The 261699-nt window shown below is 37.2% G+C and overlaps 2 long non-coding RNA genes across 4 annotated transcripts; one reads left to right on the top strand and one right to left on the bottom strand.

Annotated features, from left to right (window-relative positions):
• Positions 1-76250: 76250 nt before the first annotated feature.
• LOC112132764 (uncharacterized) lies at positions 76251-237843 on the bottom strand. 2 transcript variants are annotated; one of them, XR_008523982.2, is made up of 5 exons: positions 237708-237841; positions 190041-190210; positions 124412-124466; positions 77577-77820; positions 76251-76663 (listed from the first exon to the last, which is right to left on the bottom strand). It is a non-coding gene; the product is annotated as an uncharacterized LOC112132764 (long non-coding RNA). The 2 variants fall into 2 exon arrangements; XR_008523983.2 differs by having other exon boundaries at positions 76260-76663; positions 77593-77820; positions 237708-237843.
• A 72-nt stretch (positions 237844-237915) lies between these two features.
• LOC129058690 (uncharacterized) lies at positions 237916-260584 on the top strand. 2 transcript variants are annotated; one of them, XR_008523981.2, is made up of 3 exons: positions 237916-238187; positions 239848-239904; positions 260238-260584. It is a non-coding gene; the product is annotated as an uncharacterized LOC129058690 (long non-coding RNA). The 2 variants fall into 2 exon arrangements; XR_008523980.2 differs by having other exon boundaries at positions 259715-260584.
• Positions 260585-261699: the final 1115 nt, after the last annotated feature.

The following is a 261699-nucleotide window of genomic DNA, read 5'->3' as shown; positions in this document are numbered from 1 at the left end:
CAACCTCTCAGCATGTTATTCTTGTTCCCGGTCTCCCAAAGGGCAGGTATGAGGATCTATTCCTAAAGTCAGTAATCTATGACTTAGTAGGCCAAAGTAATTTTAAGTGGCAAGTAAAGTATTTGTGGTCACCCTCTACCCTTATTGTTATTGTTCAAAAGAGTAATCAACTGATTAACAACTCCTACTTGGAGACTCTGGGTTTAGTTGCCTGCCCAACAAAATCTACTCAGCAACCCTTGTACCAAATTCTCATATTGTTTAATTTTTTTTATTTTATTTGTGTGTTTATTATGTTATGAGTAATGATAATTTCTGTTACACATATGTGTGTGTATATCTTTTCTGATTGATTAGACTATATAAAATTCAAATGGCAATTTAAGAATTATATAGTTCTTATACTATTAATCTATTTTTAATTTTCTTGAATCAACCCTACTTTCATCATGATTTAGATGTGTTTTCTTTTTTTCATTTAATATACTTTTGAAATAAACTTTCTAGTAAATTATCACAGATGGTGGCGTCATCATTCGTAAGTGAAATAGGCTGATAGTTTCTATTTTCTATGGGAAACATACAATATAGTGGTTAATAGCTTGTCTCCTCGATGCAAGTTACCTAGGTTCCATCTCTGTCCCACCATTTGCTAATTGTGGAATCCTGGAGAAGTTATTTAACTTCCCTAAGTTTTCTCATCTATAAGATGAGAGAAATGCTCAGTCTCGTAAGTATTTTGTGGAATAAATAGATTGAAATTTCTAGAACACTTACAATGTTCTTGGTATACAGAAAGCTCTTTATAAATATCAGCTTTTTTGATATCATTCTGGGCAGGTTTTGATATCAATATGCTAACCTTATAATGTGCACTTAAAAGTGATCCTTCCTTTTTTTTTTTGAGACAGAATTTTGCTCTGTAGTCCAAGCTGGAGTGCAGTGGTGTGATCTCGGCTCACTGACTGCAACCTCTGCCCACCGGGTTCAAGCGATTCTCCAGCCTCAGCCTCTTGAATAGCTGGGATTACAGGCATACACCAGCATGCCTGAGTAATTTTTTGTATTTTTAGTAAAGACAGGGTTCTGCCATATTGGCCAGGCTGGTCTCAAACTCCTGACCTCTCTCACCTTGGCCTCCCACAGTGCTGGGATTACAGGCGTGAGCCACCACACCTGACCAATCCTTCTTTTTCCATAATCTGGAAATAGTTAAGAGGAAGAAGAATTTTTTATTCCTTGAGAATTTAAAATAACTCAGTTATGAAATCATTTGGAACCTGTGCCTTGTGTGAGAGAATACTTTGACAAGTTCACAGATTCTTCTTCTTCATGAAGCAGTTTTGGAAATGGGTGTTTTACTAGGAAATTACATTTACTATTGGCAAAATATTGGGATTTTTCAAATATGTCAATGTGGAGCTTTAGTTTTCAATCCTTTCCTGGTGAGGCTTAAAATCTATTTCTTTGTTCATTTGAGAGTCAGTTTATGGTTTTCTCAACTTATTTACTTGTTTATTATACATTCAATTCCAATGTTACCTTTTTAATATTTTTTCCTTAGGCTTTTCTTTTTCTAAATTATTAAGTTAAATGCTTATTTGTTCTTTGGCACAATGCTAACAAATTGCTTTAAAAAGTATAAGGGAATGGTAAAGAGACATTTTCTGTTTTTCTCTTTTTCCTAACATTAACGTGCTATGTTTATATTTTATTTGTTAAGATTACATTCTCATTCATCCATTAATTTATTCAATTACAAATATTTATTTAGAACTGGACTTTGTCCAGAGTCTTAGTGGTAGAGGTAGGGCAGTGAAGAGTAAATAAGACACTGTCATTGCCTTCAAGGAGAAAATACGCAGTGCTTAATTGTCTTTTGAGGAGAGGGAGATGTTCATCCTACTTCTGGACCTGAACTGATCCAATTCTACTATATAATACCTTGGGTCAAATATTGTGTGAGTCTTCATTAAAATTTTTGACTTGCTATATGAATTTATTATTTTTATCATTATTTACAGGGGTTATATACAAGGTTTTTTTTTGTTTTGTTTTTGTATAGACTCTCTACTGGTGTACCTTAGAATACATAATAGCTCTTAGAGAAACTAGTCCTGTGCTTTCTGGGGAAAGATAGTGGAAAAAAGTTGTATCACAGACCTTTCTCTTCCAAAATAAATAAATAATAAGTTTAAAACAACAACTATAAGATGTACAAGAGAATAATTTAGTATGGCAGCAAGAATCAAATATATAGATACATAAGCAAGACAGGGAAAGAGAGGCAAAATATGACAGGCATAGTGAAGATTTCCTCCTCCACGCATCCTGTAAGCAGTATGGGGAGAGGAGATGAATTAGACCCTAAAAAATGTCACTGATCTCCATTCCCTTTACTTCTCTCTTCCCCGCCTTCTCAAAGTCACCACAATTTGAAAAAAAAAAAAAAATGAATACCAGAAGTGTCTGGTCAGTTTGGGGAAAACACACCAAACACTTTGAGAGTATAAAATGTAACTCACTCCCTACCAATGCACCAGAGGCTGGCAAGTCTACCAAGGCTCACTACAGCGGGGCAAGCTGAGTAACGAAGTCTGAAAAATTATGACAATCATCTAACTCAACTGATCTTGAAAACTGTTTAGAGATTTAGTATAAAGGATGTTAGAAGAGGAAATAAAACAATATTATCTGAGGAAAGAGGCATTTGGAGTGCTGCAGGTGGAATTCAATTTCCCTTTCTATGAACCAACAATTTGTAGTTAAAAACAGAGAAGAAAAACTGGGTGGGATGGGGTTGATAGTGGCAGTTGGTGAGTGATGGTAAGTGAATTGATGAGCTACATCCTAAGAGTAGTTAAAGTAAAAACAAACAAACAAACAGTGGCCTAACCTGAAGGAGTAAATTAAAGGCACTGAACTTAAAATAATACAAAAACCCTATAATTCAGCCCTATAATGTTGAGTCATAGCCTACAATTAGAAAAATGAATAAGTCATAAGTATACATCTCAATTAATATTCACAAAGTTTAAACACCCGCATAACTAGCAATCACATCAGGAAACAGAACACGGCTAGTGCCTCAGGGACCTCTTTGGGTTTCTTTCTAGTCATTATCCATCTGTCCCAAGAATAACTATTATCCTAACTTTTAATTTCATAGATTAGTTCTGCCTGTTTTTGAAATTTATGTAAATGGCGGAATTATATAACAGGTTTTTTTTTTTTTTTTTTTTTTTTTTGAGATGGAGTCTTTCTCTGTCGCCCAGGCTGGAGTGCAATGACATGATCTTGACTCACTGCAATCTCCACCCTCCTTGTTCAAGCCATTCTCCTGCCTCAGCCTCCTGAGTAGCCAAGATTATAGGTGCACGCCACTATGTCTGGCTAATTTTTGTATTTTTGCAGAGATGGGGTTTCACCATGTTGACCAGGCTGCTCTTGAACTCCTGACCTCAAGTAATCCGTCTGCCTTGGCCTCCCAAAGTGCTGGGATTAGAGGTGTGAGCCACCATGCCCGGCCAATACAATAGATTTTTTAAATCTCTTTTTTGCTCAATATTATGTTTGTGAGATTTAGCATATTATTGTGTGTAGTTTTAGCTTGTCCACCATTACTACTGTATGGATTCCACTGTGTGAGCATATAATGGTTTTTTTTTTTTCCATTTTACTGTTGAGTTCTTTGATCAGCTTTCAGTTTGGAAACACTATGAACATATTTTACATGTCTTTTTGTGAACACAAAAATACCCCTCCGTTGAGTACTCATCTAGAAATTTAATTGCTGGTTCATAGAGCAAACACACGATATATTACCATACATATAGATAGATGCTCCAAACACTTTTTCAAGGTGGTTAGCTAATTTATGCCAGCAATCAGTGACATTTAGGATTGTTCTAGATCCTTAGAAACTCAGTGTTTTTTAGTCATATGTTAATCGGCCATTTGGATATGCTCTTGTGAGGTACTCACTGAAGTCTTTAGCTTTTTGTTTTGTTTTGTTTTGTTTGTTTGTTTTTGTTTTTGAGACAGAGTTTCACTCTTGTTGCCCAGGCTAGAGTGCAATGGTGTGATCTTGGCTCACTGCAACCTCCGCCTCCTGGGTTTAAGCAATTGTCCACCCTCAGCCTTCTGAGTAGCTAGGACTACAGGAGTGAGCCACTATGTCCAGCTAATTTTTGTATTTTTTGTAGAGACAGGATTTTGCCATGTTGGCCAGGCTGGTCTCGAACTCCTGACCTTGGTGATTTGCCGGCGTTGGCCTCCCAAAGTGCTGGGATTGCAGGCATGAGCCACCACACCCAGTCTAGCCATTTTTCTTATACAGTGAGTTTTTAACAAAATTATATGGGAGAGTGCACAGGCAAGGTAATCTATCTGTGATTGTCCATAGCCTGACTTCACTCTTACTCTCCATGCTACATCAGAAATATAAAAATACTCATATTGAAGCTGTGAAGAATAAAAAATTCCTCTCAGTAACATGAAAGGAAGAATGTTCCAAAATTATCTAGGAGCAAACAGAAGGTCTTAATAGAACAAATGAAGAATAATTAAGGGAAAAAGGAATGGCATAAAGCCTACATAAAAAGCACTAAAATAAAAATGATTAAAGAAGGAAACATAGTCCTAAAAAATCCAATAGTTGAAATCCATCATATAAGAAAATAATATGAAAGAAATAAAAGTAAATTCTACACTGTACTAGTGTACTAGGACTGCTGAAACAAATTACCACAAACTAGGTAATACAGCAACATAAATTTATTCTCTCACAGTTCTGGAGAACAGATTCTGGTGATTGCTGGCAATTCTTAGCAATCCTCTCCATCTGTGGACCACTGGGACAGGCATAGGATAAACATTTTCATTTCCATAGGGAGAAATTGGAAGTTATAAAAGGGTTACTGGTTTGAAGCAAGTGCAAAAATTGGCAGGACAAACTGCATTCGGCTGAAGGTCTGAAAATAATCCTCTGAGGCTTGATCCTCTGTTTTCTGGGCCCATGGTAGTCACCCTGCTGTCTCTGGCCTTTATATTTGTGTCTGTGGTTCTGCCCTCAGAATAATTCTTCCTTTCTCTTAAAGATGAGCAAATATTTGTGACCGAATAGCTCTATCAGCCCATTTCTTGCTAGAATCCCAGAAATCTGGTAGCCTTCCTTCATTTTGTCTTATCTCTGCCCCTTTCAGTCCAGGCTGGTAGTGTGATACGGTTTGGCTGTGCCCTCACCCAAAGCTCATCTTGAATTGTAATTCCCATAATCCCCACATGTCATGGGAGGGACTCTACGGGAGGTAATTAAATAACTAGGGCAGTTATCTTCATGCTGTTCTCCTCATAGTGAATAAGTACTCAAGAGATCTGATGGTTTTATAAAGGGCTTCTCCTTCACTCTGTACTCACTTATCTTGCCTGCCACCATGGAAGACATGCCTGTTTCATCTTCTGCCATGATTGTAAGTTTTCTGAGGCCTCTCTAGACATGCAGAACTGTGTCAATTAAACCTCTTTTCTTTATAAATTACCCAGTCTTGAGTATGTCTTTAAAGCAGCATGAAAACAGACTAAAACAGTAAATTGGTACCACAGAGAATGGGTGCTGCTGTGAAGATACCCAAAAATGCAGAAGTGATTTTGAAACTGGGTAACAGGCAGAGACTGGAACTGCTTGGTGGGCTCAGAAGGAGACAGGAATATGTGGGAAAGTTTGGAACTTCCCAGTGACTTGTTGAATGGCTTTGACCAAAACGCTGATAGTAATATCAACAGCAAAATCTAGGCTGAGGTGGTCTCAGATGGCAATGAGGAACTTGTTGAGAACTGGAGTAAAGGTCACTCTTGCTATGCAAAGAGACTAGTGGCATTTGCTTCTGCCCTACAGATCTGTGGAACTTTGAACTTGAGAGAGATGATTTAGAGTATCTGGCAGAAGAAATTTCTAAGCAACAAAGTGTTCAACAGAAGGCAGAGCATAAAAGTTTGGAAAATTTGCAGCCTGATGATACAATAGAAAAGGAAAACCCATTTCCTGGGTGAGAAATTTAAGCCTGCTGCAGTAATTTGCATAAGTAATGAGGAACTGAATGTTAATCACCAAGACAATGGGGAAAATGTCTCCACGGCATGTCAAAGGCCTTCATGACAGCCCCTTCTATCACAGGCCCAGAGGCCTAGTAGGAAAAAATGGTTTTGTGGGCTGGACCCAGGGCCCCCCTGCCCTGTGCAGCCTCAATACATGGTGCCCCACATCCCAGCTACTTCAGCTCCAGCTGTGGCTAAAGGGGCCAAGATACAGCTCAGGTCATTGCTTCAGAGGGTGTAAGCCCCAAGCCTTGGCAGCTTCCACCTGGTGTTTGTCCTGCAGGTGCACAGAAGACAAGGATTGAGCTTTGAGAACTTCTGCCTAGATTTCAGAGGATGGACAGAAATGCCAGGATATCCAGGCAGAGGTGTGCACATGGAGAACCTGTTCTAGGGCCATGCAGAAGGGAAATGTGGGGTTGGAGCTCCCACAGAAAGTCCCCACAGAGACACTGCTCAGTAGAGCTGTGACAAGAGGGCCACAGTCTTCCAGATCCCAGAATGGGAGATCCACTGACAGCTTACACTCTGCACCTGGAAAAGCCACAGGCACTCAATGCCAGCTTGTGAAAACAGCCAGGATGGGGGACTGTACCCTGGAAAGCCACAGGTGAAGCTGCCCAAGGCTGTGGAAGCCCACCTCTTACATCAGCGTGACCTGGATATGAGATGTGGAGTCAAAGGAGATTATTTTGGAACATTAAGGTTCAATAATGGCCCTACTGGATTTCAGATTTGTATGGGGCCTATAACCCCTTTGTTTTGGCCAATTTATCTTATTTGGAACAGGTGTATTTATCCAATGCCTGAACCATCATTGTATCTAGGAAGTAACTAATTTGCTCTTAATTTTACAGGCTCATAGGTGGAAGGGACTTGCCTTGTCTCAGATAAAACTTCGGACTTGGACTTTTGAGTTAATGCTGGAATGAGTTAAGACTTTGGGGGGCTGTTGGGAAGGCATGATTGTGTTTTGAAATGTGAGGACATGAGATTTGGTCAGAGACAGAATGATATGGTTAGGCTTTGTATCCCCACCCAAATCTCATCTTGAATTGTAGTTCCCATAATACCCATGTGTCATGGAAGGGACCCTATGGGAGGTAATTAAATCATGGGGGCAGTTACCCTCATGCTGTTCCCATGATAGTGAGTTAGTTCTAATGAGATCTGATGGTTTTATAAGGAGCGTCCTCTTTGCTTGGCACTCACTTCTCTCACCTGCCTCTCACCTGTAAGATGTGCCTGTTTTACTATGATTGTAAGCTTCTTGAGGCCTCCCTTGCCATGCAGAATTGTGAGTCAATTAAACCTCTTTTCTTTATAAATTACCCAGTTTCAGGTACGTCTTTACAGCAGTGTAAAAATAAACAATTACATAGTGTTTCTGCTAGTGTAGCATTCTGAAAAGCCTTGTTGGTTTCCCATGGACTTCACAGCAGTCCATGCTATTGGACAAGAGTCCTCTACAGATATTTTCTTGAATAATCTCATCTAAATTTTTGGCTTCTGCTGAGAAGGTTGATCTGATTATTGAGTTACACATGTAATCTTTTCAGCAAAATATTGTTCAGAATGTTTGTTCTTACTTCTAGAGCATACTATCTGATAGGCTGAGAATTTTCTAAATCATCAGACTCTGGTTTCTTTTGTTTAGCAGTTTCTTCCTCAATTTATGTCTTTTCTGCCACATTTTTCTACAAGCAGCAAGGAGAAATAAGGCTGAACCTCCCACACTTTGCTTAGAAATATCCTCAGCTCAAACATCCAGGTTAATAACTTATGTGTTTTGCTTTCTGCCCAACTGTAGAACACAATTCACTCAAGATTTCTGTCACCTCATAGGAACCGGGAAAAATTTCATGATGAAGACCCCAAAAGCAGTTGCAACACAAGCAAATGTTGACAAATGGGTTTGAATTAAACTAAAGAGCTTCTGCACAGTAAAATAAACTATTAACAGAGTAAACAGACAACTAGAGAATAGGATAAAATATTTATAAACTATGCATCTGACAAAGTTCTAACATCCAGAGTCTATAAGGAACTTAAACAAATTTACAAGCAAAAACCAAACAACCCCATTAAAAAGTGGGCAAAGACATCAACAAACATTCTTTCAAAAGAAAACATACATGCAGCTAAGAAGTATATGAAAAAATGCCCAAGATCACTAATCATTAGAGAAATGTAAATCAAAACCATGATGACATACCGTCTCACATGAGTCAGAATGGTTATTATTAAAAAGTCAAAAAATAACATACTGGCAAGGTTGCAGAGAAAAGGGAACACTTACACACTGCTGGTGGGAGTGTTAATTAATTCAGTCATCATGGAAAGCAATGTGGCAATTCCTTAAAGAACTAAACAGAATTACCATTCAATCCAGCAATCCCATTATTGGGTATATACCCAAAGGAATATAGATTATTCTATCATAAAGACACATGCATGCATATGTTCATCACAACACTATTTATAATAGCAAAGACACAGAATCAACCTAAATGCTTATTAATGGTAGACTCGATAAAGAAAATGTGGTACATATACAACATGGAATACTATGCAGCCGTAAAAAAGAATGAAATCGTGTCCTTAGCAGCAACATGAATAGAGCTAGAGGCCATTATGCTAAGCAAACTAATGCAGGAACAGAAAATCAAATACAACATGTTCTCACTTATAACTGGGAGCTAAAGAACCAGAACACAGAACACATGGACACAAAGAGGAGAATGCTAAATACCGGGGTCTGTCTGAAAGTGGAGGGTCGGAGAACAACATCAGAAAAAATACCTATTGGGTACTGTGCTTAGTACCTGGGTGATGAAATAATCTGTACACCAAACCCTTGTTACATGAGTTTATGTATATAACAAACTTGCAAGTGTACCCCTGAACCTTAAACAAAAGTTAAAAGAAAATAACAAAATAAGGTGGAAACAATTTTTGTCACCTTATGATGAGAATTTCCTTCTTCCATTTTTTGATGACATACCTTTCATTTCCTTCTGAGGTCACACCAGAAACATCCTTTTACTTATATTTCTACCAACATTCTGTTCTCTCTCTCTCTCTCTAGATATATATATATATATGTATGCATATAGGTAGATAGATAGATAGATATACTAAGATGATAGACGATCTCTCTACCATGCTCCTTAATTCTATCTGAGTCCTCAGCAGAATTGCCTTTAACAATCATATTTCCACCAAGCATCTCTTCAAGGCAATCTAAACTTTTTTTCTATAAAGTGACTCAAAAATTCTTTCAGCCTCTACTCATTTCCCAATTCCAAAGCCACTTCCTCTGTTCTGTACCTCTCTCCTAGCCTCTGGTGGTTTCTGGCAATCCTTGGCATTCCTTGGCTCATGGATGTATCACTCTAGTCTGTACATTGATCTTTACATGGGTATTTGTTTTAATATATACAAATAAATGTATAATAAATATACAATGTAAAGAACAAAGATCTTTACATTGATCTTTGTTCTCTGGGTATTTCTGTTTGACCTTTTCTGTTTCTTATAAGGGTACTCTCTTGGGACGTGGGGTCCATCCTAATCTGGCATAATCTTATCTCAATTATTAGCTTAAATACATCTGTAAAGACTATTTCTAAATAAGATCATATTCTGAGTTTCCAGACATAAATTTTGGGGTAACACTATTTAATCCACTATACATACATGAGAGATCTGACCACAGAAGAATTAAGAAGAACATACATTCAGTAAAATTGAAATAAAAAATAAAATAATGAAGCAATAGAAAGAAATAAAATGGGAGATTTCAGGGCTAAGGCACCAAACTGGGGGTGCTTAACACAGACCTAATGAATAAGTTAAACATGTTAAAAACAGAGTTTTTGAAATGGAGAAAAGGTTTGAGATAATAACAGTGATTTGATATGAAAGAGACAGACAGAGATTAAAACAATTAGAGGGAATGTAAAAGATATGGAGAGCAAACAATAATTCTATATGAAGATCTTTGGTATGCATGAATAAGATAAACCAAGCACTAGAATAGAGAAAAATATTCAAAGACAAAATAGAGTATTTTTACATGAAAAGGAAGAACTGAAACCACAGATTAAGAGGCCTACCATGTACTAAGAAAAACTGATGGAGAATGTTCACCATTAAGAATATTCTATTCTAAACTTCAAGGACAAAGAATTTTATGAGGATCCAGGTGTAAAAAAACGGCATGCAGGTAGTTTCAGACTCCCTCTAATTTTACAGTGACACAATGTCTCTAGAGCTCTGATGAAATGAATTAATAAAAAAAGTATTCAAGATTTGCTGTCATTTAACTACAAAAGGTATCATTAAACAAATGCCAAAATCTCAGAAAATAATCCCACTACAACCCATTTCTCCCAATACTAAACTCTGAACAACAAACAAAAATTCTGAATTACACTGAAAAGAAACAAAAGAAGACAGATTGTAGAAGAGAGAAAAAACTGAATGACATGTTCCATATTGAGTGAGTTTCTCATTTATTTGTTAATTGATTTTTCCTTTGTGACACTGCTCTAAGAGCAGGCCCCATAGAAACCAGGAAAAGGGGACTTCACAAGCTGAAGTGAGTTAGGGGGAAATTCTTAGGAACGAGAAAATTAGAGAAGTTTTCTAATTCTGTTTGTGATCCTACCCAGGATCTGCCTAACTCCTGATCTATGCACGTACAAGTCAGACCAAACTAGCACATAACAGAGGTTTCAAAATGGGACTGAGCTTTGATCTCCATGCACAAATCTCTTGCTATAACTCAGGAATAATGCCCCCTGGAATAAAGCCTTCTCAGGAAATAACTAAACAATGGATAAAATAACTGAAATGAAAACTAGACTACTCAAAACACCTTCATACTAATCCATGAACCATAAAAACATGAGCAACACCTACAACAGATTAACAAAGGCTCCGAACATGGAACTGAAATTCGAATTACCACCCACAGAAGTGAGACAGATCATACTGCCTGAATCGGACTGGCTTCTACAGATGCTTACAACAGAAACCATAGTCTACCCAACCCATCTTTTACAATGTTAAGGATACAATAAAAACAAATTATCCTACATACAGAGAACCAAGAACATGTGTCTAATCGTCAGGAGAAAAGACAATGAACTCTTATCATCCTTGAGTTCCTCCTAGATATTGGAACTATCAGGCACTTTAATGCAGCTAATATAACTAAGGCAACATGTTGTAGAGAGAACACTCCTGAAAAAAATGAAATGAGAGAAAGTCTCATGAGACATGTAGAGACTTGTCTTTTTAAAAAGAACCAAATAGAAATTTTAGAGGCGATAGGTACTATTATGCATTGCTTAACAACAGGGATATGTTCTGGGAAATGTGTTGTTAGGTGATTTTTGTTGTTGTGTGAACACCATAGAGTGTACTTACACAAACCTAGACGGTATAGCTTACTACACACCTAGGCCATATAGGATAGCCTGTTGCTCCTAGGTTACCACCTGCACAGCATGTTACTCTATTAAATACTATAGACAGTGGTAAAATACTCCATTACATACTATAGACAGTGGTAAAACAATGGCAAGTGTATATTTACCTACACATATATAACCATAGGAAAGGTCTAGTGAAAATATGGTATAAAGGATAATAAATGGAATACCCGTATTAGGATACATACCTTGAATGGAACTTGCAGAACTGAAAATTTCTCTAGGTGGATCAGTGAGTGAGTGGTGAGTGAATGTGAAGGCCTAGGACATTATTGTACATTACTGTAGACTTTATAATCACTGTACACACTAAAGTTATATAAACAAGTTTCTTTCTTCAGTAATAAACCTTAGCTTACTGTAACTTTTCTACTTTATAAACTTTTAAATTAAAACTATTTGACTCTTTTGTAATAACATTTAGCTTAAAACACAAAACATTGTACAATTGTACAAAAATTATTTTTCTTTAGAACCTTATCCTCTAAACTTTTTTCTATTTTTACAACTGTTTACTTATTTTTACTTTTTAAACTTTTTTGTTAAAAATTAACACACAAACACACATATTAACCCTAGGCCTACACAGGGTCAGGATAATCAAAATGTCACTAGGCAGTAGAAACTTTTTCTTTTTCTTTTTTTGAGACAAAGTCTCGCTCTTGTCACCCAGGCTGGAGGGCATTGGCGTGATCTCGGCTCACTGAAACCTCCGCCTCCTGGGTTCAAGCGATTCTCCTGCCTCAGCCTGCCAAGTAACTGGGATTACAGGTGCCCACCACCACGCCCAGCTAATTTTTTTGTATTTTTAGTAGAGATGGGGTTTTACCATGTTGGCCAAGCTGGTCTTGAACTCCTGACCTCAGGCAATCTACCCACCTTGGCCTCCCAAAGTGCTGGGATTACAGGCATGAGCCATCACTCCCAGCCAGCAATGGGAACTTTTATCTCCATTATCATCTTATGGGCCACCCTCATATATGCAATCTGTTGATGATTGAAATGTCATTATGTGGCACAAGACTGTATAATATATTCAAATTTTAAAAGTCTTACTGGATAGTTAGGTTCACAAGCTGCAAGGAGATGACAGAGGAACCAGTCAGTAAACTTTAAGATAAGTTGAAAGAAATTATCTAACCTGAAGAATAAAGAGAAAACAAGTTGGAAAAAACTCTCAGCTCTCAGGGACACATAGGACAATATTAAAAAGTCTAACATACATGGATAGGAGTCTTAGAGAGTTGGTGCAAGAGATAGAGGCACAAAAGCTAGTTGAAGAAAATTGGGCTAAAATTCCCCAAATTTAGTGAAAGACGTACATTTATAGACTGTAGAAGCTCAGCAAACTCCAAACAGGATGAACTCAAAGAATATCACAGAGAATAAGGAAAATCAGAAAATACTTTTGACTGAATTATAATGAACAGATAAATCTAATACTATCCTTAGAGGGAAACTCATACTTTTAATGTTCATATTAGAAAAGAAGAAATATTTCAAGTCAATGCCTAATATCCTACCTTAAGAAGCTAGAAAAAGAGCAAACTATACACAGTTAGTTGAAGAAAATATTAAAGATAAGAACAGAAATCAACAAAATAGAAAACGGACTAGAGAAAATTAACAAAACCAAAGACTGATTCATTGAAAAGACCAACAGAATTGACACTCTCAGGTAGTGATCAAGAAGATAAGGAGATAAACCATCAAGATCAAGAATAAAAAAGAGATAATCACCACAGAGCCTACTGATACCAGCCTGGGCGACAGAGTAAGACTCCGTCTCAAAACCAAAAAAAAAAAAAAAAAGACAATTAATTTTGAAAGATCCAAACCACAACTACCTAGACATTTATACTTTCACTTAAAAGTATTTTTATAGGCCAGGCGTGGTGGTTCACACCTGTAATCCCAGAACTTTGGGAGGCCGAGGTGGGCGGATCACGAGGTCAGGAGGTGGAGACCATCCTGGCCAACATGGTGAAACCCTGTCTCTACTAAAATACAAAAATTAGCCAGGTGTGGTGGCAGGTGCCTGTAGTCCCAGCTACTCAGGAGGCTGAGGCAGGGGAAATCGTCTGAACCCAGGAGACAGAGATTGCAGTGAGCCAAGACTGTGCCATTGCACACCAGCCTGGCGACAGAGCAAGACTCCGTCTAAAAAAAAAAAAAAAAAAAAAAAAAAAAGTCTTTTTATAAAGAAGAAATCAAACCAAATTTGCAGAAAACATAGAAGTACTACTTTCTGAAAAATCAGTTTAAAGGGTTTCATGGACAATAATAATTCATGGATAATTCCAACCCAATTTAAAATATCTCAGTGAACAGAGAAAGAAGAAAAGCTTTCAACTACATACTTGAGCAGAAAAAGATACTAAAATTTGATTTCCCACCAAAAAAAAAAATTGCAGACCAAGCTCACTTACACTATTAATACGCATGTATTTACAACATTTGTAAATAGCATTAACTGGATCAATTAAGAAATTCTACTTCTTGGTCAAGTGCAGTTCATCCTAAGAATGCAACTATATTTACATGCTAGCAAATTAACTAATATAATTTTTCATAATATTGGACTAACAGGGGGAAAATATACCAACCCAATAGATGTTGAAGATATTTGACAAAAATCCAGCATAATGAAACTGCTTAATGGAGAAATACTATAAACATTCCAATTAAGAAGATACTCAGGAGGCTGAGGTAGGAGAATCGCTTGAACCCAGGAGGTTCAGTGAGCTGAGATTGTGCCATTGCACTCCAGCCTGGGCGATAACAGCGAGACTCTGTCTCAAAATAAATAAATAAAAATTAAAAGAAACAATAATAATATATAATATTTCTCAATAGTAAAGAAGCTGCTCTAGCAGTAAACAATAAATGTTAGAAAAACGAAAGCCGAGTGTGGTTGCTCACACCTGTAATCTCTCAGTACTCTGGGAGGCCGAGGCAGGTGGATCTTCTGAGATCAGGAGTTCAAGACCAGCCTGGCCAATATGTTGAAACCCCATCTCTACTAATAATACAAAAATTAGCCAGATGTCCTGGCGTGCACCTGTAATCTCAGCTACTCCAGAGGCAGAGGCAGGAGAATTGCTTGAACCCGGGAGACAGAGGTTGCAGTGAGCTGAAATTGCACCACTGCACTCTAGCCCGAGTGACAGAGCAAGACCCTGTCTCAAAAAAAAAAAAAAAAAAAAAAAGAAAAAGAAAAAACAAAAAGGAAGAAAATATTCAAAGTATAATAGTTATAAAAGAGAAATACTTAATGAGAAATGTATAAAATTTATAAAACTGTTATGACTACATTTTTAACTTCATTGAGATTGATAAAATGTAAGCTGGCTTATGAATAGGTAAAGTCAACATTGCAAAGCTAGCAATTAATGCTAAATTAATTAAAGTTCATCAGTCTTATTAAAATAACAAAAGCTTTCGGGGACGAATTAGACAAAATACTAACAGAGTAAATTTGTAAAAGTAAACATGTAAGTATAGCAAGGACAATTTTGAAACAGAAAAGTAACAGCAGAAGACTTGTCTATCAGATAATAGAATGTCTAATCAAGTAAAAATACCTAAAAGAATTTGGTACTATAAAATAATTATATATAGGAAACATAACAAAAGGTCCAGTAATAGATACAACTATTCATGGGAAATTAATATATTATGAAGGTGGCAAATCAGTGAAGAAAAATAGGTTCATAAGGCTGGACGCAGTGGCTCACACCTGTAATCCCAGAACTTTGTGAGGCTGAGGCTGGCGGATCACCTGAGGTCGGGAGTTCGAGACCAGCCTGACCAACATGGAGAAACCCCCTCTCTACTAAAAATACATAATTAGTCGGGTGTGGTGGCACATGCCTGTAATCCCAGCTACTTGGGAAGACTGAGGTAGGAGAATCGCTTGAACCTGGGAGGTGGAGGTTGCAGTGAGCCGAGATCGCACCATTGCATTCCAGCCTGGGCAACAAGAGAGAAACTCCGTCTCAAAAAAAAAAAAAGAAAAATAGGTTCATAAGTAATACTGCAAAAATTTGCTACAAGTTTGGAAAACCAAAGTTGATTTCTATCTAATACTAATATTAAAATAATATCTGGCTATATCAAAACTTTTAAAATAGCATTATAAAATTACTGTAAGAAAAGTTGGATAAACTTATACATAAATTTTGTTATAGGGAGGACCTTCTAAGCAGGGCACAAAACACCAAAGCCATAAAGAAAAAGGTATAAAAAGACTCTAAGCATAATTTTGTAAAAAACAAAAAATTAAAAAAAAATGTATCTTGGAAAAGTGTTCATAACCTACAAATGGTGATTTTCTATACTTACAAATGTGATATATATATATATATATATATAAAATCTACCATTGGTAATTTTTCTAAATTTACATGGGGTTTACTTGAATGGCCTCTTAAGATAAAATGTAGCAGAAAATAGGCAAAGATGATAAACACTTGACAGAAAAAGAAATGTAAATGGTCAAAAACAGGAAAAGATACTTTCATTCATAATTAAATAAAGTCAATGAAAGCAAAGTGATGTTTTTCACTTTTCAGATTAACACAATTCAAAACGTTTGTTAACATCCAATGGTGGGGAGGGCATGAAGAAATAGATACATTCATACACTACTGGTAGGAAAACAAAATACACAACCTCCTTGAAAGGTAACTTAGCAAGTTATTCAAATTGAAAAGTGTAAAGATTCAAACAGTCTTTGGCATATAGTGCAATTTGTGTAAAATGTTATGCACATATGTATAAAAATGTGTGTACATGCGTGTGCCTATCTTTCTTCTTCTCCCTGATGGATCTATAAGAAACTCTTCTCAATTGCTTACCTTTCAGGAGAAAGACCGGACATGACATAGGAAAAGACATTTTCTTTTCATTATACTTTTCTGTCTTACTGGTTTTTTTAAATTGTGGGTCCATATCACTTAAAATAAAAAAGTAATTAGCTAGACACACAGAAACAGTTGACCCAGCTGATGGAAGAAATTCCATTATAAAAATTGTCAGGAACCAGTTTGCATCAATTGTTCAGAATCTACACAATGTGAAAATTTGAAAGAGGCACTGGGAAAAGCTCTGAGTTCCTGAGTGTTTGCGAACATTATCTCAGTGAAAATGGAAGAAAACATGGTCATTAAGAGAGCAATCTCCATTTGGCTAATTTCTGTAAAACCCTAAATTGAAATATTCTTTTGTTAAAATAATCTTTAAAGGCTAAATAGAGTTTTTATAAAATAACAAAGTCCAATCTCAAGAAAGTTTCTTTCTGATTCAATAAAAGCTTAGAAATATTTAGAGTTTTCTTACCAGATTTGAGATATCACCGTGCTACCGACAATCTCCTTTTCTGTCTCTAAATGACCATACCTTTCAGTAACTTAGGTTCATATACAGATCTTGGGTCTTTGATATTTAAGGTATGGTACATAAGAATTTAAAGTTTTCATCTTTTGCCTTTCTCTCCACTCTAGCTCTTTATCTTCTATTAAAATTGAACTCCTTCATTGTTTTCGTTAATTTCTCTAAGCCACTTCATTGTGCACTTCTATTTAAATAGAGACCCTGGAGTTTTATGACAATTTCCAAAAGGGATTTGGGTAAGATGCTATGCTCTAAATACCCTGCAAGAAAATATGAACCAACATCTTCAAGATTAAAGTGGCAACTGCCTGTCTTGATTGCTCTTTCTTATTAGCTTTATTAATCTTATGGAAAAATCTTTTTCTTTAAAAATTTATTTTAATAGATTTTTTAAAGATATAAACAAGCTTTGTATTATAATAAATGCCACATAGCTTTCTTTTCTTTGTTAATTTTATTTTATTATGGTAATAACACCTAACATGAAATCCACCCTTTTAATAAATTTTTAAGTGAACCATACATTATCGTTGACTACAGGTGCAATGTTGTAAAATTCTAGCACATCTGAATATTTAAGCATTTAAACAAGACTGATATTAAATAGACGACTTTAGTTGCTGTGTAGATGGATTGGGGGAAGGGGCAATAATGAAAGCAGGTCTACAGGGGAGTGACATGGTGACATGGACCAGACTGATGATTATAGAGACAAAGAGAAGGAAGGGGTTCAGTAGGGATATGAGGGATCAAATCAACAGCACTTACTGATGAACTAGATGTGGAGGGTGAGGGAGAAGAATCAAGGATGGTTCCTAGAATTTTGTGTTGAGAAAGATGTTCTCTGTTGTGTGGGAGAGTCCTGAGGAAAATGTACATATAGAGAGACTCTATATAACAACCAGTATATCCATGTTCTTTCTTCATAATAGAAATTTATGTCTCAGTGACAGATTTTCTCTAATGGTTTGAGCCACAAATTAAAAACAAACTAGCATCAGTCTTGCCTTGACTTTTTTCTCAAATATAAATTTTGAGTAATAGTTTCTTAAAATTTCTGAATCATGACATTATAAGGTTATATGGGAGAATCAAGATAATACAATATAAGACTTTAGTAGTTTTCCAAATGCATTTCATTTCAAATATAGGCCAGTCTTTTTTTGATATTATTTTGAACTTATGGAAAATTTTTGAAAATAGTATAAATAAATCCTGGATACTTTCAACCCATATTTTCCCAAATACTAACATTTATTACATCTATTGTGTCCTTTTTCACTCTCTCTCTTTCTCAGTCTTTTTCTATCTCCCTTTCCATATATTATATGCATACACATAAATGCATAATATGTAAATATATATACATAAATACATGTTTGTGTATTGTATATATATGTGCGTGTATTTAAGTATGTATATATATGTAAACATATATTTAATCCTAGCTTCTAAAATTCCAAATATAGACATCATAGGCCAGTGTCTGTTCAGGCATCAGTTCTCACCTGCGGTGATATTGTTTCAAGGAATGTTTGAAAATGTCTGGGCACATGTTCGGTTGTGACAACTTGAGAGGGTTTACACTGGTGTGTAGTAGGTAGCGGCCAGAGATGATGCTAACCATCTGACCTACAATGCACAGACAACCTTCACAACAGAGAATTATCTGACCATAAAATGTTAAGAGTGTTAAAGGTGAGAAATCTTACATTAAGCCAATCAACCTCTCCTTCCACAACCCCGTATACAGACTGATTAGTATGTATAAGAATTTATCCAGCTGGCCTTGGAAAAAACCCACTTTGTTTGTTCATCTCCTTTGTTTTTAGTATGATTTGTCTTGCTTTGTTTCTCTCAGTATAGCAGGGTTTAAAGTATCCAATGCCATAAGGGACATATTCCCCTGACCTGTTTTTTACATGAGCATTTTGTTAAAAAAATTTTATCTTTATTTCAAAATTATATTGATCAGTTTGATTTAGTCATTTCAAAATGTGTGCATACATCAAAACATCATGTTGTATACCATAAATATATATAATTTTCATTTGTTAATTATATCTTAATAAAACTGGGAAGGAAAAAATATACATATATTTCATTTTATACTTACTTTTTTTTCTAGATCATTTAAGAGTAAGCTGCACACATGATTATCCCTTTTTCCTCTAAATGCCTCATTGTTTGTTTTCTAAAATCCAGGAGTTCTTTTACATGATTGCAGTGAAATTAACAAAATCAGAAAATTATCTTTGATACACTACTATGATTAATTGGCAAATTTTATGGCGATTCCTTTGGTCAGTTTTTAAAATTCAAAGATATGTCTTATTATTCTTTTCCAACTATGTTATTAGAAAAAAAAAAGTGGCTATTTAGAAAATGAAAGGTACTTATTCAGTATCAGCTGACTGAATCTCAGTTTAAATTTGCGATTTTTACCCCAAACAGGTCTCTAGTGCTACTACTGCGCAATTCTACAATATACCCCTGACCTATTTAATTTCCAGTCTCCTAATTCATACCTTTTCCAGTTTAGTTAAGCCTCCACAACTTTCTTGCTTCTCTTCCCTCTCAACTGATGAGCTAACTTCTTATTTTCCCAAGAAAATAGAAGCCACTAGAGGAGGACTTTCACACCTTCCCACCACATCGTCTGTCAAACCACCTTGCTCCTATATCCTCTGCCTTATTCCACCATTACGAATGGGCTATTTTTCCTCCTCTTGCACTTGACTCTGCCTCTTGGCACTGGGTCTGGCCCCCTTCCTCATTTATCTCTGCATGAATTTGGGTCCTGCCCAAATTGGGGTGTTTTGTGCGGTTAAAATAAGAAGATCACAGTATGGTTTTATGAATCACATGGTTTGTTGCCATACAATGAGGTTCTTTTTTATTCCTCCACACAATGCTCAAATAGAGGAGAATAATGAGAATGAATATCACAGGGAATACACTCAATAAATGAGGTACCTGTATTTTACTTGATAATGCCCCAAAGCACAAGAGTAGTGATTGTAGGCAACCCAGATATTCAAAAGAGAGGCCGTAAAGTGCTACCTTTAAGTGAAAAGGGGAAAGTTGTCAACTTAATAAGGAAAGAAAAAAAAATGTATGCTGAAGTTGCTAAGATCTATGGTAAGCATGAGTCTTCTATACACGAAATGGTAAAGAAGAAAAATGAAGTTTGTGCATAGTGTACACAGGGTCCAATACTATCTGCAGTTTTAGGTGTCCACTGGGGGTCTTGGAGCATATTCCTCAAGGATAAATGGAGACTACTGTACATTAACCACATCGTGAGTGAGTTCTAATTTCATTTAGAGTCCAATTATTAAAGTCTAGTTGCTTAATAAGGATAGAAGCAAGCCTCTGTAGATCGAAAATCTAATCACAGTTTGAGGTGTACCTTTCTATGAAAGGTTCTTGGAAGAGACAGTTTGACAAACACAGTGTGGATCCGCAATGACCTGCATGGTCCTAGACACTAGTGAGCAGAGCCAGGGTTGATGGGCAAGGCTTCAGAGAGTAGCTTAAAGCTGGCAGAGAGTAGTCCTGCCACAGCTTGGGTTCTTGGTCTTCAGAGAGGCAGCTGACAGAGTGTAGTCCTGCCACAGCCTAAGCTCTCAATATGTTTGTTCAAAACCTTGGGATTATAAGCATTTTGGAGTCTAGTACTTGAGGCCAATAACTCACTTATGTAGATCTGATATGGGTGATGTAACATTCTTGTGGGAAGGGGAATTACACTCCATGTTCTTATCACTGAAAAACATATGGCACTATGTAGCAAACTATGTGTTTGGAAACACTTCAAAGTGTGTGGTTTTCTGTCTCCAACGTTTACATCATCAATATTTTCTCTTTCATTAGACTATCTGTTTCATTACACATACCTGACTTCATCTCTCCCCTCCCTACCCACAGCTCTCACCCATTCCCCAACACACACACAGCTAAAGAGTGGTGTATACTCATTGTCTCCATTTCCTCTCTTTTTATTCACTCTTGAATTCACTCTAATTGGGCTAATTCTTCTCCCACAATTCTACCAAAACTGGTCCTATCAAGAACATCAATGACCTCTGTTGCCAAATCCAATGTTTTCCCAGTGCTCACATAACTTGACCTTCTAGCAGCATTTGGCATAGTTAATTATGTCCTTTCTCTTGAAACACTTTCTTCACTGATTTCTAGGACAATTCCTTCTCACGGTTGTCTTCCTTCACTCATTGCTTCTTTACAGCCTCCTTCCTTAGTTCTTCCTCATCTTTCTGAGCCCTAAACAATTGAGTTCCCCTGGGCTCAGTCTACTGACCTCTTCCTACCCCCAGTCTGTGTGATTTCGCTCAGTTTGAATATCATCTGTACAATGATGTCTCCAGCAGGAGAGGAGAAGTTAGAGGCACAAGCTCTGGAGCTAGACTGCCTGGCTTTGAATCTTGCCCCCACCATTTTGTGGCTCTTCCAACAGGGGCAAATTACTTAATTTCTTTGTACTTCAATTTCCTCCTCTAAAGTGAGGATAATTAAAATTGCTAGTATCTACCTAGCAATTTTGTGAGAATTTTTATTTATCAGATTTAACCTAAAAAACATAAACCACTTCCAGTATTTACAACAAAGAGAACTTAATGCATTTAAAAAGTAAAAGAGCTGAGAAGGCAATCAATGGATGGTAAGGAAACCCAGGTATTACTAAAGACAGTAAGTCATTGCCACTTACTAGAGGGTCAAAGCAAGTCTTGCTATAAAGCTATAGTCTTCAGGATAGTGCAGTACTGCACGACAAACACACATATAGATGACTTCAGCAGAATAGAGTCCAGTAATACACCTTGACATCTATGGTCAATGGACTTTTTAAAAAGGTGCCAAGGCAATTCAATGGGGAAAGTAAATTATTTTCAAAAAATTGTGCTGGAGAAGATACTCATTTGGAAAAAAATAAGCTTCACACCATATACAAAAACTAACTTGAAATGAATCGTAGAGCTAAACTTAAAACTAAAACTCTAAAACTTCTAGAATTAGGCATAGGAGAAAGGTTTTACAACCTTAGGGTAGGTAAAAAATTTTTTGAAAATTAAATACACAAACTATAGAAGAAATTTTATTAATTAAACTTTAACAAAATTGAAAGTTCTACTATTCAAAAGAAAAGACAAGCCACAGACTAGGAGAAAATATTTGTTATGTATGTATTTGACAAGAGAGTAATATCAGGATATAGAAAGAACTCTTACAACTCAATAATAAAAAAACAAATAATAAAAGAAATGAACTACTGATATGCATAACATATATAAAATCTTGAAAATATTACTCTGAGTGAAAGAAGTCAACCCAAAGAATTACATACTGTATGATCATATGTATATGAAATGCTAGAAGAGACCAATTTAAGGTATAGGGACAAAAATCAGATCAGTTGTTGCCTGGAGCCTGTGATGGCTGGGTAATTTACTGGGATAGGACTCAAGACAAATGTTGGGGTTAATTAAAAAAACTCTATATCTTGATTGCAGTGATGGTTACATAAAAGCATAAAACTGTCAAAACTTCTCAAACTGAACATTTTAAATTGGTGTATTTTATTGTTTGTGAATTATATCTAACGAAGCTGATTTAAAATATTAAAAAGAATCTAACAGATTCAAAGATTAAGTAGTGATTTCACTGAAAATGCTGCTCTCACAATTCTGCTTATCTCAACATATGACATATCTATTTTGCTAGTTGCACAGGCCATAAATATTGGAGTCTTCCTGGAATCTTCTCTTTCTCTCACATCTCACCTCCAATGCATTAGTAAATACCATCTGCTTTACCTTCAAAATATATTCTGAATATGATCCCTTCTCATCACCTCTACCACAACTATACTGGTTCAAGGTACCATCATTTTTGCCTGGATTATTGCAGCAGCCTCCTGAGTGGTGTATTTTCTTTTATTTTTGACCCTTTCTCTTTTATGCCACAGTTTTTCTCAACAGCAGCCAAGTCATCCATGTCATTGCTCTGCTCAGAACTCTCCACTGGCAACTTTCTGTTTCAAAATAAGAGACACCTCTCTTACAATGGACAATGAAGCTAGGCCCCTCATCATCTGCTCCCCAGTGCAGCCTCTCCCCTCCACTTCTCTCACCTTATCTCCTCCACTTTCCCTAATGTTCTCTATAGGCCAGCTACACTGAACTTAAACATGTCAAGGTTACTCCCAAATCACTCCTTCCTGAACTGGGTACCTGCCCACCATATATCTACACAGCCCTTCCACTAACTTCTTTCAGGTTCTCTTCAAATGCCACCTTCTTAAAGAAGCCTTCCCTGACCACTTCATATGAAATCACTCCCTCCATAATCTCTGTTCACTTTCATTGCTTTAAAAAAAAAATCCCAGCCATTATAACTCCCAGAATATCTTAACTTGTTCAATTGCCTTCTTGATTTTTCATCACATGGATGAAATAGGGTGGGAAATTTGTTTCCTATCATAACTCTATCACCTTGGAATGATGCACTCAATACATATTTATTATTTTATTATTTATATATAATATATAATTTACATTTTATATTTAATATGCTTTATAGGTAAGTACATTAAATATGAAATATATTTATACTATAGACATTACAGTATTATTAATATTAAATAATTACTAAATAAATATGTACTTAAGGAATATATGAATGGCTTTACTCTAGAAGCATTACATGGAAAACACACACACACATATTTTACCTTTTCTCCCTTTTTGGTATGAAAGTTTTATTTTTTCTCCATCATAATTTCTAAAACAAACATTCCATACCCATTATTTCTTTGAATGTCTTTATCAGATTTAGCAACTGCATAGTATGAGTTCTGGTACATTCCCTTCCTGAGTCGATGGTAAACATAAATAATCCATCATGGCTTTCTCACTGAACCAATGTACTTTGCCATTCTGCTCAACACAGAACTCCAGGCACCACCACTAATTGACTGAATTTGTCAGGAAATATGAAACTTGTTTGTTATCCTGGATGTAAATTCAAACTTTCTTTGATTATTTTTTTAGGCTTGATTTCCAAACTGACTAACAGACATGGACCCATGGGGTAAAATAAAGTTAAAGTTCTTCAAGCTTCTTCCAGTTTTGTTAGGAAGGGGCAGAAGAGGCAGTGAGTGTATCAAGTAATGACTGCTACATATTTTATTAAGACCCTAGGGGGTTTATTTCAAAATGAAACACCCAGTTCTGTTTCATTTGTGCTTTATAAAAATCTCAATTGCGTCATATTCTCTCTTAACCTTCTGAAATCTAATCAATCGCAGATCTCGAAGCCATGTTCAAAAAACCATGTAAATTGTTTTCTTCCTTGTTAATAAGGCTCTGTGCCTCTTCTAAAGTGAGACAGACTGCACAAGGCCAGGAAAACATCACTTCCAACCTCTTGCTCCTAAAATCAAGTTGATAATTATGGTCTGTATTTCTAATGAGGTTTTTGAGGAGTTGAGGAGGAAGTCATGCTTCTTAGAAAGGACTTTGGAGGTAGTCTTTTTCCCTGTGTACATTTTAAAAATCTGTGGCCTAATTTCTTAAGGCAATTGACCTAGTGTGCTGCATATATTAATTGAGATAATACTCTAATTTTGAATCTATTGGTACTTAGGTTTAAGGAATGTCTCCCAGTGTAGGTGTAATTGAATTCTATATTGCCTCAAGTTTATTCTGGTCCAAGGGAAGAAAGTTATATGGGATTTTTATCAACATTTTAATCAGGCTTTTGGTGGCTACTGACCCCTGATGGACTAAATTTTTTTTTTAAATAAAACAAAGGTATATCTGTTCATTGTATTCACGACAAACTGCCTGCTCTTTTGACATGCCCTCAATTGCTTGGTGGATGCATTTTCTTATTTGTTTAATCTGCTAGTTCAGCCTTGAAGAACTGATAGACTGTTTTAATATCAAATAGAAAGCAATGTTTACAACAAATGTTGCCTTTTAACATTGAAGCCTCTCTTATTTTATCTTTAAACTGTAAAAAAATTCAAGTAGTTGATATTCTCATCTAACAGTGAGTTTTAATTTTATTAGTATTTATAAATAGGCATTTTCATTTGATCTATTAAAATTCCATTATAATGAAGCTTGTTACATAGTTTCTACCACAGTTTTGAATGAATAGAAAACAGTTTTTGAAACATATAACTTGCAAATAAAGAAAAGCTTAATATAATAGATTTAAACTTGAAGGTGGGCAATATTGTCTATTCTAACATCAGCAATATATTAAGGGATTTCACTGTATTTGCTTCTTATCGTGTTCACAGTAGTTTATTATGAAATAAAATAAAATTTCAGGACACCCTAAATTTATGGTGCCAAAGAGGAAGTTAAGCCCTGGAGCCTGAGTCACATAGCATGTTTGCAATTCTGCTTCTTAGATTATAGCTTAACTCTCTTCTTTAATGTTCTTGTTCTGTAAATGACTAAAAGAGACAGAAACCAGATCTCCCCTCTTCCGAGCACAGGTCTTTTTTATAGATTAACTTTCTCCTTTATTGCCCTGTACCTAACTCAGACCAGATGCCACACAAGATTCCATGACAGTTACATCTTTAGTATGGAATGTTAAATATGCCTTTCCCAAAAGAAAAAGACCACCTCAGCTAATTAGATCATTGTAACTATGCATTAAGCCTTACATAGAAAAGAGGTTGAAATTCTGTTAAACTTCTCTAGCTTTGTCTATATAAGTGATTCCGAACTTCTGTGCTTCAAAACATTGACTTCCATTTTTCTTATCTCTTTTTCCTGTATAGTCTATCCTCAAACTTTGTGTTTGAATAAACTCTCTTTAAACTAGATTCTGACCCTTTTGATTATTTTAGGTTGACATTTTGGTGACCCAGGGGACCAGAAGCAAGCCTCCTGTGATCCCCGTCATTTTGCCCACAATTAGAGACTTGGTCCCAGCATGAAAGGTTTTTGTCCATCTGACCTTGCCAGAGCCAGTGGGCACCTGTTGAGGCTCCTTTCAGATTTCAGATCTCCCTGATTTTGATTTGAGATTCAGACTGTATTCAAGCAACCTAATTCACAATCAATGGAGTTGGAATTGAAGCTCTGCTTTTAAGATAGGAATTTCATTGGTTATTTTGTAGAGATTTTGCTGACTGCAGATTTGGGATTTTCACTTTTTACTGAGGTTTTGAATGTCTTTCTTGTTAGAGTTTGCAACATTTTCTGTTGTATGAAATTTGGTCAAGGAGAAACAACTTCTTTTTAAAAATAAAAAGTGAAATAATTGTGGCTTAAGGGAAAATTTGTAATCTTTAAAACTGTCAGATTCTGAAGCTTGATTCAATTGACAAATCTAATCTTTCTCCTTAAATGACCAAAATTTCCCCTACAAGATCTTTTTGGTCATTCAAAAGGAAAATCTAAACTATGGACTATCGTACTTCTAAAGGAGAGATCTATCTTTAAAAACTACAGTGAGATTTATGTATAATATTTATGGTGTTACCTCACATCAATATCTAGAAAAATGGTTTTACTTAAGCTGTGAAGACCCCAAACTAAAATAGTGAAAATGGGGTACCTTGGAAATACCTACATTAGTTTATCTGCATGTTTAATTAAAAACAAAAGCTGGTGGCTGGGTGTGATGGCTCACGCCTGTTATCCCAGCACTTTGGGAGGCCAAAGCGGACAGATATCTGAGGTCAGGAGTTCGAGACCAGCCTGCCCAACATGGCAAAACCCCATCTCTACTAAAAATACAAAAAAGTAGCTGGGTGTGGTGGTGGGCACCTGTAATCCCAGCTACTTGGGAGACTGAGGCAGGAGAATCACTTGAACCCGGGAGGCAGAGGTTGCAGTGAGCTGAGATCTTGCCACTGCACTCCAGCCTGGGCGACAAGAGTGAAACTCCGTCCCAAAAACAAAACAAAACAAACAAAAAACAAAAGCTGGCTATAAAATAAAAACAAAACAACCTAGAGAGCTATTTTTCAATGGTACTTAGAAGCTTCTAAAAGACATGCTGATAAAGTCATTTCTTTACAAGAGATTGCCTAAAACTATTTCTAAATTTAAAAAGACATTCAAAGTTTTCTCCCTTTTATTTCCAACTACTCCTTCTTCTTCCTCTATGATCTGAACTTACCTCTTTCTGCTTGTTCCCTCAACTCCCACACATCTCTTGGGCAAATTTTTGGAATTCCATATTGCACACTTTTCTTTCTCTCAAAAGGGGAAAATGTATTTAAATTTGGACCAGAGGGAACAGAGTTGCTACAGAATGAAAATGAAACTACTGAAATTATAAAATACAGATCCAACAATTTTTTTTCTAAACTGGAATTAATAAATGACACTTATGATTTATTGACCCAATATCAGATGATACCCTTTAAATGCCCTGCTCTTAAAGATGTAAAGCTTAACGTGTCTGTAAAATGTTAACATTCGAGGGATTAGCTAAGCAACATTGCAGCTGAAACAAGTTAAAATCCTTTAAATCTCAAAGCTCCCTCTTTGGATCCCATGTAGGACTTAAAGAAAATCATTCTAAACTGCAGTCTATGGCTAAGATTGTGTGCTGCTATGACTGTGACCCAGGATCAATACCCTGTCAGGGAACCAGTCTCATTTGTTTTAAATTATTCGTGTGACCCTTGATCTTTTGGAGTACCCATTTATTATTGATTTTTTTTCTCTTCCATGGACAGATTTTCATATCCAGTCTCTCCATCTGTGGGGCATACAAGGCTTTTGGACCTTCATGCATAGGCACTTAGCTGACGAGCTGAGATGGTAGAAAATATAGCCAGACAGAAATGTGACGTGTACTCCATTTGCAGCTAGCAAAACTTTTCTTTCTTTGAGCTGTCTTTGGGGTGATTCTGTATCTTGTGAGGATTGCTTGGCACCTCTTTGGAGATGCCTAGCTTATTATCAGTTAAGTCATAAACTTTGTTAAGATGTATTGGTTTGTGAAAAAATACTCTTGGTTTAAACTAGACAAAAAGCTGGATAAAGTGTTTATAAAAGATAGGACTTCAGGCAAAGTATTCTTGTTTCTTTTCAGAGCTATCTATACTGAGTACAGATATAGAAAATGCTTTCTTTGCCCTATCGATTAAAGGGCTACACCCTGAAGTCAATAATCTAACAACAACAACAACAAAAAAACAAAACAAGCAAAGTTGAAAAGACCACCTAAGTGTAGATTGGTCTCCAAAATATGACTTTCTGGTATTTAGCTGGCTATTTTGAAATTCTATATAAAAGAAAAAATTACACTTATAAAGAAAATCTCCATTTGTAAGGGCATCTCCCTCCTGTACCTACACCACTAGAAACTTTAAGCCAATGAGGAAGACATTGACTTAAAGTTTATATAATTTACCTTTCTTAAGACACTTTTCTCAACAATTTTGTCTTGATTGAATCTTTACCTATTCCCTTTTTTGTCTGAACAAATAATGGCATTTAGATTTAATTTCTGTGCCTTTGGGATGAAAATGTTCACCTAAAAATCATGTCTTTGGACATGCAAATTCAGGATTGCCTAACTAACAATTGCTTAGGCCTCGATAGTCTAAAGGGAGAGAAAAACTATTTAAAAATTGGTAAATGAAGAACATTCTAAAGCCATAAGATCTACTTCTGTCTGTGTGCCTATATGTCTATATATTTATATGTGTCATGAGTATGTGATATTTCACTATCAAAATATGGGAAAGAACTTTAATTAACTGGCTTAAAGGAAAATTAAGTACTTAAGTATTTTATCAGAAAAATAGAAACTAACTCAAATGCCTTTTAGTTCACATGATTTTAGTAATCTTTGGCAAGTAGAACTAGTTTTAAAATTGTTGCCAAAATAACATGTAAATGTCTTCAGAATTGTTAGTATTAAATATAATTCATACATTTTGCAAGGGTCTACTAGTCAGACAGGGTTACACTGTTTCTAATTGATATTTTAAGGTCATAAAACTGTTCCTTTTGTTATATTTTTGATACTTGCTTGACTTGGCTGTGAGCTAAATTAATTATATGTGTAATTAAATACTAGATATTGGAAAAACAGTCTTGTATGCAAATACAAAAAAGATGTATTTTTAGAAAAAACAAAAACATAAAAATGTGGTTTTTTAGTAAAAAATTAATTTGTCTAGTTTAAGAAGTTATTTAAATTAAAGGACTATGATATAAATAAAACTAAAAGGACCTAAAATGTTGGAGAAAGGAATAAATAGAAAAAAAATTTTTAAGAAGTTATAAAAGGTTTATGAAACTCTTATATGGTCAAAGTTGGTTGAGATTGGATGGATTTGTTTTTAAGGTTTTATTAAAATTGGCTTTAGTATTGATAATACACTAATACAAAAGTAAAATTTGGTTTCCTCCTTTGAACAAGATTTTTGTGCAGTATTAACAAAAAATAGTAAGAAAAATTGTGCTTACCTTTTGCATGAACTGCAAAAATTTGGACAGAGGAAGAGACAGATTCTGTTGGTCTCATGTTGTGTTTATTAGGACTTTGTTTAATAATTTTGATCTCCTTTCTATAAAAGATTAAAAGTTTTTGCTTTTTGTGAAAACTTTACATGATCACTTTGGCTAAATGATTGACTTATTTTACCATAACCTGTGATCCTGTTTTGATATGAAGTGTTTTAAACCTTTGATATTTGCCGTACTTCCCCAAATCAAATTTCAAACACTAAAATTAAGTCTTTGTAACCCAAACTAACTTGTAAGTAACAAAAAGAAACCCCCAGAAGTCCAAGAGAGGCAAATTTAGACTTGAATGAATTCTCTTTAAAAATAAATGCTGACCCTTTTGATTACTTTAGGTTGACATTTCAATTGACAATAAAGATGTAATGCTATCAAAAATCATTTTACTTTAGCCTGACGTTTGATCCTAACTTTTGAGATAGTCAGAATTCATTTAGAATAATTACACCTTTCATTTCCAAGATACAAGACTTGGAAAAGTCTGCTATCTTGCTCTGATGATCTGTTCCTCCATCTGTAAAGTGTGGATAGCCTTCTGAAGATATAATCAGACATAAATGTAGAAACATGGAAAGCAGGTAGTACAGCATCTGCTACACCAGGTGATCCCCTTGCTAATAATGAGCAGCCACATTGCCTCCTGCCTTTTCCTCACTCCTGTCCTTAGGCTTTACCCTAACTGTCCTCTCTATCCCCAGATTATTACATGGCTGGCTCCTTTCAACATTCAGCTCTCACTTCATTGGCAAGGTAACCACCCAATCTCATGTATTCCCCATTCCTAATTAGGTTGTGCGACATTAATCCATTTTATGGTTCTCTTAGTCCTTATCACTAAACACAATTACCTTGTTTGTCTGTTTACTTGTTTCTTTTCTGTCCTATCTTTATAGAAGAGAAGGTCCTGGAGAGTAGAAATGTTGTCTGTTTCACTAAATCTCCAGAGCCTAGAAAGGTGCATGATAATAGGCATCAAATGAATGAATAAATGATGGTCCTCACCCCTTTCCTTTCATTGAGTCCATTCCCATTTTAAAAAGAAGGCAGAATTATCTCTTTAGGGTTACATTTACCCATGCATGAATAGATGCTTAGAAATTAGTAAACAGATAATACAAGGCAAAAAGGTACATCTTTATTCGATTGTGCTGATGAAAAGTAAAAATATTAATATATTTGAGGTAAAAGATTTATTTCATTTATTCAGTCAACAAACTTTTTGAGTATCTATTATGCGCTTAGGATTGGGCTAGCTGCAAAGGTTAAAATGCATAAAACTATAAATCATATAGTTTAAAAAGCACCTAATCTAATTGTCAGAGTAAACCATTTGTGTGTTTAATCTGTTGCCTTTTAGCCAGCTATACCTTTAATGCTATTAAAATGCTAAAATGCTATCTAAGCCTACTGTTAAGGGATTCTATAGAAGAAATCCTAACACAAAAAAATTTAACAACAGTAATATTTGAGCTGGGCCTTTAAGATTGAATAGAGGTTTTCAGATCAGGGAAAGGAGAAAGAGCACTCAGATAAAGCAAGTAGCATGAGCAAAGGCCCAGAAGGGCCCTGGCACTCTGTATGTGCTGAGGGCAGGGAAGGTGGTTGGGAGAAATCCGCTAACAGTCTTTAAGGCTGAACGAGTACAGCAGGGAGTGAGCAGGACTAGAAAGATATATTGGAACCATGAAGAACTCTAAAAACCTTGCCCAGAGCTTTAGACTTTACAGGAAATAGGAGTGTAAGATCAGATCCGCATTTTAGAAAGCTCCTCCTTATGGTTGTGCAGATGAGGGAAGTGTTACATAGAAGAGAAAAGAGAGACAAGAAGCATTGAGAGATTAGAGCAGGAATCCAGGCAATATATCAAGAAGCCCTGACTCAGGGCAGTTCCTAAATGAGTCCAAGGAAGAGATGGATTTGAGAAAAATTTAGCAGGGTAGTACTGCCAAACCAAAAATGATTTTGGAAATGTCTAAGTATATTGACAAATATTAGAAATGCAAAGAGAAGATTGAGACTTCAGTTTCTGGGATGTTGAAAATGAGGTGCTTGCAAAATACCCAGGCTAATAGATCTATTGGGTAGCTTAATATTTGAAACAATGCTTCTTAAAATTATTATTACTGTCTGAGTAGATGGATAGAATAAAGTAGCAAATCTATTGTAAACTCTTGTTTTGTTTAAAGACATAAAGGAAAAAGAGGTTAGGAAACATCATCAACCTACTTCTGGACATTTGTGTTTCTACAGCTTTATTTACCAAGAATCACATTCAGATACCAGGATAGATGGATGAGGATATTACTTAAGAGGCTTCTTTTTCTTTCTTTCTTTCTTTTCTGGGGGAGGTAGGGGGAATGGGACAGAGTCTCACTGTCGCCCAGGCTGGAGTCCAGTGACACGATCTCGGCTCAGTACAACCTCCGCCTCCCGGGTTCAAGTGATTCTTATGCCTCAGGCTCCCAAGTAGCTGGGATGAAAGGCATGCACCACCACACCCAGCTAATTTTTGCAATTTTAGTAGAGACGGGATTTCACCATGTTGCCTAAGCTGGTCTTGAATTCCTGACCTTAGGTGATCCACCCGCTTCGGCCTCCCAAAGTGCTGGGATTACAGGTGTGAGTCACTGCGCTCGGCCGAGGCTTATTTTTCTTACAGGGAAGTAGTGGTCTAACTCTGTCTTTGACCTTGAGGGACTAGTGATAATAACAATAAAAAAGCCAATCAGTGGTAGAAGTGGGATTTAAACCCTAGCACCTTGGCTCCAGAGTTCTTTTTTTTAACCCATTTGAGTTTTCTGACTGACAAGTTGTGAGGGCCTCAATGAACAGATAAATGGACACTGAGCTGGGAGTGTTCCTTAAAACAACTCCACCCGCGCCCCCCACCCCAACAAACAAACAAACCTTAAGCATTCAATCCTGTTTGCTTCAGTTTCCCAAGGGAAATGCATGGAGCATGCCTATAGCAGAACAGATCAATGTAACTGCTGTTAAAATGTCCATGGCTACACTGGCAAAAGAGGGGCAGAATCTGTACTTTCTTTCCGTGTTTGGCTTTTTTTTAGGATTATTAATATTTCTGTGGTTTGCTAAAACCCGATACCTGATATCTTTTAGTCTGCAAAAATCTGATACCAGGCAGATAACTTGAGGTCAGGAGTTCAAGACCAGCCTGGCCAACATGGTGAAACCCCATCTCTACTAAAAATACAAAAATTAGCTGGGTGTGGTGGCGGGCACCTGTAATCCCAGCTACTTGCGAGGCTGAGTGAGGCAGGAGAGAATTGTTTGAATCCAAGAGGCAGAGGTTGCAGTGAGCGGAGATCGTGCCGTTGCACTCCAGCCTGGGCGGGCGACAGAGTAAAACTCTGTCTCAAAAAAAAAAAAAAAAAAAAAGAAAGAAAAAAAAATCTGATACCACTTGGTATCTACTTTGTCTCTACTTTTTTTTTTTGAGACAAGGTCTCGCTCTGACACCAATTTTAGAAGAATAAAACACAAACCCATCAGAGTTTATCTCTGATCGCTGGCACAGTTGGCTGAGTAGATGCTTTATGTGTCCTCTCCATTGGCAGGCATATAGTGGCAAAGGCTGGGCTGCACCCTGGGTGGTGTTTTTCCTCTCAGAGCCAGAGTAAGAGGTTTGAGTGTTGCAGATACTCTGCTCCACTTTTCAGGAAGATGCATCCCTCATTATCTGCCCCTGGGGCCCTACCTAACAAGCCTGATCTTTCCGCGAGACAGACTTCACATATTTGGAGACAGCTATTAAGTTCAGTGGGTCTATTTTCTCCAAGTTGAAAAATCACACTTTTTCAGCTATTTTTCATGTGGCATGGTTTTGAGCTGTTTGCTTCCAAACACCTATGCTTCCAAAGATATCACCGCAATTCCCCTCTACTTCCTGCAGCAGTAATTCTACCATAGGCAGGACCATTTTTATTTTTCATTGTAGACATTTTCTGCATTCATATATAATTTTATGTGCATATAAGTGTGCACCTTTATAGGAAATGTATCTCTATGACAGATGTCCCTTTTTCTACGTTATGCTCTTATTTCTAAAATTGTTCACCAAAAATGACCAAATCAGGGCGAAATCAGTGCAAAAAGTATCAATAAAATAGACATATGTTGATAATATCAGTTATAATATAGCAGAAAAATTGGAATGATATCAATATATAAAGTTAAGGTTGAATGGCATTACTCCCCTACTTCATTTACAACTTTATTGTCCTCTCTTCAGACTGCCAGCTCTATTTATTATTCTTGTGAAAACAACATAAATCAATACATACACCAAATTAAGCATCAAGTTGGGGCATGGGAGTGGATTAAGAGCTGCATAAAGTGAAATGCTAACAGCATAAGTTATATCAATATAGATAAGATTCTCAGGCTTCAACTAAAGTTAAGCAGTTAGTAATAAATTTAAAAAATGAAACTGAACAACTTACAGCCAAGAGCGTGTGTAGTGTAAACTCCCCCACATTCATATGCTGTACACTCTTGGGCCAGCTTTCAGAGGAGCAAGTCACAAATCCATCACAGTGTATCCCCAGCCATAGTAGGCACCAATTCCTGGTGAAAAAGGAATCCCAGTTTTCAATCTCCAGTGATAACCATCAACAACCATTCGTCATACTCAGTGGGAATGTGGAAAAAACGACACTCACTGGGTGTTTTTTTTCTGCTCTCACCACAACAACTGACACATACTTCTTCTTTTTTTTTTTTTGGAGATGGAATTTCGCTCTTGTTGCCCAGGGCAATGGTACCATCTCGGCTCATTGCAAACCTCCACCTCCTGGGTTCTAGCGATTCTCCTGCCTCAGCCTCCCGAGTAGCTGGGATTACAGGGGCCCGCCACTATGCCCAGCTAATTTTTGTATTTTGAGTAGAGACAGGGTTTCACCATGTTACCCAGGCTGGTCTTGAACTCCTGACCCCAAGTGATCTGCCCACCTCGGCCTCCCAAAGTGTTGGGATTACAGGCGTGAGCCACTGCACCTGGCCTTGACACAGACTTCTATGACCAAATGTATGTGGGTTTTTCCCCACACATGAAGCAGAGGACACCAGCTGGGTTTCCTCTAATTCAATTCTGACACTATCTACCTGGAGATAGCCTTGGATCCCTAGGTTGAGGACTCAGTCCCCAAGACTTCCCCCACCCAGTTCAGACACCAGTCACAAGTCCAATCTCCAGAATTTCTGACCAATCAGCTTCCACTGGGGTTCCTACAGCCGTCTCTTGGGGTTCAATTAGTTTGCTAGAGTGGCTCACAGAACTCAGGGAAACTTATATTTACCAGTTTATTACAAAGATATTTTAAAGGATACAAATAAATACCCAGATGAAGAGATGCAAGGGTGAGGTCTGGAAGAATCCTGGACACAGAGGCTTTTGTCCTTGTGGAGTTGGGATGCACCACCCTCCCGGCACATGGATAAATTCTTTTTTGGTTTCTTGTAAACCTCCACGTGTTCAGCTATCCAGAAGCCCCTAAACCCTGTCTTCTTGGACCTTTTATGAAGACTTCATTGGATAAGCATGATTGACAATCATGTAGAAATGTGACTAGACAAAAAGGTATAATTTAGTACAAACAGGCCGAGTGGGAAAACCCAGCAAGGCCTGTCTGTTCAGATTCTTCTTGGCCTGTCTGTGGAGCAATCCTTCTTCCAGGGTATGGGGCAGAAGGTTCTCTGGAATAAGGGTCTTATGACCCAAAATCAGATTATAGTCCTGCCTCAGGCACATAAAAGGAGGGCAGGGGAGGGTCAGAGAGAGAGAGAACCTGTCTTCTGAGGCCTATTTCTGAGGCCTAAGGCACCTCAACATTATAACAAGGGCTATGGGACTTATGAGACAGGAACTGTGGATGAAAGCATGTATAATAGCACTCAGTAAGGAGGCCACACCACTGTCCCCAACACTAAAAACTACAAGGCTTTTGTATTCCCATCACATTCCACATATTTTCAACTCTTGTTTTCTGAGTTATTTCCAAGAATGCCTTTGTGTTCTTGTCTCGGTGTCCTCTGAAGTTGTAAACTCACTGCACAGCACACTCACTTCCACAAATAAAAGTTTGAATGGTCTTTGGAAGAGAGCTTTTCTTTGTTGCTACTTCCAGCCCTGGCTCATCAGCCAGACCACCTCAACTCCAAGTTCAGTTACACATTTCCCTAAAGAACATGTTCTTTTTCTTTGCCTTAGCTCTGCTCTCTTTCCCAAGCTTCTTTAGAACCTCAAGCCTAGATGCTGAGAGAAGGCAGAAAATAGTCCACTTTCTGTGATCCTGACCTTTTCTATCAGCAGTCTTCAGCAAATCTCTCTCAAGAATTTCCCGGTATAACATACTTTATGGTAGTAGTTTCACTCTTTTATGTTTATTTTTAATCTAAGGCATTTTTTAAAAGAATAAAATCTTATCCAGAAACTAAAAATATTGAAGATGTAAAACTAAGGGGCAGATATGGATTTAGGGGCTGAAGTCTGTATTTGACTCCTTCCCTGATCTGTAAGGCTCCATGGAAAAGACTCTGTGCTTTGGCCTGAGTGTTTCTGTCCCTCAAATATTCATATGTTGAAATTCTAACTCCCAAGATGTTCATATTAGGAGGTGGGACCTTTAGTACGTAATTAGGTCATGAGGGTGGAGCCCTGATTGTTGAGATTAGTGCCTGCTATGGTCTCAATATTTGTGCCCCCCACCCCAACCTCCAAGTTTATATGTTGAAATGCCAGCCCTCAAGATGATGGTATTGGGAGGTGGCGCTTTGGGGATGATATTGAGAAGTGGGGTCTTTGTGAGACTTAACCCTCATAATTGGGATTAGTACCCTTATAAAAGAGAAACCAGAGAGCTGCCTCGCTCTTTTCACCATGTGAAGACACAGTGAGGAGTCATCATTTACGAACCAGAAAATGAGCCTTCATGAGACATCAAATCTGCCATAGCCTTGATCTTTAACTTCCCAGCCTCCAGAAGTGTGCGATGAAAATTTCTGTAGTTTATACGCTACCCAGTTTCAGGCATTTTGTGATAGGAACCCAAAGGGACTAAGGCAGTGCCCTTATAAGAAGAGAGATGTGAGAGTGAGAGCCGTCAGGCCTCTGAGCCCAAGCTAAGCCATCATATTCCCTGTGACCTGCACATATACATCCAGATGGCCTGAAGCAACTGGAGATCCACAAAAGAAGTGAAAATAGCCTTAACTGATGACATTCCACCATTGTGATTTGTTCCTGCCCCACCCTAACTGATATGATATATTCTCTCCCACCCTTAAGAAGGTACTTTGTAATATTCTCCCTGCCCTTGAGAATGTACTTTGTATGCCTATCCCAAACCTGTAAGAACTGATGATCATCCCACCACCCTTTGCTGACTCCTTTTTCGGACTCAGCCCACCTGCACCCAGGTGAAATAAACAGCCTTGTTGCTCACACAAAGCCTGTTGGTGGTCTCTTCACATGGATGCACGTGACAAGAGCGTGCTTCCTCTCCTTCTACTCTCTACCATGTGAGTGTAGAATGAGAAGATGGCAGTCACTGGATCCATAAGCACTTTGATCTTGGACTTCTCAGGCTCCAGAACTGTGGTAAATAAATTTTAATTGTTTAAGCCACACAGCCTATGATACTCAGCCAGTTACAGTAGCCTGAACTGGCTGAGACACCTCGAAAAACACTATTTGAAGTGGGGTGTCTTAGCATGCACCCTGGTTTTTTTTTTTTTTTTTTTTTTTTGAGACAGAGTCTTGCTCTGTCGTATAGGCTGGAGTGCAGTGGCACGATCTCAGCTCACTGCAACCTCTGCCTCTGAGGTTCAAGTGATTCTCCTGCCTCAGCCTCCCCAGTAGCTGGGATTACAGGCATGTGCCACCATGCCTGGCTAATTTTTGTTTTTAGTGGAGATGAGGTTTCACCATGTTGGCCAAGCTAGTTTCAAACTCCTGACCTCAGGTGATCTGCCCGTCTCAGCCTCCCAAAGTACTGGGATTACAGGCATGAGCCCACTCCCAGCCACACCTTGTTAAGCTAATTTAAAGTCTCCTTTTCTCCCTCCCTCCTTCTCTATCTCTTCTTCTTCCCTCTCTCCTTTTCCTTCTCTTTCTCTCTCACTCTTTCTTTTTCCATATAGCTCCAGTTTTATTTTAAAGCCCGAATACTTTCTCTCCAGGTTATTCTGAAAACATTTTTTCTTATTTTTCTCTTCTTCATTAACTTTTCCTTTGGCACTCTATAAAAGCCGAGATCTTACTGAGTTCAGAAGATTTTTCTGTATACTTTTTTTTTTTTTTAAGACAGAGTTTCACTCTGTCACCCGGGCTGGAGTGCAGTGGTGTGATCTTGGCTTACCACAATGTCTTCCTCCTGGGTTCAAGCGATTCTTCTTGCCTCAGCCTCCTGAGTAGCTGGGATTACAGGTGTGCACCACCGTGCCCGCCTAATTTTTGTATTTTTAGTAGAGACGGGGTTTCACCATGTTGGGCAGGCTGGTCTCAAACTCCTGACCTCATGATCTGCCTGCCTCGGCCTTCAAAATGCTGGGATTACAGGCATGAGCCACCACTCCCGGCGTGCCTGTATTACTTTCAACAAGTATTTACTGAGTACTTATGTTCCAGGCACTGGAAAAACAACCAAATGAACAAAAATTCCTGCCCCCATGGAATTCTCATTCAAGTGGAGCAAAACAGACAGTAAACAAAATAAATAAATAATGAAGTAGAAAGTCATAAGTATTACAGGGCAAAGTAAACTAGGAAGGTGAATAGAAAGCATGTGAGTGGGTGGTTTCAGCTATGAATTGTGTACCTTGAAGAAGGTGAACAATGGGTAATATCTTGAGGATGAGCAGCTCAGGGACAAAGGCCCCTGGGTGACTATGCCTCTGGCATTTAGCATGTTGGAGGAACAGCAAAAGGCAGAGTGGATGAAGGGGTGTAAATAAAGCTGAGAGTAGGAAATGAGTTTGAAGAGACACAGAGAGGCCAATCTTGCAGGGCCTTGTAAACTGTTACAAGGACCTTGGCATTTGCTCTGAGAGAGAATGGGAGTCATTGGAGAGTTATGCTAACTACAAGCTCTGGTTTATACTCTTCAAGGATTACTTGGCTGCAGGGTGTGAAGAGACTGAAGCAGGGCAAAGGTGAAAGCAGGGAAACCTTTTAAGAGGCCATTACTTTAGGAAGTCCTTAACTCATAAACTTACCTCAGCCAATACATTGTTGATCTCTTACTGTTTCCAGGCATTGGGTTAGGCATTAGGGAGAGGATGGTCAAAAGACTCGGTAATTTTTTTTATTTGTTTCTGTCCACACCAAGACTTTTTTTGTTTTTTGGGTTTTTTTGTTTGTTTTTTTTGTTTTTTTTTTGCTAGTTTACCAGACTATATAAAAATGTTTGGCTTACAGTTGACATTCCTGTTATTCTACTTCCAGGGAATGGACATTTAACATTTTCTATTCTTATTTTAATTAAGACATCTTTGAATACATTCAATTGCTCTGAAAAAATCTGCCCATATCTCTTAGGCAACGCAATTTTCTTAAATTTTACCATGGTGTCTTATTGAGATTGCACAAGGTTATCTGCTCTAACAGTTTAGATAATATCATCCCAGAAAAAAGACATCCAGTTGCCATACACATGGTTGCAAGGTGGTGATTCATTGATTAGCAAAACATATCAAGTTCCTGCTTGACACCCAAGGAAGGAGGTTTGACTTAGAGAAAACACTGCAAAACAGGAAGTCATCAGACTTAGGTTTGCATCCTCCTCAATTACTCAACTATTCATCGTGATTTTGAATTTACCACATGTAATCCTTACCTTCTTTGAGCCTTAGCCTCATCCTCTGTCAAATGTACATGGTAAGAGTTCTTGAGCCTCCTCTCTCGGGAAGCTGAGGACAGGAAGTGAGCTGAAGCAGTTTGGGTCTCAGTGCAAGACTGCTGTGATTCTTTGCCAAATACCGCCAACCTCTGAGTGCAATTTTTCTTGGAATCTCCCAACTTCTTGAGCATTGTGTGTTGAGGTATAGGATTTCTTAAATGTCTTTTTACATGTCGGACTCCAGAATCTCTCCCCAGTTTGATTCTGACATCAGTAAGAGTACTGACTCTGGTTTTCACTCCTGTCTAGTGATGACGTTGAGTGGCTCTCTGCAGGGGTAGACCAGGCTATTCTAGCCAAGCTCCCCAAATCGCTGAAAGGCCAGGAAAACCCTGGAGGGAGACATTAACACTGTTAACAATTCCTGTGGAGATCCTAAAAACTGCCTTCACAATTCTCTTGTATGCCCATAATTTTCCCTGATGGGAACATGGTTTGTATGTGCAGAGGACAAGGCCACATCAAGATAGTAAGGTTTTTTTGTTAATGTCATTTTGTTTTGTTTTGTTTTGTTTTTGACAGAATCTTGCTCTGTCACCCAGGCTGGAGTGCAATGGTGCGATCTTGGCTCACTGCAACCTCCACCTCCCAGGTTCAAGTGATTCTCCTGCCTCAGCCTCCGGAGTAGCTGGGACTACAGGCACTCGCTACCACACCTGGCTAATTTTTGTATTTTTAGTAGAGAAAGGGTTTCACCATGTTGGCCAGGCTGGCCTCGAACTCATGATTTCAGGTGAGCCACCCACCTTGGCCTTCCAAAGTGTTGGGATTACAGGCATGAGCTACCGCACTCAGCCAATAGTGAGGTCTTTAACTGTGCATCCACCAACAAGAGGAACATGTACCAGTGAGCATTATCCTCCCCATTTGTTGCTGCAAAATTTTTGAGAATTGTTACTTTGTGCTATGCAGTGAATAGTAGTTTGATTCCTAGATACCGATCTCTATTTTTCCTGGCCTTTAGTCTCCTATAAGTCAAAAGAATCAAATTAATTAATCTAACAAGTGTTTATTAGGCACCCATTGGGAGCATATGATTATGTCATACTAGAGGTGATACCAGGAATTCTGGGATGCTGGTTTGTAAGTGACTAGCTATTAATAAATTTGTTTTTCAGGTATCATAAGGAAGGAAGAATAAATTATGAAAATATTGTAGTATGAAAAAAATGAACATATCTACTAGGAGGATTCATGAAGACCTATAAGCATTGATTCATGTAATTAAAATTATGGTGACTATTTAAAGTCTGTTTAGAAGAAGTGTATGTTGATTATTATATTGAAAGTATAAAATATTTTAAAATGATGCTAAAATGTTATTTGATAAAGTCTATATTAATATAAAGAAGACTTAGAATATATATGCTATGAGCCTGGTGCAGTGGCTCATACCTATAATCCCAGCACTTTGGGAGACTGAGGCAGGAGGATATCTTGAGCCCAAGAGTTCGAGATCAGCCTGGTCAACATAACAAGACTCCATCTTTACAAAAATGCAATTTTTAAATAAATAAAATTTTAAAAATAAATAAGATAAAAAGTAATAATTTTTTTAAAAAGATTACATATGTTATGGACTGATTCTGTCTCCCCAAAACTCATGTGTTGAAGACCTAACCCCCAGTAACTCAGAATGTGACTGTATTTGAAGACAGGGACTTTGAAGAGGTAAAAAGAGGTAATAAGGTTGGTCCCTAATCCAATATGACTGGTGTCCTTATAAGAAGAGAAAATTTGGACACACAGAAAAATATGAAGGGTGAGGGTGCCCTGAGGGATGGCCATATGAAGAGCAGCAAGAGAGGGGCCATCCACAAGTCAAGGAGAGAGGTGTCAGGGGAAACCAGCCCTGCTGGCACCTTGATCTTGGACTTCAGAACTGTGAGAAAATACATTTCAATTGTTAGAGCCACTCAGTCTGCAGTATTTTGTTATAGCAGTCCTAGCAAACTAATACAATATAGCAAGAAAAAGCAATGACTTGGATGACAAAAAATTAAGGCATTGAGGGTAGCAAATGGAATGTGATTAAAGGAAAAAAAAAACCAATATATATATATGCTTATTCTGCTCACTAACAAGTATACACATCTTGAAACCCAGTACCCAAGAATATATCAATATGTAAAGAAAGAATGTAATTAAAACGTTTTGATTGTTGAATTTAGAAAGTAGCTACATGGAACAATAAAGGTCATTAAGTATAAACCAATTTCACAAAGGAGACTCAGAGAAGTTAAGCTATTTAAGCAGTGTCACTCAGCAAGCAAAGGGGAGGACTTGGGCCAGAACCCCTCATCTTCTGACTTTAGGTTCAGGGCTGCTTCACTGAACAGCTTTTCTGCTGGTCTAAACTGTGCTACAGGTTTGCTCCAATTAGCATGATGGCACACTTTCATTTACTGGGGAGTTGTATTTAGCTTATGCCCATCATTTGGAATCATTTTCACTGAAACAACAACAAAAGAAGCAATGAACCCTATCATAGCAGTTTTACTCTGTGTGGGTGGCTTTCTGAAGGGCTTTGTCTATTCGCACTGTAAGGAAATCAAACACATAAGTCAGATGATAGGAATAATTTTCACCTACAGGAATTTGCTTAACTATTCATATTAAAGGACTTCTTAAAGTGCAGAAACAAACACAGCTACACCCACTTTACTTACACCTTCAGCCTGCCTTACAAAGTGGATGAGGGTGAACCTTTGTTTGAAACAATTACTTAAATATGTGTGTGTGAGGGAGGAGGATTTGCAAATCAAATCACATAGTTCAGCTAAATATAGCCTTTGTCAGGAGAAATAACTTGTAAGCAAATAAAAACTAACAATTGGAATCCAGCGTAGACCACAATATGGAAATAATGTCTACTTCTCAGAGAATTTCAGATTATAACCATTGTACATCAATCCAGACAGACCCAGTGATGTATAACCCTTGAAAGAAATCACCACTATAGAGAACAAAAGGAAGTACTGTTCTACTTCGTAATGTGGTTTTGAAAAATGAAAAAAACAATGTAAACTTATTGAGCCTCAAGGACTTTGGGGTACAACCTAGAAACAAGAGAGTTTACTGTTTTGTGAAGGACCAAACCATACTTACTGAATCCAATATGACAGATAAAAAGTAGCTGACATTGTCTTTCTGGTCAAGGGTAATATTGCTTATACAACTGCCTGTGTGGATGAATGTATATAAAGTATCCAGTGTGAACCCCAAATATCTGAGACAGGTCTCAGTCAATTTAGGATGTTTATTTTGCCAAAAAGTGAAGGACATATGCCTGTGACACAGCCTCAGGAGGTCCTGACGACATGTGCTCAAGGTGGTTGGGGCACAGCTTGGTTTTATACATTTTAGGAAGACATGAAACACCAATCAATATATGCAAGGTGTATGTTGGCTCCATCTGGAAAGGCAGGAAACTTGAAGTCAGTCAGGCGTTTCTAGGTCATAGGTAAGTAAGAGACAAACAGTTGCATTCTTCTGAGTTTCTTTTTTTTTTCTTTTAAGAATTATTGTTATTTTTATTTCAATAGTTTTGGGGGTGCAGGTGGCTTTTGATTCCATGGATAAGTTCTCTAATGCTGGTTTCTGAGATTTTGGCTGACCCATCACCCGAGCAGTGTGCCGTGTACCCATCTTTTGAGTTTCTAATTAGTCTTTCCAAAGGAGACAACACATATGCATTTATTTCAGTGAACAGGGGGATGACTTTGAGTCTTGTCTGTCCTTTGTCCAGAAGGAAATTTCTTGTGAGAGAGGTATGTAGCTTTTTTTATCTTAGTAGCTATCTATTTTAGGAATGGATAACCTAGGAGGCAGGTTTGCTCTATGCAGTTCCCAGCTTGACTTTTCTCTTTGGCTAAGTGATTTGAGTGTCCCAGAATTTATTTTCCTTTCACTCCAATATGCATCCCATTTCACTTTATACCTTTTGTACTTACCAATGTTTCTAGGTAGGGGCAAACCCCCATTTTGTAAATCATGTTACTCTTGGCAATCATGTTTTTTTTCTTCAGATCCCAGTATCTTGCCTAAAGTTAACTCTATCTTTCAGTATTTTGAATTTAGTTCAAATAAAAAATTTTCTCAGCCGGGCGCAATGGCTCACGCCTGTAATCCTAGCACTTTGGGAGGCTGAGGCAGGTGGATCACCTGAGGTGAAGAGTTCGTGACCAGCCTGGCCAACATGGTGAAACCCCGTCTCTACTAAAAATACAAAAATTAGCCGGGCATGGTGGCACATGCCTGTAATCCTAGCTACTTGGGAGGCTGAGGCAAGAGCGAAACTGTCTCAAAAAAAAAAAAAATTCTCAATTTTGTGTACACATCTCTATCACTTATACCTGCATGCATTAGTACTGCTTGGTATTTTGCTATCTTTCTATGTGGATATTTGTATTTAATTTGCTCCTTATAAGTCATTTTGGATTTTTCATTGATATCAAACATTAAATATTGGCAGGGAAACACATAATACTATGATAAATTAATATTTTCATGAAACTCTGATAATCAATATTTTCCTGTTTGAAAATAAATGTTTTCAGTTTGGGCAGAAGAAAGTATCATAGGTCACCTGCTATGCTGGCTACACTGGCTGGGTTAGTTCATATATAATTGTGTATATTCTCATTAAATTACATTAACTGTGTGGCCAATAATTACTGCAGACCAACAAATGCAATATGAACTCTGAAATTCAAACATGTACTGGGTGCTTTCTAACTAAGTATAGTATTCTAAAGTTTTGTATTACTCTTTCAGAAAATATTTATTGAGCTCTCCCAATCAGGTCATGATGAGAAGTTCTGGGTACTCAACAGTGAATAAATCATCTTTCTTTCATAGGTTTATATTTTAATGTAGTACTAAGCAAACAAATAAGAAAATCAAAGTAAATAAAACAATAGCAAGTTTTAATAAGCTCTGTGACCTGAAGCTCACAGGGTTTGGATTTCATGCTCCATGGAAGACTTTTACACTGAAGAGTAACAAGATACAATTTAGATCTTAAGAAAGCCTCTTACTTGCTCTCCACTGTGGTATGAATGGTTTGGAGGCAAAAGAGTGGAGGCAGGCTATAGTCAGGGAGTTGTTCAGCAATTGGGCACACAGCAAAGGTAACCTGAACTCAGCTGGCACAGAAGAGATGGAAAGAAGTGTGCAGATTATCTGGAATACAGAATCATCACAGCTTGATGATTGAATATTGTGGCTAGGGGATAAGAGACAGGAAGATATCAGAATGACTCCTAGCGGTCTGGCTTGAGTGTCCACATGGGTGGTTGAGTCATTTATTGAGGCAAGAGAGATTAAGGGACATGTTTTGATTGCAGTGGACATGCTAGGATTGAGATTGCTGTGATATGCCATGTCCAACAGGAAGTTGAGTATGTCAAAATGAAATTCCCGGGAAATGTCATGGTAAGAGTAGAATTCATCAACATATTCCTGGGAACTGATGAACTCACCATGGAAAAAGGATAGAGAGACAGAGAAGCCAAAGGGTAAGGTGAAAACTAGCTTGGAAGTCTGTGGTTTCAAGGAGGAGGGGGTGGGTGGCATCCAGTGCTGCTGAGAGATGAGTAGGATGAAGGCAAAGAGGGATCGTTGAACCTGAGAAGCATTCGAAAGTGGAGCCCAGCTGCCTGGGTTTGAATCCTAGCTTTCAAGCTTAGGAACAAAACAAATAGGCCTCCATGTGTCTCTGATTCTCCATTTAAAACATGAATGCCGGGCACGGTGGCTCATGCCTGTTATCCCAACAATTTGGGAGGCCAATGCAGGTGGATCACCTGAGGTCAGGAGTTCAAGAGCAGCCTGACCAATATGATGAAACCTCGTATCTACTAAAAATACAAAAATTAGCTAGGCGTGGTGGCATGTGCCTGTAATCCCAGCCCCTTGGGAGGCTGAAACAGGAGAATTGCTTGAACCCGGGAGGTGGAGGTTGCAGTGAGCCGAGATCGCGTCATTGCACTCCAGCCTAGGCAAAAAGAGCGAAACTCCATCTCAAAAAAAAACAAAAAACAAAAAAAACAAAGAAACAAAAAAAACACCCCATGAATAACAGTATTCCTTACCTCAATAGGTGTTTTGCAAGGATTGAATAACTTTATACACCTAAAAGCCTTGGAAGTATGCCTGACACATTTCATTCAACAAATATTCACTGAGCAGCCACTATGTGGCAGACGCACTGCTAGGTACTGGCATATCATCATGAACAAAAATCTCTGTCCACATCAGGAGAGGGAACTGGACAATAAGCAGCAAGAAGGGATAAGCATTGTGGAGAAAAATAAATACAGAAAGAGGAAGAGGAGAGCACAGGTGGGTGAATCATTTTAAACAGTGTTGGGGTGGCACGGAGTGAAACCTGCAGATATCTGGAGTGAAGAGCAGCCCCACTGCGGGAAGAGGCAGGAGACTCTTTGGGAGGAAGGGTCTAACTCCCTTTCTCTCAACCTCGGTGACCTGCTTGGCCAACAGTGTGTGATATGGTGACATTCTTAGACTTGGGATGCTAGCTCAGCAAAAGCCTGGCAGCTTCTATTCAGGCAACTTGGAAGTCAACTGCCATGTAAGAAGCCTAGCTATCCTGAGACCGCCAGGGCTACGAGGAAGCCCAAGCTAGCTATGTGGAGAAGGCACCTGGGGACACTGGAGGGGAGATTGTTATAGAAGGAGATGGCCAGGGGGAGGGAGAGAGATGCCCACCAACCCCTAACTGTCCCTGCCATCCTAGCCCAGGCACCAAAAGTGTGAGTAAAGAAGCCTTCATGTGACTCCAGCCACAGTCATGATTTGCGTACAACTTTACAAAGTATGGTGAACAAGGACTGCCTAGTTGAGCCCATTAGCCCCAGAACTGCAAAAGAAAGTAATAAATTGTTGTTTTAAAAAGCAATTAAAAAACAAAATTAAAAAACTCCACAAAGGACAGGGAAGCCTTTGTGCTACAGTGGCCTAGGTCAGGAGGTGAGGAAATGTAAACCAAAAGGAAGTGTAAACCAAAAATAAAATTCTATGGCCCCCAACCATCTGAATGAACACCTCCTCTCAGTGAGGGCCTGAAAAATTGGTTCAGGCCAAGACAGGAAGGGAGGGTCAGACATGCCTCATTTTACCCTACTCCCTTTTGTAATTCATCAAAGATCAGCATTTAACATCAACACAGACCTTAAGTCTGATAAGAAACGTTTACAAGGGCTGGGCATGGTGGCTCATGCCTGTAATCCCATCACTTTGGGAGGTTGAGGCGAGCAGATCACGAGGTCAGGTGTTTGAGACCAGCTTGGCCAACATGGTGAAACCCTGTCTTTACTAAAAATACAAAAATTAGCCAGGCACGTGCCTGTAGTCCCAGCTACTCTAGAGGCTGACCCAGGAGGCGGAGGTTGCAGTAAGCCAAGATCACACCACTGACTCCAGCCTGGGCAACACAGCAAGATTCTGTCTCAAAAAAGAAAAAAAAAAACCAAAAAAAAAAAAAATTTACAATCTATTCTCTGAAGCCTGATACCTGGACACTTCATCTGCATGATAAAATTTTGGTCACTACAACCCCTTATTATAACCCAGATGTTCCTTTTTATTAACTCTTTCAACTAATTGCTAATCAGAACTTTTTAAAATTTACCTAAAACCTGGGGAGCCCCTCCTGCCCCTTCGATTTGTCCTACCTTTCCAGACTAAACCAATGTTATATCTTACATGTATTTGATTGATGTCTCGTGTCTCCCTAAATGTATAAAACTAGGCTGCACCCCAACCACTTTGGGCACATGTTCTCAGGATCTCCTGAGGTCTGTCACCGGCCATTGGTCACTCATATTTGGCTCAGAATAAATCTCTTCAAATATTTTACACAGTTTGACTCTTTTCATCAACAGAAGTCATATATGGCCATTATTTGTTTTGGCAAAAAGGAGACCTATACTAATTGGGCAGGTTCAGTAGGGTAGTGAGTGTGTAAGCAGATGGAAGGAGGCAGGAAAGAGAAGAAAATTTAGTTATAAAGGAGAGCAGCAAAATTTGATGAGGTTTATCATCCTGTTATTACCTTCTAATTTCTCATCAGCAGCTGAGAGGAGAGGAGCCCAGGAATGGAGAGGATTTGAAGACCAAGATCAGAGATAAGGGAGGGTTTTTGGGGGCAAGATTGTTTGTTTTTTAGCAAAGAGTCACTAGGACAAGTTCTTATACTAACGAAATAAGCTGGTAGAAAGGGAAAAGCTTGTGAGGACAGAGATAGGGCAGATAATGAAGGAACAGCATTCCTGTGAAGGAGAGAGGGAATGGAATCCAGGCACACCAGGAGGAGTTGGCCTTTCACAAGGTCAGAAGGAAGAAGGAGAGGCTGGGAGTCCCTGCATGGAGTCTGAAGGTCCGGTGGGGAAATTTACCAGGAGGAGGGAATTCTGTGAGTGATGTATGAGGTACGCTCAGCAGCTGACAGTGAAGGAAGGATGAGGAAGGTTTAAAAAGAGAAAGTCTGAAAGGCTTTTCTTGGGAGTTTGGGAGACAACATTCTACAGAAACCTGGAAGAAATTTTAGGGTCTTATTGATTACCCATTTGAGGTTTCAGATAATAAGATTAAAATGAAATAAGTCAATATAGCTTACTCGATTTCCTTTGATCACTCCCCTCCTCCACTAAGCCAGTTTCCACCCACAGTTATTCATGCATAACTATGATAAAAATCATAGAGGGGAAGAATTTAACCTATGGAGACAATAAAGCAAAACAAAACACAAAATTAAAAAAAAAGTAAGACCTCTTAAATTGTTGATTTTGTTTTCATAGAACACACTACGTATATAATTTATCCACACCCTTCATGAACATTAATTATAAGGAACTTTAGTATTTAATCAGTATCAGACTTTGTTTGGATAACTTGAGGAATGTTACCATATGCCTTGTAAAGACGGTGACATTTAAAAAAAAAAACACAATCAAAACTACAATATAGCTGTTGTTTCTTGACATTCTAGCAATGAGAACTCTTTTTTTTTTTTCTTTTGAGAAGGAGTTGTGCTCTTGTTGCCCAGGCTGGAGTGCAATGGCGTGATCTCGGCTCACTGTAACCTCTGCCTCCTGGGTTAAAGCGATTCTCCTGCCTCAGCCTAGTAGCTGGATTACAGGCGCCTGCCACCACACCTGACTAATTTCTTTTGTATTTTTAGTAGAGATGGGGTTTCACCATGTTGGCCAGGCTGGTCTAGAACTCCTGACCTCAGATGGTCCGCCCACCTCAGCCTCCCAAAGTGCTGGGATTACAGGCAGGAGCCACCGTGCCTGGCCCTAAGAACTCTTGATAAACCGATATGTGTGCCTCCCAATAGCACAATAATAATGGAGACATTCAATACCAACTGTGGAGCTTTGAGAGCTTTTGCAGGGCTGTTAGAATCAGAGAAAGTTTAAGGTACTCCAAGGTGGTTTTGTCCTCATTTTGTCATATTTACATATAGAAAATGCTTATAAATTTTTAGATTAATCAGCACATCCAGTTTCCACACAATTCCATATAACAAAGAGTTTACAGCATTTTACTGACATTTTCAAAGAAGATACAGAACAATCACATTGGGATGGGAGGGGGTCAGAAATTGGTGAGACTGTTTTTCCTGGCTGAAAAGAGAAAGGACCTCAAACTCACAAATTAGCAACAATTATGCTTTTGTGCTATGTCACTAGATTCCGTTAGATGTATATCTTTGTTACTTTCTCACAGACTAATTCCTCACTGCTAGCAAATTTTTAGACATGTAACCCAGAGTTCTAAAGGAAGGCATTTTTTTTTCATTGCTATTCTTAAACACCGCCGCCCCTTCTTTTATAACAAAAACTGAAGTAAATATAGTATGGGTTCTGGAGATTCACTTTCTAAGGCTGGCTATCCTTGATAGCATTGGATGAACAGGGTAGGTATTGGAGTTAGGTGGAACCAGGGACAACAGAACTGGCACCAGAAGTAAGGCTGAGGTGAAGCCCAGCATTCTAAGGATGTAGGTAGCTTATCTGTGATTGAAGCCAGACACTGCTGTGGGATTCTGATATGGTTAGGCTTTGCGTCCCCTCAAAATCTCATCTTGAATTATAATCCCCGTAATCTCCATGTGTCAAGGGAGGGACCTGGTGGAGGTAATTGAATCATGGGGGCAGTTTCCCCCATGCTGTTCTCGTGATAGTGAGTGAGTTCCCATGAGATCTGATGGTTTTATAAGAGGCTCTTTCTCCTTTGCAAGGCACTTCTCCTTCCTGCCACCCTGTGAAGAAGGTGACTTGCTTCCCCTTCGCCTTCTGCCATGATTATAAGTTTCTCCAGCCATGCTGAACTGTAAGTCAGCTAAATCTCTTTCCTTTATAAATTACCCAGTCTTTCACAGTTCTTTATACAGTATGAAAATGGACCAATATAGGTTTCCACCAGGAGCTTGGAGTCTAGTGGATACTTAGGTCTTTTGCTCATATAGTAATTCCCCCATATCCAGAAGGGATTCTAAGAACCCCAGTGGGTGCCTGAAATCTCAGATGGTACCAAACCCAGTTGCTGTAAATCAGAACACATTTCTGTTAATGTCATCCAACGACAAATGTAATGACTTTTCCATCTTAACCAAGCACTTACGATGCACTGTGGCTATAACTTTTGCAGTTTGAAGTACAACAGCATAAATTTATTTTTTGTTCTTCACAGTTTAATGGATAGAAGATTTGTTCTTACCATAAATCTTAGCAATCTGAGAACATGATATATATATATATATATATTTATTAATCAATACTTACAGGAAACGCTTTTTAGCTCCTCTTAAATTTGAATTGCTAGCATCACTGCTCTTGTCGTTTGGGGCCGTTAGCATGTAAAATAAGGATTACTGGAACACAAGCACTGGGATACCATGACAGATGATCTGATAAGAGATCCTGTTACTAAGTAACTAGGGGGCCAGTCAAGTGTAACTGTGAATATGCTGGACAAAAGAATAATTCACAAGAAGGACTGGCAAGAAAAGTGGGGCAGTAGCTCTTCTCACTGTGGGTGAGAGTGGAAGCTGAAACCAGAACTCCAGATTAGAAAAATTACAGCGTAGGAACCACAGCAGAAGACAAGTCTATGACTGGTCAAGATATGTAGTGAGGAAGATTGGAACTGAGGGATCACACTGACCTTCCTGACTAGCTCTGCTAGTTCCAGGTCCTTGTCTGACTGGCATTGAAGGAAACATGAGGAGCAAAGAACAAGCCCAGAAAATTTCTAGATGATTATATTTCTCCTATACCAAATCACAAAGATTGTCAGAGTGAATGCAAAGCAATCCCCTAAGTTCTTAATCAATGTATTTATGGATATGGTTGCCTTTTGTAGCAAGATACTAATAAATACATTAAGAACCTATTATAGTCTAGCAGCCAGGCACTGTGGCTCATGCCTGTAATCCCAGCACTTTGAAAGGCTGAGGTGGGTGGATCACTTGAGGTCAGGAGTTTGAAATCAGCCTGGCCAACAAGGTGAAAACCCATCTCTACTAAAAATACAAAAATTAGCTGAGTGTGATGGGGTGTGCCTGTAGTCCCAGCTGCTCGGGAGGCTGAGGCAAGAGAGTCACTTGAACCCCGAGGTTACAGTGAGCTGAGACTGCACCACTGCACTCCAGCCTGGGTGACAGAGCAAGAATTCCTCTCGAAAAAAAAAGAAGAGAACCTATTATAGTCTAGAAACTTTAAGTAGCATGATTTCTTTAAATCCTAGGTAAAATAATCTCTCGGTATTCATGGGGGATTTGTTCCAGGACCTCTGTTGGATATCAAAATCTGCAGATGCTCAAGTCTCTTATACAAAATGACACAATATTTGCATATAACCTACACATATTCTCTCGTACTGTAAATCATCTCTAGATTACTTATAATACCTAATACAATGCCTATACATCACTTCATTCCCATGGATTCATTGTAGTACTTGGTATGAGGTAAACTCAAGTTTTGCTTTCTGGAACTTTGTGGAATTCTTTTTTCCCAAATATTGTCAATCTGTGGTTGGTTGAATCCACAGATGGCAAACCCACAAATATGGAGGACAAACTGTATGTTACTTTCATTTTATAGAATAAAACTGAGGTTCATAGAGGTGAAAAGAATGCCCAAGGTGATAAGGTAAATTGTGAAGCCAGGATTCAGAGCCATGGCAAAAGGCAGTGATTTTTGCACCATGTTATGTAGACACTTTTATTTGGTAGCTTTTGCTGATCTATTTTTTTCCCATCCACTTAGCGTGCCTATTAATGTAGCTTATTTAATTTGTAAGAATTACTTTTAAGTTGTTTTGATATTCTTTGGACTGCAATGAGAGCTAGGACATCCTTGAGACAGAATATCCTCTTGTGCTTTTAGCCTCATGGAAACCAGTACCCAAAGCATGTGGCTGAGACCCTGGGGTTGACTCCACACTGCACTTCAGAGTGGTTGACAAATTGCTCATAGCTGTCTGGGGTTAAAGAACTCATCTCTGAGAACACATGCTTTTTCATTCTCTTTTTAAAAAGACAAGTGTGCCTTCTTTTATTCTGCACTTCTAATGATTGCTTCACTTTGAAATGGTCCCTGCACTTGTTATTTTGTCTCGCTAGTATCTTCACTCTTGCACTCCTCTCAGACTTAACTTCCATTTTTAACCATGACAGAATAGCTTCTTATTCCATCTAAGCCTTTTCAGATGACACAGGAAGAGATATCATTATATCTCTGTTGAAGAGAGATATACACTACCACTTAGAAATACTTCTTGATTATTGCATTTAATTGGAGTGGGTGGCCTATTAATACTGATGGAGGAAGAAAATGAATCCTGCATTTAATATGAAAATGTATTATGAAGTGCTTAATGCAGATTACTTATCTAATTATTGAGGTTAACTGATGTCAGTGGTTTTCAGACTGTTGACAGCAGAAATTAAAAAGAAAGCTACCACGTATATGGAAATATATTTAGTAAATAAAGGGAGTTTTGTAGGTCACTCTCTGTGTTAGTCAATTTTCATACTGTTATAAAGAACTGCCTGAGACTGGGTAATTTATTAAAAAAAAGTGGTTTAATTGACTCATAGTTCAGCATGACTGAGGAGGCATCAGGAAACTTACTATCATGGCAGAAGGCAAAGTGGAAGCAAGGTACCTTCTTCACAAGGCAGCAGGAAGGAGAAATGTCTAGTGAAGGAGAAACAGCTCCTTATAAAACCATCAGATCTTGTGAGAACTCACTCACTATCACCAGAACAACATAGGGAAAACTGTCCCCACGATTCAATTACCTCCACCTGGTCTCTCCATTGACATGTGGGGATTATGGGGATTACAATTAAAGATGAGAATTGGTTGGAAATATAAAGCCTAACCATATCATTCTGCCCTGACCGATCCAAAATCTCCTGTCCCTTTCACATTTCAAAACTAATCATGCCTTCCCAACAGTCTTCCAAAGTCTTACCCATTCCAGCATTAACTCAAAAGTCCAAGTCCAAAGTCTCATCTGAGACAAGGCAAGTCCCTTCCACCTATGAGCTGGTAAAATCAAAAGCAAGTTAGTTACTTCCTAGATACACTGGGGGCACAGCCATTGGATAAATACACTCATTTAAATGGGATAAATTGGCCAAAACAAAGGGGCTACAGGCCCCATTCAAGTCTGAAATCCAGTGGGGCAGTCAAATCTTAAAGCTCCAAAATAGTCTTCTTTGACTCCATGTCTCACATCCTGGTCACACTGATGTGAGAGATGGGCTCCCACGACCTTGGGCAGCTCCATCCCTGTGGCTTTTCAGGGTACAAGCCCCAGCCCCAGCTGTTTTCATGGCTGGTGTTGAGTATCTGTGGCTTTTCCAGGCACACAGTGCAAGCTGTCAGTGGATCTACCATTCTGGGGTCTGGAGGATGGTGGCCCTCTTCTCACCACTGCACTAAGCAGTGCCCCAGTGGGGACTCTGACCCCACATTTCCCTTCCACAATGCTCTAGCAGAGGTCCTCCATGAGGGCTTCACCCCTGTATCACACCTCTACCTGGAAATCCAGGCATTTCCATACATCCTCTGAAATCTAGGCAGAGGTTCCCAAAACTCAATTTTTGACTTCTGTGCACCCACAGGCCCAATATCATTTGTAAGCTGCCAAGGCTTGGGGCTTGCACCCTCTGAAGCAATGGCCTGAGCTGTATGTTGGCCCCTTTTAGCTACAGCTTGGACATAGGGAACCAAGTCTCAAGACTGCACAAAGCAGCAAGTCCCTGGGCCTGGCCCATGAAATCATTTTTTACTCCTGAGCCTCCTGGCCTGTGACGAGAGGGGCTACAGTGAAGATCTGTCCTGGAAACATTTTCCCCATTGTATTGGCGATTAACATTTGGCTCCTTGTTACTCATGCAAATTTCTGCAGTGGCTTGGATTTCTCCTTAAATTTTTTTTTTCTATAGTATCATCACACTGCAAATTTCCCAACCTTTTATGCTCTGCTTCCCTTTGCCGAGACTGGCTTGGGTGGGGAGACCCTAACCGAGCAGCACTAGAGGAATTAAAGACACACACACAGAAATATAGAGGTATGAAGTGGGAAATCAGGGGTTTCACAGCCTTCAGAGCTGAGAGCTCCGAACAGAGATTTACCCACATATTTATTAATGACAAACCAGTCATTAACATTGTTTCTATAGATATTAAATTAACTAAAAGTATCCCTTATGGGAAAAGAAGGAATGGGCCAAATTAAAGGAATAAGTTGGGCTAGTTAACTGTAGCAGGAGCATGTCCTTAAGGCACAGATCGCTCATGCTATTGTTTGTGGCTTAAGAATGCCTTTAAGCGGTTTTCTGCCCTGGGTGGGCCAGGTGTTCCTTGCCCTCATTCCAGTAAACCCAAAACCTTCCAGCGTGGGTGTTAGGGCCATTATGAACATGTTACAGTGCTGCAGATATTTTGTTTATGGCCAGTTTTGGGGCCAGTTTATGGCCAGATTTTGGGGGGCCTGCTTTCAACACCCTTTTAAACATAAGTTCCAATTCCAAACCATCTCTTTCTGAATGCATAAAACTGGACACTTTTAAGAGCACCCAAGTCAGCTGGGCACAGTGGCTCATACCTATAATCCCAGCATTTTGGGAGGCTGAGGTGGGTGGATTAGTTGAGGCCAGGAGTTCAAGACCAACCTGGCCAATGTGATGAAACCTTGTCTCTACTAAAAATACAAAAATTAGCTGGGTGTGGTGGCAGGTGCCTGTAATCCTAGCTACTCAGGAGGCTGAGGCAAGAGAATTGCTTGAACCTGGGAGACAGAAGTTGCAGTGAGCCGAGATGGCACCACTGCACTTCAGCATGGGCAACAGAGCAAAACTCCAAAAAAAAAAAAAAAAAAAAAAAAAAGAGGACCCAAGTCACCTCTTGAACACTTTGCTGCTTAGAAATTTCTTCTGCCAGGTACCTTAAATCATCTCTCTCAAATTTAAAGTTCCACAGATCTATAGGGCAGGGGCAAAATGCTGCCAGTCTTTTTGCTATAGCATAGCAAGAGTCACTTTTGCTCCACTTCCCAACAAGTTCCTCATCTCCATCTGAGACCACTTCAGCCTGGACTTCATTGTCCATATTACTATCAGCATTTTGGTCAAAGCCCTTCTACAAGTCTCTAGGAAGTTCCAAACTTTCCCACATGTTCCTGTCTTCCTCTGAGCCCTCCAGACTGTTCCAACCTCTGCCTGTTACTCAGTTCCAAAGTTGCATCCACATTTTCAAGTATCTTTAAAGCTATGCTCCACTTTCTTGGTACCAATTTACTGTATTATTTTGTTTTCATACTGCTATAAAGAACTGCCTGAGACTAGGTAATTTATAAAGGAAAGAGGTTTAAAATATTGACTCACAGTTCAGCATGGCTGGTGAAGCCTCAGGAAACTTACAATCATGGTGGAAGATGGAGGTGAAGCAAGGCACCTTCTTCACAAGGCAACAGGAAGGCGAAGTGCCAAGTGAAGGATGAAGAGCCCCTTTTAAAACCATCAGATCTCATGAGAACTCATTCACTATCATGAGAATAGCATGGGCAAAACTTCCTCCATGATTCAATTAACTCTATCTGGTCTCTTCCTTGACACATATAAATTATGGGGATTACAATTTAAGATTAGATTTGGGTCTGGACACATATCCTAACCATATCACTATCTCTAATGAACAAATATATGAGATTCTAATTTTTTCTTCACCCAGGTGCTTACAGCAACCTTGAAATGCCATTCATGTGGATATCAATTTACTAAATTTAGCAATTTACTAAAAGCTTATTAAATAAAAATTTATTATTTTAACATTATTTCTTTAATTTCTCAAAAATTCGATGCTATAGGAACCCAAATTTCATTTTCCTTAGAGACAGTTATTATAAAATATCTAGTTTCTAATTCATGCATGCTATATAAAGGCCACTGAGTCAGAATTTATAATTTTGCTGGCCTGCAACTGGGTGCTCTTTAAGGAAGTAATTGTTAAGAAACCACGTGACAATAATTGGACTATTTTATGTCATACTGTGAATTTCCAAAATATTCAACAATTTGTTTAAATAGGTGCTAAAATAATATATTGTTTGAACTGCACCCGGTATTCCCATTCTACTCCTGTGAAGAAGTTTTTAAGAAGCCAAGGATTTCTATATAAACATAGTTTTAAACATTTTAGCAGGTTACAATAATTGTAATCATGCTGTGATAATATAGTATAATTATAGGCAAAATAATCTGCATCTGAGAAGAGGTCAAAGTAGCACTGTACAATGTAAATATAGTGTTAGCTACTTTTGAGATTCAAAATATTTTAGTAGCCACATTAAAAAAGAGAAAGAAACATAAAGTTAACTTAAATAACATTTTCTCTAACCCAATATATAAATAATATTGTCATTTCAACACGCAATCAATATTAAAAATTATTAAGAATTTATTTTTTGAACTAAATCTTTGAAAATTTTTATGTATTTTATACTTATGGTACTTCTTGAATTGGGCTGGCCATACTTCAAGGACTAAATAGCTACAAGCGGCTACTGTTTTGATCAGCCTAAGGTTATGCTAATAGTGAGGAAATCTGTTAAAAGGAAGTGAGAACAGTTACACAGAGGTTGCCGTATATTAAGCAATATTCTCAGTATATTCAGCTGTGTTTTCTTTTCTCTCTTTTAACAGCACGTCAAGGAAGAATTTATTCAAGACCATTGCCATAGGTGTAGGGACCACTGCAATGAGGGCTTGCAGTTGGGGAGAGCAATTAGGCTCAACTCTGAATAGAGCAGGAACAAGTAGGAATTCATGGGCAAGGAACTGTGTGGGGGTCCATGGATAGAAAATTACTAAGAGGAAACATCAGAAGGTGGATTCTGGCTAAACTTGCCTAACAGTGCTCTTGTGTAAGACAAGCCGGGGTGATCAGACGTCACCTGGGAGATGGTGGAGGATGATGAACCTGATCAGATATGGAGGTTGAGGGTTCTTGCTAAACAGACTCAGCAGGGTTTTTTGCTAAAACTGGATTTTACAATGAAGTGCATTGAAGGATCACAGAAGATTAAGAAGCTGGACTAAAGTTTTGCCAAGTAAAAAATCTTTCCCTCTTGTAAAATGTGTACTGCTGGGACCATGCTGGACCTCAGCATCTTCCTACACCCTTGGCTTCCAGGAGAGTGTTGTGTCCAGTGACTCCTGGGCATTTTCTTGATTGATACTTTCTAAAAGACAAAAACCCTGCACCTTACCTAGGATCAATTCATTGTCAGACTTTTAAGCCTAAATTTTGTGACAATACTTCAGTGACAATCTCAGGTATTAAAAAAATAAGATTCATTCATTCACCAATTCTAAAGACACACATAAAACATTCTTTTGAAAAATGTGAGATCATGAAAAGGAAATGGAACCATAAAATTATTTAAGCATCCCCAAACCCCTACATAATCTGTCCAAAACCAAAACCAGGGAAATCTTCTCAATATAAACTTTGGATCCTGCTAAATCACTAACTCCGCTCTCGTGGTTTATGCTTGTTTCTCCTGCGTCCTCTTTTCCTCCCCTCTCCCCGCCCTACAGCAGTTGCTGCTTCCCTGTCTTGGTTTACTGTCCTCAAGTCAGACCTGTACCTACGGTCCCAAGCACTTCCAAACTTTCTCCTCAAATCCAGAAGATCCACTGAGGAACCTAGCTCCTATTTTTGAGAGCTAACCCCTGCTCTGAAAGAGGAAACTCATATTTCTTTGGGACCAGTGCTAAAATGACAAACTAACATGTAAGAGTCCAGTATAGAATACACAGTTTTCACCCAAAGAAAGAATAATTGCTTCTTTTTTCTTTTTGAGACAGGGTCTTGCTCTGTCACCCAGGCTGGAGTGCAGTGGCACAATCATGGCTCACGGCAGCCTTGACCTCCTAGGCTCAAGCAATCCTCCCTCCTCAAGCAAGCAATCCTCCCACCTCAGCCTCCTCCTGGGTAGCTGGGACTACAGATGTGCACCACCATACCTGGCTGATTTAAAAAATTATTTTTGTGAGTTGGGGTCTCATTAGGTTGCTCAGGCTGGTCTCGAACTCCTGGGTTCAAGTGATCCTAATTGCTTCTTTTAATTGCTTCATTTTATATTCACAGTTATCCTCTATTCAGGTGGTGTTTTCCTACTCTAAAAGGAGAAATCAGGCAGATAGCAGTTCTGTTTTATTCTATTCCGTAAATATTTCCTGAACAACTGCTAAATTAGAGACAAACTTTTGGGGCTATGAGGATTATATTAGGGCTCCACAGAGAAACAGGACCAATAGGACATGAATATATATAGAGAAAAAAATTTATTATGAGACCAGCTCACGGGATATGAAAGCTAAGTCCCACGATTTGTCATCTGCAAATTGAAGAACAGGAAATACTTCTGATCCAAGCTCAAAGGCCTGAGAACCAGGGGAGCCATAAGTCTAAGTCCTAGTCAGAGTCGGAAGGCCTGAGAACCAGGAGCACTAACGTTCAAGGGAATGAGAAGGTGAATGTCCCAGCTTCCAAAGAGAGAGAAAATTCACTCTTCCTTTTTTTTTTTTTTTTTTTGAGACAGAGTCTCACTCTGTCGCCCAGGCTGGAGTGCAGTGGCGCGATCTCGGCTCACTGCAAGCTCTGCCTCATGAGTTCATGCTGTTCTCCTGCCTCAGCCTCCCTAGTAGCTGGGACCACAGGCACCTGCCACCATGCCCGGCTAATTTTTTGTATTTTTTTTAAGTAGAGACAGGGTTTCACCATGTTAGCCAGGATGGTCTCGATCTCCTGACCTCGTGATCTGCCCACCGTGGCCTTCCAAAGTGTTGGGATTACAGGCGTGAGCCAACGCGCCTGGCCGTCCTTTTGTTTTATTTGGGCCCTCAAGAGATGCCCACCCACATTGGTGAGGGTGAATTTTCTTACTTAAACTACTTATTCAAATTTTAATTTCTTTCTTTCTTTTCTTTTCTTTTCTTTTTTTTTTTGAGAAGGAGTCTTCCTCTATCGCCCAGGTTGGGGTGCAGTGGCGCAATCTCGGCTCACTGCAACCTCTGCCTCCTGGGTTCAAGCAATTCTCCTGCCTCAGCCTCCTGAGTAGCTGGGACTACAGGGACATGCCACCACACCTGGCTAATATTTGTATTTTTAGTAGAGACGGGGTTTCACCATGTTGGCTAGGATGGTCTCGATCTCTTGACCTCGTGATCTGCCCGTCTCAGCCTCCCAAACTGCTGGGATTACAAGCATGAGCCACAGCGCCCCGCCTCCAATGCTGATTTCTACCAGAAATACCCTCACATACACACCCGGAAATAATGTTTTACCGGCTATCTGCTTAGCCCATCCCTTAGTCCAGTCAAGTTGACACATTAAATCAACCATCACGAAGACTAAAAAAAAAAAAAAACAACAACAGTTTCTGCCCTCAAGGAATCTGCTATCCAGTGGTACATAGAATTACTATATATATTTACCATGCAATGGATATGTGTCAGGCATAGTGCTGGGCAATTTAAATTTAATTCTTCCCTCATTGTGAAAAAGACTATTTAGAATTTTTACATGCAAAACTTCTGTGTAATGTAGAGCCAAAAATAAAATATTTTTGAGCCATATGTTTGCTCATATATATGGCAGGAGTGATGATGAATTTAAATATACTTCACAAATATCTAAAAGGTAGATCAGAATATTATTACATCCAACTTTTCAAGTATCCTTAAATGTTTTATAATTTATTTATACGTTCATTTATGTATTTATTAGGAAATTCTCATCAAATTGCAGTAGTGTAGCATATGGTAGGCACTGACTCAAATTGCATCGAATCAGTGAAATATTGCTTTCTGGAAACACTGTTAATTACCATGAGGAACAAAATAACTGGATACAGATTTCATTTTCAAGACATTTGCATATTTAGAAAAAAATGAAACATGTAAACAACTAAATATTGCAAAGTAAGAGACCACAGGTGTTATGAAACAGGAAGGTGCTATAAGAGTTCATTAGAGGATGCAATGGACCGAATGTTTGTGTCCCCTCAAAAGTCATATGTTGACTAATCCCAAGGTTATGATGTTTGGAGACGGGGCTTTTAGGAGGTAATTAAGCCATGAAAGTGGAGCCCATAGAGGCAATACTAAGAAGAGGCCAGAGAGCTAGCTAGCTCCCTGTGTTTGCCATGTAAGTATCCATGGAGAAGTTGGCAGTCTGCAAGCCAGAACTCATCATCCTGATCTTGGACTTCCAACCCCTAGAACCATGAGAAATAAATGTTTATTGTTTAAGTCACACACACACTCCATGGTATATTTGTTAGAGCAGCCCAAACTGACTAAGACAGAGGGAAAGAAAGCAGTTGAGAAATCAGTGTTACGCTTTAGTTTCCAAAAATATCCTGACCTTTTGTTTAAAAAGGTGCAAAAAATAAATTTATTATTTGAACCACTTCAGACATCTACCATCGCTTTCTTCCCCTGAATGAGCCTTGTCCTCCTATGCACCTTTTCCCAAAAAGATGCCGGCATATAGGGGGAGAAAGGGCTTATATGGTCTCTTGGTAATGGGAAAAAGCAAGCTGTTACGAACTGAACTGTTTTGCCCTCAAATTCATATGTTGAAGCCCTAACTCTCAATGTGACTGTATTTGGGAGATGGGGCCTTTACAGAGGTAATTAAGGTTAAATGAGGTGGTAAGGGTGGTAGTTTAATCTGATAGGACTAATGTCCTCATAAGAAGTAAAAGAGAAGTCCTGGCATGGTGGCTCACGCCTGTAATCTCAGCACTTTGGGAGGCCGAGGTGGGTGGATCACCTGAGGTCAGGAGTTTGAGACCGGCCTGGCCAACATGGCAAAACTCTGTTTCTACTAAAAATACAAAAATTAGCCAGGCATGGTGGTGTGTGCCTGTAATCCCAGCTACTAGGGAGGCTGAGGCAGAAGAATCACTTGAACCCGGGAGGCAGAGGTTGCAGTGAGTCAAGAAGATGACATCGCGCTCCAGCCTGGGCAACATAGTGAGATTCCTTCTCAAAAAAAAAAAAAAAAAAAGAGAAGTGAAAGAGACACCAGAGATCTCTCTCACCACACACTCACAAAGAACAAGGAAAAACACAGTTAGAAGGCAGCTGTTTATAAACCAAGAAGAGAGTGCTCATCAGGAACCAACACTGATAGTACTTTAATCTTGGACTTCTAGCCTCCACAACTATGAGAAAATAACTTTCTGTGATATAATCTGCTCAGTCTTTGGTATTTTGTTATGGCAGCTCTAGCAGACTAACATAAGGGCCCAGACTGGTAATAACTGTATTGGTTTATTTTTCTGGAGTGATGGTAAGGTATGGTGGGTAGGTTGGGCAGCAATCTTTGACTCCTAGAAACATTGATGGGTAGAATCTAACAGTTATTATATTTAGACTTCTTTTCTCTATAGATTTTCCTTCAATAACAACAAGTGTTGCATTTTCAAAACTACTATCCCAAGAAAGAGAGGAAGAAAAGGAAAGCACAAGCTAGTAAAAGAAAGAGGAGAAGAGAAAGGGGAAGCTGGTAAAAGCTTTATTCTTGATGTATAATGACTTAGACAAAAGATGTATAGCAACACAGATATATATCTAGTATATATAGTAGACATGCTAAATATTTGTTAATGAATGAAACCTAGAGTCTTGGAACATACCGAGACAATTCAAACTATCCTTCAAGCAAAGCATTTATAAATACTAAATCTCTTTAGTAGTGACATGTATTGAGTGTTTACTATATGCCGGAACTTCGGTCAAATATTTTACATGTTTCTGTTTGTTAAATTTTTATAAGAAGCTCATAAGTGAGTTATAATTAGCATTCCATTTGCAGATGAGGCTTAGAGATGTGTAGACATTCATCCAATGTCACAGTACTCAGTGATAGAGCTAGGACTTACATCTACAGCTGTCTGACTTGAAGTCTGAGGTCTGAGCCACTGCAATATTTATTTTTCAGGAAACATGCCGAAATGAGGAATATACTGGTGATCTAATCCTTCTTCTTCAAACAAGGTGGCAACATTTGGCATATTACCCATTAATTCTCCATTCCATGACTTAAGCTGAGTACTTTTGATATATTTGGTTAATTATGATATTTATATGGTTTGGCTGTGTCCCCCCCAAAATCTCATCTTGAATTGTAGTTCCCATAATCACCACATGTCATGGGAGGGACCTGGTTGGAGGTAACTGAATCATGGGGCAGTTACATCCATGCTGTTCTTTTGATAGTGAGTGAGTGCTCATGAGATCTGATGGTTTTATAAGAAGATTTCCCCTGACTTCTCTCTCTACTTCTCTTTGCTGCTGCCATATGAAGAAAGACGTGTTTGCCTCCCCTCTGCCATGATTGTAAGTTTCCTGAGGCCTCCCCAGCTGTGCAGAACTGTGAGTCAGGTAAATCTCTTTCCTTTATAAATTACCCAGTCTTGGGTATGTCTTTATTAGCAGTGTGTGAATGGACTAATACAGTAAATTGGTACCACAGAGAGTGGGGAGCTGCTGTAAAAATACCCAAAAATGTGGAAGTGACTTTGGAATGGGGTAACAGGAAGAGGCTGGAATGATTTGGAGGGCTTAGAAGAAGACAGGAAAATGTGGGAAAGTTTGGAACTTCCTAGAGACTTGTTGAATGGTTTTGACCAAAATGCTGACAATGATATGGACAATGAAGTCCAGGCTGAGGTGGTCTCAGATGTGGATGAGAAACTTTTTGGGAACTGGAGCAAAGGTGGCTCTTATTATGCTTTAGCGAACAGGTGGGTAGCATTTTGCCCCTGCCCTAGAGATCTGCGGAACTTTGAACTTGAGAGGGATGATTTAGGGTATCTGGCAGAAGAAATTTCTAAGTGGCAAAGCATTCAAGAGGAAGCAGAACTTAAAAGTTTTGAAAATTTGCAGCCCAACGACAATGCAACAGAAAAGAACAACCCATTCTCTGGAGAGAAATTCAAGCCTGCTATAGAAATTTGCATAAGTAACAAGGAGCCAAATGTTAATCACCAAGACAATGGGGAAGATGTCTCCAGGTCATGTCAGAGACTTTCATGGCAGCCCCTCCCATCAAAGACCCAGAGGTCTAGGAGAAAAAATGGTTTCATGGGCCAGGCCCAGGGCCCCAACCGCTGCGGTGTGCAGCCTAGGGACCAATACAGATATTTAGTGGTCAATGTTTCTTTTCTCTTTTCAGAAGTACATTCTAAAAGAATTATAATTAAAAATTAATTATATGAAAAACATTTCATAAGTGTTGGAGCTACAAAGCAAAATAAATAAATAAATAAACCTGACAATAAGAAATCCCATAGGGTCTTTTTCAGGCTTAACTGTTTTATCAGAGGACATGTGGAAAAATATTTTAAAATTCCAATGCTGAGTGTAATAACTTACCCATTTATCAATAGAGATTTATGTTTAAATTAGGTTTTCTTCAGAAATCATAATCGGGAAGACAGTGTTTCTGAATTTTCATTTTAAAAAATTGTCTTTAGGTTGGTCTTAAATTTTTCATTGGATCCTTTTACATTTGTTTTATTTTCCTTCAAAACGATATAAAGTTACTAAGTTTACATGTGTCTTTATCTGAGTTTCATTTGAGGATTTATCTCAATAGCTCTGCCAAGATTTATTTTTCACATCCTGATAGTATTATCAAACAAGAGGGAGCATGGCCTGTCTACTGATTATCCAGAAAGAAAATATCCAGGTTGGTTTCATTTCATAGAAAATATGTTGTTAAAAAGAATGTGGAAACTGATAATTAAAAGATTGAGTGGAATGCTATACATTCTTTACACTTTAAAAAGCTGCTTATGGAATTGGAGAAACTCCTCCCCACAAACACACTATATTAATAAAGTTTATATCCCCCAAGCCTCATAGCTGCATTTATGTATTTTCTCAGACCTAATCATAAACAATATCAAGGAAGAGTAAATTGATAAAGGAAAGAATTATGCTCAAGTCAACATAAACTGCCACTTCAGGCTTGTAAATAAATATGGAAGCAGTAAATATGAACAAACAAACAAACAAACAAAAACAAGCACTTTGGCCAGTTAAATGGAGATAAGCTATAATATTTTTCTTCTTTTTTGTTTTTATAAATACAATTATGTTTATTTAAAGGCCTTTTAATTCCTTTAACCCTGTAAAAGGCATTGTATTTTTTTAATTAACAAATAATAATTATATATATTTATGGAGTACATAGCAATATTTTGATACATGCAATGTATAGTGATCAGATCAAGGTAATTAGCATATCCATCATCTCAAATATTTATTTTTTCTTTTTGTCGGGAACAATGAATATCCTCCTTCTAGCTATTTGAAACTATATAATATGTTGTTGTTAACTATAGTCACCCTACAGTGCTATAGAACACTAGAACACATTCCTCCTACCTATCCTTTAACAGCTCTTTTCTATTCCTTCCTTCCTCTACTTGTCCCCACCTCTGATGTCCTCTGTTCTACTTTTTTTACTTCTATGAAATCAACTTTTCAGCTTCTACATATGAGTTGAGAACATGTGATATCTCACTGTCTTTTCCTGGCTTATTTCAATTAACATAATGTCTTCCAATCCATTCATACTTCTGCAAATGACAAGATTTCATTATTTTTTATGGAGGAATACTATTCCATTGTTCACATATCACATATTATTTATTTATTTATCTGTTGTTGGACACCTAGGTGGATTTCACATCTTGGCTATTGTGAATAGTGCTGCAATAAACATGGGGGTGCAGATGTCACCGATATTTTTCCTTTGGATAAATGTATATTTTTTTCCTTTGGATAAATGCCTAGCAGTGGAATTGCCAGATGATATGGTAGTTCTGTTGGTAGTTTCTTGAAGAACTTCCATACTGTTCTCATAGTGGTTGTACTAGCTTACATTCCTACCAGCAGCGTATAAGAGTTTCCTTTCCCTTGTATTCTCATCAGCACTTTTTTTTTGTCTTTTTGATAGTAGCCATACCAACTGGAATGAGATTCTACTGCATTATAGTTTTGATTTGCATTTCCTTGATGATTTGTGATGTTAAGTATTTTTCATATATTTTTGGGCCATTTGTTTGTCTTCTTTTGAGAAATGTCTATTCAGATCATTGCCCATTTGTTAACCGGATTTTTTTTTCCTGGTGAGATGTGTTCCTTGAATATTCTGAATAACAATCCCCTGTCAGATGAGTAGTTTCCAAACATTTGTCTCATTCTGTAGGTTGTCTTTTCACTCTTTTGATGGCTTCCTTTCTGTGCAGAAGGTTTTCAGTTTAATATAATCTCATTTGTTTATTTTTGCTTTTGTTGCTTTTGAAGTCTTTTTCATAAAATCTTTTCCATGACCAATGTTCTGAAGCATTTCTCCTATGTATTCTTCCAGTAGTTTTATCATTTTGGGTCTCACATTTAAGTTTTTGATCCAATTTGAGTTGATTTTTGTATAGGGTAAAATATGAAGGTCTAGTTTCATTCTTTTGTATATAGATATCCAGTTTTCCTAGCATCATATATTTGCAGATTGTCCTTTCCTGAGTGAGGGCTCTTAGTACCTTTTTCAAAGATCAGTTGGCTGTAAGTACTGGTTAAATATCTGGGTTTTCTACTCTGTTCTTTTGGTCTATGTATCTGTTTTTATGTCAGTAGAATGCTTGTTTGGTTGATATAGCTTTGTAATACATTTTGAGGTCTGGGAGGATGATAACTTCAGCTTTGCTATCTTTCCTCAGGGTTGCTTTGGCTCTTTGGGGTCTTTTGTGCTTCCATACACATTTTAAGATTTTTTTTTCTATTCTGTGAAGAATGTCATTGGTATTTTCATAGAGATTTCACTGAATCTATAGATTTCTTTCAGTAGTATTTCATTTTAACAATATTGATTCTTCTGATCCATAAACATGGGATGTCTTTTCATTTGCTTGTATCCTCTTTAATTTCTTTTATTATTATTATTTTTTTGTTTTTCTTGCAGAGATCTTTCACCTCCTTGGTAAAATTTATTCCTAGGTATTTTATTTTTTAAATTGTAGTTATTATAAATGGAATTGCATTCTTTTTTTTTTTGAGACAGAGTTTAGCACTTTTTGCCCAGGCTGGAGTGCAATGGCATGATCTTGGCTCACAGCAACCTCTGCCTCCTGGGTTCAAGCAATTCCTCCACCTCAACCTCCCGACTAGCTGGGATTACAGGCACCGCCATCATGCCCTGCTAATTTTTTTTTGTATTTTTGTAGAGACAGGGTTTCACCATGTTGGCCAGGCTGGTCTTGAACTCCTGACTTCAGGTGATCCACCCGTCTCGGCCTCCCAAAGTGCGGAATTGCATTCTTGATTACTTTTTCAGCTATTTTGTTGTTCATGTATAGAAATATTACTGATTTTTGTTTTGTTTTATTTTGTCTTTTGAGATGGAGTCTCACTCTGTTGCCCAGGCTGGAGTGTAGTGGCACAATCTCAGTTCACTGCAACCTCGGTGCACCCCCACCCCCCACCCAGGTTCAAGCAATTCTCCTGCCTCAGCCTCCTGAGTAGCTGGGACTACAGGCGCCTGCCACCACACCCGGCTAATTTTTGTATTTTTAGTAGAGATGGGGTTTTATCATGTTGGCCAGGCTGGTCTCGAACTCCTGACCTCAAGTGATCCTCCCAACTCAGTCTCTCAAAGTGCTGGGATTACAGGCATGAGTCACCATGCCTGGCCCACTACTGATTTTTATATATTAATTTTGTATTTTGCAACTGATAAATTCATTTATCAGTTCTAATAATTTTACGGTAGAGTCGTTAGGATTTTCTATACCTAAGATCATGTCATCTGCGAACAGTGACAATTTGACTTCCTCCTTTCCGATTTGGATGCCCTTTATTTCTTCTGCCTAATTGCTCTGGCTAGGACTTCCAGTACTATGTTGAATAAGAGTGGTGAGAATAGGAATCCTTGTCTTCTTCCAGTTCTTAGAGGAAAAGCTTTCAACTTTTCTCTGTTCAGTAAGATGTTAGCTGTGGATTTGTCATATATGACTTTTATCATGTGGAGCTGCTTCCTTCTCTACCTAATTTATTAGAGTTTTTATTACAAAGTGTTGTTGAATGTTATTAAAGGCTTTTTCCTGCATCTATTAAGATGATTTTATAGTGTTTGTCCTTTATTCTATTGGTGTGATATTTGATGTGTATTAATTTGCGTATGTTGAACCAGGCTTGCCTTCCTGGATAAATCCCACTTGATCACAGTATATTACCATCTTGATGTGTTGTTGAATTCAGTTTGCCAGAATTTTGTTGACGGTTTTGATTTTTATGTTCATTAGGGATATTGGCCTGTAGTTTTCTTTTTTGTTGTTGTTGTGTCCTAGTCTTGTTTTGGTATCAGGGTTAGGGTGGGCTTATGGAATGGGTTAGGAAGAATTCCCTCTGCTTCAATTTTTTTCAATAGTTTGAGAATAGTTGGTATTAATTCTTCTTTAAAGGTTTGATAGAATTCAGCAGTGAAACCATCCGTTCTTGGATTTTTCTTTGGGAGACTATCTGTTGTGTTGTCTCCTTTTTCATTTCTGATTTTATCTATTTGGGTCATCTCTATTTACTTCTTAGTCTAATTGTTTGTCAATTTTGTTTACCTTTGCAAAAAACAAAATTTTTATTTTATTGATCTTTTGTATTTTTTGTCTCAATTTTATTTATTTTTGCTGTTTCATTTATTTTTTCTTATTTCTTTCCTTCTGCTAACTTTGAGTTTGGCTTGTTCTTACTTTTCTAGTTCCTTAAAGTGCATCATTAGGTTGTTTGGACTCTTCCCAGTTTTTTGATGTAGACATTTTATTCTAAAATTTTTCTCTTACTACTCCTTTTGGTGCATCCCGTAGGTTTTGGTATGCTGTGTTTCCATTTATATTTGTGTTAAGAAATTTGAAAATTTCATTCTTAATTTTTTCTTTTCTTTCTTTTTTTTTTTTTTTTTTGAGACAGAGTCTCGCACTTTCACCCAGGCTGGAGTGCAGTGGCCTGATCTTGGCTCACTGCAAGCTCCGCCTCCCGGGTTCATGCCGTTCTCCTGCCTCAGCCTCCTGAGTAGCTGGGACTATAGGCGCCTACCACCATGTCCGGCTAATTTTTTGTATTTTTAGTAGAGACGGGGTTTCACTGTGTTAACCAGGATGGTCTCGATCTCCTGACCTCGTGATCCGCCCACCTCGGCCTCCCAAAGTGCTATGATTACAGGCGTGAGCCACCGTGCCTGGCCTTAATTTTTCCTTTACCTATTACTTTTTCAAGATAATGCCTTTTAATTTCCATGTGTTTGTATAGTTTTGAGTGTTTATCTTGTTATTAATGTCTAGTTTCATTCTATTGCGGTAAGATAAGATACTTACTATGACTTTAAATATTTTTAACTTTTTGAGGCTCATTTTGTGCTCTAACATATAGTCAATCCTAGAGAACGTTTCACGTGCCAAGTAGAATGTGTATTCTATAGCCATAGGTGAAATATTCTGTAGATGTCTTTTAGGTCTATGGTGCAGTTTAAATTTGATGTTGTTTGTTGATTTTCTCTCTGGATGCTTTGCCTACTGCTGAGAGTGAGGTGTTGAAGTCTCCAGCTATTGTTGTACTGGCATCTGTCTCTATCTTTAGATCTAATAATATTTGCTTTATATATCTTTTTTTTGAGATGAAGTCTTGCTCTGTGGCCCAGGCTGGAGTGCAGTGGCACGATCCCAGCTTACTGCAACCTCTGCCTCCCAGGTTCGAGTGATTCTTTTGTCTAAGCCTCTGAGTAGCTGGGATCACAGGAGCATGCCACCATGCCTGGCTAACTTTTTTTGTATTTTTAGTAGAGACGGGGTTTCACTATGTTGGTGAGGGTGGTCTCAAACTCCTGATCTCAGGTCATCAAACACCCGCCTCAGCTTCCCAAAGTGCTGGGATTACCAGTGTGAACCACCACTGTGCCTGGCCAGCTTTATATGTCTTGATACTCTGGTACTGGGTGCATATATTTTTATAATTGTTACATTTTCTTGCTGAATTGATTCCTTTATTATAATATGTCTTTCTTTGTCTCTTTTTACAGCTTTTAAATTGAAATCTCTTTCGTCTGATACAAGTAAATCTACTTCCATTTACATGAAATATCTTTTTTCATCCCTTCATTTTCAGTCTCCGTGTGTCTATCCAAGTGAAATGAGTTTTTCTGTAGGCAGCATATAGTTGAGTTTTGTTTTTGTATACATTCAGCCAGTCTGTATCTTTCATATGGGGAATTTTATTCTTTTACATTCAAGGTTTTTTCTGTTAGGTGAGGACTTACTCCTATTATTATATTGATTGTCTTGGGTTGTTTTGTGTATTCTTTGTCTCTTACATTCTCTCATTGTTTACATTTGCAGTGCGGTAGTTTTCTGTAGTAAAAAGGTTTGACTGCTTTCTCTTTCTCCTTTTGGTATCAGCTCTACCTGTGAGTTTTCTAGTTTCACTTGTTTTCTTGATAGTGGTTATTGTTTTTTCACTTCAAGATGTAAGGCTCCCTTGAGCTTTTCTTGTAATTCCAGTCAAGTGGTAATGAATTCTGTTATTTTTTGCTTATATGTGAAAAATTTTATTTTGTCCTTCATTTCCAGAGGAGAGTGTTGCTGGCTATAATAATCTTGATTGGTAGTTTTTTCTCTCAATACTTTGAATATACAATCCAATTTTCCCCAAGCCTGTAAGGTTTCTGCTGAGAAATCTGCTGTTAGTATAATGGGGATTTCCATATGTTTAACTTCACGCTCTTATGCTCCTTTTAAAATACTATTTTTTTTTTATTTTGACAATTTGAGTATATTATGTCTTGAAGAGGATTTGCTTCAGTTGAATCTATTTGGAATCCTTTGAGCTTCCTTAACCCGATTATTCATCTCCCTCCCAAGATTTGAGGTTTTCTGTGATTATTTTATTAAATATGCTTTCTTTGCCCTTTCCTGTCTGTTCTTCTGAATTGCCTATAATATAAATATTTGTTTGCTTAACGGTGTCTCATAAATCCTGTAAACAGACCTTTATTCTTTTTAGTCTTTAATCTTTTTTTTGGTTTGGCTGTGATATGTCAAAAAACCTGCCTTCAAGTTCAGAAATTCAGGCCTAGGATGTGGGTGCAAGGCTGCTTGACTAACCTGGGGGCAGCCCCGTGGGCTGCTCCTCGGGCCTGGGACACAGGACCAAAGCTTCTTAGCTATCCTAGGGGTTTGTCTGCATGGAGTGGCCCACAGGGATGTTTCTGAGGCTCAGGGTGCAGGCACACAGCTTCTTGGCTGTTCTGGGAATGTGTCTCTTAGGGATCTCCCAAGGTGTTTTTATCGGGCCCAGGATGAGGGCACATAGTTCCTTGGCCAGCACAGAGGCATGCCTCCTTGGAACAGCATGTGGAGTTGTTGCTTAGTTCTGGGAATTGGGTGTGTAGTTGTTTGGCCAGCCTGGGGGAATTTCTGCCAGGGGCATCCCACAGAGCTATTTCTCAGACTTTGATTATGAATGCAGGTCCATTGAGCAGGTGAGGGTCTTGTCTGCAGGAGGAGGGGCACCTCAGGGCTATTTCTCAGGCCTTGGGTGCAGGTGCCTAGTTGCTACACCATCTCAGGAATGCTGGGAGGGTTGGAGGCTTGGAGGTTTGAGGGCCCCTCTCATATGAAGATGGAGTGCAATGGTTTGGCAGGCTTAAGGGTGGGTTCACCTGGGGCAGGACTATTATTAAACTGTTCCTCTGTCTGGAAGTGAGGGCAGCAGAAGTTGGTTTCCCTGATGTGTAGGACCAGAGTCACAGCTGATCTTGTGCCCAGTCTCTGTGCTGCTGGGGTTGTGGCATACAGCCCCTGGCATGGACTTGGTATAATGAAGATGGAGCCCCAGTGCTGGAGAGGTGCAGCAGCTACTGTTCCCCAGAGAAGGGCACACACCAGAGGTGGCTCTGGTTTCAAGATGGCACCATGCTGCACAGCTTGGCTCACTGCAGGTAGATGGAGGGTGGAGAGTGCCCACCTTGTGCTCCTAATTTGGGGCAATGCAGCTGTGTGAATTCTTGGCAGCTCTACAATTCATAAGACTTTGAAATTCTCCTGTTGTAAGTACTGTAGGTGTTTGTGGGGACAATGGGAGCTGGTGAGGATCTTCTCCTTACCTTTTCCCTGAAATGGGAAGTCCCTCCTAACTTTAGGCAGATCCCAACCCGGGTGGAAGAAACAGGGCTACAGAGGCCCAGTGCCTCCATGTTATCCTCCTGGCCTTTCAATCACAAGTGTGTCTCCACTCCCCTGCTGCGCTCTAGCACTTGCTCTTTGACACTCCAGTCAAATATTAGCTGTTGATTCATTGCCTTGGTCTGGACACTGGCATGATCTAGCATGTTACAGAGTCTTTGTTCTTGAGAGTTCCAGATTCCAGTGTCCTAGTTACCTAGTTTCTTATTGGGAGGGTGAGTGCGCAGTGTCTCAGCCATCTTGCTGACGTCACTCTACAATTTTTTTAAAAAAAATATATATTTTCATTATACTTTAAGTCATAGGGTACATGTGCACAATGTGCAGGTTTGTTACATATGTATACATGTGCCATGTTGGTGTGCTGCACCCATTAACTCGTCATTTACATAGGTATATCTCCTAATGCTATCCCTCCCCCCACCGCCCACCCCACAACAGGCCCCCGTGTGTGATGTTCCCCTTCCTATGTCCATGGGTTCCCATTGTTCAATTCCCACCTATGAGTGAGAACATGCAGTGTTTGTTTTTTTGTCCTTGTGATAGTTTGCTGAGAATGATGGTTTCCAGCTTCATCCATGTCCCTAAAAAGGACATGAACTCATCCTTTTTTATGGCTGCATAGTATTCCATGGTGTATATGTGCCACCTTTTCTTAATCCAGTCTATCATTGTTGGACATTTGGGTTGGGTCCAAGTCTTTGCTATTGTGAATAGTGCCACAATAAACATACATGTGCATGTGTCTTTATAGCAGCATGATTTATAATCCTTTGGGTATATACCCAGTAATTGGATGGTTGGGTCAAATGGTACTTCTAGTTCTAGATTCTTGAGGAATCGCCACACTGTCTTCCACAATGGTTGAACTAGTTTACAGTCCCACCAACAGTGTGAAAGTGTTCCTATTTCTCCACATCCTCTCCAGCATCTGTTGTTTCCTGACTTTGTAATGTTCACCATTCTAACTGGTGTGAGATGGTATCTCATTGTGGTTTTGATTTGCATTTCTCTGATGGCCAACAATGATGAACATTTTTTCATGTGTCTGTTGGCTGCATAAATGTCTTCTTTTGAGAAGTGTCTGTTCATATCCTTCGCCCACTTGTTGATGGGGTTGTTTTTTTCTTGTAAATTTGTTTGAGTTCTTTGTAGATTCTGGATATTAGCCCTTTGTCAGATGAGTAGATTGCAAAAATTTTCTCCCATTCTGTAGGTTGCCTGTTCAATCTGATGGTAGTTTCTTTTGCTGTGCAGAAGCTCTTTAGTTTAATTAGATCCCATTTGTCAATTTTGGCTTTTGTTGCCATTGCTTTTGGTGTTTTAGACATGAAGTCCTTGCCCATGCCTGTGTCCTGAATGGTATTGCCTAGATTTTCTTCTAGGGTTTTTATGGTTTTAGGTCTAACATTTAAGTCTTTAATCCATCTCGAATTAATTTCTGTATAAGGTGTAAGGAAGGGATCCAGTTTCAGCTTTCTACATATGGCTAGCCAGTTTTCCCAGCACCATTTATTAAATAGGGAATCCTTTCCCCATTGCTTGTTTTTCTCCAGTTTGTCAAAGATCAGATAGTTGGAGATGTGTGGTATTATTTCTGAGGGCTCTGTTCTGTTAGATTGGTCTGTATCTCTGTTTTGGTACCAGTACCATGCTGTTTTGGTTACTGTAGCCTTGTAGTATAGTTTGAAGTCAGGTAGCATGATACCTCCAGCTTTGCTCTTTTGGAATAGGATTGACTTGGCAATGTGGGCTCTTTTTTGGTTCCATATAAACTTTAGTTTTTCCCAATTCTGTGAAGAAAGTCATTGGTAGCTTGATGGGGATGGCATTGAATCTATAAATTACCTTGGGCAGTATGGCCATTTTCACAATATTGATTCTTCCTATCCATGAGCATGGAATGTTCTTCCATTTGTTTGTATCCTCTTATTTCATTGAGCAGTGGTTTGTAGTTCTCCTTGAAGAGGTCCTTCACATCCCTTGTAAGTTGGATTCCTAGGTATTTTATTCTCTTTGAAGCAATTGTGAATGGGAGTTCACTCATGATTTGGTGCTCTGTTTGTCTGTTATTGGTGTATAAGAATGCTTGTGATTTTTGTACATTGATTTTGTATCCTGAGACTTTGCTGAAGTTGCTTATCAGCTTAAGGAGATTTTGGGCTGAGAGGATGGGGTTTTCTAGATATACAATCATGTCATCTGCAAACAGGGACAATTTGACTTCCTCTTTTCGTAATTGAATACCCTTTATTTCCTTCTCCTGCCTGATTGCCCTGGCCAGAACTTCCAACACTATGTTGAATAGGAGTGGTGAGAGAGGGCATCCCTGTCTTGTGCCAGTTTTCAAAGGGAATGCTTCCAGTTTTTGCCCATTCAGTATGATATTGGCTGTGGGTTTGTCATAAATAGCTGTTACTATTTTGAGATATGTCCCATCAATACCAAATTTATTGAGAGTTTTTAGTATGAAGGGCTGTTGAATTTTGTCGAAATCCTTTTCTGCATCTATTGAGATAATCATGTGGTTTTTGTCTTTGGTTCTGTTTATATGCTGGATTATGTTTATTGATTTGCATATGTTGAACCAGCCTTGCATCCCAGGGATGAAGTCCACTTAATCATGGTGGATAAGCTTTTTGCTGTGCTGCTGGATTCGGTTTGCCAGTATTTTATTGAGGATTTTTGCATTGATGTTCATCAGGGATATTGGCCTAAAATTCTCTTTTTTTGTTGTGTCTCCACCAGGCTTTGGTATCAGGACGATGCTGGCCTCATAAAATGAGTTAGGGAGGATCCCCTATTTTTCTATGGATTGGAATAGTTTCAGAAGGAATGGTACCAGCTCCTCCTTGTATCTCTGGTAGAATTCGGCTGTGAATCCATCTGGTCCTGGACTTTTTTTGGTTGGTAAGCTATTAATTATTGCCTCAATTTCAGAGCCTGTTATAGGTCTATTCAGAGATTCAACTTCTTCCTGGTTTAGTCTTGGGAGGGTGTGTGTGTTGAGGAATTTATCCATTTCTTCTAGATTTTCAGGTTTATTTGTGTGAGGCGTTTATAGTATTCTCTGATGGTAGTTTGTATTTCTGTGGGATCGGTGGTGATATCCCCTTTATCATTTTTTATTGTGTCTATTTGAGTCTTCTCTTTTTCTTCTTTGTTATTCTTGCTAGTGGTGTATCAATTTTGTTGATCTTTTCAAAAAACCAGCTCCTGGATTCATTGATTTTTTGAAGGGGTTTTTGTGTCTGTATTTCCTTCAGTTCTGCTCTGATCTTAGTTATTTCTTGCCTTCTGCTAGCTTTTGAATGTGTTTGCTCTTGCTTCTCTAGTTCTCTTAATTGTGATGTTAGGGTGTTAATTTTAGATATTTCCTGCTTTCTCTTGTGAGCATTTAGTGCTATAAATTCCCCTCTATACACTGCTTTAAATGTGTCCCAGAGATTCTGGTATGTTGTGTCTTTGTTCTCATTGGTTTCAAAGAACATCTTTATTTCTGCCTTCATTTCATTTTGTACCCAGTAGTCATTCAGGAGCGGGTTACAATTTTTTTTCTTGATCAGCATTTCTTAAAAGGTGTTCCATGAAACAGGGCAAACATTTATCTCCTGAAAAGAGCTTTTCAGGCTCTCATAAGTTAGGAAAATACAGCTTGTCATCCCTCTCTTGGAGGTTCGCAGTCAAAGCTTCTAAGATGGTCCGCAGTAAGGAAATCCTCTTAACATCATTTAACCTGAGTTTTTAAATATTCTTGGGGCACAGAACTTTTTTGAAATTCTACTATTAATACCCTTTGGATCATGTCTAAAGAAATACTATTTCAACCTTATCTTTCAACTCTATTTTAGAAGTATTAGGTCATAATACTAAGTTAGTTTAACAAAATATTTCCTTTTCATGCAAGGGGCTTTTGGTCAAAACATAACCTATTGGAAAGTAGTTATTAGAATTTAATTTTCTGAAGAAATATTTTGCTCAATTCTGAAATTATTAAATCAGAGAAAGAATGTTTCCATACAAACAGTCTTTTTTTTTTTTTTTAATACATGGATAGGGAAATAAAGCTGGGGAACTAGCCAGAAGCCAGATCACTCAGAGCCTTTTAAGTAATATGACCATTCTTCCTGAGCTGGATTACACCATTATTCCTGTATAATTATTAACAATGTTCTCCTTCACTCTAAAAAATGTCCTAGTGTAGATAATAAATTCTATGGTCCACCTACTTATATGCCACTAAAAAATTTGGTGAGTTCATCATATGCACAGGATTTTGATACTCTCTCCCTATGGGGTGCAGTGAGGCTAGAGTAAGAGTTAGCCTAAAATGCTGGGACCTATAAAGAAAACTTTGAGAATTACTGATAATGTTGTTAAGTTAATTCCATTGTCAAGCAATAAATAGTCAAATGATAATTAAGAGAATCGTGCAGAAGTTTAGGTAAATTAAGATGTTTCTAGTTAAAGAGCTAACAAAATGGGTTTGGGGGTAGTGGGAAGGATTCAAAGCTAAGCCTGTATGTTTTTTCAGTATACTTTGAAATGTGTCCATCTAAATACAATATATCTCTTGCATTTGAATTTATGAACTTGTATTAAAAAGTAAATGACTTAATCTTTTTTTAACTCCAGAGAATTAACATTTATTCAGGTGGGCTGGAGACTGGCATGATCCATCATGTTACACAGCCTTTGTTCTTGAGAGTTCTGGATTCCAATGTCCTAGTTACCTAGGAGTTACAAGGTGGTTAATAAGATGATTTCTTTGCCAAAAGTGATAATTACCATGCAATTAGATTCTGTGAGCCTTTTAGGGGATCATTCCATTCCTAGTCAACCTCTTTGTTTTCCTGAAAAATCAAACTCTTCTCTGAGAGATCTCAGTCTTGCCTTTTGATTTTATTAAAAGTACACCAAAGAAAAAATAAACATTAGAGAGACTCTCACACGTTGATTATGGTGCTTTATTTTAATCATGCTTAAAGACAGCTATTAAATGTGTAGGACTATAGCAGTTTTCCAAAACTAAATTCCTCTGAGCATGCTGTCCTTCCTTTTTGGTCCATGTTGTGGCCCCATCAGGAGGCTTATTTGGTGTCAGAAAGTTATGGATGTTGAAGATCATGACTTTAGTTCCTCAAATAAATACCGATGACCCTGGAAATAAAACAGATCTTCCAAAAGTCTCCCCAGTAATTTTGGTGCAAAGGTCAATCTCCTGGGAAATTTAAGCTGGTGGCTCAGCTGGTTGTCTGGATGAGTGGTTTTATGGGTCAGATTATTAGTGTTAGCCACAGGTCATCCTCAAAGTCATAAAGACTATGTAGATGGACCAAAATGACAGCTCTTATAAAATGGCCTGTTGATAAAACCAGAGGGAGAAAAACATTTCATTTCCTTTTTTTTGACAGCATGACTATTTACAAGATTGTTTCCCTACACCAGAACTTTGATTTCAATGAATAACGAATTCAGACAATAGTAAACAAACAAAAACAAACAACAACATCACAAAATCTTAAAGAAGTTACTGTTAAGTCCTTCTCCCTCATCAGATGACATCAAGATGGGCACTGATTCTTATCAACTATACTGTTAAAATGCATCTTGACTCTTTCGCTAGAATCCCTACTGCCATGACTACAGTTCATACCCCATCTTTTCTTGTCTAGACTTAGAATAGCTTTCAGCTTTGTCACTGGACTTCACATCTCCCTTTTCCAGTATATCCACTAGCATTTCACAGGAAATATTCTTTGGAAACAAATTTGATCATGCCATTCCCTGTTTAAGCATTTCACAATATGACCAGTACATATTTAAAGCAATCTACCACATATTCATTTTACGTATCACCAAACCAGAAAAAAAGTGCTACCAACTAAGCTATAAAATAATTCTTATCATTTAGACTTTTTCATTTTATAGCTGTAGTCTCTTTTAGACTTACTTTGTCAGATTTTTATTATGTATCATTCCTGTGCATGCATAAGATGGAAAATATAAGTTGCAAGTGTAGACAATGACAATTATGTCACAACTCCTACTGTAGAACTATCCATTGAAAGATGCATTGTAATGGCAGAATTGTAAAAAAGTGAAAAATGTACATCTTAGAATACATAAAATACAGTAAAAGTTTTACATGTTTCTATCCATCCCCCACAAATTTGACTGAGGGAGGATAAGGTCTGAATTCCTCAACATGACATTCAAGGATTTTCATAATGTGGCCCATAACTATATTTTTAACCTAATGTCCTTTCACTTACCCGTGTGTCAACACACCTGCACTTTCATGTTCATGTGCTTCTTTGCCCGTTTCCTTCTCTCCCTGGAGTCCCAGGTATAATGCTTCCTTCTTTGTTTTCTCCATTATCCTCCCCACCCTGACGATATTAGTTTCTCCCTGTAGTTCTTTATAGTATTGTCTTCATTCTGATCGCGTATGGTTTCAAGTCAATGCTCTGTGTTTAGTTGAATACATATGTTAATGGCTGTGTCTTTTCATGGTACCTGGAACAAAAGAGATGCTTCATAAAAACATTTCAAGAGAATTAAACTAAAATAAAATTGTAACAGACCCATTTAAAAAGTAAAATAGTCAAAAAAAATCCCAAAAAACATTCTGCTATCGTCATCATAATCCAAATAAGACTATTATCTGTTATTTAAAGTGATTAAAAACTTGATTAAAAACATAGCCTTGGCTGGGCGCGGTGGCTTACGCCTGTAATCCCAGCACTTTGGGAGGCCGAAGTAGGTGGATCACAAGGTCAGGAGATCGAGATCATTCTGGCTAACAAGGTGAAACCCGTCTCTACTAAAAATACAAAACTAAGCTGTGTGTGTAGGTGCATGCCTGTAATCCCAGCTACTCAGGAGGCTGAGTCAGGAGAATCGGTTGAACCTGGGAAGCTGAGGTTGCAGTGAGCTGAGATTGCACCATTGAACTCCAGCCTGGCGACAGATCTAGACTCCTTCTCAAACAAACAAAGAAACAAACAAAACATAGCCTTTACAGGTGATGATGTTGGTATTTAATATTTTCTCTTTTTCCTCTCGAGAAAACTCACTGGGAGACTGGAGTGATGCTCAAATTTCTAGAGGGGTGACAGTAGTAAGTTCTTGATCTGCCTCCAAGGCTATGGGATTTGTTGGGTGCAAATGTATTAGATTAAATGAGAAACTGGGCTTTCCATGTGGTTAAAGCCCACACAAGGGGACAAATACCCCTCCATTCCTTATTTCTCCAAGATTTATTTGCTCTAGAATATTTGGTAGCTGTCATATAGCTTGCTATTAAATGGAAAGGCTCAATCCTTTTTTTGCTTATTTAATTCTACATTTGATTGTAATCCCAGCTGCTCAGGAAGCTGAGGCAGGAGAATTGTCTGAACCTAGTAGGCGGAGGCTGTGGTGAGCCGAGGTTGCACCATTGCCCTTCAGCCTGGGCAACAAGAGCAACACTTCATCTAAAAAAAAATAAATAATTAATAATAAAAAAATGTTCTTTAATTAACAGAAACCATTTCTACAATAATTCACTTCCCCTCTCTCTTCGTGCATAAAGAGGATCTTTGTAATCTATGTGATGTTGGCCCTGTTACCATGTGATGTATGCTCTCTGTTCATGGTGGATCTGGGCAAATTCTGCTTTTGTTTTAACCCTTGAAATAACATTTTGTTCCCTTTGATATTTAGAAAAACATAAACTGATATCACATAACTGATGTTAGATACAAATAACATTGAACTAAAGTGACCATTTAGACTGTATGAAGCATTTTTTGAGAAAATATGATTTTTTTTTTTTTTTTTTGCAGTTGCAAGATTTAATAGAGTGAAAACAGAGCTCCCATACAAAGGCAGCGGACCCAAAGGGGTTTGCCGTTGCTGGCTCAAATGCCTGGGTTTATATCCTGATCATTGTCCCTCCCGCTGTGCTCTCAGGCGACAGATGATTGGCTATTTCTTTACCTCCTGTTTTTGTCTAATTAGCATTTTAGTGAGCTCTCTGATTGGTTCGGGTGTGAGCTAAGTTTCAAGCCCCGTGTTTAAAGGTGGACGCGGTCACCTTCCCAGCTGGGCTTAGGGATTTTTAGTCGGCCTAGGAAATCCAACTAGTCTTGTCTCTCAGTCCCTGCTCTCAACAGGAAAAACCCAAGTGCAGTTGGGGAGGTTGGCTGACTACGGCTCTAACTGCTTCCTGCTGAATTGGGGCATAGTAGGGGCTGTGCAGTTGAGATTTCCTCAGGAGGGGTGCTTTCGATGTCATTAACATCGGAGCACAAGCTAGCAGGCTGGTCGAGGGGTCCACGGTAGATCTTAGTCATGGACTACATCTGGGGCTCCATTTGAAGAACCATTTGTAGTTTTACAGCTTTGATTCTGGAAGAGACAAACTTAACAAGGAGGTTGAAGATACAGGGATTGAAATGTATGGCCTGCAGTGCAGGGCATTATTTCTTTGGCACACTTCACAGGCCCTGACTATCTGCTTGATAGTTGTGAAAAGGACTGGTCTTGTAAATAATGATTTGGCCCTCCGATGGGTACTATCAATGCCTAAGTGAAAGGCTTGGTGAAAGGTTTTAAGTAATTTCCATTGGTTAGCTGCAGGCAAAAGTATTTTCCCTTTTTCGGTGGCTAGCCATCCTGAGTGGAGGAAACTATGTCCTCATGGGGTTCCCTATTCTATTTTTCCTGCTGGGTACTGGGGCTTGGTTTCTCAGAGGGGATTACCCCATACTAGGGGTGCTTCTATAAGCATTTCTAATGGAGGGTCCTGCCTTGTGCTCTTTTTACTTCAATATCCGCTTGGCGGTTCCCTTCTATTTCCCTTTCCTTTCCTTTCTGATGACCCCAGCAGTGTAAGACTGCCACCTCTTTAGGTTTCTGTACAGCCAATAATAATCTCCTAATGGCTTCTTGATACTTGATAGGTGTTCCCTTGGAAATTAGGAATTTCCTTTCTCTCCATATGGCTGAGTGGGTGTGGAGGACTAGGTAAGCATGCTTAGAGTCTGTATATATATTTACTGTTAGAGAAAATATGCTTTTTAATGAAGCGAGTTAAAATATACATGTTATGAATTCAACCACATGTCTTTTTGATTTACACAGAATAATTTGAGGTGTTTCCTGGGAATTTGTACTCATTTATTCATTATTTATAGTGCCAGTTATTGTCTTTTCCAGATACAATTTCTTTCCCAGAGGCACTAGAAACACGTTTTGAATAAATCTTGGCAGAAACAAAGTCAGAAACATTTGAACTTTGTTCAGCCAAAATATAGCTGTATGCTTCATTTGGAAACCAGTGCATAAGAGCAGCTTCATTTTTCTGATATTAATCCTGTGGTTTTACAGCAGTGATTCTTTTTTTTTTTTTTTTTTTTGAGACAGAGTCTCACTGTGTCACCCAGGCTGGAGTGCAATGGTGCAATCTCGGCTTACTGTAACCTCCGCCTCGTGGGTTCAAGTGATTCTCCTGCCTCAGCCTCCTGAGTAGCTGTGATTATAGGTGCCCACCACCATGCCCAACTAATTTTTTGTATTTTTAGTAGAGACAGGGTTTCACTGTGTTGGCCAGGCTGGTCTCGAGCTCCTGACCTCATGATCTGCCCATCTTGGCCTCCCAAAGTGCTGGGATTACAGGTGTGAGCCAGCGCGCCCAGCCTGATTCTTTTTTTTTTTTTTGAGATGGAGTCTTGCTCTGTCATCAGGCTGGAGTGCAGTGGCGCAATCTTGGCTCACTGCAACCTCCCCCTCCCGGGTTCAAGCAATTCTCCTGCCTCAGTCTCCCTAGTAGCTGGAATTATAGGCGTGTACCACCACACCCAGCTAATTTTTGTATTTTTAGTAGAGACAGGGTTTCATCATGTTGGCCAGGCCGGTCTTGAACTCCTGACCTCAGATGATCTACCTACCTCGGCCTCCTGAAGTTCTGGGATTATGGGCTTGAGCCGCTGCACCCAGCAGCAATTCTTTAAAACAATGCATACACTTAAATTTGAAGCTTAGCTGGCAGATTTTTGGATGTGGTCAAGAAGATATAGGAACAATTTAATGAAGTTTTGTAGGCCAGTTACTCTTTCATGTTCACAAAACAGTCAAGTGCCACTAATGGCATTTTGACAAACAGTGAACCACATATACAACTATGGTCCCATAAGATTATGGTATTTTTACTGTACCTTTCATATGTGTAGATACAATTAGATACACAAATAGTTATCAAATAGTTATCATTGTGTTACAATTGCCTGGAGTATTCAGTACAGTAACATGCTGTATAGGTTTATAGCTAAGGGGCAATATAGCCATATAGCCATATAGTCTAGGTGTGTCATAGGCTATACCATCTAGGTTTGTGTAAGTATACTCTATGATGTTTGTACATCAACAAAATCACCTAATAATACATTTCTCAGAATGTATCCTTGTTCTTAAGTGATTCATGACTTAAGCTATTCTTGACTCATCCTACTCTTAAGCCTTTTAACTGAAATACATTTATATTTACTTATTCAAAGTAGAAAGATCTAAGAATTGAATGTTCATTATATAATTATTTCAGAGATTTTTTTCAAAATAACATTTGAAAATACTATGTATTGAGTCAAAATCTTGTTAAGATAAAAAATAAATGCTGGGTCATCGACTGTAATTATCTCAAGGGTAATTAGTGACATAGCTGAATTTAGAACTTAAATGTGGGAAACTACAGCTCATTTATCCCTGTGCGGTATGATGCTAAAATCAGAAAACCCCTGGAAAGTTACTATCCCCACTCAATTGTCTATATGATGTTGGCCCTGCTAAAAGATGATGGAGTGTTCTCTGTGCATGGTGGTTCTGGGCCAATCTGATTAGACACAAGTAACAGCCATCACTCAGTTCTGTTTCAGGAAAAGACCAAGATTGCTTCTTTAAGAAAATATCGTCCTTCAACAATTGTTTAAATAAAGAGATTACTTTTCAAGTACACTTCTGATTTACTTTTCATTCAGGTAATCTTAGATATATTTCCAGTTGCTGTGGCATATTAGATAGTTGCTTCTTTCCTAGCTCCATAAATAATTGTTGAATGTGTTGCATGGATGCGTTTTATTTTTCTCTGTAGCCTCCCAAATACCTTACTTGGGCCTTTGCATGCGATAGTGGATGGTCGAATTAAGTTGGCATGGGATGCATTCTTTCTCTCTCTTTTCTTCTTTTCCATTTTCCTTTCTTGTTCGTCTCCTTGTCTTTTTATATCTCATTTTTCACCTCCTCATTCCTTATTGGAAATAATAAATCATTTTCCCAAAGGTATTTTTCCAGTTACCCTAAAATTTATTTTCTGTAATTTTCCCAGCAGTTTGACAGGTTCAGTACATGTCATGTTGAGCAATTTTTAAGAAAATGTCAGTTATCCCTTATAAAGCTCAGCCTTTTAGAGTTAAGATTTTGATCCAGGAAATGTATTAATATTATTGATAGAAACCAGTTTTCATGGCCAATTTTAGCTCATTTGGCTATTCATGCCATCAGATAAGTAAATATTTCTACTGACCAGCCCAGTCACATCTGCTCTCCCTCTGTGCATCCAGAGGTCCAGCAAGGAGAATGTAGAAAACGATTTTTTTCTTAGCTTGCAGAGAGATTGGAGTAGGCATTATCCCACATCACATAGCACTGACTAGTGACAACTTGAACTGCTGGATACATTCTACTTCCATTCCTAGATAGGTTTAATGACAGATGACTTATGGAAATCTCACAAAAGGAAAACGGGTTTGTATGTGTATAGACTTGTTGTCAAAATATAAAAGGATTCCATAAATTGTTATGGATTGAGTGACTTGAACAAGGATTTGAAAGGCATGTTCACCAGATAGTTTAGAAGAAATGTAAACGTTTTTGAAATTCACTGTCAATACTGACTGATTTATTGTTTGCAGAGCTTTTTTTTTTTTTTTTTTTTTTTGTCAACTAAGGCCTCAAAGACTCTTCAAACAATAATGTTTTATGTGTTCATGGTGCTTTATAGTTTATACATCACATCCCCACTTTCTTGTTTAATTATCATGAAAACCATATAAATAGAGGTGCCATTCTTACATAAATAACATACAGATATGAGATTGATGTGTTTTACTAAAAATTCCCTGGGAATTTTGACTTTGGTATTATAGGACCTTAAGAATTTTGGAGTCGGCTGGGCGTGGTGGCTCACAACTGTAACCTCAGCACTTTGGGAGGCTGAGGCAGGCAGATCACTTCAGGTCAGGAGTTCGAGATCAGCCTGGCCAACATGGTAAACCCCGTCTCTACTAAAAATACAAAAATTAGCCAGATGTGGTAGCGGGCACTTATAATCCCAGCTACTTGGGTGGCTGAGGCAGGAGAATCACTTGAATCCACGGGACAGAGGTTGCAGTGAGCCGAGATTGCACCACTGTACTCCAGCCTGGGAGATAACAGCAAGCCTGTCTCCAAAAAATAAAAATAAAAATAAAAATTTGGAGTCACTGTGAGATATACACACATAATATACCTACTTTATATATATATGTGCATATATATATGTTTGTGTGTGTGTATATATATATATTCTCACACATTTATCATCAAATAGGCATATTTGAGATTTGTTCTCCCAGCCAGGTAAGGTAATATAGTGGGAAAAGCATGGATTTGGAGTTTTAAATCCTGATTCTATCAGCAGTATTGTCTTGCATTAGTTACTAATCTCCCTGCATCTCATTTTCTCATCTAATAATAATAACAATTATTCTACTCTTAAGGTTACATTATGTAATGTAGATAATGTGCCTGAGATGGAATAACCATCAGAAGAGTCCATTTCCTACCCGGATTATTTTGTACAAATGCATCTAGATGATCTTTCTCAATCTCTTCATTAATGAATGGCACCTTTTGAGAGACAACCAGTTAATGTTGCTCTCTGTGGCCTTTGGGAAAGAGAAAAGTAACTGGTTTATGCCAAAATTAAACCTGGAACTCTAACCTAACGAGCAAACAGCAAAGAAGGCAGATCAATTGCAGACGTGATTCATCATTTAGACCCTGGAGGTGTGCCTTCGGACTCAACTATCTCCCTCATATCTCTGAGACACCAGCGTGAGCTTGGACCCCTCTAGATCTATTCCTATTCCAGCATAATTGTGTCTCAATTCACTCAGTGCAAAGGCGAGAAACTTAAGCTGTTAAACAATTTGAACAACTATGGAATACACTAGATTCTATCTTGAGTTTTGTCTTGCTGATTAAAAACTCATACTGAAAGAGAAGTTTGATTGTAGAAAGAACTGACATGAATTCTTTGGAAGAAAGTTTAATAGAAAAAGTTCTCTCTCTAATTTATTGATGGCCGTGAGGAATTGTGGGTGAGATTTTAGCCATCAGTGGACATGTAACAGGTATTACTGAGTGATGAGATCGTGAGTGATTTTTTAAAATCTTTACTTCTTTGTGCTTCTCCGTATTTCTTTCAATAAAAAACATGATGAGGGGGTACAGTCAATCAATGAATCAATCAGTACATATGAGAAAGAAAGACTATTTTGTAATTACTTTTGGGATAGAATAAAACACCTTCCCTGAATTCTTAGGAATTGCATTTAATGGAGAGCATTTTTGTCCTATCTATGTTCTGAGCCTTTTTGCTCAGAAGTTAGATTTTCTTTTCCTGAAGCAGCTCTTTCTGCCCATCCATGGATCTCATCAGCACAATCTGCAGGGTTTGTATGCAGCTGGCTTTCCCTGTTTTTACTTTTGAATGGGTGGCTTATTTCTTTCCAGCATTTTTTTTTTCTGATTGACCCAAAATGGGTGCAGATGTGGTAAGCACATGCTGAAAGTTGTTGAATATTATTTTCACCCTTATGAAAGGCCTGACATAAGCAGTTTCAGATTGTGTGAATTCTTAATTCTGCAGTGGGCTTCCAACAGTGGTTCTGTTGCCAGTGATAACAAAAACCTGGGAGAGACCTTGAGAGGTAAACCACAGACTTAGTTCCCAAGAATTGAAGACCTCATATGTTCCTTGGTATGTGATCTTGTGAAATGCAGAGGTATAAAACGAAGTTTTGACTTTCAAAATTGGTCCTAGGGACTAAATTATGATGTACGGTATTTTCCCTATATGTTTTAGTGCATGCTTGTAGAAATTGGCTTCTGTTATTTTCTTATTTACAACAAAGATCATCTTTTGTGCCATTTCTGAATTTTGAATTTTCTTTTGGTTCTTTTTAATACCTTTTTGTTAGTGGCATGTTGTATTGAAGAGCCACTAAACTGGGAATAAAAAAAATCTGCATGTTTCTCTCTTGTTTTGTGAAACAAGTATATATTATAAATATATAATTGCTGAAAAATAAGGATAATATTATATTCTACCTAACTTTTGTATACAATAGCTACTCACATTGCTCAAAAGTTGTTTTTCAATACTTATGGAAAACATTTAATTAAACAGAGTTAGCTTGACTGTATGTATTTTTTAGTTTGGGCTCTAAAACTGTTCATTCCAGAGGTTCTAGGAAGATGAATTGTTTTTTTAACTGGGGAAATTAATGACTTACTTCTTGATAGAGGATCATCAAGGAATGGATTACATTTGTATATTTCCTTTTATTTCTGGTAAATAAAAAATTATAGGAGGTCATTGTTTTGAGCTACACTCCTACACTAGACCCCAATGGATCAGACTAAAAATCAAAATGGAGTCGCTCATGCTGTGGTTCCACATTACCAAACCAAAACTGAGTAGTTATCTAACCTTTGGAGAAGCCCAAAAGGAGAGATAACAGCTTAATTTCCCAAACAGACAGGTTTCAATCTACAGGATAATGAAGTTCCCTCTGCCTTTAATCTTTAAAGGGAAGATAACCTGAAGTAACCTGATGTTAAGCAACCAGTTATTTCTCTATTGTTTCCCTGTTCCTGCCTTACAAGAGAAATAGCTTTGAAATGACCACATTTTGTTCTACATTTCTGCTTTCTTCAGTTCTTCTCTGTCTATAAAACCAAACTCTTGGCTCAGCTTATTGGAATACTTATTCTATTTTATGGAATGAAGTGTTGCCCAATTCTAAAATTGCAATAAAGCCAATTGAGATCTTTAAGATAAATTTGTTGTAGCTTTGTCTTTTGGCAGATCTAAGCATACAAGGGCTAGATTAATGCACTCATTCATTTCCTTATTTAACAAAAATGTATTGAGTGCTTTCCACATACTAGGTACTTTGCCAGGGCCCAGGGGATACAGAGGTCAATTACAAAAACAGTCCCTGTCATATTGTCTGCAGACTAGTGTAGAGATGGACAAGTTAGCTGTTGCAGTAAGAGTGCATTAGCGGAACACCTGAACCTAGATTTGGGGGTCAGGAAAGGAATTCTGAGAGGAAAGGAGAACTGAGAAATAAATAGAAATTATTCAAGCCTGTGTGTGTTGAGAAAGAGAAAGTGGCAGTGTGTGCATGTGTTTGTATGTTAAGGAAGAGAAAGAGACAGGCACAGGGAGAGAGAGAACATGAGTACACACTAATAGCTTAAGTCTACATTTGGATTGTATTAAAATAACACCAAAAGCTGATGGAAACTCATGCCGCGATCATCATTAGGCTCTTACAAGCTTGCTGGCCAGTTTCAAAGTTTGTTTCTTGGAACACATAAAGATAATTTAATAAATTTTCCGTTCGGGGTAGGAGAAAGTTAATAGAATACTTAAAGGGCCTAATTTACCTCCCCGGATTAGATTAATCAGACTTAAAATAGGGCATCTAAGATGCAGATGCCATGTTTAAAAGTATACTCCGTGCAATTCCAGAAGAACAAAATTTTCCAGAAAGCATTAGTGTTTGGTCAATGTACTAAGACTAATTTCTCAAGAACCTCACACCTAGGTTTCAGGTAGAAGGAAAAGGAAAAAGTCATGATGATTCTGTTTTTCCTTCTCAGGCACATTTTTCAGTGCATTAGACTGTTTGGTTTGGATGGTGCAAGGATCAAATCTATGTTGTAAGAGGAAAGCCAGATGATCTTTCAAAATGCATCTAAAATTTCTTCAGCCAACTCAAAATGAATGAGTCATGTTGACGTTATACTAGGGAGCCATGTCTTAAGCTAAATTCCTAATCCTTACATGATACTGTTTTTAATCCTTTGGCCTATTTCCTGAATTATTCAGTTGGACTCTTGTGCAGTGTCATTTCTTACACATCTCAGAGCCCAAGTGGACTTCTTGATGGAGTTGGCTTTACATGCCATGATGCCTCCTTAGCATTTTGTAGAAAGAAATAAGATCCAATCCAGTTTCAAAACACCCTGGTTTGGGAGGATTCTGAAGTTCCCTAAGACCTTTAAAATGCTTTAATTTCAATTCAAGGATGGCAGCATGAATTAATTATTCAAAAGACAAAGGATGCCTCTAAGTGATCCTTCAAACTTGGGGTTTATTAATTCATTCAAGAGATATTTACTGAATACTTATTATGCACCAAGCACTCTTCTATGTATTGCAGTGTGGCTGAAATCCTAGACATACCCAGTGCTGAGTCAGAATTTCAATATCATAAGACACACTCCACTGATCAATATATATTAATAAAAAATAAATAAAAATAAAAAATTCCATCAATTGAGTGTTTCAAATGTTTGGGACAATCAAAATCTTGGCTTTGCCACTCAGTAGCTATGTGACCTTCAACTTCTTTTCTCTGAGCTGCCATTTTCACATTTCTTAATTGTGTCCAACAACTACTTTCATGAGAGGAATGGAAGAGATTGGCTGTAACAAGTCAAATGCAAGGGGAGCTGCTTTGAGATCCCTCAACTTGCACTGTTCACCTGTCAGGTTTTATCTTTCAGGGGTCAGCCAAGCCAGTGGGAAGCCTACGACATTCCCCTGGGTCACTTAGTGAACTCCTATTCTTTCATCAGGCCACACTTGAACATGACTTCCTCCAGAAGCCTTCCCAGACATCTTTGGTGAGTATATGTGCCTTATACACATTTCTAGGGTATCCTGTCTATCTGTATCATAGCATTTGTCACAATTTAATGTGATGGATGTCTGTTCTGTCTTCTATCTTTCTACGAGAGTCTATGCTTCAAAAGGGCAGAGAATGAATGTGTTCTGCTATGTATTTTAGTTCCAGTATTTAGAAGGGTCTATTTGTTATTGTTGAATAAATTAATGAATGCATATCTGTATCCCACAAGCTAAATAGAAATTTATGAATAAGATAAAGGTGCATATTGGTCTATATTGTTTGCCTTGCACTTGTATATATGTAATTTCAGTTAAGCCTCAAAACCACTCTAAGTGGTGGAAGGACAGACATTTTGATGCTTGTGTGCTGATGAAAATGAGGTTCAGAGGGTAAAAGGATTTTTCTGTGTTTGCAGAGTTAGAAAGTCAGAAGAGTAGAATTGGAACCCAGCTCAGTCTGATGCCACATCCTTTGTTGTTTCCATTAAATCAGAGAATTTCTTAGTGCTGAGAAACTATTGTGGAACTTACAACAAAGGCAACTGGGAAAGGAGTCGCCTGGAATTTGATCTCTGTAGATGCCTTTTTCATTTAGTTTATTTTTCATTTTTATCTGTTGCTTTGCTCTTATCAAATACAGATAAATAGCAGCTGCTACTGGTGCTGTTGATTGCGATTTCTGTTTGAAAATGAAATCTTGAGCATCTGTTCTCTCCTTTTATATTTTACTGTGAGAGAAAATCTATTTTTTTCAAAAGGTAATTCATACACATGGTAAAAATTTAAGCAATATAAAAACCTATTTTTAAAAAACATATACTCTGAGTATTTCTGTGTACTTTGCTTTCATCACTAATACATCTTTAAGATTATTCCGTATTGGTACATAAAATACATATTTCATTATTTTAATGATTACATATTACTTAATTCGATTTGTAATACATAAATGGCAGTTTAAAAAAATATAAAAAGTAATCTAACAGAAGTTGCAATGTTTTATCAAGTGAGCACTACACTGTTATTTTAATACTTGCCAGTTAAATCAAGCAATGTGACTGCTAAAAGTAGAATTCCCATAGAGTAGGAAAGCACAATTTATTTTTATAATAAAAGCAATAAATGTACTTAAAAATTTCAATCCTTTATTGTGAATCACTTGTGGCCAAGTATCACTTAGAATAAGAGTTCTAGAACTAAAAGTGTCTTTAGAGGCCTAGTACAGTTGTTATAAGGAACACCGTATGTGTGTGTGTGTTTGTGTGTTTGTGTGTGTGTAAGACTATTTAGAAAAGTAAGCTTATATAAAGGTACAATAATGTCTTGTTTATTGAGTATCTACTTTGAGTCTGGCATATTAACATTTTATATCATTATCTTATTGCTTACAATCTTAGGGATAGGTACTATTATCATTTTTATTTTACAGGTAGGAAACAGAAATGCAAACTCTTTCTGATTCCAAATCCTATGTTTATAACCACAGCACATCATTTGGTCTATTAGATGTAAAATAACTAAATTCCAGAAATAGTCTCAGAGCCCACCTACTTAGCCTCAATCTTCAATCTTGGAGGTTCCTGAAGGGGCTCCTCCAACCTTTAAGGTTTTTCACAACATGTTTTTACAATTGTTGCAGAGCCCATGCCAGGGTTAATAATCAGCCACTACTTACTGAAAACTGTACCAGTTTTGAAAATATTAAAGTACTTCTGAACCATTTAGTAAATAACCCTCTATGACCCAGCTACTCTCTAAGACTGACTGGTTGTTGTGGATTGAATGGTATCCCCAAATTTTATATGTTAAAATTCCATTCCCCAGGACTTCAGAATGTGAACATATTTGGAGACAGGTCTTAAAGAAGTTAAAATGAGGCCGTTAGGGACGTATCCTAATCCAACATGACTGATATCCTTATAAGAAGAGGAAGAGACACCAGGGATGTGTACCAACAGAGGAAGGGTCGTAAGAGGACACAGTCAGAAGGCAGCTGTCTGAAAGCTGAGGAGGGAGTTCTGAGGGGAGATCAAACCTGTGGACACCTTGGTCTTGGACTTCTAACCTCCAGAACTGTGAGAAAACAAATTTCTGTTGTTTAAGCCACCCAGTCTGCAGTATTTTATTATGGCATCCCTAGGAGACTGATACACTTGTTTCTCTCATAATCTGGAAACTAAAGAGCTGGTTCCTGGCACACGCCAGAGGCCTCCCCAAGGGAACTTGCTCTGGTTGGTTACTCCTTGTGACTGTGGACATTTTGCTGTTTTCAGCAATCTATGCTGTAATGAATGTTCTTGTACATATGTCTATATATTCATCTGGGGATATATTTTAATATACATTTCTAGAAATAACATTGCTAGGTGGGTTGACTTAGAAAATAACTTCATGTATTTTAACATTCTTCGTAAAATACCTTTAAAAATTCATCTGGGCAAAACTACATTTGTGAAAGACACTTGAGTATTTGTTGTGCTCATTTTGGTTTCTTCTTGATGCTAATAGCTACCTTGCCTTTGAAGGGAGAAAAAGTTTCAAAGTAGAAAATATTTCAAATGCGTTAAGTAGAGGTTTGAAACATCCCATAACCCACTAAATGAAGCCCAAAGTCACAAAGGGCAGAAAGGTCTAGGCAGCTCTGATAATGACTTTAAGTGGGAGTAAGGCTGCAGAGCACCATTGCTGAGAATAAAGGCTTAACATAATGCCTTTCTCCTGGGCATCCTTTGCCCACAAAACTTATCCATAGTGACAGTTTACATTATGTTCATTCCTTCAGGAATAATTACTGTGCCTCCATGTGGAAGTTTTCTCATTCGAAAGAAGCAGGATCATCCATCGCATTAATGTGATACGGTTTTGCCAGATGCCAGATGAATTAGCAAATGGTATTCAACATACACGTTCATCAATTCTGACTAGTGCTTAAATAAAATCATAAGGATATATCTTTGGAAAATACTGGTGGGCATTGTCACAATATTTTAAAAAATTGTCCAGATAGGTATATTGTTCTCTTAGTCACTTAAAACATTTAGAATTAAATTAACTTTTGTCAAAAGATGGCTCTTCTTTAATATAAATTGAAAAAGGCCAGAGGCAGAAATTCTCCAAATTGAGGATATATCAGAATCACTGAGGGTATGTTAAAACACAGATTACTGAAGCCAGGTGCTGTGGCTCACGCCTGGAATCCCAGCACTTTGGGAGGCCCAAGTGGAACACCTGAGGTCAGGAGTTCGAGACCAGCATGACCAACATGGCGAAACCCCATCTCTACTAAAAATACAAAAATTAGCCATGCGCGGTGGTGGGCGCCTGTAGTCCCAGCTACTCGGGAGGCAGAGGCAGGAGAATCACTTGAACCCAGTGGGCGGAGGTTGCAGTGAGCTGAGATTGCGCCACTGCATTCCAGCCAGGACGACAGAGACAGACTCTATCTACAAAAAAAAAAAACAAAAAAAAAAACCCCAAAATCAAAACAAACAAAAAAGCCAAAAAACCAAACACAGATTACTGGTCCTTACTCCAAAATTTTAGACTGAGTAGGTCTGGAATGGGCACATGGTTCTGATTTTTAATAAGGTTTCAGTTGATGCCAATTGATGCTTCTAGTCTGGAAAGCACACTTTGAGGATTGCTGGTCTTGGAAAGTCTTTTACAAGATTTAAGTCATGTACCAATCACTTAGATATCTTTTGAAAATACAGATTCAGATCCAGTAGGTCCTGGGTGGTGCTCAAGATTCTGCTTTTTTTTTTTTTGAGACAGAGTCTTGCTCTGTTGCCCAGGCTGGAGTACAGTGGCATGATCATGGCTCACTGTTACCTTGAACTCCTGGGCTCAAGGGAAGATTCTGCATTTTGACAATCTCCTGAGAGATGCTGCTGGTCCATGGGCCGCACTTTGAGTATCAATGTGCTTCAATGTATAGTATATTTTAGTTGGTTGACAATTTAGGGGTTGTCTGATTAAAAGATAAAGGTAATTTTTAAAATACGTATGACTTTCCCCACTTTCTTGCAGTTTCTCTATTGAGTGTTGAATGTCTTGAAACTGATTGCCAGGCCTTTTAATGTAACTTGGCTCATGGTCCTCTCACCCAGAAAATATGACCAATTTGACCCATACTTTCCACCTCCCAATTTTGCTGAGGCCGAGTTTGATATGTTTTCAATTATATGCTCAGAAATAGAAACTGGAAACAACACATCTTTGCTCATTGAGACCATGTATACGCAGAGTAGATAAGTAATTTACCTAGGACACAAAACCCAGGGCAGGTATTCTACTTGCTCTCTTGTTGCTTAGGAGAGGCAACATGGTGGGAGTGGATTCTAAAGACTGTGTAAGGGAAGAAAGGAGATAACCTTGATGATCTGGTGATGATAACAGTTTTCTAGAAATAGGGTGTGGCCTAGGTAGAGGTTTAGAGTCCGGAGTGGGGGCAATTACCCATACACAGTAGCTAACTTCTCTAGCACAGACTTTTGAGGTAAGAAAGTAGAAGTCTTTTCCCGTTTCATGAGGCCAAGTGTCATAGGAGGACTTCAGACTTCTGTCATCAGTTTCCAGCATCCATTCCTCTGTCCTATCACTTCACCTACCAGTGTATATCAGTTCAAACTGGGGTCATTAGGCTCCAAAGAATTGAATCACAGAACCACAGAATCTCAGAGTTGAGAAGAACCTTCTGGCTTTTTCTCCTCTGAAACTGTGATTCAGCCCTAATGAAACTCCAAGTAGATACATTCATAATCCATCTCTAAGATAATATCTCCTAGATATCAGAACAAATTCAAAATGTGAGGATCCTTTGAGGAGTATTAAGACACCTCAAAACTGAACTAAAATTTGGAATCAATAAAATCAAATACTGTTGGAAGGGATGAGAAGTTTTGTGGGACACTTCAGCCAACTATGGTAGAGTATGCAAACTAATTTGTTCTCCTATGAATATTGCAAATGTTAGCCCCAGATTTTCTAAGCTGGCATTAGATTCAGACATTCTATGTATTGTACACAGATCTGCTTAGATTGCATGTCACAATATTTGGTTTGGTAAATATAATCAACATAACTAAAGAGTTTTTCCCAAGGGCAGCAACCCTTTGTCCCTAGAGAGTTTCAGTCCTCTGGTGATATGACAGGGCTGTGATAGATTGTCTATCCAGCTCTCCTGGCTTTGGCCTCTGCGCTAAACTGCCCACTCTCTTTGAGGACCTCAAGTTTTAGCATTGAACACTTGGCAACCTTTCTGAGCCTCACAGCATATAAAAGTCACAATTTTTGTGGCCTTGGAAAGAAGGCTGGCCTGTAGTGTTGCAAAGAATTAAATACATTTTGTTTTAAAAAGATATAATTTTATTACTTTTAAACACCATGGATAAATCACTTCACCTCTTTCAATTTGAAACAGACAATGAAAGTTTAAGAGACTCAGATCCACTCCCTAAATCTGAGTCCCTGCAGCTGTCCTGCCTTTGTTGCCCTTTCTAAAACTGTCTAACCAAATCTAGGCAGATAATCTCTTTAAGCTCAACATTTTCCTGGGTGTATAATAAAAATATTATTATTATTTATTCTGTGATTAATAGATCATTTATTTAGCGACCATTTATTGAACCCTACTAGATTTCCCTTTACCCAAAATGTTAGACACAAAGAAAATGAATGAGGCATGGCCCCTGCCCTGCAGAAATTCACTGTCTAGTAGGGGAGATAAGCATTCATTTTTCATTCATTCATTCCAAGAATGTACATTGAATTTCTATCATGCCCCCGCCACTGTTGTAAGCACTAAAGAGCTTACGTTTTAGTGGTGGTAGCAGGGACAGGGGAGAGGGAGAAGATAGATAATAATCAAGTAAACAAGCAAATGACATAGTATCAGCAAAAATACTAAGAAATCAGGGTAAAGGAACAGGGCATTCAGAGGAGGGATTTCTTATTGGGTGACAACACCAATGAGACTTGAATGATAAGAAGGATCAGGTCATGTGATGATCTGGAAGAAGAGCATTCCAGGTGGTAAAAAGGTCTGGAGTCCAAAAGAAATACCCTGTATTCCAGGGAGAGAAAGAAGATGGAGGGTGAAGGAGTAATGACACATAATGACAATGAGAATAGATAAATGATAAGAGAAAAGAAAGTCTAAACTGCTTTGGAAATCTGGGCATGTGTAACTGTCTGGAAAGGGTAGAGGGATGTGGGGCCATGTCTTGGGGTGAGGTGGTTTTGCAAAGAGTCCTTGAGAGTAGGCACCAGCAATCTTTTATCTAGGATGCTTCTAAGATTCTTGCCTAAGGAGGCGGAGGAAATGAATAAAAAGGGAACCAGGCTTGGGGAGTGGGATGGAGAGGGGAATGCTGTCTAACAGCTCTTTCTAATTTTATGCATTCTCATAGATGAAAATATCTAAAAGGAATTTACATGCCTAGAAAAACAACTTTGTAAAAATTGTACACGATTAGATACACTTTGGCTCAGTTTTATTTTGAGTGATCATAAATTCCAACTTAGTAAAAAGTCTGCATTAATGAGATTTTTATGTAGTCATGCCGTTTTGTCTAATAAATTGAGAATCTATGCCAAAAAGCTTTTTCCTTATCAAGCGCTATTGATTTACATATCAATTTTTAAAGAATATTTATGTGTGTGCACTGTGTATTTTTTCATTTTAACAGAGATGTAAGGGTATAAGGCATAATTCTCTTATTATAGTAGTAATAAGGGAATAATAGTAATAGTACTCAGTCATCTTGACTGGTCCTTTCTGATGAGGACTGGGAAGACTCTGAAAATGTTATCTACTTTGTGGCTGGAAAAAAATTAATAATATTAACATTTAAAAATAAAAAGAAATTTAAAACACTATGGGCTTAAAAACCATAAGTTCTGGAACTCTGCGTGTGTGTGTGTGTGTGTGAGAGAGAGAGAGCACAAGGGAGAGAGAGAGATGGAAACTGAGACAGAAATACAGAGAGATTGTGGTTTTTGAAGAGAGCAAATGATCCAGGTGTGCTGTGGGTTGCCCCATGGATCTTATTGTTCCTTTTTTTAGACCCCTCAGCATACCTTGGGCTTTATGAGTGAAAAACAAAATGCAGTGGAACTCATTTGGTGTCACCTGAAATCATGTGATATAGTCAAACTTCCCTTTCATATTCTGAGAAAAACATGATTTGAGGTTTTAAAATCTTTCTGCCATCTGTCCCCTCACCTTTATAAGTGGAACCAAGGACAAGGCTAGTGTTGTTTGCTGCTAGCTCTGACAAGTGAGGGCATTATAAAATAGATTTTATAATTACTTAAAAAAATGCAAAATTCCATACTTTTCTTTGCATCCCTAGGCAGTCCCCTCCCAAAACTTTATTTTTAACTAAGATGATTTCAAAGCTTGGTATTTTCAAGAATTGTAGTAGTGTTTGTGTTCTTTAAAAAATAAATTGCATTTCTACGCATCAGCAAACGTTATAAAAGTATGTAATATTTTCTCTCATGTTTTATCTTTTAATAGAAAGATTAGAATAATAGTACTTCAAATTGAACTTGGATAGCATTTTTAACCAATTTTTTAGAAACCATGTTTTTGTTCTATCTTTTTTGTACACATTTGAATTACTCTTACAATTTCAAATTCACTATATTTCCCAGAGGTTTACCTCACAGAGAATGGAGCATTTTGCAGTTAAACTTGCCTAGTGGCTGAAATCGTTCAAAGCAATTTGTCCAAGATTGCACCTGAATTAGTGGTGAATGGATTGTATATTGCATTACTTTTTAAAATTCAGGACACAATGCAAGCTTTTCAGTTATTCAGGACCAGCATTAAGGTATAAGCAGAGTAAATGATGTGACATATGATTTGAGGAGAAATGCTGAGAGACACCCTTTTCCATTTACTTTCCTTTTCTTCCTCCTCAGGGCCTAAACTTTCTCTCTTAGAAAGGCTTTGTGTCTAGAAGTACGAGGGCAGAATGCAAATACCTGTTTAAGGGGTTAAATGCAAAGCAATGATTAAACTGTACTCTTCTGGGTAAATGTATTTATCAAATTACCTAGCAAGAACTTGGGGATGGGGGAAAAATATTACCAAGTATTTACGAGATAGTGGAGAAGGAAAAAGCCCTAATTTTCTTGCTCCAATTTTCTTACCCATAATGTGTATGAGGAGTTGGAGAGCTTTAAAGGAACACAAGGATTATTTAAGTGCCTGGCAAGCTTAGTTGGTAAAGCATGAGACTCCTTTTATTTATTTATTTGTTCATTTATTTATGTATTTATTAAGACAGGGTCTTGCTCTGTCACCCAGGCTGGAGTGCACTGGCATGATCACTGCAGCCTCAACATCCTTGGTTCAAGCTATCCTCCCGCTTCCTCAGTAGCTGAGACCAGAGGCATGAGCCACCATACCCAGCTAATTTCTATTTTATTTTATTTTTAGTAGAGATAAGGTCTCACTATATTGCCCAGGCTGGTCTCCAACTCCTGAGCTCAAGTGATCCTCCCTCCTCAGCCTCCCAAAGTGCTGAGATTACAAGTATGAGCCACCATGCTCAGCCTCTTATTTTTACTTATGCAACTGTAGAGAGATGAAGCCTCCTTGTCTGTCCATTGGATTCAATTCTTCTGGATACTTTTCTGCACCTCTCCATATTTGTTCCATTTCTTAGAATGCCCTTTCTGACCCAGCCCCCAGCTTCCTAATGAACTTCTTTCTATCTTCGAATATCAGCTCAAATGCTGCTTGTTTCTTGAAATCTTCTCTGACTGATTCATTTCCTCCCTTCTGGAAGGAGTGTTTGCATATCTCCTTCCAGAGCATCATATGTGTCTCTGTTGTGGTTAGCTTTTCTTACAATGATTTGTTTGTGTCTCTTCCTTGCCATATTCTGAGCTAGCATTGGATCCCTTATTACTTTCTGAAGGACCTGGCAAAGTTATTCAATAAATGCAGAATAAATGCATTGCAGTTATTGCTCTTGTGTGTTTCCCAAATTGCTTATCTTCTGTATATGAAGTTAAACATTGCTAGATCATCTTCCATTTAAATACTTGTATTTTTTTGTTTATTTTTTAGTTATGCTTTTTTTACTACTAGTTTGTCACATTCTTTATAAAATAAAAATTATATGTGTAGAGTATGATATTATATTCATCACTGTCCTCCAATCCTCCAATCCACGCTACCCCCTTCCTTATCTTTCCCAGAACAGGTAACTGATGGCTGTCCCTTGCTTGACAGAGAAAGAAACAGCTATCCACTTGAAAACCCACAACTCCTAACCTTTTTCACTGACCAGGTTCTACTTCTCTCTACCTTACAAGAGATTCTTTCTTCAACATGTCATTCATCTCATTTATTCTGTATATATTGGGCTATTACTGTGCTGAGTTTCTCCCCCTTTCTGTATCTTCAACCACTCCAGTGAATTCTTCCCCTCAGCAGGTAGAGACATCTCAAATTTCTTTAAATAAAAAAAACTATCTCTTAACCCACACATGTTCCAATATCTCTGTTCTTCCTCCTTCTCTATGCAATAAAATAATAGTTATCCACAATCTTATTCTCACTTTCTGTTGACTCCTGAAACTAATGTATCACCCATGATCATTGCTAAGGCCAATATTCATTTCAGTCTTTAATCTTACTTTTACTCTCAGCTGCATTCAACTATTTTGGGCATGGTCTTATTTTTGGAACTTTCTTCCTCCTGGATGTTTTATACATCCATGTCCCTTCGTGATTTTCTACTTACAAATTGCCAGCCAATCTTTTGAGTCAACTCTATGAGTTCCTCTTTTCCTACTTGCTGCTTAAGTGTTAATATTTTCCAAGGTTCTGTTATTGGCTTTCTTCTCTTCTCACTCTGTATACCCTCCACAGGTAGTTTTCTTCATACACGCATCAACTATCAACTATGCTGAAGTTGGTGCCGAAGTTGGCATGCCCAAATGTCTGCATCCAGTCCAAATAAAACTCTGAATTCCCAAGTCCCCAACATGTGACTTGGGAGTCATTCTTGACCTTTTCCCTTTTTTCATCTCTCATATCTAATGTTTCACAGCTGATGAGGAGATGGAAGCTGAAGCCAAATAGTTTCCTTCTCCCCACATTTTCTTCCCAAAGGAAAGTTGAAGAGCATTCCCTTGTGCACTCCCTTGTAGGAGAAATATTGCCAAAAGTTGCTTAGGTTCAGGAGCATATATTTAGCATTGGCCTTGTGAGGCCAGTGTACAGTGGTAAAGTCTTTCGAGGATGCATTCTTCCCTCGGGACTGTAGGCCCCCTGGGAGATCCTCCATATATCATTCATTTGTCTCATCTTCTCTCCTCTCCTTTACACTCTCATGCCTTTCCTCTTTCTTCTCTTTCCTTCTTTTCCTCCCTTCTCCCATCCCATCCCATAGGTGTGAACTTTCTGCATTTTGAAGAAAGATTTATATTTTTGGGTGGACTAGACAGATCTTTCATTCTGCTTTTCTTATCGATTTTTAAGATTGAATTTGCCTAGCAGAAGAAACTTCTTTTGAAAACAGGTAATTCATAAGACCTTTTGATATGGTTTGGCACTGTGCCCCAGCCAAATCTCATGTCGAATTGTAATTCCTAATGTTGGGGGAGGGACCTGGTGGGAAGTGATTGGATCATGGGGGCAGATTTCCTCCCTACTGTTCTTCTAGTGAATGAGTTTTCACAAGATCTGGTTGTTTAAAAGTATGTAGCACTTCCCCCTTCACTCTCTCTCTCCTGCTCTGGCCATAGTAAGACACGCTTGCTTCCCTTTCACCTTCTGCCATGATTGTAAGTTTCCTGAGACCTCCAAGCCATGCTTCCTGTGCAGCCTGCAGAACTGTGAGTCAATTAAACCTCTTTTCTTCATAAATTACCCAGTCTCAAGTAGTTCTTTATAGCAGCGTGAGAGCAGATGAATACTGAAAACTGGTACCAGAGAAGTGAGGCATTGCTATAAAGATACCTGAAAATGTGGAAGCAACTTTGGAACTGGGTAATGGGCAGAGGTTGAAACAGTTTGGAAGGCTCAGAAGAAGATAAGAAGATGAGGGGAAGTTTGAAAAATTTGCAGCCCGACCATTTGGTAGGAAAGAAAACCCATTTTCTGGGGGTGGATTCGAGTAAAGAAGAACAGAATGTTAATAGCCAAAAAAATGGGGAAAATGCCTCAAGACATTTCAGAGACCTTCATGGCAGCCTCTGCCATTACAGCCCTGGAGGCCTAGGAGGCAAAAAAAAAAAAAAAAAAAAATGGTTTTATGGGCCAGGCTCTGGGTCTCGCTGCTCTGGGCAGGCTCTGGACATGGCACCCTGCATTGTGGCTGCTTCAGCTCCAGCCGTAGCTAAAAGGGGCCAAGGTACAGCTTGGACTGTTGCTTCAGAGGGTGCAAACCCCAAGCCTTGGCAGCTTCTATGTGGTGTTGGGCCTGTGGCTGTGCAGAAGACAAAAATTGAGCTTTGGGAGCCTCTGCCTAGATTTCAGAAGATGTATGAAAATGCCTGGATGACCAGGCAGAAATCTGCTGCAGGGGTGGATCCCTCATGGAGAACCTCTCCTAGGGCAGTGTGGAGGGGAAATGTGGGATTGGAGCCCCCACACAGAGTCCCCACTGATGCACTGCCTAGTGGAGCTTTGAGAAAGCTGCCATCCTCTTGACCCCAGGATAGTAGATCCACTGACAGCTTGTGCTGTGCACCTGGAAAAACTGCAGGCACTCAATGCCAGCCTGTGAAAGCAGCCATGAAGGCTATACCCTGCAGAGTCAATGGGGCAGAGTTGCACAAGGCCTTGGGAGCCCACCCTTTGCATCACTGTGGTCTGGATGTGAGACAATGAGTCAAAGGAGATAATTTTGGAGCTTTAAGATTTGATGACTGTCCTGCTGGGTTTCAGACTTGCATAGGACCTATAGCATCTTTATTTTGGCCAATTTCTCCCTTTTGGAATGGGGGCATTTACCCTATGCATGTATGCACATTGTATCTCAGAAGTAACTAATTTCTTTTTGATTTTACAGTCTCATAGGCAGAAGGGACTTGCCTTGTCTCAGATGAGACTTTGGACTTGGACTTTTGAGTTAATGCTGGAATGAGATATGACTTTGGGGGACTGTTGAGAAAGCATGATTGTGTTTTGAAATGTGAAAAGGACATGAGATTTGGGAGGGGTCAGGAGCAGAATGATATGGTTTGACTCTATGTCCCCACCCAAATCTCATGTAGTTGAATTGTAATCCCCAGTGTTGGGGAAAGGACCTGGTGGGAAGTGATTGTCTCATGGGGGCGAACTTCCCCCTTGCTGTTCTTGTGATAATAAGTTCTCATGAGATCTGGTTGTTTAAAAGTGTGTAGTACTTCCCCCTTCACTCTCTCTCTCTCCTGCTCCCGTCATGTAAGACATGCTTGCTTCCCCTTCACCTTCCACCATAATCGTAAGTTTCCTGAGGCCTCCGTACCCATGCCTCCTGTACAGGCTGTGGAACTTTGAGTCAATTAAACTTCTTTTCTTCATAAATTACCCTGTCTCAGGTAGCTCTTTATAGCAGTGTGGGAATGGACTAATACACATATCTATTGGTTTTTGAGTCAAATTCTTCAGATAGAAATAAAATGGGTCAATTTTACTTCGCTTTTTTTTTCTGTGTCTATATTTTTTTCTGGGAACCATGTGGAGAGATAAGTGGCAAAAACAGGATTCAATTAATCATGGATCTCTGGTCAGTATAATTTTAATTTCACTATCTTTCTCCTTTTACCAGCAGCCACCAACTATTTTTGATTCTATATTCTAGCTATTTCAAAATTCTCTCTTTGGTAGATTATAAAAATGATCACTTTTTTTGATAGCCATTTCATCAAGAGATACAGTCTATTTCTCCATTCTTTAATTCTGGGCTGGCCTGGTGACATGCTTTGGCTCATAGAATGAGACTGATACACACAACACTGTGCATTCTGAGGCTGGATCTCAAGAGGCCTTGCATATTTCTTCTTGACCTCTTGTAGCCTTCACTGTATGAAAAATGTCTGATCATTCTTCCAGAGGATGAGAAACCACAGGGATCAAAAAGGAGCTGTTCCAGCTGAGCCCTTTAGCTTAGCCAGCTCCCACCTGACCAGCTATTAATAGTCGACCAGAGATGTATGAATCAGCAAGTTGAGATCAGGTGAGCCTGGCCCAGATCAGCAGAATTCCGATGAAGCCCAAACCATACTGATGGCCTGCAGAGTCTTAAGCTAAATCAGGGTTTCTCAATGTTGGTAATATTGACATTTTGGCCTGAATAATTCTTGGGGAGGAGAGGTACTTTCCTGTGCACCATAAAATGTTTAGCAGCATCCCTGGCTTCTAATAACTAGATGACCACAGCATCCTCACCCCCACTGTGACAACCAAAAACATCTTTAGACATTGCCAAATGTCCCACCCACTCCCCCACTTCACTGGTTGAGGACCAATCAGCTAAATAAGTGGTAGTTGCTTTAAATCTGTAAGTTTTGGGGTTTTTTTTGTATACAAAATGCTAATTAATACCGATCCCTTTTTTCTAGCTCTACTGACATTTTCTTACATTAGGTTCCTACAACTTTGCTTTGGCTAAATTTTTGCCAGCTGCCTAACTAGTCTTTCTATTAATACTTGGGTTTACTCCTATAACCCACTTCACACATTTCCATTAGTGGTTAAGCAAATAAACACACAAACACAAATCATATCACTGCAGTAGCACCTCATAACCTGCTTGGCAGAATTCCAAACTCCTGACATAAAAGGTCCTTTATCATTTAGCTTCCACTACAAACCATATGAGGAAGTTTGTATATGCCCCTAAAAAGAATGTTGTTGAATTTTAAAGTTCTTAGGAGAAGATTCTAGTATAGTAGATATTTCCTATTTTATTGAGTATTCATTACGCTGTTTTCCCTTGATCTGGGAAAAAATCCCATATCCTTTTTGGGAAATTATCTCTTCACTGTGTGCAAGATTAAGAAGCTGTCAATCAAAGTATCTTGACTTTTTCTAACCAAGGGGATGGAAACACAACTTTAAGTAGGTTAAACAGCATCTGCTCTAGGATGCAGACTCTTGAGGAGAATGATGCAAAATCCTAAACAATGATAGGTGTGTCCTTATCCTATGGTAGCCAATTCACTTCTGTATAATGGTCTAGTTTCTGATTCCCCAGTTTGTGTTATTTTTTTTTTAAGCCCATTGTAGGCTTTTTCACCTGTACTGGCTGTGATCCTCTCAATATATCCCCTTTTTGGTAATATTATTCAGAGTTTTTTCTGCAATCTTAATTGATCATTCTCACAATAGAAAACAACAAAAACCTAAGTAAAGCAAGAATAAATAACAATGACCAATGTGTCTTTTATGACCTTAGATAAAGTGTGCATTAGTTTTCAAACTAAAATTAGTAGTTATCTTTTAAAAGTATAGTTTAACCATGAATTTATCATAAAATGTTATGGCGAGCTAACTGAATCATTTTTTAGCCCAAAGGAAAGTTGGATGGCGATGAAACCAATAACTTGGTAGTAGAGACATCAATGGGTCTATAAGTCCGTGACTACGTATGCCAAATTTTTGGTATGTATTGCATTCCTTATTATTTAAGTCAATATATATCAACTAAATCTGATTGTTTGAGGTTTTGTGTGCAATATTTTCTCTTAAACATTTTTTAATATTGACAATAATATCATTTTCTTAAAATAACATTAAATTAATTTTAATATATTTCATAATATATACCTTTGACTAAATCAGTGTGGATTTCTCCCATTCCAGCCCTAATTAATGAAATTCTATTATATCTTTGCTATATCTATCTGTAGAAGAAGGAAAAATAATTTTCTCTTAACCCTTAGTCCAGCCTCCTTCATTTCTAGCTAGCTATCTAGCTATCAATCAATCATATATCGAGGAAGCAATTTCCTAGATGCTCCAAGTATTTATAAACATTATCTTGCATGCCAGAAGTGGGGGAATCAGGTAGCTTAGAGTTTATTTATGCTCTATGCCACTTCTGTTTTATATGCATACTTACAAGCAGAAGACATGTTATAAATGTTCTTCTTCTGACTCTGAGACTCCATTATACTTGCTTAGGTTCTTGAGAAACAGGAGGATGCCCTCTTGAGGTAGTTATTAGCGCTGTACTCTTAAATGTTTCCCCTGTCTCCTGTTCTAGGCACATGGTATCATACTTTTCATCCTCATTGTGTCTGAGTGAGGCCCTATGATTTGTTCTGAATAATAAGTTATGAGCAAAAGTAGCACATGATATTTCCAGGGCAATCATTTAATAGCCAAGGTGAGAACCTTCAGAATTCTCTTTTCTCCAATTTTTAATGTTTGAGATGGTGAGTGTTCCCTGAATGAATATTATGAGCAGAGTAGGTGAATGTATAGATTGAACAAGAAACAAGATTTGATTATTTTAAGTCAATAAGATTTTGTCACTACAGCATAATGTGGCTTTTCTTGCCTGATAATATCTTTATTTCTGCAAAGTAATTCTTCAGAAATCTGCCTTTTCTCCTAATGGTAAATTTGTCTGGACAAGTAAGAAGATCATTTGAAGCCCCCACTGATTCTTTAGCCAGTAGTCTAGAGGCTCAATCTTGGTCTTCTTTGGTATATTTGAAAGCACACCTAACCTGCCTGCCTACCTTTCTATCCACTTCCACAGGTTTATAAAGTCTCCTGAAATCTTGAAAATGTCTTAGACAAATGCCCATCATCTAAAACTCTATACCTAAAAAAGTACAATGGAGAAATTCTGCCCCCACCATTAACTTTTTTTTTTTTTTTTTTTGGTTTTCAAAATCCTTTCCTTTTGCCTAACAAAAGTTTCTCAAATTCCAGCCTATTTTACCTCTTCTTGAAACAGGAGGGGAGAGAATAGTATTTATCTCCTTTTTTGACCCCCAATTTAATAAACACCCTTTCTTCCTCCTTCAGTCTTTTTATTTCTGTTAGCTCTCTCTCAGTGTGAATTTGATCGTGATGCCTGACATGTCCTTTCACCTAGAGAAGGTGAAAGTAAAATGGCGATAGGGATTGGGGTAATAACAGGTGCTTTTTCTAACATTTTCTACTGAGGGCACAAACCATGCCCTGATTTTTGAAAAATGCTATTAGAATTGGTATTCACATGAACTCAGTTCTAATGTCATTTGTGACAGTTGGAGTGTGATAATCTGTAGGTTTTGTGATTCCAGGGAGGTTATATGCCAGCATGCTGACAGAAAGGCTAAAGAAAGCCTCTTTTTCTACTCTTTCCATTTAGCTTGAGCTAAGTGACCCAACAGAGACCTATGAAAGCAGAGAGCAGAAGAGAAACAGGGTAGGGCTATGGGTCACAGGTAGTGAATAGAGAAGGAGTAACATCAGTACAAAGTCTGTAGCTTAATAGTTTTCACTAACCACAGTGGCAGCTCTGAGATGAGTTTATTTTGAAAATTCAAGGTTGAAGCCTTTTTAATTATGAGAAAGAGGAAATTTCTTCATATTCGTTCCTTTACGGTTTGAGTTTAGTTTTGTTTCAAAAGTCCCCTTTTATGAAGCACAAGGCTTCTTTTTTTTTTTTTTAAATTCTGGGAAAGGTGGGTGTATAAATAAAATGAAATAGTTCCTATATCTCTTATTGACAGGTTAAATGGCTGGAAATGCTCAACTGAAAAACATTCTGGGGCTCTATTTTGGCTCAGTGGTGACAGAATAGCCATGATGGCCTAGGGCTTAGGAGCTTTAAATTTGTCATCCTTGTTCTAGGAAGTATGTGAGTAATAATCTCTCATATTCTTATACTTTAAGGAAGAAAAGGGAATATATTATTTTTTCTCAAAATATAATATTTTTTGCTTTAAAGTCTTCAGAGAAAGAGCTCTCTGGACATTGGACATTCTCATTTGTTACAAGTTTTTAAAATTTTGTTTTAAACAGCATGGTACTGGTACCAAAACAGAGATATAGATCAATGGAACAGAACAGAGCCGTCAGAAATAACGCCACATATCTACAAGTATCTGATCTTTGACAAACCTGACAAAAACAAGAAATGGGGAAAGGATTCCCTATTTAATAAATGGTGCTGGGAAAACTGGCTAGCCATATGTAGAAAGCTGAAACTGGATCCCTTCCTTACACCTTATACAAAAATCAATTCAAGATGGATTAAAGACTTAAATGTTAGACATAAAACCATAAAAACCCTAGAAGAAAACCTAGGCATTACCATTCAGGACATAGGCATGGGCAAGGACTTCATGTCTAAAACACCAAAAGCAATGGCAACAAAAGCCAAAATTGACAAATGGGATCTAATTCAACTGAAGAGCTTCTGCACAGCAAAAGAAACTACCATCAGAGTGAACAGGCAACCTACAAAATGGGAGAAAATTTTCGCAAGCTACTCATCTGACAAAGGGCTAATATCCAGAATCTACAATGAACTCCAACAAATTTACAAGAAAAAAACAAACAACCCCATCAAAAAGTGGGCGAAGGACATGAACAGACACTTCTCAAAAGAAGACATTTATGCAGCCAAAAAACACATGAAAAAATGCTCACCATCACTGGCCATCAGAGAAATGCAAATCAAAACCACAATGAGATACCATCTCACACCAGTTAGAATGGCAATCATTAAAAAGTCAGGAAACAACAGGTGCTGGAGAGGATGTGGAGAAATAGGAACACTTTTACACTGTTGGTGGGACTGTAAACTAGTTCAACCCTTGTGGAAGTCAGTGTGGCGATTCCTCAGGGATCTAGAACTAGAAATTCCATTCGACCCAGCCATCCCATTACTGGGTATATACCCAAAGGACTATAAATCATGCTGCTATAAAGACACATGCACACGTATGTTTATTGCGGCATTATTCACAATAGCAAAGACTTGGAACCAACCCAAATGTCCAACAATGATAGACTGGATTAAGAAAATGTGGCACATATACACCATGGAATACTATGCAGCCATAAAAAATGATGAGTTCACGTCCTTTGTAGGGACATGGATGAAATTGGAAATCATCATTCTCAGTAAACTATCGCAAGAACAAAAAACCAAACACCGCATATTCTCACTCATAGGTGGGAATTGAACAATGAGAACACATGGACACAGGAAGGGGAACATCACACTTCGGGGACTGTTGTGGGGTGGGGGGAGGGGGGAGCAATAGCATTGGGAGATATACCTAATGCTAGATGATGAGTTGGTGGGTGCAGCGCACCAGCATGGCACATGTATACATATGTAACTTACCTGCATATTGCGCACATGTACCATAAAACTTAAGTATAATAATAATAATAATAATAATAATAAAAGAAAAAAAAATTTTGTTTTAAATTGACAAATTACAACTGTACCTATTCATGGGGTACATAGTAATATTTCAATTAACTTCATTTAACATAATGTCCTCCCACTTTATCCATGTTGTAAAGAGTAACAGAATTTCATTAATTTCTATGTCTGAATAGTATTCCATTGTATATACATACCATATTTTCTTTATCCATTCGTCTGTTACTGGACACCTATGTTGATTTCTGATCTCGGCTATTATGAATAGTGCCGCCATAACATGGGAGTTTAGATGTCTCTCTGGTATAATTATTTTTTTCTCAGAGAGATATATTTAATAGGGACTTATAAATATAAATCATATTTTTGGCAGTTGCAAGATGAGCTGGTGGATCCCCAACCATTATGTTATAATCATTTCCTTTCCTTTGGATAAATGCCCAGCCCTGGGATTGCTGGATCATATGGTAGTTCTATTTGTCATTTTTGAGGAACTTTCATCCTGCTTGTCACAGTGGTTGTACTAGCTTATATTCCCACAAACAGCGTTTAAGAGTTCCCTATTCGCTGCATCCTCACCAGCATTTTTTAATTTTTTTGTTGTTTTGATAATAGCCATTCTAACTGGGGTGAAATAATACCTCATTGAGGTTTTGATTTGCATTTCCCTGATGACTGGTGATGTTAAGCATTTTAAAATATATTTGTTGACCATTTGTTTGTTTTATTTTGAGAAATATCTATTCAGATCACTTGCCCATTTAAAAATCATATTGTTTGCTTTTCTTGGTGTTGCAATGTTGGAGCTCGTTGTATATTCTGGATATGAATCCTTTGTCAGATGAGTAGTTTGCAAATATTTTCTCCCATTCTGTAGATTGCCTTTTTACTTTGTTGATTGTTTCTTTTGCTGTGCAGAAGCTTTTTAGTTTGACATAATTCCATTTGTTTAATTTTGTTTTTGTTGCCTATACTTTTGAGGACTTCTTCCCAAAATATTTTCCAGACTGATGTTCTGAATCATTTCTAATGTGTTTTCTTCTAGTAGTTTTATTGTTTCAGGTCTTACATTTAGATCTTTGGGCCATTTGAGTTGTTTTTTTATAGGATGAGAGTTGTGGTTCTAGTTTTTCTGCGTATAAATATCCATTTCTCACCACCATTTATTGAAGAGACTGACCATTCCCCAATAGGTGTTTTTGGGACCTTTATCAAATATCAATTGATTGTAGATATATGGATTAATTTCTGGGTTCTCTATTTTGTTCCATTGGTCTATGTGCTGGTTTTTATGCCAGTACCATGCTGTTTTGGTTACTATAGCTTTGTAGTATATTTCAGAAATGATAGTGTGATATCTCCAACTTTGTTCTCTTTGGTCAGGATTGCTTTGGCTCTTTGAGATCTTTTGTGGTTCTATACAAATTTTAGAATTTTTTCTATTCCTGTGAAGAATGTCATTGACATTTTGATAGAGATTACATTAAATCTTTAGATTGCTTTGGGTAGTATTGTCATTTCAACAATATTGAGTCCTCTGATCCATGAGCATGGGATGTCTTTCCATTTGTTTGTATCCTCTTTAATTTCTTTCATCAGTGTCTTGTAGTTATCCTTGTATATGTACTTCATCTCATTTGTTAAATATATTCCTAGTTATTTTATTTTTCTGTAGGTATTGCAAATGGGATTGCCTTCTTGATCTCTTTTTCAGCTAGTTCATTGTTTGTGTACAAAAATGCTACTGATTTTTGTATATTAATTTTATACCTTGCAACTTTATTTAATGTGCTTATCGGTTCTAAGTTGCTGGGTCTTTTTTTTGTAGAGTCTTTAGGGATTTCTTTTCTTTTTTTTTGCTTCACTTTATTTTATTTATTTTTATTATACTTTAAGTTCTAGGGTACATGTGCACAACGTGCAGGCTCGTTACATAGGTATACATGTGCCAGGCTGGCCTGCTGCACCCATCAACCCATCATTTACATTAGGTATTTCTGCCAATGCTGTCCCTCCCCGCTATCCCCCACCCCACAAAAGGCCCCAGTGTGTGATGTTCCCCACCCTGTGTCCAAGTGTTCTCATTGTTCAATTCCCACCTATGAGTGAGAATATGCAGTCTTTGGTTTTCTGTCCTTGTGATAGTTTGCTCAGAATGATGGTTTCCAGCTTCATCCATGTCCCTGCAAAGGACATGAACTCATCCTTTTTTATGGCTGCATAATATTCCATGGTGTATATGTGCCACATTTTCTTAAACCAGTCTATCATTGATGGACATTTGGGTTGGTTCCAAATCTTTGCTATTGTGAAAAGTGTCACAATAAACATATGTGTGCATGTGTCTTTACAGTAGCAGGAACTATAATCGTTTGGGTATATACCCAGTAATGGGATCACTGGGTCAAATGGTATTTCTAGCTCTAGAACCTTGAGGAATCGCCACACTGTCTCCCACAATGGTTGAACTAGTTTACACGCCCACCAACAGTGTAAAAGCGTTCCTATTTCTCCACATCCTCTCTAGCATCTGTTGTTTCCTGATTTTTTAATGATCACCATTCTAACTGGTGTGAGATGGTATCTCATTGTGGTTTTGATTTGCATTTCTCTGATGGCCAGTGATGGTGAGCATTTTTTCATGTGTTTTTTGGCTGCATAAATGTCTTCTTTTGAGAAGTGTCTGTTCATATCCTTCACCCACTTTTTGATGGGGTTTTTGTTTTTTTCTTGTAAATTTGTTTTTAAGTTCTTTGTAGATTCTGGATATTAGCCCTTTGTCAGATGGGTAGATTGCAAAAATTTTCTGCCATTCTGTAGGTTGGCTGTTCACTGTGATGGTAGTTTCTTTTGCTGTGCAGAAGCTCTTGAGTTTAATTAGATCCCATTTGTCTATTTTGGCTTTTGTTGCCATTGCTTTTGGTGTTTTAGTCATGAAGTCCTTGTTCGTACCTATGTCCTGAATGGTATTGCCTAGGTTTTCTTCTAGGGTTTTTGTGGTTTTATGTCTAACATTTAAGTCTTTAATCCATCTCGAATTAATTTTTGTATAAGGTGTAAGGAAGGGATCCAGTTTCAGCTTTCTACATATGGCTAGCCAGTTTTCCCAGCACCATTGATTAAATAGGGAATCCTTTCCCCATTTCTTGTTTTTGTCAGGTTTGTCAAAGATCAGATAGTTGTAGATGTGTGTTATTATTTCTGAGGCCTCTGTTCTGTTCCATTGATCTATATATGTTTTGGTACCAGTACCATGCTGTTTTGGTTACTGTAGCCTTGTAGTATAGTTTGAAGTCAGGTAGCATGATGCCTCCAGCTTTGTTCTTTTTGCTTAGGATTGACTTGGCAATGTGGGCTCTTTTTGGTTCCATATGAACTTTAAAGTAATTTTTTCCAAGTCTGTGAAGAAAGTCATTTGTAGCTTGATGGGGATGTCATTGAATCTATAAATTACCTTGAGCAGTATGGCCATTTTCACGATATTGATTCTTCCCATCCATGAGCACGGAATGTTCTTTCATTTGTTTGTGTCTTCTTTTATTTCATTGAGCAGTGGTTTGTAGTTCTCCTTGAAGAGTTCCTTCACACCCCTTGTAAGTTGGATTCCTAGGTATTTTATTCTCTTTGGAGCAATCGTGAATGGGAGTTTACTCATGATTTGGTTCTCTGTTGGTTATTGGTGTAGAGAAATGCTTGTGATTTTTGCACATTGATTTTCTATCCTGAGACTTTGCTGAAGTTGCTTATCAGCTTAAGGAGAGGGTTTTGGGCTGAGATGATGGGATTTTCTAAATATACAATCATGTCATCTGCAGACAGAGACAATTTGACTTCCTCTTTTTCTAAATGAATACCTTTTATTTATTTCTCTTGACTGATTGCCCTGGCCAGAACTTCCAACACTATGTTGAATAGGAGTGGTGAGAGAGGGCATCCCTGTCTTGTGCCAGTTTTCAAAGGGAATGCTTCCAGTTTTTGCCCATTCAGTATGATATTGGCTGTGATTTGTCATAAATAGCTCTTATTGTTTTGCAATACGTTCCATCAATACCTAGTTTATTGAGAGTTTTTATTATGAAGGGCTGTTGAATTTTGTTGAAGGCCTTTTTTGCATCTATTGAGATAATCATGTGGTTCTTGTTGATGGTTCTGTTTATGTGATGGATTACATTTATTGATTTGCATATGTTGAAGCAGCCTTCCATCCCAGGGATGAAGCCAACTTGATCATGGTGGCTAAACTTTTTGATGTGCTGCTGGATTCGGTTTGCCAGTATTTTATTGAGGATTTTCACATCGATGTTCATCAGGGATTTTGGTCTAAAATTCTCTTTTTTGTGTGTGTGTCATTACCAGGCTTTGGTATCAGGATGATGCTGGCCTCATAAAATGAGTTAGGGAGGATTTCCTCTTTTTCTATTGATTGGAATAGTTTCAGAAGGAATCGTACCAGCTCCTCTTTGTACCTCTGGTAGAATTCAGCTGTGAATCCAGCTGGTCCTTGACTTTTCTTGGTTGGGAGGCTATTAATTATTGCCTCAATTTCAGAGCCTGTTATTGGTCTATTCAGAGATTCAATTTCTTCCTGGTTTAGTCTTGGGAGGGTGTATGTCTCCAGGAATTTACCCATTTCTTCTAGATTTCCTAGTTTATTTGTGTAGAGGTATTTATAATATTCTCTGATGGTAGTTTGTATTTCTGTGGGATCAGTGGTGATATCCCCTTTATCATTTTTTTATTGCGTCTATTTGATTCTTCTCTCTTTTCTTCTTTATTAGTCTTGCTAGTCATCTATCAATTTTGATTTTCAAAAAACCAGCTCCTGGATTCATTGATTTTTTTGAAGGGGTTTTTGTGTCTCTATCTCCTTCAGTTCTGCTCTGATCTTAGTTATTTCTTGCCTTCTGCTAGCTTTTGAATGTGTTTGCTCTTGCTTCTCTAGTTCTTTTAATTGTGATGTTAGGGTGTCAATTTTAGATCTTTCCTGCTTTCTCTTGTGGGCACTTAGTGCTATAAATTTCCCTCTACACACTGGTTTCAATGTGTCCTAGAGATTCTGGTATGTTGTGTCTTTGTTCTCATTGGTTTCAAAGAACATTTTTATTTCTGCCTTCATTTCGTTATGTACCCAATAGTCATTCAGGAGCAGGTTGTTCAGTTTCCATGTATTTGTGGGGTTTTGAGTGAGTTTCTTAATCCTGAGTTCTAATTTGATTGCACTGTGGTCTGAGAGACAGTTTGTTGTGATTTCTGTTCTTTCACATTTGCTGTGTAGTGCTTTACTTCCAACTATGTGGTCAATTTTGGAATAAGTGTGATGTGGTGCTGAGAAGAATGTTATGTTCTGTTTATTTGGGGTGGAGAGTTCTGTAAATATCTATTAGGTCCACTTGGTGCAGAGCTGAGTTCAATTCCTGGATATCCTTTTTAACCTTCTGTCTTGTTGATCCGTCTACTGTTGACAATGGGGTGTTAAAGTCTTCCAATATTATTGTGTGGGAGTCTAAGTCTCTTTGTAGGTCTCTAAGGACTTGCTTTATGAATCTGGGTGCTCCTGTATTGGGTGTATATATAGTTAGGATAGTTAGCTCTTTTGTTGGGTTGATCCCGTTACCATTATGTAATGGCCTTCTTTGTCTCTTTTGTTGGTTTAAAGTCTATTTTGTCAGAGACTAGGGTTGCAACTCCTGCTTTTTTTTTGCTTTCCATTTGCTTGGTAGATCTTCCTCCATCTCTTTATTTTGAGCCTATGTGTGTCTCTGCATGTGAGATGGGTTTCCTGAATACAGCACACTGATGGGTTTTGACTCTTTATCCAATTTGCCAGTCTATATCTTTTAATTGGGGCATTTAGCCCATTTACATTTAAGGTTAATATTGTTATGTATGAATTTGATCCTGTCATTATGACATTAGCTGGTTATATTGCCTGTTAGTTGATGTGGTCTCTTCCTAGCATCAAAGATGTTTACGATTTGGCATGTTTTTGCAGTGGCTGGTACCGGTTGTTTCTTTCCATGTTTAGTGCTTCCTTCAGGAGCTCTTGTAAGCCAGGCCTGGTGGTGACAAAAATCTCTCAGCATTTGCTTGTCTGTAAAGGATTTTATTTCTCCTTCACTTATGAAGCTTAGTTTGGCTGAATATGAAATTCCGGGTTGAGAATTCTTTTCTTTAAGAATGCTGAACACTGGCCTGCAGTCTCTTCTAGCTTGTAGAGTTTCTGCCAAGAAATCCACTATTAGTATGATGGGCTTCCCTTTGTCGGTAACCCGACCTTTCTCTCTGGCTGCCCTTAAAATTTTTTCCTTCATTTCAACCTTGGTCCATCTGAAAATTATGTGTCTTGGGGTTGCTCTTCTCAAGGAGTATCTTTGTGGTGTTCTCTGTATTTTCTGAATTTGAATGTTGGCCTGCGTTGTTAGGTTGGGGAAGTTCTCCTGGATAATATTCTGAAGAGTGTTTTCCTACTTGATTCCATTCTCCCCGTCACTTTCAGGTACACAAATCAAATGTAGATTTGGTGTTTTCACATAGTCCCATATTTCTTGGAGGCTTTATTCATTACTTTTTGCTCTCCACTTCTCTTCTCACTTTATTTCATTAATTTGATCTTCAGTCATTGATACCCTTTCTTCCCCTTGATCGAATCAGCTATTGAAGCTTGTGCATATGTCACATAGTTCTTGTGCCATGGTTTTCAGCTCCATCAGGTCATTTAAGGTCATCTCTACACTGTTTATTTTAGTTAGCCATTGGTCTAATCTTTTTTCAAGGTTTTTAGCTTCCTTTTGATGGGTTCGAACATCCTCCTTTAGCTTGGAGAAGTTTGTTATTACCCACCTTCTGAAGCCTACTTCTGTCAGCTCATCGAAGTCATTCTCCGTCCAGCTTTGTTCAATTGCTGGCAAGGAGCTGCGATCCTTTAGATGAGAAGAGGTGCTCTGGCTTTTAGAATTTTCAGCTCTGGTTTCTCCTCATCTTTGTGGTTTGATCTGCCTTTGCTCTTTGATGTTGGTGGCCTACAGATGGGGTTTTGGTGTAGATGTCCTTTTTGTTGATGCTGATGCTATTCCTTTCTGTTTGCTAGTTTTCCTTCTGACAGTCACATCCCTCAGCTGCAGGTCTGTTGGAGTTTGCTAGAGGTCCACTCCAGTCCCTGTTTGCCTGGGTATCACGAGCAGAGGCTGCAGAACAGCAAATATTGTAGAACAGCAAATATTGCTGCCTGATCCTTCCTCTGGAAGTTTCGTCGCAGAGGGGCACCTGCCTGTATGAGGTGTCAGTCGGCCCCTACTGGGGGGTGTCTCCCAGTTAGGCTACATGGCGGTCAGGGACCCACTTGAGGAGGCAGCCTGTCCATTCTCAGAGCTCAAACACTGTGCTGGGAGAACCATTGCTCTCTTCAGAGCTGTCAGACAGGGATGTTTAAGTCTGCAGAAATTTCTGCTGCCTTTTATTCAGCTATGCCCTGCTCCCAGAGGTGGAAGCTACAGAGGCAATAGGTGTTGCTGAGCTGTGGTGGGCTCCACCCAGTTTGAGCTTCCCCTGCTAGCCGCTTTGTTTACCTACTCAAGCTTCATCAATGGCAGATGCCCCTCCCCCAGCCAGGCGGCTGCCTCACAGTTTGATCTCAGACTGCTGCACTAGCAGTGAGCAAGGATCCATGGGTATGGGACCTTCCAAGCCAGGTGTGGGATACAATCCCCTGGTGTGCCATTTGCTAAGACCATTGGAAAAGCACAGTATTTGGGCAGGAGTACCCCGATTTTCCAGGTACAGTCTGTCATGGCTTCCCTTGGCTAGGAAAGGGAAATCCCCCCACCCCTTGTGCTTCCAGGGTGAGGCAATGTCCTGCCCTGTTTCAGCTCACCCTATATGGGCTGCATCCACTGTCCAACCCGTCCTAATGAGATGAACCAGGTACTTCAGTTGGAAATGCAGAAATCACCCATCTTCTGCATCAATCACACTGGGAGCTGCAGACTGGGGCTGTTCCTATTCGGCCTTGGAACAGACTCCCCGTCTTTAGGTTTTTCTATATATAAGATCATGTCACCTGTAAACAGGGACAATTTGACTTCCTCCTTTACAATTTTGATGCCCTTTTTTTCTTTCTGTTGCTAATTGTGCTGGCTAGGGTTTCCAGTGCTATGTTGTGTTCTATCAGTTTTTATAGGAAAAGATTTAGCTTTTCTCTATTCAGTAAGATGTTAGCTGTGGATTTTCCATATATGGCCTTTAGTATGTTGAGCTGCTTTCCTTCTTGTGGGAAAGAGAGTTTCTGGTTGGTCTCCTCTGTGTGAGACACCCATGGAAAGGCATGGGTGGACTCTGAGGAGAAGTCTCCTTATTGCCTTCATGTCTTTATGCCCCAAGAGCATAACCACTCAGCGGCATTCCATAGGTTGCTCAGGGAGATAACGCTTCCTTGAAGCAGTAGAGTATAATCAAACATCTTGGCTTCTCCTGAAACCTGCTCCCATCCGTTTCAGTCCAGATAAGTTAAAGATCTTAAGTAGTTTATACACACACCTTTGCTCAAGGAAATTCACAGAAACCACCACTGCTATACATTTTATCAAATAATGCTATACATTTTATCAAATAACTCACGAGTTCTCCTTCACTGATTAATCCTTTTCATCATCCCTTCCTCCCCCTCCCATCTGCCCTAAGAACAAAGAGTTTGTAAACCAATTAAACCAATAAATTGGGCAGAGCCTGAGAGCTCTGGGCTGTGAGCAAACCTCCAATGCTCTGGTCCCCTGGACCCACCTTTTAAACGCTTATTCTGTCTCTTTCTAACTCCTTTGTCTCCACTGGACTCTGAGTACCCACTGGGTGGTGTGGGACTGGTTTCGCCAACACTTCTCTACCTAATTTAGTAGTTTTTATTATGAAGGCATGTTGAATGTTATCAAAAGCTTTTTCTGCATCTATTAAGATGATCATATGGCTTTTGTTCTTCATTCCATTAATGTGATGTATGATGTGTATGGATTTGCATATGTTGACTCATGCTTGCTTTCCTGGGATAAATCCCACTTGATCATGGTGTATGATTAATTTGATATGTTGTTGTATTTAGTTTGCTAAGATTTTGTTGAGAATTTTTATTTCTATGTTCATCAGACATTGGCCTGTAGTTTTCTTTTTATGCTGGATCCTAGTCTTCTTTTGCTAACAGGGTTATGCTGGCCTCATAGAATGAGTTAGGAAAAATTCCCTCTGTTTTAAAATAGTTTGAGAAGAATTAGTGTTAATTCTTTAAATGTTTAGTAGAATCCAATGGTAAAACCATTCAGTCCTGGACTTTTTTTTTGTTGGAAGACTTTTTATTACTGATTTAATCTCATTAATTGTTATTAATATTATATATTTACGTGTTCTATTTGTCTTGTTTCAATTTTGGTAGGTTGTATATGTCCATTAAGTTATCCATTTTCTCTTGATTTTTAAATTTACTGGTATATAGTAATCTCTAATGATCCTTCCTATTTCTATGTTATCTATTGAGATATGTCATTTTTTGTTTCTGATTTTTATTTATTTGAACCTTTTCTCTTTTTTTCTTAGTCTAGTTAATGGTTTGTCAATTTTGTTTATATTTTCAAAAACTACCTTTTTGTTTCATGAATCTTTTGTATTTTTTTACTCTCAGTTTTATTTATGTATGCTCTGATTTATATTATTTTTTTCCTTCTATTAATTCTGGGGTTCATTTGTTCTTGCTTTTCTAGTTCTTCAAGACGCATTGTTATATTGTTTATTTAAAATCTTTCTAGTTTTTTGATGTAGGCATATATTGCTATAAACTTACCTCTTAATACTGCTTTTGCTCCATAAGTTTTGGTATGTTATGCTTAAATTTCCATTGGTTTCAAAGAAGTTTTAAATGTTAGTCTTAATTTCTTTCTTTACCTATTGGTCATTAGGAGCATGCTATTTAATTTCTATGTATTGGTATAATTTTGAATGTTACTCTTGTTATTGGTGTCTAGTTTTATTCCATTGTGATCAGATAAGATACTTGGTATGGTCACAATTTTTAAAAATTTTGGAGACTTGTTTTGTGTTCTAATATATGATCAGTCCTGGAGAAATTATGCTTAATTAACATACGGTCACCCAAGCAGCTGTTGAGTGAAATGTTCTGTAAATGTCTGTTAGGTCTATTTGCTCTATAATGCAGATTAAATTTAATGTTTCCTTGTTGATTTTCTGTCTAGATGATTTGTCTAGTGCTGACAGTGAGGTTTTTAAATCCCCAGACATCATTGTTTTGGGGTTTATCTCTCTCTTTAGATTTAATAATATTTGTTTTATATACCTGAATGCTGTAGTATTGGGTGAATATATTTTTACAATTGTTATATTTTTTCACTGAATTAATTCCTTTATTATTATATAATGTCCTTCTTTGTCTCTTCTTATAGCTTTTAAAATGAAATTTCTTTGTCTGATACAAGTATAGCTTTTCCTGCTCATTTTTGATGTTTGTCAGCATGGAGTATCTTTTTCTATCTCTTCACTTTCATCCTATTTGTGTCTTTAATAACAAGATGAGCTTCTTGTAGGCAGTATGGAGATAGGTCTTGTTTTTGTAACTATTCAGTCAGTCTATGTTGTTTAAATGAGGAATTTAATCCATTTGTATTCAAGATTATTTTTGATAGGTGAGGTCTTATTCCTATCATGTTTATTGTTTGTTTCAGGGTTATTTTGTATATTCTTTGCTCCTTACATCCTTTCTTCTTCTTATTATTTTTTTAGATTTGGGTGGTTTTCTGTAGTGATAAAGTTTGATTTCTTTATCTTTCTCCTTTGTGTATCAGCTGTACCAGTGAGTATTACAGTTTTGCATGTTTTCATAATAGAGGTTATCATCTTTTTATTTCCAAACATAAGACTCCCTTGTAATGCTGGTGTAGTGGTGATAAGTTTTCTTAGTTTTTGCTTGTCTATGAAAGATTTGATTTATCCTTCATTTCTGGGGGATACTTTGGCTGGGTATATTATTATTGGCTGGCAGGTTTTCTTTTCTTTCAGCATCTTGACTATATCATTTTATTGTCTCCTGGCCTATAAGCTGTCTGCTGAGAAATACACTTATTTTACTTTTTTTTTGAGATGGAGTCTGGCTCTGTCACCCAGGCTGGAGTGCAGTGGCATGATCTTGGCTCATTGCAACCTCTGCCTCCTGGGTTCAAGCAATTCTCCTGCCTCAGCCTCCCAAGTAGGTGGGATTACAAGCATCTGCCACCATACCTGGCTAACTTTTGTGTTTTTAGTAGAGGTGGGGTTTCACCATGTTGACCAGGCTGGTCTCGAACTCCTGACCTCGTGATCCACCCGCCTTGGCTTCCTGAAGTGCTGGGATTACAGGCATGAGCCACTGCACCCGGCAATACATTGTTATTCTAATGAGGATTCTCTTATACGTGACTTTACACTTTTCTCTTGCTGCTTTTAAAATTCTTTCTATGTTCTTGACTTTTGACAATTCAACTGTGATGTCCCTTGAAGAGGACCTGTTTAGGCTGAATCTATTTGGGGTTCTTTGAGCTTCCTGAACCTGGATGTCCTTCTCTCTCCATAGACTTGAGACATTTTTTGCTATTATTTCATTAAATATATTTTTCTTACCTTTCCTTGTCTCTTCTCCTTTCTATAATGCTCATAATATAAATATTTGCTTAATTGTGTCTTGTAAATCCAGCATGCTTTCTTTATTCTGTATTCTTTTTTCTTTTTTTTTGTCTGCCTGTATTATTTCAAAATATTTATCTTCTAGTTCATAAATTCTTTCTTCTGGTTGGTCTAGTGTGTTGTTAAAGTTCTCAATTGTATTTTTTGTTTCACTCATTAAATTCTTCAGTTCTAGGATTTCTGTTTTTTTTTTATGATATGATATCTATTTATCACATCTATCTGTTTGTTGAATTTCTCATTCAAATGATGAATTGTTTCCTAATTTTATTGAATTGTCTATCTGCATTTACTTGTATCTCACTGAGTTTCTTTAAGATTATTATTTTGAATTATTACTCTAGCACTTCCTATATTTCCTTTTGATTGGGGTATATTACTGCAGAATTATTTTCCTTTGGAAGTGAGATGTTTCCTTGCTTTTTAATGGTTGATGTGTCCTTACATTGATTTCTATGCATCTGGTAGAAAATTCACCTCTTCCAAATTTATGGAGTAGGCTTCCTAAGGGAAGACTTATTCAAATGAATAGGTCTTGGTGGTATCAGTGTGTTGTGTGTTTTGATCTTTGTTCTAGTATAGTCTCTGTGTAGTTTCTTCAGTTGTAATCCATGCCAGTGGCATTTGCGAGTTTCTTAGCGCCTTAGGCTGAGAATGTTTGTGGCTTGGTGGTGTGCTTTGCCACGGGTGGGCCCACTGGGCTGTTTCTTATGTTGAGGGTATCTGTATGCACAAAATGGGTTGGCCAATGTGAGGTTTGGCTCTCCAGGGTTGGGGGTCACAGGGCTGTTACTCTGGCCACAAACTAAGGCACACAGTTGCTTGGCTAGCCTGGTGTTTGGCCTCTCAGGAGCAGCTTGTGGGGTGGTTTCTCAGGCCTGGAGGGTATGTACACTACTGCTCCACTACCTGGAAATGTGTTTTCCAGGGTTGACCCATAGGGCTGTTTCTCAGGCCTGGGACATGGGCTAAAGGCTGCTTGGCTGGACTGGGCGGGTGTGCTAGCCAGTGATAGTCCATGGGGTTATTTCTTAGGCCTGGTATGTGGGTGCAGGGCTGGCTGTGTGCGTGCCTGCTGCAGCTGATCCACGACACTATTTCTCAAGCTTTAAAGCTGCATGGCTGCTCAACTGGGGGATTTCTGTGGGGGGCGGTCCATGGTGCTGTTGCATAGGCCTGGGATGCAGACACAGGGATGTTTGGTTGGCCCCGGGCATGCTTACCAGCAGCAGCCCACAGGGCTCTTTCTCAGGGGCACATAGCTGCTTGACCAGCCTGGGGCCATGTCTTCTCTGGATGGACCATGGGCTATTTCTCAGGTTTGAGATGAAGGGGTAAGGCTGCTTGGCTGGCTCAGGGGTGCACTCAACAGGGGTGATCCATGGAATTGTTTCTCAGGTCTCTTGGCTGCTTGGCTGATCTGGGAGCGTGCCTACCAATGATGGCCTACAAGACTATTTCTCAGGCCCTTATTAGGGTTACAGGGCCACTGGGCAGGCCAAGGACACGTCTGGGGGTATCAGAGATGCTAGGGGGCTCTTTCTCAGGTTCTGAGCAAAGGTATGTAGCTACTCTGCTGGCCCAGGGGCATATTAGCTGCTTGAAGACTCAGGGGCCTCTCTGACTTCGGGGGAAGGCATGCAGTGGTTTGGCACGCTTTAGGATAAGTTTGTCCTAGGCAGGACTGCTAGACTGTTCCTTTGACTGGAAGTCAGGCAGGCAGGGGTTGGTTATCCTGCTGTGCTGGACCAGAGTCACAGCCAATCCTAGGCCCAGGCTTCACACAGGTAGGATTGTGGCATTCTGTCACATTTGTGGGCTTGGTTTAATGAAGATGGAGCCCCAATGCAGGAGAGCAGTAGCTACTGTGCCCCAGAAGAGGGCACACACTGGTATTAAGATGGCACTATGCTGCAGCAGGTTGGCTCACCATGGCTGGGTAAGAGGAGTACACACCTTGTGCTTCTAATCTGGGCAATACAACTGTGTGAATTCCCAGTATATTTCAAAACTGGGCTCGGGGCTTGTGAGAACTTAAGATTTTCCTGTTGTAAGGATTGTAGGTGTTTACAGTGGCAATGGGGGCTGGTGGGGATCTTCTGAATACCTTCTCCCTGAAACAGGACGTCCCTCCTGACTCTAGGCAAATCTGATCTGGGTGAGAGAGATGGGGTTGCAGAGGCTAGGTGCCTCCACACTGCCCTCCTGGGCTTCCAATCACCACAAATGTGTCTCTACTCTCCTACTGCATTCTGATTATCTCCTTTCAACACTCCAGTCAAATCAGCTATGGATTCTTTGCTTTGGTTCATTCTTGTAGGGAAGATGAATGCCAAGTGTCTGTAGCTAGCCATCTTGCTGATGTCACTCCCCCAATTTCTATCACAGGTTTTTTTTTTTTGGCCAGAACTTCTGAAAGCTATGCTGTAAGGCAACATTGTGGGGTGGATTGTTTTTTAAGCTTTTTCAGGTGAGCTTTTGTTTGTTTTTACTAAATATCACACAAATGTCTAGTAAAAAAAAAGTTTCAGTTATAACTATTATATTTAAAGAGGGAGCAGTGATCTAAGACCAAATCCCTTGGCCTTCTTCTCTCTTACCCTTTGGCACATTTGAGAATACATAGGCCTTTACCAAATGCAACTGAAAGCTCCAAAATTGACACTTGCCAGAGAAACCTGGAATTGAATCTTGCTTTCATGGCTTTCTAGCTAAGTAACATTGGATAAGTTGTTACCCCATCTAAGATCTGTTTTCTTTATCTGTTAAATAGTGGTACCAGTGCTTAGCTTGCAAAGTTATTGTGACATTAAATTGAGATAGCAGAGGATACTAGATTCTCAACAAAGATTATTTCTATTTCTCTCCCTGCTTGAAGCTACATACGACATAATAAACCAAATTTTTTATAACCCTGGTTTAAAGTAATTCGTTGCCATCATCCTCCACGTATTTGTAGAACGTGCAAAGTTTTCTTCAGTTTTTCTTTGTTACCCAAATTAACCCTGATGTATTTTTTTCTCTTCTCTTACACACTCATCTGGTGAAACAATAGATAATATTTCTCCTTTCTCCTTTATTTATGTTTGTTGAATTTTCATTAATGATAATATCTTACTTTTATAAACAAAAATAATTAATTTAAATAATACCACAGTTTTAAAGCTATACTGTTAGATATTATTTAGCTTGTTTACTAATTTAATAAATGGTGTTTAATACATCTTTAACAATTGCCTAATGTGTATTTTGATAATTTTCTTCTTTTTCTTAGTCAATTTGCATTGCAATAAAGGAACACCTGAGGCTGGGTAATTCATAAATAGGTTATGTGGCTCAAGGTTCTCTAGGATGTACAAGAAGCATGGTACCACCATCTGCTTCTGGTGAGGGCTTCAGGCTGCTTCCACTTAAGGCAAAAGGTAAAGAGGAGCAAGCATTGCATGTCTTACCATGCAATAGAAGCAAGAGAGAGAGGGGAGGAGGTATCAGGCTCTTTTTAACAATCAGTTCTCATAGGAATTCACAGAGCGAGAACTCGCTCATTACTATGAGGATGGCACCAAGACATGCATGAAGGATCCGCCCTCATGACCCAAACACCTTCCATCAGGTCCCACCTCCAACATTGGGGATCAAATTTCAACATGAGATTTTTGAGGGGACAAACATTCAAACCACATCATTCTTCATATATGATTTTCTTAGAAAGTTTTTATACATACATTATTTCCATAAGTTTCCAAAGTTACACATTGTTATGTCATGTATACATATGTTTTTGATGTAAAAAAAGGATCAGTAAAAATAGAAAATTAAGCTTAAATTACTTTTCTCTATGCAAAACCAGCCTTATGCATAATAGGTTGCTATTTGCAAAGGCTGTTACTTTGTTTTCTTCTCTATACCTTTGACTAAAATGTTGTAAGATGCTTTTTCTTCTTTCATCTTTCCTCCTTTTATCTTGGCCTATTCTTGGAACTTTTGTCATAGTCCTTGACTATTGCAGGTTATTTAATATTGAACTTAATTGTATCTTTGCAGTATTTGTTTGACTCCATATTTATACTCTGCTTTTCTGTAGACTCACCTCCCTAATGTTACTGCTTAAGTGCTAAATTTGGAAAATGGATTTAATAAAGGAAGTGAACAGTTCCTCGACTGGCCTTAAAAGAAATCAGACCTATTTATTAATAGACTTACCATAGAGTGATTTTCATGGGACTAACTCTTGAAAATTTCATTTTTTAAAAAACAGAAACAAACTGAAATAATTCAATGTAAAGAAATTTAAAGTTACTTATATTTCTTCATTAATAGATTATTTAAATCTGAATTCATTGTTTACAAAAGCACAATCTTTGATGCTCTTCTTTTGTTACTAAGCGGGGGCACATATATAAGGAAGACCTGGAGTGACTTTGTTGACCATGGTGATTACAATGTAAAAAAAAAAAAATGCCTCTTATTTGTAATGCGTAAGCAGGAGGAATTTAACAGAAAGTCCACCTTCTAAGATGACCAAGGAAAATAGGATGAGAAGGAAAAGGGAAAACTTAGCTTAGAATAAAATTATGTGACTGGAAAGATCTAAAACGAGTAATATTAGCAACCAAAATCAAGTTTACATTCCCAACCTATTAGCTAAATCTAGAAAAGAACTTGACATTCTAATACAAGTAGCTGCTTGAAGAGTTTAGACAACTTTCTTTGCATAGATATTTAGATAAAAGCAAATTAATGCATATGTTTTACAGATAATTATTTTATCTGTGACATAGAATTTAATGGAAGAAAAGTATTCTCTAGAAAAATAGACTCAAGGGAAAACAGCTGGAATTCTTATAGCTTATAAATGAAGTGCCTGAAGGTAGCCTTAATATAGTTTGCTAAATGCTTCCAAAGAGTTGCCAACAGGTCTCCACATCTTTGAATTAAAACATACCAGGTTTCTTAAGGAAACTCAAAGTAGATCTAAGCTGGCACAGCATTTCCCGGCCCTGTGATCCAATGAATTAAACCTCAGTCATCACTTCCTAAACAAAGCAGAGCGGAGTTTCTTATGTAGGCAAAATTTCCTTACCTCCATTTCAACCGCTGCTTTTGAAAGGCCTTGTGATGAGGCCCAAGGGAGTTTTGATCTGAGAATCACAGGAAATGTTTCTTCCACTTTCCAATAAAATTCCAAGTTTTTGTAACATGACCATTCAGTCTTTCTATAATTACTTTGCTTTGATAACTTACGTTGTATAATGAGGTAAATAATTCACAGTATAGAATGAAAAAGATTGTGTGTGTGTGTGTGTGTGTGCGTGTAAAACTATTTGCAGGGAACCGATACTAGTAATCATAATCCTTTTTCAATCCCTCAGAAATATAGTAGAGATAAGTCACTTAGATGTGCATTTTGATGCTGCTTAATTAAGGAGCATGTTATTTACAAAATTATCCTGAAAGAAGAAAAGTATTACGGTTGACTCCTTCCACCTGGCTAAAACACAGATTGTTATTTTACTGTCAGATTAGAAACATGTGAGAAAGTCTCTTTCTGTAATTTTAAAGTGTACTGTGTTATTGTTATTCACAGACAAAATTTTCTTTGTTTTTCCATCAATGTACACTAATATTTAGTATTTAAACACATAATATTTAAATATTTGAAAAAAACTCTGGGAATCAGGAGACCAATCTGCCAAAAAAAAAAAAATCCCCTTTCAACTTATGGCTTTTACTAGTACCTTAGTATTAGAAATTTCAACCTCTTTATGAGTTTTTAACTGTCTATATATGAGATAATTTATTGAATGAGTTGTAGGGTTTCTTTAGATGAGAAAAAATTGCCAATTTTAAGTAAGAAACTATAGAATGTCATAAATGCTAGAAGGAAAAGAGTCTTGTATAAATTTTTGACCCCACATCCCTGTAAGTACTATTTTGAGCATGTACAATTATATACACTTGACTTATTTATGTACTACATTATAAAATACACACTTAAAATAACATAAGAGTATAAAAATGAAACAGCATTTTCTCATACCTGAAGGAGTATACAGTCATTCCTTGGTGTTTGTGAGAGACTGGTTCTGGAACCCCTGCAGATACCGAAATCCATGAATGCTCAAGTCCCTTATTTAAAATGGCATAGTATTTTCAAATAACCCAGGCACATCCTGTACACTTTAGATCATCTCTAGATTACTTAAAATAACTAATACAATGTAAATGCTATATAAATAGTTTTAATGTTGTATTTTAAAATTTATATTACTTTTTATTTTTTTTTTCCAAATATTTTTTATCTGAGGTTGGTTGAATTCATGCATAAGAAACCCATGTATACAGAGGGCCAACTATATACTATCACTACATATTTGAATATGAAGAAAAAATTCATGTAGCTATTTCTTTCACTCTATTTTTTTCAAGGCTCCAGAGAACCTCTTTAAGCCAGGGGCAAATGCAGCACAGTTTTTGTGGCCTCTTTACCAGAGGACACATGACAGGGGAGAGAGAGGTACTTCCGCATCCCACAGGGTGGCCCTCAACACTCAGTGTGCATCAGAATCACCTGTATGTTTTAAAAAATACTGATGCCCAGGCTCTAACCTCAGGATTTGGTTTCCAAAAGTATGGCAAGAGCAGGGTCTAGGCATTTATATTTTTAAAAATCCTCCCAGGAGAAGTTAGTGTACAGCAGGTGTTGAGAATCACTGCTCTAGACACTTGTTGGAGGGCCAAAGAAAATTTCCAGCAGAATGTGGCTATGGTGTTCAGCCATAATGCCTGGTGGGGCAATGCAGTAGCTGCGAGGACACACTGGAAGTAGTGATCTGTCCAGATGGAGATGACTGCATTGCCCCAGGAAGGTGGTCAATGGAATCAGAAGAAGCAACTGCCATGCCCTACAAGATAGTGGTGCTCAGCAGAAGATGTGTCACTAAGATTGAAGGCTGGACTGCTTTAAGAGCTCTGGCAAGTCATCAGGAGAATGTTGCAGGGGCTGAGATCTTGACAGAGCAGGTGGGAACAAAGACTATCTACTGCAACTTAAATTAATGTCATTCCAATGTCATTAAGGCTTCCACAGTTTGAAGATGCTTAGGGAAACTCAGGTTACAGCATTCGTATTATAACAATAACCACCTTTTACAGAGAGAGCATCACAATTTACAAAGATCTTTTGTATATATTATGTTACTTGATCCACCCTTTATCCCTGGGAGGAAGTAGGATAAACGCTATTAGTTCCATTTTATGAAGGAAAATAATAAAGTTCAGAAATGTTAAGTATTTGCCTGAGGTCATACAATACCAAAGGGCAGAATCAGAATGCCAACCTAGATCTCTCAGCTCTTAACCTTTCTCTTTCTCACCAAATCTTGAGCTGGTAGGGTGTTTGGTGATGCATAGAAGAGGATGTCTATGAATTTATGTGGTTATTGGCTTGTTTAGAAATGGGGTAAATCTCTCTCAGGCATGCTTTTAGAATGGTGCAAAAGTAATTGATTATTCAACAACTAAGAGGTTAATACCTGACACAGCAAAGACATTCCTGGCCCTGGTTCAGTGCTGAGGACCAGACTAAGTGCCTGGGCTATAAAATATGTGGTTGTTAAATGACAGAAAGATTACCTTTCCCCATGGCCATTCATTTTCAAATTCAGGTGTTTTGGAAATTAATTGTATTGATAATAATGGGCCATAGAGAATGGATAAGCAAAACATTGATCTATCCATTCAAAGATTCATTTCATCTGTGATCAAGCTATTTGGATTCTGCCTCCTTAATATCTCTCCTTTGTGTCTCCTCCTGCTCCCAATCACTGCTGCCTTTATTTAGATTTTCACCATCTTTTTCATAGCCTCTTGTTATATGGTCGCTGATTCTTATCTAACCCCTTCCAGTTTGTTCTCACACTGCTCCCAGACTTTTAGCTCTAAATTTCAAATCTGATGTCCTTACCCTTTTAGATTTTACCCTTTCAGAATTTTTCAAAGGTTGCCTTTTATTGGTAAGGTTTTATTTAAACACCTGCGCTGGAACACAAGATCATCTCTACTTTGGTTTATGCTTTTCTCTTCAGCTTCATATCTAACTGAACCCAGTTCTTACTGTATCTTACATTCATGTCACAATGAAATATCCAGAGTTCTCCAAATGAACCATATAACTGTGCCATGACTCTTCTTTGTAGACTCACACCACCTTTACTTCCTGATGAATAAGAGTACATTCTCCAGACTTAATTCAAGCCCCACCTTCTCCATTGATTAACATCCTGATTTCCCATGGCCTCACCCAGTTGGCAATGACTCCTTCCTTTATGAACTCATCATACTCCATGAATACTTCCATCACAGCACCTATAAAGCTTCATTCCACTTACTTGTTTATGTAGCCTTCTCTTCCATTTAAACTGTTTATACTCTTTGGGGGTATGAATCATGTCTTAGTCTTATCACCAGCACCCAAAATACTGTATGACGTATGAGGTATTTAATAGTGCTTATCAAATAAATGCCTTAATTCATTAACTCCCATATATGAATTAGGGGCTCTTCCTCAGATATAACCTAGAGCTTCTGAATTTTAAAAAAATTAGGTAAAAGGTCTGACAAAGATTTTTTTAGTTTCTCTTTCAAACCTGGGAAATAATAGATAATGATATATCTATGAATGTCAGTTGGCAGACATTGCTAAGTGTTTTTCAAAGCAGTGGGAGTCCCGAACCCAGACATATATGCCAACCACAAAACTATAAATAAGTATCTGTGTACTGCAATTAATAGCTTATTTGGAGCTGGATAATTTCTGCAAGCATGGAGTATTTTAAATCAGGAATGAACTAGCACTGAGCGAGTTTTGGCAAGTTTCTCTTACACACGGGGAGAGATTTTAAATATCACTTAGGTGCTTAAACAGTTAGAAACACATTAATTTCAGCCATTATTTTTGGTCACAAGCTAGTGTCATAACCAGCCTAATCCTTTTTCTTTCTTTCTTTTTCTTAAAATAATCTGATCTATAAGAACAATTGGCAGATGTTATTTGAAAATGGGCTCCACACACCAAAACTCTGGAAGTTCCTCTACACAGGTAGAGGAAAAAAAGAAAAAAAAAATTTCCTACTTCTTAAATCAGATAGAAAATTCCCATTCTGGGATTAAGAAGAAAAAAGCAAACCTCAATTTATAAGTGCTTTGCCAAATATATAAATTACAAGCTTTTATGGTTTATTTTTGAATACTGTTAATTGCTAAGATGTAAACTCAACATTTCAAAAGTCTCTACATTATTTATCCAGTCTTATAACCTTGAAAGAAACAAACTGTCCTAAAGCATGAACTATTTTTAAGTGAGCTAATATCTGTGGAATCCTTTCCCTAATGGATTTCAGGGTTAAGGGCGTGTCTGATCCACTGTGCAAGAAAGCAAGATGTGCTCATTTCCTTCCACTGTATGCATGAAAATGATGACGACTTATCCTCAAAGTGAAAACTAGGAAATATATGTCAAGTGATGTATAAGACTATGTAAAATATAAATGTATGCAAGAAATGTGTACATCTAAACACTCCAAATGTTTGACTGTATAATATGACTTTTAATGTCAGAATGAGAAGGAAGCATTGAACAAGAATAAAGAAAAATCCTATATTTACTTTTTAAATTAAAAAGCATAACCACATCTTCTATAAGTTCTAACAAAATCCTACACATAATTTCGAGAAACACAGTACCGTATCTCTTATAAGAGATATCTCATATAAGAGATATCTCATATAAGAGATACGGTACTGTGTTACTTGGATGAACTTAGCAGTTGGTGGGGATAAAGAAGGATGAGACTAGAGAACCAAATTTTTATTATTTGTCATCAGACAAATGGGCAGATGCTAGGAGTAAGCAGAGGAGTAAGTAAATTCAGAGGGAATTTTTTTTTTGAAGAAACTGGGGCAAGGTGAGGGTGGCTTTAGTTTATGAGATTACTCATGCTCGCTATTATGACTGTGCTTCCTGTACTAATTTCCGTATCTGTTCAAGCTGAATCCACATGCCTGTTGACTGGTACTTTGCTTGGTTTCAGGGACCTCTCTCAAATGTAGCCTAGAGCTTCTGAATAAAAAAAATCAAGTTAAGATATTTGATGAAAGTTTTTTTCTACTTGTTTGCCTTGATTTATATAGTGCATCTTACAAAGCCATTGAAATTAAATCACATATCCATAATCTGTTAAGAAAAGGTAAGTAGAAGAAATAAGGTTATATGCAATTGGGACTATTTTGAAAATTCCAGGATGTATGCTGGCATATATTTCTCAATTGTTTTCTCAACCTTTTGAAAATTATTGTCCAGGCTGTAGATCATGTTGTCAGTGGCTTCTCCCCATCTAATAAAATATGAAGACCCTCTCTACCTTTTGGAGGAAAATGCTGGTATCTTGGAGTTTGATACTACCATGTAGAAACCAATATACTAACTTGTAAGAGATAAAAATTTATTTACTCCACCTATTGTTGAAATTTTATCATAAAAACTGATATTCTTTGGGAAAATGATTATAAAAGCCACAAATTATAACATCTATTCAGTTGTAATTTAAAAATACCTGAATTTTCAGCCATTTGCAGTGGCTCATGCCTGTAACCCCCAGCACTTTGGGAGGCCAAGGCAGGCAGACCACATGAGGTCAAGAGTTCAAGACCAGCCTGTCCAAAATGGTGAACCCCACCTCCTACCCCATCTCTACTAAAAATACAAAATTAGCCAGGTGGGGTGGTGTGTGCCTGTAATTTCAGCTACTTGGGAGGCTGAGGCACAAGAATTGCTTGAAACCAGGAGACAGAGGTTGCAATGAGCTGAGTTCGTGCCACTGCACATCAGCTTGGGTGACACAGCGAGACTCTGTCTCAAACAAACAAACAACAACAACAACAATTTTCAAGGAAAGAATAAGTTTTCTACTATCAATTCCATTAACTCTGACTACACAACTCAGATTGTGTTTTTGAGGTAGCACAGTAAGCTGGGCATTAGTCCTGCATGCTCCTAGGTAAACTCTTTGAGCTTTAATTTTCTCATTTGTGCAATAGGAATCATTCTACACACCCAGGTTCTCTCAGGGCATTTGAGGGGAAACCCCTGGAGCAATGGACAAAAAAACCCCTTTGACACCTGTAGATATTGGTGTTCCAATCTGGAACCTGCCCAAGGTATGCTTATGCCCCAGCACCTAATCATAAAATGGTGTCTTTGCCCTCTTGCCTCCTGGCTCACAGCTTCTTACACACTTGAGTTAGAAGCAGTTTTTGTCTTCCTCCTTTCATGAGAGCAGGAGCCTCATTCCAGTCTCCAGCTTTGAGAAATGAGTATTTCTGTTGCCTTTTGCATGGAGCATTCTCTGGTCTTTAACTGACAAGGGCTAAGCTCCTGACTGCTATTGTCTACCTTGAGTTTTGCCCCTGCTTTTGCTTGGCATTTCTGTCCAAGAAAAATGCTGATCTTGTTTTTGAGATGGGCTATGTCTTTTTGGTCTCTCTGTTATCAACCTATATATGTGTTTAGAGTGGAGAGTATGCATCAAAGAAACATACTCGATGTTCAAGAAATCTTTAAAGAAATGCTATCTTCTCAGCTCTGGGGCAATATTGTGTTGAGTCAACTTATCCAGACAACTTGGCTGGAAGGCTTTATTGGTGCAAGTATTTCATAAACTGCAAAGTTCTATACAAACATAAAACATTATGTTGATGTGTATAAGAAAGAAAACCTAAGGTTTATCTTTTTCTGAACTTCACCAGCCATTCCTGAGAATATCTGATATTCAGTGTTATCACTTCAATAGCAGCACAGATCAGTGACAGAGTGTGGCCCACAAACTGCTGATCCATGGATTGTTACTGATCTGGGGCAAGATAAGTTCAGAAAGTGAGAGTGAGCACCTAGAAAATTTTAGAGCAATTTGACAAAGTAATTTTACATTCGTTATATCTAATAATTTGAAGAATTAGCTTATTATATTTTTATATCTTTTAAATTTCATTTTTCTTGTACTTTACAAAATACCTGTGACGAATTGAAAATTGAAACTAGGTCCTTTACCACAGATAGGCTTATACTGTTACTTATGCTTATTATATTTCACCAAATATGATTTCATCAATTTAACATGTGCTATAATCTTTGTATACTAATACAAAAGAAGAAAACAATGCTACCAATTAAGCCATCCACAAGGCCTATATATCACTTAGTTTTTAAAATCTTATATTTACTGAAAGAGCTCTTTTAGTAAAGTAAACACAATTTTGGACTTAACATAACTTTAAAGAATTTCATATCAGTCTTATGTGGGTATAAAAGGAAAACGTTAATGCAATAAATTAATGAAGAAGACATTTCCTAAACTTCTTTACAATCTGAGTCCAATGCTTCTGACTCACTTTTCAGCTTAGAGTTGTTAGTGTCTGTGTTTTCTACACAATATTGCCCCAGAGCTGAGAAGATGGCATTTCTTTAAAGATTTCTTGAACGTTAGTTGCAGATTTTTCTCCCCAAATTACTGGCCTTACTAAAAAGTGTCTAGGGGCAGTTACGTGTATTTTAGGAGCAAACTATATCGTAACTTTTCATGCCTGTAAGTACTGTCCTTTCTTAGGTTCCACAGAGCACTTGATAGTTGCTTTGCAAGAAAAAATGAAATCGTGATTATCTTTTCAAAAACAAGTATCTGCTTCTTCAGTATCAAATGCATACTCAATGTTCTGTTTCCACGCTTTATTGCAAATACAATAACTTTTTTGTGTTAATGCTCAGTTATATTGTAATCTTTTAAAATATATTTTAAAAGACAATCAAACCCAACACATATATTATTAACAAGGCATTTAATTCCATAGAAGTGATGAGAATATGAAAACTGTGACTGAGCTTGAGAATGCTTAGGCAAGGTCTGGCTGACTGTAATTGCAATCACAGATTATAAACTGTATCCTAATAACATGAGCTGTCTTTACAATCTTTTATTTTATTTTTTCAGGGATGGGGTCTCGCTTTGTTGTCCAGGTTGGGATGCAGTGGCTATTCAGAGGTACAATAATCACAGCACACTGCAGCCTCAAACTCCTGGTCTCAAGTGAGCCTCCCAAATAGCTGGGACTATAGGCAATTGCCACCACACCCAACCTTGAATTAATGACTTTTAAGAGTGAGCTATCATTTTGCCTATAACTTAAAGATACCTAGGTTCATGATTAATATTTACTCCCAGGAGAATCACTAAACTTAATGCTTCTAAATTTAAATCCATTGAACATAAAGGAATTATCTAACTGTATGAAGATTGCAACATTCCATTGACTAAATCAACTAGCCTGCTGGAGAGCTTAGTACATAGCTAAGTGGTTTAATTTACTGAACTACTTACTCCAAAGACAGAGTGTATCTAGCACATGTGTAACAAACACCACTTATAATGTGTAAGGCATTATCCACAGCAACCTTTTAAATTAGGATACTAATAATTCTCCCATTTGTAAGACCAGGCAACAAGGGCAAAGAGAGGTTAATAAGTTGTGGAGCCAGGACTCAAAACCACATGTCTATCCCAAGGGTCGAAAGACTGAGCTTTTAACATATGTTATTTGGTTTTTCAATAAGTGAAATTATTTTGGCTACACTTTGAGTTTTCAGAAGATCTCATAGTTAACTTAAGAAATTATTTTCTAAAACTTTCCAGATCATGAAAGCATATAATGAGAGAAAAAACAACAACTCTGAATTTAGGCAAACAAACCAACTACACTGGTCAAGGCTGGGAGCATGAGTGGAACCAGCTGAAGAAAATGTGGTCCAATCAGAGCCTTTACCAAGTCTTGGTAATAAATGCCCTTGGCAAACAAAGACAATCAGAACAAAGACTACTTTCCACTACCAGTGAAAGGAAAAAATGTTGGCAAAGATTATGGAAATGTGGTGACTTGTAATTATTCAGCTGAGGGGGAATATAAACTGGGACTTACATAGACTTCGGATGTCAAACAAAACTATTTTAATGAAATTCTAGGAGACCAAATGTAAATTAAAATTATGGTCCAGGCTACAGCGTTTCTCCACTATTGAATATACAAAGGTGAAACTGAATCACCAAGGAGGACAAAGCAAGTAACGATATCAGCTATTTCTCACAATGAAATCCTAATAAAAATGCAACTGAGTTTGCTAAACTTCAATTGTCTGAGGTAGATGCATTTCCTCTTGTTATTTAAACAGCAGATTCTTGCTTACCTAAAATACAGAGCCCCAAAAATGTCCATTTGCCCAATAAAATCTTTATTTAGGAAATACAACACATGAAATACTTAAACAATAGGGTATTGTATATGTTATAAAAGGATGCATTTATATTTCATAGACAATTTAGTTTCCCATGAGTTAAATGAATTTCCAGATCATTGTGTGATTAAGCTCTTCGTTCTAAGGAAGTTTAAAGTAAAGCTTAGGTAATGGCCAAGTTAAGATGAATAAAATAATTGAATAGAAAAACACTATTTGAAATTATAATACAATCAATACCAAATATTTGATTTTATTAAATTATATAGACTAAGACAAACCTTATTCACTTTCAGCAGTAGTGCTTTCTAAAAATCCTGGCATCTTTTAGAAGGAAAACACTGGAAGATACTAAAGGACAATCCGTTGTGGCTAGAAGACAATATTACATCTTTTATTTGCATTTAAAAATATTTATACTGTTATTTCCATATATTCATTATGTATCACGTTTCATGTTAAACAAATAAGATGTTTTACTTTATTACATTTTGAAACATGGATTGGCCTAGGAGCCCTTATTTGGTCAATATGTGAGGATGTGGAGGCCATCCTATCAGAAGGATGAGCTCTAACCTATGATGGGTAATTTTACACGTAAACTTGGTTGAGCCAAGGCACCAGGCAATCCATCAAACATTATTCTGGATGTTTCCACGAAGGTGTTTTTTTGGATGAGATTAACACTTAAATTGGTGGATTTTGATTAAAGCAGATTACATACCATAGTGTGGATAGGCCTCATCCAACCAGTCAAAGGCCTTAATAGAACAGAGACTGACCTTTCTCAGAGGAAGAATGAATTCTGCCAGCACATTGCCTTCAGATTCACGCTGCAGCTCTCCCCTGGATCTTCAGCCTGACAGAACCTCCACCTTGCAGATTTTGAATTTACCAAGCCCCACAATTGTGTGAGCCAATTCTTTAAAATACCTCTCTCTCTCTTTCTATATATATATATATAGATTCATATATATATACATGATATATATGATATATGAATCATATATATGATATATGAATAATATATATATGATTATATATACATACTATATATCTATATATATGCAAAGAGAGAGAGAGAGATAGCCTATTGTTTCTATTTCTCTGAAGAACTCTGACTAATACACCCCCATGAAGGAATGAGAGTGGAGCCATCACTTATTTGCTGTCCCTTAGAAATCTGGGATGTATTGCCATTTATGTGTGCTTAGGTATATAGACTTAGAGAAAATATTAATCAGTTTTTAACTACATTCATCCTCACAAAACAGACAAGTGGTCTAAAGATTCATATAAAAACTCAAGTTGAGATTATGTTAAAATTCAGCACAAATAAGCCTCAAGAGACTTCATAACTACATTCCAATAAAAAAAATTATTGAATTACATATGAGAAATCTGTTACGAAATCTGTTATAAAACTGTAACTATCTGAAAATCCATTTGAAAAATAGATTTATATTATTAATGAACCATGCCTCAGGTATATATTGTGCTAGGAAATAATAATTCAAGTTTTTAAAACCTGACATTTGTGTAATTTATAAATAAATAGCAGGGGATATGTACAAAATATGTTTTAATAAAATGGGTGATCATTCAAAAATATTTACACACTAATTTTAGATGAATGTCAAGCAGAATAAACATTTAAAAAAGCTGACTGATAAAATTAAATGCCTTCAAATCAATCTTTGCTGTCAGAAGTCAGAAAAATTGATACTATTAGAGGGAGCAGGTAGTGACAAGAAGGCTTCATAAAGGGGCTTCTGGTTTTGCCGATGTTTTGTTACTTGAGTTTGGTTTGGTTATACGGATGTGTTTAGTGCATTAAAGTTCATTGAGCTGTGCTCTATAAATAGGCTCTTTTCTCTATGTTTATTAAGCTTCACTAAAAAGTTTAACAGAAAATGGCTTTAAAACTAGAAAATGTATCCCTCTACAAATTCTGAATGCATAAATGCAGTTATTTTGTATATATACCAATTGTGATTATAAAGGGAGACCATAAGGTGCAGGCACTTTCTGACCATCAAAGAAACAGGCTAAGATTTTAGATGGTTTGGAAATTTCACATATATGTTCATGAGCGGTATTAGCTTGCAGTTTTCTTGTAGTGTCTTTGTCAGATTTGGGTATTAGTGTAGTGCTGGCACCATACAATGTGCTGGGAAGTATTCTTTGCTTTTCATTTTTTTCAGAGACTTTGTTTAGGATTGGTGATATTTCTTTCTTAAATATTTGGTAAGATTCCCTAAAGAAGTTATTTGGGCCTGAATTTTTGTAGGAAGATTTTAAACTATAAACTCAATGTTTTAATAAATGGTAGGCTATTCCCACTATTCATAAGTGAGGGTTGGTGGACATTTGATGATTTTTACCCCCCCAGTCTAAGTTAAGTTCATTGGCATTAAATTTTTTATAGACAACTTTTGCTTAATTGAAGTTTAATTTACTTTTTTTTTAGTTTTTAAACGTAGAGGCTAAGATTATTAATTTGAGGCCTTCTTTTTCTTTTCTAATATAGCCATTGCTACTATAATTTCCTCTCACATACTGCTTTAACTGCATTCCACATTTTCATTCACTTCAAAATATTTTCTGATTTATAAAAGAATCTTTCTTTGATACACGGGTTATTTAGAAGTGTTATTTAATTTCCAAATATTTGGGATTTGTCAGGTATCTCTTATTGATTTTAGTTTAATTCTACTACGTCTATACAACATATTTTGTATACCATAAAACCTTTTAAATTTTGTAAGACTTGTTTTATCACCATGAATATGGTCTATCTTGGTAAATCCTTACTGTGCACTTGAAAAACAATGCGTATTTTGTTGTTTCTGGGTGGATCATTCTAATAGTTTTCTAGTTGGTCAAGTTGGGTTGGTAGTATTATTCAAGGTTTAATATACTTACTGATTTTCTGTCTATTTCTTCTATCAACTGTTGAGAGGTATGTTGAAATTTCCAGCTATAACTGAGAATTTGTCTATTTTTCTTTGCAGATTTATCAATTTTTCCTTCATGTAATTTGAAACTCTGTTATTAGGTGTAAAAACATTTAGAATTGTATGTCCATTTGATGAACAGAACCTTTTATCATTATAAAATGGCCCTTTTTATCCCTGGTAATATTCTTTGCTCTAAAATCTGTATTATCTAATATTAATATGAGTGATTAATGGTAGCATGATATATCTTTTTCCATCCTTTAACATGTAGCCTATTTGTGTGTTTTTTTTTAATTTAAGGTGGGTTTCTTCTTGGTAGCATTTGTTTGTTTGTTTGTTTTCAGTACAGCTTCTGCCTTTTAATTGGAGTGCTTAGATAATTAATAATTAATGAAATTACTGATATAGGTGCATGTGAGTCTATCATATTCTTGTTTTCAATTTCTCCATATGCTCTTAGTTCCCCTTTATGGTATTTTCTGGCTTCTTTTGGATTTTTTAAAAAATTATTTCATCTTATTTACTTTTTTGGTTTATTAACTATAACTCTGTTGTATTTATGTGTTATGTGTATGTGTTATGTATACTTTGAAGCATAAATTTTTAACTTATCACAGCTTTTCTTATACATATACCACAGCATATACATAATAAGAATCTCATGTCAGTATACTTTCATGTCTCCCCTCCTGGCCTTTGTAATATTATTATCATATATTTTACTTTTACATATATTATAGATCCTAAGATCCTATGATACACTGTTTTTTTTTTCTTTTAACAGTTTTTAAAAGACATTTTAAAAAACAAGAAATTTGATATAGTTTGGGTCTATATCCCTGACCAAATCACATGTCAGTTTGTAATCCCCAGTGTTGGATGTTGGGCCTGGTGGGAGGTGCTTGAATCATGAAAGCAGATTTCCCCCTCAGTGCTGCTCTTGTGATAATGAGTGAGTGTTAGCTAGATTTGATGGTTTAAAAGTGTGTGGCACCTCCCTCCTTGCTCTCTTCCTTTGGCTCTGGCCATGTGAAGACATGCCTGCTTCCCCTTCGCTTTCTACCATGATTGTAAGCTTCCTGAGGCCTCCTTAGCCATGCTTCTTGTACAGCCCGCAGAACTGTGAGCCAATTAAATCTCTTTTCATTATAAATTACCCAGTCTCAGGTATTTCTTTATAGCAGTGGTGAGAATGAACTAATACAGAAAGTTGGTACCAAGAGGTGGGGCATTGCTATAAAGACACCTGAAAATGTGGAAGCAGCTTTGGAACTGGGTAATGGGCAGAGGTTAGAACAGTTTGGAGGGCTCAGAAGAAGACAGGTAGATGAGGGAATGTTTGGAACTTCCTAAGACTTGAATGGTTGTGACCAAAATGCTGATAGTGATAGGGACAGTAAAGTCCAGGCTGAGGAGGTCTCAGATGGAAATGAGGAATTGGAGTAAAGGTCACTTTAATAGGTAAAGGTGGCTTATTGTGATATGGAGTAATGGTCACTCTTGCTACACTTTATCCCTGTTCTAGGGATCTAAGAAACTTTAAACTTGAGAGAGATTATTTACGGTACCTGGCAGAATAAATTTCTAAGAAGGAAAACATTCAAGATGTAGCCTGGCTACTTCTAAAAGTTTGTGCACATATGCATAAGCAAAGAAATTATCTGAAACTGAAACTTATATTTGAAAAGGATAAAAATTTGGAAAATTTGCAGCCTAGCCATGTGATAGAAAAGAAAATCTCATTTTCTAGGGAAGGAATTCAAGCCAGATGCATAAATTTGCATAACTAAAAGGAAGGCAAGTACTAATAGCCAAGACAATGGGAAAAAGACCCTGAAGGCATTTCAGAGACCTTCATGGGAGCCCCTCTCATCACAGGCCCAGGAGGGCAAAATAGTTTCGTGGGCCAGGCCCAGGGCCCTACTGCTCTGCACAACCTTGAGATGCCGCTCCCTGAATCCTTGGGGGCTCCAACCATGGATCAAAGGGGCCCAGGTACTTGGGCTACTCACTGCTTCAGAGGGTGCAAGCCATAAGTCTTGGTAGCTTCCAGATGGTGCTGGACCTGCAGGTGTGCAGAGTGCAAGAGTTGAGGCTTGGTAGCCTCTGTCTAGATTTCAGAAGATGTATGAAAAAGCCTGAATGTCCAGGCAGAAGTCTGCTATGGAGGCACAGCCCTCATGAAGAACCTCTACTAGGGCAGTGCAGAGGGGAAATATGGGGTTGGAGCCCCCACACAGAGTCCCCACTGGGCACTGCCTAGTAGAACTGTGAGAAGAGGACCACCTTTTTCAGACCCCAGAATGCTAGATCCACCTGCAGCCTGCACTGAGTGCCTGGAAAAACCCCAGGCAAAATGCCAGCCCTTGAGAGTAGACATGAGGGCTCAGCCCTGCAGACCCAATGGTGCAGAGCTGCTCAAGGCCTTGGGAGTCCACCCCTTGAATCAGCATGCCCTGAATCTGGGACATGGAGTCAAAGGAGATTATTTTGGAGCATTAAGATTTAATGACTTTCCTGCTGGGTTTTGGAATTGCACAGGGCCTGTTGCTCCTTTCTTTTGGCTTATTTATCCATTTTGGAAAATGAGTATTTACCCAGTGCCTATACCCCCTTTGTATCTTGAAAGCAACTAACTTGTTTCTGATTTTACAGGCTCATAGGTGGGAGGTACTAGCCTTATCTCAGATGAGACTTGACTTTCGACTTTTGAGTTAATACTGGAATGAGTTAAGACTTTGGAAGACTGTTGGGAAAGCATGATTGTGTTTCAAAATGTGCGGACATGAGATTTGGGAGGGGTTGGGCAGAATAATATGGTTTGGATCTGTGTCCTCCCAAAATTTCATGTCAAATTGTAATCTCTGTTATTGGAGGTGGAGCCTGGTAGGAGGTGACTGGATCAAGTGAGGCAGATTTCCCCATAGGTGTTGCTCTCATGATAGTGAGTGAATACCCATGAGATCTGGTTGTTTAAAAGTGTGTGGCACCTCCCCCCTTGCTCTCTTCCTCCTGCTCTGGAGATGTGAAGGCATGCTTGCTTCCCCTTCACTTTCCACCATGATTGGAAGTTTCCTGAGGCCTCCCCAGTCATGCTTCCTATAGGAAGCCTGCAGAACCATGAGCTGATTAAATCTCTTTTCTTTATAAATTACCCAGTCTCAGATATTTCTTTATAGCAGTGCGAGAACAGACTAATACAAAAGTTTTTCTAATTACTTATATAATTACCATTTCTAGTGCTTTTTATTCCTTTATATAGATGCACATTTTCATCTGGTATCATTTTTTTCTGCTGATAAACTTCCTTAAAATTTTTTTGTAATAAGCAGTCTGCTAGTGATGAATTCAGATTTTGTATGTCTGAATAAGTCTTTATTTTACATTTGTTTTAACAAATATTTTTCCTTTGTAAAAAATTCTAATAGACAAGTTTTTAAAAATGTCAACATCAGCTCTATAGTTGATAGCATCTCCTTAATTCTTACCACACTAAATCTAATCTCTGATTTGTAGAGTTTGAGGCTCATCTTATCATTTTAATTGATTGTCTTACTATTCTAAAATTAATTTTCAAATGCAGGCATACTGGTCTCCTTCCTCGTCCTATTTATTTTTCTGCCTTCTGTTTAATGTTACCTTCTTTTCAGACTGACTTATTTTACTTAGCAATATGTGTTTAAATTTCCTCCATGCCTTTTCATGGCTTGATAGTTTCTTTTTAACACCAAATAATATTCTGTTGTCTGGAAGTACTGCAGTTTATTAATCCATTCATCTCCTGAGGGACATCTTTGTTGCTTCCAAGTATTGATAATTGTAAATAAAGTTGCTATAAATATCTGTGTGTGTGTTTTTGTTTGGATATGTTTTCAACTCATTTGGATAAATACCAAGTGAGCAATTGCTGAAAAATATGGTATGAATATGTTTAGTTTTGTAAGAAACTGCTAAACTGTCTTCCAAGTAACTGTACCATTTTGCATTCCTACCAACAATGAATAAAAGTTTCTGTTGCTCCACATCCTCATCAGTGTTTCTTGTTGTCAGTATTTTGGATTATGGCCATTCTAATATGCAAGTAATGGTATCTCATTGTTTTAATTTGCTTTTCTCTGATGACATGATGCAGAAAATCTTTTAATATGCTTATTTGTCATTGGTATAATCTTGTTGATATGTCTGTTTAAGTCTTTAACCCATTTTTAAATCAGGTTGTGTGTTTTCTTATTGTTGAGTTTTAAGAGTTCTTTGTATATTTTGCATAACAGTTCTTATTCAGATGTGTGTTTTGCAAATATTTTCTCCCAATCTGTGGTTTGTCTTTCCATCCTCTTTATATTGTCTTTCACAGAGCAGAAATTTTTAATTTTAATGAAGTTCAGCTTATCAATTCTTTCTTTCATGGATAGTGTTTCTTGTGTTATATTTAAAAAGTCATTGTTACACCCAAGGTCATCTAGATTTTCTCCTATGTTATCTTCCAGAAGTTTTTTATATATATATAAAATATATATATATATATATTTACATTTGGGTCTAGGATTCATTTTGATTTAATTTTTGTGAAGGATGTATGTTGGTATCTAGATTTATCTTTTTCCATGTGGATGTTTAGTTCTTCTAGTACCATTTGTTGAAAAGACAATCTTTGCTCCATTGTATTTTCTTTGCTTTTTTGTCAAAGATCAGTTGGGTATATTTATGTGGGTCTATTTTTGGGACTTCCATTCTGTTCCATTGATCTGCCTATTCCTTTCACCAATACCACACTGTCTTGATTGCTGTAGCTTTATAGTAAGTCTTGAGATCAGGTAGTGTTTGTCCTCCAACTTTGTTCTTCTTCTTTAATATTATGTGGTATTCTGGGTTTGCTTCTTCATATACACTGTAGGATCAATTTGTCAATATCCACAAAGTAACTTGGTTGGATAGTGATGGGAATTGCATTAAATTTATAGATCAAGTTGGAAGAATTGACATCTTGATAATACTGAAATTTTTATCTATGTTCTTTGCCATTTAAATCTTCTTTGATTTGATACGTTTCATCAGAGTTTTGTAGGTTCTCTCATATAGATCTTGTACAATTGTGCTAGTTTTATACTGAAGTATTTAATTTTGGAGGTGCTAATGTAAATAATTTGGTTTTAATTTGAAATTTGACTTGTTTAATGTTATGCAGGAAAGTATCTGACTTTTGCATATAAACTCTGTTTCCTGCAACCTTTCTACAATTGCTTATTAGATTCAGGAGGCTTTTTTTGGGGGGGCGGTGGGACAATTTTTTTGGATTCTCTATGTAGACAACCAAGTCATTTGTAAACAAAGATAGTTTTATTGCTTCTTTCTCAATCTCTATGCTTTTTATTTCCTTTTTGGTTTGTTATATTGCAGTAGCTAGTACTTTCAAGTAGGATGTTGAAAAGCAGTAGTGAGAGGCAACAGTCTTACCTTGTTCTCGATCTTAGTGATAAGGTTTCAAGTTTCTCACCATTAAATATATTATCTGTAGGTTTCTGTGGATGTTCTTTATTGAGGACATTCTTTTCTATTATTAGTTTTTACCATGAATGGGTGAGAGTTTTTATCAAGAATGGGTGTTGGATTTTGTCAAATACTTTTTCTTCATCTACTGATATAATCATGTAATTTTTAGACTGTTGATTATAATAATTAATTTTTAAAAGTTGAATCAGCCCTGCATACTTGGGATAAAGCCCACTTGGTCATGGCATATATGGTTATGCATCACTTAATGATGGGAACATGTTCTAAGACACGCATCATTAGGAGATTTCATCATTTTACAAACATCATAGAGTGTACTTACATAAACTTAGATGGTACAGCTTACTACACCTAGGCTATATAATATAGACTATTGTTCCTAGGCTACAAACTCATACAACATGTTACTTTCCTGGATACTGTAGGAAATTACAATGCAATAAGTATCTCTGTATCTAAACATAGAAAAGTGCAGTAAAGATGTGGCATTATAATATTATATCATCCATCATTGATTAAAATGTCATTATATGGTGCACAACAATAATTGTTTCTATACATTGTTGGATTCAATTTGCTAATATTTTATTCAGAATTTTTATTTCCACATTCATAAAATATATTGGTATGTAGTTTTCTCTTCCTGCAATATCTTTGTTTACTTTTGGTATTAGGTAAGGCTGGCCTCATAAAATGAGTTAGGAAGTAGTCCCACTGCTTCTATACTCTGAAAGAGATTGTAGAGAATAGTACAATTTCTTCTGAAGTGTTTGGTAGAATTCTTCAGTAAACCTCTTTGAGCATTCTGTTTTCTGTTTTGGAAGGTTATTAATTATTGGTTTAATGTCTAGAATAGATATAGAACTATTCAGATTGTCTATTTCTCCTTTTATGAGTCTTTGGTCATTCTTTTAAGGCTTTTGTCTACTTCATCTAGTTTATCAAATTTGCGGGTGTAGAATTAGTCATAATATTGTTTATTATCATTTTAATGTGCATAGGATTTTAAAGTTTATAGTATTTCCCCTCTTTCATTTCTGACATTAGCATCTTGTGTCTTTTCTTTCTTTCTTTGTAAGCCTGGAAAAAAGATTATAAGTTTTACTAATGTTTTCAAAGTAACAACTTTTGATTTTGTTGATTTTTCTCTATTGATTTCCTGTTTTCAGTTTCATTGAGTTCTGCTCTAATTTTTATTGTTAATTTTCTTTGGCTAACTTTGGCTCTAATTTGTTATTTTATTTCTAGTTACCTAAGGTGGAAGCTTGGATTATTTATTTATTTAATATTTTTAAATTTCCTAATTTTTAAATAATTTTTTAAACTTTTAAGTTCTGGGGTACATATGCAGGTTTGTTATATAGGTAAATTTATGTCATGGGAGATTATTAGACCGATTATTTCACCACCTAGGTATAAAGGGATGAAAAAAATCTACTAGGAAAATGGAAAACAGTAAAAAGCAGGGGTTGCAATCCTAATTGCAGAGAAAACAGACTTTAAACCAAAAAGGACCAAAAAACGGCAAAGAAGGGCATTACATAATGGTAAAGGGTTCAATTCAACAAGAAGACCCAACTATTCTAAATATATATGCACCCAACACAAGAGCACCCTGATTTGTAAACCAAGCTCTTAGAGACCTTCAAAGAAGTTTAGACTCCCACACAATAATAGTGGGAGACTTCAACACCCCACTGACATGATTAGACAGATCATCAAGACAGAAAATCAACAAAGATTTCCACAACCTGAAATCAGCACTGGATCAAATGAATCTGATAGATATCTACAGAACTCTATCCCAAAACAACAGAATACACATGCTTCTCACCACCACATGGCACGTACTCTAAAACTGACCACACAATTGGACATGAAACAATCTTTGGCAAGTGCAAAATAACTGAGATCGTAACGACCACTCTCTTAAACCACAACACAATAAAATTAGAAATCAAGATTAAGAAAATTGCTCCAAACCATACAATTACTTGTCATACAATGTGTGATAATCACATCATGGTAAATTAGGTATCTACTACATCAAGCATTTATCCTTTCTTTGTGTTACAAACAATCCAATTATACTCATTTGTTATTTCAAAATATATAATAAATTATTGTTGACTGTAGTCACCCTGTTGTGCTATCAAATACTAGATCTTATTCATTCCATCTAACCACATTTTCGTTCCCATTAACCATCTTCACTCTCCACCCCACCCCGACTCCACTACCCTTCCCAGTCTCTGGTAACCATCATAAAACTCTCTAGCTGCATGAGTTCAATTGTTTTAATTTTTCTAGCTCCCACAAATAAGTGAGAAGTAACATTTGTCACTTGTTATTTCCAAATATTGGCTATTGTGAGTAGTTTGATAATGAACATGGAAGTGCAGATATCTCTTCTATATATTGATTTCCTTTCTTTTGGGTATATACCTAGCAGTGGGATTGATGGATCATATGGTAGTTCTATTTTTAAGTTTTTGGAGGAACCTCCACACTGTACTCCATAGTGGGTGTACTAATTTACATTTGTCCCAACAGTGTTTGGGAGTTCCCTTTTCTCCACATTCTCACCAAAATTTGTTATTGCCTGTCTTTAGGATAAAATCCACTTAAGCTGGAGTAAGATAATATGTCATTGTACTTCTGATTGCATTTCTCTGATGATCAATGATGTTGAGCATCTTTTCATATATCTGTTTGCCATTTGTATGTCTTCTTTTGAGAAATGTCTGTTCAGATCTTTTGTGCATTTTTTAATAGAATTATTAATTTTTTTCTTATTGAATTGTTTGAACTTCTTATATATTCTGGTTATTAATCCCTTGTCAGATGTATAGTTTGCAAATATTTTCTCTCATTCTGTGAGTTGTTTCTTCACTTTGTTGATTGTTTTATTTGCTGTGCAGAAGCTTTTTAACTTGATGTGATCATACTTGTCCATTTTTGCTTTGGTTGCTTGTGCTTGTGGGGTACTAATATTCAGAAAAACTTTGCCTAGACCAATGTCCTGGAGAGTTTCCCCAATGTTTTTTTGTAGCATTTTTATGATTTCATGTCTTATATTTAAGTCTTTAATGCATTTTGTTTTGATTTTTGTTCATGGTGGGAAATAGGGGTCTAGTTTCATTCTTCTGCATGTGTACCAGTTTTCCTAGCACCATTTATTGAAGAGACTGTGTTTTCCCCAATGTATATTATTGACACTTGTTGAAATGAATTTACTGCAGATGTATGGATTTATTTCTGTGTTCTCTATTCTGTTCCTTTGGTCTATGTGTCTGTTTTTATGCCAGTACCATGCTGTTCTAGTTACTATATCTCTGTAGCATAGTTTAAAGTCAGGTAATGTCACTCCTGTTGGTTTGTTATTTTTGCTCAGGATGCCCTTGTCTATTCTGGGTCTTTTGTGGTTCCATATAAATTTTAAGATTTTTCTTTCCTGTGAAGAATGCAATTGGCATTTTGATAGAGAATGCATTGAATCTGTAGATTGCTTTAGATAGTATGAACATTTAGCAATATTGATTCTTCCAATGCATGAACATAAAGTATCTTTACATTTTTTTGTGTCCTGTTCAATTTCTTGCTTCAATGTTTTATAGTTTCAATTTTAGAGCTCTTTCAATTCTTTGGTGAAATTAATTCCTAGGTATTTAATTTTATCTGTAGCTATTGTACACGGAATTACTTTTTAATTTCTTTTTCAGATTGTTTCCTGTTGGCATACAGAAATGCTACTGATTTTTGTGTTTCCACACTTTACTGATTTTTTAAAAAATCAGTTTTAATAGCTTTTGGTGGAGTCTAGAATTTTCCAGATATAAGATTATATCATCTGGAAACTGACTTTTTCTATTCCGATTTGGTTGCCCTATATTTTGCTCTTTTGTCTGATTGCTCTGTCTAGGACTGCCAGTACTATCTAAAATAACAATGGTGAAAGTTAGCATCCTTGTCTTGTTTCAGATCTTAGAGAAAAGACTTTCAATTTTTCCTCATTCAGTATGATTCTAGCTGTGGGTGTGTTATATGTAGCTTTTACTGTGTTGAGGTATGTTCCTTCTATTTTTTTTTTGATGTTTAAGCATTTATTAATTCTGATTTTGCATTTTTTTATTTTGATATATTTTTCCTCTTTTCTTTCTTTCCTTTTTTTAATTATTATTATACTTTAAGTTTTAAGGTATGTTCCTTCTATACTCAACTTTTTGAGGGTTTTCATCATGGAGTGACGTTAAATTTTATCAAATGTTTTTTCAGCATCAATTGAAATGATCATATTGGTTTTGTCCTTTATTCTGTTCACATAATGTATCACATTGATTGATTTGCATATTTTGAATCACCCTTGCATTTCTGAAATAAATCCCACTTGATCAGGATGAATGACCTTTTTAATGTGTTGTTAAATTCACTTTTTTAGTATTTTGTTGGGGATTTTTGCATCAGTGTTCATTAGAGATATTAGCGTGTAGTTTTCTTTTTTTGATGTACCTTTGTCTGTTTTTTTTTATGTGGGTATTACTGGCCTTGTAGAATGAGTTTGGAAGTATTCCTCTTCCTCTACTTTTCAGAATAGTTTGAGTAGGATTGGTATTGGTTTTTCTTTAAGTGTTTGGCAAAATTCAGCAGTGAAGCCATGAAGTCCTGGGTTTTCTTTGCTGAGACACTTTTTATTATGGCTTCAATCTCATTACTTGTTATTGGTCTGTTAAGGTTTTGGATTTCTTCATGGTTCAATCTTGATAGGTTGTAGGTGTCTAGGAATTTATCAATTTCTCTTAAGTTTTCCAATTTATTGGGTATGTAGTTGCTCATAGTAGCCTCTAACGATCCTTGGAATTTCTGTGGTTTCAGTTGTGATGTCTCTTTTTCTATCTCTAATTTTATGTATTTGGGTCTTCTCTTTTTTTTTAATTATTCTGGCTAAATATTGTCAATTTTATCTTTTCAAATAATCAACTTTTTATTTCATTGATCCTTTGTACTTTTTTATTTTAATTTCATTTATTTCTGCTCTGATCTTTATTATTTCTTTGCTTCTACTAATTTGGGGTTTGGTTTGCTCTTTTTTACTTCTGTAAGATCCATCTTTAGATTGTTTATTTAAAATTTTTCTACTTTTTTGACATAGCCACTTTTGTTATAAACTTTCCTCTTAGTCCTGCTTTTGCTGTATTCCCTGGGTGTTATTATGTTGTGTTTCTATTTCTGTTTCAAGAAGTTTTTAAACTTTCATCTTAATTTCTTTATTTAACCACTCATCATTAAAGATCATATTCTTTAATTTGCATGTGTTCATATAGTTTCCAAAGTTCCCCTTTCTGTTGATTTCCAGTTTTATTCCATTGTGTTCAGAGAAGATATTTGATACGATTTCAATTTTTTTGAATATTTCAAGACATGTTTTGTGACCTAACATATGGCCTATCTTTCAGAATGATCTATGTACTGAGGAGAAGAATGTTTATTCTCCACCACTGAATGAAATATTCTCTTAATATATATTTAGGTCCATTTGGTCTAGAATGCAGATTAAGTTCAATGTTGCCTTGTTGATTTTCTGTCTTGATGATTTGTTAAATGCTGTAAGTGGTGTGTTGGAGCTCCTAGCTATTATTTTACTGGGGCCCATCTCTCTGTTTAGTTCAAATAATATTTGCTTTATATATCTGGATGCTGCAGTGTGGGGTGTATATGTATTTACGAGTGTTGTATCCTCTTACTAAATTGACTCCACTATCATTATATAATGTCCTCTTTCATCTCTTTTTAGATTATTGATTTTTAGATGTTTCTTCTTTTCTATTATATGCATTCAGTGCTGTAAATTTCCCTGCAAGCACAGCTTTCACTCTATCCCACAAATTTTGGTAAACTGTATTATCATTTTAATTTAGTTCAAAATATTTTTTCACTTCTCTTTAGATCACTTCTTTGATTGCTGTTTTATTTGGAAGGTTTTTAAAATCTGTATGTATTTTGGTAAATACATGGGATTCTGCATGTATTTCCCAGCTATCTTTCTGTTATTGTTTTCTACTTTAATTCCATTGTGGTCCCAGGACAGACGACAATTTACAGTTGTATTGTTTAAAATTTCTTAAGGTGCTTTCAATGACCCAGACAGTGGTGTATCTTACCGAATATTCCATGTGAACTTTAGGAAAATACATAATCTGCTATTGTTGGATGAAGTTATCTACAGATGTTGATTGATTGATCATGCTGTTGAGGTCAAATAGGTCCTTCCTTACTGATTTTCTACCTACTAGTTCTGTTAATTAAATTAATAATGTTATTAAATTAAATTAAATTAATATTATTAAATTAAATTAATAACATTATTAAATTAAATTAAATTAATAAAGAATGTTATTGTCTCCAAGTATAATAACACATTTGTTTATTTCTTCTTTCAGTTCTATCAGTTTTGCTTCACATAGTTTGACACTCTTTAGTTAGATGTATATACCTTAAGGATTGTTATACCTCCTAGAAGCATTGACCCTTTTATCATTATATAATGCTCATTTTGTCCCTTATAACTTTGCTTGAAGTCTGTGCTGTCTAAAATTAATAAAATATATTAATATAGCTTGATAAAACATAATAGCTATGTTTTCTGTTGATTAGTAGTAGCATGGTATGTTTTTCACCTTCCATTTACTTTTAATTTATACATGTTTTAATGCTTAAAGTTGTAGACAACGCACAGTTGGATCGTGTTGTTCGATTCACTCTGACGATCGTTGTCTTTTTTTTTTTTTTGGAGATGGAGTCTCACTCTGTTGCTCAGGCTGGAGTACAGTGGCGCGATCTTGGCTCACTGCAATGTCCGTCTCCCGGGCTCAAGCAATTCCCCTGCCTCAGCTTCCAGAGTAGCTGGGATTGCAGGAGCATGCTATCATGCCCAGCTAATTTTTGTATTTTAGTAGAGACGAGGTTTCACCATGTTGTCCAGGCTGGTCTTGAATTCCTGACCTCAGGTAATCTACCCTTCTTGGCCTCCCAAAGTGTTGGGATTACAGGCGTAAGCCACTGCACCTGGCCAATCATTGTCTTTTAATTGGTGTATTTAGACCACTGAAATTTAAAGTGATCATTGATATAGTTGGATTTATATTTATCCTATTTGTTAGTGTTTTGTATTTGTTGCTGCCATTGTTCTATCTTCCTATATTTGTCTACTGTACTTTTTTTTTTTTTTTGGCCTCTTGTGCTTTTAATTGAGCATTTTGAATGATTCTACTTTTTATGTTTTCTTAGTTATCAAGTATAGGTCTTTTAAAAATTTTATTTCTTTAGTGCTTGTTTTAGAGTTTGTAATATACATTTACAACCAATCTAAGTCCACTTTCAAATGGCACAATGCCATTTAAGGAGTAGTGTGAGTACTGTATAAAAACAAAATAGTCATAATTCTTTCCTCCTGTCTTATGTGTCATTGCTGTCATTTGTTTCACTTATTCATAAGCTTACGCATATTAACATGTATAGGCTTATGTATACATATTCACCTAAGTATGCATAATTAAATACTTTGCTGCCATTATTATTTTGAACAAACTCTTATCTATTAAATCAATTAAGAGTAAGAAAAATAGAAGTTTTTGTTTTACCTTTAGTTATTCATTCTCTGACATTCTTCCTTTATGTAGTTTCTGAAACTATTTTATTTTCCTTCTTTCTGATACATTTCTTTTTTTATTAATTGCAAGGCAGTTCTGCCAACCAATTCTCTCAATTTTTGTTTAACTGAGAAAGCCTTTATTTCTCCTTCCTTTCAAGGGTAATTTCACAGGGCATGAAATTCTAGGTTTGTATTTTTTTTCTCTCAACACTTTAAATACTGTTCTATCTAAAATATCTAAAATATTGTTTGAATATTTTATTTTATTTTATTTTATTATTTTTTTTGAGACGGAGTCTCGCTGTCACCCAGGCTGGAGTGCAGTGGCGCAATCTCGGCTCACTGCAGACTCGGCCCCCCGGGTTCACGCCATTCTCCTGCCTCAGCCTCCCGAGTAGCTGGGACTACAGGCGCCCGCCACCTCGCCTGGCTAATTTTTTGTATTTTTAGTAGAGACGGGGTTTCACCGTGTTAGCCACGATGGTCTCAATCTATTGACTTCGTGATCCGCCCGACCTCAGCCTCCCAAAGTGCTGGGATTACAGGCGTGAGCCACCGCACCCGGCCTTGAATATTTTATTCTACTCTCTGCTTGCTTGCATGGTTCTTGGGGAGAAGTTTCATCTAATTCTTTGCTCCTCTATGGGTAAAGTGTTTATTTTCCCTCTACCTTCTTTCTCTATCTTTAATTTTCTGAAGTTTGAATATGATAGAACTAGGGTTTTTTTGGGGGGTGGATAATGTGTCTTTCTTGGTGTTCTATAAGCTTCCTATGTCTGTAATTTGGTGTCTGACATTAATTTGAAATGCACAATCATTATTGTTTTAAATATTTATCCTGCTCCTTTGTTTCTTCTTCTCTAATATTCCAGTTATTCATATTTGTACCTCTTGCACTTGTCCCACAGTGCTGAAATATTCTTTTCTAGTTTTTTATTTGTCAGTCTTTTTCTTCTCTGTTTTCAGTTTGTCGAAATTTCTATTGCTTCTGTTTTGTCTCTCTTAGAATTTCTATCTCTCTGCTTACATTTTTTATCCTTTCTTGCATGTTATCTACTTACTTTATTAAAGCCCTTACTATTTGGATCATAGATTTTTTTAAAATCTCGAATTTAGAAGTCTAGCATTACTGTTATATTTGACTCTGGTTCTGATGCTTATTTGATTGCTTCACACTGTGATTTTTGCCTTTTAGTATGCCTTGTAAATTTTTGTTGAGAGGTAGACATAATATATTGAGTAAAATAAACTGCATTAAATAGGCCTTTAGTATCATGGTGTAAGGTGTGGGGGCAGAAAAGGCCTTCAAGAGTCTCATCAGCAAATCTCCATCTTTTAGTGAGGCTGTGCCACTGGTGAGCTTCAGAAGTGCTTCTCAGGTTTCCTCCCACATTAATATTAAACAGGAGATTTAGAGGGAGTTGGAGCTGGGTATTTCCTTTTCCCACATGGAAGGCTAGAACCACCTCGAGTTAAGTATTCCCTTCCTTTGGGCTTGTTAGGCTCTGATTACATCCTAGTAGGTTAGGCTCTGAGAAAAACAGAATGCTTTGGGGTATTTCAAAGTGGTTACTTTTTATCTCCACCTGCTGGAAGCAGGAAGGGTTTTTTCTCCAATATTCATGGTGCTGACCTGGTAGAGCTCCTGGAGGTGAAACGCCCAGAAGTATGAGGGGTTCCCTACAACTAGGTATCCTTGGAGTTTTTAGCTTTCAGCCTTGTGCACACTGATTCTTCAGTAATTTGTTAGTTATGTTTCTTACCTCATTGCTGGTTTCTGAAGAGACTTTTGCTTCAGTTAGCTGTTATTTTCTGAATCTACCTATATCTTCAATTTGGGAGGAGTGGCTTGCCTTGTGATCTTGCTTCTCTGACAGATCTGAGAAGAGTTGTTCATTTTTCAGTTTGTTTAGCTCTTTGCTTGCTTTTTTTAAGACACAGTGGTGACTTCTAAGTTCCTTATATGCTGCACCAGAAACCAGAAGTCTCTCCTATTTTTATTTCACTTTAATAAGAGGTAGAGTAACTCAAGTTTCTATGTTATCATATTTAAGGGAAACACATTCTGTCTGCTTTTCTGCTTATTGGCCAGATGCTTTTATTTACTTATTCATGCATGAAATATTGGTTGAGCACCTACTGTGCATGTCAAGCATTTTTCTAGGAGCTTTGGATTCATGATGTCAAAGCAACTCCCTTTTACATTGATTATAAGAGGGTTAATCTCCAACGTAGGAAATAGCTTATTCATGTTTTGATTTTTAAAAATATATGATTTCTACATTCAGATTAAGCCAATGCCTAGTGAAATACCTTTTTTTTAATACTTTAAATTCTGGTGTACATGTGCAGAAAGTGCAGGTTTGTTACATAGGTATACACATGCCATAGTGGTTTGCTGCACCCATCAACCCATCATCTACATTAGGTATTTCTCCTAATACTATCCCTCCCTTAGCCCCCCACCCCCCAACAGGCCCTGGTGTGTGATGTTCCCCTCCCTGTGTCCATGTGTTCTCATTGTTCAACTCCCACTTATGAGTGAGAACATGTGGTGTTTGGTTTTCTGTTCCTGTGTTAGTTTGCTGAGAATGATGGTTTCCAGCTTCATGTCCCTGCAAGGACATGAACTCCTCATTTTTTATGGCTGCATAGAATTCCACAGTGTATATGTGCCGCATTTTCTTTATCCAGTCTATCATTGATGGGCATTTGGGTTGTTTCCAAATCTTCGCTATTGTGGATAGTGCCACAATAAACATACGTGTGTATGTGACTTTATAGAAGAATGATTTACAATCCTTTGGGTATATACCCAGTAATGGGATTGCTGGGTCAAATGGTATTTCTGGTTGTAGATCCTTGAGGAATCACCACATTGTCTTCCACAATGGTTGAACTATTAAAGACTTAAACGTAAGACCTAAGAACATAAAAACCTTAGAAGAAAACCTAGGCAATACCATTCAGGACATAGGCATGAGCAAAGACTTCATGACTAAAACACCAAAAGCGATGGCAACAAAAGCCAAAATTGACAAATGGGATCTAATTAAATAATAGAACTTCTGCCCTGCAAAAGAAGTGAACTTGCAACTTACAGAATGGGAGAAAATTTTTACAATCTATCCATCTGACAAAGGGCTAATATCCAGAATCTACAAAATACTTAAACAAATTTACAAGAAAAAAAAAAACAACCCCATCAAAAAGTGGGCAAAGGATATGAGCAGACATTTCTCAAAAGAAGATAAGCGCATAAATGCAGTCAACATTTGAAAAAAAGCTCATCACCACTGGTCACTAGAAAAATGCAAATCAAAACCACAATGAGATACCATCTTATGCCAGTTAGAATGGTGATCATTAAAAAGTCAGAAAACAACAGATGTTGGAGAGGATGTGAAGAAATAGGAATACTTTTACACTGTTGGTGGAAATACCTCATTCTATATGAATAAAAGAAAGTTATGACAGCTTTGCAGTTGAAACTGACAGCAGTGATTTTAACAGTCTTAGTGATACAGTGAGTAAACATAAGAATCATTATATTGGTATAATGTCTAACTAATACAATAAAGCTTATTATTAAAATGCATTTTATCTGCTACAAAATTATACCTTTGCTAGAACAGACATATCTTTGCAATGATTGGCTGATGCTGAATCTATGTGCTGTAGACCCAAGTCAAATTGGTTAGCATCTTCGGTAATTATTTTTCCATGCAGCATAATGACCCTGACCTCCAAGGCCTTCATCAGAAAGCTAAAGCCAGTTTTATTCCCCCCACTGATATTATTCCTCTAAGAATTACATTTTAATATCTTGCTTGGGTATTTTTTTCTGGCTCTGTTTAAGTGTTTACTTTTTAATAATAAGTTTTAAATGCATTTTGAATTTAATTGCTATTTTTGTTTTGATAGTACATCATGAGTGCTTGCTGTCTTGTGGTTTTCCTCATCCCACTACTGTTTATTGATTTTATCTATTCTCATTGATATGTCTAGTCAATCAATGTTGATTCAATAAATGACTTGTTTTAGTTATACTTGGAGATATTAGACTGGAATATTGTGCTCTTAAACATGTAGAAACACCATCAGGGGCATTAAGAGATAGTGTAATGTAATGCTTATATGCAGAGCTCCGGAACCAGACTCTCAAGGTTTGAATCATTTCTTTGCGACTTTAAGTTGATGTGTGTGTTTGGCTTTTTGCATATAAAAATGAGATTTGTATTACAATCCAGCTCATGAACTTCTTGGAAGAATTAAATATGTTAAAATATGTGAGGTGCTGAGAACAGTGGCTAACCCATAGTAAATGCTATGTAAATGATTATTATATAATTTCAAATTTAATTTTGTTTTCCTTAATGTACTTTTTCTTTCCCTATAATTTGACTTGTATCTTGCATAGTCATTCTCTGTTCCAAGACATTTAGTTAAAAGATTATAGTTTTGTTAGGAAAGAGTGGTTTCTGTAGAAGTACTAGAATACATCTTAGAATCTTTCAATGCCAGGAGTTGCTAGAGAGACTCTTTAAATATCACAGAACTTATTTTATCTTACAAGTTCAGAAAAAATTCAAGTTATGGAAATCTGACTCCCATACAAAAAATTTGTGTTTTCTGCCAAAGTATTCCTTGTGAGTGACTGTTATGTGATTCTACCTTCTCTCATGTCTGAATAAGATCAACACTTAGTTCATGGCCTAACATCCAATAAATTCTGTTGATAGACTGACTGTAATTTTCTCCAACACTGTGTACTCCAGTAATTTCTACAGGGTCATCCTGTTAGGATCTCTGTGAGACTCTTCAATATCTTTGTCACACCAGTGAATGTCCTTAAATACATTTGTGCCACGAAAAACATTTTCTGTGCATTCTCTGACAGAATATTTGCAAGAATAGGCTTTGAACAGAGGATAAAATCTAAGGGAAAGAGTTTTCAGAACAAAAATGCATTCTTAAGGAATTTCTGGGGAGAGTTCAATTCCATTACTTAACTATGTTTTTTGAAGGGCATACCAATGCCAAGATATGAAATAACCAGGAAGAATATTACTGAGGTGATGACAAGCTTTTCCAGTAATAGCCAAAAGTGATACAACTTTCTTCCAAACCAAACTTTGCAATATTTTTACAGGAAGGCTTGGTAACATTGCAATACCTAGTAGAAAATGAGAAGGTAGGAAGCCATCCTCCCTAGTGACTGATTACACTCCAGACACTGTGGAAGACTGAGAGCTATCTAGATAGGCAGTTTAAGGTGAGATGTCTCAGATGTGCAAGGAATGTTGAGGTGTCTGATAAAGAAAACACATTAAGACAGTGATATATAATTAGTGCTTTGAAAATTAATGTTCTCCTTATATTCATTTACTTAGAAATAAGCAGCATTCAAAATGATAACAGAACAAAAACATTAAATCAAAACAATAATCTAGGATTAGAGTCACAATGTAATAAGACATTGTCAAGATGAAGAAAAGTGCAGTTAATTTTACAATAAAATTAAAAATTAACACAAGATTGTGCATTAGAGCTATTATCAATGACATTTATATTTTTCTATTTATTATAAAATTGAGCTACTTGATGTTAATTTCCACTTCCAAAGTGCACTTGAAGGAACCATATCTAACTCAGCTTTGAACATTTAAAGTACTTGAACATTAAAAAAATTAATAAATGACAGCTAAACATTTTCAAAAGGCTTTGTGTCCACATTATTTCAGGGAAAAAATACAGGCTTTACTATGAACAGGCAGAAAATATTAAGTTTGTTCAAATTAGTTGAAATGGAATGTGAAAAATGAATTTCTTTATCACTGTAATGACTGGCTTCTGCTGTTGCCAAAAAGATGTAAAATTGGTCACACCTCACAGTGTGATTGTCCCTGCTGGGTGTGGCTGAAGCAGTGGAATTCTTGGTCCCACATTCACTGAGCAGGGTGCTTCTCCTGATACAGGTGTCTCTCAGAGGTTGGGACAGTGACAGGAGACTCTCCTGGGAGGCACAGAGGAAAAACCTGGATTCCTCCGTCAGCCACCCAGCTCTACCTAGCTATCAGTCTACAGGACCCATGAAGCAACATCATGCCCAGAAAGGCAAAAAAAGAGATGGAATGCTGAACTTTGTGGCTTTTTAATTTTGTGAACCATATTTGGTTTCATATAACTCTGATTCTTTTGAATTTGTGTCATCATCTTAACATAGTGAACACAGCACACACACACACACACACACACACACACACACACACACACACACACACCCCATTTGGTTATCTTAATCTCTATTCTATTAAAGTATTGATTATATCATTACAGTATTATTAGTTTATTTAAATATTTAGTTTAATCATTCAAAACCTATTTTGTTTTTCCTACTAATTTATACAATTGCTTTTATTGATTTTTGCCTTTTTATGCAGTCTAATTCTCTTTTATAAATTTGGTTTTGCTTCATCCTGTCTATTCTTATTCTGGTTTCTTATTTGCATTCTTATGTGTTTGTATCTTTTCTCAGCTTATTTCATTTTTAAAATTACAAGTGAATGTATTGTATCTCCCTCCCATTAAAAATATTTTTATTACTCTCCTAGCTTTTTAAATCACAGGCAGAAATCATGGTCTATGCTATAAAGTGGGTGCTATAAAGTTAATTTGTGCCCCAGGAAGGAGACTAATGATTTTTGTCTATGTCTTTCTGGCCTTTTAAACATGACCAACCTCCTACCCAGTTTAAATTGGCAAAATGTTTTATAAGTCAATTAAATAATAAAACTGTAAGCCTCACTTATAAAAGTATTCAACTCAGTCTTAGGATTCAAATGATCACACATATGTAAATTTAGGCCTTGCTTTTTGTATTACTGGTAGTGAAATTTTCTTATACATTCTAATCAGTGGCTTTGTGTATTTTTATTGCCTTGTACCTAAGGCTTGTTTGAACATGTTTTATATACTTGAATTTTACTTTCACTTACTTATTTTAGATTGGAAGGAGTAATGCACAGGATCAAGAGGAAAAATGGAGAAAATATTCTCTCCAGTCTTTAATAAACAAACAAAGAAGAAAAAGAAAATTCACTACCAAATCATACATTTTCTTCCAACCGTAAAATGAAATAACAGTTTCTTCTAATTCAGTTGTCTTTGTCTTTTCATAATCAAGTCTTCAACTTCCATACACAACATAGGAGAACAAGTTTGTTCGTGAGGCCACAGGGGAACTTGATGTTAACAGAAAAAAGATGTGAACAAAGCCCAAGGCAAATGTACAAAATAAAGGTGGAAACTACCTACTAAGAACTAGAACATGGTTGGGATTCAATGAGAATGAACACAAAATTCACCCATTCATATATAATGATTTTTGCAGATGTTAGTTAATGATTTTCACTTCTGCAGTTTTTGCAAGTCCTGGAATTCATCAGATCTGGAAGGAAACATTTCAAGTTCCCAGAGAATTTCTGGCCTACCCATATTCAGGAAGTTATGTGGGTCTCATGAGGAATCCTGTTCTTGTAACAGTTATGGTCCACTTTGTAAACTCGGAAGAGATGAACTAGGGTCAGCAGCAACTACTATTTATTTGTTGCCCAGTAAGTGCCAGACACAGTGTTAAGCACTTTACACATATCGTGTTATCAATGTCTTCTGACAAGCCTATTAAGTAGATATTATTATCTCTATTTTATAATGAGAACCCTACAGCTCAATTAACTTAACTCAAGGTCACACAGCCAGTAAGTGGCAGAGCTGGGACTGGAATCCAGGTCTTAAAGACTATATTCTTAACCATCAATTAATACTGCCTCCCAACTTCCTGAATATTTATTTAAACTCCGTGAAGAGCAGGCATTTAAAATTGTATTGCTAAATATTTTCAAGTTAACCTTGAATTGCTTGGGAGATGAGCAGATATGATATAGTTTGGCTGTGTCCCTACTCAAATCTCATCTTGAATTGCACTCCCATAATTCCCACGCGTTGTGGGAAGGATCTGGTGGGAGATAATTGAATCATGGGGGCAGTTTCCCCCATACTGTTCTCGTGGTAGTGAATAAGTCTCATGAGATCTGATGGTTTTATGAGGGGTTTCCCCTTTTGCTTGGCTCTCATTCTCTCTTGCCTGCTGCCACGTAAGATGGCCTTCTGTCATGATTGTGAGGCTTCTGCAGCCACGTGGAACCTCTTTTTCTTTATAAATTACCCAGTCTTGGATATGTCTTTATGAGCAGTGTGAAAATGGATTAATACAAGATACATTTGGAAAAAATTCTTCAACATCCTTATTGTCATTTTTAGTCTCATTTAAAATTCAGTGATAAACGGTACCATTTTAAGATCTACGGGCAGGGACAGCATAGAAGCCATAGCTACTAACTGCAAAGGATATAAAATACCAAGTTATACAGCCAAAAATTTCAATCTGTAAGAGTTACACACAGTGTAATACATCATATTAAAATTGTACAAATCACAAGAGGTTAAATATACACAAGCATAACTTTTCTTTAGGGTTCAGGGCTTGCCCTAACTTAAGCATTTTTAGGGTTCTGTCTCTCTTTCTTTGACCTTTCCCCTTACCTTCTTTTGTCATTCTCTTTCCTTCTACTTTAATGAAAATTGCTCAAGAAAGAATTCTTAAACAAAAATTTTAAATATTAGTATATTTTTATTTAAAATATCTAAATCCATAGAGTGAAAACATTTTCTGTGTAAAAATCTTAGATTCAAGGGCAGGGTAGAAGATTCTTCTGTTAGCCTCCAGTTTTCAGATAACAAATTCTAGCCACTTCTTTTTTTATATGTCTAAAATAAGAAAACATCTCTTTTATTTAGGATCTTACTTCTTCTAATCTGTGTGTTATTTCCACTTTCACTAACTCCTCCTGCAGGTGAAATATCCTTCTACAAACCCATTCCTTTGCTCTCATACTGTTAATGTCTACATGGAATGGTTTTCACTTGTCCTCTATTGGAGAGTTGACCTGCAGCCCCTTTGGCAAGCAGCACAGTTCTTTTATTTTTTTTAATATACTTTAAGTTCTGGGGTACATGTGCAGAAAGTGCAGGTTTGTTACATAGGTATACACGTGCCATGGTGGCTTGCTGCACCCATCAACCCATCACCTACATTAGGTATTTCTCCTAATGCTATCCATCCCCTAGGCCCCCACTCACTGATAGGCCCTGATGTTGATGTTCCCCTCCCTATGTCCATATGTTCTCATTGTTCAACTCCCACTTATGAGTGAGAACACGCAGTGTTTGGTTTTCTGTTCCTGTGATAGTTTGCTAAGAATGATGTTTCCCAGCTTCATCCATGTCCCTGCAAAGGACAGGAACTCATCCATTTTTATGGCTGAATAGTATTCCATGGTGTATATGTGCCACATTTTCTTTATCCAGTCTATCATTGATGGGCATTTGGGTTGGTTCCAAGTCTTTGCTATTGTGAATAGTGCTGCAATAAACATACATGTGCATGTGTCTTTATAGCAGCATGATTTATAATCCTTTGGGTATATACCCAGTAATGGGATTGCTGGGTCAAATGGTATTTCTAGTTTTAGATCCTTGAGGAATCGCCACACTGTCTTCCACAATGGTTGAACTAATTTACACTCCCACCAACAGTGTAAAAGCATCCCTATTTCTCCACATCCTCTCCAGCATCTGTTGTTTCCTTACTTTATAATGATCGCCATTTTAACTGGCATGAGATAGTATCTCATTGTGGTTTTAATTTGCATTTCTCTAATGACCAGTGATGATGAGCATTTTTCATATGTCTGTTGGCTGCATAAATGTCTTCTGTTCATATCCTTTGCCCACTTTTTGATGGTGTTGTTTTTTCTTGTACATTTGTTTAAACTCTTTGTAGATTCTGGATATTAGCCCTTTGTCAGATGGATAGATTGCAAAAATGTTCTCCCATTCTGTAGGTTGTCTGTTCACTCTGATGATAGTTTCTTTTGCTGTGCAGAAGCTCTTTAGTTTAATTAGATCCCATTTGTCTATTTTGGCCTTTGTTGCCATTTCTTTTGGTGTTTTAGACATGAAGTCTTTGCCCATGCCCACGTCATGAATAGTATTGCCCAGGTTTTCTTCTAGGATTTTTATGGTCATAGGTCCTATGTTTAAGTCTTTGATCCATCTTGAGTTGATTTTTGTAAGGTGTAAAGAAGGGGTCCAGTTTCAGTTTTCTGCATATGGCTATCCAGTTTTCCCAACACCATTTATTAAATAGGGAACCTTTTCCCCATTGCTTGTTTTTGTCAGGTTTGTCAAAGATCAGATGGTTGTAGATATGTGGTGTTATTTCTGAGGCCTCTTGTTCTGTTCCATTGGTCTACATATCTGTTTTGGTACCAGTACCATGCTGTTTTGGTTACTGTAGCCTTGTAGAATAGTTTGAAATCAGGCAGCGTTATGCCTCCAGCTTTGTTCTTTTTACCCAGGATTGTCTTGGCTATGTGGGCTCTTTTTTGGTTCTATATGAAATTTAAAGTAGTTTTTTTCCAATTCTGTGAAGAGTAGCTTGATGAGGATAGTATTGAATCTATAAATTATTTTGGGCAGTATGGCCATTTTCATGATATTCATTCTTATCGATGAGCACGGAATATTTTTGCATTTGTTTGTGTCCTCTTTTATTTCCTTGAGCAGTGGTTTGTAGTTTGGCTTGAAGAGGTCCTTCACATCCCTTGTAAGTTGGATTCCTAGGTATTTTATTCTCTTTGTAGCAATTATGAATGGGAGTTCACTCATGATTTGGCTCTCTGTGTGTCTGCTATTAGTGTATAGGAATGCTTGTGATTTTTGCACATTGATTTTGTATCCTGAGACTTTGCTGAAGATGCTTATCAGCTTAAGGAGATTTTGGCTGAGACAATGGGGTTTTCTAAATATACAATCATGTCATCTGCAAACAGAGACGATTTGACTTCCTCTCTTCCTATTTGAATACGCTTTATTTATTTCTCTTGCCTGATTGTTCTGGCCAGAACTTCCAATACTATATTGAATAGCAGCGGTAAGAGAGGGCATCCTTGTCTTGTGCCAGTTTTCAAAGGGAATGCTTCCAGGTTTTGACCATTCAGTATGATATTGGCTGTGGGTTTGTCATAAATAGAGATATGTTCCATAGATACCTAGTTTATTGTGAGTTTTTAGCATGAAGGGGTGTTGAATTTTGTTGAAGGCCTTTTCTGCATCTATTGAGAGAATCATGTGGTTTTTGTGCATTATTTCCACTTTCACTCACTCCTGCAGGTGAAATATCCTTCTACAAACCCATTCCTTTGCTCTTGTACTGTTAATGTCTACATGGAATGGGTTTCACTTGTCCTGTATTGGAGAGTGGACCTTGGAGGCCCTTTGGCAAGCAGCACAGTTATTTTTATTTATTTATTTATTTTTTTTGAGACAAAGTCTGACTCTGGTGCCCAGGCTGGAGTGCAGCGGCGTGATCTCAGCTCACTGCAACCTCTGCCTCCCAGGTTCAAGTGATTCTTCTGCCTCAGCCTACTGAGTAGCTGGGATTACAGGTGTGTGCCACCATGCTCACCTAATTTTTTTATTTTTGGTAGAGACAGGGTTTCACCATGTTGGCCAGGCTGGTCTCAAAGTCCTGACTTCAGGTGATCCACCTGCCTTGGCCGCCCAAAGTGCTGGGATTACAGGCGTGAGACACTGCACTCAAGCCTAGCACAGTACATTTTTTTCAGCAATCATTTATTGAAGCATTTCTATGTGTCAGACAGTGTGTTTGGTGTTGGGGGTATAATAACTAAAAAGACATGGCCTTTGTCATAGGAGCACTCACAGGTCAGTGGATGAACTTTTCCTGCTTGACTAACTCTTGTTATTTTCTGGTTCCCACACTCCCTCCAAACTAAACCTTTCTTTTTTTTGCCACTTATATTTAGTTAAGCTCAGAGACATTAGCTGAGAGCAATTTCTGAGTACTTTGGAGTTTCCTCTATTATATCCCTCGGAAAAGAGGTGATATGGTTTGACCCTCTGTACCCACCCAAATCTCAGGTTGAGTTTCCAGTGTTGGGTGAGGAACCTGGTGGGAGGTGATTGCATCATGGGGGTGGAGTTCCCCCTTGTTCTCGTGATAGTGAATGAGTTATCACGAGATATGATTGTTTAAAAGTATGTGGCACTTCCTCCTTCTTCTCTCTGTCTTCTGCTCCACCATGGTAACACACGCTTGCTTCCCCTTCGCCTTCTGCCATGATTGTAAGTTTCCTGAGGTCATGCTTCCTGTACAGCCTGCAGAACTGTGAGTCAATTAAAACTCTTCTCTTCATAAATTACCAAGTGTCAGATATTTTTTTATAGCAGTGTGAGAATGGAGTAATAAATGAGACTTCCCTTGAAATTTTCTTCTCATAAACATCAGCTTGTTTTAGCAACATTTTAACCCAGCTTCTCTGGCCAGTGTACTCTTGTAATTGCTTTAATTTTACTCTACTGGCTTCCAAGTGAGACTATTCTTTTTAATGAAAGGAAGCATATAATAAATAATAAGTTGACATTTTATAGGGGGAAGGTTTGGTAATTTTCTGCCTTAAGAGCTGAAGAATTGCTGTCTTATTAGAGGGCAGGTGGTAGTTAAGAATAAAGGGCCTGGAATCAGGTTGCATGGGTTCAAATCGTAACTGTGACTATCCCTAGCTGTGACCTTGGGCCAGTTATTTCAACTCTCTGGGCTTTGCTGTTCTCTTCTGCTACATTGGGTTAATAATAGGGCCTTCATGTCAGGGCTGTTGGGAGGAATAAGTAGGATTTAGAAGAGCCACATAAAATGCTCAATAATATTATCTATTATTAAAAGCAAGTCCTATTCTTTGATGACCTCAATAAGGATTGATTTGAAATTAGCCTAGGATGTAAAATTTGCTATGTTCCTATGTATTAAGATCACCAAAACATTATTACACAAAGCATAACTTCTAATGACTTCATCTAGTATTTCAATTTAGGAAATATATTGTAAGAAAGTAATTCAAGATGAAGACATACTTGAATTAGTACAGAAATATTAATCACATTAATTATTCAAAAGAGCAAAAAGCCACTTCTGGATGTAACTTTCATTCAGAGAGTAATATACTTACAAATATTACATAAAATTTATATATTATATAAAATTAGAGAATTTCCACAAATGTATTTGTAATGTCCATTATTTTATTAATAATATACAATAATTTATAACTTATTTAATAAACATTCATTAAAACTATATTTATAAAAATTCTCTAATGGATGGAAAAGACTTATGACAAAACAGGTTAAAAAAGATAATAAAATGTGTATATCGTACATGCTAAACTCTGAAAAATAACACACACAGAAGAAGAGAAATGCAGCAAATTTTTCTGAGCAGTTAACTCTTTCTTGATGGTAAGACTATAGGTAGTCTATTTATCTGCACTGAAACAAATTTATTAATTTATAATATGAATGAAAAATATTTTTAAATGTTAACATGAATAACCCCAAGTTTTATAAAATGGCATTTAAATATTGAAACCCAGTGGGAATTTTAATTATGTTAACTCGGTAAGGGATTCCTAAAATATTTGAAGGCAGGAGCTGCCTGTTTTTAATAATCTTCTTCACTTAATAAAATGGTTTGTACTCTGTGAATATCTGTTTTGTGATTGTTGACATATCTAGAGATTGGTTGGCTAAATCTTCAGACATCTGAATTTTAGTAATATCAAGCAGAGCAAATGGAAAAATTAAGAGTTCTTAATTATACATCTGAATCTTTTTTCTGGTTCTTTATTTTTATTTTTTATAAATGAAGCTATTGGGTCTGATAAAAATTAGTGCACTATATATTGTGTATTTTTACAAAGCTAGTAGCAGACGTAATAGGAACAAGAGAGAAACCTTGAAGTACTGAGGGAGACAAATGTGAGGATGAAGCCATCAGAGGCGATAGTAAAAGGTCTGAAACTGGTAATTGGTAGCATCCAGGACATTTGGGGGCTATGCAATTTCCAAGACCACTGAAAATTCCCTTGGAGAGTGAAAGATACTAGATTTCTGCTATTGGACCTAGAAAGGGGAGGTAAAGGTTAGTTGGCCTGCATCTACTATAGCATCTCAAGAATAGATTCATCAGATTTGTCGTCACTGCCTGAGAAGATCCAAGATGACACCTTAAGGTTCTGCAACAGGCAAAATAAGTGGAGTCAGAAGATAGTTAGGAAGCTGCAAAACCACTGCTGGCTTTAACTTCCTCAGGATCCCAGAGCCCTTGTCCTGTTGCTCCCCTTCCTTCCAGGAATGGATACTGTCATGTTCAAAGGGCAGAACTGGGACCACCCTGGTTCTGATTTATGTCCACAGCACTGCCTCTATGTTCTCCCATACACTGTTCTCTTTTCTTGTGCTTGGGCTTCAAGCTCTCATCTAGAAGGTATGAGAGCAAACAAAGAATGGTAGAAGAAAACTTCAATTTTGGCAGGAAAAGGCACAACAAAGAGATTCTCAACAAAGATAGCAGAGACTCTCTAGATAAACCTGAAGATTTTAATGTGGATTGAATTATTTCCCCTATTTGTAAAGACATCCTTGCTTCTAAAGTGATTTCTTTTGCTGCTTTCAGTTTATCACCATTATTATCAGTATCATTGTATAGTGGCTTACAGTGGACAAAATACTTTCATATATATTATTTTATGTATGTAAAGTTATTACTAGCTTTTTACAGATGAAGAAATCCAAACTTAGAAATGACACGATTTTCTCATGTAAAAAAGTCAAATTCATATGCTTTGACTCTTGTTCATCTGTTTGGTCCTAGAACTGACATACACTATCATGTCAATTGTCCCAAATGACAAAATCCTGAGACTTAAACTGTATTCCCATTAAGGCACGTCCCAAATTATCTAAATCTTCCTTTGGATACTTTGTCAGTCTAATACTCAAGGCTTATAAAACTCAGACAAGTCTAAGAAGAATACAAATAATTCTACTTTTTTTTTTTTTTTTTTGCTTGTGTTAAGAATACTATTTTAATTTATTTGCACTATCCCAAAGTGGCAGGCTTCGCAATATTCTGCTCTGAAGTCTTTCTTGATATATTGTCCATAAATATACACTTCCCCAAAATGCTTCTACTTTGGTAGCAAAAGAGAAGAAAAGTGGTATTTTAGGCCCAGAAACAAAGACTATGAAGGTTATGGGCAAAAAATATATATATTGTGCACAGTTCTCCAAATCTTAACATAGGTCCAATAAACATTTCCAGTTCCCAGACTGCCTTTTGGCTCTCATCAAAGAACTCCAAGCCTGTTTTTAACTCAAAAAGACCTCCTATACCCTGATAATACCCTTGGTATCAGATTTTAAAAACATATTGCTGTCAAGTGTCAACATTTTGTGGAGAGGGGTCAAATTAGCATTTCCTCCTGAGAATTTGCGCCAGCTTTTTCTGTTACTGACTCTGGCACTCAAAGAAAGCAGGGATGTTTGTTATTCCTTACATCTAGTTGAGAAAGAACTCAGCTCTGTTGCTTTCAGGGGATGGTAATATTACTTGATGGCAAAAGTGAAAAAGATATGAAAACTCCCATCTTTGGCAGGATTTAATTTTTTTCTCCATCTATGTTGTCTCATTCAGCATAATAAAACAAATCTTAGAAGGTTATTGTCTTGTTAGGGCTGCTAGAACAAAATATCTTAGACGAGGTAATTTATGAGTAGCACAAATTTATTGCTCACAGTTCTTACGGCTGGAAGGTCCAAGATCAAGCCACCTCCAGATTCAGTGTCTGGTGAGGCTTGCTCTCTACTTTAAAGATGTTGCCTTGTTGCCATGTTTGCCATGTCCTCATGTGGCCGGAGAGGCAAACAAGTTCCCTCAGGCCTCTTTTTCACAAAGGAACTAATCCCATTCATTAGGATTGAGCTCTCATAACCTAATCAACCCCACAAAGCCACATCTCTTAATTCTACCGCATTGGGGATTAGGCTCCAATGTATGAATTTTGGGGAGACACAAACATTCTGAACATAGCAGTTATAACAAAATTTAGTAAAACTGTATCAATTTTAGATTTACTGAAACATTTTTATAGGATTTTGTGTTTTTGATTCAAACATTTATTGAGTACCTACTCTCTATAAGGCACTGTGGGAGGTTAAAAATATCACTTTTTCAACCACACTCCTCTGGTAAACTTTCTCTACACCTACCCCAAGACGATGTAAGATCATAATCTATATGCTTCAATGGTAGCCAACATTTACCTTGATCATAACAGTCATTCTGAGAGGTGACAGCATGCTGGCAGCGCTCGCAGCCCTCCCTCGCTCTCGGCGCCTCCTCGGCCTAGGCGCCCCCTCCGGCCGCGCCTGAGGAGCCCTTGAGCGGCCGCTGCACTGTGGGAGCCCCTTTGCTCCCTCAGCTTGAGAGGAGGTGTGGAGGGAGAGGCGTGGGCGGGAACCGGGGTTGCGCGCCGCGCTTGTGGGCCAGCGAGAGTTCCGGGTGGGCGTGGGTTTGGCGGGCCCTGCACTCCGTGCAGCCGGCTGGCGCCGCCGGCCTCTGGCAGTGAGGGACTTAGTAACTGGGCCAGCAGCTGTGGAGGGCACACCGGGTCCCACAGCAGTGCCGGCCCGCCGCCAGTGCTGCACTCAAATTCTCGCCGGGCCTCAGCTGCCTCCCTGTGAGGCAGGGCTTGGGCCTGAGACGCCTCCATTCCCCGCAGGCCCGCCATGGGCTCCTGCACAGCCGGAGCCTCCCAAGGAGCTCCGCCCCCTGTTCCGCAGCGCCGTGTCCCATCAACCACCCAAGGGCTGAGGAGTGCAGGCGCACGGCAGGACTGGTGGGCAGGACTGGCGGGCAGCTCCGCCTGCGGCCCTGGTGCAGGATCCACTAGGTGAAGCCAGCTGGGCTCCTGAGTCTAGTGGGGACTTGGAGAATCTTTATGTCTCTCAAAGGGATTGTGAATACACCAATCAGCACTCTGTGTCTAGCTCAGAGTTTGTAAATGCACCAATTAGCACTCTGTGTCTAGCTGATCTAGTGGGGACTTGGGGAACCTTTATGTGTAGCTAAGGGATTGTGAATACACCAATCAGTACTCTGTATCTAGCTCAAGGTTTGTAAATGCACCAATCAGCACTTTGTATCTAGCTCAAGGTTTGTGGATGCACCAATCGGCAATCAGTAGCTAGCTAATCTAGTGGGGACTTGGAGAACTTTTGTGTCTAGCTCAGGGATTGTAAATGCACCAGTCAGCAGCCTGTCAAAACGGACCAATCAACTCTCTGTAAAATGGACCAATCAGCAGGATGTGGGTGGGGCCAGATAAGGGAATAAAAGCAGGCTGCTGAGCCAGTAGTGGCAACCCACTTGGGTCCACTTCCACAGTGTGAGAGCTATGTTCTTTTTGCTCTTTGCAATAAATTTTGCTGCTGCTCAGTCCTTGAGTCCACATTGCCTTTATGAGCTGTAACACTCACTGCGAAGGTTTGTATTTTTTTCTGCTGAGGCCAGCGAGACCATGAACCCACCGGGAGGAACAAACAATTCCAGATGTGCTGCCTTAAGAGTTGTAACACTCACTGCGAAGGTCTGCAGCTTCACGCCTGAAGCCAGCGAGACCACGAACCCACCAGAAGGAAGAAACTCTGAACACATCAGAAGGAACAAACTCTGGACATGCTGCCTTTAAGAACTGTAACACTCACTGCGAGGGTCTGTGGCTTCATTCTTGAAGCTAGTGAGACCAAGAAACCACCAATTCCGAACACAATTCAAGAAGTGTTTACTGAAGGCCGTCTAAGTGTCAGACAGTGTGCTAAGATCTTGAGAGCCAACATCTTCCCTACTATAGCTGTGAGCGACCTGAAGACTGAGATTTAAATGAAAAATATTAATACATTAATTGAAATGGTACTGGCTAACTTTCTCGAACAAAAGGGGAAAGTGTAGACGCAGGGAGAGATAGGCACTAGGAGTTCATGTGGCAGGATATGGTGGCCAGTTTCCTTTTTCTTTTTCTTGAGACGGAGTCTTGCAAGCCTTGTCATCCAGGCTGGAGTGCAGTTGCACCATCTTGGCTCACTGCAATCTCCACCTCACGGGTTCAAGCGATTCTCTTGTCTCAGTCTACAGAGCAGCTGGGATTATAGGTGTGCACCACTACGCCTGGCTAATTTTTGTAGTTTCAGTGGAGTTGGGGTTTTGCCATTTTGGCCAGGCTGGTCTCAAAGTTCTGACCTCAGGTGATCCACCCACCTTGGCCTCCCAAAGTGCTGGGGTTACAGTCATGAGCCGCCACGCCTGACCTCAGTTTCTTCCATTTTAAAATTAAACACCTGTCGGGGTTTTAGGTCTTTGCATCTTGACTCAAGATTCCAAGTCCTTCAAGGGAGAATACAATTAGCCTAACTGGAGTCATAGGCCCACCACTTGAATAGCGGCACCTGGACTAATAATCCCGGGAAGCCAGCAAACATAGCAGTGGAGTGAAAATTCGCTCAACGGATTGAGAAAGTGTTTCCAAATCAAAGAGGAATAGATACAGTCAGCTAAAACACAACAAATATACATTGCAGATGGCAACACTACACAAAAACCTTTTATGTCTAAGTTCTGGAATTTAATATGGAAATCTTTACGTTTTCTCCTGCTTCCTGATTACTCTCATTTACCTCTGGCCTTCATTCAGAAGGAATGAGGAGATAAATGCCCACAAATGATTGCTGATATGTCCTACCAAACAAGGTAGATAGACTAGCAATCGGTAAGTCACAGAATTCGAAAACAAGTATTAACACTTTTTGTTCCGTAGTTATCTAAAGGCTATTTGCTTTTTATCTGGGCTGTATTTTGTATTTTTTCCAAGTATAAACTTATTTATTTGTCCTCATAATTCAGAGAAGTGAATTCCCTCACCTTAGAGTCCTCATTTCTGTAGGTACTATGAAAGCCACGTTACTTAACATTTTTGTCTCAATTTTTCCACCTACAAAACAGGAGCTAGATACAATCTTGTTCATGCTGCCATATTTAATGCTTGTCTAAATATTTATGATATTCAGACATAGTCATCTTTGTTTTTCCTTCAGAAACTTCAGCTTTCAGTGAGGTTGGCCCAGGTAAAAAGATGAAGACAGGTCAAGTCTGATTCTGGGGCTTTCTGTTCACTGCTGTGCTTGGTTTTTCACTTGTTTCTTCATGCCGTTTTTTCACATTTCCATTTTCTCTCAGTGAGATAATTAGTGTAAAAAGTGAACTAAATGGTGTTTGGGGATGGTAAGTCTTGAGGATATAGACATTGTATCCTGAGTCTCACAGTTCTACACAAATTGCTCAAATCTCACTGTAAACGTCATCAGGTTTTCCAGAGCCCAGGATGGCTGGCTGGCTTCCAGCTATGAGAAATGACTTCCTGAACATGGGCTGGTGAATCTGATGCTTTCAAGATTTGTGTAGCCTGTGTCTTCTCAGCTCTGAGGATTCAGTCATTAAGTTCTCAGCAGGAAGGGGAATTCTAGGGCTGTTTACATCACGTGGTGCAAACCACATTTGATTATGTGACACATCAGGAATTCATTTAAATCCATAGACAAATCAAGATTCCTCACCGAATTACACTCATTTTTTATGACTCATGGGAACGTTTTTCTTGTAAATTCAAATACGAGTGATTTTTGAAAATTCCTAAATGGATCTCCTAATTTGTTCCTAAATTGTTCCTAGATATTTTGTAACTCCTTGTCTTTCTCTTTTGAGAAAAAATGAAAAACCCTTGCTCCTTTATCCTTAGAATACCCTTCACGTCCTGTTTCTCACTTTCTCTTTTATTGCTTAAGCAACTGATTAGGTTTCTTTACCTAATATCAGGAGCTTCATATCTAGAAAAAAATATTTTTTCCAAGTGAGCTCTGGAAATTTTTGGAAAAGAAATAGAATTTCTTTAGATTGACATTTTATAATATTTATGATAGCTCACAACATATTATGAATGTGATGGAATCTCTAACTTTACTTAGCCTCATAGAAATTTTTAAAAAAATACTTGTTTAAATGCCCTGGCACCAACATGTGTATTAAATTGCCTTTGAAAATAACGTAAAGTTCTACACATTTAGGAAGATCAAAACAAAGCAACCTTCATAATGATACATAGTGCTGAGCTAGGCTTAGGGTAATATTAATAGTTACTGAGAACCTACTATTTTTGTTTACTTATTTTTTTAGAGTATTTTCAGGTTCATAGCAAAATTAAGGGGAAGAACATAGATTTCCCATACTCCATGCCCCTACACATGCATAGCTTTCCTTATTATCAACATTCTTTACCAGAGTGGTACATTTGTTGCAATTGATGAACCTAAGTTGACACATCATAATCACCCAAAGTCTGTAGTGTACATTACAGTTTGTTCTTGGTGTTGTACATTCTATGGATTTAGACAAATGTAAATATGAAGATACATATGCATAATTACAGCACCATATGGAGTATTTTCACTGCCCTTAAAATCATCTGTGCTCCATGTATTCATTTCTTCCTTCCTGCAATCCCTGGCAACCAGTGATCTTTTAGTCTACATAGTTTTGCCTTTCCAGAAGATCGTGTTGGAATCATACAGCATATAGATTTTTCGGATTGGTATCTTTCACTTAATAATATACACTTAATATAAGATATATATAATATACATTTCTCCATATTTTTGTAGCTCATTTCTTTTTAGCACTGAATAATATTCTAATGTCTGAGTGTACCACAGTTTATTAATTTATTCATCCACTGAGGATATCTTGATTGTTTCCAAGTTTTGGCAACTATGAATAAAGCTGTTATAAATATTCATGTAGATTTTTGTGTGTATGTGTGTGTGGACATAACTTTCCAACTCCTTCGCATAAATGCCAAGAAATGCATTTGCTAAGAGTATATTCAGTTTTGTAGAAACTGCCAAACTCTCTTCAACAGTAGCTGTACCAGTTTGCATCCCCACCAGCAATGAATGAAAGTTCCTGTTGCTTGGCATCCTGGACAACATTTTGAGTTACTGGTGTTCCAGACATTGGACAGTCTAATATGTGTGTAATGCCATCTCATTATTGTTTAATTTGCATTTCTCTGATGACATATGAAGCAAAGCATCTTTTCACATGCTTATTTGCATTTGCCTTCATGTTTTTTCTTGGTGAGGTATCTGAGTCTTTGGCCCAGTTTTAAAGATTGTGTGTTTTCTTATTCTTGAGTTTCAAGAGTTTTCATATATTTTAGATAACAGCCCTTTATCATATGTGTCTTTCACAAATATTTTCTCCCAGTCTGTGTCTTCTCTTCCCATTCTCTTGAAATTGTCTTTCACAGAGGAGTTTTTAATTTTAATCAAGTCCAGCTTATCAATTATTTCTATCATGGATGGTGCTTTTGATGTTTTATCTAAAAAGTCACTGTTACGCCCAGGGTCATCTAGGTTCTCTCTTATGTTATCTTCTAGGAGTTTTCTAGTTTTGTGGTTAACATTTAGGTATATGATACATATTGAGTTGATTTTTCTGAAGGGTGTAAGATTTCTGTTTAGATTCACTTTTTTTTTTTTTTTTTGCAGCTAGATGTGCAGTTATTCCAGCATCATTTGTTGAAGAGTATCTTTTATCTATTACATTGCTCTTTTGACAAAGATCAGTTCACTGTATTTATGTGGGTCTGTTTCTGGGATCTCTATTCTGTTCTATTGATCTATTTGTATATTCTTTCACCAATATCACACTGTGTTGATTACTGTAGCTTTGTAGCAAGTTTTAAAGTCATGTGGTGTCAGTCTCTAACTTTGTTCTTTTTCTTCAATGTCATCTTGACTATTCTAGATTTTTTTCCTGCCCCCATAAACTTTAGAATCAATTTGTCAATATCCACAAAGTAACTTGGATTTTCATTGTAATTATTTTAAATCTATAGACCAAGTTGGGAAGAACTGACATCTTGATAATGTTGATACTTTCTATCCATGAATATGGAATATCTCTCCATTTATTTAATTCTTCTTTGATAGCTTTCATTAGAATTTTGTGGGTTCCCTCATGCAAATCTTGTACACATATTGTAAGATTTATACTTAAGTACTTTCTGGGGTGTGCTAATGTAAATGTTATTGTGTTTTTAATTTCAAATTCCCCTTGTTCATTGCTGGTATATGGAAAATCTATTGACTTATTCATTTATTTATTCATTTTTTTTTGAGACAGGGTCTTGCTCTATGGTCCAGGCTGGAGTGCAGTGGTGTGGTGCAATCTCAGCCCACTGCAACCTCTGCATCTTGGGCTCAGGTGATCCTCCCATCTCAGCCTCTCGAGTAGCTGGAACTACAAGCATGCACCACCACGCCTGGCAATTTTTTCTATTTTTTTAGTAAAGACAGGTTTTCTCCATGTTGACTAGACTGGTCTCGAACTCCTGGGCTCAAGCAATCTGTTCAGCTTGGACTCCCAAAATGCTGGGATTACAGGCGTGAGCCACTGTACCTGGCCGCTATTGACTTTTTTATATTAACTTTGTATCCTGGAGCCTTGCTAAAATTGCTTAGTAGTTCCAGGAGTATTTTTTGTTTGTTTGTTTTAAATCAATTCTTTGAGAGAATCATATCACCTTTACATAAAGAGTTACATTTCTTCCTTCTTAACCTGTATAGATATTATTTCCTTTCCTTTTTCTGCCTTGTTGTATTAGCTAAACTTCCAGTACAATGTTGATAAAATGTGATGAGAAGAGACATCCTTGCCTTGTTCTTGAAATTTTTGGGAAAGCTTTATGTTTCTCACCATTAAGTATAATGCTAACTGTAGGTTAGCTGTAGGGTTTTTGTATATATTGTCTCTCAGGTTGATGAAGTTCACCTCCATTTCTAGTTTAGTAAGCTTTTTTATTATGAATGAATGTTAGAATTTGTCAAATGTGTTTTTTGCATCTATTGATATGATCATGTGGTTTTTATTTATTAGCTTGTTGATGTGATGGAATACAAAAATTGATTTTCAAATGTTGAACCAAACTTGTATACCAAGGATAAATACCACTTGGTCATGGTTTATGATTTTATATACATTGTTTGATATGATTTACTGAGGATTTTTATAGCTATTTTCATAAAATGTATTGATCTGTCGTTTTTATTTCTTCTAATGCCTTTGTCCAGTTTGGGTATTAGAGTAATATTGGCCTCATAAAATGAGTTAGGAAATATTTCCTCTGCTTCTCTACTCTGAAAGAAATTGTAGAGAATTGCTAACATTTCTTTCTAAATATTTTGGAGAATTCATCAGTAAACTTATTTGGTCTTGGTGCTTTCTGTTTTGGAAGTTTATTATCAATTCCATTTCCTTAATATGGGGCTATTCAAATTGTCTTATTTCTTTTTCTGTGAGATTTGGCAAATTGTGTTCTTCAAGAAATTGCTCCATTTTATCTAGGTTATCACATTTGTGTGTGGTGGTGGTGTTTGCAGTATTTCTTTATTATCCTTTTAATGTTTATAGGCTCTGTAATGATGTCATGTCTTTCTTTTCTGATATTAGTAGTTTCTGTTCTCTTTTTTCCTAGTTTACCTGGCTAAAGGCTAATTAATTTTATTGAACTTTTTAAAGAACCAGCTTTTGATTTTATTGATTTTCTCTATTGATGTCTTATTTTCAATTTTATTAACTTGGTTTTTGCTCTAATACTTATTTTTTTCCTACTGATTAGTTTGGATTTAATTTGCTCTTCTTTTTCTAGTTTTCTAGTTTTCTGAGATAGGAACTTAGAATATTGATTTTAGATTTTTTTTTACTAATATGTGCATTTTAATACTATAAATTTTCCTCTAAGCACTGCTTTTGCTGTATTTCACAAATTTTATATTTTAAATTTTCTCTTGAGATTTCTTCTTTGACCCCCATGTTATTTAAAATCATGTTGCTGACCAGCCTGGGCAAAACAGCAAGACCCTGTCTCTACAAAAGTTATAAAAAAAATTAGTGCAGCATGGTGGTGTGTGCTTGTAGTCCTAGCTACTCAGGAGGCTGAAGCAGGAGGATTGCTTGAGCCCAGGAGTTTGAGGATGCAGTGATCTATGATCATGCCACTGAACTTCAGTCTGGGTGACAGAATGAGACCCTGTATTTTTCTTAAAAAAAAGCATGTGGCTTAATCTGTGTGCATTTTGGGATTTGGTATTTTCCAATTATCTTTTTGTTATTGATTTCTAGTTTAATTTCATATGGTCTGAAAGCAGACACTGCCTAATTTATATTCTTTTGAATTTGTTAAGATGTGACATATGGTCCTGAATAAGGTCTATATCCATGAATGTTTCATATGAGTTTGAGAATAATTTGTAATTAGCTGTTGCTGGATAAAATAATCTATAGATGCCAGTTATATACAGTTGATTGATGGTGTTTAGTTCAACTAGGTCCTTACTAATATTATGCCTGCTGGATGTGTCCATTTCTGAAAAAGAGATGTTGAAGTCTCCAGCTATAATGATGAATTCATTTATTTCTGCCTTTGCAGTGCTATCAGTGTCTGCCCCAGCTGTTTTGACACTGTTGTTAGGTGAGTATACATGAAGAATTGTTATATATTATTAGAATTGACCCCCTTATCATTATGTAATGCTCTTCTGTATCCCTGATAACGTTCCTTGCTTTGAAGTCATCTTTGTCTGAAATTAATATAGTGATTCCATTTTCTTCTGATTAGTGTTAACATGCCATATTTTTCTCTATTCATTTAATTCTAAACTATATGTACCTTTATATTTAAAAGGGGATTCTTCCAGACAATATATAGTTTGGCATTTTTTTTAATCTACTCAGACAATATCTGTCTTATAGATGGTGCATTTAAACTTTTGATGTTAAAAATGATTACTGATGGTTGGATTAACATCTACCGTATTTGTACTGATTTCTCTTCAAGGCTTTCTTTTCTTTTCTTTCTTTCTTTTTTTAGAATTATACTTTAAGTGGTGGGGTACATGTGCAGAACATGCAGGTTTGTTACATAGGTATTCATGTGCCACGTTGGTTTGCTACACCCATCAACTCGTCATTTACATTAAGTATTTCTCCTAATGCTATCCCTCTCCCAGCCCCCCACTCCCTGACAGGCCCCAGTGTGTAATTTTCCCCTTCCTGTGTCCATTTGTTCTCATTGTTCAACTCCCACTTATAAGTGAGAACATGCAGTGTTTGGTTTTCTGTTCTTGTGTTACTTTGCTGAGAATGATGGTTTCCAGTTTCATCCATGTCCCTGCAAGGGACATGAACCCCTTCTTTTTTATGGCTGCATAGTATTACATGGTGTATATGTGCCACATTTTCCTTATCCAGTCTATCATCGATGGGCATTTGAGTTGGTTCCAAAACTTTGCTATTGTGAACAGTGCTGCAATAAACATATGTGTGCATGTGTCTTTATAGTAGAATGATTTATAATCCTTTGGGTGTATACCCAGTAATAGGATTGCTGGGCCAAATGGTATTTCTAGTTCTAGATCCTTGAGGAATCGCCACACTGTCTTCCACAGTGGTTGAACTAATTTACACTCCCAACAGTGTAAAAGTGTTCCTATTTCTCCACATCCTTTCCAACATCTGTTGTTTCCTGACTTTTTAATGATTGCTATTCTAACTGGTGTGAGATGGTATATCTCATTGTGGTTTTGATTTGCATTTCTCTAATGACCAGTGATGATGAGCATTTTTTCATAAGTTTGTTGGCTGCATAAATATCTTCTTTTGAGAAGTGTCTGTTCATATCCTTTGCCCATTTTTTGATGGGGTTGTTTGTTTTTTCTTGTAAATTTGTTTAAGTTCTTTGCAGATTCTGAATATTAGTCCTTTGTCAGATGGATAGATTGCAAAAATTTTCTCCCATTCTGTAGGTTGCCTGTTCATGCTGATGGTAGTTTCTTTTGCTTTGCAGAAGCTCTTTAATTTAATTAGATCCCATTTGTCTATTTTGGCTTTTGTTGCCATTGCTTTTGGGGTTTTAGTCATGAAGTCTTTGCCCATGCCTATGTCCTGAATGCTATTACCTACGTTTTCTTCTTGGGGTTTTTATGGTTTTAGGTCTTACATTTAAGTCTTTCATCCATCTTGAGTTAATTTTTGTGTAAGGTGTAAGGAAGGGATCCAGTTTCAGCTTTCTGCATATGGCTAGCCAGTTTTCCCAGCACCATTGATTAAATAGGGAATCCTTTCTCCATTTCTTGTTTTTGTCAGGTTTGTCAAAGATCAGATGGTTGTAGATGTGTGGTATTTCTGAGGCCTCTGTTGTGTTCCATTGGTCTATATATCTGTTTTGGTACCAGTACCATGCTGTTTTGGTTACTGTAGCCTTGTAGTATAGTTTGAAGTCAGGTAGTGTGATGCCTCCAGCTTTGTTCTTCTTGCCCAGGATTGTCTTGGCAATGTGGCTCTTTTTTGGTTCTATATGAAGTTTAAAGTAATTTTTCCCAATTCTGTGAAGAAAGTCAGTGGTAGCTTGATGGGGATAACATTGAATCTGTAAATTACTTTGGGCACTATGGCCATTTTCATGATATTGATTCTTCCTATCCATGAGCATGATAGGATGCTTGTGCCCTCTTTTATTTCCTTGAGTAGTGGTTTGTAATTCTCCATGAAGAGGTCCTTCACATCCCTTGTAAGTTGGATTCCTAGGTATTTTATTCTCTTTGAAGCAATTGTGAATGGGAGTTCACTCGTGATTTGGCTCTCTGTTTTGTCTGTTATTGGTGTACAGGAATGCTTGTGATTTTTGCACATTGATTTTGTATCCTGAGACTTTGCTGAAATTGCTTATCAGCTTAAGGAGATTTGGTGCTGAGATGATGGGGTTCTCTAAATATACAATCATGTCATCTGCAAACAGACAATTTGACTTCCTCTTTTCCTGATTGAATACCTTTATTTATTTCTCTTGCCTGATTGCCCTGGCCAGAACATCCAATACTATGTCGAATAGGTGTGGTGAGAGAGGGCATGCTTGTCTTGTGCCAGTTTTCAAAGGGAATGCTTCCAGTTTTTGCCTATTCGGTATGATATTGGCTGTGTGTTTGTCCTAAATAGCTCTTATTATTTTGAAATATGTTCCATCAATACCTAGTTTATTGAGAGTTTTTAGCATGAAGGGCTGTTGCTATACCTGAAAATGATGGGGAGAATGGAACCAAGCCAGAGGCCTTTTCTGCATCTATTGAGATAATCATGTGTTTTTTGTCGTTGGTTCTGTTTACGTGATGGATTATGTTTATTGATTTGTGTATGTTGAACCAGTCTTGAATCCCACGGATGAAGCCGACTTGATCGTGGTGGATAAGCTTTTTATGTGCTGCTGGATTGGGTTTGCCAGTATTTTATTGAGAATTTTCACAGAAATGTTCATCAGGGATGTTGGCCTAAAATTTTTTTTTTTGTTATGTCTTTGCCAGGTTTTGGTATCAGGATAATGCTGACCTTATAAAACGAGTTAGGGAGGAGTCCTTCTTCTTCTATTATTTGGAATAGTTTCAGAATGAATGGTACCAGCTTCTCTTTGTACCTCTGGTAGAATTCGACTATGAATCTATCTGGTCCTGGACTTTTTTTGTTGGTATGCTATTAATTACTGCCTCAATTTCAGAACCTGTTATTGTTCTATTCAGAGATTCAACTTCTTCCTGGTTTAGTCTTTGGAGAGTGTACTTGTCCATGAATTTATCCATTTCTTCTAGATTTTCTAGTTTATTTGCATACAGGTGTTTATAGTATTCTCTGATGGTAGTTTGTATTTCTGTGGGATTGGCGGTGATATCCCCTTTATCATTTTTTATTGCGTCTATTTGATTCTTCTCTCTTTTCTTCTTTATTAATCTACCTATTTTGTTGATCTTTTCAAAAAATCAGCTCCTGGATTTATTGATTTTTTTTGAAGTTTTTTTATGCCTGTATCTCCTTCATTTTTGCTCTGATCTTAGTTATTTCTTGTCGTCTTATTCTGCTAGCTTTTGAATTTGTTTGCTCTTGCTTCTCTAGTTCTTTTAACTGTGATGTTAGGTGTCAATTTTAGATCTTTCCTGCTTTCTCTTGTGGGCATTTAGTGCTATAAAATTCCCTCTACACACTACTTTAAATGTGTCCCAGAGATTCTGGTACGTTTTGTCTTTGTTCTCATTGGCTTCAAAGAACATCTTTATTTCTGTCTTCATTTCATTATTTACCCAGTAGTCATTCAGGAGCAGGTTGTTCAGTTTCCTTGTAGTTGTGTGGTTTTTAGTGTTTCTTAATCCTGAGTTCTAATTTGATTGCACTGTGGTCTGAGAGACAGTTTATTGTGATTTCTGTTCTTTTACATTTGCTGAGGAGTGTTTTACTCCAATTATGTGGTCAATTTTAGAATAAGTATGATGTGATGCTGAGAAGAATGTATATTCTGTTGATCTGGGGTGGAGAGTTCTGTAGATGTCTATTAGGTCCACTTGGTCCAGAGCTGAATTCAAGTCCTGGATATCCTTGGTAATTTTCTGTCTTATTGATCTGTAGGGTGTTAGGGTGTTAAAGTCTCCCACTATTATCATGTGGGAGTCTAAATCTCTTTGTAGGTCTCTAAAAACTTGCTTCATGAATCTGGGTGCTCCTGTATTGGGTGCATATATATTTAGGATAGTTAGCTCTTCTTGTTGCATTGATCCCTTTACCATTATGTAATGTCCTTCTTTGTCTCTTTTGACCCTTGTTGGTTTACAGTCTGTTTCATCAGAGACTAGGATTGCAACTCCTGCTTTTTTTGCTTTCCATTTGCTTGGTAATCTTCGTCCATCCCTTTATTTTGAGCCTATGTGTGTCTTTGCATGTGAGATGGGTCCCCTGAATACAGCACATTGATGGATCTTGACTCTTTATCCTGTTTGCCAGTCTGTGTCTTTTAATTGTGGCATTTAGCCCAGTTACATTTAAAGTTAATATTGTTATGTGTTATTTTGATCCTGTCATTATAATGGTAGCTGGTTATTTTGCTCATTAGTTGATGCAGTTTCTTCATAGTGTTGATGGTCTTTACAATTTGACATGTTTTTGCAGTGGCTGGTACTGGTTGTTCCTTTCCATGTTTAGTGCTTCCTTCAAGAGCTCTTATAAGGCAGGCCTGGTGGTGAAAAAATCTCTCAGCATTTGCTTGTCTGTAAAGGATTTTATTTCTCCTTCTCTTATGAAGCTTAGTCTGGCTGGATGTGAAATTCTGGGTTGAAAATTCTTTTCTTTAAGAATGCTGAATATTGGCCCCCACTCTCTTCTGGCTTGTAGAGTTTCTGCCAAGAAATCCGCTGTTAGTGTGATGGGCTTCCCTTTGTGGGTAACCCAACCTTTCTCTCTGGCTGCCCTTAACATTTTTTCCGTTATTTCAACCTTGGTAAGTCTAATGATTATGTGTCTTGGGCTTGCTCTTTTCGAGGAATATCTTTGTGCTGTTCTTTGTATTTCCTGAATGTAAATGTAGGACTGCCTTGCTAGGTTGGGGAGGTTCTCCTGGATAATATCCTGAAGAGTGTTTTCTGGCTTGGTTCCATTCTCCCTGTCACTTTCAGGTATACCAATCAAACATAAATTTGGTCATTTCACATAGTCCCATATTTCTTGGAGGCTTTGTTCATTTCTTTTTACTCTTTTTCTCTGATCTTGTCTCCTTGCTTAATTTCATTAAGTTGAGCTTCAATCACTGATATCCTTTCTTCTGCTTGAACGATTTGGCTATTGAAAATTGTGTATGGTTCACGAAGTTCTCATGCTGTGTTTTTCAGCTCCATCAGGTCATTTATGTTCTTCTCTACACTGGTTATTCTAGTTAGCATTTCGTCTAACCTTTTTTTAAGGTTCTTAGCTTCCTTGCATTGGTTTAGAACATGCTCCTTTAGCTTGGGGGAGTTTGTTATTACCTACCTCTGACCTACTTCTGTCAATTCATCAAACTCCTTCTCCATCCAGTTTTGTTCCCTTGCTGGTGAGGAGTTGTGAGCCTTTGGAGGAGAACAAGTGTTCTAGTTTTTGGAATTTTCAGCCATTCTGCTCTGGTTTCTCCCCATCTTTGTGGTTTTATCTACCTTTGGTTTTTGACGTTAGTGACCTACTGATGGGGTTTTGATGTGGATGTCCTTTTTGTTGATGTTGATGCTATTCCTTTCTGTTTGTTAGTTTTCCTTCTAACAGTCAGGACCCTCAGCTGCAGGTCTGTTGGAGTTTGCTGGAGGTCCACTCCGAACTCTGTTTTTGTGGGTATCACCAGCAGAGGCTGCAGAACAGCAACTATTGCTGCCTGATCCTTCCTCTGGAAGCTTCGTCCCAGAGGGGCACCCACCAGATGCCAGCCAGAGCTCTCCTGTACGAGTTGTCTGTCAGATCCCTACTGGGAGATATCTCCCAGTCAGGCTACCTGGGGGTCAGGGACCCACTTGAGGAGGCAGTCTGTCTGTTCAGAGCTTGAATGCTATGCTGGAGAACCACTGCTCTCTTCAGAGCTATCAGTCAGGGACATTTAAGTCTGCTGAAGCTGTGCCCACAGCTGCCCCTTACTCCAGGTGCTCTGTCCCAGGGAGATGGGGTTTTTATCTGTAAGTGCCTGACTGGGGCTGCTGACTTTTGTTCAGAGATGCCCTGCCTACAGAGGTGGAATCTAGGGAGGCAGTCAGCCTTGCTTAGCTGTAGTGGGCTCTGCCCACTTCGAACTTCCCAGCAGCTTTGATTATACTGCGAGCATAAAACTGCCTACTCAAGCCTCAGTAATGGTGGACGCCCCTGCTCCACCAAGCTCGAGCGTCCCAGGTCTATCTCAGACTGCTGCGTTAGCAGCAAGGATTTCAAGCCAATGGATCTTACTTTGCAGGGCTCTGTGGGCAAGGGACCTGCCAAGCCAGGCACTGGAGGGAATCTCCTGGTCTGCCAGTTGTGAAGACTGTGGGAAAAGTGCAGTATCTGGGCAGGAGTATACTGTTCCTCCTGGTACAGCCTCTCATGGCTTCCCTTGGCTAGGAAAGGGAAATCCCCCGACCCCTTGCATTTCCTGGAGCTGTTCCTATTAGGCCATCTTCCTGGGCCCTCCCCAAGATCTTCTTTTCTTTCTTTTCTTCTTCAGATGTCTCACTCTGTCACCAAGTGTGAAGTGCAGTAGTATGATCACAGCTCACTGTGGCCTCAAACTCTTAGGCTCAAGAGATCCTCCTGCCTCAGCCTCCTGAGTAGCTAGGACTACGGGCATGTACCACCATGTTGAGCTAATTAAAAAAAATTTTTTTTGTAGAGATGGTGTCTCACTGTATTGCCCAGGCTGGTCTCAAACTCCTGGCCTCAAGCAATCCTCCTGCCTTGGCCTCCCGAAATACTGGTATTACAAGCATGCCTGGCCTCTCTGTTCTTTATTTCTATTTTTGTCTCCCATTGCTTCTGCTTTTTGTGGTTTTAATTGATTATTTTACAGATCCATTTTCCTTCCCTTCTTAGCTTATTTATTTTTCTTTTTGATTTTTAAAAAAGGTTTTCCTAGTGTTTGCAATAAACATTTACACCTAATCCAAATCCACTTTTAAATTATACAATAGCATTTCAGAGATAGTGTGGATAACTTAAAAAATAATTTGAATTTCTTCAGCACATTCTTTGTATCACTGCTGTCATTCATTTCACTCATATATAATCATACATAAGCATATATAATCAAAAAAATTGTTACTATTGTTATTTTGAAAAAATTATTGTCTATTAGATCAATCAACAATCAGAAAAGTTTTTTTCTTACTTTCACTTATCTTCTCTTTGTTGGTCTTATTTTCTTCACGTAGATGTGAGTTTCTGACCTAGGTCACTTTCCTTCTTTCTGATGATCTTCTTTTAACATTTCTTGCAAGGCAGGCCTACTGGCAACAAATTTTCTCAATTTTTAATTGTCTAAGAAAATCTTTATTTCTTCCTCACTTTTGAAGAATAATTTCACAGGGTACAAGGTTCTAGATTAGTGTTTTTTTCTCTCAATACTGTATAGATTTGATTCTGCTTTATTCTTGCTTGCATAGTTTCTGAGAAGTCAAATATAATTTGCTCTTCTAAGCAGCAGTCCCCAACCTTTTTGACATCAGGAACCAGTTTGATGGAAGACAATTTTTCCACAGATGGGGTCAGGGGGTGGGATTGGTTTTGGGTTGAAACTCTTCCACCTCAGATCATCAGGCGTTAATTGGATTCTCATAAGGAGTGTACAACCTAGATCCCTTGCATGTGCAGTTTACGATAGCGTTCACGCTCCTGTGAGAATCTAATGCTGCAGCTGATCTGACAGGAGGCGGAGCTCAGGTGGTAATGCTCCATTGCTGCCGCTCACCTGCTGCTGCGCAGCCCATTTCCTAATAGGCCACAGATCAGTACAGGTCTCTGGCCCAGGGCTGAGGACCCCTGCTTTATAGGTAAGATTCCCTGACCCCTCCCCACTGCTCCTTCTCTTGCCCCTGGCTTCTTTCAGAAGTTTTTATCTTCCATTTTCTATAATTTGAATGTAGTAGGTCTAGCTGTTGCTTTTTGGGCATTTATCCTGTTTAATGTTCTCTGAGCTTCCTACTTTTATAACTTGGTGTCTGACATTCATCTTTGGAAATTTTTAGACATTATTGTTTCAAATATTTGTTCTGTTTCTTCTTCTCCTGGTATTCCTCAGTATCAATACATTACATGTTTTGTAGTTGTCCCACAGAGCTTGGATATTCTGTTCTATTTTTTTCTTTTTTCACTTTGCTTTTCAATTTTGAAAGTTTCTATGGTCATATCCTCAGGCTAAGAGAGTCTTTCCTCAGCTTTGTCCAGTTTACTGATGAACCCATTAAAGGCATACTTTATTTCTGTGGATGCATTTTTGATATCTAGTATTTCTGATTGATTCAGTCCTAGAATTTCCATCTCTCTGCTTATATAATCTACCCCTTTTTCCATGCTCTCTAATTTTTCCATTAAAGCCATTGTCATATTAATTATAGTTTAAAAAATTCTTGGCTTAATTCCAACATTCCCGCCATATATGGTTGTTCAGATGCTTATTCAGCCTCTTCAAGCTGTTTTTCTGCCTTACAGTATAACTTGTAATTTTTTGTTTAGAGGAAGACATGATTTGCTGGGTAAAAAATAATTCAGTAAGTAGGCCTTAGTCATGTGGTGATAAGGTGTGAGGGGAGAAGGAGTGTTCTGTAGTCCTATGATTAAGTTTCAAGTCTTTTAGTGAGGCTGTGACTCTGGGCTGTTACTTCACAGTGGCTTCCAGTCCCCTCACTTAAGTGGAACAGTATGGTTAGAGGAGGCTGGAGCTGGGTATTTTCCTTTCCCCAACATGGAAAGCTAGAGGATGCAGAGTTGGATATTTCCCTTCTCCTATGTGAAAGGCCAGAGCTGAGTGGATTTGGATATTTCCCGTCTCCAGGTTAGTTAGGCTCTGATAATGCCCCAGAAGGTTAGACTTTTGTTAATTAGTTTCTCCTGAGGCTCTCGTTAAGAACAAAATGCTCTGATATATTTCAAAATAGTTCCTTTTCCCATCCCCCTGACAGAAGTGTAAGGAGATTTTTTCCTCCGGCATTTACTGTGGTAACTTGCTTGATCTCCTGAACATAAATCTCACAGTATTGTGGGAACCTCCCTATGATTGGGTTCTCCTGGAGTTTTTCTCTCTCAGAAGTGTCCACAATGAGCCTCCATCAATTTGTCCACTGCGGTTTGTGTTTTCCTCCCCTGACACTGCTTCCTGACGTCTCAGCTTGCACATCTGCTCTGGCACGCCCTGTATCCACCTGTCTCTCCACTTTTGAGGGCAGTGACTTGCCTCATGTCCTCCTCTTTCTTTGAGACTCAAGAAGAGTTATTGCTTTTTCAGTTTGTTCAGTTTTTTTTTTACTTGTTGTTAGGACACAGCCATTGTTTCCAAGGTCTTTACATGCAGAACAGGAAACCAGAAGTCACAGATGCTCTTTTTTTATATGGAAAAATATATTTTGTATGGAAATAATTTCAAACTTTAAAAAATAAAAATAGTAAAAGGAAAACTAATGTATCTTTTTACCTAATTCCTCTGTTGTTACCATTTTACTCTGTTTGCTTTTTTATTTTCATTTGCTCTCTCATTGTGTAACTACTCTTTTGCCAGGTTTTTAAAAATCTTCTCCCTATTTCTAATCTTCAGAACAACTTTATTTAAAATTCATCTGTATTTTAGATATAAAGCTTTATGAGATGAAGTGGCTATCTATTATTTTTTGCTTCTTATTCTCCTTGTGTTTTCTAATTTTCCTCTGGAGAACCCTTACTCTCCACTCATGTGGTTCAGATGGATGGATCCTCTCCAGGTTGTAGGGGTGGGTTTGTGACCCATGCTTAGCAAATGAAGGCAAAGCATCTTCTTTGTTATAGCAATTAGTTCAGAGATGGGCATATGACTCAATTCAGATGAATTATAACCAATCAACATTAGCCCCAGAGTATTTTTCTAAAACATTTAGGAATGTAGTTCTCTTTCCCTTGGAGTTGTTAAACTGTAGAATACAAGTTTGGAGCTGTTAGAGGCCTTTTTTTGCTAACACAAAGAGACTTATAGTGAGACTGAGAATAAAGCTAACACAGAGAAAGAAAGAAAGTTCTGAAAGAAAGAGTCATAGATGCCTGGAATCATTATTTGCAAGGTAATAACACAGTCATGTTAGACTTAGATTTCCCTTTTTGCCCAATATTTACCCTTGCAACATAGAATAAACTCCTGTTCTATTCTACTCTATCCTTCTCTATTCTATTCTAACTTCCTCTGCTCAGTTATTTCCATTCCATTGTACTCCACTTAAAAAGAAATAGTGGTTGATTTGTGATTCTGTTACTTGCCACTGAAAACATTCTGACTAATTGAGACACTACACTCTTTTCTAAGATTCCAAGGCTGTTAAGTGTCAGGAGCTGGAATTTAAACTAAGTTCTGTCTTAGGCCAAACTCTTCCCTCTTGCAAATAGTAGGCTTCTCAATTGTACTAAGTGCTGGCAAATAAAGAGAAGGAGAGAATTGCACACATGCAACTTCTTAAAGAAGAATGTTTCAGGCTGGGTGTGGTGGCTCAAGTCTGTAATCCCAGCACTTTGGGAGGCCGAGGCAGGTGGATCATGAGGTCAGGAGATCGAGACCATCCTTGCCAATATGGTGAAACTTTGTCTCTACTAAAAATACAAAAATTAGCCGGGCGTGGTGATTACACATGCCTGTAATCCCAGCTACTCAGGAGGCTAAGACAGGAGAATCACTTGAACCAGGGAGTTGGAGGTTGCAGTGAGCTGAGATTGCGCCACAGCACTCCAGCCTGGTGACAGAGTGAGACTCTGTCTCAAAAAAAAAAAAAAAGAAGAAGAAGAAAAATGTTTCAGTAAACAAACTGTTTTTTAACATGTCTGTATTCCATGTTCTCATAGAACATCATATGCTCTACTGTGGCAAACAAAGAAAGACATAGAAATCAAAATAACTCACTGTGTAATGCTTATGAATTAATAGAAAATAAAAGTTATTTTTTTAAAAGACAGGGAAAAAGACACATTGAGAGTTTGATCATTTTAAACTACATAAATGGACAAACATTTCTGTCTGAAAGAAAGAGTAAAGGGCCACATCATACCCTCAAACCATTACCCTCTTCTGATGTTTCCAGTACTCTCCACAAAGTCACTGGCTTCAGATCCTTTAGGTACATAACACGAGTCATTTTCAGTTCTCTCTTGCCCCCACCAAAGGTCCCAAGACAAGCCCTGGTGATTCTAATTATAAAATATTATTTTATCTTTTATACTTCCACAGGCCTGGGCTTATTTTTTGTATTAAGCTGGGACTGTTGCAACAATATATTATAATAACAAAATATTATAATATTTGCCATGCTTCTGTTTTCAGGCAGAAGGACTTTGTCACCCAAGCATTTACTAAACTAGCATTTTTCAAGTGATGGGCCTTAGTAGGTCACAGCCACTATTTCTTTTTAAGTGGAGTACAATGGAATGGAAATAACTAAATAGAGCAAGATAGAATAGAATAGAGAAGGACAGAGTAGAATAGAACAGGAGTGTATTCTATGTTGCAAGGGTAAATATTGCAGCACAACATTTTTATATACCTAAAAATATGGGTATTGATATGGATATAGGTATTGATATAGGTCTAGGTATACAATGTGAATGTGTTTGTGTGCATGCTTATGTATACTGGGTTGCCATATGTAAAATATATTTCATATGTGAGTTTTCAACAAAAATGTTCAAAATCCAGTGAACTAGACAGAGCAGTAACTAGCAATCAATCAAAGAAAACATATTAGCAGAATCTAGTTTATGCAAACATTGCTATAGGATTCATCATTACAACGCAAGAGTGACTTTGCAGTATCTTTGCTGTGAAAATTACAGTGAATACAATCCTCCCTAAGTTCTGAACTCTTTCCAGTGTGCTTCAAAGTTGGCCACAAAAATGATGCTTACTGTGGAATAACCCTTATCTGTCACTGTTCTCTCAGCATTGCTTCTCTCCTCTCATCTCTGCCAAGTCACAGCATTACCTCCATTCAGAATCTTGTTCAAAACCTACTTCTTCCACAGAACTATGAGAAACTTTGTCCTAAAAGAAACAGGTTAGACTGGGTGCGGTGGCTCATGCCCATAATCCCAGCACTTTGGGAGGCCAAAGTGGGCGGATCACCTGAAGTCACTTTTTTATATACCTAAAGACAGGCCTGGCCAACATGATGAAACTTCATCTCTACTAAAAATATAAAAATTAGCTGGGTGTAGTGGCGGGCACCTGTAATCCCAGCTACTCAGGAAGCTGAGGGAGGAGAATTGCTTGAACCCTGAGGTAGAGGTTGCAGTGAGCCGAGATTGGGCCACTGCACTCCAGCCGAGGCGACAGAGCAAGATTCCATCACACACACACACACACACAAAGTTAGTTTATACCTTACTTGATTAAAATCTTTTTAACTTATTACTAGTTTTGTAGAAAGTTTGAAAAGTACAGAGGAAAAAATGAAATACGGTATAAAGAAGGAAAGGAAAAAAAAAGCAATCCATGCCAATCCTATTAACATTTTAGGTAGGTAGAAATTGCCTCCAAAGGCCAAAGGAAAAAAAAATTTTTTTTTTTTGAGATGGAGTCTCGCTCTGTTGACCAGGCTGGAGTGCAGTGGGGAAATCTTGGCTCACTGCAACCTCCCCCTCCAGGCTCAAGTGATTCTCTTGCCTCAGCCTCCTGAGTAGCTGGGATTAGGGGTGCCCACAACCACGCCTGGCTATTTTTTTTTTTGGTATTTTTAATAGAGATGGGGTTTCACCATGTTGGCCAGGCTGATCTCAAACTGCTGACCTCAACTGATCTGCCCGCCTTGGCCTCCCAAAGTGCTGGGATTACAGATGTGAGCCACCGCACCTAGCCAGAAAAATTTTTATTTGAGATGTTGAAGAGGAATCATAATAATCCCCCCAAATCTATTCCATTTAAGGTTTAAATTAAATATAATCAATGTGAGCACAAAACTTCGATAATTAAAAAATTAACTATCACTCCTGAGTTATACGAAGAACGAGGATTTAACCAAAAGATTACTTGTGATTAAAAGATATTTATGAGAGTTGAGGTAATTTACTAGTTTCATTAGTAAGCTGTACCGGTTTCTCTTTGATTCAAAAAGTGTTTTCAGAGTGTCACAATAATGTTTTGGGTTGATGAAAATATGATATACACATATCATATGTGAAAATATGAAACCTGATGAGGAATGACTGGAAAATGTGTGAAAAGAAAACACGTGAGAAGTGTTAGACTAAGTCCTTGAGAGAAAAACAGGAATGGATCTGTAATCCTAGTTCAAGTTTCCATGATCTTTTTCCTTGCATCTCCGCCAACCATCTTTCTAAATAAATTAATAATAAAGCTTGCAGGAATAACAAATGTTTTGCTGAAATGCTGATATATTTTTATTTCTCTATTTGAACATCATGAAAGTATATTTGAGTTTATGAATATTAACTTTCATGGCCTCAATCACGACCTCATCTTTGCGTCTTGTCCCCACATTTCTGGGCCAGACTTGGAGCTTCCATTAATGTCAAACAGAGCTTTGCCCTAAGGCAGGGAACTGAAAGGTTGTAGTAACAAAATGAGGATTTGTCCTACTGGGAATAAGTAAAAGAAAAGGAAGTTCACTTTTGTCAAAGAAAGCAAAAAAACCTATAGAAGTTGGAATAAAAAATAAAACTTTTTCAGATATCTTTGTTGTTTGAGATATAAACCAAGGCTATGTTGAAGTTAGCAATTTAACTTTATTTATTTGCCTTTCAGAAACAGTGTCATCTGTAAGCAGTAGCATCCTGTGGTCTCTGCAGTCTTTTCTGAAATGTCTTTTCTTATCATGGGTCATGAAAACTTGCGATAGGAATTTAACAAAACACTTACTGTTTAAGAAATTAAGATTCTATCTTGGGCTTTCCTAAAGGGAAAAAGAGGAAAAAAAGTTTCTGTGTACTTTAGCAATACGACCCATGGAGAACTGGAAAACGACTAAAGAAATGAAAATAATTTTCTCTTCTAAGAAAGTTCTGTAAAAGATAGGGCAGAGCCAGCTTTTCATTGAATATCTGTCAAAACTAATGAAAGCCTGTAGTAAAGGCAAAAAGAATCAACCATCTTAGCTGGCCATCAAGGTAAACATCTTATACTTAGGTGCTCACCTTATTTTCTATGAGCTTTGCATGAGATAAACTGCATTTCATCTTAGACAAGGCAAAAGCCCTTGAAGTCCCTGTCCAGCCAGACTCTTTCCAGGGAAAACACAGAAGCCATAATCTGTTGAACCCTTACAATTAAGTTGAACCATTTGAAATTGCTGGTAAGAAGTACTAGGCACATTAGATAAGTTACTGCTGTAATCCCTACAATTCGGCTTTGAGATAGGCACTACCATTCACATAAAGCTGATGAGAAAGCAGGCCAGGGAGGTAATGTTATTTGCCTAGGATAGGGTCACTTGGCTTGTCAGTGTTGGAGTTGGGTTCAAACAAGATCTGACTCTAAAGCTAGTGAAGAGTTAGTTTATCAGGAAACAAAAAGTTAAAAAGACATTCCTGAAATGTTTTCTTTTTTTTTTGGATGGCCAAAATTAAAAGTGTTTCACTACGAGTTAAGGTAAAGAGGGGTTCTACTCTCCTTGGAAAGAGAAAGGGGAAAAAATGGGGGAAAGCTATTAATAAATGTAAAGGATTAAAATAAAAATTCATTACTGCAATGAAGGACAGAGTTAACTGTGTACAATCCATATGCCTGGGACAAAATAAAGCAGTAATTTGCCTCTTGAAAAATAATAGCAAGATGTGCTATATAAATGCAATGGTACTTGGCATACAAAAGGAAATTTAGAAACTCGAGAATACAAGCTGTTGTATTAGAACCCTTTAATAGTGTCTAACAAATCAGACCTAAATTATAATTCTAAGATTTTTTTTTAAATCAGCCATAGCACATAAATACGTGATATGAGCTTTCTGAGTTCACTTACCCAAGTGCAGATGTACCCAGGTCATTCTTTTTGCAACCCCAAATGTTTGCTCTGCCCTCTAAAGGGCTTAGAGGAATTCATTCAGCCCGTTGGTTTATTATGGATAGCTCCTTCACTCTGAGATTTAGATCAAATATGCTGAAAAAAGGTGGTTTTCTGTCTTTGAGTGAGACTAGTACGTAGATATAATAAACACTGAACTTTTTTAAAAGAAGGAAACATTCACTGAAAGGCAAACTTTCACTATATCTCTGCATAATTGATCCAGGCCACTTAGTTGAGTGAAATGTGTTCAGTTAGTCACTTAAGATGTGACACGTACCACTTGGAACAATCTAGAAGTGAGGTTAACAAGAGACTCTGATTCACTCAGTGAACTCTGAAGGTAGAATGAAAAACATTTATTAAAAAATCTATTACTTTTGTCATTTTTAATGACTCAATTAAAAACATTATTTCCTTTAAATCTGCAGTAGGGATCCAATATGCTCAACTAGGCTTTAAACAAAATAATGGTTATAAAAGTCTTTCTGAAAATATGAAATAGTTAAAGCATCACTAACAGCAACCTCTCAAAATAAGATTAAACAATTCAAAATGCCACCAATAAATAATTGTAAAGAAAATACAGTTAACTCTTAAGTATTTAGTACGTTGTAGGTTTTTAAAAAACTTTTTGCATTATCACTGTTCATCTCTCTCTCTTTTTTTTTTTTTTTTGCTCCTGTCACTCAGGCTGGAGTGCAGTGGCATGATCTCGGCTCACTGCGACCTCCGCCTCCTGGGTTCAAGCAATTCTCCTGCTTCAGCCTCCCAAGTAGCTGGGATTACAAGCGCCCACCACCACGCCTGGCTAATTTTTGTATTTTTAGTAGAGATCGAAGTTTCACCATGTTGGCCAGGCTGGTCTTGAACTCCTGACCTCAGGTGATTCACCCACCTCGGCCTCCCAAAGTGCTGGGATTACAGGCGTGACAGTGTTCATCTTTTAAGCTTCTTTTCCATTCATTGTCTGACTTTTTAATGACTTGACTGTGCCTCAAGAACCAGTCTTGGTTCAATGAACAGGCTGGATGAGAAAGAAGTTTTGAAACTTATCTAAGTCAACGTTAGATAAGTTATATTCTTATCTAAGTCAATGTTAGATAAATTATAATAATGAACAAGGCTGAGCTGGGATTAGCATCACTACCTCAGAGAAAAATTTAAGAAGGCACCAAAAAACTCAGAAATGAAAATAGTATTTTAATACAATATTTAAAAAAATCAAAATTAATGCAAAAATTCATGATTAAAAACACAAAAATGTAAATAAAGACATCTTGTTGTTTGTTTGCCTGACAGTGCTGGGTTATTATGCAACAGGAACAGTTGTTTCCAATCAGCTCACAATTCTCAGCCAGTGCAACCCTCTTGGCTTCTGCCAGGAGGATCTATGAAGGCTGACAATGGTGTGTAAACTGTTTTAATTGTAGAACTTTTGTTAACTTTCCCACTTGGTTCAAAATATAGGAGGATATTTTGTTAGGTGTATGTAAATTCACACTTTTAATATTTTTCTTTTTACCTCAGGCTCCAACATGGTTTCATTTAACACTGATAATGGAGTTCGATAAGTGAGTCCCAGGCAGCTGGAAATTCAGAATTCATCAGCATTTGCTTTTTGGTTTCAAGATGGTTGTGGTTCATGTTCTGGGAATTTCCTTCATACAAAGCTAGAAGTTACTTCATGGATACCTAAAGAAATTAAAACATATTCTAGTTTTTCTGTCAATATTTTGCAAGGCCAAGATCAATCTGAGTACTGTGCTAAGCAAAAAGATGTATGTCTAATTCCTAGTGTAATGCCTGACATGGATTAATTTCCCGATACATGTTTGTTCTTTGAGCTCTGAAATTCCCACAGGTGGGATAAAAAGTGGTTTTAGTTGTAAAGTAGAAAATAATAGTAATGATAAATAATAATTCAAATTCATTAAGAATATTTTTGTCCTTTATTACACTGACTTCAAAAAAATTATCAATATTATTTCTAGTCTTCTATATTTATTTTCAAGGCTATGAAGATCTTGCTTCCCGCTCTCAGAACACAAAATCGAGACTATATATCCCAGCTTCTCTCCCCCTTTTTTTAGACAAAAAAGACGTGGCATCTAAGTTTCTTTGAGATTCTTCCTTATCTTGATGTGTGAAACTCCTTGAGGTCAGGTTCAGTGTTTCGAACAGCATAACTTTTTAGTAAATGCATATTGAATTAAATGCTATGAACCTAAATTGTGGCAATAGCCTGACTACAGTTTTTGTTTTATTTTCATCCAGGTTTCAAGGAATGGTGGCTTTCATGTGCTTGGCTAATTCCAGCCTGAAGTAGCACAATGCTTCATGTGCAGATGATCAAAAGTACCTGGATAAAGCCAAACCCAGGAAACTCAACTTGTACCATGCTGTATGGGATGCTAGGGAGAAGTTCAAAAGATTTCTAGGCAAAATAACCTTGTTGTCTCCCTAAATATGTTCAAAGTAGCCTGAATCCCTCTCCTACACCTTGTGAAAATCTTTTTTCTGCAATTCAATATCAAAATTAGAGAAAAATAGACAGTAATATATTACAGAAAAAACAGAAATGGAAGATAGCAGCAAGTTGTATTGCAGTTTCTATGAGTGGAAGATTAGAGAGGAATGTTCCATTCAGGTGGCTTGAAGATCCTCCTACAAATGAATTCTGAGTTTTTGGTATTTCTTTTTCTTCAGTTTGTTAAATGTGCCCATAATGTTAAACAAAAAAGACCCAATAAAACAAAAATGGCAGAAATTTTCTATCTTGTATCAGGCTGGTAGAACACAGATTTGGGATGAAATATTTCTGCTATCATTTGAGATGCCATATAAGCAACAATCTCAAGCATGTATTGCCTTAGAAACAAGTCAGGAAATAACACCTAGATCAGGTAGGGTAGGATGTTTTCATATAGAGCATCCACTTTTTGGTTTTAAGGGGCACAGAAAGGTGACTAAAAGAATTGGTTGAGAATACACACGTAATTATTTTTACACAAACCCCAAAGTGTGCAGCAAGCCTCTGGAGAAGCAAAAGTCCAATGTATTTTGTTGCCTAAAGCTTAGTGGGATATTAATGTGCATGGTAAATATTCAGTACTTTTGAAGTTAGATTTTGATATTGGTTATGCTTATATGCAAATCTCTTAAAAACCATGTTATGTGGTTTTGAACTTTTTGCTCAGTAGGGAAATGTATATGTATTTTTTCAGATCAAAATAAATTACATTTTTCCTTTTCATTATATGGTTATTAATTACCCCACACATAAAATGCATTCATTCATATATGAGGTATAATATAAATAATAAATTCCTTACTGTTGTTTCTTAAGGTATTCGAAGCCTGCGATAAAGCACTGTTCTATTTGCTCACTAAAAATTAAATAACTACAAACCTTATAAAACAGTGTTATATGGGAGAAAAATTTGGCCTTGTATTATTGCTTGTGGAGAGGTAATCTTGAAGTATATAGCTAAGAATATAGCTAGCTTAGTGTGTCTTAAAACATAAAGTTATTAGAGGAAATATTTCTGACGTGTTGACCTGGATTTTGAAAGTCATGGAGCGTTGTTTAAAAATGATATGTAGTGGCGTAGTTGGTATTACTGCTGCTCTAAAGGGGAAAAGAATTTTAGTAGCACTTTTTTGCTTGAAATACATTGAAATGGAAGGAGAGTCTGTGAGAGTGACTATAATAGCTAAGAATCACTTGCATTTTCTCTCAGCCTAGTTGTCTGGTACAATAATAGGTGTAGAGCATTTGAAAATAAAACCTTCCATAACTTCTAGATCCTTTTGGTTTATCCACAATAGAGATGTCTGCACTGTTAATCCAGTGGAAGAGATATGATAGAGCTTTCTCAGGCAAGTGTGTCACTTCATGAGAAAAGAGAAATCCCAGGCTTTCCCATGTCATTAAAAGAGTCTCTGTGAAACTACTGACATTTAGCTTGGTATTCAGCTGGAGGTTGAGAAGTTGTCAATTCCCCAGATCAGTTTGAGTCATGTTAAAAATACTTTGGTATGTGTGGTTGGTTAACTGCAGGTGTTTGGCTATGAAAGTTGAGGAAGCACAAACATGCAGTTAGAACATTGTGGTTCACAATGATTTGAATGGGAGCTAAGAGAAAACATTGTTTATGACCAATTAATTTATTTCCTTTTTGGAAGTGTCTCTGTGATGCCAAACATCTGAGTGAAAAATAAAAAGCATTAGAAAATCCTTTGCAAAATTTTTTTTCTCTTCATCCATCCAATCATTCATTTATTCAACATTTCCTGGTTGTTTATAATACATATGGCCTTATCACCAAGGAACTTAGAGTTTAAAAGGGGAGAAAGTTATGCACATATACTATAATTGTTATGGAAGTTGTAAAGATATTAGAGAGTGCCACAAAAGAGATGTAAACAAACTCTTATGCCTAAGCAGATTACTTAAACATAGCTGGGAGATTCAGGAATGCCTTCTGGACAAAATGACATTCAGTTGAGCTTTAAAGTGAACATTTTCATTCTAGCTGGAGTTTAGGTCATATAACAGAGACGCTTCGGTTGTAAAAATGCAGAAAACACAAGTAAGACTTAAATGAGGACATTGGAGAGAAGGGAAGGCACAATCCATTAGAACATGATGATTCCCATTCAAATCATATAATTGGAATATGGTAGGAACATTTTTGGTTAGACTGGAAAGGGAAAAAGAGTGGGGCACTTGCCCCAGAATGTAAGAAGGGATTGCCTCATAAAATTGGTATCCATTAAACAATAGTCTGAGATGTAAAGTTGTAAAGGTAGCTGGAGCTGTAAATGTTAAATCAAGGATTAACAGTAGGCCAAAGAAAAATACATAGGAAATTTTGCACTGGTGAAGGCAAGGGATGATAATGAAGGTTTGGATTAATATAATGAGAATGAAGTTAGGAAAGGATATATAATCTAGATCTGCCAATTGTAGAATCAGTGTCAGTTGGCATTCAATTTGAATGTGAGTACTGTTGATTTTCATAGTGCCATAAACCAAATTTTTATGTCATGTGAAAGCATGTGTTCAAAGGACGAGAATATATTCAATTTGATGCACATTGAGCTTGAAGTGTAGGTAGACTATCAAAGTGGAAAGGTGGAGCAGAGTTTTCATTAGTGCTGGGCTCATATCAGGATGGAATCATAGGTCTAGGAGTTCTACAGCAGTAATAACAGAAACCTAGTGATTGTTAAGAGAGTGTATGTTGAGAGAAAGGAGGAAAAAAGAGAAGATGGTCAAAATGTTTAATGATTTAAGTACTAGGACATTTGAAAAGATATGGATGTCTTATACACCTAAACTACCTAAAAAGTGACTTGAATTTTCACTTTTCATCTACATGGTTTAGTAACATGGGGGCATTTACATTTACTTTTTTGGTGATTTTAAATTCAGTATTATATGTGGAAAAGTATGGGTGATTTCTAACATATAAGCTTGATGCCACGGCCTATATACAATTATCATATCCCCTTAATTGGAAAAGTTTGAACAATCAAAAGGCATTTTTCTAAATGGCCTCCTCAACTGTTTTCTGTGTTTTGGTCACATCCAAACATATTTTGATATTTTGTATGTTGGTCTTCAGGCTTACTCATTAAACCTCTACCTGACTTCTTTATTGGAGACTTTTGCAAGCTGCTCTGAAAATGCCTTTTTGGTGAGCATTAATTAATATTGATTGTAGTTTTTGTATCATTTGGATTTATTAGTACTTGGGATAAAGGATATTTTCAAACCCAAAGTCAGAAGGGTATTTGGATGCATGCAAATTTTTACATAAGCTAATACTTTCCCTTGTTGTGCTTTGGTGTCATTCATAAAATTGTAGTAAATACTCTTATTATGTAATGTAATCTCATTCAGGACTATTTATATACTTGTGTGTGGGTGCAAACACAAAGCAGGGTAACACACATATAGTAGGCATTTAACAAATGCTAGTTCAAGTTAAATCTAAAGTGGGTTAAAAAGGAGGCTGGCATTGGTACCTTAGAAATGTCAGTCTTGTCTAGCTCTGTAATGGAGTAATGGACTGATGGAATCATTATAACTCCCATGGTTAGAAAATAGTATTTTTGTAATGACAGATTCTTTATCTGTAGAAATATGCCTATATGGGTTACAATGCAATCCCTATCAATAGACCAATGACATTCTTCTCAGAAGTAGAAAAAAAAAAGAAATAGAAACAGAAATAGAAAAAAACAATCCTGATATTTATATGGAACCACAAAAGATCCAGAATAGCCAAAGCTATCCTAAGTAAAAGGAACAAAACTAGAGGAATCACATTATCTGACTTCAACTTGTAATGCAGGGCTATAGTAAACAAAACAGTGTGGTACTGGCATAAAAACAGACACATAGACAAATGAAACAGAACAGAGAACTTAGGAACAAATCCACACATCTACAGTGAACTCATTTTCAACAAAGGTGCCAAGAACATACACTGGGGAAAAGACAGTCTCTTCATTAGATGGAGCTGGGAAACTGGGTATCCATATGCAGAAGAATGAAACTAGACACCTATATCTCGCCATACAAAAAACTTAAATCAAAACATATTAAAAATTTAAATCTAAGGTGTCAAACTATGAAAATACTACAAGAAAACATTGGAGAAAATCTCTAGGACATCGATCTGGGCAAAAATTTCTTGAGAAAGACCCCACAAGCACAGGCAATGAAAGCAAAAATAGTCAAATGGGATCATATCAAGTTAAAAAGCTTCCACACAGCAAAAGAAACAATAAAGTGAAGAGACAATGCAAAGAATGGGAGAAAGTATTTGCAAACTATCCATCTGACAAGGAATTAATAACCAGAATATATAAGGAGCTCAAATAACTTTATAGGAAAAAAAATCTGATAATTTGATGAAAAAATGAACAAAAGAGTTGAATAGACATTTCTTTTTCTTCTTCTTCTTCTTTTTTTCTTTTCTTTTTTCTTTTTTTTTTGAGACAAAGTCTCACTCTGTTGCCCAGGCTGGGGTGCGGTGTCATGATCTCAGCTCACTGCAACCTCTGCCTCCTGGCTTCAAGTGATTCTCCTGCTGAGCTCAGCCTTCTGAGTAGCTGGGATTACAGGCACCTGCCACCACATTTGGCTAATTTTTGTATTTTTGGTAGAGACAGGGTTTCACCATGTTGGCGAGGCTGGTCTCGAACTCCTGACCTCAAGTGATCCACCTGCCTTGGCCTCGCAAAGTGCTGGGATTACAGGTGTGAGCCACCTTGCCTGGCTGAATAGACATTTTCTTAAAAGAAGACATACAAATGGCAAACAGGCCTATCAACATCATTGATCATCAGAGAAATGCAAATCAAAACTACAATAAGATATCATCTTACTCAATTAAAATGGCTTATTTCCAAAAGACAGACAATAACAAATGCCGGTGAGGATGTGGAAAAAAGGGAAACCTTGAACACTGTCAGTAGGAATGTAAATTTGTACTATCACTATGATGAAGAGTTTGGAGTTTCCTCAAGAAATTAAAATAGAGCTACTGTATGATCCAGCAATCCCACTGCTGAGTATATACCCAAAAGGAAGGAAATCAGTTTGTCAAAGACATATCTGCACTTCTATGTTGGTTGTAGCACTGTGTACAATATCTAAGATTTGGAAGCAACCTAAGTGTCCATCAGCAGATGAATGGATAAAGAAAATGTGGTACATATATACACAATGGAGTACTATTCAGTCATTAAAAAAAAAGAATGAAATCCAGTCATTTGCAACAACACGGATAGAAGTGGAGATCGTTAAGTGAAATAAGCCAGGCACAGAAAGGCAACTTTGCATGTTCTCACTTATTTGTGGGATGTAAAAATCAAAACAATTGAACTTATGGTCATAGAGAGTAGAAGGATGGTTACCAGAGGCGGGGGCTTGGGATAGGGAGTGGGAATGATTACTGGGTATAAAAAAAAGAATGTATAAAATCTACTATTTGATAGCTCAACAGGGTGAATAATAACTAAATTGTATATTTAAAGCAATACTGTAATGGATTGCTTGTAACTCAAAGTATAAATGCTTGAGTGGATGGATACCCCACTCTCCATGACATGCTTATTTCACACTGCATCCTTTTATCAAAACATCTTATTTTAATCTTATAACTCCAATCTCTCTGCCACTATCTTTACATCCTCTTTTTCTGTGTCTGTCTATCTGAACAATAATTTTAAGGGGAGCTGCTTACATGCTCTCAAGGAATGAATGAACCTATTATGTGAATAAACTCTGTTACCTTTCTCTGTAGGTAAATCCTGGAGACAAATCATAATCCACCCTCAAAAGGAATCACTTTTGGCTAAATGTCTTAATTTTGTTTGTCATGAAGCATTCCATCCTATTCTTAAAAATTCAAAGTAACTAACTCAATGTTTAGTAAATGTTTCTCCTCTAATTAAAAACAAAGGAGCTGAAAGAATGCTTATTTTAAGGGAAATTTAATTATGTGTTTTTGGATTACTTAATTCTTTATTCACACACATGTTGTTTTGTGAAAACTCAAAGGAACTCGTTAAGCCTTTTGTCCTAAGAACAGGAAGTTCTATGTTGACAAGTAAGAGTGCCAAGGGTTTCAGATTTTACTTAAAATTAAATTACAACTCATATTTGAGGAAACTTGGCAAAAACCTGGCAATATGTCATCATTAGAAAACAAAAGCATTTTACAAACTGTGGATTTCTCGGTACCTAACGAAATAATACAAAGACAATAGAGTAAACGCAGATGAAGACTGGGCTTCTTCATGACTGACTGCTGAGCCATCATGGATCTCTGAAAAAAACCTGGCAAATTGGGAAAAATTATTTTCTAGATACAACATTTCACCACACTTATATAAACATAATAGCTTACATTTTTTAAGTGTTTTCAGAGTGCCAGTTTCTTTGACAGGGGTTTCATGAACTTAATGTAACTTAATCCTCTTAACATCAGTAGGAGGAAGATATCATTGTATATTCATTTCATTGATGAGAAAGCTGAGCAAGAGAGATGTTAGATCTCTCAGTTTATGCAGCTGATAAGAGGTGGGTTTGGAATTCGAACCTGAGGATCTCACATCAGAGCCAGGCTCTCCTTCAGTTATTATGATGAATTCTCACTAAAATACAAACGTATGTTTTCTAAGGAGAATGTATGAATTGTAATGACCAGTTTAACTTCTCTCTGGTGAAAATTCTTTTTGATATCCCTCCAATTCAGTGTGGAATATTTAGTAGGCACAGCAAATTCTAAACTTTAAAAAAAATCTAATTTATTGTCTTTATACCTGTGATTCTTGGTCTTTTCTGGGTCCCAGGCTGCTTTGGCAATTAAACAAAAAAGTTAAACATATTTTTCCATTTAAAAGAACATATACTTCTGAGGGCTCTGTTCAGTTCCATTGGTCTATATCTCTGTTTTGGTACCAGCACCATGCTGTTTTGGTTACTGTAGTCTTGTAGAATAGTTTGAAGTCAGGTAGCGTGATGCCTCCAGCTTTGTTCTTTTGGCTTACGATTGACTTGGCCATGTGGGCTCTTTTTTGGTTCCATATGAACTTTTAATTAGTTTTTTCCAATTTTGTGAAGAAAGTCATTGGTAGCTTGATGGGAATGGCATTGGATCTGTAAATTACCTTGGGCAGTGTGGCCATTTTCACGATATTGATTCTCCCTGTCCATGAGCGTGGAATGTTCTTCCATTTGTTTGTGTCCTCTTTTATTTCACTGAGCAGTGGTTTGTAGTTCTCCTTGAAGAGGTCCTTCACATCCCTTGTAAGTTGAATTCCTAGGTATTTTATTCTCTTTGAAGCAATTGTGAATGGGAGTTCACTCATGATTTGGCTCTCTGTTTGTCTGTTATTGGTGTATAAGAATGCTTGTGATTTTTGCGCATTAATTTTGTATCCTGAGACTTTGCTGAAGTTGCTTATCAGCTTAAGGAGATTTTGGGCTGAGACAATGGGGTTTTCTAGATATGCAGTCATGTCATCTGCAAACAGGGACAATTTGACTTCCTCTTTTCCTAATTGAATACCCTTTATTTCTTTCTCCTGCCTGATTGCGCTGGCCAGAACTTCCAACACTATGTTGAATAGGAGTGGTGAGAGAGGGCATCCCTGTCTTATGCCAGTTTTCAAAGGGAATGCTTCCAGTTTTTGCCCATTCAGTATGATATTGGCTGTGGGTTTGTCATAAATAGCTCTTATTATTTTGAGATTCGTCCCATCAATATGTAAATTATTGAGAGTTTTTAGCATGAAGAGCTGTTGAATTTTGTTGAAGGCCTTTTCTGCATCTATTGAGATAATCATGTGGTTTTTGTCTTTGGTTCTGTTTATATGCTGGATTACATTTATTGATTTTCGTATGTTGAACCAGCCTTGCATCCAAGGGATGAAGCCCACTTGCTCATGGTGGATAAGCTTTTTGATGTGCTGCTGGATTCAGTTTGCCAGTATTTTACTGAGGATTTTTGCATCGAAGTTCATCAGGGATATTGGTCTAAAATTCTCTTTTTTGGTTGTGTCTCTGCCCGGCTTTGGTATCAGGATGATGCTGGCCTCATAAAATGAGTTAGGGAGGAGTCCCTCTTTTCTATTGATTGGAATAGTTTCAGAAGGAATGGCACCAGCTCCTCCTTGTACCTCTGGTAGAATTCGGCTGTGAATCCATCTGGTCCTGGACTTTTTTTGGTTGGTAAGCTAATAATTACTGCCTCAATTTCAGAGCCTGTTATTGGTCTATTCAGAGATTCAACTTCTTCCTGGTTTAGTCTTGGGAGGGTGTATGTGTCCAGGAATTTATCTATTTCTTCTAGATTTTCTAGTTTATTTGTGTAGAGGTGTTTATAGTGTTCTCTGATGGTAGTTTGTATTTCTGTGGGATCGGTGGTGATATCCCCTTTATCATTTTTTATTGCGTCTATTTGTTTCCTCTCTCTTTTCTTCTTTATTAGTCTTGCTAGTGGTCTATCAATTTTGTTGATCTTTTCAAAAAACCAGCTCCTGGATTCATTGATTTTTTGAAGGGTTTTTTGTGTCTCTATTTCTTTCAGTCCTGCTCTGATCTTAGTTATTTCTTGCCTTCTGCTAGCTTTTGAATGTGTTTGCTCTTGCTTCTCTAGTTCTTTTAATTGTGATGTTAGGGTGTCAATTTTAGATCTTTCCTGCTTTCTCTTGTGGGCATTTAGTGCTATAAATTTCCCTCTACACACTGCTTTAAATGTGTCCCAGAGATTCTGGTATGTTGTGTCTTTGTTCTTATTGGTTTCAAAGAACATCTTTATTTCTGCCTTCATTTTGTTACGTACCCAGTAGTCATTCAGGAGCAGGCTGTTCAGTTTCCGTGTAGTTGAGTGATTTTGAGTGAGTTTCTTAATCCTGAGTTCTAGTTTGATTGCACTGTGGTCTGAGAGAGAGTTTGTTATAACTTCTGTTCTTTTATATTTGCTGAGGAGTGCTTTATTTCCAACTATGTGGTCAATTTTGGAATAAGTGTGATGTGGTGCTGAGAAGAATGTGTATTTGTTGATTTGGGGTGAAGAGTTCTGTAGATGTCTATTAGGTCCGCTTGGTGCAGAGCTGAGTTCAATTCCTGGATATCCTTGTTAAATTTCTGTCTCATTGATCTGTCTAATACCACACATCTACAACCATCTGATCTTTCACAAACCTGACAAAAACAAGAAATGGGGAAAGGATTCCCTATTCAGTAAATGGTGCTGGGAAAACTGGCTAGCCATACACATAAAGCTGAAATTGGATTCCTTCCTTACACCTTATACAAAAATTAATTCAAGATGAATTAAAGACTTAAATGTTAGACCTAAAACCATAAAAACCCTAGAAGAAAACCTAGGCAACACCCATCAGGACATAGGCATGGGCAAGGACTTCATGTCTAACACACCAAAAGCAATGGCAACAAAAGCTAAAATTGTCAAATGGGATCTAATTAAACTAAAGAGCTTCTGCACAGCAAAAGAAACTACCATCAGCATGAACAGGCAACATACAGAATGGGAGAAAATTTTTGCAATCTACTCATCTGACAGAGGGCTAATATCCAGGATCTACAAAGAACTCAAACAAATTTACAAGAAAAAAACAACCCCATCAAAAAGTGGGTGAAGGCTACGAACAGATACTTTTCAAAAGAAGACATTTATGCAGCCAACAGACACATGAAAAAATTCTCATCATCACTGGCCATCAGAGAAATGTAAATCAAAACCACAATGAGATATCATCTCACACCAGTTAGAATGGCGATCATTAAAAAGTCAGGAAACAACAGGTCCTGGAGAGGATGTGGAGAAATAGGAACACTTTTACACTGTTGGTGGGACTGTCAACTAGTTCAACCATTGTGGAAGACAGTGTGGTGATTCCTCAAGGATCTAGAACTAGAAATACCATTGGACCCAGCCATTCCATTACTGGATATATACTGAAAGGATTATAAATCATGCTGCTATAAATACACATGCACATGTATGTTTATTGCACTATTCAAAATAGCAAAGACTTGGAACCAACCCAAATGTCCATCAATGATAGACTGGATTAAGAAAATGTGGCACATATACACCATGGAATACTATGCAGCCATAAAAAATGATGAGTTCATGTCCTTTGCAGGGACATGGATGAAGCTGGAAACTATCATTCTCAGCAAACTATTGCAAGGACAAAAAACCAAACACCGCATGTTCTCACTCATATGTGGGAATGGAACAATGAGAACACTTGGACACAGGAAGGGGAACATCACACACTGGGGCCTGTTGTGGGGTGGGGGGAGGGGGGAGGGATAGCATTAGGAGATATACCTAATGTAAATGATGAGTTAATGGGTGCGGCACACCAACATGGCACATGTATACATATGTAACAAACATGCATGTTGTGCACATGTACTCTAGAACTTAAAGTATAATAATAATAAAAAAGCACATATACATAAACCATTATTTAGAATTTCAGGAGATTTGTAGATTCCAAGTAACTTAGAAGGTTAAATCCTTCCCCTCACCATCCTCTCCCTCTATAGCACCACCTTTCTAGAAAATTAACATTTTTGTTAGTTACCAGACTAAAGAATTCCCCATTACTCTGTCACATAGTTAACTTATTTATTAGATGTTTTACTTATTCGATAAGTAGGACTATAGTGCATAGTTTCTCTTGCTTTTTTCCAGATGAAATGAGCTGGTGTTCATGGTAGAGTGGAGATGTTTGAATTGAACTGGATGATCTCATATATCACCTGAAAAGTTGACCTAAATTTGAGTGATATCTTAGAAATATTACTATATAAATATCTGCTTCCCAGTAACTATGAGTCCTTAAACTTCAAATGGAATTAAATACATGACTTGAGGAAGTTTAAATTTACCTTATGTGAGTCACTCTTTGCTTAGTCTAGTCCTGTCCCTCTAAGACATTGGTAATTTTCCTTCCTCCTCAAATGGGGTTTAGCTCTCAAAGGTTATACCACTTGGAGCAGGATTATTAAGCCTGACTTCTATACAGAGATAATCATTACCTTTCTAAATGTCTACCATTGTGGTGGCCCTAGGCTCCTTTACGATATCTCAGAAATCTAGGCTTGTTCCTAATCTTCCTTACTATATACTATCAGAGTTACCTGAACCAATGACTAGAGTGCTAATTCCTTTGTTCCATGTCCTCTATTCTTGGTCCCTCATGTTTTGATGACCTCTAACTGTTGATGCATGCTCCCTGTGACTTGGTAATTGTGAGTAGCCAGGTCTTCCCCATAAGAGTTTAGGAAGGGGGGGGGTCTTCCATGTCTCTTTCAGTCTTCTATGTCTCTCTATGCCTCAGTTTCTCCATCCACAAAATCAGGATAATAATAATTACCCCACGGGATTATAAATGGGGATTAAATGAGCTAATACATGTGAACAACCTACAACAGTATCTGGAACTATGTAAATATTGGTGTTGATTATTACAAATGGATTGGTAGTATTTTAACTGCCCTGGCTTGAGCTCAGGCCTTCCACGAATGTTTATGGCCAGTTGTCAGCCACAGTTAATAGTAGCCTACAGTTTATAATAGGCACTTAGAGAGTTAAAATTCAAGTATATTTATTTAATAATTTTTCTGATATCTACTATATGCCAGAATATGTTATTTGCTAACAACTCCCCATAACCTAACACAGTCAGAATAGTTTCATTCAACAAATAACTTAAAGTGTCACAAAGGTAAACCCCAGGGTTTTGTGTAAAGCATACCTAGAAATCTGTCTTGATTGGTGGAGTGAATGGCATTTCCTTGTGTACCATGGCTGAAGCATGGGCCCCCTTGCCAACTGAGCTCTTTTAACTGAAAACATTTACTCTTTGTTCTCTTCTCTGCTAGAGGACAGTACTTCTCTGCACTGTTAAATAAACATAAACAACCACATTGCCCCACTTCTTTGGATTGGTTTAGCCATTTCTCAGGTATGTTATGGTTATGCTAGGCTTTTCTTCCTCTCTTTAGGATGACAACCCCTATTGCTTATAAGTTGATTCAGCCTAATGTATTTATTATTTACATTATGCCAGGTATGGTTGAAAAATGAGTATGATGCTGTTCTTGTCCTTGAGGAGCTTATAGTTCCATGGAGGAGACAGACCCCAGAGTAGGGAAACATAATATGTTGCAACCTAATATATTGTGGCGAGCTTGAGCTCACAGGATGTGATGGCACCCGTCCACATCACAACTCTCCCTCAGGTCCCCATTTCTCACTACAGCATGCATCAACCATCATGTGAAAACCTGGTGTTCCTGACTCACAGTCTGTAGAAGTTATACACTCCAGTTTTTTCCAGTACTGATAATGGATTGTACTAAATCATTTATTTACTCTTTCTGGGCCAGTTTATTTTGGCATAAGACATGTATTTACTGATGGAGAAAACACATGGAGTGTGTGAATGAGTGTAGTGAAACATTTTTCCTCTGGGAAAAGAAGCAAGCGAGACCTCATTTAAGTTTTACTAGCTAGATAGTTACCTTGATGTTTTTAAATGAGTCAAAAGTAGTATATTCTACATGATTCCTTGCGTGTTTAAATACATGTGTATATATACATCTTGTGAAAAATGGGAAGGATATGGTAACATCCAGCATATTACTCATTTGAACTCTTTTCCATGTGTATTACCACTTTTATATGTTTGGACAAGGCACTACTACCTTCAATAATCCTTAGTGCTTGCCTATAAAGTAATTGCTTATCCCATGCATTTTTGTCAATGGGATGTAGGTTTGGTCAATATATACATGTATATATTGTATATATACGTATATACAATATATACATGTATATATTGCATATATACATGTATTGTATATATATATGTATATATTGCATATATACATGTATTGTATATATACATGTATATATTGCATATATACATGTATTGTATATATACATGTATATATTGCATATATACATGTATATATACATGTCTCAAAAATATATATATAAAAGTATATACGTATATACAATATATACATATATATATATATATATATATATATATATATATAGTTTTGCTTTTGTTGCCCAGGCTGGAGTGCAATGACACAGTTTTGGCTCACTGCAACCTCCGCTTCTCAGGTACAAGTGATTGTCCTGTCTCAGCCTCCCAAATAGCTGGGATCACAGTCATGCGCCACCATGCCTGGCTAATTTTTTTGTATTTAGTAGAGATGGGGTTTCACCATGTTAGTCAGGCTGGTCACAAACTCCTGACCTCAGGTGATCCACCTGCCTTGGCCTTCCAAAGTGCTGGGATTACAGGCTTGCACCACTGCGCCCAGCCAGGTTCAGTCAATATTTAATGTAGTATAGTAATGGCTTTCAATTTATTGATTGTGAATTGTACCTGCAATTTTTGTTATTTCCACAAGGAGAGTAGGGGTATCTAAATATGACTCCGTGGCACCACTGACTAGATATGCTCACATTTGGATAATATTATAGTAACAATAGTCCATGATGCAATTTCTTATACAATACTTTAGCCAAAATATAACTCTATTGGTTTTCCACCAATTTCTCTGACTGCTGCTTCTTGCATCATTTTGTTGTCTCCAATTCCTGTTCTGGTGCCTCCAATGTCTCAGTGTTCCCAAGGATTCTATCCTTGGTCTTCTATTTATCTTTTTCCTACACATACTTACTTGATAATTTCATTCACTGTCATGATTTTTAACTAGGACCCATAAGTCATTGAATAATTATTTGTATCTCCAGTCTGGATCTTTTTGGCTTCCTAAAAAATTACCAGAGTTTCTCACTGGTGCTGCAAGCCCTGTCTGTCGTAATAGAAACCTATCACTTGCTCCTCCTCCTCAGGTCCTACATGATGCAACATTCACCCCTCTAGAAAGAAACCAGTCATCCTTAATGCTCTCTCTCCTTTACCATCCCCATGGAGTCCAATCATCCAAGCCCTCAGAGAAGTCCTTCTGTTATCTGTACTACCCTGACACTGCCTTTATCAAAGCCTTTAGAATTTCTCACCTGCAAAATTGAGAATAGCACCTCTCAAGTGTTCTTACCTTTAATCACATTCTTCTACAATCCACCATCCACAATGTTACCAGTGCCATCTCTCAAAAACACACATCTTTCACTGTGAAGCACCCCCACTGCCTACAGGATAAAGTTCCAACTCTTCAACAGGACCTACAAAGTCTTCTGCAATCTGGCCCAGCAAGCATCCTCATCTCCTGGCTCAGGTCTTCTCACAATGCTTCCAACAGGTCCTTCACCCAGATCCCTCTCCTGTGCCCTGTTGGTCCCTGCCCTTTCACCCCTTCGCATGTGTTAATGCTGTTTATTCTGTGAGGAATGTCCTTCCTCATCCCCCTTCTCTTCCTAGAAAACTTCTTGTTTTTCAGGACTCACATCAGATCTCCTTTGAACCGAGATGCCAACCTTCTCCAACTTTCCCACACAGTGTGGCTGCTCGCTTCACTGGGCTTCCAATGCACTTTCTCCTTCCCTTGGCTATGTGAAACTCCCATCATTCAGTGCTGTAACAATTTATTTCTGTGTTTTAATGCACAAAACTTTGAGTTCCTTTTGAATCGAAAACTTCAAGTCATCGAACATGCTCCTATGACCCAAAACAGTGCCTGCCATGTACAACTGTGAACCAACTGAATAAACTTTATAGCATTTTTTTAATATCAAGAAAAATACTATGTGGATCTTTTCGCACACCCATACTCAACTGTGTCAATCATTGATTAATCAATCTTTGGACTTCCTTATTCTCCTTTAATACTGATCTTTATCCTTCTTTCTTGTATTTGATTTTAGTATGGCAAAGCGCTGGAAATTGATGTGTTTATAGTTTTCTGGTGGTTTGGTGTCTTGATATTTTAAGCACTTACACATTTACTAGTGTATCTTTTTCTTTTTCTTTTCTTTTTTTTTTTTTTTGAGACAAAGTCTCACTCTGTCACCCAGGCTGGAGTGCAATGGTGTAATCTCAGCTCATTGCAACCTCTTCCTCCCGGGTTCAAGTGATTCTCGTGCCTCAGTCTCCCAAGTAGCTGGGATTACAGGTGCCCACCACCACACCTGGATAATTTTTGTATTTTAGTAGAGACAGGGTTTCACCATGTTGACCAGGCTGGTCTCAAACTCCTGACCTCAGGTGATACACCTGCTTGGCCTCCCTAAGTGCTGAGCCATTGTGCCTGGCCTTCTTTTTCTTTTTGATTTTTGTTGTTGTTGTTGTTTTGTTTTGAGACGGAGTTTTGCTCTTGTTGCCCAGGCTAGAGTACAATGGTGCAATCTCAGCTCATTGCAACCTCTGCCTTCCGGGTTGAAGCAATTCTCCTGCCTCAGCCTCCCAAGTAACTTGGACTACAGGTGTGTGCCATCATACCCAGCTAATTTTTGTATTTTTAGTAGAGAGGAGGTTTCACCATGTTGGCCAGGATGGTCTTGAACTACTGACCTCAGGTGATCTGCCTGCCTCAGCCTCCCAAAGTGCTGGGATTACAGGCATGAGCCACTATGCCCAGCTAGCGTATCTTTTTCTAAATCAGGACCATCAGTGAGTATTAAGTGTCTTTTCAGTGCTCCCAACTTTGATGTGCTCTAGCTATTCGATCCTTGTCCAGGCCATTTTAAAGGCAGAAGTTACTCTTCCTGTTAATCTAAGAAACAACTCTGAATCACATTCACCTGTCTTAGGGTTTCCACACATTCATTTTTCTGGGGCTCAAAATTCATAACTAAAGATCAGGACATAATTTTTATCAAATCTTTCTAAATTGTTATGATCTTTTTCCAGCCACAGCAAGATTTTCCTTGCAATTTTTGTTTATCCCTCCACCAACTCCTCCCTCACGATAGAAGCTTCATTTACATTGAAGGGGCTTCATGTGTTCAGTTCCATTATTATTTTTAAAGCCAGACCTTGTCAGCTACCTGCTTTCTGTTCACAAAGCATTGCCATTTTCTTCTGAACTTAACATGAGGGGAAAATACTCTTCTAAATGAAATCATAACGCAACTTTATGTTTTACATATTCTGGAAAATAATATAATCCCAAAAGATAGTTCCCTTTGTGATAAATCAAACTCTAATTCATACATTTAAACAATTATTCCTTCCTGCTGTGAACATGGTATTCTGAAGTGTTTGTATACACTAATTATTGGCAGAGACAGAACTAGAAAAAATTATGGCAAAAATTTCTTTTAATAATTTCTATGTCCATGTCTTTTTCCTCTTCCCAATCCTATTTCCTTATTATTTACTGCTAATGGATGAACATGCATATGGTAAATGCATAAATGTGCCTATGCTAGATCATCTTTTTACCTGGAAGGTAAAAGCTGTGAAATATAAGCACACTTTCAGGTTAACAATAAGCTAATGGTCATTGAACACTTGCCATGTACCAGACCCTCTAACAAGGCATCTCACATGAATTATGTCATTTTCAGCAGAACTTATAATCAAAATGGAAACACTAAATGAAATACTTAAAGTAGAAGCACAACACTTATAAAACATAGAAACTCCTTGAATAATTTATCTTTACATAAGCACAACCATCAATCTGCATTTAATCCTTCATTATCACAAACAAATCTCTCCTCTCTTGCTTTCATTTTATTCAAAGCACATTAAGGAAATATTCAGTATTTCTTGGATATCAGTCCATATCAGTCATTCTTAGCCTATCAGGGTGCCACATACACTCAGGGGAATTGTCAGTAGATATGGGAAAATATACTTGGAGAAACAAGGTCTCAATTATTCATCCTACTTGACTATTTTAACCTTCTAAAACAGGCAGTATTCAATCAGTACTTTGCTATTTGTGGTTGGTTCATTATTGTTAATTTTTCAGTAGTTAACTCTAGCAGCATAGAAACCAAGAGATGGAAAAGGTCTTCTCTGAAAGAACTTGAGAACTTGAAGTGGGCTTACGTTTCTGAAGCAAAAGGGATCTTACAGAGGTGGAAGTGATACCCAGATAGATTCAATATCCTGCAGAAAGTCACATAACTAGTGAACAAGTGAGACTAGACCTGTCTGACTTCTGTGCAACTCTGTCTTAACCCCAGATAATACCTTTCCTCAAATGTCTCCCTTTTACTTCAATTTCCTTGTGCCATTGATTTTATTTTTCTTGGTAAGAACATATGTTTTAATTATTTTTTCCCTCCACTTAAAATTTTTCTTGCTGGTTTTCCTGTACCCTCTTGCTTTTTGCCTTCTTTTCTTGGTTTACCAAAAGGTTTTATTTGTCCTGCAGAATTTCTCGACTTTCTTTATTTGGGTTTTTTTTTTTAAATTACCCCTAACTGTTTCTGTTTTTCACTCAGAGAGTCTGAAAGGGATTTAGAAATTTTAAGATGTTCAGTGTCGATTTTCCAAATCAAATCAGCTAAAATAACAACAACCAGAAGCCAGCAATGAACATCGTGGGTTTGAATTTCCTATTTCTTTTAATGGTACAGCTGCTGCAGCCGAATCCCGTAGGTTGAAACTGGATGGTTTTCATTTTGGAAGATAGTAATAAATCTAATAGCAGAATATTATTTCAATAGAAATTTTTTTTAAGAATGCATTTACATAAAAGAGAATGCATTTACATAAAAGCGAAAATAAATGTTATTAATTATTAATTGCTTTTAACTAATAATTTAGTAGCTAATTAACATACAGTCTTATATTTATTCTCTGGCTAGTCTATGTGGGGTCTGTTTTTTTCAGCTAGAGTATAATGGGGCACTACTACACCTTGTTTATATGTTGACTTTAAGTTTTAAATGTACTGACATTGTATGCATTTTGGATAAAAATAACATGTATCTATTAAAATAAATTTCATAGCCTATTTTGTCTGAATCACTTGTCAGCATCAAGTTCAAATAAGAGGGCACAGACTGACCCATATACCCCATTCGCTGTAGAAGTATAAGGTGTTTCTACACACAAGAGCTGAGAAATTGTAAGATTCCCTTTATCTTTTTCTTATCGCCTCATGGCGATCTCCTTTGACTTAAACCTGTGACTGCAACACAGAAAGGCAGAGACAGGAGAAGGATAAAGAAGGACTTAGGAGAGGCCTTTGTTGAGCACAGGAACCTTCGTGTCTTAGTAGCCACCACTATCACTATTAACATGCAATGGTTTGTTCAAACTGCCTTAGAAACAGAAAAAAAAAATACTAAAAATTCAGGGACATTCAAAAGCATTTTAGCTCTGTATGCATGTGCATTTTGGTCATTTTGTTTGGCACAAAGAGGATTCAGGAATCAAGAAAACTTCACTTATTCTATCCAAATTTGCCATTGTGTAACAAAATGTCGTTTCTGATCATTGTCTAGTTAAACATGTGCACAGAGCACATACTTGTTTTCTGGGTTCATATGAACAACACTTCCCCAAATTTCTGGAATTATGACCAGAACACAACCATGATTAATTAGCTCTGGCCCACAGCAGGCTCAGCGCTGGAAATAATACAGGTAGTATGTTTAGCGAAAATGAGGAAGTGGCTCTAAAAACAAGTCATGTATTCACCTCTTCATTGTAGTCTTTTCAACAGTATTTTTTATAGGGATCTTATTTGGTTTCCTATCCACCTGCCTTTAATAATGCCTTCTCACCTGTTAATTATACACTCAATCGATACTACAGCTGAGTCAAATAATGAGTATTGAAGCAACTAAAGGACCTAGCTGGGAAAATAGAATTTAAAAAGATGAACTAAATAGAAAACAATACATTGCAATTCAAGGAAATTTTCTCCACTATTCCAGCTCACATTGGTTTCACCCTTCTTTGTTCTCCGTGACACTTTAATCTGCCCTGCCTGTTTTAGTCCTCATTGTCTGCTCTATTATATTTGAGCCATTTCAAAATAGAACAGTACATAACTAAGGTAATGATCATGGCTATGCTCTGTTAATGTATTTAAATTTATTTTATATGTTACTGCTGGTTCTCAATTTACGGCATAATTACTTAAAAATTTCTTTCTCTTGTCTAGCACTGTGCTGGACAAGAGGAAGTTCTATGTGTTGACTCACTTAATAATCATTAATTATAATTTTTGAACATGTAATTAATTGGAGAGCATACTCTATTCAAGGCTAATGTTTATCAAAGATGACTCTGTTAAAGCCAGATATAGCTTCTGAGGGAAGGATCAAATTTGAAATGTGAGTTTAGTTTCCCTTAAGTTCACATTTCTTTTCTCCCTTGAGTAAATTAGTTAAATTTTCTCATGTAAGAATGATTATTTCTATATTGCTACATAGATTCCATAGATAATGAAAGATTTTAATACAAATAAAACAATTAAAAAAATTGAATCTAATGACTATCAATAATCCCTGAATAGTAATCTCCTTGAAGATAGAGACACTCATTATCTTTGAATTGCTCTCAACATCTGGCATAACTATGTTATAGGGGCTTAATTAAGGTATATTAAATAAAAGGATAAAGGTCTGATAGATGAAGAGCATATATGTGACTAGGAGACCTTGGCTGTAACTATTGCTATCAATGGAGAATTAACAGCATGAAAAGGATCTAGTCATCAAGAGAGAAATAGCCTGGCAATGCCTTTTAATTGAGAGACTCCTGTGCTAATCACTAACACAAATTTGTCTATAATAAAAGAACATTTCCTGTGAAAATGATTTGTTAACATTCATTCCATGATGAAGGTTTTACATTGCACAATACTTGAGGTTTGTTCTGATACGGATAACTAGTTGGAATTGTCACCTTATAGATATGTTATCTTAATGATGGAAGTATGCCTAAATGAACTAGGAAGGATAAAGCACATACAAAGTGAAAAATGAAGAAACATTAGTGATAGCAGGAAAGACCTATAACTCAAAGAATCTCTTGATATTAACGTCAATTAAAAATACATCAAATGAAACACTATTGTGCCGCACTTCATCAGTTTCCTTTCTGTCTCCTCTGCTGAATCCTGCTTCTCTTCCCTTTCTGTAACTGTCTCCCAAGTTACTCATTCTTTACTGTTTGTTCTTTTTATTCCATTTCTCATAGAAGCCAGTTACAGAATTTGAGTGCAAATTCTGCACTCAATGCAGGAAATTTCTATTTTAACTTCCTATTTTCATCTGAAACTCAAGAACAGAAAATCTGAACCTTATTCACCTTAACTCTTGTACCTGCATCCTTACTTTCCTCTTTATTTAGTTACCTAGTTGGGTATGTGGTCCCATTCTTTGCTATAGCCAAATAATTTATTCTTTCAAACACGTATGGAAAATTTCCAGACATTGTCATGTTTACAAGAGTTTCCCTCCTGAAAGCAGTAAACTTAACCAAAATAACTAAATAATAGAGTGACAAAAACTGTCTATGCTGAACTTTAGAAAGGTCTTAATCTCATACTACAAATCCAATAATTATCATCAAGACACAGGTTCAGTTGAATTTATATAGGACACCAGTTTCTCAACACAGCAGAAGTATCTCAACTAAGTGAAAGAAATAAAGACATTGCAGAAAAAAAAAATAAATATGAAGGTCCCTAAGAACATCCACCGGGTAGTGAGACATGGGCATTACTCATGAGTCTAGCGTAAGGCAATTTCCCAACTGCCGCTCAGCCAGACTAGAAGAGACATCTCTAAGCTAAGCAGCTTCTTACTTCGGAGGGGTACGATCTGGAATCAGGGCTAATGTGAAATAAGCTTTGGACCAGAGGTGACCACACACTTAAGGACCTAAAAACAAAAGTACAGTATGTAAGTCTGGTTGACTTTTTCATCCAAGGGCTAACACACTGAAGCAGAAGAACAAACCCATTTCCAGCAACACCATATGTGCTGTTACGCTGCCAACTGGGCCCTCATCCAGGTTTGCTGTCTGTAGAGGCAGAACTTCCAACAGATTTTGGGAGAAACAGCAGGAGAAATCTTTTCAATCACATTGCCAGTGTCTACCTTCCTTTCTTTGGTACTCAGGAAAATGAATGATAACATATGCCAAAAATAGGCAAATCACCTTGTTTTTGAAGAGAAAGTTCTGAGTAGAATCAAAGATGTCGTCCATATTAACTTAGGGAAAATAGTAAAACATGTAGATTTGTCTTAGGCCAAAGGAAAAGAAGTTGCATGAGGGCAACTACGATACTAGTTTTGTTCTTTATTGTAAGTCTAATGCCTCCGGCAGTGCCTGGCATAGAAAGAGCTCGGTAAATATCTGACAAACTAGTTACTGTTGGGGAGGGTAAGGACATATATAGACTTACTTAAGTCAGAGTGACTTGATTAAGAGGCCCAGATCTGTAACTTTTTAGCTCTGTGTTCTTGTATATGTTTTATAATACTTTGTATTTTTTATGTAAAATTAAGATAATAGTAACATCTACCTCTTTATGGAGATTAAAAAATATATATTAAGGTGTTCGATGTGTGACTCTGCAGTTTGTTTTCCATTTGGCCCCCAGCTTGCTTCTTCAGTAACACTATCTCCTTCTCTTACCTCTTCCTGCCTATGGAGTGGTAAAAGCACCCCATTGTTGCTGACCTCCGGGTCCCTCAGCATCCTCTATTGGTTCCCTTAATCCTGACCACAACTCTGTAAGTTCTTACCTTAATGTTTTTTGAAACTTCTTAGTTGTATTTTGTTTTATGTTTGGATCTTGAGTGATACAGGGCCTATAAAGGAGTAATAATCAAAAAGGACTCATTTTTGGTGGTGTTGGTAGGTGTAGTTGCATTAGCAGGAGTCATAGGAGCAGTGGCAAGAGTAGTAGTATCAAGAAGAGTGACAACTGCTTTTACTGATGTTATGAGCAGAAACACCCAAAATATGAAAGAAAAACTGCTACAGCAAAAGAATGCCTAAAATGAATACAGCATTCCAAAAGATGAGTCAACTTTACTGCATTATCAAGAAAACTAAAGAAAAGAAATTCCTGAATACGAAAAATTAAAATTTTTGGATACAAAATGGTTAGTTGATGAATTAACTAAAAATGGTAGTGCCAAGGAAAAGAATGATGGAAAAATTAATATTACTACAAAATATAAGAATGTTTAAAACCAGAACACATACTGACAATTTTAAAAATGAAATTAGTAATATACTTGAGAACTTAACTTTTAAAATACCAAGGACGTTTTAAAAATAAGAATTGTAAAATAGACATAAGAATTCAACATATGGATAACTGATGATCTGAAAAACAAACCAGAAAAACCTATTTAATGAAATGTTAGAATGAAAATACTTCAATTAATTAAAATTGCCCTATAATTTAGAAGTCTCACTGCTCATGATTGGGAGGGGAGAGAGATTACACAGGTGAATTTCTGATATCCAATGGTTTAAAAAAATCATACATTACCCAGTAGAAGAAGCAGACCCCTATAAAGGTAAGCAAATGAGTTTATATCAGATTTCTTTTCAGCAATTTTAGGTAAGACAAAGCACAGAACAATATTAACAAGCATTGAATATAAAATTATGTCCAAGTAATTAAATATTAAATCAATTTTTTTTGCATGTAAAAATTTAGAAAATGAACTCCAATACAGGATTTTAAAAGTTCATATGTGTCTTGTAAAAAAAATTATTTGAAGATGTACTCCAGACAGAAAAATATGCACCAAAATAAGGAATTCATAAATAGGCAAGCTAAGGAACTAAACACATAACTACTGGCGAGTTTAATGTGCCCACGGGAAATTTTGAGTGGAGGGTAAGAGGTGATAATGTCACTTTAATTTCTTTATATTTCATGGTAAGGAACAATAAATATATATATCTTTAATCTCAAGTTCACAGAGAGATATATTGAAATTTGTATAGGTAACCACCAATGGAAAATGTTACAGAGTTTGTAACTTGTGATTACTTAGGCGAGTGTGTGGGGATGTGGGCTAGCGGTTGAGGGTGTCAATGATGCAGACACAGGGTAGAGAAAAACAAATAAAACATAGTTTATATAGAAAACTATCAGAAACAAACTAAATGCAAAATAAGGAGGATGTCAAATGAACTATGCCTCTTTGATAAGAAATGAAAATGAAATTGTCATCTTTAAAAAAATTATCCTTGGGCCAGTCGTGGTGGCTCACGCCTGTAATCCCAGCACTTTGGGAGTCCAAGGCAGGTGGATCACGAGGTCAGGAGTGCAAGACCAGCCTGGCCAAGATGGTGAAACCCTGTCTCTACTAAAAATACAAAAAAATTATGCAGGCATGGTGGCGGGTGCCTATAATCCCAGCTACTCGGGAGGCTGAGACAGAGAATTGCTTGAACCCATGAGGTGGAGGTTGCAGTGAGCCTAGATGGTGCCACTGCATTCCAGTCTGGGCAACAGAGCAAGACTCCATCACAAAATAAATAAATAAATTAATTAATTAATTAAAATAAATAAATAATCATTCTTATTCAAAAAATGAAACTTGATGATACGCATTTTAAAAAGGAGATACCAAAACTGAGTATTTCAGGAATAAAATCAAAGAATGCTCCAAACAAAATCAAATGGAAAACTAGTAAGAATCATGCTGTATTCAACAATTTGAATATGATATGCTTTGATGTAGTGTTCATGTTTCTCCAGGTTGGTGTTCATCAAACTTCCTGAATCTTGGGTTTGTAGTTTTCATAAAATTTGAAATTTTCTGGTCATTAGTTCATTAAATATTTCATTCTGTCCTTTTCTTTTCCAGGACCGAAAATACACATAGATTAGGCTGTATGATATTGACCCATAGTTCACTGGCATGCTCATTTTTGTTCAGTCTTTTTTCTATCCTTCATTCTAGTAGTTTTTATGTCTTCAAGTTTTCTAGTCTTCTGCAGTGTACTATTTATTTTAGTATTTTATTTTTCATCTTTAGAGTTTCTATTTGGGTCTTTTTATTTCTTTCATTTCTCCGTCATGTTCATGCTTTTCTTTACCTTCTTGACTATATCTTTACAATACCTCTTTTAATATTTTTGCTTAATTTTATTATCTGTGTAATTTTGGGGTCTGTTTCTACTGAGTTTTTTCCTTCTGGCTATGGGCATATTTTCTGCCCTCTTCGCATGCCTGGTAAGTTTTGACTGGATGCTGCATATTGCTCCCTTTCCGTCTGTTGTGCTGAATCTCATTTTTTGTGTTTATGGTTGTTGTTTCTTTTTAATAACACTTGGTGTTGGATTTTTTTCATTCCTTTAAATATTTCTGGTCCTTGTTTTAGAATCAGTAAGTTACATGAAAACAATCTGATCCTTTCAAGTCTTGCCTTTAAGATTTGTTAAAGCAGGTCCTGGTGAACCTCTAGTCTGAGGCTACTATTGAGGTAATGATTTTTTTGAGGACTCTTGATTGATGCCCCATTTACTGGAAAAACTTTACACTCTAGCTATTGGGAGCACAAACTATGCTTGGCCCTGTGTGAGCTCTGGGGATTATTCTGTTTATTCCTTTCCAGGAGTATTTTTCCCTAGCCTGTGGCTTTTTCTTCTACACAGGTGCTGCAGATTAACACTGAGCCAAACACTTGAGAGGACCCTTGAGCAGATATCAGGACTCTCTCTGCACAGCTCTCTCCTCACTGCCTGTTTGCCTTAGAAATTCTATCCATCTTTACTTTCTTGACAATCAAACTCTATTTCTTCAACTCCGCAAAACTTCCAAGATCTACTGGCGTTTCCCTTCCTTCTAATACTACTTAGAAACTTGCTCGATGCTGCGGTTGTCAAAGATATAAACTCACATGTTTTCCTTCTTTCAGGAATCACTGTCTTAAGTTGTCTGTGATTCAATGTTTGAAAACCATTGTTTTATACATTTTGTCTGGTCTTCTAGTTGTTTAATGTAGGAGATAAATCTCCATCTATGTTATTCTATCATGTACAAAAGCAGAAGTTCTCATGTTAATATAAGACAAACTTGTATTTAAGGCAAAAAGCATTAAATTGGAGAGAAAAAGTTACTTTTTATCATTAAAATTTATAACGAAATATAATTGTCCCTTTTTTGCACATTAATGCTTTCATTTATTACACAAATATTGAGTGTCTACCACGTGTCAGGCACTTTTCTGTTACTGGAAAATTTGAAAAGTGAGTCAGTATTTCTGCTGTCAAAAAGCTTCTAGTGGAGATGCAGAAAGACACATAAAATTAACAATTATGAATGCTGTAGGAAGATGTAAAGTAGGGTGATATAATACAAGCATCTATCAGACAAGGGATTTCTGGGATGCATTATTAACCATGCACAAAACAGGAAGAAAATGGGACTATCTAGTAGAGATGCTCTAATATGTGAATGAGCTTGTCCTGTCTGAGGAAGAAAGAGATGGCGAGTGTAGTTAAGTGTGTTGGGAAAAGGGGAAATGGTCACTGTAGCCAAAGAGAAATGCATAAGCCACATTCACATACTTTGTAGGCAGAGTTAAAGTGTGGACTTACCCTAATTGAGATTGGGATGGAAATCTGTTGGGAGGTTTTAAGAAAGAGAGGAGGAGAGTTTAATGAACTTACTTATTTTCTACAAATCATTCTGACTTTTATGTGAGAAGCAGGAGTCGAGTTAGGAAGATCACTTGAGAGCTGATATCAGTAAACCAGGCAAGAAGAGATAGCTGGCTTAGATTAGGATGGTGTAAGGAGAAAGTGTGGGAAGTAGATAGATTTGGAATTTGTGTGGAGATACAGTTATCAAGACTTACTGTTGGATTGTATGGGGAAACTTTTGATTTTTGGTTTGAGGAACTGGGTTCACGGTCTTAACATTCACTGAAAGGAAAAGAGTATAGAAGTAGAATAGAAAGAAATGAGAGAAAAGTCTGTTTGGGGGATATCAAATAAAGAATAACACTAAATACAATGAAAAATACAGACACAGCAAACAAAGAACTTTAAAACATTTATCTCCATTTTTTTATTGACCAAGAAAAAAATAAGTGAAAATATAAAGAAGACCAAATTCTAACTAATATAACTTACTTTACTCTAATATTTACTTAAGTCTATACTACTTCAAAAGAGAATAAACCTTTTTCCCAAAGGCTTATGACACATTCATATAAGTTAACTATGTATCAGACCTGAAAGGAAATATCAACAAATTTGAAGGTACAAAAATAGTAAAATTAGATTTTTAAAAATCATAGCATAATAAAACTAAAAATAAATTAGAAAATTAAAATAAAATTAAAATTGACATCAAGTACTTGCAAGTTTTAAAAATATTTTCTAAGTAAACATTCGGTCAAAAATGATCTCATTATTGTAATACAAAAAGAAATAGAAAAATTTATTAAAAATCATCATCCACCTATAGTGAATCCATAGCTGTACTCAGAAATACCCATAGCTTTGAACATTTTTATTACAAAATAAGAAGAAAAGTATATCAAGTACTTGACTGAAAAAATAGAAAATGATCAACAAAATAAATACTAGAAAAACACCATAAGGAAAAACCCATGCCAAAAAAAAATGAAAGCTAAAAAAGAACAAAATGGCCGGGCACGGTGGCTCATGCCTGTAATCTCAGCACTTTGAGAAGCTGAGGCAGGTGGATCACTTGAGGTCAGGAGTTTGAGACCAGCCTGGCCAACATGGTGAAACCCATCTGTACTAACATACAAAAATTAGCTGGGCGAGGTGGTGCACACCTGTAATCCCAGCTCCTCAGGAGGCTGAGGCAGTAGACTTACTTGAACTCAGGAGGCAGAGGTTTCAGTGAGCCAAGATTGCACCACTGCACTCCAGCCTGGGAGACAGAGCAAGAAACCATCAAAAACAAAAAAAAAAACAAAAAAAAAGAGCAAAATGAGAAATCTAAGAGTAGTTTATTGGAAATGCCAACACATACACAAAACATGAGCTGAAACAAAAATAACAAAGTTATACCATATTAGAAAAGACATAAAAGAGATGAAAATATGCATCACACACATTATTCTAGGAAAACATAAATTACAAAACTTGAGTGAAGAATAAAAAGGAAAATTATAAAATAATAATCCTCTAACTTCCATGCTCTAATTTGTTTTACAGCTCCAAGCCACAATAACCTCTAAGTGATTTTAACTATTCAAGACCATAAAGGGAGCAATCTTCATAATGTTTTGAATGAAGTCAGCCAAACCCTAAAAACAATATTTTACAGTGAGAACTAAAAGGGGCAAAATTTCAGTCCAGTCCTGCTTGTGTATGTTGATGCAAGTACCTAACTAAAATATTAGCAATTAGAATTCAAGAATACATGAAAAATCTTACAAATCCATAATCAACAAAAACTCATTCCAAGAATGCTAGTTTATGTATTATTAGGCAATCTGTCACTACAAATGACTATTATTACAATGAGTGAAGGCAATATGATTGCTAAGGTCTGAATGTGGTGTCCCCTTAGAATTCATATGTTGGCACCTAATATCCAGTACGACAGAATTAAAAGGTGCAGCCTTTTAATCACTTTTAAAAGAAGTGGTTAAGTTGTAAACCAAAAATAAAATACTAAGCCCCCAACCAACTGAATGGACTCCCTCTTGGCCAATGGGAACCCAAAGAAACCTGAAAAACTGAATTCCTGGCCATGATGGTGGAAAGGAAAGTCAGACACGCCTTGTTATATCCTCTCCTTTTTGGAGTTTAGCATTAAGGTTAAAATGGAGAGCATAATAAAACGAAAAAAACAGCCTCTTTGTGGCAATAAGACAGCAAATTATAAACAAGACCTAAGACCATGCAAGTCCAGGGTTGAAGTCACACCCTACAAACCATAAAACCGTAAGTGTTTTTTTTTTGTTTGTTTTAAATAACCTGGTATAATGTAGTTTACTTTCCAACCTGACTCTGTTATCACGTCACATGACAGACAGCAGACTCTGAAGGAAATAAAAATATTTTACCCCAAAATATATTTCTTTGATATATTTTTAAATGACCCTACAAAGCCGTCTTGTGGGGGTAATTTGCATCTATAGAGAATCTCTATTAATATAGCCAGGCCTTCCCTTTCCAGGACTTTTGGAGATCTAGAAGAGACTAACTGAAAGTCTGACACCTTTAAAAGTCTGAATGGAGATATTTTCCACTTATTTTCTCTGAAGGCTCTTACCTATGAGCCTTCATCTACATAGCAAGGGCCTTGGCCCCCTAAAATCCTCTTGTCTTAACTCAAGCATTCCTTTCTACTGACTTCAGGTCTTTAGACAATGGCTGCTCTCAAACAACTATCAACAAAAGAATCCCTAAAATCCACCTATGACTTGTAAGCCCCCACTTTGATATGTCTTGCCTTTTCAGCCTGAACCCATGTATACCTTCCATGCATTAATTTATGTTTTGACTGTAAGGGAGGAGACCACCCCTTATATTGTCTTATGCCCAATTTCTGCCTCCAAAGAAAGAAGAAGTAAAAACTAAAAGGCAGAAATGAAATCCACAGGCAGACAGCCTGGCGCCGTGTCCTGGGCCTGGTTAAAGATCGGCCCCTGACCTAACCAGTTATGTTATCTATAGATTCCAGACATTGTATGGAAAAGCACTGTGAAAATCCTTGTCCTGTTCTGTTCTGTTCTGATTACCGGTACACGCACCCCCCAGTTACGTAACCCCTGCTTGCTCAATCAACCACGACCCTCTCAAGTGGATCCCCTTAGAGTTGTAAGCCCTTAAAAGGGACAGGAATTGCTAATTCGGGGAGCTCAGTTTTTGGAGACGTGAGTTCTGCCGAAGCTCCTGGCCAAATATAGCCCTTCCTTCTTCAACTTGGTGTCTGAGGGGTTTTGTCTGAGGCTTGTCCTGCTACAACTGTAACTCCTGTCTCCCCAAAATGTGTAAAATCAAACTAACCTAACCACCTTGGGACCACTTACTCAAGGCTTCTTAGATTTGTGTTTTGTCTGGGCTATGGTCACTAATACTGGTTCAGAATAAACCTCTTTAAAATATTTTATAGAGTTTTGTTTTTTTGTTAACAAAGCAATGAGGGCTCCACTTTCATGAAGGAATTAGTGCCATTATAAAAGAGTTTAAAGGGCACATCCTGGCTCTCTTTCCTGCCATGTGAAGTAGAGAGAAAGCCCTTACCAGCCACTGAATTGGCTCTTGCATCGATCTTGAACTCCCCAGCCTCCAGAACTGTGAGAAATAAATTTTCATTATTTGTAAATTACCCAGTCAAAGGTATTTTGTTATAGCAGCAGTAACAAACTAAGACAAAAATCATCCCCATATATTTCCCAAGAAGTATTTGGTAATACTCAATTTAAAACACTCTGATTAAAAATGACAATGTTAAAAAAAGTTTTATTAGAATAAAACTACATGGATTATATGGACTGGTGCCCGACACACACGTGTTGTATGTATTCTATACATAAAACTAACAGTTTGTGTTGCGATTAACTGTGTATCTAAGAAGGCTAATTCTAGGAAAGGTGGTCAAATAAACTTAAGAAATTATCCACTTAAAATGATGTTCTAAAAACTGATAAAATATAAAAAAACACAATAAAAGCACTGAGACACTGTATAAAAGAAACTTGTTTAGTTTAATTTAATGTAAAAACTTAAAAATCTGGAATCGTTTTTCTTAGCACGTCTATTGTATACTGTGAAAGACTTTTCTGTCATTATTAGTATTAAAATTCTGTACCAGAAAAGTTCCATTAAGGTTAAGAGCATCATTGCCATGCTAGCCATGAAAATTGGATTAGAAAATGAAATAAATATCTCACTATTAAACAAAAGAAGTGAAGTTATCATTTTTCTAGATAAAATGTTAAATATGCTTTCTTGAAAAATAACAGAATGAATATACACAAATATAGCTTTTTAAATAAAAGACAATTAGGGATATAATAAAAGTATATAAGCTACAATATTAAAAATATTAAATCATCTAGATAATTGTAAACTTAGAAATACATAGAACTACTTTGAGGAAGACTCTAAAACTACTCTCAAAAAGAAAACAAGAAGACAGTACTTAGTCTTAAAGTCAAACACTAAATATTCTAAAGGTGTCAATTCTCCCTAAAATAATTATAAACATATAAATTTCAATCAAAGCACCAATAGGATTTTTTTCTTAATTTGATAAAAATGATTCTACATTTCCATTGAAGAATATCCAAAGAATTCTCATGAGAAAAAGTAAAGAGATATATGCTTTTATATAGTAAAATGTATTATAAAAGAATAGTTATAAAAATAACTGAATGGTTCAGGAAGAGACTAATATTAATGGAAAGGATGATTATTCCAGGGAAACCATGGACTAAACCCATATGTATTAGAATATAGTCTAATGAATGTGATATCTAAAATTGAGTGCCTGGATGAGGGAGTGGAGATTCATTAGCAAAAAAAAAAAATGATAAAAAAGGTGATATAATAACTGGATAGCTATTGGGAATAATAAAAATATCCAAAACAAATTCTGAGTGGATCAAATATTTAAATGTAGGAAATCCAATTCTAAAATTATTAAAATAAGCATAAGGCAAAATTTGTATAATATATTGTTTGGGAAGTTCTTTCTAAGCTTCTAATTATGTTGCAAAAAGGAAGAGAAGAGAGAAAGTGAGAGAGAGGGAAAGGAAAGAATGGAGAACTTTGCCTGCCAAAATACAATAAATGAGTTTGAAGATAACCTCAGGAACTAGGAAAAGTATTTGCAATTTATATGACAGATAGAGAGTTAATTCTCCAATTTTGATAAATAGATTAAAAATAAAATTCAAATAATACACACCTGGATAGGAAAAAGGGCAAAGGAGTTGAAAGGTATATATATCACAAAGGAAAAGTGTAAATGATCAATAAACATGTGAAAGGATATTCTACTTTGTAGTAATCAAATAAATGAAAATAGCAATGAGTGTCTTAAGTATGAAATACATGACAAAACTCAGTATTTGTAGGGTTTTGGAAACTTAGATCTAGACCCACTTAGTTGAGATAGACATTTGACCAGTTTTTCTTACAGCCTTTAAAACATGTATCAAACACATCCTTTTTAAGTCTAACAACCCAACCACTATGGATAAAACCAAGAAAACAATCTCGTAAGTATATCAACACTCATATATAAGGAGGGTGCATGGTTTTTTTGGTGGATTCTGTCAGTTTTGACATCAGCATTCTGATGTCTCCAATCAAAGAATTTAAAAGATTTTCTTTTTTCCTCATGTTCTGAAACATTTTAGTGAAAAAGTAGAAAAAACTAAAATAACCTATCATTAAAATTGATGGTGTAACTATTGGCATTGTTGAGTGAAAAATAGCAGGGAAAGAAAGAGTATGGACAGTGCATTTACATAAAACTGCATATTCTTTTCTATGTGTGAGTGTATATTCACAGAAAGATATACTAGAGGTCGAGAAGCATAACCATTTAATAGTTTTTAGTTTTTTACCCTGAGCTGTCAATATGGAGTAATTTTTATTTCTTCCTAGCATTGTTTTCTTTTGCTTTTCTTAAAAAATGACCATGTCCTACTTTTATGATTAGTAATTAATAGTGAAGTACTTAAACTTTGGGAAAGAAGTGATATGTCTACGTAGCTTCATTTTTAAGTGGAACAGAAAATTACGATAAAAAAGGCCTTTGTATTTATAAATTTAGAGGCCACTAGTGACTTCTAAAATAGTTTCAGAAGAATGATGAGAAATGAAACCACATTTTAAGATTTTAAGGAAACAATTGCCGGAGAGGAGGTAGAAGAGAGAAATTTGTCAGACAATTTTTATTTTTCTTCTATTAACTCCTTTGCATTGCTTTGATGTTCTCATTTCTTTTTTGTATTTCAAAATTAATGTCCTCTTTTTCCTTACCTGTGAGATGGCCTCTTGTGTAAAATGTCCAGCTTCCTATGTCCTTATTTATATCTCACTAGATGATCTATGCCACGTCCTCATCAAAAGGAAGGCAAGCATAAGAAATGTTTATTAGGTAGTTAAAAAATGCACAAACAAGGTCTTGCATAGAAATATCATGCATTGGAGTAGGAAACATGCTCACTTAAGTGCTACTTTGCTGTTCCTTCTCAAAATGGAGCCCTGGTTCTTTAATACTGCATGCCATCCTTTTTCGTTGTTTTTGTCAAATTCCCTCAGCCCTTCACTGATTTCTCTATGAGCTGCAGTACTTCATCCATCTTTTACACTTAGCCCAGCTGTTTTCATTCTTTCTTTTTATCACTGTCTCTTCTTTTGTGCATCTATAGTAATGTAATAAAACTGAAGGCCTTGAGTTGTTCTTCTGAGTACAAAGGTTATGAGGTAGAATAGAGTAAATTATTCGAATATAGAGTAAACACAGCACATCAAAAGAAAAACAACAAAAGATGAACTGAAGAAACAAGACCACACAGAATCAAGACACCATCTGATTAAAAAATGATATTCACTGTGACCATAGCCAAGCCATAAATGAGCTGTGTTTACTCCTTTTTTTTAAACATATTGAGGTAAGAATGATCCTTTTGGCAGGAGGGGGGTGCATTGGTATTACATAATAGTAATTAGTTTTTACTGATAATAAATTGTAGTACTTTTTCTGTTTCCTCTCTGTTTCCTCCAGGTCCTATTGATTCTCTCTCTGTGTGGCTATTTGAATCAGTTCATTTCACTCCATCTCCACCAAAACCACTCACCAGGTCTACAATAGAAGCCTCCTGAAGCTTTCTCTGACTTTAATCTGGATGCCCTCTAAAATCCATTCTATACAGAGCAGCTAGAGTTATCTTTAACAGTGTTAATATAACCATAATAATTCTCTGCTTAAAACCCTTAAAAAGCTTTTAATATTATTTAGAAAAAAAAATTTAAATAGTTCACATGGCCTACAAGTTTCTGCATGCTCTGGATTGGGCTGGCTCCCTTACTCATTGATTTCCAGCCTCACTGCTACTCTTACAAGGGCTCCATGGGCCAAGTACTCCTCACCTCAGGGTCTACACATATGCTGATCTCTCTCCCTGTGATTCTCTTCTTCACACCCTTCACCTGGCCCAACTCTCCTCCCTCAAATGTAAGCTCACCCATTAAGAGCTCTTCCCTTACACCTGTGGCAGATATTATAGGTTCTCTTGCTCAGCACCTCTTCCAGCCTCCTTTGCTGTGGCCTCCTGAACTGAAGAACTGAAAAGCTCCAAACTGCGTCTCCCATACTCCTGCGCTGCTGAGGTTCTGAAAGTGACTTATGTTTACCAAATAAAGGCTCTCATTAGTGATTTGAATTCAGAACTCAGTTAACTGGAGAGAAAAGCAGGGTTTAAGCCATTCATTTTTATGGTGCAGATCTCAGCAGAGGGGATGTAGTTCTGGGGTCAGCAGCCAGAATACCAGCTCTGATTCTGGCAGGGGTAGTAGTTTCCTTAATTGTCTAGTTGTGTGGTGTGGCGTTAAGAACCATTCATGATAGCTCATTGTAGGATCTGTGGCTTTTTCTACTCATTCGGAAAGCCATTTAATACTCGGCAATGAATTCCTTTAACTCTAACTAGTGCATGGCCCCTCTTCAGTCTAAATCAGGTCTCTCTGTTCTAGCCTGGCAATATATCAGACATTTCTTAAAGAGCACTTGGCATCAATTGTAATGTACTTATGTGATTATCTGTCCCTGTCCGCTTTAAAAGAATAGATTTTTAACACATATTTGTTGAAGAAATGAATAAGAAAGCAAAACGTATTAAGATCCTTTCATATTTATTACCAGATGACCTACTTTCCTTTGGTTCCAGAACTGTGGGTACAATAATTGTTTGGTTGTAGCTACAATTAGTTAGTCAATTTTATTATTATTCATTTTGATTACATCCAAAGTAATCTTATATTATTTCACTTTAGCAATACAGACTCTACTAGAAGTTCTTTCTTGAATATGATATTATTACAATGATTAAGGTTAAACTAAGTTTCCCCAGCATCCACTCTTGGATAGAAAAGAATGTGTATTGCAGAGAAAGTGTATAAATAGTTGAGCTCAATAAGTCAGGTATGAGATTTGGACAACTAGATTAGTGTGTTCTGATTATGCAAAGTGTTCTTTAAGTTTTCCAATATTCAACTAGAAGAAGGAAAAAATCATTAGTGACAGGTAAGAGCAGAATTATTATGGAAGCATGTGTGTTTTCCTTAGTTGTATCATATGCCTTTCATATTGGACAAGTCTGAAGAGATGTTTTCTATTAAAGGATAAAGCGTATTTAGATTTAGAAAGTTATGCAATGCATTTCATCTCATACAAAGATCAATGGGCAGTCATCATAAAATAAGATGAACCAAGAGTAAATGAGACAGCTAAGTCATGGGAAGAATGAGCTAATCAAGCTCAGGAGGCTTATCTTGGATGACTGGTGTTTACAAGTGTTCCCTATGCAGATCCAACCCACCTTTAGGTGATGTTTGAAGACAGCAAACTTGCTCCTCTTCCTGGGATATAAGCCAAAGAAATTATCCACCTAGGAATCTGGACAACAGTCCTGATTATTCCCTCCTCCTATATATTCATATTTCTCCATCTAATTTGATCAATGATGACATTCTTAAAATATCTCCCCTTTCTTAATATTTTTTTTGTTTTGGCCACTACTTTTATCAGTGTTATTGAAACAGTCTCCTAATTGGTCTTCTTTCTCTTCTTTCAACATTTCAACCTATAATAATGTATCTAAAATTCAAATATTACCATTATACTCCTCTGCTTAAAATCTGTTAGTGGCCTCCCTTTCCAGTTAGACAGGATTCTTTATAATTCCTTCTCCTGCTATGCCCCTCCCCAATCCAGGCACCCATTGCTCTATTTTCACTGAGATACTTTATATTCCCAGAATGTACTGGGTTTTCTCCCTATGCCCCACCCCCTAGGTTCTGCATACACTGCTCTTCATTCCCAATGCCCTCTTTCTATTGTAAATCAAAAATAAAATTATAAGCTCTTCAACTGACTGAATGGGCCCCTCCTCGCACCCAAGTAGATTCCAAAGTAAATCTGAAAAACAAGTTCAGGCCATGATGGGAAGCAGGGGGTCAGACATGCCTCATTACAGTCTCCTCTCTGGAATTCAGGCACAATTGACCAGCTTTAACATCAAAATAGAGATCTTATGACTGCCAAACAGACTCTTTGTAGCAATAAGATAACAAATTTCCACCTGACTCTTCTATAGCATCACATGACAAATAACAGGCCCTGAAAGAAATCAAAGCATTTACCCCAAAACATATTTCTTTGACATATTTTGAAATGGCTCTGCAAAGCTGTCTCTCATAGAGAAAATCTACATTCTGTAGAGAGTTGCATTCCCTTTCCAGGTCTTTTCCTGATCCAGGAGAGATTAAGTAAGAATCTGGCATTGTTTTAGGTATGATAAGAAAAATTTACCATCTATTCTTTCTGAACCTGGAGGCTTCATCTACATAATAAGAACCTTGGCCTCCATAATACCCTATTTTAACTCAGACACTCCTTTCTATCGATTCTAGGTCTTTAGATAATAGCTTAGCTCTTTCAACCAATTGCCAATGAGAAAATCTTTGAATCCACCTACGACTTGGAAGCCCCCACCCTTCTGGACCAAACTAGTATAAACATTACATGTGTTAATTTATGTCTTTGTCTGAAATGTCTGTCCTCCTAAATTGTATCAAATCAAGCTATAACCCAACCACCTTGGGGACACGTTTTCAGGACCTCTTGTGACTGTGCCTCAGGCCTTGGTCACCCATATTTGGCTCAGAATAAATCCCTTCAAATATTTTACAGAGTGTGACTCCTTTTCATTGAACTGTACTCTCTTTGCTTGGCTAAATCTAACTGATTTTAAAGGATTCAATTTTGACATCACCTCTTATAAAAAACTTTTTCCATACCCTAGTGCCTGAGTTAACTTTGAGCCTCAAACTTCCCTAAAAATTCTATTCTCACCTTTGTCAGACCCCTGAACTTATCTGTTCATTTGTTTGTACCCATTAGGATCAGATTTGGCCTAATATTAAAAATATAATAATAGTGGCTTAAACATGTTGGAGGCTTATTTTTATCTTATCTAAAGGAAACCCAGAGTTGATTCTGCTAGAAAGGAAGAAGGGAGAAGTAATATTGAGCCAGCAATCTCTGCTTCCCTAGGCTGTCTCCTCCCCAAAAGCCGGACTTTACCTCTGTATCATCCTCATGCATGACCACACCTTCCACTGAGTAGAATTCAGTAAATATTTGCAGAGCTAAATACATGAATAGTTTAAAGATAAACAGTGTAATATTGGATATGCTTATAGACTAGATTGTGGTTCTTCATATGTAAAATAGTTTCCAAAGTTTGTTTGTTTTTCAAAATGTGTAATACTTCTTTATTTTCCACACAAAATCTTTTCTTGAACCCACTGTGAATTGCAAATCAATAGAAGTGGAATGCTTTTGTTGGAGCAGAGCAGTCTGAGTTCTGACTTGGCTTTCCCTTACAGATTCCCTTAGATGAGCCCCGAAATGTCTCTTTGGATCTTCTAGACTCCACAAATCACAATTTTAAAACAATTAGACTCATAATGCTACTAGTATAAGAGTCTCTGAATCTAACAGTAACATCAAGGTAACTATCATATCATCAGAAAATAATCAGCACAGCAGGTTGTTAATAAAAATTAAGCTGACTTCGGAGATCGAGACCATCCTGGCTAACATGGTGAAACCCCATCTCTACTAAGAAAAAAATACAAAAAATTAGCTGGGCGTGGTGGTGGGTGCCTGTAGTCCCAGCTACTCAGAAGGCTGAGGCAGGAGAATGGCATGAACCAGGAAGGTGGAGCTTGCAGTGAGCCGAGATTGTGCCACTGCACTCCAGCCTGGGCGACAGAGCCAGACTCTGTCTCAAAAAAAAAAAAAAAAAAAATTAAACTGACTTCTTTTGTACCTAAAAGTGACATCATTCATTCTTGGAACACTGAAATTCTATGTCAAAATATTGAAATAAGAGAGAATGGCATAGTAACAGCAAATGCAGATCACAACTTGATGTTCTATATGAAATTTAGAACACAATTTCAACTGTGCTAGGGTGTAGCTCAGACCCTAGATTATCCACAAAGTCTTCACTGATGCCCCCTGACTACCCAATCCTAACCTACATGTAGGGATTGGGTTGTACTGGCCCACCAACTGCAGATCATGGAGCTAGGGGGAGGTATAATGTACAGCATTGAGGATGAAGCTTTGATGAAAAAAAATCAAGCAGAGAATGGAGCCCAATTTTTCTTCAAATGGACAGAGCAGTAAAAATAAAGTACAAAGCAAAAAGATAAACTGAAAATATTAGCACAGAGCCAATAAATTTAGAAGGAAGAGTAAGAGAACACAGAGTAGCTGCAAGGTAGGTTTTTTTTCTTTATGGGACACTTGTGGCCTCCATTGCAACAATTACAATTTATTGTAACTCTGTAGTGCTTTGATATGAATCTTACATATGTTTTTTTTTAATCCTCATAGCAATCTTGGAAGTATGCTATGGGGGAGGTTCCAAGATGGCCAAATAGGAACAGCTCCAGTCTGCAGCTCCCAACGTGAGCGACACAGAAGACAGGTGATTTCTGCATTTCAAACTGAGGTACTGGGTTCATCTCACTGGGGCTTGTCAGACAGTGGGTGCAGCCCACAGAGCAGGGTGGGGCATCACCTCACCCAGGAAGTGTAAGGGGTCAGGGAATTCCCTTTCCTAGCAAAGGGAAGCCGTGACAGACAGTACCTGGAAAATCAGGACACTCCCACCCTAATACTGTGTTTTTCCAACAGCCTTAGCAAACAGCACACCAGGAGATTATATCCCGCGTCTGGCTTGGAGGGTCCCATGCCCATGGAGCCTCACTCACTGCTAGCACAGCACTTTGAGATCGAACTGCAAGGCAGCAGTGAGGCTGGGGGAGGGGCGTCTGCCATTGCTGAGGCTTGAGTAGGTAAACAAAGCAGCTGGGAAGCTCGAACTGGGTGGAGCCCACCACAGCTCAAGGAGGCCTGCCTGCCTCTGTAGACTCCACCTCTGGGGACAGGGCATAGCTGAACAAAAGGCAGCAGAAACTTCTGCAGACTTAAACGTCCCTGTCTGACAGCTTTGAAGAGAGTAGTGGTTCTCCCAGCATGCAGTTTGAGATCTGAGAACGGACAGACTACCTCCTCAAGTGGTTCCCTGACCCCCAAGTAGCCTAACTGTGAGACACCTCCCAGTAGGGGCTGACTGACACCTCATACAGCCAGGTGCCCCTCTGAGACGAAGCTTCCAGAGGAAGAATTAGGCAGCAACATCTGCCGTTCCACAATATTTGCTGTTCTGCAGCCTCCACTGGTGAAACCCAGGCAAACAGGGTCTGGAGTGAACCTCCAGCAAACTCCAACAGACTTGCAGCTGAGGGTCCTGACTGTTAGAAGGAAAACTAACAAACAGAAAGGACATCCACACCGAAACCCCATCTGTACGTCACCATCATCAAAGACCAAAGGTAGATAAAACCACAAAGATGGGGAAAAAACAGAGCAGAAAAGCTGAAAATTCTAAAAATCAGAGCACCTCTCCCCGTCCAAAGGAACGCAGCTCCTCACCAGCAACAGAGCAAAGCTGGATGGAGAATGACTTTGACGAGTTGAGAGAAGAAGGCTTCAGACGATCAAACTTCTCCGAGCTAAAGGAGGAAGTTTGAACCCATCACAAAGAAGCTAAAAACTTTGAAAAAAAATTAGACAAATGGCTAACTAGAATAACCAGTGCAGAGAAGTCCTTAAATGAACTGATGGAGCCGAAAACTACGGCAAGAGAACTACGTGATGCATGCACAAGCTTCAGTAGCTGATTTGATCAAGAGGAAGAAAGGGTATCAGTGATTGAAGATCAAATGAATGAAAAGAAGTGAGAAGAGGAGTTTAGAGAAACAAAGAGTAAAAAGACACAAACAAAGCCTCCAAGAAATATGGGACTATGTGAAAAGACCAAATCTACGTCTGATTGGTGTACCTGAAAGTGACTGGGAGAATGGAACCAAGTTGGAAAACACTCTGCAGGATATTATCCAGGAGAACTTCCCCAATCTAACAAGGCAGGCCAACATTCAAATTCAGGAAATACAGAGAATGCCACAAAGATACTCCTCGAAAAGAACAACTCCAAGACACATAATTGTCAGATTCACCAAGGTTGAAATGAAGGAAAAAATGTTAAGGGCAGCCAGAGAGAAATGTCAGGTTACCCACAAAGGGAAGCCCATCAGACCAACAGTAGATCTCTCGGCAGAAACTCTACTAGTCAGAAGAGAGTGGGGGCCAATATTCAACATTCTTAAAGAAAAGAATTTTCAACCCAGAATGTCATATCCAGCCAAACTAAGCTGAAGGAGAAACAAAACTAAGTGAAGGAGAAACAAAATCCTTTACAGACAAACAAATGCTGAGAGATTTTGTCACCACCAGGCCTACCTTACAAGAGCTCCTGAAGGAAGCACTAAACATGGAAAGGAACAACCGGTAACAGCCACTGCAAAAACATGCCAAGTTGAAAGATCATCAATGCTAGGAAGAAACTGCATCAACTAACGAGCAAAATAACCAGCTAACATCATAATCACAGGATCAAATTCATACATAACAATATTAACCTTAAATGTAAATGGGCTAAATGCTCCAATTAAAAGACACAGACTGGCAAATTGGATAAAGAGTAAAGATCCATCAGTGTGCTGTATTCAGGAGACCCATCTCACGTGCAGAGACACACATAGGCTCAAAATAAAGGGATGGAGGAACAGCTACCAAGAAAATGGAAAACAAAAAAAAGCAGGGGTGGCAATCCTAGTCTCTGATAAAACAGACTTTAAACTAACAAAGATCAAAAGAGACAAAGAAAGCCATTACATAATGGTAAAGGGATCAATTCAACAAGAAGAGCTAACTATCCTAAATATATATGCACCCAATACAGGAGCACCCCAATTCATAAAGCAAGTCCTTAGAGACCTACAAAGAGACGTAGACTCCCACACAATAATAATGGGAGACTTTAACACCCCACGGTCAACATTAGACAGATCAATGAGACAGAAAGTTAAAAAGGATATCCAGGAATTGAACTCAGCTCTGCACCAAGCGGACCTAATAGACATCTACAGAACTCTCCACCCCAAATCAACAGAATATACATTCTTCTCAGCACCACATTGCGCTTATTCCAAAATTGACCACATAGTTGGAAATAAAACACTCTTCAGCAAATGTAAAAGAACAGAAATTATAACAAACTGTCTCTCAGACCACAGTGCAACCAAACTAGAACTCAGGATTAAGAAACTCACTCAAAACTGCTCAGCTACGTGAAAACTGAACAACCTGCTCCTGAATGACTACTGGGTACATAACAAAATGAAGGCAGAAATTCAGATGTTCTTTGAAACCAATGAGAACAAAGACACAACATACCAGAATCTCTGGGACACATTTAAAGCAATGTATAGAGGGAAATTTATAGCACTAAATGCCCACAAGAGAAAGCAGGAAAGATCTAAAATTGACACAGTAACATCATAATGAAATGAACTAGAGAAGCAAGAGCAAACACATTCAAAAGCTAGCAGAAGACAAGAAATAACTAAGATCAGAGCAGAACTGAAGGAGATAGAGGCACAAAAAACCCTTCAAAAAATCAATGAATCCAGGAACTTGTTTTTTGAAAAGATCAACAAAATTGATAGACCACTAGCAAGACTAATAAAGAAGAAAAGAGAGAAGAATCAAAAAGACACAATAAAAAATGATAAGGGGGATATCACCACTGATCCCACAGAAATACAAACTACCATCAGAGAATACCATAAACACCTCTACGCAAATAAACTAGAAAATCTAGAAGAAATGGATAAATTCCTGGACACATACACCCTCCCAAGACTAAACCAGGAAGAATTTGAATCCCTGAATAGATCAATAACAGGCTCTGAAATTGAGGCAATAATTAATAGCCTACCAACCAAAAAAAGTCCAGGACCAGATGGATTCACGGCCGAATTCTACCAGAGGTACAAAGAGGAGCTGCTCATACCATTCCTTCTGAAACTATTTCAATCAATAGAAAAAGAGGGACTTCTCCCTAATTCATTTTATGAGACAAACACCATGCTGATACCAAAGCCTGGCAGACACACAACAAAAAAAGAGAATTTCAGACCAATATCCCCAATGAACGTCGATGCAAAAATCCTCAATAAAATACTGGCAAACTAAATCCAGCAGCACATCAAAAAGCTTATCCACCACGATCAAGTTGGCTTCATCCGTGGGATGCAAGGCTGGTTCAATGTACACAAATCAATAAATGTAATCCATCACATAAACAGAACCAAAGACAAAAACCACATGATTATCTCAATAGATGCAGAGAAGGCCTTTGACAAAATTCAACAGCCCTTCATGCTAAAAACTCTAAATAAACTAGGTATTGATGGGACATATCTCAAAATAACAAGAGCTATTTATGACAAACCCACAACCAATATCATACTGAATGGGCAAAAACTGGAAGCATTCCCTTTGAAAACTGGCACAAGACAGGGATGCCCTCTCTCACCACTCCTGTTCAACATAGTGTTGGAAGCTCTGGCCTAGGCAATCAGGCAAGAGAAAGAAATAAAGGGTATTCAATTAGGAAAAAAGGAAGTCAAATTATCCCTGTTCGCAGACGACATGATTGTATATTTAGAAAACCCCGTTGTCTCAGCCCAAAATCTCCTTAAGCTGATAAGCAACTTCAGCAAGGTCTCAGCAAACAAAATCAATGTGCAAAAATCACAAGCATTCCTATACTAATAACAGACAGAGAGCCAAATCATGAGTGAACTCCCATTCACAATTGCTTCAAAGAGAATAAAATACCTAGGAATCCAACTTACAAGGGATGTGAAGGACCTCTTCAAGGAGAACTACAAACCGCTGCTCAGTGAAATAAAAGAGGATACAAACAAATGGAAGAACATTCCATGCTCATGGATAGGAAGAATCAATATCATGAAAATGGCCATACCACCCAAGGTAATTTATAGATTCAATGCCATCCCCATCAAGCTACCAATGACTTTCTTCACAGAATTGGATAAAACTACTTTAAAGTTCATATGGAACCAAAAAGAGCCCACATTGCCAAGACAATCCTAAGCCAAAAGAACAAAGCTGGAAGCCTCACACTACCTGACTTTAAACTATACTACAGGGCTACAGTAATCAAAACAGCATGGTACTGGTACCAAAACAGAGATACAGACCAATGTAACAGAACAGAGCCCTCAGAAATAATACCACAAGTCTACAACCATCTGATCTTTGACAAACCTGACAAAAACAAGGAGTGGGGAAAGGATTTCCTATTTAATAAATGGTGAGGGGAAAACTGGCTAGCCATATGTAGAAAGCTGATACTGGATCCCTTCTTTACACCTTATACAAAAATTAATTCAAGATGGATTAAAGACTTACATGTTAGACCTAAAACCATAAAAACCCTAGAAGAAAATCCAGGCGATACCATTCAGGACATAGGCATGGGCAAGGACTTCATGACTAAAACACGAAAAGCAATGGCAATAAAAGCCAAAATTGACAAATGGGATCTAATTAAACTAAAGAGCTTCTTCACAGCACAGGAAACTACCATCAGAATGAACAGGCAACCTACAGAATGGGAGAACATTTTTAAAATCTACCCCTCTGACAAAGGGCTAATATCCAGAATCTACAAAGAACTTAAACAAATTTACAAGAAAAAATCAAACAACCCCATCAACAAGTGGGCAAAGGATATGAACAGACACTTCTCAAAAGAAGACATTTATGCAGCCAACAGACACATGAAAAAATGCTCATCATCACTGGCCATCAGAGAAATGCAAATCAAAACCACAAGGAGATACCATCTCACACCAGTTAGAATGGTGATCATTAAAAAGTCAGGAAACAATAGTTGCTGGAGAGGATGTGGAGAAATAGGAATGCTTTTACACTGTTGGTTGGACTGCAAGCTAGTTAAACCATCGTGGAAGACAGTGTGGCAATTCCTCAAGGATCTAGAACTAGAAATACCATTTGACCCAGCCATCCCATTACTGGGCATATACCGAAAGGATTATAAATCATGCTGCTATAAAGACACATGCACAGGTATGTTTATTGCGGAACTATTCACAATAGCAAAGACTTGGAACCAAATCAGATGTCCATCAATGATAGACTGGATTAAGAAAATGTGGCACATGTATACCATGGAATACTATGCAGCCATAAAAAAGAATGAGTTTGTGTCCTTTGTAGGAACATGAATGAAGCTGGAAACCATCATTCTGAGCAAACTATTGCAAGGACAGAAAACCAATCACTGTATGTTCTCACTCATAAGTGGGAACTGAACAATGAGAACACTTGGACACAGGGTGGGGCACATCACACACTGGGGCCTGTTGTGGTGTTGGGGGAGGGGGGAGGGATAGCATTAGGAGATATACCTAATGTAAATGACGAGTTAACGCATGCAGCACACCAACATGGCACATCTATACATAGGTAACAAACCTGCACATGGTGCACATGTACCCTAGAACTTAAAGTATAGTAATAATTAAAAAAACTTCCATGGGGGGAGAAAAAAAGCAACAGTACCTATCTGATGGGGGTGTTTTGTGAATTGAGATAATGCACATAGAGCTTAATAAATAGTAATTATTATTAAAAAAAGAAAGTATGCTATTATTATTGCCATTGTATCAAAACAGAAACTGTGTGTTAATAAAGGTAAATTCCCCACATCTTTGATGAGAAAGAAGAGAATATGCAATTGTAGTCCAGTACATGTTATTCCAGTGCCACCCCGTGTGCTTCACAATGTCAAGATGATGCTGTGATTGATGAATTATAGTGCTCTCAGGATGCTCCTCTTCAGTCAGTTTGGCTAATAGCTCTTCAGAGAGATGTTAAGACTTCTTCTGTAAATACAGCTTTGAAAGTGAGGACTGCAAAGCTTTATAATTAATGGTAATTATTTCTATATACTTTAACCCTATGAACTCAGAACTCTGCACAAACATTGACTCATAAGTTGTGAAATAATGGGTGCTAAACAACACCGCCATTTATTGTTTCTCATTCCTTGATCATCTCCAAAATACATCATTATATTCCTATTGGAAGAATCTTCTTTTATCGCTCCATAAGGGCCCTGTCTCAGTTGACAGGAACATTTTGCTAGATATCCTGTTAGGGAAATTAGGAATTTAGATTAGTCAAGGAAAGAAAATGCTAGAGAAGTCCTTTCTCCCCCTGTCTCTGTGAACTTACTTCTTCCTTACTCCAAATTCTTTCTTATTTCCTCAATGCCTAAACCCCCACCTCACCATGGGAAGCCAGGCTGACTCTAGCAGTGATTAAACTTCTGAACCATGCCAACTTCGAGTAATTTGTTGATTGTTGATTGACTAAAAGGTCAAGTGCTTCCTTTTATCTTAAAGACAGATTGTCTCTGTAAAGATCACCAGTGAATCATGCATCAAACAAATGGCCATTGTTTGATGGCCTAACAAGGAGACGAATGTTCCTAAAGCAGAAGCAGTTGTGTCTTTTTCTGGAGAAGTTGGTAGACAATTGCCTCAAGATTTTCCTCAGATGTTCATGAGTGCTTCTGAAGTGGTCCAAGGATTGAGTTTATCAGGTTGCCTTAAACATTCTTCTGGTTTGACCTTCCTCCCAGAGGAGGAATGTCTTGGGTTCCTTCCTCCAGCATTGCTTTCCTTCTTCCCAGTTGAGTGCCTTTCCCAGTCATTGTGGGCTCCATGGCCTCCAAGAGCCAGATGGACTGAGAAGCAACTATCTCAAGATTTTGTAATAAAAATATCAGATAAATTACTCATATAATTTAATATGAACAACTTACTTTCACCTGAATTATCTAAATGTTTTAAAATCTTTTTATTTGTAACTTCAGTGATATAAATAATTGACTAAAGTTATTTGGGGTGAGTAGAAATTGCCAAAGGTTTAAATATAACACTTGCAACATACATAATTAGGTTTTGAAATCCTAGACCAAGTAAATGCTAAGACCCTCCCAGGAATATATGGTACAAAAAGCAAAATGGGCCTACAGTCTGGCCAGTTCCCAATATTATGTTAGCAATTGTTTTTGCATATGATTAACTAATATCATTCTGTGTCTGTAATTGTTCATGTTTTTAAAAATTATGATTTCTTTGGTTTTCCTTGTATTGCTAATAGAGAGTGGGCAGATCCAGTAGTCAGTGAAAATGTGTTTAGAGATTGCTTTGTTTTCAAATATTCTTAAACTTGTTTTTAGTGTGTAGATTAACTAAATATCTTTTCTCACTGACTGCCAGTGATAATAGTATAATATAGCCTCATGGAACAATAACAGTAGGACTTTGGTGAACTTTCTCAAATGTAAGAATATAATAGGCTCTTTTAAAAGACTCCAACATTTATATTAAATGCATTTTCGTTTCTTAATTGACCTGAAAAATCCCTCTCCTGCTGGGTGTTGTAAGTGCGGTTTCCCCACAAATAAGCAAGAATTCAAAATTGGCCAAAATAAGCCAAAACAGAATAAATTAAATATTTGGCTTCACACCACTTTGCAATGTTCTTACAGTAAATGGGAAGTGCTGTCCCCCATCTTGAGTATTCCCTGGATGATGGCTTTTCTTGGGAATACATTTTTGGAGAGAAACCCTAAGAATATTTGTTTCCTTGAAAGGATGTATGCTTTTGCTAGTGAATGTTGATTTAGGAACATTAAAGAAATGTGAAGGACTGAAAAAGGTCCTGGGTTTGGTGTTGGGGAAGGGAGTAGGAGGAACTCAAGTTCATTGAGTTCTTATTTTGGTGAAGGGCTAGCCATCTAACGTAACTTTTACTCTTTGCTGATGTTATTGGGCATTTTATTGGTAAGAAAATTATAGATAAGTTAACAAAATTCCCTAAATTCACATTTTTTTAGCAAAAGGAAGAACTTGAGGTAAGATTAAAACAGCACAGTGGGTCTGTTGAGAATGAAGATCTGTGCTGTTTCTCTTCTTTACTACAGATCTCTGAGGGTTGGATTTCAATGGGGCAGGCAAAAGCTCTGCATTGCGGGCTCATCTCCCTTCACTGATATTTAATTCACAAAGGATGACACCATCAGTATAATAATCAGAGAGGAATCTTCACATGCAACTACCCTTAGGAAAGGCAGCACATGCTTTGTATTAACATTCAAATGTTAATAATTATTACATCACTAAATTTATCATGCGTTGTATCAAGTGCTTTACATATAATTTTTATTTCATCCACAATAACCTTAACTATGTATTTTGTTTTTATTTTAAATGTGAAGCAATTGTAACTTAGGATAAATAAGTATCACATAGTCAATGGAAACACTAGTATCTAAAATAAAGTGTCTATTCTTAACTCTAGTAGTAATCGTGTATCAGTGTCACATGTGAAGTTAAAAATAATCATTATTTGAACATTTATTAGTTTTTTTGGCTACCAATACCAAAGGATTAGTGTTTTCAGTAACTTTACCGTCATTTTCCCACTCTTAGCTCCTGTGCTTTTCAGTAGTTGACTCAATTTTCAGATGCAGAAGCGAGTCCTGATTGTTCTAAGGCAATCAGCATGCCCATCCTCTTAGCCATAGTTATAGGTTCAAGATGGACATGTATGCAAATAAGAACCATTGTGAGGTAATGTTTGCTGGGGCTTCTGGGAAAGAGAAACTTTCCTTATATAGTTCCTATGGATTTGATAGTATGAAAACGAAAGGTCTGGAGGTATCATATTTTGCATTCATCAGGAGCCTAAGGCTGCCAGTGACCAACACCTAGAATAGGGAATGAAGGAAGCTAACCTTCAGGAGCCAGAACACAGAGATGAGACCTGGTGGTCATTTGTTTCTAAATAAAGCTGTACCTGAAGATATCATTCCCCAAAGACCCTGCAATTATATGAGACAATGGTTACATTTTTTGTTTATGGCAATTTAAGTTGGATTTTCTAGTGTTTGTAAGTAAATGAATGCTGATATTTAAATTTTACTCAGAAAGCACTAACCAAAAAAGAAATTACTGCTAAACTAGACTATGCTAAAATTCAAGACTGTGTTTGTGAAAATAAAGTCTCAAACAGCCAAAAATACTTGCAACACATAAAATTGACAGATCAGTACCCAGAATATATAAATAATTCTTATAAGTAGAAAGATGATGACAAAAATACACTTATTTTACAATAGAATTGATATATATATACATTTAAAAATTTTTTAAATTAATTGACAAATAATAATTGTATACATTTATGGGATATAATGTGATATTTTTGATATATGTATAAATTATAAAAAGACTAAATCAAGCTGATTAACATATCTACCACTTCACCTATTTATTTATTTATTTGGTGAGAACATTTAAAATCTACTCGTTTCACAATTTTGAAATATACATTATTATAATCTGTGGTTACCATGTTATGCAATAGATTTCTAAAATTTATTCCTCTTGTCTAACTGGAACTTTGTCCCCTTTGCCCAACATATCCCCATTCCTCACACCCCTGAAACCCCTAGATTCTAATAACCACCATTGTCTTCTCTGCTTCTGTGAGTTTGACTTTTTAAAATTTCTCATGTAAGTGACATTATGCAGTATTTGCCTTTCTGTGCCTCGCTTATTTCACTTAGCATAATGTTCTGTAGCTTCATTCATGTTGTTAAAAATGACAGAATATTGTTCTTTCTCATGGCTATATAGTATTCCATTGTGTGTATTACATTTTTATTCATTCATCCATTGATGAATTTTCCTATAGTTTTTTTATGTTTTGTTTTGATGAACACTTGTTTCTAGTTTCCATTCGTTTTTTATGACTGAATAATATTTTGTTGTATGTATATACGACATTATAAACATTTGGGTTGTTTTCAATTTTTGGATATTAGAAATAATGCTGCTATGAAAATTTTTGCACAAATTTATGGTGAATATGTGATTTCAGTTCTTTTGGGTATATGTCAATGAGCAGAACTTTTGAGTCACGTGATACTCTGTGTTTAACTTTTTGAGAAATGGACAAACTGTTTTCTACAGTGGCTGCACCACTTTATATTTCTATCAGCAATGTATCAGGGCTCACATTTATTTAATTCTCTCCAATACTTGTTTTTTTAGAATTATGGTTATCCTAATGGGTGTTAAGTGATATCACATTGTGGTTTTAATTTGCATTTCCCTAATGACTAATGATGTTGAACACTTTCCATGTGCTTCTTGGCCATTTGTATATCTCCTCTGGAGAAATGTCTATTCAAATTTTTTGCCCAATTTTTAACTGAGTAATTTTTCTTTTTACTGTTGAGTTGTAAGAGTTCTTTATGCATTCCAGATATTTGGTTGTTACATAATATATGATTTGCAAATATTTTCTTCCACTGGGTGAGTCATCTTTTCACTTTCTTGGTAGTGATTTTTTATGAATAAAAGTTTTTAGTTTTTACAAAGCCTAATCAATCATTCATTTTTAAATAAACTAAATCATGAGAAAAAAGTATTTTATATTTAGCTGCATATTAAACATCTTCATCTCTATGAGTAAAATTAAATTTCCATCTGTTAGGATTTCCCATCAGCTTTAAGATCTTTCTTTAATTTTTTTTTCTGTACAGGTCTGATGATGACAACTGCCTTTAAGTTTTGTTTATCTAATATTGGAGTGAACGAAGGTGAGAAAATAAGCTTTGCATTTGAATTCTCTATTCTGTAATGTTTCACTTGTTATAACAAGCATATTTTAATATTATTATAAAACAAGAGGTTTAAAAAGAGAAAACCATATTCAACTTAAATAAGGATGGAAAATACTCTTAAGGTAGTCTTGTCCTTATATTAGCATGTTACTCATTACAAAGAAAAGAGATAATGAATTTTTATGGGGTTGACCTCTTAATTTTTCCAGCTTAGAAAATTATTATGCTTCTCTAAATAGTACCTATTTAATAGTAAACTATTAAGCTACCTGTAAACTATTAATACTAAATAGTACCTATTCCTGCAAACTCACTGATTAAACATGTATTTTCCCCTAATTGAAATATATATTTTAAATAGGAAACCAATTGAAACATTTTTGAGAGGGGCAAATAAAGTGAAAACAGATCTATATATATGCCTTCTCTCTAAGAGAGAAAAAAAGTTCAACGAAAATTAAATCAACCTGTTCTATTATTGTGACTACATGGTAGAAATGTTTCATAATAACACATATTTTCTACATTAATGTTCTTTTCTATCAACTTTTCTTACAAATATGCAGTGAGAATTATAAAAATATAGAATAATGATAATTTGAAGTTGCTTCTTGTTCAAAAATGTATAACTTCAAAGACTAAGATATGTTCCATAGAGAAAAATGTTGAATGCAGTATAAAACACTGTAGACTTGCCTGACTCTTGAGAATTATTCATGTTTCTATTTAACTGTTAGCATATTACAGGTACTCTTTTACTAAGTCTGAAGAAAGAAGTAGGAAAGTCACTCAGTATTTATCAATAAGGCTATTTACAGTCTTGGGTGAAAAACTGACATTTTAGAGTTAGCTGTATTTTGATAAATTGATACTCTACATACAGATGATGAAAAAGAGAAATAATGTTTAAAAGTGAATTTAATCAATACAAGTAATCCATTCATTCATGAAAATTTAAAGGAGAAAATGGTGTTTATTGTGAGGTGGAGTGTATGCTTTTTCTGTCCTCCCTTGCAACTTGTGATTTGCTTTATGAGGATGTGTGTTTTACCTACCATGTAGCAATATTGAACATGGAATCAAAATATGTAATTTTAAGTCTTAGATCTGTCATTAACTAGTAAAATAATCTTAAGTAACTCATTTAAAATTTTCTAAACATGAGATTACTCATATCTAAAATAGGAATACAGTTGTGACCCTACCTACCATGTGAGATAAATGAGGGATCAAAAATAATGTAATGTTTTTCAAAGCAGTGTGTACACCATAAAGTTCTATATAAATATATCATTATCAGGTCAAACATCATTGCCCCATTCTCTATCCATGAACTTAAAAAAGTCTACGTTCTTTTCCATATAAGGATTTCTATGTTATGCATGAGTGAGGAAAGCCATATTGCAACCCATTTCTATAAATATTGAAGAGGAAACAAAATGGAACAAAGTCTGGCTTCACATTTTTAACATGTAGTCTAATCAATAGATGAGATTTGGGTTTTCCATGAAGAAGACAACAACTCAAGAACTCACTCTCTCCATTATTATCTAGCTCAGACTCTTGTCTTTCTCCTCCAGCAATGCCTAGTAGTTTTATCTGATCACTCCTTCACCCAAGTCTTTGCATCTGCCACTGTTTATTCTGCCATCAGATAATCTTCCTAAGTGTGATTAGATTATTCTCATGTTTATAAATGTCTATTAATTTCCATTTGCATAGAAAATAGAAGTTTGTTTTAGAAAACATGTCATAACTTGCTTCTGATTCCTCCAGGAGGAGAATTACCCAAAGTGGAAATATTCAGGATTAATGTAAAATGTCAAAGAAAAATTTGCTTTTATTTATACTAGTCTGAAAAATTTAAGAATGTTGTAAATTAATTCTTAATATCTGACACTTTTTGAACACTACTCTTTGCCAACTGTGTATTTCATATTTTTCACACCAATGCCATTATTACACAAAAAATGTGTAATATACTGTTTCCAAGTGAGAAAAATGTGTAATATACTATTTCCAAGTGAGAAAATTAAAACATAAAAGGATCAAATAACAGAACCTAGAATATACATCTAATAAGCATTTGTTATATGTGCTAGATTTCTGAACTCTACCCTAGTGCTTTCCTTGTATTTATTTTTTTAATGATTATAATCCTTATGATTTTTTTCTAAATAAAAAAGTTATGAGAGGCAGGTGGATCAAGATGGCCAAATAGAACCCTGCAGCAATTGCGTGACACCACAGGAAAACCAAGTTGAACAACTATCCAAAGAAGAAAGCAGCTCCATAAGAACCAAAAATCAGATGAGTGATCGCAGTATCTGGTTTTACTATTATATCAAGGAAAGAGGCAGTGAAGAGGGTAGAAAAGACAGTCTTAAATTGTGAATACCCCTCCTTCTCCAACTACCACCAGCAGCCACATGGCTTGGAGAGAGAATCTGTGCACTTGGGAGAGGGAAAGCACAGTGATTGTGGGGCTTTACATTTGAATTCAGTGCTGCCTGTCACAGTGGAAAGCGACTCAGTGCAGAATTCAGCTGGCATCCACAAAGAGAGCATTTGGACCAGCCCTAGCCAGAGGGGAATCATCCATCCTAGCATTCAGATTCTGAGTTCAGTATAGCCCTACTGTCTCAAGCTAAAGCACTCTGGAGTTCTAAATAAACTTGAAAGGCAATCTAGGCCACAAAGACTACAATTCCTGGGCAAGTCTTGGTGCTATACTGGACTTAAAGCCAGAGGACATGGGGTTCATGTGATCCACTGAGACACCAGCCAGAGTGGCCAAGGAAGTGCTTGTGTCACCACTCCCCCAACCCTAGGCAGTGCAGGTCACAGCTCTAGGAGAGACTCCTTCCCTTTGCTTGAAAAGAGGAGAGGGAAGAGTAACTTCCCTCTTGCATACCAGCTTGATATGCAACTTGGATACCAGCTCAGCCACAGTAGAATAGGGCACTAGACAGAATTCTGAGGTACCCATTACAGGCCCTAGCTCCTGGATGACATTTCTAGATACACCCTGGGCCACAAGGGAACCAGCTGCCTTGAAGAGAAGAACATAATACTGGAGATATTTATCACCTGCTGACTAAAGTGCCCATGGGCCCTGAATAATCAGAAGTGGTAGCCAGGCAGTACATGCCGTGAACCTTGAGTGAGACCCAGTGCCATGTTGGCTTCAACTGTGACTCAGCACATTCCCAGCTGGAATGGTTATGGGGAGAGACTCCTTCTGTTTGAGGAAAGGAGAGGGAAGAGTAAAGGAAACTTTGTCTTGCACCTTGGCCACAGTAAGGTAGAGCACCAAGTGGGCTCTTGAGGTTCTCAGTTTCAGGCCTTGAACACCATTTTGGACTCATCCTGAGCCAAAGGGAAACCCACTTCCCTGAAGGGAGAGACCCAGGCCTAGCAGCATTTACCACAGGGTAAATGAAGAGACGTTCGGCCTTAAGTAAACATTGGCAGTAGCCAGGCAGAATTCCCCATAGTCCAGGGGCAGTGGTGCATGGGGAGAGATGTCTTCTGTTTGAGGGGAGAAGAAGGAAGAGTGGAAGGACTTTGTCTTATGGATTGGGTGCCAGATGAACCATCGTAGAACAGAGCACTAAGTAGATTCCTACGGTCTCCAACTCCAGGTCCTGGCTCCTGGATAGCATTTCTGGTCAGCATTTCTGGATAGCAAACCTGGTCAGGGGAGGACCTTGCTGCCCTGAAGGGTAGGACATAGCCTGGCTGGATTCACTACCTGCTGACCAAAGAGCCTTTGGGCCTTGAGTGAACACTGGAGGTACACAGGCAGTGGTCACTTTGGGCCCTGGGTGAGACCCAGTGCTGTACTGGCTTCAGATTTGACCCAGCAGTCCTTACTGGGGTGACCACAGTGGTGCTTGGTCACCCTTCCCCCAGCTCCAGGCAGCTCAGCACAAAGAGACTCTATTTGTTTGGGGAAAAGTAAGGGAAAAGAACAAGAGTCTCTGCCTGGTAATCCAGAAAATTCTTCCAGATCTTATCCAAGACCACCAAAGTTGTACCCCTATGAGTCAGCAAGAGTCACAGTGTGACTAGCCTTAGGGTGCCACTTAATATAGATATGACTGCAGTGACCCAAGGCTTAGATCACAACACTTAAGTTCCTTTGAATACCTGGAAAGCCTTCCTTGGAAGCATGGGTACCAACTAGCCCAGACTGTGAAGATGAAAATAAATATTTACTTCTTCAATGCCCAGACATCAACCAATATCCACAAGCCTCAAGACCATCCAAGAAAACATAACTTCCCCCAGTGAACTAAATAAACTACCAGTGATAAATCCTGGAGTGACACAGATATGTGACACTTTAGACAAAGAATTCAAAATAGCTGTTTTGAGAAAACTCAATGAAATTATACATAACACAGAGAAGGAATTCAGAATATCACATAAATTTAACAAAGGAATTGAGATAATTTTTTTAGATTTCTTAATTTTATTTTACTTTAAGTTCTGGGATACACATACTGGATGTGCAGGTTTGTTACATATGTATACATTTGCCATGGTGGTTTGCTACACCTATCAACCCATCATCTACCTTTTAAGTCCTGCAGGCATTAGGTATTTCTCCTAATGCTTTCCCTCCCATTTCCCTGCATGCCACAACAGGCCTGAGTGTGTGGTGTTCCCCTCCCTGTGTCCATGTGTTCTCATTGTTCAACTGCCACTTATGAGTGAGAACATGCAGTGTTTGGTTTTCTGTTCCTGTGTTAGTTTGCTGAGGTTTTAAAACTCTAGCAGAAATTGTAAAGTTGAAAAATTCAATGCTGTACTGAAGAATGTGTGAGTCTCTCAACAGCATAATTGGTCAAACAGAAGAAAAAAGTAGTGAGCTTGAAGACAGGCTATTTGAAAATACAAAGTAAAAAGAGATGAAAGAAAAAAGAATAAAAAATAATGAAGCACTTTTACAAATCTAGAAAAAAAAGAAGAATCTACTTGGTTAAGGAGAAAAAAAGTACCCTAAAAGCAGCAAGAGAAAAGAAGCAAATAAGATACAGTGAAGCTCCAATACATCTGGCAGCAGACTTCTCGGTGGAAACCTTATAGGCCAGAGGAGAGTAGCTTCACATATCTAAAGTGCTGAAGAAAAAAAACCTTTCATCCTAGAATGGTATATCCATGAAAATATCCTTCAAACGTGAAGAAAAAATAAAGATATTCCCAGACAAACAAAAGCTGAGGGAGTTCGCCAACACCAGACCTGTCCTATAAGAAATGTTAAAGGAATTCTTCAATCTGAAAGAAAAAGACATTTATGATCAATAAGGTACAAAACTCATTGGTAGTAGTTAAGTGCACAGACAAATACAGAATATTATAACACTATTTGTGATGTGTAAACTACTCATATCTTGAGTAGAAAAACTAAAAAATAAAATAAGCCTATCAAAAATAATAACTACAACACCTTTTCAAGATAGACAGCACAATAATATATAAATAGAAGCAACAAAAAGTTAAAAAGTGAGGAGAATGAAGTTAAATTGTAGAGTTTTTCAAATTAGTTTTCCCTTTGTTAATTACATTGTTTTTGCCACCAGTGTTAAGTTGTCATCAGTTTAAAATAATGGGTTATAAGAAGTTATTTGGAAGCCTCATAGTAACTTCAAATCAAAAAGCCTATAAGAGATACAAAAAAATAAAAAGTAAGAAATTAAAACATAATACCAGAGAAAATCACCTTCACAAAAATAAAGACAGGAAGAAAAGAAGAAAGGTAGAAAGAAAGACAGGGAGGGAGGGGAGGAGAGAGGGAAGAAAGACCACAAAAAACAGAAACCAGAAAACAAATAACAAAATGACAAGAGTAAGTCCTTGCTTATCAATAATAACATTAAATGTAAATGAATTAAACTCTCCAATGAAAAGACATAGAGTGGCTGAATAGATTAAAAAAAAAAAAAGACCCAATTATCCATTACCTGCAGGAAAACACACATGACCTATAAAGAAACACATAGGCTGGGAGCAGTGGCTCATGCCTGTAATCCCAGCACTTTGGGAGGCCAAGGTGGGTGGATGACCCGAGGGTCAGGAGTTCAAGACCAACCTGGCCAAAATGATGAAACTCTCTCTCTACTAAAATTACAAAAATTAGCCAGGTGTTCTGGCATGTGCCTGTAGTCCCAGGTACTCAGGAGGCTGAGGCATGATAATCGCTTGAACATGGGAGGCAGAGGTTGCAGTAAGCTGAGATTGCACCACTGCATTGCAGGCTGGGTGAGAGAGTGAGATTACATCTCAAAAAAAAAAAAAAACAGAAAAGAAAAGAAAAAAGAAAGAAAAAAGACACACATAGACAGAAGATAAAGGAATTAGAAAAGATATTTTAGGCAAATGAAAATAAAAAAAGAGCAGGAGTAGCTATACCTATATCAGACAAAATAGATATCAGCAATAACTATAAAAACAGACAACAAAGGTCACTATATAATGATAAACGGGTCAATTCACCAAGAAGATATAATAATTGTAATTATATATATACCCAACACTGGAGTACTCAGATATATAATGCAAATATTACTAGAACTAAAGAGAAAGATGGGCCTCAACACAGAAATACTTGGACACTTTAACACCCCATTTTCAGCATTGGAAAGATAATCCAGACAGAAAAGTCAACACAGAAACATCAGACTTAATCTGCACTATAAACCAAATGGACCTAACACACATGTACGGAATAGTTCACCCAACAGCTGCAGAATACACATTATTATTCTCAGTACATGAATTATTCTCAAGAACAGACCATATGTTGGGCTACAAAACAAGTCTTTAAAAATTCAAAAAAATTGAAATTATGTCAAGTATCTTATCTGAACATAATGGAACAAAACTAGAAATAAATAACAGGAGGAATTTTTGAAACTATACAAACACATGGAAGTTAAAAAATATGCTCCTGAATGACCAGGGGAATCAATGAAGAAATTAAGAGAAAAATTGGAAATTCCACTGAAATGGTCATAGAAACACAACATACCAAAATCTGTGGGATAAACAGAGAGCATAAATAAGAGGAACATTTATGACAATAAGTGCCTATACAAAAAAAGTAGATAAACTTCACATAAACAACCTAATGCATCTTAAAGAACTAGAAAAGCAGGTGCAAAACAAACCCAAAATTAGTAGAAAAAAAAATTAAGTTCAGAGCACAAATAAATGAAATTGAAATGAAAAAACAATACAAAAATCAACGAAACGAAAAGTTTTTTTAAAAAAAAGATAAACAAAATTGACAAATATTTAGCCAGACTAGCCAAGATAAAAAGTGAGAAGATCCAAATAAATAAAATCAGAAATGTGAAATGAGGCATTACAATTGACACTGCAGAAATTCAAAGGATCCTTAGTGGCTGCTATGAGCAACTATATGCCAGTAAATTGGAAAACCGAAAAAATAAATTCCTAGACACATACAACCTAACAAGATTGAACCATGAAGAAATCCAATATATCATAAAGAAATCCTGAACCTGAAGAGACCAATAACAAGGAACGAGATTGAAGCTGTAATAAAAAGTCTCCCAGCAAAGAAAACCCAGAACCCGATAGCTTTACTGCTGAATTTTGCCAAACATTTAAAGAACTTATACCAATCCTATTCACACTATTCTAAAAAATAGAGGAGGGAATACTTCCAAACTCATTCTATGAGGCCAGTATTACCCTGATACCAAAAACAGACAAAGGCACATCAAAAGAAGAAAACTACAGGCCAATATCTCTGATGAACATGGATGAAAAAATCTTCAACAAACTACTTGCAAACCTAATTCAACAACACATTAAAAAAGTCATTCATTATGACCAAGTGGGATTTTATCCCAGGGGTGCAAGGATGGTTCAACATACACAAATCTATCAATGTGATACATTATATCAATAGAGTGCAGGAAAAAACCCATATGACCATTTCAATTGATGTTGAAAAAGCAATTGATAAAATTCAACATTCCTTCATTATAAAAGCTCTCAAAAAACTGGGTATAGAAGGAACATACCTTAGCATAATAAATGCTGCGTATGACAGATTCATAGCTAGTATCATACTGAATGGGAAAAAACTGAATGCCTTTCCTCTAAGATCTGGAACACATAGATGCCAACTTTGACCACTGTTATTCAACATAGTACCTGAACTCCTAGCTAGAGTAATCTCACCAAGAGAAACAAATACAGAGCATTCAAATTGGAAAAGTAGAAGTCAAATTATCCTTATTTGCAGATAATATGATTTTATATTAGCAAACAACTAAGGATTCCACCAAAAAACTATTAGAATAGATAAACAAATTCAGAAAAGTTGCAGGATACAATAATCAACATACAAAAATCAGTAGCATTTACATATGCCAGCAATGAACCATCTGAGAAAGAAATCAAGAAAGTAATCCCATTTACAATAGCTACAAACAAAACGAAATACCTTGGAATTAACAACAGAAATAAAAGATCTCCACATTGAAAACTGCAAAATATTGATGAAAGAAATTGAAGAGAACACAGAAAAATGAGAAAAATATTCCATGCTCATGAATTGGAAGAATCAGTACTGTTAAAATGCCGATACTACTTGATATGGTTTGGGTGTGTTCCCACCCAAATCTCATCTTGAATTGTAACTCCCACAATTCCCACACCATGGGAGGAACCCACTGGGAGGTGATTGAATTATGGGGATGGGCCTTTCCTGTACTGTTATCATGATAGTGAATAAGTCTCACAAGATCTGATGGTTTTAAAAACAGGAGGGTCCCTGCACAAGCTCTTCTCTTGTCTGCTAGCATGTGAGATGTGCCTTTCATTTTCTGCCATTATTGTGAGGCCTTCCCAGCCATGTGGAACTGTAAGTCCAATAAACCTCTTTCTTTTGTTAATTGCCCAGTCTTGGGTGTGTCTTTATGAGCAGTGTGAAAATGGACTAATACAGTAAATTGGAACCAGTAGAGTGGAGCATTGCTGAAAAGATACCTGAAAATATGGAAATGACTTTGCAACTGGGTAAGAGGCAGAGGTTGGAACAGTTTGGAGGGCTGAGGAGAAGACAGGAAAATGTGGGAAAGTTTAGAACTTCCTAGAGACTTTTTGAATGGCTTTGACAAAAATTCTGATAGCGATATGAACAATAAGGTCCAGGCTGAGGTGGTCTCAGATGGAGATGAGGAACTTGTTTGCAACTGGAGCAAAGGTGACTTTTGTTATGCTCCAGGAAAGAGACTGGCAGCATGTTGCTCCTGCCCTAGAGATTTGTGGAACTTTGAACTTGAGAGAGATTATTTAGGATAACTGGTGGAAGAAATTTCTAAGCAGCAAAGCATTCAAGAGGTGACTTGGGTACTGTTAAAGGCATTCAGTTCTATAAGGACAGCAGAGCCTAAAAGTTCAGAAAATTTGCAGCCTGACAATGTGATAGAAAAGAAAACCCCATTTTCTGAGTAGAAATTAAAGCTGGCTGCAGAAATTTGCATAAGTAATGAGGAGCCAAATGCATAAGTAATGAGGAGCCATTGTTAATCAAGACAACGGAGAAAATGTCTTCAGGATATGTCAGAGGTCTTCACAGTAGCCCCTCTCATCACAGGCCCAGAGGCCTAGGAGGAAAAAATTATTTTGTGGGCCAGGCACAGGGTCCCCATGCTGTATGTAGTCTAGAGATTTGGTGCTCTGCATCCCAGCCATTCTAGCCATGACTAAAATGGGCCAAGCTGCAGCTCAGGCTGCAGCTTCAGAGGGTGCAAGACCCAAGCCTTGGCAGCTTCCATGTGGTGTTGAGCCTGCAGGAGCACAGAAGTCAAGAATTGAGGTTTAGAAACCTCTGTCTTGATTTCAGAGGGTGTATGGAAATGCCTGGATGTCCAGGCTGAAGTTTGCTAGGGGTTGGGGGGTGGGGGCCTCTCATGGAGAACCTCTGCTAGGGCAGTGCAGAAGGGAAATGTGTGGTAGGAGCCCCCCAAAGAGAATCCCTGCTGGGGCACCACTTAGTGGAGCTGTGAGAAGAGGGCCACCATCCTCCAGCCCCCAGAATAGTAGATCCACCAACAGCTTGCACTGTGCACCTACAAAAGCTGCAGACACTCAACAACAGCCCATAAAAGCAGCTGGGAGGGAGGCTGCACCCTGCAGAGCCACAGGGGCAGAGCTGCCCAAGACCATGGGAACCTACTTCTTGCATCAGCATGACCCGATGTAAGACATGGAGTCAAAAAAAGATCATTTTGGAATTTTAAGATTTGACTGCCCTGCCAGATTTCAGACTTGCATAGGGCCTGTAGCCCCTTTGTTTTGGTCAATTTCTCCCATTTGGAGTGGCCGTTTTTACCCAATGCCTGTACCTCCACTGTGTCTAGGAAGTAACTAACTTACTTTTTATTTTACAGACTCACAGGTGGAAAAGACCTGCTTTGTCTCAGATGAGACATTGGACTGTGGACTTTTGAGTTAATGCTGAAATGAGTTAAGACTTTGGGTGACTGTTGGGAAGGCATAATTGTTTTGAAATGTGAGGACATGAGATTTTGGAGGGCCCAGGTATGGAATGATATGGTTTGGCTGTGTCCCCACCCAAATCTCACCTTGAATTGTAATTCCCACAATTCCCATGTGTAGTGAGAGGACCCTGGTTGGAGGTGATTGAATTATGGGGGCAGGTTTTTCCTATGCTGTTCTCATGGTAGTGAATGAGTCTTATGAGATCTGATGGTTTTAAAAACAGGAGTTTCCCTGCATAAGCTCTCTTTTTGCCTGCTGCCCTCTGTGTAAGATGTGACTTGCTTCTCCTTCCCTTCCACCATGATTGTGAGGCCTCCCCAGCCATATGGAATTGTGAGTCCATTAAACTTCTTTCTTTTGTAAATTGCCCAGTCTTGGGTATGTCTTTATCAGCAGTGTGAAAACAGACTAATATACTACCCGAGGAATCTATAGATTCAATGTAATCTATGTCAAATTTTCTTTCATTGTGTGAGTTGCCTTTTAACTTTCCTGTGTTTTTTGAAATATGAAAATTTTCAATTTTGATGAAGTCAAACTTTTTTCTTTTTTCTTGTACTTTTGATTTCACATGTAAAATATTTTAAACATTTAGGAAAATGCAAATGATAATATGGCATACAATTATGTACACACAACAAAGATTTAATATATTTAATTATCTGCAAGTTTGTTTATTTTTTTAGAACCTAATTTGTGGTTTAAGATCCATCTTTTTTGCCTTTCTTTCAGAATAAACACAAATTCTAAATTTCAAATGTATCATTTTCCCATATATCTTAAATAATCTTATTATATTGGTAAAAATGTCAATTTAAATGTCTTCAGTCAATTTAAAGCAATGTTTTGTTGTTTAAAACATTTACATAAATGGCATAATATACCTAACTTTTTGCAGGTCAGTTTTTCTCAATATTGATGTTTTTTACATTCATTCATGTTGGCTTATGTATATCTACTAATTTTCACCTTGGTATAGTGTTGAATTATGTAAATAATATATTTTCATTTTTCCACAGATATAAAATTAGGTTGCTTTTTTGCTGTTATAAATAATGTTTTAAAGTATATCTTTGTATATGTCTTTTAATGCTCAAGGGGAAACTTTTGAAATATGATTTACCTAGAAGTAAAATTGTTAGATGAAATAGTACAATTATTAAAACTTTACTATACATTGCCCAATTGCTTTGTTGTAACAATTCATATCCAACCAGCAAAATATGAGTCAAGGTATCCCTGCTTAATGATCAACATTTTGTCAGACTTGTTAATTTTTGCCAACAAGATAATAATTTGGTATCTTATTAAAATTTGAATTTCTCTGTTTATTAATAAGATTGGTTTTCATGTTTATTGGCTATTGGATTCATTTTCTGTAAAATTTCTGTTCATATCCTTTGACCATTCTTCTATTTGTTTTTATCTTAATGGCTTCTTATAGACTATTTGAATTTTTATTATTATATTTTGAGGCAGAGTTTTTCTCTGTTGCCCAGGTTGGAGTGCAGTGGCATGATCTTGGCTCACTGAAACCTCCACTTCCTGGGTGGAATTTTTAATATATTCTGGATGCTAATGCATTACCAGTTACATGCTCTGCTCATACCTGTGTTTTGATTTTTATGTTATTCTTTTCTGGGAAAAGATTTAAATTTTAATGTAGTTTAGCTTAGTCCATTTCTTTATGATTTATGTTGTATAATATTTTGAAGTCATTCCTAGCCTAACTTTATAAAAAATACTATATTTTTCTAAAACTTTGAAAGATTATATTTTATACTTGTGTAATTAATTCATCTTTATTTGATTTTTTCATAAAGAGTAAGTCAGGTATTCATTTAAATTTTTCCATAGAGATAACCAAGTGTCCCAACATTATTAATTATGTAGTTTATTATTATTATAATTTCAGTTGATGTATATTATTTCATGTATATAATACATTCTCAGATATAAATTATTTGTTTCTCCATTGTTTCTTTACCGCTCTTTCAGATTTTTTATCTCTTCAACTTTTTATATTGCATTCTGAGTACTTTCCTCATATGTTTCCTTGAATGTACTAATTATCTCTTCACCTATGTCTAATCTTCTAAATCCACCATTAAGTTTATTAAGTTTTGTATTTTTACTACTACATTTTTTATTTCTGGAAGTTCTTTTTATATTTACTCAAAATTTGTATGTTGTTTTTATTTATACCATTTTATTATTTTCTTCTGATTTATATTACTTCATTTATTGTTGAGCTATTTAAAGCATACTTCCTCTTGAGTCTCTCAGAATATTATTTCTTGAACTCAAGAAACAATTGATCTTAAGCTCAAGGGATGCTAACGTACAATTTGTTGTCTGCTGACTCTCACTCATGGTGATGTTTTCTTTTTGCATTTTTGTTAATTTTTTTAATGTGTGTTAATTTTTAGTAGAAGCAGGTTTTCCTTTGGCACATCTGTAAAGTTTGAACTGTAAAACTATTTTTTAAAGACAATTTTGCATTTACTTCACTGAGTAATATACTGAGAATAGTTTATACAATTATTTCTTGTTTGAGAATTCTTCACCATTCAGGTGCTATAAATTTTAATGCCTTACCTGCTTGAAGTGATTTTTACTTTATTTTATCTTGAACCTTGTGTCTTCTATCTTCCAGTGGTTGAAGATTTTAAAATTTGCCTTGTTACTGAAAGAGCTTGATTCAAAGATCTCAATACTATTTTTCTACCACTCAGGAGCCCAAGGCCATATCTTTTATTCATATCGGGCATAAAAACTCTTGCCATTAGGTCTTATATCCAGATCCAAGATTTTCCAAGTCCGATCTGGTAACAGCTTCTGAGCTTACACATGTAATTTTCAGTTTACTTAACATAAAGATAAGCTTTAAGCTTTTCTACAAGTTTTGTTTTATTTAATCAGCATTTCTATGTTTGTTTGTTTTCCCTTGAGACAGAGTCTCATTCTATTGCCCAGGCTGGAGTGCAGTGGCGTGATCTCGGCTCACTGCAACCTCCGCCTCGGGGATTCAAGCAATTCTCCTGCCTCAGCCTCCCAAGTAGCTGGGACTATAGGCGTGCACCACCATACCCAGATAATTTTTGCAGTTTTAGTAGAGCTGGGGTTTCACCATGTCGGCCAGGCTGCTCTTGAACTCCTGACCTAAAGTGATCCACCCGCCTTGGCCTCCCAAAGCGCTAGGATTACAGGCATAAACCACCATGCCTGGCTCTATGTATTTGTTTAAGAGAAGTTCAATGTTAAGTCAGTGTTAATACATTTAGTTTTAATTAACAAAACAGTAGTCAGAGAGCAAAACAAGTATAATTTCTACATTTTAAAACTTATTGTCCTGAATGGTAATGCCTAGGTTTTCTTCTAGGGTTTTTATGGTTTCAGGTCTAACGTTTAAGTCTTCAATCCATCTTGAATTAATTTTTGTATAAGGTGTAAGGAAGGGATCCAGTTTCAGCTTTCTACATATGGCTAGCCAGTTTTCCCAGCACCATTTATTAAATAGGGAATCCTTTCCCCATTTCTTGTTTTTCTCAGGTTTGTCAAAGATCAGATAGCTGTAGATATGTGGCGTTATTTCTGAGGGCTCTGTTCTGTTTCATTGATCTATATCTCTGTTTTGGTACCAGTAACATGCTGTTTTGGTTACTGTAGCCTTGTAGTATAGTTTGAAGTCAGGTAGCCTGATGCCTCCAGCTTTGTTCTTTTGGCTGAGGATTGACTTGGTGATGTGGGCTCTTTTTTGGTTCCATATGAACTTTAAAGTAGTTTTTTCCAGTTCTGTGAAGAAAGTCATTGGTAGCTTGATGAGGATGGCATTGCATCTATAAATTACCTTGGGCAGTATGGCCATTTTCACGATATTGATTCTTCCTACCCACGAGCATGGAATGTTCTTCCATTTGTTTGTACCCTCTTTTATTTCATTGAGCAGTGGTTTGTAGTTCTCCTTGAAGAGGTCCTTCACATCCCTTGTAAGTTGGATTCCTAGATATTTTATTCTCTTTGAAGCAATTGTGAATGGGAGTTCACTCATGATTTGGCTCTCTGTTTGTCTGTTATTGGTGTATATGAATGCTTGTGATTTTTGCACATTGATTTTGTATCCTGAGACTTTGCTGAAGTTGCTTATCAGCTTAAGGAGATTTTGGGCTGAGACAATGGGGTTTTCTAAATATACAATCATGTCATCTGCAAACAGGGACAATTTGACTTCCCCTTTTCCTAATCGAATACCCTTTATTTCCTTCTCCTTCCTGATTGCGCTGGCCAGAACTTCCAACACTGTGTTGAATAGGAGTGGTGAGAGAGGGCATCCCTGTCTTGTGCCAGTTTTCAAAGGGAATGCTTCCAGTTTTTGTCCATTCAGTATGATATTGGCTGTGGGTTTGTCATAGATAGCTCTTATTATTTTGAGATACGTCCCATCAATACCTAATTTATTGAGAGTTTTTAGCATGAAGGTTGTTAAATTTTGTCAAAGGCCTTTTTTCTGCATCTATTGAGATAATCATGTGATTTTTGTCTTTGGTTCTGTTTATATGCTGGATTACATTTATTGATTTGTGTATATTGAACCAGCCTTGCATCCCAGGGATGAAGCCCACTTGATCATGGTGGATAAGCTTTTTGATGTGCTGCTGGATTTAGTTTGCCAGTATTTTATTGAGGATTTTTGCATCAATGTTCATCAGGGATATTGGTCTAAAATTCTCTTTTTTGGTTGTGTCTCTGTCCGGCTTTGGTATCAGGATGATGCTGGCCTCATAAAACGAGTTAGGGAGGATTCCCTCTTTTTCTATTGATTGGAATAGTTTCAGAAGGAATGGTACCAGTTCCTTGTACCTCTGGTAGAATTCAGCTGTGAATCTATCCGGTCCTGGACTCTTTTTGGTTGTTAAGCTATTGATTATTGCCACAATTTCAGAGCCTGTTATTGGGCTATTCAGAGATTCCACTTCTTCCTGGTTTAGTCTTGGGAGGGTGTATGTGTCGAGGAATTTATCCATTTCTTCTAGATTTTCTAGTTTGTTTGCATAGAGGTGTTTGTAGTATTCTCTGATGGTAGTTTGTATTTCTGTGGGATCGGTGGTGATATCCCCCTTATCATTTGACATAGGCATGGGCAAAGACTTCATGTCTAAAACACCAAAAGCAATGGCAACAAAAGCCAAAATTGACAAATGGGATATAATTAAACTAAAGAGCTTCTGCACAGCAAAAGAAACTACCATCAGAGTGAACAGGCAACCTACAAAATGGGAGAACATTTTGGCAACCTACTCATCTGACAAAGGGCTAATATCCAGAATCTACAAAGAACTCAAACAAATTTACAAGAAAAAAACAAACAATCCCATCAAAAAGTGGGCGAAGGACACGAACAGACACTTCTCAAAAGAAGACATTTATGCAGCCAAAAAACACATGAAAAAATGCTCACCATCACTGGCCATCAGAGAAATGCAAATCAAAACCACAATGAGATACCATCTCACACCAGTTAGAATGGCAATCATTCAAAAGTCAGGAAACAACAGGTGCTGGAGAGGATGTGGAGAAATAGGAACACTTTTACACTGTTGGTGGGACTGTAAACTAGTTCAACCCTTGTGGAAGTCGGTGTGGTGATTCCTCAGGTATCTAGAACTAGAAATACCATTTGACCCAGCCATCCCATTACTGAGTATATACTCAAAGGACTATAAATCATGCTGCTATAAAGACACATGCACACATATGTTTATTGCGGCACTATTCACAATAGCAAAGACTTGGAACCAACCCAAATGTCCAACAATGATAGACTGGATTAAGAAAATGTGGCACATATACACCATGGAATACTATGCAGCCATAAAAAAATGATGAGCTCATATCTTTTGTAGGGACATGGATGAAACTGGAAATCATCATTCTCAGTAAACTATCGCAAGAACAAAAAACCAAACACCACATATTCTCACTCATAGGTGGGAATTGAACAATGAGAACACATGGACACAGGAAGGGGAACATCACACTCTGGGGACTGTTGTGGGGTGGGGGGAGGGGGGAGGGATAGCTTTAGGAGATGTACCTAATGCTAAATGACGAGTTAATGGGTGCGGCACACCAGCACGGCACATGTATACATATGTAACTAACCTGCACATTGTGCACATGTATCCTAAAACTTAAAGTATAATAATGAAAATAAATAAATAAATAAAATGGATGCTGATGAAATAAACAAAAATAAAAAAATAAAAAAAATTATTAACTGTGTCTTTGTGAGCTACTATGGCTGATTTTTGTAAATAATATGTGAGCAATTTAAAACAAGGAGAACCTTTCTATATATTAGTATCAGTTTTTTAACCAAGTTAGTTGTATTCCTCTCATTAAGTTTTAGAACTTTATACTTAATTTGCTGGGGTTGAGAATTCTGTAAAGTTATCTTACCACTATAGTTATATTTGTGTTTATTTCTCCTTATATTTCCAATAATACTTGCTTTATCCTTTATTAGCATGTTTTATTGAATATTTTCTTAATGAAAAGTTATCCTATATGTTGCATTTATTTTTATAACCTTAAATTCAAACTTGACTCATTTAAATATTCTGATTCTTCCTTTCTTTGTGCTTGTATCTATTTGGTAGATCTTTAAACAATTTTACAGATTCCAAGCCAATTTTAAGTGTGTCTCCTATAAACACAATGTTTCCATCTGTTGTTTGAACGCTTATATAGTTATTTGTATGTTTGTTATTGTTACTGTTATGGCAGATATGTTTAGATCTTTTGTCATCTTATCTTACGTTTAATAGATTGACTTAAAATTTTTTCATTTTTCTTTTTTGTTTGATATATACTTTTTATTTAGCTTAAAATTAAATCTGATAATTTAAAAGAAATATACATTATATTTTTACATATTTCAATATGTATATACATATTTCTGACTTACTAGATTTTGAAACTCACACAATGTATACTGACTCCCTCTACATTTTTGTAGAAGCTATAGTATGACAAGTTTTATGTATTCTTAAGTATTTTTCTCATCAGGCATAAACTTCTTTTTGAGCGAATTTTGGTAATTAATATTTTTCCTCAAATTAAATAATTTCTTAATATTTTTCTGTATTATGCATTTGTAGGTTCTTGATTACACTTACTGAGTGATTGCCTAACTCATTGCTTTTATTATTGCTTCACAAAATGCATGTCAAAACAACTTTGCCCTCAATTTCCTGATTTTAATAATAATGACCTCATCATTGGCATTTTCTAAATGCTTGCTATTTAAAGTTTTCAATTTCTTCTTTAGCCAAAGAGCTATCAAAGATAATATTTTGCTTTCACTTTTCATTTATTTAAGCTTTACTAAATCTTTTTACTAAATCTTACTAAAGCTTTACTAAGATTACTAAAGTAATCTTAATTATTAGTTCATTTTTTATGGCTAGAATGTGTGTTCTACTTAATTTCCACTTTGTGGAATTCATAAAACTTTTGTCAACATTTTAAGATCATCTGAAAATACTGTGTATTTTATTTGTAGGATAGAATCTTTTTTCTTTTTAACAATATATATTAAGGTTCTGTAAGTGCTTTAAAAAAATCAATAATGTTAGTAGTTTCACTGAAATAATAGAAGTCTATTTCTTATTTTGGTAACAGTCTAATATGGCTGTGATTGGTCTGGTGATCTGTTCTAAGAAGTGACTCAGGGATCCAACTTGCTTTTGCCTTCCTAGGGCAGTACTATTCAAAGTGTGAGAGTCTACATATTGCCTGTCTGCAGCACAAAAAAAAAAAAAAAAAAAAAAAGGAGCTGTGGCAGAATGTAAATCAACTGTATAACCAAGCATACTGCTTAGTTAGGTTGATGATTTATAGCAAGGTTCATAGCAAGACTTTCTCAACGAAGGAAGTAGTGCCTGTCTTAGGACTTTAGAGCCCTCTACCGTTTTGTCTACATCTTATTTGCAGACTAGGGAAAAGAGACAGCAGAGGTAATTGTGGGAGTCTTCTTTTAATAGTAACCAGGCTGAGACATGACATGTATCATTTCTGCCCACATTTCAATGGTCAGAACTCACATAATCTCATGCAACTATAAGAGAGGTTGATTAAACATATGATAGCTAATTGCACAGGTGAAAAAATGGATTTTTATGAAAATAGTAATCTCTTTCATGATCTTTTCTCTATTTTTAATTCCCCATGCTCATTATAGAAATATTTTCAGCACTTCTTGCTCTGAATCACATTATTAATACACTATATATGCAATTACTTCACACCCAAGAAATAAAGGTGACTTTCAATCAATACTTATTTTAAGAAACATTATCAGGCTTTGTTCTCTTTATTTTCTTCATCTGAACTATAAATAAGAAATCTTGTATACTCAGTTTATTTGTACTTTTTAAAAAAATAGTTGATTCTCTGACAATAGTAAATAGCAGTATTAGCTATGTCCACACTGACTGCAAGACTTTTTTTCCATTTCTTATCATTTGTTACACTGTTTCTGTTGGCACATACATAAACATAAAACAGGATGCTTGGCCACTAGTATTTTGTCAAAGTCTTCAACTTGTCAGGGGATTTTGAATAGCACACATCAATTTTGAAACCTTTTGTCTCACCCTGATTTTTATCTTTAGTAGTTTTACTTTATATAAAATTGTGTAGTTTGCAACAGATTCTTAGAATGTTCGGGTTAAAAATATGATTTCTTGATTTTTCCCTCATGTGGCTGACATTTATCTAGAAAATAATATTTCTTTCACTCATTGAAGACACACGGTTTAACTTTTTCTCTTTTAATGACCCAGCATGAATCTTGCAAAGCAACTTGAAACAATACATTTTCAAATTTATGATTCTTAAAGAGCCACTTCAATTATCTCCAAACATACAAACAAACCCATATTTGCAGAATCCCTGTGGTAACTTAGCTTAAAGTCAGGAACATAAACAGAAAAACTAGTAAGCCATAAAGATCTGAGAAAGTGAGTTTATTGCAACCAGCCTTACAAGGGTGAGTAATTTATTTTATTTCTTGGTTTCAGTTCAAGCAATTGTTAGGATAATTTATGATTGATTTTACATTTTGGAAAGTAATTGTAATCATTTGTCTAAGCCTCTTTCCTGCAATATAATGTATTAATTAGCTTGCTATGTTTGAGTAGCTTTGCCAATAATGCAAATTTCTGATTTGTGGCAGAATTCATGTAATGATGGCAAAACCCAGGCTTGGCTTCCGTAAGATGCAGTGAAGCTCCCTTATCTACATTTTGGAAACCATAAGAAAGAGAAAGTAATTACTCCATAGCAGCTGAAATACCAGCTAAAACCTGGATCCAGCTAATACCTGGATAATACATATTGCACATTTTCAAAGATGTGGTTGTATCATTTATATGAATTCTTTTTTAAATCCTGACCAGGATATTTATATTTAGGTGCCAATCAGTTTCTTTTTTGTTTTTACTTATTAATCCTAACATCAGAAACAACCAGGCTTTTCAATGTCCTATTAGACCTATTTTATAATGTCAGTGTTATTTAGAAGTATTTGAGACTATTTCAAAACTATTACAAGAACTCAGCTTTCATTTGATTTATCATAATATGACAATTTTCATCTACGGTTCCTGGGGTTAAACTCCGATAGCCTTTGTTACAATAAGGAGAATCTTTCCCTGTAACCTCCTCCTGCCCTCCTTTCTTTCACCTTTCCAAGACAGGACTCTAATCTGATTGTGGGTCATAAGACCCTCATTCTAGAGAAGATCCTGCCCTATACCCTGGAGGAAGGAATGCTGCACAGAAAGGAGTGAAGAATCTGAACAGTTTGGCCTTTGCTGAGTTTAAATCATACCCTTTTTGTCCAGTCACACTGTGACATGGTTGTCCGTGATGTAATCATGCCTATCCAATGAAGTCTCCATATAAGGCCTGAGAGGACAGGATTCAGGGGCTTCCAGAGAGCTAAACGTGGGGAGGCCTACAGGAAGATGAACAAGAACTCATCCATATGTAAGAAGGGTGGTGCACCCCACCTCCACGGAGGCAGAAACTGTTATACTCAAGACCCTTCCAGACCTCACCCTAAGTGTCCCTTCATCTGGCTCTTCATTTGTAGTCTTTAAAATATCCTTTACAATAAACAAATAAACACAAATAAATGTTTCCCTGAGTTCTGTGAGGCACTCCAGGAAATTAATCGAATCCAAAGAGGGGTTGTGAGAACACCAGTTGGTCAGATGTTCTGGAGGCCCAGACTTACAATTGGTGTCTGAAGAGTGGAGGTGGTCGTGAAGACTGGGCCTTCAACCTGTGGGATCTGATGCTATCTCCAGGTGGATAGTGTCAGATGTTGAACTGGAGGATTCCCAGATGATGTCCACTGCAGAATTGATTGCTTATTGTTGGAGAAAAACCCCTATATATTTGGTCACAGAAATCTTCTGTGATGATTTTTGCTGTGGTGTGAGAGCAAAGGACAAAAAAGTTTGAGTTTCTTTTAATAATGACCAATATGTGCTTCTATGTGCTACTATGTTTTTTTTTATTGTCCATGTCTTTCATTTTTTTTTGATGTCACAATGAGAGATTGATTACCCAACGTCATGGAACTTGCATTTATTTTCTTTAGGCAGCAACTTTCAAAACTTTTATCCCCCTTTTTGGAAAATCAACATTTTCTTCCTTACAAATATTGTTTCTTGGTATCGATGTCTTTGTCATACTTACCTCAGGAAATTGATTGGAAGGCAATTCCTGAAAATCTCTATTTGATCAAATTTCTGAATCCTCAGGGAATGATACAGGAGTCCTGTGCTCCTACAGTCTAGAACATGATGACAACACACTGGTATATATAGAGGTTTATCTTAGAAATATTTTTGTATTTTCTTTTACATTTGGAAGTAGCACATGCACAAATGTTTTCTTCTTTTCTTACCATTTTGTTTAGATTTTTATAAATTCATGTTTGAAAATGAGTTGAGAAAACTCTGCAAGGCACCTCTAATACTAAAATATGAAGCATTGCACTATATGTTATTGCTAATTGATTTAATTTCCTTATATCTAGGGCAAGACTTGGTTAGCTACTTCAAATAAGATGGCTTATTTTCTCCTTTCCTTCCATCCTATAGCAGCTAGCATATTACTAATTATCTAGTAGATACAAAACATGTTTCT

Source organism: Pongo abelii, chromosome 2 (genome assembly GCF_028885655.2).
Source record: "Pongo abelii isolate AG06213 chromosome 2, NHGRI_mPonAbe1-v2.0_pri, whole genome shotgun sequence".
NCBI classification, from domain to species: Eukaryota; Metazoa; Chordata; class Mammalia; order Primates; family Hominidae; genus Pongo; species Pongo abelii.
The sequence above is the reverse complement of the archived record's forward strand: the minus strand, read 5'-3'. Positions and strand labels throughout refer to the sequence as shown.